The sequence below is a fragment of the Abrus precatorius genome, unplaced genomic scaffold (assembly GCF_003935025.1).
Source record: "Abrus precatorius isolate BTA unplaced genomic scaffold, Abrus_2018 Scaffold9, whole genome shotgun sequence".
NCBI classification, from domain to species: Eukaryota; Viridiplantae; Streptophyta; class Magnoliopsida; order Fabales; family Fabaceae; genus Abrus; species Abrus precatorius.
Window position 1 is genome coordinate 25565787 of NW_020874439.1, and position 239015 is coordinate 25804801.

At 30.1% G+C, this 239015-nt stretch overlaps 26 protein-coding genes and 1 non-coding gene across 52 annotated transcripts in view; 14 read left to right on the forward strand and 13 right to left on the reverse strand.

Moving 5' to 3' along the window:
* The first annotated feature begins 7594 nt into the window (after positions 1–7594).
* LOC113848965 (SKP1-like protein 21) lies at positions 7595–17776 on the forward strand. 9 transcript variants are annotated; one of them, XM_027478429.1, is made up of 13 exons: positions 7604–7722; positions 10488–10674; positions 10793–10828; positions 11695–11919; positions 12037–12228; positions 12321–12431; positions 14050–14128; positions 15226–15326; positions 15464–15630; positions 15718–15861; positions 15959–16069; positions 16490–16623; positions 17401–17776. In XM_027478429.1, coding segments are annotated over exons 3-13 (1302 nt in total). In that variant the 5' UTR covers positions 7604–7722; positions 10488–10674; the 3' UTR covers positions 17403–17776. The 9 variants fall into 9 exon arrangements, 8 of the variants coding, with proteins under 8 accessions (XP_027334233.1, XP_027334234.1, XP_027334230.1 ...); XM_027478434.1 differs by having other exon boundaries at positions 10488–10828; positions 12037–12241; XM_027478430.1 differs by having other exon boundaries at positions 10488–10828; positions 14050–14125; positions 17401–17708.
* Positions 17777–18529: 753 nt separating this feature from the next.
* On the reverse strand, positions 18530–27872 carry LOC113848939 (signal peptide peptidase-like 4). 2 transcript variants are annotated; one of them, XM_027478376.1, is made up of 14 exons: positions 27545–27872; positions 26375–26533; positions 26115–26226; positions 25742–25861; positions 25417–25568; positions 24947–25129; positions 23524–23558; positions 22791–22953; positions 21493–21546; positions 21171–21263; positions 20913–21055; positions 20643–20713; positions 19998–20081; positions 18530–19445 (listed from the first exon to the last, which is right to left on the reverse strand). In XM_027478376.1, exons 1-14 carry the CDS (start codon positions 27677–27679, stop codon positions 19327–19329), a joined length of 1623 nt encoding a protein of 540 aa, XP_027334177.1. In that variant the 5' UTR covers positions 27680–27872; the 3' UTR covers positions 18530–19326. The 2 variants fall into 2 exon arrangements, with proteins under 2 accessions (XP_027334177.1, XP_027334176.1); XM_027478375.1 differs by having other exon boundaries at positions 18627–19445; positions 25742–25897; positions 27545–27834.
* Positions 27873–32519: 4647 nt separating this feature from the next.
* Positions 32520–38595, reverse strand: LOC113849057 (U-box domain-containing protein 33-like). Of its 3 annotated transcripts, none has more exons than XM_027478639.1 (9): positions 37703–38595; positions 36958–37079; positions 36758–36879; positions 36318–36422; positions 35630–36086; positions 35328–35459; positions 34331–34855; positions 33339–34102; positions 32520–32968 (listed from the first exon to the last, which is right to left on the reverse strand). In XM_027478639.1, the coding sequence occupies exons 1-8, from the start codon at positions 37974–37976 to the stop codon at positions 33392–33394; spliced, it is 2448 nt and encodes an 815-aa protein (XP_027334440.1). In that variant the 5' UTR covers positions 37977–38595; the 3' UTR covers positions 32520–32968; positions 33339–33391. The 3 variants fall into 3 exon arrangements, with proteins under 3 accessions (XP_027334440.1, XP_027334439.1, XP_027334442.1); XM_027478638.1 differs by having other exon boundaries at positions 32528–32968; positions 35328–35462; positions 37703–38592; XM_027478641.1 differs by having other exon boundaries at positions 32595–32968; positions 35328–35462; positions 36318–36419; positions 37703–38077.
* Positions 38596–45917: 7322 nt separating this feature from the next.
* On the forward strand, positions 45918–51451 carry LOC113851489 (protein PAIR1). The gene is made up of 10 exons (XM_027481986.1): positions 45918–46162; positions 46528–46687; positions 47334–47478; positions 47820–47954; positions 48457–48509; positions 48609–48800; positions 49031–49096; positions 49275–49324; positions 50271–50412; positions 50607–51451. The coding sequence occupies exons 1-10, from the start codon at positions 46095–46097 to the stop codon at positions 50733–50735; spliced, it is 1140 nt and encodes a 379-aa protein (XP_027337787.1). The 5' UTR covers positions 45918–46094; the 3' UTR covers positions 50736–51451.
* Positions 51452–61479: 10028 nt separating this feature from the next.
* Positions 61480–67481, forward strand: LOC113849450. Its single transcript, XM_027479367.1, has 7 exons — positions 61480–62496; positions 62933–63203; positions 63510–63577; positions 63727–65365; positions 65477–65616; positions 65813–65996; positions 66372–67481. Exons 2-7 carry the CDS (start codon positions 63053–63055, stop codon positions 67016–67018), a joined length of 2829 nt encoding a protein of 942 aa, XP_027335168.1. The 5' UTR covers positions 61480–62496; positions 62933–63052; the 3' UTR covers positions 67019–67481.
* Positions 67482–72570: 5089 nt separating this feature from the next.
* Positions 72571–91111, forward strand: LOC113850207 (mediator of RNA polymerase II transcription subunit 12). The gene is made up of 13 exons (XM_027480630.1): positions 72571–73078; positions 74323–74517; positions 77533–77592; positions 80428–80533; positions 81166–81234; positions 81400–81453; positions 81625–81732; positions 82117–82266; positions 82357–82704; positions 82833–85186; positions 85719–88331; positions 88827–89157; positions 90002–91111. Exons 2-13 carry the CDS (start codon positions 74390–74392, stop codon positions 90440–90442), a joined length of 6762 nt encoding a protein of 2253 aa, XP_027336431.1. The 5' UTR covers positions 72571–73078; positions 74323–74389; the 3' UTR covers positions 90443–91111.
* Positions 91112–91543: 432 nt separating this feature from the next.
* LOC113850209 (protein KTI12 homolog) lies at positions 91544–93944 on the reverse strand. Of its 4 annotated transcripts, none has more exons than XM_027480638.1 (2): positions 93855–93938; positions 91544–92979 (listed from the first exon to the last, which is right to left on the reverse strand). In XM_027480638.1, the coding sequence occupies exon 2, from the start codon at positions 92914–92916 to the stop codon at positions 92008–92010; it is 909 nt and encodes a 302-aa protein (XP_027336439.1). In that variant the 5' UTR covers positions 92917–92979; positions 93855–93938; the 3' UTR covers positions 91544–92007. The 4 variants fall into 4 exon arrangements, with proteins under 4 accessions (XP_027336439.1, XP_027336440.1, XP_027336437.1 ...); XM_027480639.1 differs by having other exon boundaries at positions 91827–92881; positions 93855–93933; XM_027480636.1 differs by having other exon boundaries at positions 91829–93074; positions 93855–93944.
* Positions 93945–95346: 1402 nt separating this feature from the next.
* Positions 95347–102180, reverse strand: LOC113850208 (BUD13 homolog). Of its 5 annotated transcripts, none has more exons than XM_027480632.1 (10): positions 102010–102173; positions 101783–101902; positions 101002–101234; positions 100089–100896; positions 98721–98788; positions 98561–98622; positions 97742–97845; positions 96296–96368; positions 96025–96205; positions 95347–95916 (listed from the first exon to the last, which is right to left on the reverse strand). In XM_027480632.1, exons 3-10 carry the CDS (start codon positions 101189–101191, stop codon positions 95831–95833), a joined length of 1572 nt encoding a protein of 523 aa, XP_027336433.1. In that variant the 5' UTR covers positions 101192–101234; positions 101783–101902; positions 102010–102173; the 3' UTR covers positions 95347–95830. The 5 variants fall into 5 exon arrangements, with proteins under 5 accessions (XP_027336433.1, XP_027336435.1, XP_027336434.1 ...); XM_027480634.1 differs by having other exon boundaries at positions 95370–95916; positions 102109–102175; XM_027480633.1 differs by lacking the exon at positions 101783–101902 and having other exon boundaries at positions 95464–95916; positions 101002–101300; positions 102109–102180.
* A 2579-nt stretch (positions 102181–104759) lies between these two features.
* On the reverse strand, positions 104760–107960 carry LOC113850310 (rop guanine nucleotide exchange factor 3-like). The gene is made up of 7 exons (XM_027480798.1): positions 107630–107960; positions 107433–107549; positions 107159–107313; positions 106996–107070; positions 106607–106903; positions 105480–105824; positions 104760–104882 (listed from the first exon to the last, which is right to left on the reverse strand). The coding sequence occupies exons 1-7, from the start codon at positions 107958–107960 to the stop codon at positions 104760–104762; spliced, it is 1443 nt and encodes a 480-aa protein (XP_027336599.1).
* Positions 107961–110371: 2411 nt separating this feature from the next.
* LOC113851098 (elicitor-responsive protein 1) lies at positions 110372–111766 on the reverse strand. Its single transcript, XM_027481583.1, has 5 exons — positions 111700–111766; positions 111488–111553; positions 111133–111271; positions 110603–110738; positions 110372–110524 (listed from the first exon to the last, which is right to left on the reverse strand). Exons 1-5 carry the CDS (start codon positions 111764–111766, stop codon positions 110372–110374), a joined length of 561 nt encoding a protein of 186 aa, XP_027337384.1.
* Positions 111767–116645: 4879 nt separating this feature from the next.
* Positions 116646–121306, forward strand: LOC113850531 (transcription factor EGL1-like). Its single transcript, XM_027481094.1, has 8 exons — positions 116646–116751; positions 117289–117543; positions 117712–117808; positions 118629–118643; positions 119304–119360; positions 119493–120299; positions 120457–120900; positions 121235–121306. Exons 1-8 carry the CDS (start codon positions 116657–116659, stop codon positions 121304–121306), a joined length of 1842 nt encoding a protein of 613 aa, XP_027336895.1. The 5' UTR covers positions 116646–116656.
* A 4566-nt stretch (positions 121307–125872) lies between these two features.
* LOC113851552 (gibberellin 20-oxidase-like protein) lies at positions 125873–126928 on the reverse strand. Its single transcript, XM_027482067.1, has 2 exons — positions 126576–126928; positions 125873–126476 (listed from the first exon to the last, which is right to left on the reverse strand). The coding sequence occupies exons 1-2, from the start codon at positions 126926–126928 to the stop codon at positions 125873–125875; spliced, it is 957 nt and encodes a 318-aa protein (XP_027337868.1).
* Positions 126929–130002: 3074 nt separating this feature from the next.
* Positions 130003–135150, reverse strand: LOC113850101. Its single transcript, XM_027480468.1, has 5 exons — positions 133853–135150; positions 132989–133047; positions 131997–132125; positions 130775–130910; positions 130003–130360 (listed from the first exon to the last, which is right to left on the reverse strand). Exons 1-5 carry the CDS (start codon positions 134552–134554, stop codon positions 130040–130042), a joined length of 1347 nt encoding a protein of 448 aa, XP_027336269.1. The 5' UTR covers positions 134555–135150; the 3' UTR covers positions 130003–130039.
* Positions 135151–139050: 3900 nt separating this feature from the next.
* LOC113849443 (acyl-CoA thioesterase 2-like) lies at positions 139051–147734 on the forward strand. 2 transcript variants are annotated; one of them, XM_027479357.1, is made up of 17 exons: positions 139051–139191; positions 139496–139553; positions 140137–140204; positions 140467–140548; positions 141048–141094; positions 141233–141358; positions 141760–141837; positions 141936–142023; positions 142714–142826; positions 143968–144030; positions 144114–144169; positions 146048–146152; positions 146358–146414; positions 146858–146959; positions 147104–147152; positions 147379–147447; positions 147531–147734. In XM_027479357.1, exons 1-17 carry the CDS (start codon positions 139120–139122, stop codon positions 147606–147608), a joined length of 1311 nt encoding a protein of 436 aa, XP_027335158.1. In that variant the 5' UTR covers positions 139051–139119; the 3' UTR covers positions 147609–147734. The 2 variants fall into 2 exon arrangements, with proteins under 2 accessions (XP_027335158.1, XP_027335159.1); XM_027479358.1 differs by having other exon boundaries at positions 139150–139191; positions 139461–139553.
* Positions 147735–152065: 4331 nt separating this feature from the next.
* LOC113851099 (exopolygalacturonase-like) lies at positions 152066–154424 on the forward strand. The gene is made up of 4 exons (XM_027481584.1): positions 152066–152191; positions 152420–152725; positions 153488–154009; positions 154194–154424. Exons 1-4 carry the CDS (start codon positions 152066–152068, stop codon positions 154422–154424), a joined length of 1185 nt encoding a protein of 394 aa, XP_027337385.1.
* A 1223-nt stretch (positions 154425–155647) lies between these two features.
* LOC113850398 (F-box/kelch-repeat protein SKIP4) lies at positions 155648–158749 on the reverse strand. 2 transcript variants are annotated; one of them, XM_027480935.1, is made up of 3 exons: positions 158713–158749; positions 157056–157565; positions 155648–156300 (listed from the first exon to the last, which is right to left on the reverse strand). In XM_027480935.1, exons 2-3 carry the CDS (start codon positions 157544–157546, stop codon positions 155706–155708), a joined length of 1086 nt encoding a protein of 361 aa, XP_027336736.1. In that variant the 5' UTR covers positions 157547–157565; positions 158713–158749; the 3' UTR covers positions 155648–155705. The 2 variants fall into 2 exon arrangements, with proteins under 2 accessions (XP_027336736.1, XP_027336737.1); XM_027480936.1 differs by lacking the exon at positions 158713–158749 and adding an exon at positions 158558–158679.
* A 902-nt stretch (positions 158750–159651) lies between these two features.
* Positions 159652–159725, forward strand: TRNAV-CAC. Its single transcript has one exon. It is a non-coding gene; the product is annotated as a tRNA-Val (tRNA).
* Positions 159726–159784: 59 nt separating this feature from the next.
* LOC113849107 (riboflavin biosynthesis protein PYRD, chloroplastic-like) lies at positions 159785–163123 on the forward strand. Of its 3 annotated transcripts, none has more exons than XM_027478735.1 (4): positions 159785–159967; positions 160081–160524; positions 160800–161098; positions 161264–163123. In XM_027478735.1, exons 2-4 carry the CDS (start codon positions 160165–160167, stop codon positions 161877–161879), a joined length of 1275 nt encoding a protein of 424 aa, XP_027334536.1. In that variant the 5' UTR covers positions 159785–159967; positions 160081–160164; the 3' UTR covers positions 161880–163123. The 3 variants fall into 3 exon arrangements, with proteins under 3 accessions (XP_027334536.1, XP_027334537.1, XP_027334538.1); XM_027478736.1 differs by having other exon boundaries at positions 159906–159967; positions 160081–160521; XM_027478737.1 differs by lacking the exon at positions 159785–159967 and having other exon boundaries at positions 160350–160521; positions 160784–161098.
* On the reverse strand, positions 163087–166086 carry LOC113850128 (UPF0187 protein At3g61320, chloroplastic-like). The gene is made up of 4 exons (XM_027480506.1): positions 165382–166086; positions 165087–165254; positions 164506–164712; positions 163087–163841 (listed from the first exon to the last, which is right to left on the reverse strand). Exons 1-4 carry the CDS (start codon positions 166000–166002, stop codon positions 163665–163667), a joined length of 1173 nt encoding a protein of 390 aa, XP_027336307.1. The 5' UTR covers positions 166003–166086; the 3' UTR covers positions 163087–163664.
* A 1860-nt stretch (positions 166087–167946) lies between these two features.
* LOC113851449 lies at positions 167947–169726 on the forward strand. The gene is made up of 2 exons (XM_027481936.1): positions 167947–168200; positions 169516–169726. Exons 1-2 carry the CDS (start codon positions 168078–168080, stop codon positions 169630–169632), a joined length of 240 nt encoding a protein of 79 aa, XP_027337737.1. The 5' UTR covers positions 167947–168077; the 3' UTR covers positions 169633–169726.
* An 8314-nt stretch (positions 169727–178040) lies between these two features.
* LOC113849253 (serine/threonine-protein kinase BSK3-like) lies at positions 178041–184581 on the reverse strand. The gene is made up of 11 exons (XM_027479017.1): positions 184146–184581; positions 183270–183483; positions 182956–183176; positions 182427–182562; positions 181165–181298; positions 180978–181083; positions 180744–180829; positions 179992–180180; positions 179585–179737; positions 179290–179403; positions 178041–178655 (listed from the first exon to the last, which is right to left on the reverse strand). The coding sequence occupies exons 2-11, from the start codon at positions 183349–183351 to the stop codon at positions 178401–178403; spliced, it is 1476 nt and encodes a 491-aa protein (XP_027334818.1). The 5' UTR covers positions 183352–183483; positions 184146–184581; the 3' UTR covers positions 178041–178400.
* An 8551-nt stretch (positions 184582–193132) lies between these two features.
* Positions 193133–194442, forward strand: LOC113851416. The gene is made up of 3 exons (XM_027481882.1): positions 193133–193314; positions 193403–193464; positions 193859–194442. Exons 1-3 carry the CDS (start codon positions 193257–193259, stop codon positions 193982–193984), a joined length of 246 nt encoding a protein of 81 aa, XP_027337683.1. The 5' UTR covers positions 193133–193256; the 3' UTR covers positions 193985–194442.
* Positions 194443–204539: 10097 nt separating this feature from the next.
* Positions 204540–212022, forward strand: LOC113849320 (AT-hook motif nuclear-localized protein 9-like). 3 transcript variants are annotated; one of them, XM_027479154.1, is made up of 6 exons: positions 204540–204916; positions 205814–206293; positions 209198–209265; positions 210156–210287; positions 211106–211267; positions 211372–212022. In XM_027479154.1, the coding sequence occupies exons 2-6, from the start codon at positions 205873–205875 to the stop codon at positions 211609–211611; spliced, it is 1023 nt and encodes a 340-aa protein (XP_027334955.1). In that variant the 5' UTR covers positions 204540–204916; positions 205814–205872; the 3' UTR covers positions 211612–212022. The 3 variants fall into 3 exon arrangements, 2 of the variants coding, with proteins under 2 accessions (XP_027334955.1, XP_027334956.1); XR_003502092.1 differs by having other exon boundaries at positions 204665–204916; positions 210966–211267; XM_027479155.1 differs by lacking the exon at positions 204540–204916 and adding an exon at positions 204942–205055.
* A 5737-nt stretch (positions 212023–217759) lies between these two features.
* LOC113851100 (putative ripening-related protein 2) lies at positions 217760–218332 on the forward strand. Its single transcript, XM_027481585.1, has one exon. It carries the CDS (start codon positions 217760–217762, stop codon positions 218330–218332), a length of 573 nt encoding a protein of 190 aa, XP_027337386.1.
* Positions 218333–220667: 2335 nt separating this feature from the next.
* Positions 220668–226100, reverse strand: LOC113849635 (FT-interacting protein 7-like). 2 transcript variants are annotated; one of them, XM_027479676.1, is made up of 3 exons: positions 225903–226100; positions 225733–225808; positions 220668–224073 (listed from the first exon to the last, which is right to left on the reverse strand). In XM_027479676.1, exon 3 carries the CDS (start codon positions 224024–224026, stop codon positions 221006–221008), a length of 3021 nt encoding a protein of 1006 aa, XP_027335477.1. In that variant the 5' UTR covers positions 224027–224073; positions 225733–225808; positions 225903–226100; the 3' UTR covers positions 220668–221005. The 2 variants fall into 2 exon arrangements, with proteins under 2 accessions (XP_027335477.1, XP_027335476.1); XM_027479675.1 differs by having other exon boundaries at positions 220693–224073; positions 225733–226059.
* Positions 226101–230153: 4053 nt separating this feature from the next.
* LOC113850488 (O-glucosyltransferase rumi homolog) lies at positions 230154–233951 on the reverse strand. The gene is made up of 6 exons (XM_027481050.1): positions 233845–233951; positions 231888–232426; positions 231511–231703; positions 231354–231418; positions 231007–231217; positions 230154–230706 (listed from the first exon to the last, which is right to left on the reverse strand). The coding sequence occupies exons 1-6, from the start codon at positions 233920–233922 to the stop codon at positions 230365–230367; spliced, it is 1428 nt and encodes a 475-aa protein (XP_027336851.1). The 5' UTR covers positions 233923–233951; the 3' UTR covers positions 230154–230364.
* Positions 233952–238760: 4809 nt separating this feature from the next.
* LOC113851371 (28S ribosomal protein S33, mitochondrial) overlaps positions 238761–239015 on the forward strand; it is a 1577-nt gene continuing 1322 nt past the window's right edge. The window contains exon 1 of the mRNA XM_027481834.1: positions 238761–239015. This exon is cut by the window's right edge and continues 17 nt beyond it. Within this exon, the coding sequence (XP_027337635.1) occupies positions 238815–239015 (201 nt within the window). The 5' untranslated portion in view covers positions 238761–238814.

Here is a 239015-nt window from a genome sequence, read left to right on the forward strand (position 1 = left end):
TTTTTTAAGACAAAAACTGATCTTATTATTAACATAAATAAATAAAAGAATCAGAAAAAACGTTTTATTTGACTAGATAGATAATAGTTTATTTGGAAAAATGATATTGTGTTGTGCATATAACTATATAAAAATAATGTTTATATCAAAATGCTCATTGAATTCGAATCAATAAACTAACACTCAAATTAGCATAAATCATTTTTTATTAATTTAGTTTAAATAATCCAAACATATAAATAAAAATGGACTAACTGACTTGATTTGGTTTATACATGTAATCAACAAAGCCTCTATTTATATATGCAGTAAGCTATTATTTTTATTTTGGAGTCAATTTGCTTTGTTGCTTAGAAAAAACATGTTTTGTTCACCATCCACTCAACTCAATTTAATAAAAAAACTTTTATTTATTTTTAAATTTTGATTTTCTAATCCTATTTTGTTGTATATACATAAACTAAAATTAAAAGAGAGAGAGAGAAGCAACATCGAAAAAAATGAATAAATAAATTGGTCTTGCCCTCCTAACTCCATACAAAAATAAGATATTGACCTTGTTCCCTGCTCGGACGCCAAATTCTTAATGCATGCAGTGAAAATTGTCCTCCATCAGTTTTTCATTTTTAACTTGATAATTGTTATATTTTTAAGAATAATGATGTGAACTTGTTTAAATAAGCTAGAAATATAATTATATACTATTTATTATTATTAACAATTAAAATATAGGTTTAATTTAAATAGACTTTTTAAAAAGTTATTATACTATAGTCCTTCTTCCTCTAGGTTGAGCCCTTTTCTTTGCCTTGAGTTCTATATAGGAATAACTTGTAAGCAAAAGCAACTAAGGACTTCATCGTAGTTTTTTAAAATAAGTAAATTAAAATTTACAAACATTTATTTGTAAAGGTGTTCATAGGCTAAATTAGATTCAACTTAAGAAAAAAAAAAGTATCCAATCCAATTAAAATAAAATGAATTAAGTTGGGTCGGATTGACCTAATTATAAATGATTAAGTAACTGAATCTTCATATAAAAAAGAAGAAGATATTTTTATAATTTATAAATTTTAATAATTATTTATAAAAAATTAAAATTAAAATATATTTTTGATATATTGCTGATATAAAAAAGTATACTAATAATTAATTAAAATTTACCTTATAATATTTATAATAATTATTGTAAAAATAATAATTTTTAATTTTATAATAATATATTATATAATGATGATATAAACAAATATGTTACTAATACATTCTAATTAAATTCATATAATGAATATAACATTTTTATTCAAACAACTAAGTAACCCATGAGAGACACCTGTTGCCACTGTTGCCAATAAATACGGCAAAACAATGATCAGAAGATTGCCTAGATGGCACTGGCTATAGACGAATAAGAACTCAGCTAATTGAATAAGAAATTTTATAATATTTTTCTACAAACTGTCTTATTTATTAAGAATAAGAGGTAAATGCATATTATATTTTAATATGTTAAAAATATATTAAATTTTTTGTTTAATGCTTATTTTAAAAAAATCAAGAAAAATAGTAAATAAAATGGAAAAAGCAAATATAATATTACTCTTAAATAATTAAGATGGTTAAAAAGTTGAGCAGAAAATGAATTTGAATTGTGATAATATCAAAAAGAATATATGGACCAGAAAGGGATAGAATGGGTGGTGTTGGTTTTCACGTTTGAGTGCAATCAAAGTTAGATGGGGGCAATTAAGATCGACGTCGTTGTTCCACGCACCAGACCTTGGTTGATAGATGCATGCAAGCATGCAGCACACCAATTACTAGTTAGTTTGAGAAAAAATACAATCGTTTTTTAAAAATTATATTTAAATATAGGTTGATGAAAATATCAAGAGTAAGTTTCATTATTCAATATTATTGTTAAAGATATGTGCAAAATGTATCATAATCCTAATTTTTTTTTATCAAATACTTACCACTTTATAAACTTGTTTCTAGAAATTATTAAGTATTAAGATAATTTTTGTTGTTATAGTCTTTATTTAATAAAAAAAAGGTTAATATAAATTTTAAAGATTTATACTAACAATATATTATATTATAATAACAAATACTTTGTTACTAAAAATATTAATATATTAAATATTAGTATAATACATTATTTTTCAGTATAAATTTTTAAGATTTATATGGACAAAAAAAGTTGTTAATAAATGACAAATTTTTTTAGAGTATATAATATAGAACATTTTATTTGAATTCGTGTTACTTCAATTACATAGATAAAAATTACATTTTTATGTTATATATTTTATTTATCTCTAGAATAAATCTAAATGTTCATTTGTTAGAGCGACATGTTTTCTATAAATATTCTTTTATCACAATCGAGCGTATTTCTTGTTTTGTAATACATATATTTTCTGAACTTTTTATATTAAGGAAGTGAACATTTTTTTTTTCATCTACAATGTAGTTATTCAATTTGATATAATAGTCTTATGATTTTTAATTAATAATAAAATATATTTAATTGAAAGTCAGTATTTATAAATTAATGATAAAAAAGTTACTAGACAAAAAATTTTATCAATTAAATTAATTTTTTATATTTTCAAATTTAAAATGATATATTTTGCTTTTTATAACAAAAAATATTATTAATTATTTTTTAATTTACAGTTCTATGTATTTCATCGATATTTATAAATATTGGTGTAATACATAAATTATTATTTTTTACATATTACAAATATATCATAAAAGATAATTATATTAAAGTTAAATATGATTAAGAAAAAAAATTTCTAAATATTTAATATAATTACATTTATCTTGTTTTAATTTTAGACTATAAATTAAATTAATAACTTTCTACTAATCAATGGAAACTTTACTGGATAGGACATTAGTCGGCCTTAAAAATAAAAAAAGGAGTCTAAATACTCCTTGTACCTCATAAGGACAAGACTTCAGTGTACTGGACAGGAGATCAGTTGGCCTTAGAAATAAAAGAAAGAATCTGAATATTCCTTTGGCCTCAATAGGATTAGGACGAATACCCCTTCGGTCTCAGAAGGACAAAGACCCTATCGGTCAGATTAAAGAAGAATTAAATTAATTTTGGTAAATAATTAAATTATTATTTACTTAATTACAAGGGCAGAAGTCAAGACTGTTCACAAAGTCCAATAGTCTATAAAAGAAAGATAAGATATACAGATAAATAGTTGACTAATGAATATTAAATAATATTTATTACATAAATCGATATCTGACTTTATCATCATAGTACTTTTTATAGGTACATCCCACATCAGACAAAAAAAGATTCACAGTATCAAAAAGACATCATCTCATCTCGCCAGAAGAAAGAAGATATTATAGAGATTAAAATTTCCTTAACAGAAACCATATTAAAATCTAATTAGACAACGACACTGTATGCTTGTCACTTTCTTAGTTCTGCTGTAGGAACCGGCTAATTAATGGCCGAATAAAAGGATATCAAGATAGGCTATAAACACTAAATTCAATGTTTGACTCTTTTAGTGGTGCAAATTAATTAATCGTTTCATGCATGAAAATGAAGTAGCATTTAGAATACAGGTTCGAATAAGACATAGCACGCACACACACATGATGAGTTCTGTTTATGTTTAGTAATATATGTTAAGATATAATGTTGGAAAGGAAGTATATTTTCATTTTATTAAAACGGTAAAATTAAATAGAACAAACATATTTCTACTATCATAAGTTCATATGCTTTTTTTAAAATGTTTTTTAATTTTGTCTAATAACACGTATTAAATATATTTTATGAATTTAAAATAATAAATATTTTTAGTTTTAATAAAAAATATTTAAAATTTTTTAAAATGTACTTTTTAACACTCATTACAAATCATTTTTAAAAATTTATATGTGAAAAGTTCTTAATTTTTTAAATTTTTATTGAGTCTCTTTTTCACTTAAAGGTACTCAACTAAGTATAAATGCTTCAGCTATTGTATTTAGAAATTTTATACGAGTAAAAAATATTAATAACAAATTCTTAAAATTATTATAAATTTGTTATATAAATAAATAAAAAATTTAATATTTTTGTCACATTTTTAATACATCTTTTATTATATGTTAAGTTTTTATTATAAAATCGTAAAATTATTAATGAGACCATTAAATAGAGTGTATTTCTAATCATAAAATCAGTGATTGGCTCAAAGTAAATCAGTTAAATAAAAAAAATAAAACATATGACTGGTTGAAATTCATAATCTAAGTAACTCCACATCCTCTCTTGAACCAATGAGCATTTTTTTTTTTACTTTTTAATTTAAATATCCTCTTTTGTACTGGCGGGTTAAAAACTTTTAACTTCTTAATTTAAATAGCTTTAATTTCAATAAATACTAAAGGCTCCTAAAAGTAATTTTGAAAAACACATTATATAAAATCAGAAAAAAAACGATGATAGAGTTTAGTATCATTCTTAACAATATTCTCTATAATTTTTTTAATCTGAAAAACAAAATTTTCAAAATTAACCAATATTTGCCAACTTATTCACATTAATAAAGTTAGAAAAGGGGAATGTTAGGTTTTTAATAAAGTTATTAAGCCCTCAACAATGGGGAATGTTCAAAGGATCCTATATATTGAAACCCTAGTGCAAAACTCTTCAGATAGCTTTACTCTTTCTCTTCGTAAAGGGAAAGTGTGACACTCATCCGATGCCATGAAAATTAGTAAAAAAACTTATGCAAATGAAAAAAAATAAAATAAAATTATAAGATGAAGACATAATAATAAAATAGTCATCACAAAATATTTTATATCAATAATAATAATTTCTATTAAATTTACATTTTTCATTGAATGTAAAAATATTAGTATTATTGTAACAATATTAATGTATCTAATTATAATAAAAGTGTAATGATTTATATTTATAACATTATAATATTATAATACTACGTATAAATGGTGTAATAGTTTTAATAAGAAAATTAAAGAGAAAAGGTGATTGAAGAGAGAACCTTCAATTTTAAAATAGATTAAAATAATAAGTGTGCCGCGATATCGTAAAATGAGAAATTAATGAATTGTTTTGTTTTAAAATTTTTACTTCTTTTTGTTCTATTTTTATTATTTATAACTTTTCATGTGTTGTTGGATTTAGCTGGGTTAAGAAGTGTAAGTGTATTACTTATTTTTTCTTATAAGAATTTGAGAGACATAACATTGATTAGTCTTTAATACAATTTAATTGTATATTTTATACATATTTAGGTAGGAAATAGTTGTCTAAAACAAGTCGTGTACTTATAACTGGTTAAGTTTTCAACTTTTTCTTTTTTTTTTCTTTATTTCTTTAAATCTTAGTCAATGATTGAAAAATATTCTAGCACCTATGATATTGAGTGCACGAGTATTTATATGTTACCAGATAACCTTAGAGGTTGGAATCAAGTTATAACAAAAATATGTTAGAATCTTGTTTTTAAGGTAATTGTTTTTTCAGGGCATGGTGTTATTTCTCATATTTTTATCTTACATATAGTGTGTATTAGATATGTCCACTCTCTATTAATAAAATTGGGGCTTATTTTTTAGACCTTGATATAAGTGCATTCATAAATTATAGTCCTCTAATTGAACATTGTTTGGGGGCAAACATGGATATCTCGTAGGTTAGCTTTAATATACTTCAATTTTCATTTGTTCTCATGAGCACACATGTTTTACTTTGATGTTTTTATAGAACAATAAAAGTAACCATTTGTGTGGTAAATAATTTAAAATTGCAAGAGGTATTGTTTTAGAAAAATAAATTATATTAGACCCTAAACATTTTGTCACTAGTGATAACATTTGTGGTAATCATTTTTCCATATCGTTGTGTTCTTTCTCACATTTCTATCTTACATGGAGTGTGTGTTGGAGATTACCAATATCTGCCAATGAAATTGAGGCTTGTTTCTCAAACCTTGATATAAGTGCATCCCTAAATTATAGTTCCTTTATTTGAACATTGTTTGTGGACACCCACGTTTATCTCATAGCAGGTTAGCTTTAATATACTTCAATTTTCACTTGTTCTTATGAGCACACATGTTTTGTTTTGATGTTTCATTAACAATAAAAGCAACCATTTGTGTGGTAATTAAATAATTGAAAATTACAAGAGATATTTTTTAGAAAAACAATTTATAGTAGATCCTATATATATATATATATATATATATATATATATATATATATATCACTCATTGTTGGCACATTAGTATAACATTAAAATAGTCGTATAAGTTGTATCAATTTTTTATGACTGATCAAACTAGATAGCCACTTTATAGCATCCTTTGGAATTTAATTTTTTTTAAAATGAAAAGAAATGTAACATTTTCATTTTAAATAAAATATTTTTAATTTGATTATTATCACTTCATGTCATAATTATTGTTTTATAAACATCATGTGTTTCCATAATTTAAATAAAAAAAATATTTTCACTTTCTCTTTCTTCTAAAACTCACTTTCAAGTCCCAAATACCCATTTAATATTTTTTTATGGATAATTCTCTTAATCTTAAAATAATATTTAAAACAAAATTTAAATATCAATAAATTCTTATGATAGACCCCCTCTATGTTATATTTTTTTCTTCAAGCGCTCAATGTTCTCTGTGTTCATAATTTTAGGGGGTTTGCTTTTTCATTTAATTTTTTTTTACATCTTATTAATTTTTTATGTAATTTTTAAATACTTTTATTAATATTTTAAATTTTAAATTTTTTTCAATTTTTGAATTTTTTTCCTTTAAAAATTCACCCTTTATCTTTATTGATATTTGGTTTTTCTTCATGCGTATTCCAAATCTTATTACTCTTCAAACACTTTCATTATTTTAAACACACTATATAAAAATATAATTTACTGTAAAAATTTGGCATCTTCACCAGCCTTCGTCAAAATTATTAATTATTTTCAAAAAATATTTTAAAATTAAGATTTTATACTTCTAAATTTTTTTTTATGAAATTATTAAATATTTCAAAAAATAAAAGTTTGAAGCTAGAATTCTATAATTTCAAAAATAAATTTTTAAAAATTATTTTTACACTTTCAGAAAATAATTTATAAAATTATTAATTATGTTCAAAAATAATTTTCTGAAATTAAGATTCTACACTTTTAAAAATTTATAATTTTATACTTTCAAAAAATAATTTTCAAAATTATTAATTCTTTCTGGAAATAAATCTCCTAAATTAGGATTCTACATTTTTAAAAATAAGTTTACAAATTTAAAATTTTACACTTTTGAAATTAATTTTCAGAAGTAAAATGTTTTTCAAATATTTTTATTTTATCATCGTAAAGGATATTTTAAAGAAAAAATTACAAAAAAATTTAATAGAGATGTAAAAAAAAAAAAGCAACTCCCTGGAAAGCCCAGAATCCAAATCAAGGGCCAAGGGCTTGGGCCATAACCTAAAATACCAAAACCAAACCTAACTGGGTTTACTTGCGTACGGCGTCGTTTAGCACCCCATCCTTCTTATTCATCACATATTCACTTTGCCATTGACATTGACAACGATTCCAACTACAAACCACTAAAGTGAAAATTTTATCAGTCACAAAAAATTTCTAACTCTCATTTTCTCCTTCTTTCTGTTCCTTTCGGTTTATCACTCTGCAAATCCATTTCTCAGGTACCCACTGATTCATTGTTACATTTGATTTGAACGGTTCATTTGCTACTCTTCTTTTGTCACTCCCCTTAGTTCGTGTTGAAGAATTGTGGGTTGTCTTCAAAATGCGTTTTTTCTTAATAAAAAACATGCTTGCATACTCTATGTTGTTTTGTTGTTGTTTTTCTTCAGTTTATTTTGTATAGCTAGCTAGAAATCTGTGTGCTAGTTACGAGGGTGTAGAAATTATAAAGTTTAAGTCTTTTTCACTTCAAAAAATGAGCATGGGGATGCCTATGGCCGACTGTGGTACCAAAGAAATAATGTTTTCTGATTTTATTGGACAGATGATAAAAACAAATAATTAATTATTAATTTAGTAAAATCCTTTCTTTTTTTAATTAGAGCAAAAATAGAGTTTGGTAGGTATGTTGATTGTTAAATTCTTCTCTCTTTTTCCTTCTGGGTGAGAATTAATAGTAATATAGTTGGCTAGTGCCAACCCTGTAAGAATTAAAGCTAGTGTCGTATTTGTGAGTATCAATGAAGGTTACTCCAAGGTAAAACAAAAACTTGTAATTTCAATTTTATATTTGTTGGATTCTTGAAGCCAGTAATAGCAATTTTATTATCAGCACTTCTCTAGATCTGTTCTGAAAAGTGAAAACATTATTAGATAGGCTTCTTCTTAGCTATTGGTGCAAGATGCTGCGTTGAGCCTCGCTAATGTCTGATAACTGTATATTAGCAAATGCTGCTTGGTGTCGAAGTTCTGTTTATGAGTTTTATTTAAACTATGAAAGTTCTAAGAACAGTTCAGATACAACAATAACAAAGTCTTATCCCATTAGGTGAAGCTGGCTAGATGGATCACACAGTGTCACTGTTGCTTTCATCGGTCTTCTTTGCACATGTCTGAACTGCCTTAACCAATTTTCTATCATCTTCTTGTCACTATCTCCTCAAAGAGTTAATATACAAATAGATATAAATAGATTTTAATTCATTGTTTGGTTGGTTGTTTAAAACCACACCAATATAATTGGGGTCATTGCCAGAATCATGATACTATTTACATGTTGAGATATTAATACTATCCACGCAATGTAAGAAATTATACCATTTTTTTTTTCTGTAACTCTCTTTGAAGTACAGCACAAACCCCTGCAAGGATGAGGATAACTGACATACTAATTTTTGGAAGGAAAATTCAGATCTAGGAGGGACCTGTTATGATGGTTCATTAGTTCCTAATGTCTATAGAAACAAATACAAGAGCTTGATTGTAAAAGACAACTTACTTAGTATCAAAGTAATTAGAATCACAAAAATCATTAGACAATTCTTTTCTCGATTCAAGATGATTTCTTTGAAGAAATCGCTACAGATCACGTGAAGACTTGTTTTCAACCTTGAATCACAAGCTTGGATTGTATGAATCGTTTCAGTATCAGTGAATTGTGAATCTGAGCTGCATGATGTGATTCTTGCAAAGCTAGGTCTCACACACATAGTGGGTGAAGTTATGCAACCAATTTTTGGAAAAAAGCAATTTTAGGATTTTTTGGTAATTTTTTCTAATAAATTTAGAGGGAAAGTGTTGAAATCTTTCGCTCCCACTATCCCAAGTCAGATTATTGATGAGTAAAGGCATTAATCAAATTTCAGTCAGTTCAAGACTTCAAGTTGCTAAGAGCATGCCACAGGCCTAGTGTCTTTGTTTGTAGGTGTTACTGCCGTATCTTTCTTGAGCTTGGGCCAAAGTGTGAATATTTTCTTTTTGTTATTTGGTGGCTAGGATGTAATGACAAAAACAAGAAGGCAAAATCTACGGTACCTCAATAATTGAGAGGGTTTAGTACCCTCTTTTACACGTGGAACAACCATCACCGTTAATTTTATATTAATAGATAGTGAAGTTAGTGATTTAGTTGAAAAAAATATCAGTACTCTGTAATTTTTAAGATATTAGGTGGAACAACCATCACCGTTAATTTTATATTAATAGATAGTGAAGTTAGTGATTTAGTTGAAAAAAACATCAGTACTCTGTAATTTTTAAGATATTAGATGAATCACAATTGTTAATCTAAAAAAATATAAAATACCCTCTCAAGTTTATGGGTACTGTAACAAGTACCAAACAAAAAATAACTAATTGTGATTCTAATAATTTTTAAAAAGTTGATAAATATTCAGGTGTTATAAATTTTAAAAATAATAATTAAATTATAGTTTCTGCCATTTATTAAAAAAACATTTTTAGGGGCTATAGAGCTGAACTTGAGTACTTTTTTTCCCCATTATGTTGAACTTTATATTTCATTGATAGTGAGTTGTTTTACTTTTAAAAAAACTAATATGTAGATTTTTTTAGTGTTTTTGCATGATAAAATAATTTTTATGGTATTTTGAATTATTGATCATGATACAAATCAATTCACAATTAAAAAATTTGACCTTATGATTCATGATACAAATCCCGATTGTTCTTAGGAAGAATTATATAATGCTACACTATTACATGTTTTGAATATGGTTTGTTGAACAAATATATTTTTTATGCATTTTTTGTGTCTGCAAACAGCCAGTGTTCTCAAGCTTTGATCCCAAAATTTTTGTAGAAAAATAAGTTGGGGACAATTTACTATTTGCACCACATTGTTGTGGTCTGTAACATATACAACATGCTTGTGTTTTGGCCATCCTTAATTTTGTACTATATATTTCTGGTTTTTGTTTCTATATCTGCTGCACTTATTGACTTCTCATCCTTAACTTTGCAGCTTTCATTTTTGAATTTGAGAAGTTCCAATTGATTCTGCTATTTGGCAATTTCACACCAATTTTACCTTACTGGTCAAAATCTTGTGATAGAGAGATTTGTGTAACACTGCAAACTCTCATGGACCTTGTGCATTTGAGTAATGCCGTTTGAGTAACATCATCCTGATTGCAGAAGTCCTTTGACAGGTGGACATATTAAGTGGTTGTTTGTATTTGAAGTTTAAATTATTAATTCAGGTTATATTCCTTGCACCATAAAGAAACTTCCACCGATCGGGTATATTGCTTTTCAAATTGTTCTCAGATGTCAGAAATTGACTTGGCAGTTATTAAACCTGAGGTATGCTTTGTGAATTTTTTTTTCTTCAAACCATCTTGGCTCTAGCCCAATATTTCTTTTAAGTTGTCACTGTTCCTTTTTGCTTTTGGCGGTAATAGTTAATTAGTTCCTTTGACCTTTATTTATCAATAATTATCTCAATTTGAAAACGTTGAGTTTTTATTGTGAATGACAATGCCTATGTGCCTCTTTTATAGGTTTATTGTCATACTGCCATTATATTCTGTATACAATTCAATCCCAATAGGCCAACACCTTTCTCAAATATCACATTTGAATTGAAACTATGGATGATTGTGTTATGTTTTTGTTTTAAACATTTGAAACACAAGTTTATTTGATATTATGTGAATAGAAAGTGTATTTGTGTTTTAAATGAATTCGTTTATCTTTGAAGTGACTGTGTGGTCTAGTTTTCTCCTCGATCTCCTTAAGGATGGAAACTGTAGGGAGGGATCATGGATTCAAAGTTGACAAAGTGTGCATGCTTGACCCATCAAATAATTAACAGGGAGTTTCAGTTGTGAATCTCTCTCTCTCTCTCTCTCTCTCACACACACACACACACACACACATTCTTTAAAAACATTAGACATGCATGTGCTCATACAAGTCCTGCATTATCTTCTCCTTGAACCTGTGAAGTAACTTATTGCAGGCATGTAGTCTCATCAATAGCTTTTGTATTCCAATATCTCTATGATTATTTTGTGTGTGATTGTGTACTTGTCTCATATAAAATATCAAAATTGTGAATTGTGATCCTTTAATCCAAGAAAATTTCCCTACTAGAGAATCAAGGCCTTGCTATGGTTACATTTTGGGACTGAAACTGAAACTATACTGTTAATTGCTTATATTTCCAGATGATGAAGCCCTATGTCTGGCTTCAGACTTCAGATGATTCAATCCAACAAGTGGAACAAGAAATTGCAATGTTTTGCCCACTGATATGTCAAGAAATAATACAAAAAGGCATGGGATCTTCCAAGAATTGTGCAATATGTCTTCCTCAACAAGTCAGTCCTGCCATGTTGAGCTTAATTCTTGATTATTGTCGATTTCATCAAGTACCAGGCCGCTCAAATAAGGTTCTACTGATTTTTGTCAATGCACTTGTGTTATTATCTTTGTACTAGAGAAGATGATCCAAGTCTGAACAATAAATGTCAAAGGTTATTTGACCTGGGGATTATTCTTTTAAATAGGAACGGAAGTCTTATGATGAGAGATTTGTTAGAATAGAAACAGAGAAGCTCTGTGAGTTGACATCTGCTGCAGACAGCCTTCAGTTAAAACCATTGGTTGATCTTACCAGTCGCGCACTTGCTCGAATAATTGAAGGAAAAACGCCAGAGGAGATACGTGAGATATTTCATTTGCCTGATGATCTTACAGAGGTGTCTGGTGCTTGTGAGACTGAGAACTCTGTATGCCGGTTATGTCTTCTTGGATTTTCAATTTTCATTTCTCACACATTCTTTTGATCCAGGAAGAGAAGTTGGAGCCCTTGAGAAATATAACTGCTGATCCAAGGATCAGGCTTTTGAACCGTTTGTATGCTAAAAAGAGGAAGGAACTAAAAGAGCGTGAAAAGTTAAAGGTGCCACAAAATTACTTATTTTATTTTCAGCACATTTTTTTATGTCACACTATCAAAGTATCAATTGTAGTCCTTATTCCTTATAAGCTATTTCTGATTAAAATTTTGTTGATGAGCTCTCTTTAGCTCAGTGTTGTCAAGGGTGTTTAGCTTAGCTTCAGTAGTTATATGGCAGGCGGCATAATGTCACTATTTTGGAGTAAGGAATGATGTATGAGAAAATGAAAATTATTTGATAAAAGAAGAAATTCATAAAGATGAAGAGAAAAAAATACAAAGTGAAAGGAGGATAAGGAATCCTCATTAACGAAAGAGCAAAACATGAAACAGCAAAAACACAAATGTGCTTTAAAACCACATATAGAAGCCAATCACCTAATCTTTTCCCAAACCAAGTGTTGTGTGCCGTGAAACCTCTTCAAAATTTTAAATATGGAAGTTACTCTCCAAACAATTTCCCAGAAGTGTAACATAGGTTGCATGGTGCCACAAAAGGACTTAGAAATCTAAACATGCTCAACATTCTATGGAGAAACAGCAGACAGTGGCATAAGTGTAAGAAGCAGGCATGGAATTGATTCTGACCTAGCACTGCATATTACATTACATACATATACAAAAGCTTTACGCAGTGTAGGAACCTGCAAAATGTCAGTAGTATTGATTCTATTAAGTAATGCAGTCCTAATGAAAGACTTGACCTTAGAGGGAGCTTTGAACTTCCAAAGGGGTTTTCTAAGAAAAGTAGCCACATTTGAGAAATGACTGAGGAATTGAACAATGTAAAATTTAATACAAATACTTAAAGAAATATGCATACATACAACAGTATTTGTATCACTTTCAACTTCAAGCAATGATTTCTTGGATCAGTCCTTATTTGTTTTTTATGAAGCTTAGGACCGTCTACTGCCTATATCCCCTGATTGGGGAAAAGGAATCAATCAGAAGAATCTGAGAAGAATACTGATTTGGAGAAAAACAGAATGGGTCGGAGCAGGATAAATTGAGAGATGTAAAACAGACAAATGAAGTGCAGAGTGATATGGGACGCTGTTGGAAAACACAGATCAAATTAAGAAAAAGAGCATATAATAAATAGAAACTGGAGAGTTATTAATTTTTCAATGTGTAAAAGTGAATATGAGCAAGCTACAAGTGCCTGGAAGCCTTTTAATGTGAAACTGAAATTAAATTAAAGAAATAGAACAAAAAACTAACACTAAAAGAAGATAATAGGAAAAACCTAGATGAATGTTACCTAGAACAGTCTTGTAGGTCTCAGAACATTTTCACTGAGGTTAAAGCTCCATGGAGCTGAAACAGTGAAACCTATTTAACCTTGCAGTTTCGATGCTTGAGATAGATACAATTTTCTGATCTAATTGATGTTTTTCAACCACAGCATGGTCAAAAGACCTCACTACCCCTAAAAATTGCAAACTCATTAGTTTAGAATGAGGAAAGATAAGTAATGTCCCATCTGCTGCTTCTTTTTGTAAGATGCACCACTAGCTGTTGACAACATTGGTGCATATTTATTCTTGCTTCATTTTATATTACTGAATTGTAGATGTGTTTTGACTTAAATAAGAATCAATCTGTTTACGTGTTTCAGAATGTTGAAGTTGAAGAAGAGCATGTGGATGAACGTTCGCTTGATGACCTGTTATCTTTTATTAATGGAAATGATGGAGGTCAGTTTAACACCTTATTCCTCCTCTTCTCTGTATTAATTTCATTTTTTATGTCTATAGATTTATCAAATGTATACTATTTAAATGTCCATCATTGGTTAGAAATATGGTCCAAATATTCCTTATAAGACTTGAATAATCTTTCTCTCTTGATCTAGCATTTAGGAATGAATTAGACCCGGTTGATATCTAATATGGTCCCATAGCCTATCCTTTCTCAATGTTAGGTCATCCACATAGGTTCCTGCAAACTTTATGCTTTCCGTGTTCTGTCTTGGATGTTGGATGGCTAGAATATTCTTTATAAAACTTAGACAATCCTTCTCCCTTAAGCTAACTTTTGGTAGTTAGGCCTTTGTTTCTATTTATGTACCAATCTCATTACTATCCAGTAAAGACTTCATATTTGATAGTACTCGTTGACCATAAGAAAACCCTCCTAAACCCAAAAGATGGGCTTACAAATTGACTTGGGCTTCAGTTCTCACTATCAGTATTTCTCAAAGCCCCTTCCTATTGACAATGCAATTCAGAATGCTAGGATGCAAAGATAACTTTTCAGTATGGTTGGTCTGTAGGCAATGATGACTGGGGCATTCTAAAATTGAGAAGATTAGTGGCAGCAAGTCTAGATGATTAATTATCACTACTCTCCAACAAGTGTATGACATACCAGTAGTAGTATGGGCAAGGACAGTGCTGAAATCTGTCCCCTTTTCTATGGTCTATACAACAAACATTTTACCCTTCTTTAACTAAATTTCAAATAAATTAATATGAAAATTTCTTAAACATGCCCGCAAAGACATAAAAAAATTCATGAAATTGTTGTGATGTATTTGTGAATTATTACAATTCATGAATTTGTGTTTATAGTTATGATTTTTATATTTCCTTGTTACCCTATTTCATTAATGATGTGAGACAGTGCACTTACCTTTGGTATGAATTTCGGGACATGTAGCACTATTAATTGCATTTTGAAATTATTTTGAGATTCTTTTGGGGAGGAGTTATCTGATTGCAACAGCCTTTTGTGTAATTTTCTTCAGTTTCCTTTTTTAGTTCCTAACTAAAGATTAAGAATTTTGTCACAGATCCAAAGGGGGTTAAAACTTCTAAGAATAAAAAGAAGAACCGGAAGAAAAAAGAGCAACAGAAGAACTCTTTGGCGGAAGCATCTGAACTGAACACAAAGGTTGTTTTAAATGTTCTGTTCTGCTGTTTAACCTATGCACTATCAAATCATTTGGCCTGTTAATTTTGAATGAACAGTTATGGTCTAATAGCCAAACTGTTAAATGTTTACCACTTTTTTTTCTTTTTTAATAATAGGAGGTAAATGGTCATAATATCAGACACCAAAGTTCAGAAGCTGATAGAATTAGTGAGATCTCATATTTACACCATACAGAAGATGACAGTTTTACTCCTAAGGTTGAGTTAAATGATGGTGATATAGATGATGAGATTGGTCCTGCGTTAAAGGAAAAAATTGACAGGTGGGGCTATTTTCTGACTCAATGCTTTATACTGTATTGTTTTAAAATCTGTTTTGTATTTTTCTGACTAAATGGTCCTAATATCAGACACCAAAGTTCCGAAGCTGATAGAATTAGTGAGACTTCATATTTACACCATTCAGAAGATTATGCTTTTACTTCTAAGTTTGACTTAAATGATGGATGTATAGATGATGAGATTGATCCTGCTCTAAAGGAAAAAATTGACCGGTGGGACTATTTTCTGACTCAATGCTTTATACTGCATTGTTTATAAAATCTATTTGTATTTTTCTGACTCAATGGTTGTATATTATATTAATATCAGACACCGAAGTTCAGAAGCTGATAGAATTAGTGAGATCTCTTATTTACACCATACAGAAGATGACAATATAGATGATGGGATTGATCCTGCTTTGAAGGAAAAAATTGATAGGTGGGGCTATTTTCTGACCCAATGCTTTATACTGTATTGTTTTTAAAATTTATTTTGTATTTTTCTTTTGGTTATCATCTTCAGCACAGTTGTACTGCTAAGTCATTGGTTTTTTCTCCCTAATCAGCTGCATTGCTATATTGATCTTATATGGACTATTGCATATCCAGGGCCAAGCCCCCAGAATGTTTATTGAACTCTATCCATATCTTTTTTATTATTTTCATGCAATTGAACATGACTTTAAGCCTAGTGGCAATGTTCATGACTCTATTTATTTACCTTCCATGCCTTTTACCAGTGCATTTTGGTATGTAAAGATATCTCTTTGATATAGAGAGATGTTTGCATGGTACAATACATGCTTTTAAGACGATGCATCCTAAAATTTTATTTGTATGGTACTTTTTGACGATGCAGGGAAGTGGAAGATTTTGCCCGCAGATTAAATTCTGTCCGGCCGAAGAGAATTCAAAAATTTTTACCGTCAGGGCAAGAAAGTAAAACAGTGCTTTTTACTACAGACCAGAGTGGTTTTCTAAGGCGACATGCTTGTATGTTTTTTCCTTGTGTTTCGGTGTTTTCCTTTGCCCCATTATATGCTTTCTATTTTCTAACTGAACTTTGAAAATCATTTGTGCTAAAACAATTTTTTTTAACGTTTCCCTTTTTCCACTTTTATCTAGTATTACTAAAAAACTTAGTTCATGATATATATTTTTGGTCTTCAATTTGCTCTTTCCCTTTTCTTTTGAATCTCACTCTTGTCTCCTTTTGCACCTTCTGCATTTTGGTCTATTAGTGTTGATGAAATGAATTTAAGTTTTTAAAGTTTCACTGTTTTCCTTCTTTTGATACATACCCTTCTGTCATATACTAGATGATGCATGTTAGTCTGTTTAGCTAATCCTCCTGTGGAGGCTCACAATTATATCATACGATATCCTATCATTTTATAAAACATAATTTGTTGTTACTGCCATAGACTTTTATTCTTACCTTAAATTTATGAATTCAGTAATTTCTGACTTTTTTGTATTTCTATGAATTGTGCTTGAATTCAGTGTTTGGTATGGTTTATTGAAATATATATATATATATATATATATATATGGATTATGATCTTTTTACACTAGTATAAGTCTAAATTCTTAAATTCTATCTGAACTTTTTATATATTTAACGGGTTATAATTTATTATATATATAAATTTCTTAATCAGTACCATCAAGACACTAGTTAGTACTCTCCTTTGGAATAAAATATTTTTTAGGATAATTTCAATTATCTTAGTGTTATTCACAACTTATTAAATCTCTCTTCATTTTCAGGAATTGTCTAAGGATGGAAATGCATCTTCATCAGAGGCTTAAACAATTTTGAGAGATGCTGACAGGCGCAAGAAAAGTGTTGCATGTCAGTTGTTTTTCCCTTTGCATTTAGTTTTATTCTATTCTTTGCTGTTCATTTTTGGTGTACAATTTTTTTTTGTCGAGGGTGTGTCTTGTACTTTTAGGTCAAATAAAAAACAACTCTAACTTGTATGGAATAGTATACATTTTGTTTTTTGTGATTTCGCAATTTTGCATTTTATTTGTATGGAATGCATTGTTTTTTTATTTTTTCCGTGAGACATTTAGCGTGGAATTAATCTTCACTGCATTGCATGTAAATTTCGCATACATGAAATTATGTTTATTGTGGGCTTTATATTTCGGTTTTATTAGTATAAGTTCTCAAGTTAATCCTAAGTATCTAAAATTTATTGTTGTTAATGAAGTATAATAGATAATTTATTTGTGTTAATAAAAATTTATCATTTTCTATGCCTAAACATATTTTTTTTCTTTTTTATTTTTAAAATCCAAATGTTCATTGTACCACGAATAATGCAATGTTCACCGTAAATACTAGAGAAACGAGAGGTATTCCAATTAGATAGTTCAATTAGATGAATATGCCGATTGAAAAGATCTGATTATGAATATTTATGGGCTGGTTTTAAGTTTTCATATTCAACTACAAATTTTCTTTAAACTTGTTTATATTATCTTTATGAAAAGTCTATATAATCATTTAATTATAAATAATCATATAAAAAATTAATATTTTTAATAATAATTAATTTAAGTCATTTATTTTAAACTCATAATTTTTTAACACTGATTACTTTAATGCCAGTATTGTCACATATTGTTTATTATCACATTTTGTGAAATTAAAAAGAAAAAAGAGACTTTCATCTGAGTACGTAAAATGTGTTAGGGTTGGCTCAACTAGATTTGGGCCTAAAATGAAAAGATTTTAGCCGTGACTCAATTAATGTCACTAATGGCCTGGATTAAGTGAAATGTACAAATAAAAAAAATGAATAGTATAAATTTACGCATCTATATAATTACGTCTATTTTAAATATAAAATTTAAACTACACAGATGCTTCAAATATCAATTCTAAGAAAATGTCAAGTTATACAAGATATGTTAATTTAAACAAAAAAATTCTATAATTTACATTTAATTTCCAAAAAATGATATAAATATCATTTAACATGGGTCAGGTTGGACTAAACTGTAATATACTAATTTAACTGTTATTAATAAATACATTCAAATTAAGATGAGCTGCTTTGGGTCTATGAGCACGCGGGTTCTATAGCCTGCTTTTCATGCAAGATGACATGACAGACTAGACAATCCTTGTCATTCATCATGAAAGATTTAAGGAAATTGGTAACATGAAAAATCTTACAGAAATTAAAATTTAGCTAACTTCACATTCAAATCTTATACAATAGCAATAGTACTAATAATAATACAACACAAGTTATGGCTACAGTAATCAGCAGCTTCACATGTTAGCAGCCTTCTTTTTTACCAGTCTTTCCCTCTTGATTGGACGACTCCATTCATATCACTTTGCTTCTTGTCATTTGCTAGGCAAAGATATGGTTTTGGAAAGACCCTCAATGATGCAAAGTCATCAAGCATGAAATGAATTATCTTAATAACCTTCTGATCCCCCCCATATGCTATCTCACACAAAAAAAGGTTACAGTACAGAGATTCATGGGTCTTCAATATCAAACAATTGGGTGATTTATCTCTCAAGTCTTAGCTGCTGATTTAAGTCCATGCTATCATACCATTTTGGCTGAAATTTTGTTACAACCAAGTTACAAATGTTACATAATGTCCTAAGAGTTACTATCACTCTCCTATAAAGTAATACCTAGGAGGATACAAGTCTGCTTATGATCAATGGTGGTTAATTGAATGGTTATCCTCTTGGATATGTGGGCAAGGCCTTTCTGGTTCCCCTCTTGTCCATAAAATCTTCAGTTCTCCTCTCTTCTTTCCCAATGACAAAAACGTGCCTGCATTTATGGTTACAGAATAAGGTTTCAGAAACAGGATTAGTTTTTGTATGGCATTCAGTAACCAAATGTCTATTATGTCACTTGGGCTGATAACCAAACAACAATCATGTTTTATCTAGGCAATGTTAGCTACATGGACCAATCGACGCTATGAGGTGTCAAAAACTAAATTTTGAGTAAAATCATTTTAGTTCTTGCCCACAGCCTATTTACCCTGGTTCATTTAGAGCTCCAACCATGCAGTGTGTTACTTCCGAGTAAGTATAACACCAACATATGCAATTTCATCAACAAAATTTTATATTTTCTGTAAACTGTCTAACAATAACTCCTTTTCTATCTGGGGTTGGAACCCAAAAAATGAAGGGAAACTAATTAGCATGATTTAAGCAAAGGCACCTTCAACGGCCAATAGAACAGGTACAAATATAACACCAAGGAGTATTTCTGTGGATGGTGAGGGAAGTACAAAATGTAAACATTGCATAGCAGAATGCCATCATGGGTGTTGTACTTGAAATTTAGATGAGTCTGACAATTATAACTTACCAAGAGTAAATGGGACTATATACAGCAAAGCTGGCTGACCATGCCCATCCATCAAGTTCAAAGCCACATATGTGATAAGGAGACCTGCAGATCAAAATTCAACGAATGCCATAAACAACAAAGCCAACAGTCACTTCCACAAGTGAAGATAGGAACATAGGGAAGAAGCAACAGATTCGTAGTGTAATTCTTAATGTAGTTAACTCAAAGTATTACTTCCTTATTAATGCTAAACTAAAAATATAAACATAATAGCTTAATGCGCTATGATGAATCAAAACAGAGATAAACCTCCTCTTTAAACCCTTTCGCACACTATGGTACCATCCAAAGACACCACTAACTACACAAGGTTGCAATAAAATGTTATTTCTTTTTCATTGGAGATAAAACCATAGTATTTTTTATGTTTCACTGTTAAATTTTTCAATGAACACTTAATTCTTTTGTCAAGTTTATGTACTTAAATGTCCAGCAATTTTTTTAAAGCAGTTTCCTAGAATATTCTGTGGTTAAATTATTAGAATATCATTACCAAGTAGAAAAGTATATGATGATAGAAGTGGAATCTCAGCATAACAGTAAACAGGTTCAAAGATTTTCACGTTTTATCATGAAATCTATCCCAGATCAAACATTTCATACCTAAACCATAAGCAGTCATTGCCCACAAGAAGTATCCAGCCCGAAGGTTCTTCTTTGCCAACCAATCATACCTGTAAAGTTAGTTATCAATAGAATAATTAATTTCATCAACAGTTCACATGATAAGAGACCATTCTCCATTCCATCTACCTAGAACATTTGTGCAAGGAAAAAATGTGGACATGTATTTTAACACAAAAGAATCATAATACAAGCTGAGTAGTAAGAGAGTTATATATTGTACGATCAACATATGACTTCCAATTGAACCTTAGTGAAAATGCTACTATAAGTCCTGGCAAGATTATGTCCCCAAATCCAATGATACTGTAACCGCCCCAAGGATCGAACAGACGTGGTATCTTGAGGAGCATGGGGATACCATCTTCTCCACTCTTATCACCTCGAGCTACCTGTATAGAGAAAAGGTTATATTAATTTAAGGGGGACCACAATATCACAAATGTGGCCAAATTCAAGCTTCGCAAAGAATGGTATATGAGGTAAAGCTTTCTTTGAAACACTCACCACTATCATCACACTCTCATGGAACCACCATTTAGAAACAAACACCCAGAAGATGTCATACAGGAAAGCACAACTAAGAAGAACAGTTCCAACCTGATACAGAAAAAAAAAAGAGTATATGTTGGTGTGTTTGCTCATAATAACTAGTATCCGGCAAAGTTATCTCTTCAATGGTTTGTCAGTTTAACTATATATAAATGCCCCATGTATGCCTCTTATTCTTAAATTCAAGCAAACAAGTAAATAACAGGATAGTGCCTTAACCAAGCTTGTTAAAAACCTAAAAAGTGGGAGAAAAAGGAACAAAACTATGAACCATTACCTTGAGATTTGGTATGCGAACAATCTGAAGAACTGTAATTATCAATGTAATACCCTGAATGAAAAGAGGTAGAAGAAGAAAGGTAAACATGTTATTCAATATTAATCCACCTCATAATTTAATGGAAATTTACAAGGTTGGCACTAACCAAATTGTATACTATAAATGTTTACAAGCTTAAATGAGGAGTGTAATAAGAAATCCTAAATGGCAGAACTTCACTTTCTATTCAACACACAAAAAATTATTATAATCAAGAGAAATAATTTATTCAAGTGGTAAGAGAAGAAAATCAAGGACATAAAAAAAAATAATAGTAAAATAAATATAAAATGTTTATTTGAAAATGTCTACTCAAGTATCAAGAAAATAAAATTGAATTTTATAAGGTAACACGTTTCATTTCCTGTATTTAATTAACTATGAGGACAAAGACTAATCATATAATTTATATATTATCATATAAATAAGTTATGTCAATCTAATAATATTCTTAGTATTTGGCAATAATGACGTATTGTTAGATACAACTACTATTCACAGTATTAAATATAAATAATTTATATTTAAATATTGTAAACTAAATATTAAAAAAACTTATAGGATTGCATAAAAAAACAAGCCCACTAAAAAAGTTAAATTCTAGTTGGACTAGAATTATTAACTAATTGAATCAAACTCGTAATTAATGAGTTTAGAGATTAAACCATGCTCATTAAGGTTTTTTCTTCAATAAGAACACATTAGATGCGTAATCCTAATATGAGTGGTGATACTCACTCATACATGATTATTAACATTTGTGTGGATACCTAGAGAAACGAAACTATGACTGTCATGTTTGTCAATACAAGATAATTCTAAAAACAAATGTATGTGTATAATGCATGCTTTAAGATATAGTAATCAAGTGAACATTTGAAAATCTTTGCAGTTCCACTGCCATTCACATACATACAATTTCCAACATCAATCATGTGCAAACCAAAATAAATTTCAAGACACAAATGCAACATCCTACAGTCATTGTTTCAGTTCAGCCACGAAGAGTATCAGATTCCCACTAGTTTAAGAACATTTTCACTTTTATACCTGTGATGTTCCAATAATTAGAAAGTAAAATCTATTGCTCTGCAGCAAGCAGATTTTTATGATTGCATCACAATTTTCTGTATTTTAATCAGAAATGCCTGGCAACCCAGTCTTTAAGAAGTAGAAAATGTATGGAAAAAACTTAACCGAAAGATAAGGTAAAAGTAATAAAAATTTCACAAGCATAAGTAATAAAATGTTCTTACAAGAATATCTTGACCAATCCAAGCATATGATGCACGGCGATAAACTGCCCAAACCACAGCAAACACAATGCAGAAGGGAGTAACAGCAAGTGTCAGATATGAAACAGCTCCAAAGAAAGGTATCTTCACAAATGTTTGTGCAGGATGTTGAAACCATCTGAAACTATAAGCATTTTGCGGTCAATTCCATATCATAACAAAAGAATCTAACAGAACAAACCATGTACTTTACAGCAACAAACTATAAGCTGAAGTAATTTCTTTTTCAATTAAAATTGATTTATTTTAATATCAACACAAACAAAACAGTGCTGACATAAAATTTACCTAAAGTAATCTTAGAGCAAAGTTCACCTAGAGCTATATGTGTGACTTGCTGCATTTGGTCTGTGGTTTTATGAAAATGAGTGCATTACCAAATACCACTTCTATGCCTATATTTTTCAGTTAGTCAATTTATTCTCACCCTGATTTGGCTTTATACCCACAATAATCAAACTAGCTAATCATAACTTAACAACATTAAATAAAGTATGCACCACAACATGATCTTTGTGTCATAAAAAATGCAGTTATACCCTCTTTCTCTTACATTGAAATTGTTGATCATCAAAAGCACAAGATAAATAACCCAACAGGACAGCCACAGAATAATAACAAAAGAAAAGTGGGTAGATTAGTTATCAAATCCTCCTCTCACCCAATCATCTTCCTTTGTGGATAAAAGACTTACCATGATAACAGAGCCACCAAACAAGTTTGCAGCCCCTGAAAGCACATGAACAATATAAAGATTTAGCTGCTGTACGACAACAAAGTCATGCCGTTGGAGTTTAGCTCCAAGTAATGACTAATGCAAAGATTACTAAATAATTGTGAGTGAAAAAATTATTTAAGTTCTGATCCACATAACAAAAATAAAAAAAAACTCATCAATCTAAGGGAATACATAATTAGACGTACTGGGGATATCAACTCTATCACACTATGGAATTATAAATGTTATGACTTATTTAGTATTTAATATAACCATAGCCATGGACTTTTCTTTTGGTCTCATTCAGAATATTTAGAATTTAACTAAATGATAGTAGCCTTGGGATTGCTAAAGGGGGGCATTATAAAATAAACAAGTTACATGACTATTCACATCCCCCTTCCATCCTCTTATTCTTCCTTCTCGTCTCTTCCTTCTTTTTCAAGTCTCCATCCATTTGTGTCAAATGAAGATAAGGTTGACAGCTTGAATTCAAGCACACAAGATGAGACTGAGCTAGAAGTGAGTGTTGGGAAGTTGAATTTTTGAAGGACCTTATCCACACAAAATTGGAAAATGAAGCTAGAAGTAAATTGTTCAGTGAGGCCAAAATAAACTGAAGGACGTGAAACAGCCAAACCCTCTTTTCCAATTATAGCATAAAGGAGCAAGGGAATAGTACAAATCTTTTGACTCTTGCTACTTTAAACAGAGGATTGAAGCATTTGAGCTCTGCAGCTTTATCATATATACATGACAAGACTCAGTTCTCTATCAAAAGGAAGCTGATGGCAATCAAATATGCCTCTACAGCTCACTTAATTTTTTGGAACGATAAGTTGAGGTCAAGGAGCAAATGAATTCAGCATGAGCTGGAATATCTGGTTCAGTTAAAAAATGAGCCACCAAAGAATGCTCAATTAATTTGCTCATGAGCTAGGGTGTTATATATCTTTACCATTATAGAAAAAGCATTCTCCCTCTTGGTTTTCTTTTTGTTTTTGTTTTTTGCTTTCATTATGGGAGTGTTTAGAAGAACTTGAGAGCAGCTTATAGAAATAATTTATGACTCTGATAAGGTCTTTTCTACTTTTTCTAAATGTTTCATAATCAAATTTATGGTATATGCTTTCATATAAAAAGAACTTATTGAATATAAGTGCTTAATTAATTTGTGTATCCAAATGCATCCTATAAGTAAAAAGAAGAAATTTGTCATAGGCCCAAGGGGACCACCACTTACAACCTAAGACATTGCAGCTGTCTTAACTCTTCAAGATACAAAATGATAATGAGTAAAGCATGGTAATCTAGTTGATCAACGAATAGATTATAATCTATGTTAGAACAAGGGATACTCTAATCGACAAGAACTAAGCCTGGAACAAGAATAACTCACCTCTACCCCACCAATGCAGAATAGAACCACCAGAACTTCAACAAACCAGAATGACATTAATTTGTACAGCATAACCAAGAAACAAGAAGCAATCACAACAAATAAAACTGCTGCTGCAGTACTGATTTCCAGATAGCCACTAGAACCAACATTTTCTGCATTAGCATAATCATCTGAAGCATCCTGCAAGTGTAAAAGTTGATCCATATGTTAGTAACTGGATTAATGAGTTTCTAAATATGACGGGAAATATTCCTTTATAAAGAAAAAAAAAAATAGTTAACATTAAAAGAGAACAAACAAATGCTTTAAAGAGCCCCCCAAAAGGTAACAAAGTAAACAAAAGCTTTATTGTCTTAATGAGTTTGTCTTATCCTCCTCGCTTTTGTATTCTAACTTTCTTTACTCTATTGAAAGAGACAGAGAGAGAGAGAGAGAGAGAATAAATCAGCAGAAAAGGAATTGATAACCTTTAAAAGCTTCTCTTGCTCGATAACTGCTTCTCTTGTACTCCAGGCAGACCAATAAGAAGCACACAAAATGGTACCAACAGCCATAAGCCACAAAAACACTTCCGCAACATCAACCAAAGGACGAAGTGGAGAGTATAACTGTATGGACACTAAAGAGCAGGAATTGCACATGCAGAAGTGTAAATGATGTCAAATAAGACACACAATCAGATCAGGTATCAAAATGTGAAGTGGTCATTTTAAAAATTCAGTTGTCCTGTGCTAAATGAAGAGGTATGAGTAATTACAGAAAGTGAGACAGGTCAGAGAAAGTCAATCATACCATTGGAGTTGTTTTCAATATGCCTTTCCAAGTTCAATCCAGCATCTTGTGGAAGCATAACAGCAGGTATGTTAATATCAACATCAGTTTCATTTTCTTCGCAAACCATCTTGAAAAGCTCTGCACAGCCAGGACAGTACTTGCTCAAAACAAACACTATAATATTTTTACATTATATAAAGAAATATTTACTTCAAATGTTCATTGCAATTTTTTATGTTTACTCTAATAACTAATAATGAACATATATTATTTAGCATTATCTGCAACTATAATCCCTAAGATCACCTCTAACTATAAAATCACAAATGGACAAGAGATAAACAAAATAGACTATAAGATCTCAAAAAAATTATTAAAAAAATGCAAAGACCTGTACGGTAGTTTATAATAAGGATGGCAGAAGCACCAGCTTCATCAGCTATATTTGCTTTGGTAGTGAAACTACATTTTCCTCGGTGCACCAAAATGATCTGGCTGGTGAGCTAACGATGGTGCAAAGCAATACAAAAAACACATCAATAAACTTAAAAAAAAAAAAAAAACAGATCTTTCAATCTGGATAATTATGCTTCACATGCAAGTAAGGTTTCATTTGCTAAGATCTATAGCTTAATAATTAATTCAAATTACCTTATTCTTAGGCGGTGTACAACAATCAGGAGGATCAGCCATGACAACTCTAGTAAGATTGGCACGTTTTTCTTTTGATTCCAATGTGGGGCCAAATCTTGCACCAACACCAACATATTCATTGCTTTCCACACCATCAATCCAAGTAGGGACTTTTACCTAATAAAAGAGAAGAACTTGATCAAAGCTATTAAAGAAAACATGCATAAATATGTATATATGGCAATATGCAATTTATGAAAATAGAAAGAGGCCACATAGCATTTTGCTGGAAACCATGAAGACATGAGCTAAAAGATTCTTCAGAATCAATTCATAAAATATAGCTCCTAAATCCTAATCAGCTGGTTACCTTCAAATTTTGTTCTTGGTCAAATTTTGAGTACATTCATAATATAAAATAAAATACCTATTTTCAACACTAGAAGGTCAATCAACAAAAAGAAAGGCACAAAACTACAGAAATTTTACAAGGGACACACAAAGCGTAAAACCGTTTGGACAAGAAAATAAACAAATTCATGTCTTTCAGTAGAATCTAGAAAATAACCCCACCTCCATCAATCTAAAGTGCCAAAGATACAAGTTTGCATGATAACAATCATAGGCAGAAGAAAGCGAAAAGTGATGACGAAATCATAAATATCATCAAAGATATTTAACAAAGTTAGCATACTAGAATCAAATAACAAGCGTAGATCGCTCTACTGCAAAAGCTACAAACACGCCACCTATATGATTACAATGCAAAAAGAGAATTGCTACAGTACACGATTAAGCATGGAGATATGGTATAAAAAAATGCAAGTCTATTAACGTTTTACCGCGCAACCTCCAAAACTTATGCAAGCATTTTATGTCCAAACAAAAATAATATTTTTAATTGAGCATACACCACAGGCCACAGCATAATTGAAGGTGCAGATCATCTTCAAACACTGAAAACTCAAATCAAATCCCAATTTTTCTTTTAAATATAATTAATCTCACCCAACTCTCTAATTTTCATTCCCAAAAAAAAAAGGATTTTTCTCATGTCTTCCAATTCCCCTCACTGTTCTAGCAATTTCCCAGCTAGTAAGCATCAAGGCCAAGATTAAAACCACCAATAATAACATTTCCCAACCAATTTTCCAATTCATGTGAAGATTAAAAAAGAAAAATAGGTACCAGAACAAAGTTGTTCTCGCAACCAGGCCTTCTAGGGGCAACATCATCATGGTGAACTATATCACCACCCAACACCAAAGTAACAGCAAACAGAAACACAAAGACCACACTATATATAGCTCCAACTTCAAACATACTGAGAAGTGAAGTTCTAGATGAAAATTTGAAGAAGAAACAAAAGGGGTATTAGAAAAAGCAACGGAAAATTATTTTTTTAGAGAGAAAATGACGAAGGTAGGGAAGAATTAGGGAGGAGGAACTGGCGGACAGAGAGAAGAAAAGGGTAAGCAGATTTTATTAATTATTATTATTTTGTTTTCTTAATTTCTGTTTTGTCGTTTGTAGTAACGAGGAAAAAGAGTGCGTGGTAATTGTTAGGACTAGCATTTGCGGTGCTGTCTATGTTGATAGTTTCGGTTGACGGTGACCGCCACGTGTTTTTCTGTACTGTGATTCGCACTTTGCTTTGACGCATCACTTATGTTAAAATATGTTACTCTTTTGGTACAGTGTAATAAAGTTAAAGATTTTATTAACCAGTGTTTTTAAAATACTAGTTCAAAAAAATGTTATAAATATGATTTAATTTTCTGTATAAGAAATTTTAAAAAATTATAAAAACATAAATTGAATATATAGAAAGATGAAGTAGTTTTTGCTTATAAATATAAACTTGTTCTTTTAGAAAACATGAACAGTGAACATGTCTGCTTTGACGGGTAAAAAATTGATGTTGTAGTGAATGAATAGGAAATTTGCACTGACCACTGTCACTATCATCATACTATTAGAAAAATAATATGAAATACTCATTGAATTATAATAAATATGGGTTAGAATAGAATATAGATTAGTGTAAATTGGACAAGAAAAAACAAGTGCACAAAAGCTTAATTATTACACAAACGTACGGTGGTCCTCCCACTTGTCACATGCCACTTCCTTTGCGAAAGAAAGCGCGTGGGGCACTTTTATCTCAAACACGGGTTACCGGCTAAACAAGTTTTTATTGCCGTATGTACCGTACAGTTAAGATTACTTCTAACTAATGATTAAAAAACGAATACGAGGTTCACATTTTTAATTAGTTTTATCTATTTTCAAACACTATACTTCCTTTTTTCCCTGGTAAGAGTTTTTTCTCAATATTTTGTTTCTGTTAAAAAGTGTTCATAATAATTTTATAAATAAGTTATTGTATTATTATTTATGTTGGCAATTTATGGCATTAAGTTGCTGAATTATATTATTAAAAAAAGTTTAATTACTCAATAATATGTGTATATATATATATATATAGTGGAATAATATTTTTAATAATTTTTTATTAAAAATAAAGCTTATCAATTTAATCAATTAATATAGTATTATTACTAGTGAAGATCTTATGTGCAAATTTTGGGTTAAATATATTTGTTATCTTTTAAAATATACTGTATGTTAATTTTAGTTCTTACAACATTATATTTTATTTTAAATATTTTTTTACTTACATAACTCTATAAAAAAAGTGACATGTAACACAAAAATTGACATGTCATGACATCTAAGTTAGTTGCGTTATCACTTTGACCAAACTCAAAATGTCATATATTTTGAGGGACTAAAAGTAAATTGAATCTAATTATTCTGCATAATTAACTTAGTTATTTCTATATATGTTATAATATTCTGAATAAAATAGAAATTATTAAAATATAATAGAGCAATAAATTAGCATCAGAATAGCATTAAATCTTGAAGATTAAACTGAATTAATGAAATATCGTTTTAAAAATTTATTAAATATGTGATTTTATTACATTTAACATTTAATATTACTCGATCTTCATCCATGCACAGTTATTAATTTTCACTTTCTAATCATATATAACAACTGACATAAAATTTAAATTTTTATTCCGCTTATCATTTAAGTTAAATATAATTTTTAATCTTATAAACTTCCCAAATGCATTAAAATATTTATAATAACATACATCTTTCCATTTCTTAAAATAATCACATTTGTCTTAAAACACTGTTTAAGGTTATATATTTTTTAAAAATAATTTACATTCTTATTTATTTTAAATGAATTTCTTATCTTTTGAATTACACTAGTATATTGAAACACTAATCTAAAATCGTCAATTGTGTAATCAACGTCTATCATTATACCAATATTTTTCTTGCCTTTACCTTTTTCAAAAGGAATTGTAAAATTCTACAACGTATTATGTAAATAATTTTTCATAAGGTCATTCAAACAATGGTGTAGAAAAACATAATTAAATTTGATCGATAATTACATAACTTAATAACAGTACAATAAACTTAATAAAAAATATTCAAAAAAAATTTAATATTACCACAATAAAAAATTTTATTATTTAATTATTTTTTAAAAAAATATTATTATTTTAAAAGCTTGTTTCCTTTAGCACCTTTCTAAGTTTTATAAAGCTCTGCAAGTATAACAAGTACCTCATAACAAAATTCATAGTAAAACAAAGTGAAAGATATTCTATTAATAATCGGAATATACTACTAAATTAAAGTCACAATGGGTTAGTTAGTTTAATTAACCATAAAATAATTCAAAGTTTTGAAATATTTATATGATTTTTGCAATTATTTGTAATTTACAACAATTTTTTATTGTTATATAACAGTTGCCAATAATTATTGTTGTATTTTGTTAAGTTTTTGTTAAGTAAACAAAAATGCATTAATAATCTTTTTTATAAGATGTAAAAATATCTGTACAGTAAAACAATAAACACTTTAATTATTTTTTATAAATTTAATTTAAATACATTGATAGCGTAAACATTTTTAATATTATTATAAATCATTATACCAATACAGATTTTTTATAACTATGAATGTAAAAATTATATCTATGATGTCTTTTATTTGATTGACAATATACAATTTTTATTCTAACAAATCAATAGAATTGAACTCTTTATCTTATATTTTAATGGTCTAAAAATTAATTATAATTAATTTAAATTGAGTTGAATGAAATCACAATTGAATCACTTGATTAGAAATTAAAAAACATGTGCATCACTTTTAATTAAAATGATGTAACAAACATGTGGCAGAAATTTAAAATCAATTACTAATAATAGTGTTTTTTTTTCAATGACAACCAGCGACAGTTAATAAAATACAAGCGTTCTATGTAAGATACGAGTATTTATAAATATAAATGGGAAAATGTAAATCATTTTTTAAATTATAAACAAATTTATTAATAACAATGAATATGAAACTAAAGTGTTTAAAATTGTAAAAATGGTTTAATTAATGGACAATTACTATAATATTAGTTCACAAATATTTTATTATGCTTAATATTTATTAAAAAACTGAGTGCTGATTGAATTGATTAAAATTTATTTTAATTGAATAAATAATTAAAAGAAAAAACATTGATTTAATTTCATTTTATATAAAAGATTTAAATATTCTTATCATAAAATGAAAAGAGACATATACATGAACAAAAGAACGATAGTTATAAAAACTTACTCTCAATATTGGTCATTTTATTTAATAAAAAAAATTAAATATACCTTAATTAAAAATTAATACCCCTAGGTAATATCGTCCTAATAAAAATAGAACGTAATCCCTTGCTGTCAAAAAACACGGGGCATCAATAAAAGTTAAAAAATTTTAATATATATTTTATATTATTATTTGATGTACATACCATTTTTCATGAAAAGGATTCTCTACAGTTTATTTTCAAGTGGGGAGAACCTATCCAACAAAAATTCTGAGGGCATAGTAAAATCTGAACGCAACACAAAATCACAAATATTCCAAAAATGACACTCCACGATTGAAAATTGTAGAAACTGGAATCTTTTCCTTTCTTGTTTTGTGAACAACATGGTTGTGAAATCACATGGGTAGAGATGAGATCGGAATTTTTGTTATACCTCTTCTCTTTTTTTTTCTGAAATTTTAATTTTATAATTTATTTTAAAAATCATTTATAAAATAAAATTTTGAAATTAATTTTTTAATGATTATTCACTTGTATGATTTAGAAAAATGGCCTGAATAAAAAGAAAGGGCCAGATATGAGAGCACTTGGGTATCAATTGTAATTTTGTCCAATTACTCATTAGGGTTTATTTAAGCCAAAATGAACAAATTAGTGTTTTCCTTTAAGATCGTTAAAATATAAACTTCTTTAGGCATAAAAATGGTTTATGCTTTTCCTCCACAAATGATAGATGTGTCCATCATTATCATACAGGCTTTCCATCATTTCAATCAATTAGGGGTGATGATGATTTTTTTATTTTATTTGAAACTATAATTTTAAGACAGCTATGTCCTATGTACTAATTTGTCAAAAGAGGGAAGAAAAGGATTTTTTAAGTGCTTAAAAATGGGGCAATAAAATAACAGTTGCACTATTTTCTTCTATATGTCATTCGTAATAGAAATTCAAGTCTACCACTTTCTGATAGACTACCCTGTTAATAGATTAGGACTTATTTATTTTAAAGTTACAATCAAATCCCTCAGTTTTTTTTTTTTTAATAAAAATGTGATTCAAATTAATTTATATACATATATTAATCACGTTCAATAATTTAAATTTTATTAATACTAAATTTTAAACCAAACGGAGACTTAGCTCCATTGGTTCATTCTTATCTTTTTCATGATACTAGTAGATATTATGAATTGAGTATACTATAAAAAAATATTATTCCATTTGCTTTACATAGGCCAGTCAAAATATCTTGCATCACCAACTTCCATGTAGCCTAGAAGCAACTATGCATAGCCCATAATAAACTCACTTTCAAAGATTAAAAAAGAATTAAACTGAAACCTGTCCTATTTTATATTATTTTGTCTTATCCCTGTTATGTATTCTATTTTTAATATATAATGATTCGTTCTTCCCATATCCTGCACAGTAGCAGGGAATCAGTAAAGCACAACCATTGCTTTTTAAATATCCTCAAAGAAGCTATATATTATTAATTATTAGCAAAAACTTTGAATGGTTTACTAAGGAATAACAACATTGCCCACTTCCAAATATAACTACATAAAACATTGTTTAGCCATATAAACACCATACACTACTTTTTTTTTTCCAAGTAACTGAAGATACATAAACGCATGGGTAGAAACTTTACATGTTCTGACGATTTGTACCATTGCCCACTGCCACCTAAAATACTATTTGCTATATATACATAATACATTATATGCCACTTTTTACAATAACAGAGGAAAAAATCGCAATGATAACTATTTCTCCTACAACTTTAATATAAACAGGTCGAGCTACAATTTAATCAAAAAGGGTCGAGAACTTGATAGCTTAGTATTTGTCCTTGGTGAAGTGTCATGACCTCTTTTTTCATCTGCATTTACATGTGGAACTCTCATGACTTCCTGCAAAGTAGGAACATAATGAAGGGGAGTTTTGTAAGATAACTGTTTTATTCAATGCTCTATGATGAACAGGTTCATGGATTAGGAAAATCTTTGTGCAAATTAAGCTAAAAAAAAGTTATGAAATAAAAATAACATTGGGTATTAAATAATGCAAAAGGATATTAAATAAATGTAGGGTAAACATTATGACATAACAACTGGCAAAAACTATGTAAAGAAACTTCGATTAAATTTTTTATTCAAATTGACCACTGGGATGCATATCATTGCTTTAAGTGTTCACTGTTCCAAGAGATCCTAAAAGATCATGCTGATATACATTTTGATCAAGCAGAAACTAAAAATGAAGATAGAAAGAATGAGTTACCAGGAAGATTGGACAAACAAAATGAGGAGAAAGTTATCAAAGCCCTTGAGAACCTAGTTGAAAGGTGTTGTTCCTCCACAAGAAGCTCTCATTGGTTCCAATATGGTCCAAACATCTGGATACAGGTTTGGCCGGCTCATATAATTCTTCTCACAACACCTTAAAGCCAAGCGAGCCAACTGTTCGATCGTCATAAATGGCCAGTCTCCAGCCAAAGGATCCAAGAGGGACTGTAACTTTCCAGCATCTAATGCGTATTTCACTTTCTTTATTATTCCCAAGGCTGGTCTACCAGTAATCAATATTAATAGAATGATTCCAAATGAATAAACATCTGACTTTGGTGTAAGTTCACCAGAAGAAAGGAATTCAGGATCCATGTAGAAAAAAGTTCCCTTTGGAACAGTTCTCCAATACTGTGCAGTGTTGTCACTAGAACTTTCTTGACAAGACAATATTCGACATATTCCAAAGTCACTAAGCTTGCAAACAAGGTTTGCATCAAGGAGAATATTGGAGGGTTTTAAGTCACAATGTGCTATGCTATGAGGTTTACTGGAATGAAGAAAAATGAGAGCAGAACAAAGTTCTGCAGCAATGCGAATCCGAGTTTGCCATGATAGTGGTTGGGTGTTATCCTTGCAACATAGACGATCTTCGAGGCTTCCGTTGGGCAAATACTCATAGACAAGAGTCGATGATTCTGGGCAGGCTCCTATAAGTGTGATAAGATTCGGATGCCTTAACTTGCTCAATATCTCAACCTATACAAAACCAAAATGGGTCATAAAAATAGATTTGTTTCACTAAAAATGTGGACTAGATAAGGTTGAAGTCATTTTATAGCTTCATGTATAACAACTTACACATTACAATACAACCAACTTTAAGATATTTCTGATTACAAATGCAATAGGCCAAAAGTGACTAATGCCAACCAAAATATAGAATATTAAAGTTCAAAATATCAAACAAAATTCAAACCATCTTACCTCCTGTTGAAACTCTGATGTTCCTTGCATGCTATTGGGATTCAGCACTTTTATAGCCACCTCAGTGTGTCGCAAAATACCTTTAAAAATACTTCCATATCCGCCTTCTCCAATCTTACAGGACGGATTGAAGTTACTTGTTGCTTGTTTAATATCTTCAGAAGAGAATTCTAAGAAAAACTGAAGTGCATGTGTGCTTGAAGCCTCTTCTTGTTTTCTCCTTAACGCAGACTCTGCCAATGCATTATCGCGCTGTATTTGCAGATCATCTAGTTGATCCTTATTGTTTTTTAACAAATCCTCAGCAGATAAAAGCTTCTGGTTCAACTCCTTTATCTTAAGTTCAGCTGATGCAAGTTGATTCTCTAGTGATGACTTTTGATCTCGGGCAAGTTGGAGTTCCTCATTAATTTTGTCTGTCTGGCTCTTCATGTTATCTAGTTCTTCATTTGCTTTCTTTACTGTTTCCTCAAGTTCTTTCCTTAGTTTATGCTCTTCTTTATACAATATTTCAGTGGCTTTAGCCTGTCAATTATGTTTTAGACATAGTTCCTAATTAGAGTTTGTATCAACTTGCAACTTCAGCTTATGATAAGACAACCTAAAATGATGCCCATCCATTCCATGATTTTAGCATTGTTTAAGGTTAGCTCATGTGGCCTCCACTTTCTTATTTAACACTTCAGATCTCATAAACAAGGATTCAGTTTGGTAAACTTTCAGATAAATAGCAGAAGAAAATAAAGAGGAAAAATGAATAAAATTTATCTCAAAAGTTAAAATTAACTTATAGCCTTAAAAGTTTTGAAGACGTTAAATGAGAGGACTTCTAAAAAAGTAGAACATAAGTTAATATTAATAACTTACGAGAGGGATTTAATTTATTTTACTTCTTTATTTTTCTCTTTTGTAAGTACTTATTGAAAAGCTTGTCCAAACGAGGCAATGATTTACACCTTGCATAAGTAATAATAAGAACTCAACAGAAGAACAGTACCCTGCATATAGCATCAATGGCATCTTTTTCAGCTTTCCCACGCTTAAAAATTTCTCCATATGCATCATGACTACCATTTTCAGCCATAGCCTGCTCAAGTTGAGCATAGAAAGTATCATCCATTCCTCCATCCTGCTAGTGTTCAATCACAAAGGTAAAAATTTATCACAAAGCTCAAACGGTCAGATTCTATTCAACAATCCAAATTTTGAAAGGAAGAATGCCTCTTCATCAAACAAGAAACGTGTATATTCTCCACAGCAGATATATACACATTCTGAAAGAGGAAAAAGTATGCATACCAGTACACTAGGGGATGAAGAATGATGAAGATCCTCTTCAATCAGAGAACGGCTACTCAAATTCAAGTCTAATGCATTCTCACTGCCATCACTAATCAAATTAGGGGTCAATAATGGTTCAACTGAACCATTATCAGAACCCAATGACGGAACTAAAGGACTCCATCTTGACTGCTCATCTGACTCATCAAAACCTACTTCTCTACCCAACTTGCTCTGTGGAGTTAATAGCCTTTCTGAAGAAGAAGCAGATGAAATGCTCCTTCTTACTCCGTCATCGATAGATCTTCCTCTACGAAATAACCCTTGAAATTGATTAGTTAGTTTTGCCAAATTATTTTGTCTAAGAGCAACGGATTCAGATCTCTGCGGAGTCAGATGTCCAACTTCAGAGTTTGGCATTTGTCGTGTCAAAGGAGATATGACCCCTACATTACTTGTGTCCAAATTGCAGTTCCTGATTTGATATGGAACTTTTTCATTACCCAAGATAATGTAACCAAGCATAGAGACATTACTATTGACATAGTACAGAAAATCATATAAGTTCAAAGAAAAATGACACAACCTTTATGAAACTATTAAAGTTGAGCTCAGTATTCTAAGGCAACTACTGAGTTTCCTTATCTTCATGTGACACTGTATCCCTTGAACATTAGAAGTCATGAGTATTGATAATGCAGCATACCTTGTGTGTATGAGGTACCCCTTGCAGATAAACTGTATGTGGCAAGAAGTTGGAGCTTGTTCACTCACATATATAGCTTTCTTAGATCGGAGTGCTGTCATTCTCCTGCCATTTCATGTAATTAGAAGCTCATTGAAAACAATGTATTGACTTCATCATAACTAATAGAGATTTAAAAATTATTCAAGCTGCAAATAGTGTATCATCAGAATTTCTGAAATGAAGCATAGCCCAACAAAGTTATAGATGGGATATAACTTTCAAAGAGCTATGATTTTCTTCCTACAGCCAAAACACTCTAGAGGGGAATAAAATCAGAGGGAGAGAGAATCATGATGAAATAGTAACTCAAAACTACGAAAATATAACATGGTTCACATAAAGCTCCAAGCCTCAAACAGATAATATGATACAATAATGTGTTTTAGCTGGCTTCTTACCTAGAATGGTACTTATCAGATGCTGCTCCCATTACAAGCTTCTGTATGCTAAACTGGGAAATGAGTTCTACAATTCCTTTTTCAATGCAATCAGTTTCAATGTGTAGTTTTTCTGCCCACACCTGTATTAGAATTATTGGTCAAAAATAAAATAAGTTTTGAAATAAATATTTAAATGGATCGTTTTACTAGAAAATTACCCCCATCTTTTGGCAAATAACAAGATAGGCATCCAGAGCCTTATGCATTTCCTGCCTTTCATTTGCCCTGTATGCTTGAACTTCCTGCTCATTCAGTGCACTTGGTGGAAATTCAGCACCGACTGAAAACAACAAAATAAACAATATGAAGACCATCATCAGAAAATGAAAATTGTACCAAGCACAGCAGAGTAGTTTCACAGCAAAATTCAGAACTTGAAATTAATTGCTATAAGTGATAAACCATACATCAAATATCAGATTTGACAAAAGCAGCCTCAAAGAACAACACAAGTCATAGCATAGTCAGATAAATCTTTAAACATTAGAATTTAAACAAAACTCAGCATATTAAACTTGTAAGTATATAGTTAGGCTTTCTAAAAAAGGGCTATCTATTTTCTGGACCGTTTTGGGTTTTAATTCAAATCACCTAGTAATTTCTAAAATAGTGGTCATCAAAGCACTATATACACCAACGGGCAATTCATGTATGAGAAAAATGCTTATAGAGGGACAATTAATGAAAAGCTGAAGATGTTTAAAAAAATTAATGAAGTTTGTACTAAAGTTATTTTAAAATTATCTTCAAGTTTTGATTGATTATGTCTAAAGGAAATATTCTCACACAAGAATTACACTATACCAAACATTGACTTAAAAAATAAACAACAGTAAAGTTATCAAACTATAATAACCCCAATCCACAAACAAAAATGTATAGGCACACACGTTGCAAACTTACTCGAGGTTCGTATCAGAGGTGCGGGCGTGTGAACATGAAGGATGCAAATTCTTCTTCCTCCAGAGTTCTGTATAGCCCATATCATATTTAATTTGCTTTCTTTCACATCCTTTGCCACAGCAACATAGAGTGTATCATTAACCATACTTGGACTAGGACTTGGCTCTTTTACAATTTCTCTCCTACTACTCGTGATTCCATGAACCTTATCACGAAACGAGTTCACAGAACTGACCCGTTGTAGAGTTGCTGGCATAGGACTCACCACAGCCATGCTAATAGATGCAGAAATAGTTGAACCGTTAAAAAGTTTCCTTGTAAAATAACCTCTCTTTCTTTCTTCCACCCATAACCCACTCCCTATGAAGAGTCACATTCAACCAAAACTCAAAACTACCCAATACAGCTTACTTTCTCTTCTAACCCAAACAGCATGAAAGACTTCAAATTTGTCTCTCAGCTAACGAGAATTCTCTCTCTCTCTCTCTCTCTCATCTCAATCTACCCAGAAACATAATCATCAAAACCTCTCAAACCCAACAACCCGAAACCAAAAATGAACAAATTAATGCATTAAAATCTCTAAAACCCACCCAAAAAAATCTTTCTATGGAACTCCAAAAAACCCACTTCTCTATTCTCTCCAAAGCTCTCTCCACCTGTATCAATTAAGAAAATTCATAACCAAAATTTCTCCTTGCTAATATGGAATTCCCACTCAACGACAATGGAATTAAACAAACAGACAAACAAACACTTCAGCTCTTCTCTATCAAAGTTGCACAAACATACAACATATCACTGTCCATCATCATATAAAAAAGAGGTTCCCTTTTTTGTTCCACAGGTGTTTTATGTAAAGCTGTATTTTGTTTATCTTGTCTTACAAGGAGAGAAAAGTTTGTCCTTGTCTAGAGCTTATATATCATGGTAGTGTTCACATAAAAAAGGCACCTAACTACTCCACAATCACCCATAAGAACCAAGGAAATTACAGGAACAACCACGTGTCCCCACCACTTTTGGCCCATTCTTATTTTTCTTCTTCTGAACATGTTCCCCCTACCTCCTCCCCATGAATTTCGAAGAAAGAGTTTTAGCCCAATATTTGGACCGCCAAATTCCAACCTATAACTGTTAAGGGTACGGCCTATTGCTTGCTCCCAAGAATTTGCTGATCACCGTAATATGTACAAAATTGAATAACTTGATCTTACTTAGGCTAACCAAAATTTATTTATAAAAAACTAATAAAATTTTTAACATAAATATCTTAATTTCATTACATCATTTAAGATATAATTATTATTTTATAAGATAATTTAAACAACTTCAATCTATAGCTATCCGTCAAACATCGAGACAGCTGTAACCTATCTATTTTTCGCTTTTATTGCTAATGTTTTATTTGGTTTAATAATGCACTTTATCTTAGTGAGTAAGGACCCGTTGAAGTAGAAGCTTTTCAATCTTCAGTATTTACTTTTCTAGTAGTCATCAATGTCTTGAGACTTACGTGGAATTTGCTATAAAATGTAAGGATTTAGGTCGACATCTAATGTATTTTCTGACAGGATCACTGAATTTGGGAGAGAAAATATTTTTACCCTTTTTTAACATTTTAAATTTTACATAATTTTTTAAAAAACTTATTGATATTTTAAATTAAAAATTACTATTAATATCCTCATAATATTCACTAAGAAATTAAAAATAAAAATATATTATTGTAAAACATGAAAGTGCACCTGTTTTAAAGATTTTTAATGTCTCTCAATATATTTTTTTAATTAGTATTTTAAAGACACGTTAAATTATCCTTTTAAATTTTATAAAATGATATTACTTTTTTTATTATTATACTTGTTATTCGCTATATTGATTAATGTCTTACTTACTATCCTCTATCAAACACGTTTATTAAGGGTAAACTAATGAAAAATTAATAGTTCATTAATTTTATAAAATAATAATAAACTTTCCAAGATAAAAATACCAAAACAAATTATTTTTGAGTAAAACTTTAAATGTTAAAAGAAAAAAATGTAGAGAATATCAAACTAGATAAACCATTATCTCTTTAATTCCTTTCTCACCATTTTTATGGAAACAAACAGAGTGTGCGGAAGCATCCCTCTTGTTTTGCCTTGGTAAAGCTTGACTAGTTTATGCCTCTCATCAAAGCATCATCACTGTGATACTTTGAAGATCCAATCAAGCAATCACTGCCTCAGGTTAGTCCTGATCATATATGTTTGCAATTTGCAATAAATAATTGTAGTTTTCTTTTATTTTATTGGAGTAGTCTTCTTTCAAATTTCTTCCTCCATGCCCTTGTATTCAAAAGTGGTTGGCATTCGGTATATTCCTTTGATTGATTCTTTTTATAAGAATCTTTTAATTAGATCACACTAGTTATAAGAATTGTTTAAAATAGCTAATGTATTGAAATCTAAAATATTAATTACAATATTCTAAAATGTTTTTTTAATTAGAATTAAACTTTACTATTGTTTTAATCACGAGTATGTTAAAATTATCCAATAAGTAGATCATATTGCAAAGAATAAAAATCAATGGTGCCTATGTTATAAAAAAAAATTTATGAATAAGGTAGAAATATAAAAAAAAAAAAATTAAATATCTAATTTATAGTTAGTGTTAGCTCATCATTAAGTCTTTGTTTGAATGCAATGAAATACAATAAAAAGAGTATGGAAGAAATAATTTAGTATAGAAATTGATATTCTCTTTTTAGTTTAAATGCTTTGTAAGTTAGTGAAAGGAAGAAAAAAAATTGTGGGTCTCAAAAAATAAATCACCTCTTTAATGCCATGAAAATTGAACAGTAAGACGGGGAGACGAGGGTTTTGTATTTTTTTTTATTTTGATGTTTTTATTTTAAATAATATAAAAAAATAAAAAAATAAAAAATTATTCAGAAAAATATTATTATAACAAGTATGAATTTCTTATGATTTCTGTAACTATTTATTTTTTTCATTTTTTACTCATTAAAACAAATAAAAAATTACACATATTTTTCTCTTATTTTTATTTTTTTTATTCTATTTTCTTAATCTTATTTTTTTTCTCTATGTAATCTCATCACCCAAACAACTTATAAACTCGACAATGCAACAAGATAATCAATATTATGCTCCTCCCTTTAAAAAATTACACTAGTTGTTGGATTGTTAATTAAAAGATTTGGCTTCATAACTCTAAGATGAGAGTTGAGTATTAAGAACGGTAGTGATAATGATATAATAATAAAAATATAAAAAATACTTAAATAAAAATAATAATAAATACACAACAAATACTCTTTTTATTAAATTCTTTGATTATTTACATATTTATTAAAATGAGTTTTAATGATTATGATTTCTGTTTTTTTTTTCTAAACTCTTGCTTTACAGGAATATAATTCATATTTTATTTTTTATTAAAATTTTTGTCAAATTTTGTAGAATTGATTATTTGTTGCAGAAATTTAAATTTTCTCATTCAATCTATTTTTTAAAATATTTTTTTCTTAAAATGTAAGTTGCACAAACATACTGAATCTGCACATAAATTTTTGTTATTAATATTTATTTAAAAATTAACAGTTACATAAAGTTATAAGAGAGAAGAAAAATAAAATGAATAAATTAAACCATATATTTATAATCATTAAATAAAAATAGAAACGTAAAAAATTAAATAAATTTTGAAAAATTAAAACAATAAAATATATAAAACAAAATTAAAAGGATAAAACAACGTGAATAGTTGCTTAATTTATTATTAAATGCATGGAAGTTGCGGATGGGGGCAGCTTAAAGAATATGCTAAGGAATATAATGACCCAATTTTCTTGGTCAGCACAAATAATTAAAATCAATACATTCCCACATATTCTTTAAAGGCTTGTTTCGCCGTCACGTAAGATCACAAAATATGATATTTATTTTATTTTTTATGTTTTTCAAATAAAATAATATAATAATTTATTCAATTTTTATAATTCAAGTTTTTTTAAGAAGACAAAAATAAAATTAGGAGTTATTAAGATAAAATAATTTTGTTAATACTTGTCTACTTGTATTTTATACTTTTTTAATATATTATAAATAATTATTATTTAAAATTATAAAAATCTTATTTGATAAAAAAATATTTTACTTATTTTACATAATATAATTTTAATTTTTTCAAATTTATTTTAAATTATACAATTTTATAAAAAAATTTAAACTGTAAAAAATTATTATATTTAATATCAAATTTTGATATTGTAAGTACATAAGAATATAAACATATTTATTAAAAGTTCAAAATTTTAAATATATTTTTAAAAAAAATATATTAAGTTTGATAAATTAATATCTTTATTTTATTATTATTTATATCTTATTCTATTGGTTTTTATTTATATTAAATATTAAGTGATGGAATATTATTTGTTTGACTGTTTTAATATACACCAAATATAAAATAAAATAAAAATTATTTCTTTTGTTATCATATTTTATCTCTAATTAATTTTCATATTCTATCGTTTTCAATGTTATCACATTCACTGATGGATGTTAAGAATTAAATATTATTTATGCTTTAAAATTATAATTTACTTATTTTATAAATTCATAAAAATTTAACTTATAATTTAATTATTTTTTTAAATATTAATTTGAATTTTATTGTTACTTTGTATAAAAAATGATAAAAATAAATGTTATTTTATAAATTCATAAATCAAAGTTAATATTTTATAAAATTAAGAATTAAATGACCAATGCTTACAACCTAAAGAATTAAAATGAAAGTTTATTCTACATTTAATATAAAATTTATTTTTAAGAATAATTTTATTATTTATACTTAATTTTAAGATTTATTTAATTTAACTTTATGATAAATAATACACGATCAAGAAGAAAAAATATATTTTTATGACAACATGTACCACATGCATGTCACTCAAGTTCTATGAATCTCATTTTATTGTTGTTATTATTATGTGGTTTAAATATATTTGTAATATTTATAAATAATACTTGAATTAGTTATAGTCCATGTAAATAATTTTTTGATAGTTTAATTACTCAAAATTAAAGTTACTAATCATAATATATTTGTTAACTAGTTGCTATCTATGCTGTGGGGGGCTTATGCTTTATGGAAATAGTTACTTTATAATCAAGTTGCTTGATCAATAAAAGTTAACTTTTTCTACTAACAGTTTAAATGTTGACCAACTTAATTTTGTCTCATTCAATTCAAATTTATTACTTACCTGTTAAACATTAATGACTAGGGCAACACGATAACATGACAATAAGGTAAATAAGTTTAGACAATATAACTTGTAATAATAATTCAACTATTGATGTAACACATAATAAGAGTTTCTCCAATAGAAATTTAATATACCTTAGTTAGTAGGTGACAACCACAATAAAGTAAAGTACCGCGTGTTTTTCATTAAAAATTATTAATATCAATATCAATCTAAGTATCAAAATCTCTCTATCTATCTATCTAAATTAAAAATAAAAAAAATCCCCTTAAAAGATACAAGGTAAATCATTACCATAAAACATAATTTCTCCAAACACAATTAACAATTACTAGGTAGCAAATAAACTACAATCATTAGTTAATTTTTTTAAAATAGTTAAACCATTTTTTTTATAGAGACAAATCAATTCAAGTGCCATTTTTAAGGATTAAAAACTTATTTAAACAATCATTTATCATAAAATGACACATGTTAACCAATATCTTAGTTAAAGAATAAAATATGAGAAGTCTTTTATTAAAAATATCATTAATGCACCTCCATTATTATTTTTAAGGTATCCTAATGTTATTTTTTATAAAAAAAATATTTAGTTTTATTTTTTAACTTATGTTATAGTTAGCAAGACCATTATTGTAATATTAACGATTAAAATTTAAAAAAATAATATTTAAATTTAAATTTTGTTAACCTCAGCTTTTAAGATTAAGTTTAAATATATACAAATAATTTTTTTATAAAATTTATTATTATTATTAATTGCTTATTCTCAGTTTTAAAGACAAAATTCTTTTAATTTTAAAGACACATTTCAATCCTTATAATCTTAATCTGAAACATAGAGCTTCGGAGGATAAAATACAGGTGACCTGGCAAACATAGAGTTTCTTCTTTTTCACTTCCTTTTGCTTTGTAATGCTTTTTAGATCCATTTATGCACTCATTTTATCATTATTTAAGACGGGTGGCAGAAGCAACAATTGTGGACAATCAGGTGCTCCCTGTGTTTTTTATATGATAGTCTTATACCATGTTTTTAACCCTTTCTCCTTGTGTCTTGTGTCTGTGGATTTGAATTCATATTTTATTTTATTTTATTTGTATAATTGTATATATCTGTAGTGTTGTGGCCTAAAATGTGCAGATGCCACTCTTTGGCCCCGTTTCAGTAGTTGGAAGAGTCTTAGTGGTTCATGACCTTGAGGATGACCTTGGAAAGGGTTAGCAACACCGTGTTGAACATTAGTTTATATTTGCCATAGAACTTTATTATAGCGCAAATCACGGTGAACAGCTTCAGCACTTTTTCGTTAACTGAGTAAAACATCAGATGAACGTATGGTTACCATGACTGAGGAATGTCATGACAAAAATATGACATTGACTTCCCTCTTTAAGCTACTGTTTTGTAATATATATATATATATTTTAATATTTTGAACTTTCAATTTCATATGTAATGCAAAAAGGTCGACAAGCTGATATATTAATGGGTCAACTTAATTAAAATTAACACAAAAATAAAAAATAATTATAAAAATTTATAAACAAAATATTATTATATTAATAAATAAAATTTTAAATTAAAAGTATGTCTAATAGGCTAGCTCGCCTCAACTCAACCCATCATTCTAGTGGACTATGTGAGTCAGCTCGTTATACACAGCTTTCTTTGGCACCTCTAATCCTCACCATTTGTTTTATTCAACAAGACACACCACCATGCTTCATTTTGCACTAAATCATGTTTGTACCAATGTTGTGAAGTCTTGCACAACGTAATAGTCACCGGTGACCACATTGTATCACTCTCTATGATAATCACCATGTCCAACATTGTGGCACATCATCATTGGTTGCAGAGGGAGACGAGACAAAAACAAAAATAGAAAAATAAGACGATGATGATGAGAGATTCAAATCAAGATACATAATTGATTTAAATACTCAGAAAGAAGAGTTTTGTTATAGTTATAATGTGTTAAAAATAACATAAATAGCTAAAAATAATATATTTGGTTGACGTTCAAAAATAAAAAAAATTTAATAAGAAAAGTTTAAGGACTAAGGTAATCATTTTGTCAAGTTTTAACACAAGTGACATTTTTTTTAATGTGAAAGAAGAAACTAATCTACAATTTAATTCATGTTTGTTTAAACCTATTAACTAGGGGTGACAAATTAATCAGACTCAACTAAAAGTTTTACACTTGTCAGCTTGTTTAGTTTGTTTCATTTTAACCTACTAAAGTGTAGGCCAACGGTGGATGAGCCAACTTGTTAAGCTCAAATTTTAAAATTTTAAAAATAAAATATATTTTTTAATTAATTATTAATTTTATTTATATATATAAGAATATTATTTAATTTTAAAAATATTTTTTTATAATTTTTTATAATTTTTCTATTTTTATATTAATTTTAAGTGTGAGAGCCTTTTAACATCCCTATAAATTTATTTTTATTATTATATTTAATTTTTAACAAGCTAGTCGATTAATACATACTTAAGCAAGTGGGACTAAAAGATCTAATTCACTTTAAAAGGAAAAAAAATGGAGTAGATTAATTCATTTTATGGCTCACTCTTGTAAAAAAAAAATAAAAAACTCATTCGTGATCCAGCCCATTTATATTTAAAGATACTAACAACCCAAATCAACGGTGTTGAAAAAAACAATTCAAACCAACGGTTTCTCTAATATTAAAAACTAATAAATTTTTTATAGTACTTTATAAATTAAAAAATATTTTAATCTCTTTCCTACACAAAATAATTATAATCGTTAATTTTATATTAAAATATATAAACATAATAAAAATTAGTAATTTATTAAAAAAACATAAACGTCTTTCAATTTTTCAAATATTAAATAAATTAATCAGTCAATCGGGATATAAAATGCATGTATCAAGCTTATAATCACAATAGCAATCACCTTTAACAATCCCATTCCGTTCCCGCGCCTTTGATTGCATTGTTCAACTTCCCTCTTCCCTGTAACACACCTATTCTTATCTCGCAACTCCCAACACTTACCGTTTTTGCAGATTCCGTGGAGCATGACCTAAACGGAACTCCATCTTCGATCCAAAGCGAAAATGAAGATCAACAAGGCCTGCGATCTCTCCTCCATCTCCGTCTTTCCTCCTCCTCTCTTATATTCAAGGTTACTTTTCCCCTTCCCTTTTTCTCTCAATTCATTCCTTTGCTTCTCATTATTTTCTTTCCAATCACTATGAAGAATAGAATGCTTGTTTGAATATTTTGTTCTGAGAGAATAAATCGTGGATTTGAAGTTTATTTAGATCATTTTTATGTAGCTGAATTTCTGCATCCAACTTCGTGTTTTAGAATATTGTGTACTCTGCTGAACTCTCTGTTTGGATCCTGTGAAATTATGAAATCTAGAAATATTAATCCAAATCCAACGAATAGTAGTTCAGGCAGATTGTGTTTCAAAATATTGATGTTGAAAATTTTTGTGGCCTTTTCTGTTGTGGAATTTGAAAAATAAAAATAAAACACGTGAAGGAAAACAAGCGCTGTATCAAGTGGATTGCAAGCGTCTCACTCTCAGCATCGCTCGCAACCGTCTCAGCAATCATTTTCTCAGGGGCTTTCATCTCAGCACGGAATATTATCTCATTTCTCTCAAAACTCTCTCGACGAGGCTGTCACCACAAATGATCAGGTTGGAATATGTTGCTTCGAATGCTTCCTATACGATGCATGGTTTTACCTTTTTTTGATTTTCCATATGCGAGTTCACTACAGTAGAAAATATACTAATAAGCTTGACTTTCGTGTTAGAGAAATTATAGTGACACATTCTTTATTGCACTCCTTAAATAAACACTTAAATTTATTGAAAACCACAAAAATTATACATTCTCATCCCTAATTAAATGTTTCTCGATTATACTATTATTGTTTTTAATAACTTTCTGCTAATAATGTAGAATATGTTAGAGTGTGTTTTTAGGCGCTTCTTTTTTTGCATAAACTTGATCGTGCTTCTCTTATAAATTATTCGTGACTTGACATTTGACTTTAAATTCATACTTCCGGGTAAATTATCTGAAACCTACAACATATTTACGTTTATTACATGGTTCTGAACTACTTTTGAAGTGCGGAATAGGTTACTATTACCGTCTAAGTTTTCCTGATAAATAAAGAACGTCTTCTAAGATCCTTCAATCAATTATAAAATGCATTTTTTAAATAGTAAAACTACATATTTTGTTAGAGTTATTTCCTTTCCGTAAGCATATAAACATACATACATGCATTTTGTGATTCTATTTCTGTTTATTGCGTTTTGTTAATTCTTCTAGAGAATTGGTTCTCAAGAACATGAGAACTCTTTGAGGAAGATTTCTAGCTTGCCCCGACTTACGTATTCACGAGAAGAGAGTCAACCACCTAATTCGAGATCTTCGTCCAATCTCATGCTCAAATGGAATTCTGCTGATCATAAAAGTAAGAGTATATTCTGAAAGTATGAGTTTTATTTTTCCATCTTATAACTTAGCATCCACATTACATATATCTAAGAGTGATCTTACTTTCTTGAACCTACGCAAAAGCAGGAAGTCAATTTAGTATACTTTACTAATTATAATACAGGTCTTCTAACGTATAAAAGCCTATATATAGTAATTTTTTTATTAAAAATTACAAGATATCATAAGATGTTATATATTTATAATATTAAATGCTATAATTTTTAATAAAACTTTATTATTTATTAATTTCTTATCATGTATCTTTTACATAGTTAGAAAAATCGATTATAATAAATCTATTATATGCTTTTCCAGGTCAGTTAAGTGAAGGACTTGAACACCGAATTGGCATAATGGAAACTTCATTGAGCAGGTTTGCAATGATCTTGGATTCTGTTCAAAGTGACGTAATGCAAGTAAACAAAGGAACAAAGGAGGTGACTTTAGAGAGTAAGTGGCTCACATTCTAAGTAATAGTATTGACAAATATTCTGAAAAAGATTTATGTTGTGTCATACGGATCAATGTATGTACTACTTATATGTGGAAGACGCGAGTCCATTAATCGTTTATTTACTTAAATTTGAATTTGTGTAATCAGTAATCACATTTTTCAAGAGATTTTCCTGAAATTTTGTATGGCAACCACCTCTGATTCTCTGCTTATGTTGCATTTTCCATCAACTATATATTCTTTTAAACGTGGTTCAACCGAAGGTAAGGCTGTTTTTTTTAGTTTGTAGTAGTAGTACTTTATAACTCTGATGTCCAGCTCGATTTACTTCGCATTAAATATTTGATGCTAGTTTGCTCAGTCCGGACATTTTTAGGATGGTTGCGTTGGATCCGTTTTCAAATTTATAATAATCTGAACGTATTTATTGGATTGGTCCATTGCATGAACTACTATCATAACCTAGTATACGGTTTTAACTCCTCACTTTCCATTCAGTGGAATGCATAAGGCAGAAGTTGACTGCTCAGGATAACTCACTTCAGTTAATGGTAATAATCTGATTTCTATCTTGACTTGCCTGACTTCTCTATCATAAATGGGTATCGAAGTTCAGGAGACTGAGAAACAGCGATCTTAATTTAAATCAGACTAAAGGACAAGAAGAAATGAAAGCAAGCATAGAGGGGAGCTTGAAATCTTTATCTGAACAAATGAGCCAGATTAACAACAAAGAGAAGTTACAGGAAGTATTTTTGGTGGTTTCGGCCTTGCCTCATCTGATTGAAGCATCCCTGCAAAGTGTACAAAATGATCTCCATAATACCACAAAAGAAATGCAGGCACGTAAGATATGGCAACGAATAATGATTAAACTTGAAATTTTGTTAAGATCATTAACGGATATATATACAACATAAAGACTGCCTTAAACACTTCATCGTAATTTTTTTACTATTATAGTACGAAGCCTTTTTTATACCAATAACTTTCTTTCTTTTCCTTCTCGTTTATATATTAGTCTCTAAATTGCGGTCAACCAACTGACGGCTTTACCAACGAGTACTTGCAGGAAATCTCTTGCAGTTTAAAAAGCCTCAATCAAAAGGACCCGGCAGAGCCTCCTCTATCTTTAAAGGTGCTCTTTATCTGTTAATGAACCATAAACTATTTTCTCTTATTTTTTATGGGGAAAGGAAAATTACCTTGTTCCATCTTCGTTTTTCTAGTGTGAAAAGATTTCCTTGCTCATGATTATTTTGTGGTAAAAAAGCGTAGACTTTTTTTCCGCCCCCTGATACTTTGTTAGCTTGCAGAGTATTAGCCAAGAAGTTACCACACCGAAAATGTGTCAGCCTCCTGCTAAGTAAGTGTACCTTGTAAATTTACCTTTGACTGAAAATAGTGTCTGAGAAAAGTTTTATCTATTTGCTACAGTAGTAGTTGGTCAATTTCACCAAATTTCATTTACGAAAACATTTTGAAGCATTGCTGCTTACTGGACTATATCATATACTTCGCACTCCCAAATGTGAGGATAATTCTACTGTGGGTTAAATTTAATATATTATGTGACATATATTTATTTGATCTTTTCTGAAAAGGGTGAAGTCCTATCTGATGAAAGGGTAAAGTCACTTCTTTGGGAGGCTACTCATCCTTTTGTTTTGGAGAATGCTGCCTCTACTGTTTTTGAGCCACATGTATTTAAAATTCCAACTACCAGTCATTTTGGTTCGTAAAATTACAAAATAAAAATTAATCTTTAAAATTATTTTACTGTTAATCATTTTATTACTTTTAGATCTGTCAATTTAATTTCTAAAACTTTCAACTAGCAATCATTTTAATCATTAACGTTAATATGCATTAATTAGTTTAATCCTTAATATTAGAAGCCAAATTAATTAATGATTGTGCAGTTCACAGGCTAAATTAACTGATAGTGCCCAAATTTCAAATTAAATTGACGTTTTACTCAACTTTTTACGATAAACACATCATTGCAATTATTTGATTTTCTACACTTGAAACTATTCGTTTTTGTAATTTATGTACTTTTGCGCGTTGATTGACAAAATCAATGTCCATTGGAGCGTAATGATTTATTTTATACTCCTTCTAGTCTTATTTAAAAGACATTTTAACTAAGTTACTTGTATAATACTTCTAAAAGCTTTATAAAAGAGTTAAAGAAATATAACATTTTCCTTTTAAAATTGTATGGAATTATTAATTGATAATAATTTGACATTTGCAAAAAGCATTTGTTTGAGTATGACCAAGTTCACAGATATTTTTCTTGACTTCAGGGAAGCTAAGTCTTGTATACGAGCTACTGTAGCTCCAATGGGAGAAACGGGAGGCTGGAAACCAGTTAAAAAAGAAAGAGTCACTTTTTCAGATAGAATATCTGAGAAGGTGCAAAAGCAAAACGAACCACACACCAAGAAGGTATTTTCAACTTAATCATATGTTCTTGCTTCTTATAAGTTATCGTTATCGATATGATATGAACGCAGTTGCATATGAACTTGACAGTGACATTTGTGATTTGTCACTTCACTGCATGTTCGTGCAAAAGATTTCTGCTTATTAATTTGACAAATACATGGTTTATCAATTCCCTTGTACTATTTGAATGACAGTACTTTAGGGAAGGAAGGGACTGTACAGTTATCATTTTATCAGACGAGGAGACTGATGAAGGCTTTTCCTGTCTGGTAGAAGAAAATGCAGGTAGTTGGCAATGCACTTCCGGCGTGCTCAATTTTTAATTTACTTGGTGCATATTTGGATTCAGATTTGAACGGTCATGAATTCATGTTCACAATAACGCTATTAATTTAAGCTTCTACGTTGGATCACGCTTAAATAATTTTAACGTGTTCCAAAACATGCATTTTTAAAATTGTTTGAAACTGGATTATTGTAATAGTAAGCAATCCCCGTGTAGGAGATGACTTCAAGTTCTTCTAGATGCAGTTTTGAGCTATGAAAAGCATTACTTAACGCTATCTGCTATTTAAAAGTGTTGGCAATGATGGAAATGTGTACACTGCATAGAATTACTACTTATTATGGTAATGATTTGTCAAAGCACGCTATGTATTTATTGATTTGCTTTAAATTATTACCGGGAATATACAAATTTAATTTAACGCTGTCATATTTTAAGTTTTCGTTATTTGAATAGAAGTATTAACTGCTGTAACTAAATATTTCTATGGAGAAGATCTATTCGGAAATTCGACCAAGGAAGAAGAGGAAGAAACCGAGCGGATTTTGCGGAAAGCAAGGAGGCGCAAGAGAAAGTATTCTAATGCTACAACCATCGATTGAAGGTACCTCCTTTTGCTCTGACTTCTACGTATCATAGCTCTTTGGAGAATGTTCGTAACTGCGTTTTGCTAGAATGGAAAAAGGCTACAATTTTGATAAAATTTGTGTTGGAATATGCATTTTTGGGTTGAAATAAGTAAACCTTATTCTGTTTGCCACGGTGTAAATATCAAAGTTTGATGGCATATATAAAGATGATATCGTTCCCTACATTGAAAATAATTAAAAGAAAACCTATTTTATAGATACGTTTTTCTGTAAAAAAAAAGGTATAATATCAGCAATCTTTTTTTAGTTGTTTTTTACAAACAATTTATGGTCCGATTGGCTTAACTTTTAAAAGCTAACACTGTTTACACATCGACAATATTCTTTGATGGAAACGAAATAAATGTCACAAAACCACTTTTTTGTATTCTCGTTTTTGGTCATCGAAAACTACTTTCTTGTCTGAGCTTGAGCAGGTGCAATTTGACTCTCAGAATTCAGGTGCATTATGCATGCAACAGGACCGCGCCCCCCTCCCGGTGCGCCGGCGCCCCTCAGGGTCCAAAATGTCTCAAGCTTCTTTCTTGGGTTTACTTTTATCAATTTTGTGCAGTGCATATCCTTCCCTAGAAAGTTGATTGTGCTCAATTTTACTGAAGGCTTGCGTAGGTTTTTCATTCCTTGTAGTTTTATGACGTAGTTTTGCTCAAGACAAAGAAATTAATCATTATAATAATTAAAAAGGAAGAAATTATTCAGTGCACAATTGGCCTTTTTCTAAATAAAATTCCGTAGTCCCCCCTCCGCGTTTTTCGGTCAGTTGTGCCGCTCGTAAAATTGAGTCTCGCACTCAAATTGCTGGGTCTGTTTCGAACCTTTATGTTAGTGGAAATGTTGAAGCGGCAGAAGAGTTGGACATCGAAGCCCATCAAAGCAATGTCTATTAGTCAAATCCAAGCCCATCATAGCAAAGTCTATATTAGTCAAGTGGGCTGTTTAAACCCAGAAGCACCTTTTACCAAAAAATAAACCCAGAGGCACCCATATATACCTCACTAAATAATTATTACTGCATAGCAAAAGTAGCAAACTAAACATTGCTATGTAATAATAACAGTTCAACATTATCCAATACAACAGTCAATTAGGTCACGTTAATGCTTTCATTTTGAAATGTAAAGTATGAGGTAGATGAGCTTCACCTAAACCTGATATCTATAATGGTGAGGTAGTTTTCCACTACTTTGCTACTAATCATAATTTGTCGTTGGTCGAACGCCCCTATCCAAGTAGGGCATTAGCTGCTTCCGGAGAGACAATCTCTCCTCTTGGAGGGTGAGTGGACTCTAGACGTGGGTTCCGCTTGAGGGAACATCAGGACGCCACACAGTAAAACTTTAGTGAAAGATGAAAGCAACCAACAGGACTGGAACATCCCACGGTCCATGTTCGTCCTTTAAACATATTGTTTTTACCTTTTAATGGCTTATGAAATATAATGATAAAATCTGCAATATTGCTCTTTTATGTGTGAAATTATTTTCCATTTTGCCAATCTTAAAATCCTCATTTAAACCACATAGAAGAAACCTTTTTTTTTTCAAACAAAAAGAATAACAATCTAGACATTAAAATAAAGTTCTCATCTAAACAACATAAGATTTATCGGAGTTGAAGTACTAAAATCAGCGTCTGCCAACTAAAGAACTTTATTCTTTTCCTTTAGGACTGATTATTGGTATCTTAGAACCAATAAATAATGACTTAAAAGCTAGAGAGAGAGATATTTGTTGTAAAGAGGTCGAGTGTATCTGCACTAGATGTCAATGTAATCTCTTTTGTAATAAAAAAATCTTGGAGGTAAAAATTACCGTAATTTTTTATTCAGAGTTTTCAATGGTTGTCTGCAAAACAAACTCCTATTGGATAAACCGATAAAGATTCTTCACATTATCTATTCTTTTTAAATGATTAGTCGCTATAATGTTGTTTAGTGTACCATGAAGCGGTGTTTATCCCCCTTTGTTAACAGATATTTTGTCTTATTGTTAAATTCTAACATCGACACTATTATGCGCTTTTTGTCAAATGATAATCTCCGAGCCGCCGAGGATTTTATTTTAATGTGGAATGTTACAATCTATTAAATATTACAAGAGAACACAAAATTAATTATGCCACTTCAATTTCCACCCTTCACGAAGATTTTACTACTTCCTTTGTAAGTAGTAAAATGCATAAAAGATTCATCTTTCCACACAGTGGGGTACAACTTTACTTTTTCTTTTTCTTTTTTCTAGATAGCATATGGAATGAGAGCACTTTCTAAGACATGGGGTAGAAAAGAGGGGGCATCCAATGCTTAAAAGACAGTAGTTGGAATTAGCTTACCCACTATTATTTGTTTTAAAAAAAAAAAAAAGTAGAGCAGCATAGGTTGGACAAGGAGGAGATATGAAGTTAATTCCATCACGTTTCACATAATATCAAACAAAAAAAAAGTTTTAATATTTTGATAAATTTAGTTTTATACATGGCATAACTAAATGAATGTGTTGGTTTAAACTTAAAATAAAGAGTAATTATGTGATAGTTTTTAAAGATTTTACAGAAATTATTTTTAACCTTTGGAAAATGCAAAAATATATTTTTTTTAGATTTTTACTTCACTGAAAAAATATTATTATAATTTCTTAAATATATTTTGAATTTAAAACTTTTCCATGTAAACAACCTCGACAAACCATTCAAACCATAATATCTGAGGTTATAAACCTTAACTTCGATTAACAGTACAGATGTGCACAGTGAAAAATTAAGAAAAAAGTACAACTATGGACCACCCACATCACTTAATAGGTTAACTACCGGCTTAATATCCTTGGGACCGACACGCAACCCGAGCCCAAGTACATAGATAAATCGACAATTGTGGAAGTAATGTCCTTTTTCACGAAAAATGTCAATTTGAGAGATTGCATTGTAATCACTAAAATATAACATAATTTGAATAATTTCTTCAGAAATATTTGTAGAAAGAAAAAATTAAAATAAATATATTTTTTTATAATCTAAAATTAATTTATATTTTTTTATTTTAAAAATATTTATTTTTTTCAAAATATAATAAACATAAATGAGTTTTAATTTATAAAAAATTGTGATATTGGCTGAAGAAATAAACTGCAAAAGATTGATATAAGTGATGAGTTGTGCTATCAGTTATCATCTAGTTAATTTGAGTTAGTTATAAGTGTGAGTAAGACATATAAAATATTCTTCAATCTAATATGGGTGTGAAAAAAAAAACACTTCCTGTGTAAGAATATGAATTTTTATATTTCTAAAGTTTTTTCTGACTTTGAGAGAATTCTTCTGTAACTCAAAAAAGAGAAAACTTGATATTGATAATGATTTTTTTTGTAAATGTAGATTAGAGTTTGTTAATGCTTTAATGGAACTAGGTAATTTTCTTGTGTGTGTTGTGCTTCTTTCTATTCTGTTTTTTTTTTCTTGTGATTGTGTGGAAAAAATAAAGTTTTTAGTTGTTATTTTTGTGAATTTAGTTTAATTCCACAACAAAAAAATTTGTTATGCTTTTTTTATTACTATTCTACAAATACTTTTGGAAAAAATCAGCCAATCCAAGCCTACATGAAGGAAGAAGAGGAAGAAAAGGCTGGAATTATGTGGCACTAAAAACATGCAAATACTTTATATACCTTGTCCCATGAAGAACCGTGGTCATTTTCTAAGAGTTAAAATTTTTGCTTCATAATCAATATGAGGTGAATGGCATAACGGCTCCATAATTTTGCAAAGCTGGTGGTGTGAATGATTACATTAAGGGTAAGTGGTGCCTCTGTTCTTCGTGGTCCTCAATTTGTCTTCATCGACCCTACCACCCACATTGAATGCCTTGAGGGCAAAGGCAAAATAAAAGAACTGTTTCTCAACGTTCACTTAAAAAATATAAAGAAAAATACAAGCATTAGACCACTGAAGTATCTCAAAATCAATCACATTTGAGGAGGGACTAGGGTAATCAACATTTTGATTGTATGTAAGAAGCGTTTCTTAAATTAACATATACACTATTTTTCTCTCATTAATAATTTACTCTTGACCGATTAAAAGAGAAACCACTTTATGAAGAATATTTTGATTATATTTTTAGCCAATATAAAATATCTTAACACATCTGTCTCGTGCCCAAAAAAAGACTTAAACTCGCTCTTAATCATAAGAAAATGATTGCCTAATCTTAGTTAATTTGAGACATTTAATATATGTTGCTCACATTTTTATCTTCTTTATACTATATGCAAGAGTAATATCTTGAAAGATTTCCATTAAAAAAAAAGGACAAGAGGATGATATCGTATCTATCTCTCTTAGTCATTGTTTGTAATATGTTAGTTGCATCAAATATGTATGTCTAGCTAATTCAGAAGTAGATTCCAGGTATGTGGTCCCAAAAGGGTGACACTGAGACCTTTGTTCTATCTCACAAAATCATAATCATATCGATGGCTCCAATAGATTCCACAACTTTGATACAAGTGCCGCGGGTAGGAGCAAGATATACATAGAATTGATTGCTTCTTGGTATTGTATTATTCCATCCATTATTTTCTACCAACAACCATGAAAGTATGTATCACATAAACTATGATTACAAAGGAGAAAAAAGAAACCCTTTTAAATATAATGGTATTACTATTATGAAACATTTTTTTAATGTGTTTAAGGACACATAATAAAAAATAGTTTTTTTTTTATCATAAATTATATATTTTATAATTTTTAATGAAAATTTAATATATAAATTCTTATTGTATATATACATTAAAAAAATCTATTATGAAAACCATGCTTTGCCTAAATAGTAGTTGAAGTGCCACTGCATGTGTGTGACATGGGGAATGGAGGTGCACACGTTTTGTCTCATACAGTACATGTCAATGGAGTGGACACTAATCAGCATCAAAGTTGAGGAGAGAAAAGGGGGGCCCAACTCATCTATTTCTAGGCCCAAGTGCTCCTCACATGCTTCATTCGAAAAGCTTTGGCATCCCAAAATGAAGTTGTGTGCCACACATAAATAAGAAACCTACACAAATTTGTGTCCTACTTTGCAATTTTGTATCAAAAGATGATGCTTCTTCAACAAAAGCAGTATTTTACTCCGAGGAAAGAAAAGGTAATTATGTTGTAGGTGCAAACGGTGTAAAATTTCATATTTATTTTTTAGTTTAGGTAAATATCTCACATTTAGGAGAAAAACAAATTTAAGGGAATTTAAACATTAATTTGGAATTTGTAAGTAATTGATATTTGATATGGATGTTCATAAACTAATGTAATCGAATGCAAATTGTAAAAATCAAACAAAAAGGCCATTAACACAAAAACAAAAAAAAAATGACGAAAATTTTAAGTTGGATTAGATCAAAATTTGTATTCATTTTTCAAATTCAATTCAATTTATTCCAAATAAAACTTATGAACATATATACAATTCCATTTACGAAAATACTTTACCACTTATTTTAGTATAAGTAGACATTATTATAACAATTTATTTTAGATGTGATTATTCTATAATTGCTTATTGTTAGTGTTGTTGTTTAATTTTTGTTTAAGTTTGTTTCTTCTAAAACTAGTTTGAAATTCATATTTTTATCTCTCTCTCTTTTTTGTCTTTTATTATACAACTTTTCATTTTTGTATCAGAAATTGTTTAAATAAAAAATGGGTTGAAAGGATAGAATACATAATATATCCTAATATAAATTATAACAAAAGCAAATAAGTTAACTTGTTACTAAATAATCTGAAAATGAGATATACTAATTTTAGGATCGAAACAATTGACTTGTAGAATGAGATATTTGATACTATGAATCAACTTTCAATTTTTTTTGTTTGTAAATTTTAATGTTTACTTATTCTTAAAAGTAAAATAAAAATAAAATAAAATGGTCCAATATCACTTTAAATCATATTATACTGGATTTAATTTTGTTTTTGAATCCAGTGAATTAGATGGTAAAAAAAAAAAAAGGCAATGGGAATGAATTCAATAACTTTTGTTCTCAATTAATTCAACTTAATTCTCAAACAGCTACAACATTTAAGACCCAAAAACTTTAACATTGAACAAATTTAAGTGATCATTTTGAAAACGTTAATTTGAGAAAAAAAAACAGAAAAATCAAAGTAACTAATAATTTAAAAATATTAAATAGCAGTAAAAACATATAGTTCAAGAAAAAAACACAATATCATATTGATTATTTTATGATTTATGGATGGATAACTTATTTACTAGTATAAATATAAAAAATATATTTTTATTTTTCACAAAATTAATTTTGGGGTGTGCTGGTTGCCTCTACTGGGGAACTACATAATTCTGCCCTTGATCATAATATAGTAATAAATATGACAGTAGTTTGGTTCACTAAATCCTCCATTTGCCTAATTAATTAGACAAAAGAGTTATTTAAAATGGAATAAGCTTAAAATTCAGATGCAGGGTTCATAATGCAGCATATACAAAATGAAATATATAACTTTTTTATGGCAAAATGAAACAAATACTGTTAAGACTCGTCAGTGTAATCGTTAATTTCACTATTCTATAAATTGCTTAGTTTGTATATGCAATCTACTTATAATTTATATACTTTTTACCTTTCTCATAATTGCACCCAATTTTCCCTTTCTCTAAACTTACAACAACTCATGATTTTTTTTTTCTTGACCAATTAAGGGATCTTAAGAAGCATTTTTACGGAAAATATTTGGCATATTGAAATAGTTTATAACCATCATATAATTTTTTAAAACTATTTTAGTAAAATTTACCATTAATCATATAAATTAGTTTTTATATAACACAATAACTTTATTTACTTAATTAAATTATTCACCTAAACACATTTAGTCCAATACATGCAACTAGTTCAATGAGATGTAGAGGATTTTTTTTTTAAATACCAAAATATGGAATTTTTGGTAAAATTATCAAAATATGATTTCTTTTTTCCAAAAATCGCCATCTGACGATTTTTGACCACCTTTTTCAAAAATCACCGATGGCTACTTTTAATATTTTATTATTATTTTTTTTGAAAAATTACCATTAACGATTTTTGAACTTTCGATTTTTAAACACTATATTTTTTAAATTTTTCAAAAAACACCATATTTTTGTATATATAATTTTTAAATACTATATTTAAAAAAATAATCAGTGAGATGTATTTTCTTAAAATATAGGTAGCTTTTAATTATTATTATTTTACTTTTCTATTCTCTTGAAATGAAATATTAGGACAAACACAATTTTAGCAAGCCCTTAAAAATAAAAGTAAATTTTAGAGAATAAATGTTGAATATACTACATTAGTACCTCTAATGTCCAATTGACATAAGTTGAAAAAATTGTGATGGGGACTCGGCATGAACATGACGATGATACAATATCATGATTCATGCATGAACGCGGCAATGAGTTTCAAAACCAATAAACAAAAGAAACTTATTATTAAGGTAATTTGCTTTTTAGTTTTTATAATGACATGCAGAATTCGAATTTAAAAACTCCATAATCATGATCATCGTAATAATAGTGATCAAATAGTAAGCTATTGTGATAAAAAAAATGTTTAAAGTAAAGTGATATGATCAATTATGCTTCATTTCTTTTTATTTTAATATGCATTAAAAAGTCAATCTCTTTCTTTGAGTGATAAGATTACATTTCTTTTGACCAAGGAAGGGTTCAAGAGAGTAAGAGACACAACTTGTGCACTTTAAAAAGGTTTTGTTTTAATGTTTTATACACTGTAATGTTAAAAAGGGTATTTTTTGCACGTTAAGTCGTTAAATTATTAGTGAAATTATAATATGGTGTTAAGCTTCATGTTTTACTAATTTTTTTTTATATAAAATATGTGAGTAATCAATTTATTACTTTAAATTTTTTATAAAATAATAAAATTTTATATAAAATATAAAATTAATAAACATTTCATTGATTTTATTTCAATGTATAATATATTTTCAAAATATAAAAAAAATCAAATTTTAGATAACATATCTACAAGTATTTAAATTATATAGAATTTAATATAGATAATCATAAAAATAATATAAGAAAATAAATAAGCAAAGCTACATTTTATTTTTAAATTTAAATAATTAAAAGTATGTTATATTTTAAATTAAATTAATTACAAATATAACCTTATATTTTATAGTTTTTTTCCTTTTTAAAGTAAAGAAAAATATGTAACGATCACATTGCTTTATTTTGTCATGTAATATCCTAATTCTGATTATCATTAAAAATATTAACATTTAAGTAGTATAGACTTGTATTTATCTAACAGGTAGAGTATTTACACCTTAACAGCAGTAATAATCAGTAATATAACAACAATAATAACAAAATTATGACATTATTGAGTGAAATAGGTTATATAAATTATACAATATAGTTGAATTTCGTTAAAAATTAAATATTTATAGATATTATTATTATTTGTTTTTTTTAATTATTTACTCTTCTTATACCTTTTTTCATAAAATTAAAAACTATATAATACACTTCCTCACTCATTGAGAAAAGATAATTATTTCGTTTTGAAAAATAATTTTTACCTCAAGTAAGTTGATCTGTGTATATCTTTATTCTTTTAAATATATTTCGTTTGAAATTAAAAGTAGGCTGCATATATTCTAATACTTGAATCTAAAACAATCATATTTTTTATTAATTCACTTTATTTTTTAAAAAAACTGACATAAATTTATTATTTGTAATTCAAAATTTATTTTGTTTCAATTGCAAATTATATATGTAGAAATATTGCTTTTAGTTATTTTTATATTCTTTTTTTATGTGAGCCCATTTTTTGTACAATGATGAATATAATTATGTCATTTTTACAACAAAGAAATTTTTAGTATTCCAAAACAAACTACACTCTTGTAATTAAAATGCCACGCATGTGATTTTTTTATAATCGTAAAACAGTTGGATTGAAATAAAATATTATTACATAAAATATATATGATTTAGGGATCCTAATCCACTTAAAAAAACATTACTCATAGTGTATATAACTTTTGTTTCCTACAAGTGGAATATATTGAGTTGAAACTTTTGTATCATGTGGCATCTACTTATAGCTTTTTACTATAAAATATGCTTTTGTTTACTTTTAATTTTTCAAAAATTTTAAAATAATTTTTATCATTATTTTATGGCATTACGTCATGTATTTAAAAATGATAATTGTCAAATATTATTTTCGAATAATTATTAACATGATATAATTAAATGTTGTACATTATCATTAACTAGTATTTTTTTTTGGGTGTTATACGAGTATCGTTAAATTAAATTTATTAAATAAATAATAAAAATATAATGTATGACTATTTTTTTTAAATAAAAAGCATTCTAATTATCAATAATAAAAAATATATTATATTAAGTTAAAAATTATGAAAAATTTAAATTTGAATTAATACTAAATTAAAAAGAAATACACAACTTTTAAAATATTTAGTATGATAACAAAATTAATTTTTAAAAATGTTTTCATTTGAGAATACTTTTAAGAAAACTCCCAGTTAAAATTTTTTAATTTAAGAATTAGTATTGAGGTTAATTAATGATAATAATAAGTATTTGTAAAAGTCAAAATTAATAAGAACTAAAACTAATAAAAAAATAGAGAATTAAAATAAAATTTAGCATAAACTAAAAAGAAAGTTAACTAATTATTTTCACAAACCATTGTCACAAATATATGGACATGATGTGACATGATTACATGAATTGGTTGTATTGTTAATCACTTTCACTTGGCTTGTATGATACAGTTGGTAACGTTTCCTGTTGAAAAGTGGCGTACACGTTACTCCTCCATCTTTTTCTCTTTGTGATTCTCTTTCATTGTGATCCATTGCAATGCATTTTCGTGGTGACTTCGATGATGGTGTTTAACTTTGAAACATGAGAAGTGAGGAGGAAATAGACACACTCCTGAACTTAACTTTTTCTTCCTTAAAACAAAAACTCTTGTGTGGGCCCCACTATCTAGCTATTCTCAACTGTCATGTACTATGACTATTCTTCGTGTCACCCAACAACATTGTAAAGCTCTCCACTTTCACTTTTCTTCCCACAATCCCAACCATCACCACCATTTCTCACTTTCTTTCTTTCTTCCACTTTTTCTCAGTATTCAATGGCTACCCATCTCAGAATTATGCCTCAACAAATCGTGGGTCGGTGCTAGATTAGCATTTTCTTCTCTTTTTTGCTGTCAAAGAGATACCCAGTTGCAAAAGTTTTGATTTTTTTGGTGGGAAAATTTGCTGCCAATCAACATTAGTGTCAAATAATGCTGGGTTTTATAGGGACTTTTCTAGTTTGTTTTGTTGAGGGAATTAAGTTTTGGTGGAATAGAGGTTGAGGGAGTAACATGTTGTAAACTTTCCTTGATTCATTTTTGGTTTTTGTGGTGTACAATTTTATGGAGAGAATTGTGTTTAGGTGTTTTAAACTACAGGTGGGTAAGAATTTATTGGAATTTGGATGCTCCACACGCTGTTATTTTAGTGGCTGAACTGTTGGAGATAAATGCGCCATTTATTGCAGTCATGGATTCAGTTGCATGGAAGTAATGAAGTCCTTCTTGAATTGGTAAATAAGGAATTTGGATTTGAGCCATTTGAGACTGTTTAAGGATAAGCATTTTTTCGCTGTGTCTGAAGGATTTTGGTGTGATTATCAATCCTCTTTATCACGTATGATCATAGGCTATATTTTTATTGGAAGAAAGGGAGAATCAATGAGCTGTGACTCAATCTCAACTGTAAAAGCTAAAGCCTTATTGTGATCTCAATTGGGCTTTTCTTTGTGGAGAAGAGAACTGATATCTGGGGCTTTCAACTTTTTTCTTTGGAACTTCAGAATTCAGATAGTTAAGTTCTGTAGAAACAAAGTATTGATACCTTCCCCTCCAAAGGAAGCTAAAAGCACCGTGAGCTTCACTCAATAGAGAAACTTACAGGACTGAAATTGGAATTCCTAGATGCTTCGTGAGTGGACTCATCATGCTGCATCCTCCTTGTCTTTTGTTCCTTCACAATGTTGAGTCAAATAAGGCTCAGCAGAATGAGGTACTACTCAGTTGAAGCAATCTCATTTTTCATGTGATTGTTCTATTCTTGCTACATGACATGGATTGATAACCACTTTAGTTGCATAACCTACCAAATTATTCGGCTCTTACATTTCCTAATTTGGTAGGCACTAAATCTCATTTTCTTATGATTGTTCAGTTTTGTCTTTTGTGCCCCAAGAAATTGATAATTTTGATGATCACTGTGACTAAGTTTAAGTCCTCTCGGCATGTAACTGAGTTCTCTGCATGAGTTGATTTTGATTTTACAGAACGTGTTGCTGTGCACATATCTAATGCACCATTTATCCTGTTGTCAGGGTGTTGTTATGCATGAACTATGTGGGTGTTGGGGGCCTTAAAGGGAGTGATGATAAGTGTTTTTAAGACTTTTAACTGCCTATATTTACTTATTGTTTTTGTTCATCAACCAGGTTGTGTAGTCTTACCTATGAAGTTTTGTGAATGACTGTGGCAAAGTAAGGCCAAGACTACCTTGGCACCCTCAGGGAAAGGAAAAAGGGAAAGAAGAAAGTCAATTGTACCTAATCATTATGGCTAAGAAGTCCCAAAAACGCCTTGTGCGGTATGAGAAAGATAAGTCAGGCTGCATGTGGGGTTTTATTAGTATGTTTGATTTTCGCCATGGTCACTCCACTAGGAAGATGATTGCGGATAAGAGGCGTAGCAGCAAACATGCTGTTGGTAAGAACTATGTTTAACATATAGATTACTGCAAAATTAACAATAATGCTCATGTACATAAATCTATATATCCACTGAAGACTTCCCATATGCTAAATAAATAACGAAATTAGTATATACTGACTAATTGTGCAGCAATTGATGTTTGTGTGTCAATTAATTTTATGTAATCATTTCAGGTTGACATCTTTCATAAAAAATGCTTTCTCTGTGTATAATGATTGTGGAATAACTTGTGGAGCAGCTGCACTGGTTTCATAGAAAAATAAATATGAATTATTGAATTTCGTTTTTTTTTTCTCACAGGTGTTTTACATTCTAAGAACAAGCTTGAGATGTCGAGCAATTTGGATGAAGTTTGTCAAGGCAATGCTGTAAGTCTGTCCATCAATATGCTCATGCCACTCTTGAATTTGAAACTTTAAAATTTATAAAATTCTAGGTCATTAGTAAAGTTTGGTTATCTGGTTGGAGGATTGATGTCTGTGCATTTATTGATATTATTATATCATGAATATTTCAGGACATTGGAGAGAGTAAACGACCATCGGTGATTAAGCCTAGCGTGAAGAAGCTCATAGAAGAAGAGATGTTCATGGACCGTAATGCAATGAAGGATTCAAATAATGCTGAAACAGAATCAAAGGAATCTAGATTAAGGCGTGAAGTTCTTGTGAAGTTAGATTCCAAGAGGAAAAATAAATCATGCAAGAAAAACCATGATATGGACACCAACGATTTAAATTTGAATCCAACCTTGAAATCTGAAATTGCACATAATCAGCACTCAAGGAAGCAATCTAAAGATAATCTTGATCTGGATAAGATAATTGAAGAGTTTTGTCACCTAAAAGATGCTCGTTCCATGATGCATGGGAAAGATGGAGAAGAAATTCTTGCACAACCAAACCATAAGCAAACTATTTCTGAAAACAATGCAAGAGATGCGATTCTAGAATTGGTGAATCAGATGATATTGAATGGCAAAGATCTGGCAGAAGCTAGAAGATTTCTTTGCTCCCATCAACTCATGGAAGCTCTACAAATTATAAGTTCAGATAAGGAATTGTTTCTTTCACTTCTACATAACCCAAATTCACTTTTATTCAAATGTGTTCAAGAGTTTAGGAGTTCTGAAGGGACAAATGACAAAGAATATGGTTGTATCACCGGTTCCAACTTCTCTGAACAAGATCATGGCCATATTGAACAAACTAGGGAGATTGTCAACCACAAGAAGCACAACTTTTTCAGGAAAAAGGTGAAGTCTCAATCAAAAAGTTCAACAGATGAAAATGGGAATACTGACTTGTCAAGTAGAATTGTTATTCTGAAGCCTGGGCAAATGGGTTTGCAAAAATCTGACCCTGAAAGCAACCTTGCCTCATTGCAAACTTCTCACGATTCTGTCAAATACAATGCCCCTTCTGTGAGAGGCAGTTCACATTTTTCTCTTACAGAGATAAAAAAGAAACTAAAGCATGCTATGGGAAGGGACAGACATGGAAACCCTGAAGGGATCTCAACAAGACACACTGCTGAATATCAAAATAAGGTACGCAGCAGCAAAGCCATTGGTAAAGACAATCTTGGAATGAGATCTCCTAGTAAAGATCATTTCTTCATTGAAAAAATTGCTAGACCTACAGCTGGTGTTATGAAAGGAGACAAGATTGGTACAATTAGAGATTCTGAATTGACTAGGGAACATGAAAACGGTAGTTATCCCAAACAAAGGGTTTCTAGCTTATATATTGAGGCTAAGAAACATCTGAGTGAGATGGTAGGTAATGGAGATGAGAATATAGACTTGTCAAGTAGGCAAATTTCCAAAACCCTTGGGAGAATACTATCACTTCCAGAGTATAACTTTTCTCCCCTTGGCAGTCCTGGAAGGGATTGGGAGCAACATTTTGTGACTGCACAGACAAGATTTTCTACTTCAGATAGAAATTGGGAGGCTAATAAGGATAATGTGTCTTCAAAACAAGGAAACTTTGTTGGTCATTTGGATCAAGAAACAGACAAAGACAATGCAGAGAAGAAGTCAAGCATTTGTGATGAAAGCTCCAATAATGAAGTACCAGAAGTTAAGTCTGACTCAGATCATGCTGACAAAGTGGAAAATTGTGGTCCTATTAGAGATGAGATAGTTCCTGAAGGTATCACATCCAAAATATTTTATTTAAGTGATAGATGCTATTGTAGACTTTGGTGTATGTTTTATATATATATACACTATTATTTATACTTTTCTTAAAATCTCTGTGCAGGTGAGATAGAATCTGCAAAAGAGAGAGATGTTTTGGAATCTTCCTCAGAAGCAGTTGTCCTTGGTGCAGGAAAAGAGAACCAAAACTATGATATATCAGAAATTCCTGATAGTGCAAGATGTGTTCAATGTTTGAAGCAGGTTGTATATCTGTCTGCATTAAAATCCTACGGAAATAAAAAATTTGAAATAATTTGACTATTAAGCCAGAATCGTCAAAATTTGAACTCAATAAGATTTCTTTAATTCTGTTGCTATGGATTTTTCTGTGGTGGAATGATCCCTTATAGCTGTAAAACTTTATCCAATTCTAAACCATCACTTGCTCTTTCTACAGGATGTAACAGAAGAAAGCAAACCATCATCTCCACTGTTGTCCCCCTCTCACTTTTCCACCACTAAGAAAATTGAAGAGCTAGAAAATGTTACAGATGTATCTTCACGGCCAAGTCCTGTATCAGTTCTTGATACACCATTCGTAGAGGATGGTGCCAGCCCTGGGTACTCTGGACCTCAACCTGGTAACCTTTCCTACACCTAAGTAATGAGGGCCTATCTGACAATGTTCTTAAACAGTTAACTCTCTTTTCAAAAGCTAGATCTTTGAAAACTTGTTTCCGCCTCTTACTGTATACTAAATGTAGAAATAGAAATATAGTGTAGGATGCTAGTTGCTGGGGAACTTCAAATTATGGTTTTCGTGAAAGTGCTCTAGAAAGTTCTTTTCAACATATTTTTTTGGTTGCGTATGATTGTCCTTTCTTGTCGTTGGGAAGTTAAAATTATTTTTAAGGATCAATCAGCATAATATTTAGTAGCAATGTATCATACCTTTTTGTTTATTATATTAAACTTTAATTAGGCATCACATTCATTCATTTATTCATGATTATCAGTAGAAGTACCTGTACAGCCAATACATATTCAATTTGAAGAACAAGACTCTTCACCTGTGAATCAAATTAACAGAGAAAAATATTGTCTTGAAGAAAATGAATTACTATATGACTACATCAAAGCAGTCCTACAAGCCTCTGGGTTGACCATAGATCAATTGTTGATGAAATGCCTTTCCTCAGACAAGATACTAGATCCTTCCTTGTTTGATCAAGTAGAGTTCTTATCAAGCCAACTTTGCCATGATCAGAAGCTCCTATATGATGGTATCAACGAAGTTCTCATGGAGGTTTGTCATAATTACTCTGTGGTCTCACCTTGTGTGTCATTTGTAAATCCTGGCATAAGGTCTACTCCAAATATAAAAAGGGTTATTCTCAAGGTTTGGGAAGGAATATATTGGCATGTCCTTCCCTTGCCCCCACCACGTTCCTTGGACAAAATTGTTAGGAAAGATATGGAAAAAAGTAGGGCATGGATGGACCTCAGATTTGAAGCCGAAACAGTTGGTTTTGAAATGGGAGAAGCCATTCTAGCAGAACTGATGGAAGATACAATACTAAACTGTGTAAGCAAAAGTACACAGAGTGAATGTTCTCAACTTCAAATTGAATACAAGGACACTGAAAACAGCACCAGTGTGTAAAAGACAACTCGCCTACTTTTTGTTCCTTATCACCTCGTAAATTGCTTTGTGAGAGGTGGAAGGGAAGTAAAGAATACTGGGGACTTATAGGCTTTTTTAAAGTATACTTGGTAGCATAACATTTCTCTTTGGTCATGCCTTACTTCTCCAGTATCAAATAGATTCATGGTGAATGAGGGTACTCAAATAAGGGACCACAAAGTAACAATAAGTAAATAAGAAGCCAGTTGCAACTGCTTCTTGCTAAGTACAATACAAATGATGCTTGTCTTGTTTACAATGACAAAAGTAACAGGTTTATTGTGTGTGCTGCACTTCACCCATAAGGGCCAACGGTATTTAGTTGTAGATTTTGTAGGGTTTGATATGCTGATCATATTAGCTGGTGTGTTTGATATCATTGTAATCCTTACTTCTCTGTATATTAGTTTTTTTGGTTAATCTATATATTGTATCTATAAGTTTGGAAATAATGAAGTGTGAATTCATCTTATTGAAGTTTCAAAGGGAAGAAGAAAGAAGAGATGTGAAACCGTGACATTAGTATAATTAGGAAACTGCAAATTGTTTGTTTGAAGCACTGTAGCATGTGAATAAATTTTCATTGCTTGTTTCTGCCCTTAATATAATCTAACAGGTTCATGAGCTGACAAGGTGCGTAATATGAAACATTAAATATAATTTAGATCCAAATAGATTAAAAGTAAGGAGTCCAAAACACTTGTTAACATTTTTAAAGCTTTAATTATCAATTTGAGTGATAATATATTTTATTCTAGATTTTCAATATTTTTAAAACACTTACATGTATATATATATATATATATATATATATATATAATCTCATTACTTTATAATCATATTATGAATTATTAGTTAACATGGGAGGGTGATCAAGCTGAAGGACCAAAATCTAAGCAACAGAGTCAATAATTTAATGGTTGGATACTGATCAAATGCGGAGAGCCTTTCAGGCTATTTTCCCATATATATACACGCAAATTAGTGTTGAATAAAACACAATATTTTATTTTATTTTTACCCTTAAAGATATTACAGTTTTTTATTTTAATTTTTATAAAAAACTTATTTACTTTTATCCTTCGTATTCAGCAAAAATGTAATAAAGGGCTAACAAAAATATAACTTTCGTAATTTTTAAGAACAAAAATGAGGGTTTTTTACAGGAACTAAAACAATAAAAGACATTTTTTTAGGAGTTAAACGTTTTTTTTTAAAGAGTCCTAACTCAAACAAAGAGAAATATATTCTTGTTCCATATTCAAATAATGATTTCCACTTGAATATGTCCAAGTTATATATGCTTTAAGTTGTTTAGATCATATTAAAGAAAAAAGTAATTTTTATAACTTTTTTCCCCTCTAAATTACTAGCTGTACACATTAAGCCCTTAATTAAAATATATACTGTTCACCATATGTAAAGGGATGATGTATATTACAAAAGAAATGATCTTGTAAACTTATTTATTAATTTGAACAAAATTTATTAATCACTTGGTTAATATATTCAACATTAATTAGGAAACCTATCTTAAAATTAGATACTCACTTTCTCTCATAATAGTATATTTCATTTTATTAATCTATAATTACAATCACATGAGTTATGATTCAAAAAAGAAGAGTAGTTTATAATAAAAAAAAATTAAAAGTAATGTTAACTACATTTTTTGTAATACCTTATTTGTTATATACTCTTTATTATTGAGTAAAATTTATTAAAAATTACAAAAATTATATGAGTTTTACACTTTCTCACTCTTAAATTAATGTTTATACTTTATTTTTTTTGTTTTCAATAAAATTTACTTAATAATAAAGAATATATTAGAGAATGTGTGATATTAGCATTCCTCCAAATTAATATTAAAGATTCGAACTACTTCATTAAACCCCTTCAGTAGTGAATTTATATTCATTTATTTTTTCTATCGAGACAATTTTAAACACACTATATTTTTTTAGCTTTGTTTGAATGATGAGATAATAACATAAGGAAGAAAGAGATAAGAAAATAAAAATGGTAGATTATTTAAATAGTAATAATAAAATAGAAAATGTTATTTATTTATTTAGATTAAAAAAGAACAAAAATAAATAAATAAATTATACTTAAAATTTATTTATAAAAACTATAAAAATTTAAATTAATAAAAAACTTTACTATGATATTTTTATATTATATAAAATAATATATTTAGTATATAAATAACTAAATAACATCACGATTCTACATCTTCATCTTCTCAACTGTTCCCCATCCTCAATATTTTTTATTTTTTATTTTGGCAACAAAGGCATTATTTTCTTTTCTCATGAGTCCCACCACATGACTTTCTTAACTTTCACAAAAAAGTCAAATGTACCGAACAAGTAAAAGGATAACAAAACACTCTTAAAATCGTTGACTTTGTTTCTTTCTTCACGATTCTCTACATCCTAGACTATTGTAACTTTTAAATTGAATTTTTGGTAATAATTTTAAATGCAGCTCTTTTCTGTTAGGACATCTCGACGAGCTTAGCTTGGAACTATAATATTATCTAAATGATCTTTGGTCCCAGAATTTGGTTAAACTCAAGCAAAATCTTGTTCAAGAAAATCTATTTTGGTTTCAAAAATCTAGATGCAAATGCTAGTTTCTACGAAAATTAGATACTAAACTCTATCCCACTTATTCAAGGGATATTTTATGGTGTGAGTGCACGTTATATATAAAGAAAACTATTGATTTTAGTTATTATAGAGAAAATATTATGGAAGCTCTTGTAAATCTTTAAAGTAGGCTCAAAATTATTTTGCTTTTATTTTTGTAAATGATCCATTGTTTCCTCTCAAAACGAATGGACACTACTTTATGTGTTTTAGGTTGTTTTTAAAAAATTCAAGTTAAAGTGTCAATGAAGAGAAATTTTTTTGAGTTTTTTAAAATGTGTTTTATAATAGACAAATTGAAAATTATAATGTTGATAGTTTTCATGTTACCAACTATCGTGTTTAGGTATCCTTTTATAACACCAATAAGAATGTTTTATAGAGAATTTACTAAAAATTCAACCTATGGAAGATGAACTCATCTTTTTTTGCTAAATGTTTAACTTCCATAATTTAATCATTTAACTCTGTTTATTCATACTAATATTTGTGGCTACCTTGATAAATTATGTTGTGATTTTGTTGAGAAAATATGGAACTAGAATTGGTAAAATGAGTTATTTGTTTTATTAGAGTTGACTTGTTACGTGTTGCAAGTTTTAATATTCTCAAAAGTTTTTAACTCACTAGCAAGTATACATGCTTGTTCTATATTGTTTCTTGAATTTAAATGATTCTAAAGGTTGACATTTTATGGTTGAAAAGAAGCAAAAATAAAGAAAGTCAAAAGTTTAAAGAAAAGAATGTGAAAAATTATAAAATGGGTTCAAATATAAATAATTGTCCAAAAACTTCAACTTCCTGTTATAATTGCCTAGTTGTCATTTAGTTTATCCTATTCAATCATGTTATAACAATTACTAATCACCTAATTCATTATTACCATTACCAAATATTTATGAAATAATATCAATCTTTCACTTTGTATATAGTCATAGAGAGTAACAAATAAATGATAAATTTGTTATTACAGTTAAAATATATATGCACAAGCTCAATAAAAATATTTTTTTTTTGAAAAATCTTGTAGATTATGTTTTAAATTTAATTGAATTGGATTAAAAAAAAAGCTAAATTTGGTTTGAGTCTAAAATTTGAAGCACAAATCCTATGCTTTATCAAAGGGGTTTTTATACCAACTTAACTGATCTAACTTATTTTTCTAAATCTATAAAGTCTGCTTAATTGCCTAGGACCATGTGTGTTCTCTCGAAACAAATAATGGTTTGAATTTTTAATCTTCAAGAATAGTTAATTTTGATTCCATAATGAAGTTAGGTTGGAAGTTAATTTATGGAAAGAAAATTCTTTGAATGCAAGTGTTTATGTCAAAATACTGTGATTTTGACTTGCTTTATATCTTGTTGAAAAATGGAATGAAGGGTCTAATGTTTGAAAGGGAATATACTAGATTAGAATTTTTATAAAAAAATTCTTTGGAGACTTGGGCTAATCATATTATATTTTGGTTTGATGTTTGCCTCTTAGGTTTTGAAAAATTTGAAGAATAGCTTTGCTTCCCTTGTCTAAAGTGGATGGTTTCAAAGTGGTGAAGGAGTTTATTGACCATTGTGGTTAATTATAGTAATTTTTTTCTAAAAATTATTTAATCAATTGTTAAATGACATAAGTCTTGTGTACTGTGTTTTTTCCCTATCTTATATAGTCTAGGTTAGTGCCTGAAAAATTTCACTTTGTTAGAAAAGTTGTCTTGAATATGCTTTTAACTAATATGAATAGAACTCATAAGGTTGTGGCTTTAAATTCATATTTCTTTCTACACAACTCAAATGAGAAATCAAAGTTGTGTACTAAAGGATTGTATGCATCCAATTGAAATTTTGTCTAAATTTATCTTTTATGATAATAAAAATGAGTCATTTGTTAATTAGAGTCAATTTTTAATTTTTGCATGAGTAGATATAAAAAAGGAGATTCACACTACTCTGTTAATACCATTTTAAAAACTGTACTATAATGTGAGTGATTAAGGCAAAATAAGCATATGTTTAGCAACTTACCTTTTCAAGACTTTGGCACTAGAACACAGGCAGTTAGATGACATCCTTTGAAGTGGCTTAAGCTCAACAACGATGCTTCTATGATTATGGAACTGGGAATGCAATATGTAGAAGGATTCGTGAAGATTATCTATTAGGATACTTTTGTGTTCACATATACATGCAATTCTTGAAGTGCTTTGAGACTTCTTTAGTTTAGATGTTCCCTAACACATCGCTATCCTGAGCTAATTAGAGATCCCCATGACTCTTCGTAGAGGTTTATGACATCTGCTGTCATTATATTTATAGAGAAAGCAACTCAATTATGAATGGTCATAAACAATACTTGTTCACAGAATTAGTTAATGTTTTTTTTCTATATTGTTGCTCGTTCCTTTCATTGGAAAAAAATAAATTTGCTTGAATTATAAAATTGATATCAATGAATAATTATAAAGGATCAAAATCAATCATTTTACAATCTAAACTCCTAAAAGAAATTTTAATCGAGGAATTATTTTTTTATGAGATCCAATCTTATGAAAAAGTTATTTATTAATTTAAAAAATATAAATAAGACAAGGCATTGTATTTGGTATACTAAAGCAATTAAAAAACGCAATAAACACAAATCTAGATAATCAAACTCTTAATAAATATCTTCTGCAAGTAAAATGACCATTTTGCCCTCGTTATGTTGTTTCTAGCAACTAATCATTCAAACAATTTCATGTAAATAAGATCAAAATAGGAGGATACAAGAGGAATAGAAAGCACCATGGAAAATAATAATAATTAACAATACTAATAATTTAATAATAAAATAATTAGTAGATCCCTTCCTCTTCACCCCTTTATTCCTATCAGAGGAAGCAACAACAACAACAGAGGCATCATCGTCGTCGTCATCACCACCCCAAAACTCAAAAGAGTCAAAGCTTCAAACCGTTCTTCTTCTTCTATATCTTTGCAATCTCGTTTTCTCTCTCCTACTTTCTCTCTCTTCAACCCTTTCCCTCAAAGTTCCTAAATTTTTCTTATCAGGTGTGCCCGAACTTTCCTTTTAGCCATCTTCAACCCCGTTTCCCGTTATTGCCAAAACCCCTCTTTTTCGGAATTCCTAATCGGAAACCCTAGCTCCCAATACCCCATAATTTCATCTCCACAATTAGCTTCCGAACAAGGGGAAAAACAAAAAAAAGTGAAAAGGTTCAGGATTTCGCCGCTCAAAAACCCTAGTTTTGGATCTTGCTTTGCAGTTCAAATTTTGGCGCTTTTTCTCGCATTAGGTTCAGTTTTTAGGTTTTGAAATTACAGGTTGAACCCCATGTGGATAGCTTGGATTTGGTGTGAAGTGCGATTTTTAGACGATTAAGCAGGTGGGTTGTCTTCAAAATTGTTTTTTGCATCTGAAGAAGTTTCATTTGGTGCCCTAGTTACTTCAGAGGGCAATATAAGCTGCTAGGTGTTTTGAGTTGGGAGGAAAAAATTTATAAGTAAATGGGTATTTTATTTATTTATTTATGTTTTGCCTATGAGTTTTGGACTATACTTATGGATCGGAAATGGTTGATTAAATTTTGCTACTTTCTTTTGTCTCATATAATTTATTACATCAGATATGTGTTGGAGTTATCATTCTGGCTACCACAAGATGATTGGTCACAAGTTTATTTTCTAGTTTGAAGAGCTGACACTTCATATAGGTACAGTTTCCATTTTTATATTCATTGGAATTCGCTCTAAAAAACTCTTAATAGGAAGATTCCAATTTAAATAGTTGCACTCTACTTCAATATCTAAAATGTTATTCGCTTATTTATAACTTCAATATTTACATTTTTTTTGACTGTTTAGTTTATGTTTGCCCTTTTTAGAAGTAACTGTGTTTTTTATGGGAGTATGAATGTTAGCTTCAATTTTTATTGGTTAAGTTGCTCAAATTCTCTGTCCTCTATTATCTTGGAAAAGCTGGATTCAGCAACGACCAGACTTTAGTATTTTGTATCCTTTCACTTTCCAGAATATGTTTAATGTCTAGCATTTTAAAAGCAATCTGCCAATGGAGTTTGATATTCTGATCTATTTGGGGCTCTGCATTTTTTTTAGTTATCAATTTTGTATCCTCACTAGTTAGAATAATAAAATTTTTCCTTGCATGTTTGCAACCCATGGTCCACCAATGGCGTCCAAATTTGGGATATATAGTTTTAGGGTGCGTTTTAATTCACAATTTATTAAAGCGCTTATTTAATAAGCTCTTTTTTAAATGATATCTTATGCCCTAAATTTAACTATGAAATTTTTTGGGATAATATGAAAAAAAACTTATTTTAATAAGTTATACCAATAAATTTATTGAAATAAGCTAAAAGGAGCTTATGAAGAGTCATAAGTTGTTTTCATCAGTTGTTCATAAGCTCTTTCAAACAAGCCCTTAGTGTATTAGGATTTCAGTATGTATCCTTTAGCAGCTGAAAGAAGTTCAATAATGCTTTGTCAATTGCGTTAATCTTTTTTATTTCAATTGTGCATCCTGTTTTCTTCACTTTATTTAATATGCTTTTTGTTTGCTTCATTGGCATTGGAATGAATGACTTGGGTGGCACTGTCGATCATGCAGTTTAGCTATTACAGCTCCTTGCAGTGGTATGATGCCGAGGGCAGTATGCTGGTTATAGTTTGGGGAAATGCAAAGGTATCATGCTGGCAGCTGCACTAGTGCAGTTAATAACAGTACAATAGGTGGGCCATCTGCTAGAGACACTGGAAGATCTGATTCACCTTCTTTGCCAGCTAACTTCTCTGTAAGTTCAAGGTAAGTGAACTTCCTTCTGAGATGGCCCCCTTATTGCCAATTTCTCGTCATCAGTGATTGTGACTAGTGCATATATGACAAAGATACTGCAAATTCCAAGTAATTGTGTGACCTGTGCTACACAATGGTTTGCTTTATATATATATATATATTCTGTTAGCTAATAATTTACTTCAAGTATAGAATGTTCCAAGTGCAAAATACTTATTTTATCTTGACTTTTCAGTTCTTATTAACTTCTTAAAAAGTTCAATAGTGTCCTCTGATACCACATATTCTCCACTTATTTTCTTGACTATCAAACTGTCTACTTTTGATGTTCTGTTTGGACGGTAGGATGGGCAAGCAATATTAGGTGACATCGTACATATCCATTCTCATGACTCTAGTGGTTTAGACCAGCAGAGTCAAAAATTGCTTTAGTGGGATACTGGGTAGCCGGATGATCACTATTATGATGTTTTGAGATGCTCATTAAGTAATTTATAGTACACATGTATAAATGGTGAAAAATAAAAAATACCCAGAATTAAAGATGTACTCATGATAAATGATCAAAAGTCAAAATTTGAAGATAAGTACATAGCAGATAAATATGAAACACCAGTTTCACAGTGGAACAGATAAGGGATACTGAGACTTAATATAGAATAGAGGATCAAATACATGAGTAGTGCTGTTGAGATCAACAGATTTTTTTTGGAAACTATCACAATCTGGCAAGAAAATGCTGCTGGAGAAATGGATGTGTGGTTTGTCTCTAGACTCGGAGAACTTTGCATGATGATGCTGTGACTATGATATTTTTCCCTCATTAATCATTGAAAAGGGGTAAAATCCAAAGATCACCACAAAAAAGTAAAGTAAAACTTAAATGCCTTTAACAAGTAAACCAAGAGTGCAACCAAAGAAAAGATAAGCTTTAAACGTTTTTAGCCCTATTTTTGTGCTTTTAATGGCCATAATTCCACAAACCAGAAACCACAACATGACACTGCTTCTCTAGCAGCCCAGCGCTGCTGTGGCATGCCACTGCTATAGAGCGCTGTTAGCTAATTTGCTCATAAATAGCAACAACGGAAAATGATAGTTGTAAGAAAGTTGGTAAATACAGGGTTGAAAGTTTTCACTTTTTTGATTATTTTCTTTCTGTATAATGGTTATGTTTGCAAATTTCCCTTCTATTTTGATTTTCTACTCTAAAAATATGTTCTCTTTTTTCATGAGAAATTAATGTAAAATATAGAGGAATAATTTAACAACTATCTGCCTTGATGTGTTGACTTAATGAATGTGGAAAATGTTAGTGTTAATTGGTTTAATTTTTATTTTTCATTTTTTAATTTAAAATTTAAATACTTTTTTTTAATCTGCAAAGTTAGCAAATATTTATTGGTGGATTGGTTATATGAAGTAAGGAATTTATTGAGTCAGACACAAAATTACAAAGAGAAAGGTGACAAAGAATCCTCCTAAAGAAAAAAACAGAATACAGAACAGAAAACAACTGAGAAAAAATTGAAAGTCGATGTAACAAGGGTTTCCAATCCCTCAACATATGTTAGAAAACCCCCATTAAAAAGGCTATGTGCTGCTGTATGCCAAATAGATGCCAAACACTTGGTCTAAAACATGATACAACAATAACAACACCTTATTCCACTAGGTGAGATCAGCTGCATTGATCACATGACGTTGCTAGGCTCACTCAAAAACTAAATTCTCATAGACATTATTTACCATGAGATATTTTTTTATAATTTTTTTCAAAATTCTTTTATGATCTCTACCCTTTTTCATAGATTAAAAATGACACAGTCCATTCTCCTCATTATTGTTTTTAGTGGCCTTCTTTGCATATGTTCAAACTACCTTAACTGAAATTTATGTCATCCTCTATTAACAGGCGTTATTTCAATATTTGTGTACACTCATTTCATATTCTGTCCTTTCTCATATGGTCATACATTTATCTTAGCATTCTCAAAGACTTGGTGTAAAATGTGATGAACCAAAGAAGCCTCCTTAAAGATGGGACCGTGTCTCTCCAACCAATGCATCAAATTTTAGAATAAATGCACAATGTCACAAAATTTAGCCTCTTCAGTTCTACTAAATCCAATACCATGAAAAAACTCATGACGTTAATTATCAAGAATTTGTCCATGGACGTAGGGCATACTGAACAATCACTGAAAATGCCAAATAAATAAGGAGTGCCACACAAAGACCATGGCAGAACAATGTAAGAACAGGTGAAGAAATTATTCTAAGATGGCACCACACATTACATGCATTTGGAGAAAGAGCCTTATGTGGCCTATGAATGTTCAACATGTCATTTATATTGATTCTATTGAGTACCACAATCCAAATATAAGACTTGACCTTCGAGGAAGTGTTGGATTTATGCAAGGGTTTATGAGGAACTTATACCTATGCGAAGGGGTTATCTTATATATTGTTAGGAATAGAAAACTATTCCTGGGTCCACAAAAACTACATAAAGTATGGTTTAAATTTCCAAGACAGGAGTGGATTGTGTAATTTTCATATAAATAATAGAGAACTTTGACTCTAGTTCTGCAGAAGTTGTTTTGATCTCTGTTCCCCCTTTCAGTTATATTTTTAATCAAGATTTCTTCATTTTCATATCATTTTAATAATTGTTTTATTATTTTTGTGTGCTGGAGTGATTCTACCATACCATTTCTAGTTTCTGAATATTGTTAATCATTTGAAGGTGAAGGGTAATAGGGTACTGTGTTGGTAGTTGTTTTTTTCAAAAATGGATGCAATAGATTTGTTTTAGTACTGTAATACTATAAATTGGAAATCCAGCCATTTATGTTAATAATGGCATTTTAAATTCATTTATTTGCCTTTGGTTTATATTCGATTGACCTAATACTGCCAATGTTTCATATATCTATCTATATAGTAGCATATTATTTTTTTATGCTGAATCTGAAATCTAATTCTGTTCACTTTGAACACAATGGTTTGTGTTTGCAGGCGACAACCACCGCTAAACCCATACAAGTTGAAGTGTGATAAAGAACCCTTGAACTCTAGGTAGTTTCTCTTCATAAGGGCACACCTGATAAAATTATTACTTACTTTTTCTTCAAATTGACTACTAGTGCTAGCCTTAGGCTTTATTGGGGCCAAATTTTCATATATACAAAAATTACATGTACAGTGTTTTCCTTTTCACCTTGTTTATCAGCTTTTTCTTTTGTTTGTAGTGAGTTGGAATAGTTAAGTAGTTGAAAAATTGAAGTTGTTAAGAGACTTGGCTTAAATTGTAGGAGAGGAATAGAAGTGCAGGATTCTGATCTACTATTCTAGGAAATAGAGCATTGCTTGGTGTTAGCAGGGGAAACTCTTGGAAGGAGTATGCTCTGTCCTTTTTCCTTATGAGATTCCATAAACCTTTGCAGATTTGTTCTCTTTCTCTTTTGTCTCTAGATTTTTCAGTTCTTTCTTGTTGCTTTGTAACAATTTAGTCTGCACTTTGAGATGCCATATTTTGGGGATAATGTTGAACCAAGAATATGGGCTCTTCAGAATTTAGCAGGGTTCTCAAAGAAGACAGTGAGCAAATAGGGTGCAATTACATCTAGATTTGCATGTAGAGAAGTTTACTAAGGAAACTGACAATGAAGTTACAACTTGCTATGAAAGATGCAATGTGCACTAGTTTCACTTCTGGAGGAAGATGCCAGACTTGACTAGGGAATGGTTTACTGTAATGTTGATACTGAGGTTCGCAGAACAAAACATGGGCAGCTTGTATGAAAGATTATCCACCTTGTGGAAAATGGGATCTTTTGATAAGTATGTGCCCATATTCCTGATAAACTATTACTGGGGTATTTCTTAGGTAGTTGAGGAGTGATGTGAAATGCTTGGTTTAGACAGACCTGTGTGCCACCAAACTCCTTTTGGACCTCAGTCCTGTGTTCCAGAAGCACAATCAGGTATCATCTCGGGGGAGGCATTGTGCCAAGAACAGGATCAGTTGGGGGAAATTACAGTGGGTTTACCTGGACTGTTGTAACCAAGGTTTGTTAAAAGCGAGAGTTTAAGAAAACTCGTGAGGTGCAAACTTGACTCATTATCTCATGCAAAGAAAATATTAAAAATAACAATAGTGAAGTAAAATATAATATCAAAATTTAAAACATACTAAAATAGTTAATCATACAATGCCAATAATCACAGTTGCTGCTAGTAAACAAACGCCATTCACTTTAGCAAGAAACACAATCTACTCACTTGAATAATGCAGAATAGTGAAGTAATAAAGCAAGGACAGGGAGGGTCAACAATGGTCAGTGAAGGAGCTCTCTGCTTGCCCAGAGTCCTCTCTTTTAGAGGATCACTATTCGGAGGTCAAATGTGGTGGTCCTTACCACTGCAAGAAGCTCTCTGTTTCATTTGCACAAGGTCGCCAGAGCCTGGTTGTCAAATGGCTGTTGCCCTGGCTCTCTGTTCGTTACTGTTCGCACGGGATGTTGTCACACGAAGTCTGTTTGCTGCAAGTCATCGTTCTCTGTTTGTATCTTAGAGTTGCAGGTCACATGATGTTGCTGTATCAGTCCGTTGCAGATTGGTTAAGAACTTTCACGAGAATAAAGTTAACCCTAAGAATAGGAAACTCAGCTGTTTCAGTAGAAATTGTGAACTCGGTAGTGAACTCACGAGTTTACATGAGTTCAATTGAATTCATCCGAATTTAACAAGGTGTGAGATTACAAGTGATACAACTCATTTTGGGTACCTAAACTCATAAACTTGTACGAATTTACGAGTTAAAACTAGAGTTTTTAACAATGGTGGTAAGGAACACCATTGTTGGGCTTATTCAAGATTTAAGAATGACACACGGCTCAAACAATGATTCAGAAAAAGTGTGCAAGAAGGAAGTACAGCAACAATGCGCTCCACCACTAAGCCCAATGGCAGTGGTTTGTACACTCAGTGAAATGGTAGTTAGGTTACTCTACTAACCAGGGTTATGTAAGGAGAAGAGAAGAGGGTAGATGTTTTTACTATTGCCAACCAATTGTTCCCTGCTCAGGTACCCCCAATAAAAAAAGTATGACGGTGATGACTTTAGCCTGAGATTAACAAATGGAAAGGCATTTACTCAAGACTCCTTTTCACTAAAGTCCAGGTAAGGTAGACTGGACGAATATGTCTGTTTTTGCAACTCTTCATATCTCCTAGTCTATATACTATGGCCTTGGTAACTGTTCCTCACCAGTTCCTTATCATGGGTCAGCTGAGTAGGATCTCTCTTGGTTATTCCTTCTATAGTTGGATTATTCCATTAGTTGGATTGGGTCCACTTTTTCATTATGAGGCTGAACCTTTTCAGCATTAGGGTATTTGGTTTGCCTGAGGACTACTAAACAGGTATAGTACCAGTTTGGGGGAATAGATGGGAAGAGTGTTAAGATGGAATCCGACGAAGAATAATTGTAGTTAGAAGGATATGGTCACTATCTAATATTGGTTCTGCACTTTCAACCTTGCTGTCAAGGTTGAACTTCAAGTGGACGGTATTGATAGGGCCTAGGGAGTAGTTACTTTGAATAGTTAAGTGGTTGGGTTGTTAAAGTTGTGATAAGTGTGGGGACTTAGGTTGGGATTCATATTTATTAGATTTGAAAATGGGCGATGGCTCAGTTGTAAAAGGGGGAAGCCTTACAGGGAGAATTCTCTTCTTTTTTCTATGAGATTCAATAAACTTCTGTAGATTTGTTTTCTTTAGATTTTTTTTCTCAAGACTTTATCTTGTTTGTAAAATTACTCTTAAGGCATTAATCTCTTAAGGCATTAAGCTTCGAGGTGTCATTATCTTGTACATTTACATGCAAAACACTATTATTTGAATCTCAGGCTTGGGGCACCAGACTTTCATCCCCAAACACCAACTTGTCCAGAGGAGACTCTAACAAGAGAATATTTGCAATCTGGATACAGGGATGCAGTTGAGGGACTTGAGGTATGCCATTAAGTGACTATTTCTTTAAAATAAGCTAAATAAAACATGCACTGAATTGTTGTTATCTTGTTTTCCTCATATGTTGTTTGTAAATTTTTGAGAGAACATGTCCAGGGTAATTGAATGTTTGGAACTGTAGGCTGTTATATATGTCTTTTTATGTTCAATTCTCATAGGTTTTTTTTATGCGGTGATCCCAACTATAGGGAATAACTAAAGAACTGCATGTATAAAAGCAGTCTGGTGTTGGCCCAAATCGTTTATATTAGATTTGGTGGGTATTATACTTGCTAATGATGTGTTAGGTACTTCTAATAAATCTTATGCTGGTGTGACGATCATGTTACTTTTGGATTGTATTATGCATGTATCTGTCTGTGCAAGTGTCAGTGAGGTTGATATTACAGATTTTCCTTTTAAATTTCAAATCTGAACCTCCCACTTTTCAAGGTAATTGAAATAGTGATCTAGGCATGCATAATTCTTGAGAATTATAGCTCTCTTGGTTAGTTGTTGACATAAAAAATTCAAATTGTGCGTTCATAAGATAGATTATTTTAAACTGTTCAAACCTGCCCTTTTTTCTGGTGTCTGTTATTTTCTGACATTGCATTGCTTCCTGTGTTTCTCAGGAAGCTAGAGAAATTTCGCTGACCCAGGTTCCACATTTTAACAAGGCAGTTGTTCTTAATTGCAAAGAGGTGAATCTCTTGTCTCATTTCTTTTTGGAGATTTTGATGTCCACTTTATTTATTTATTTTATGACTTTGCTCTGAAATTACTGCTCATCTCTATTTTTATTTTGTTTTTCATTGGAAGCCTGTGTGGATATAGGTTAACTTGTTAGTTTTTAATCTACTTTCCAGGCCATTAGAAAATGTCTTAGGGCCATCAATGAATCTCGTGCTCAGAAGAGGAAGGTGATGATCTTTAATCTGTTATGCAATCTATTTATCCTTGCTGAACATTCTACTTCTATAGTATGTCCATATTTGTGTGTTTTCTTCTAGCTTAATTTAGATTTAGTGCAGTCACCTATCTTGGTTTGTTATGGAGGTGTTTGATCTAAATGATAGCATTTGATTTGACAGGCTGGCCAAGTGTATGGTGTGGCTCTTTCAGGATCACAACTTGCTAGGTCTGGCGTTTTCCCTGAACTAAGACCCAGTGGTGAGGACTTCCGGAAGAAATGGATTGAGGTATACTTCCTGATAGTCTTGCTCCTATTGCATTTTTTTCTTTGTGCCAATTCCAGTATATTAACTGTGGCCTCTCAAATTTGTTTCGGATATGTTTTGGCAAAATTTATATGAAGAAAGCACAAGGTCTTAATTTGAATGGTTAAAAGATGGTTGTAGTTTTGATGTGACTAGTTGCAGGATGTGAATATGGAGGGATCTGGAATGTTTATATGCTAAATAGTTCCATGCAGGCTGTAGCCATTCATGAATTTAGTAGAACTGATGTATATAAGCTACTATGACCAATTCCTTAGGCTTTTGGTTGTTATGGCTGTAAAATCTCTGAATACTTTTTGTTCAATGTTACTTGGTGGTTCAATGTCTTGGGAAATTGTGTTATAGGGCTTATCACAACAGCACAAGCGATTACGCTCGTTGGCTGATCATGTTCCTCATGGTTATAAAAGGGCATCACTTTTAGAGGTTCTTATCAGGAATAATGTTCCATTGCTCAGAGCCACCTGGTTTATCAAGGTTACTTACCTCAATCAGGTAAGGATGCTTTAATGTTGGTATATTTACCTATTGTGCCAAATTCATATATTTTGATATCTGAAGGTAGATTATGATTGAACTTTTCAGGTTCGACCTGGTTCTGTTGGTATATCTTCTGGGACTGCTGACAAAATTCAGCTGTCTCGCTCTGAGGTTTGGACCAAAGATGTTATCAATTACTTGCAAACTCTTCTGGATGAATTTTTCTCAAAGAATACTTCTCATTCTACTCCTCATAGTCGAGAACGATCACCACAAGTGCCTTATACTGGATCTCTTCAGCATAAAAGTGATCCATTCTTATCAGTTTCTGATGGTGAAGATCCATCCTTACATTTTAGATGGTGGTATATGGTGCGGCTTCTGCAATGGCATCATGGTGAAGGGTTGCTTCTTTCTTCTCTTGTCATTGATTGGGTGTTGAATCAACTACAGGTATTCCTTATACATCATTTTGCATTTACCAATTTTTATGTGCTAATGAAAATATAAGTGATGCATATATATTTTTTACTGATTCTCAACCTTCAGGTTTTGATTTTTCACATTTCTATTCCTTTCAGGAAAAGGAACTGCTTGAGGTTTGGCAGCTGTTATTGCCTATTATATATGGTTTTTTAGAAACTATTGTTCTATCTCAAACTTATGTGCGCACTCTTGCTGGATTAGCTCTCCAAGTCATTCGTGATCCTGCTCCAGGTGGTTCAGATCTAGTTGATAATTCCAGGAGGGCATATACAACTTATGCTCTGATTGAAATGCTCCGGTATTTGATACTTGTGGTGCCAGATACTTTTGTTGCTTTGGATTACTTTCCTTTACCATCCTCCATAGTTTCACATTCAATGAATGATGGGAGTTTTGTACTAAAGTCAACTGAATCGTCAGGGAGGATAAAAAATAGTTCAGATGATTTTGGTAAAATTATTTCATGCATTCAGAGACATACAGAAGATCTTGCAAAGGCTGCAAACCCAGGCTATCCAGGTCATTGTCTGGCTAAAGTTGCAAAGGCCTTAGATAAATCTCTTGTGCTGGGTGATTTACGCATGGCATATAAATTTCTTTTTGAAGATCTTTTTGGTGGAACTGTATCTGAAGGTTGGGTTGCAAAAGTCAGCCCTTGCTTAAGGTTATCTCTGAAATGGTTTGGGACTGTAAATACACCCCTTATATATTCAGTATTTTTCCTTTGTGAGTGGGCAACGTGTGATTTCCGGGATTTTCGTTCTACTCCTCCTCACGACATAAAGTTTACAGGTAGGAAAGATCTTTCCCAAGTGCATATAGCTGTTAGACTTTTAAAGATGAATATGAGAGATGCAAAAATTTCATTTAAACAAACAAATGAGAGAATTCAAAGAGCTGGTCATTTTTCAAAAAATTCAAGTCAACGGCATAATTGGAATTATGTGGGTAATGTATCCAAATTGAAATCTAGTTCAAAATGTGTGGACCAGAGTACCAGTCCTTCAGTTATATTTGAAAGCCCGGGTCCTCTCCATGATATTATAGTTTGTTGGATTGATCAGCATGTGGTGCACAGAGGGGAAGGTCCCAAGCGCCTACATCTATTTATAGTGGAACTCATAAGTGCAGGCATCTTTTACCCCTTGGCATATGTACGGCAGCTGATAGTGAGTGGGATCATGGATATGAATGTCAATGCTGTTGACCTGGAGCGACAGAAGAGACACTATCGCATCTTAAAGCAGCTACCTGGACGCTTTGTCCATGATGCTTTGGAGGAATTAGGGATTGTTGAAGGGCCACAGCTCAAAGAAGCCTTGCAAATTTACTTGAATGAACGCCGCCTCATACTTCGTGGTCCTTTGAGTCAGTCCCATGATGATGCCAGTGGTGCCAATTTATCTGCTTCGAAGCAAAAGCAATATCCAGCTTCTACAAAGGGTGGAGTTTTGAAAGTGCCAATTGATCAGAGAAGAACTGCTATTTCTAACACAATATCTTCAAAAAATGCAAAGGATGATGCTAACGTTGAAGAACTAAAAACAGCCATCTCAGTACTGCTACAGCTACCTAATTGTTTATCTAATTTAAGCACTACAGGCTCTGATGAATCTGAAGGCAATGTTAGGAAACCTATCTGGTCTCATTACAGCAAGATTGATTCTGTGGAGGCTACACCTGGGTGTGAAGAATGTAGCAGAGCAAAGAGACAAAGGTTAAACGAGGAAAGAAGCTCATTTGTTCAAGGGCATTCTCCAGTTCATTCCGATGATGATGATACATGGTGGGTGAAGAAGGGAATGAAATCCTCGGAGCCTCTCAAAGTTGATCAACCACAAAAGTCAACCAAGCAGGTGACTAAGAGTCGACAAAAGAATGTCCGTAAAACTCAGAGTCTTGCTCAGCTGGCAGCTTCTAGAATTGAGGGTAGCCAAGGGGCGTCAACTAGTCATGTGTGTGATAACAAGGTAAGCTGTCCTCACCATAGATCTGCTACAGATGGAGATGGGCTGAGGTCTGTGGATAGCATACGAACAAGTAATTATGGGGATGTAGTTTCCATTGGAAAAGCACTAAAGCAGCTTCGCTTTGTTGAGAAAAGAGCAATAGCAGTTTGGCTGTTGACTGTGGTCAGGCAGGTAGTTGAAGAGAGAGAGAAAAATCTTGGTAAAACTGGTCAGTTTGGCAGGCCTTTTTCCATGGTGGAGGATAGAAGCTCAATACGGTGGAAACTTGGTGAGGATGAACTTTCAACAATACTTTATTTGATGGATATTTCTGATGATTTGGTATCAGCTGTCAAGTTCCTCCTTTGGTTGCTACCAAAGGTTCTTAATAGCCCCAATTCTACAATTCATAGTGGGAGGAATGTTTTGATGCTGCCAAGGAATGCGGAAAACCAAGTTTGTGATGTGGGAGAAGCATTTCTGCTATCATCACTAAGAAGGTTTGCAGCTCTGCTCTCAGTTATACTTCTATATTTTTTGTTTGCTGTCTCTTTGCTCTTCCCCTCATCCCAGCATTTCCTTCTTATTCTTGTGGCATTTGCTTAGCTTAGCAACACCTTCAAAATGTGTGATATAGATACTATACTTTATGAGGTACCCAATAAGCTGTTGTATGTGTTCCTTCCTGTACTCCCCTTTCTTGCCATCTTTAATTAGTTCAGCATCGATTAAATCTTGCATTGCTCTCATCTACTCAGGATTGCCAAAATAAAATCCTATACTTACAAATTAACAACACAAATAACTGTTGTTCTTGTTATAAGGGGGCCTGTTTCAAGTTCTAAACTAATTTCAGTGCAAGTTTGCTGAACCTTCAGTGAAGTTTTAATGACTTTTTATGGGCCATCCTATCTTTTTTGTCATTCAACCAGTGCTTCATAGGCAGTCTTTAAGCTTGTGTTGGACAGTTTCTGTATGTATTTTTGGGATGAGATTTTGTCAAACTTGTCTTGTGTATTGTATTTGTTGTAGGTATGAGAACATTCTTGTTGCAGCAGACCTTATTCCTGAAGCTTTGTCATCTGCAATGCATCGTGCTGGCACTATTATTGCATCTAATGGAAGGGTTTCAGGTTCAGGATCTCTAGCTTTTGCTCGGTATTTATTTAAAAAATACAGCAATGTGGCTAGTGTCATTGAGTGGGAGAAAACATTTAAGACTACATGTGATGCAAGACTTTCCTCTGAACTTGAGTCTGGTAGAGTGGATGGAGAGATAGGGTTGCCCTTAGGAGTTCCAGCTGGAATTGAGGACCCTGATGATTTTTTCCGTCAGAAGATAAGTGGCGGTCGGTTGCCATCCAGAGTTGGTGCAGGCATGAGGGACATAGTGCAGCGTAATGTTGAAGATGCATTCCCCTATCTTTTTGGAAAGGATAGAAAGATTTTTGCTGCTGGTACACCAAAAGGTCCTGCTTTAGAAAAATGGGATAGTGTATATCAAATTGCTCAAAAAATAGTTATGGGTCTGATTGATTGCATAAGGCAGACTGGTGGGGCTGCTCAGGAAGGAGATCCCTCTTTGGTCTCATCTGCTGTTTCTGCAATTGTTGTTAGTGTTGGTCCAACTTTAGCAAAAATGCCTGATTTTTCATCTGGCAATAATCATTCAAATATAATGTCAGGTACAAGTTCATTGAATTATGCTGGATGCATTCTGCGAATGCATATAACCTGTCTCTGCCTGCTTAAGGAAGCCCTAGGAGAACGCCAAAGCCGTGTATTTGATATTGCTCTTGCAGCTGAAGCTTCTAATGCTCTTGCTGGTGTTTTTACACCAAGTAAAGCATCTCGAGCTCAGTTTCAGATGTCTCCTGAAGCCCATGATACTAGTAACTCTATTTCAAATGATATAGGAAGCAACCCTAATAAAGTTGTGGTTGCAAAAGCAACAAAAATTGCTGCTTCTGTTTCTGCCCTTCTTGTTGGTGCAATTTTATATGGTGTTACCGGCCTGGAAAGAATGGTAACCGTTCTCAGATTAAAGGAGGGGCTAGATGTGGTACAATTTTTAAGAAGCACAAGATCCAATTCAAATGGAAATGCTCGTTCAGTTATGGCTTTTAAGGCAGATAGTTCAATTGAAGTTCATGTCCATTGGTTTAGATTGCTTGTTGGAAACTGCAGAACAATCTGTGAAGGGTTAGTGGCAGAACTCTTGGGTGAGCCATCTATTATGGCTCTTTCAAGGATGCAACGTATGCTTCCTCTAAACTTGGTCTTTCCTCCTGCCTATTCAATATTTGCCTTTGTTAAATGGCGGCCCTTCATTCAGAATGCTAATGTCACAGTTCGTGAAGACATAAATCAACTTTACCAGTCTCTAACAATGGCCATAACTGATGCTATAAAACATTTGCCTTTTCGAGATGTATGTTTTAGAGACTGTCAGGGTCTGTATGATCTTATGGCTGCAAATGGAAGTGATTCTGAATTTGCAACCTTGCTCGAGTTGAATGGTTCTGATATGCATTTAAAATCTACGGCATTTGTTCCTCTACGCTCCAGGCTTTTTCTAAATGCCATGATTGATTGTAAGATGCCACAATCTGTTTATTCAAAAGATGATGGGAGCCGGATTTCTGGACCTGGTGAATCTAAAATTAAGTTCACAGATCGTGAGTCTAAGCTTCAGGATATGCTTGTGCATGTTTTGGATACCATGCAACCTGCCAAATTTCACTGGCAGTGGGTCACACTCAGGTTGCTTTTAAATGAACAAGCCCTCATTGAAAAACTGGAGTCTCATGATATGTCTTTAGCTGATGCTATACAGTTGTCCTCACCTAGTCCAGAGAAGGCTGCTGCTGCTTCTGAGAACGAGAACAATTTCATTCAAATACTTCTCACAAGGTTGCTGGTTAGACCTGATGCTGCTCCCCTTTTCTCAGAGTTGATTCATCTCTTTGGTAGGTCACTAGAGGATTCAATGTTGTTGCAAGCTAAATGGTTCCTTGGAGGTCAGGATGTTCTCTTTGGTCGGAAGACCATCAGACAAAGACTACATAACATTGCTGAGAGTAAAGGACTCTCTGTTAAGGCCCAATTTTGGGAGCCATGGGGTTGGTGTAGTCCATGTACTGATCAAGGGACTATCAAAGGGGATAAAAAGAAGTTTGATACTGCATCTCTTGAGGAAGGAGAAGTTGTTGAAGAGGGAATGGATTTGAAAAGGTGCCTCAGAGGGTTATCTCAAGTGTCTGACACTGAAAACTCAAGCTGTAACCAGCAGCAAGTGACTGAAAGGGCTCTTATTGAGTTACTTCTTCCTTGCATAGATCAAAGCTCTGACGAATCCCGCAATTCCTTTGCAAATGATTTGGTGAAACAGCTAAGTTATATTGAGCAACAAATAACTGCTGTTACTGGTGGAAGTAAGGCAGTGGGAGCTGCTCCTCCCGGTGTGGAAGGTCAGACAAATAAAGTAAATAATCGCAAAACTATGAGAGGTGGAAGCCCTGGATTAGCTAGACGACCAACAATGGCAGCAGATTCTTCCCCACCATCTCCAGCAGCCCTTCGAGCTTCTATGTCATTACGTTTGCAGTTACTCCTGAGATTTCTTCCTATTCTTTGCACTGACAGGTATTGAGACTGGATATTCCTGTGTGTAATTTAGCATTCTTGTTGCAGGATTGTTGCCACTCTAGAGTTATCTTTTTCTTGGATGAATAGTATGAGATTATCTTTTTTAACTAGTCATAGTTAGTAGTTACCTGTCGAGTGAAAAACAAAAAAGAAATATTGTGGCCCTTTTCTGTTTTCTTGAAATATATAAAAAATGGAGCTAATTGCAATATGATTATTTTCACATTTCCTGAAATACGGTCCCATTTAATGTGATGATTAGCATGGGTCCCAGCTGTGGGCGCTGATTGTGATAGTTTTTCCCTGAATCAAAATGGATTTGAGCTTTAAATTTTTGGGTGTTGGAAATCAGTTAAATCTGTTAATTATGGCTCTTCAGAAGTGAAACTATCCCTATTTGTGCTGTGATCATGAAGGTATTTTATGTATGTATGATATGTGATGGAACTATTTCATCGTAGAATGTTAAATTCCATATGTTCTATTTTGTAGGGAGCCGTCTGTGCGAAGCATGAGACAAAACCTTGCCTCTGTAATTCTTCGTCTACTTGGTAGCAGGGTTGTGCATGAGGATGCAGACATTTCGGTGAATCCTGTGCCATCTCTGCTGAGGAGGGAGGTGGAGTCATCTTCTGATGTTGCTTCTACTGCATGTGTGGATTCTTCTTCTAGGGGTCTGTTTGATCGTTTGTTTTTGGTTTTGCACGGGTTGTTAAGTAGTTATCCTCCAAGTTGGCTTAGGCTGAAGCCTATTACAAAGACGAGCAACGAACCTACTAGGGAAATTTCTGTAATTGACCGAGAATTATTGGAGACTTTGCAGGTTTGATCTTTTAGCCTATAGATGTGTATAGTTTTTGTTTCTAGTCACTAGTTCTTATTAGGTGTTGGTTCAACCTATTTAACACTAATCTAACTTACCTTAAGAAACTGGTTGAAGCAGAAACATAAAGATTCTTTGATTGCTTTAAAGCTCTATAGCTGATTGGAATCTTAATTCAGTTAAACTTCTGTTTTACGGATTTATAGGTGCTATTGCTATATATAACTTATTTTTCTTAATTGGATAAGATGGCAATGCCGGAAACATTTCTTCAAGACTGAAAAGCAATGAACTTGTTATATGATAAGATCTTCTGTCTTTGCTGCTGCCTATGAATCACTGATTCTTGAAAATTTCTACCTTGCCTGTGTTAGGTACAAACCTTTTGTCAAATACCGTACTGAATGCTCCTTCAACGCAAAATGTTTGCTTCGATTGTGTAATATTTGGTTTTTTAATTTGCTGGGGTGTTTTTTTCAACAAATGTTGGATATAATAAGATTGTGATGGTTTCTAGACTTCTATTTTCTGATCACTAATATTGCAAATAAAAACTCTTCTTTTTTCTTCATCTTCATCCTTCAACCATGGAATGGCCCGACCATTATCTTTATATGATGGTTTTATATGTTTTCTGAAATGATATCTAATTTTTACATACATGTTATGGTGCATCATGCTAAATCCCAATTTTTCAAGGAATGATGTATCCCATGTTGTACTATGGTTGTATCGGTGCATCATAAATTGCTACTAAAACTTTACAATTTGTCAATGTTTGTGTTTGAAATGCTATTTCAATCTTCCTAATATTGCTTATCTAATGTTCTATTGTCTGATGCAGAATGACTTGGACCGTATGCAACTGCCAGACACTATACGGTGGCATATCCAAGCTGCAATGCCCATACTCTTTCCCTCTATGCGGTGCTCCTTATCCTGCCAGCCACCAACTGTGTCAAACAGTGCTCTTGTTTGTTTTCAACCCAGCAATACAAATCCTGGGATTAACTCCAGTGGTTCAACTATACCTCAGAGGAACTTGGTTCTATCCAGGGTTGCAGCTAATGCATCTGGGAAGTCAAAACAACAGGACAATGATTTGGAAATTGATCCTTGGACGCTTTTAGAAGATGGTGCTGGATCTTACCCTTCTGCTGGTAATACTGCTAGCATAGGAAGTGGTGATCATGTTAATATTCGAGCTGCCAGCTGGCTTAAAGGGGCTGTAAGGGTGAGGCGGACAGACCTTACATATGTTGGTGCAGTGGATGACGATAGCTGATTAACGATAATTTTTTGTTGGTTTGGAATATACAAACCCCTCAGCAAGTGCATTTGCAGTTTCAGTATTCATATTGGATGCATGAATGGCATGAAGATTCCATTTTGTGCATGCCCTTCTTGTGTTGAAGTTGAAGGGAAGTTGAGGGGGCATTATTTTGAAAATGGGTGAAGGATTGGATGGGTTCTAATTCATTGTTGAAGAGAAGAGGTGATGTCCTCACAGGTCATCCTTTGGGTTCTGGCCTGGTTGACTACTAACCTGTTGATCACCCCCAATCTGGATTGTGCACTTCGTGCACAGTTCAGAAGGTTTGTTGTATATATAGGGATCATTGTTTCACTTTACCAATTGATCTGAGTAATATAATCTCAAGTGATTTGTAGCTGTTTCATGCTCATTTTTATTTGTCTAGTGCACCCTTGTGTGCGCAGTGTCTATATATCTTTCAGGGGCGCAAGCACACACAAGGGCACTCAACCATTGTTTCTTTCCACATATTAAGATTATCAAAATTATGTGCTTGATATGTAGCATTACCATAATATTTGCTGACAAGTCCAGAGATAATTTCATTTTTACCTGAATATTTTATCAGGAAAAAAAATTATGTATGCACGAGTAGCGAGGGAAAATTTTGTTAGGTTTGATAAATACACACATTTCTGTTACATGCAGTATTGCATTTGGTTTAAATGAGCAATGCATGTTAAAAAAATGTTAAACCAGCGTTTCTTTTTTGTTAATTTAAGCAAATATCTTAATAAAACCAGAATGCCCTTCCATGAATATTTATTTTGTAACTGTAGGAATCTTAAATTATCATAGCATTCAAATGTGTTCCATTCGTCTATAAATTGCACATTAGACTAATAAGAGGCCTATGAGACAACTATTATTGAAACAAACGATTTTATTTTCTTCTGGATATTGTGAAAAACTAACCAATAGGAAGTAACATTGGCATTAAGATGGATAATCAAGAAAGGAAAGCAACATCACTAGTTATAACTAACGTGATGTGAGCTACAGTGCACTGCGATTGGAAGAGAAAAACTGCACAGGAAGATGAAAAAAACATACAAGTGAACAAAAATTAATGAGAAAAATCTTTGATATTATTTGGAAGAAATCCATGCAAGGAAATTTTGAAACAGAAAAATCATTTACGAGTAACCGAAAAAGAACCATGCTTCAGTTGCTGTTGTAGACAATTTCTCGCAATATTTGAGTACTCTGACGACAGCCGTAATTTAGAACTTAGCATGCTACTTCTCGCATACTGCACAATAGACTGCATTTCAACTTATCTTCTGGAGGACAATCGACGAGAATACGAGATGTTAATAAGTGAAATATAAAGGACATGTTCTGAAAAGGATGAACCAAAAATTATCATTTTTACTTCATTGCTTGGGTGGGAAAAAGTGGGGAGAAAAAATGACAATAGTACAATGAAGTTGGAAGGATTCAAAACAGCAGTTTATTCAACAATCATAATCTAAGTAAATATAAAACAGCTCAGGATCTAATCGTACAAACATGGCAGCTTTTCGCAATTGCATTCAGGAACTTCCTAGTTCCCTGTTCAAGTAGTCAATGAACATTCGTTTTGCACTATTTGCATCAGAAGGAGGTGGTGGTCCACTTAAACTCGTTTGCCCTGTTAATTTTATAAAGGTACGCCGCATCCTTCGAAGCTCTGGCAGACCAACTAACCTTGAAATATTGATTGCAGGTAAGTCTTTCCCTATGGAAATGCCATTAAGTGGCCCGCCAATAGCATTAGATTGGGCTTCTACTATAGCATTTGTGACCTCTTGTGTTGCTTTGTCCAACTCATAGAGAGAATTTGCATCCGAAGAACGTGTAGTTTGTGTTGCAATAGTTGGTTGTAATATCTTAACATCCCGGGTTTTGGAGTCCACCTTTTTGGTCAAGTAGGAGACAGCGTCTAAAATGGCACGGGAAGATTTCTCTGTCCCATCTCTGTGTGGCCATAACTCAAACAATGGAGAATCCCAGCGGTTTCTTCTATCTGGTTTTTCAAACCTTCTTACCAAATCTTCAAATATTGAATCATCATAATTATCTTCTCCTTTCTCCCTGCGCTCTTCATTCCATTTCCTACAATCAGTTTCTTCAACATTGCAGTAAACCATGCAGTATCTGATCCCTGCTGCACGAGCCAAGCACCATAGCTCATATCGGTAACCCTTAATGTTATTCAAGGAATCTACTATAATGATGCTATCTTTGGACAGAGACCGATCTACTTCCGACCTAAGCACTCCTCTTAAATTCTTCTCTGAAGGCATATTTGCATAGCTTTGGTTACGATCAAGATGAAAGCAAGCTCCATCTATGATCCTCACTTGCTGGTTCAATTCTGATTCTTTGAGAGCTTCAGCCAGACAGAGTGCTGCTTTGGACTTCCCACTGCATGGCTGCCCACATATTACAACCAGTGCCATTCAGAAAGAAAAATGGTTCTAATGTCTAGTGATGATGATCTCTCTTCAAGGACACCACTATACCTACCAAATAATATTGCAAGACAATTAACAAGCCACTAGTAGAAAAACCATCATGGACACCAATCCAATTATATCCAAAACTTTTCCATATAACACTACAAAACACCCCAGCATGTGTGGATTAGCTTACATTTTCTGCTCAAAAAACTTATAATAATAGTAAAAATAAAAAACTTAAATAACATTTATAATTAGACAATTTTCGACCTCAAGAATTAATCTAATCACCACATGCTTCAACAAATGAGTGGAATATGTACAAGGTGGTCAAAATCGAGATTCAAGGTTGGAATAGAGGAGGAGTGTTGGATCGTAGGATCATAACACTACTCGCAAGAGTCAACTAAATCTAAAATACTAAATTATATTTAAGCACACGTAGAAATGCATAAAAAGTAGCATAAAGAAGATAAACCATAACAAACATTTAATAAAACTTAAACATGCATAAAGTCTTAATCCGACTCAAAAGCCATCGCAAGTCTCATAACATAAATATTATAGTAAACAAAACTCATGCATAAAACTAAAGCATAAAAGAATCTTGACACTTATAACAACAAAACAGCCCACAGCAGGTTAGGGTTAAGTATTAAAAATCGGCTTTTTAGGTGAAACGTGCCGTTCCTGCGATTCAAAGCTCATTTTAACGAAAATTAAGAGCTAAGTATATCCAAACACACCCTAAATATCCGTTATAAGCAGATTATTATCGATGGATCAATAAATAAATAAGAATATGGAAATAATTAATAGACCAGAAAAGCAGAGAAATCGTGAATGAGTGAAAAAGCGCAGCACTATGGTGAATGATGCACACACCCAATGCGATTCAATTCAGATTGTATAAAATAGAGATTTTGAGGGTTAATTACCGAAAGAGTTGAGAACAAGGCTATTGGGTTTTGCTCACTGCGTCGCCAAAGGAACCTCTCTTCTGCTTCTGATTCGTTTACACCAACACCAACCTTTTTCTTTTTTATTTATATGTATATTTAAACGACGTAGTTTTCTAGTAAATCAGCGCAGAACATAAAACTCAACCATTTATGGGTTCCTATAAGTAAATAATCATGTATTTTTTTTAAATATTTAATTTGCTATACTAAATAGAGTACAATTAATCGTATTTGGTGCGATAAAATGTAAATTATTTATTTGTATGAACTAACGATGGTTTATCGTACTGAATACTTAACGATTTTACTGCAAAGAAGTCGAATTTTAATTTTAAAAGGATCTTTATAAAAAACATGAAACTACTTGGCTGATCCTATTTTGTATGAATTTGGCTTGAGTCACCAGTTATTTAACTTGCCAAGTCAAATTCATATCAATTTGTTAGAAGAACTTTATTTGTTGGAGGGAAAAACAAAATTGCTCTGAGAAAGCGTGTATTTTCAACAAAGTTAATATATTATGTTTGTCAATGAAAGTGAACTTGCGATGAAAATAATTAATCGAGAAAGAAGTAAATTTTTTAAACTTTTATATTATAAGAAATTTATTCTAAGTATAAGACGTAAAATTTTCAAAAATACCCTCATATATATACTTTAAAATTTATTTTATATTATTATTTAAATTAAATTAATTCTTTTATATCACTTTTAAAGTATTATTAATCAATTTATTTAACCTCAATCTTTTTAAATCAATATTTACAGCATTAATTCTTGCGAAATAAATCGTAACAATATTTTTGTCAACTTTCTTGACAAAATTTAAATGGATCCTTTTTTATCCGTAAAAATGGGCTCTTAACTAAGCATGAGTGGCTTACCTCACATTTCCTCACATTTTGTGTTCAAAAGAACTAATAATAATAATAATAACAATAATAATAATAACATTTATAACCAAACAATTTCCTTTTTCAAGAATTAATCTAATTGACACATGAAATATCAAAAGACAAGACGGATCTTATAATTCATGATTCAATAAAGTACTGAAAGAAAAAACGTCTAAACAACAACTCATGAACATGATTGAAACTTGAACAAGCAACGCTTATACACAAGTTACGAAAATAATTTATAATTCTCGTAAATTATTTTTAATTTATTCCAATAAATATTTATGATCAAATTTATGCCTCCCTCGTATAAAAATAGTGTATTAAATAAGCGTTAACTAAGCAGTGTACCCATCACATCCTAAATATCTATTATAAGCAGGTTATTATCGATAAGTTAGTCAATAAATAAATATATGAAAATAATTAATAAACAAAAAAAACAGAGAGAACCAAATCGTAAGAGTGAAGTAGGGCAACATATTGTAGAGCAATGCACACACAATTCGATACAATTCAGATCAACATAAAGAGAGAGAGAGAGAGAGAGAGTTCCAAGGTTAATTGCGAAAAAACGAGTTTTTTTTTATGAAACGAGTTGAGAGCGATGATATTGACTTCAATTCACTCTGGCACTAAGGGAACCTCTCTTCTGATTTGTGTTTACCAAGTAACACAAACATTTAATATAAGGTATATATTTAAAATTTTGAATCTGAATTAAATTCAAGTCGTTAATATCACAAACGAAGTTGTGGCTAATCAATGCAATTTGAGATTTTCCCATGTGTTGACTTCGACATGAAACTGAGGCTGTGTCATTTTTCTGGCAGGATCTGAATAGGTAACACGCTGAGGATCGGTAGAGCATATAAATTTTCCCAATAAAGAGTGCTCCCTAGAGTGATGGGAACCAATAGTCTTTCCCATGGTGCAATTGTGGGATCATATCAACGTTAAATCCCTTAAATGCCACATCAATACAATATGCCTCCCAATCTGACTGTGAATGCTTTCGCTACTGCATCCTTTATATCGTTATGATGTCAGTTTTCACATATCAGACACAGACCAAAGATAAGCTTCTTTATCTCTAGCTTGCCTCTCATTTGTTCTCTTGAACAGTTGCTTTTCAAATCCTACAAGCAGCAGCAGATAAGTAAATCATTAAGACAGTTTTCCAATGTTTCTAGGAGAAAAGTGAAGGTAAAATCCAAGTACAAAAAAGATGGGGAATGTGAACCAACCATTACTACGATCAACACCATCCCAGTGCCGTCCCGGCCTTATTCCATACCGATTTGGAGTAGCATCTAAACCTCTTTTTAACCAGCTGTGATTTGGAATATCCTGAGGGATAACGAAACCCGATTCCTTCATCTTCTCACTTTCCCCAAAGTCTGGAAGAACAGGCTCCCAATTTTTTTTCTGCAGATGACAATTAACATAAGAACCATGTCAGAACCAATCAAACTTCTCCATCTTATGTGTCCAGCAGTAAGAGTTGTGCTGCATTACCTTTACCAGATGTGCCATAGGATCACCCCACCTTAATCTCTCCTTCAGCATTTTATCAAGTTCAGGATCATCTCTGAAAGAAAACAAAGGTTGTGTAAATGCAGCATAAGTACGTTTTGAGTGACAATTTTAAGTCCAAGCCAAGAGAGAATTAGGTGCACCAAAGAGACGATAGGAACCTTAGGAAAGTTCAATTTAATTACAGATAGGTGCAGTGACAAAATCATTAGCCACTTTCAAAAGCAACTCACACATCCTTTTCTCTCTAGCTTAGTCGACCAAACACATTTAAGGGAAGGATCCTCACACTTTCCTTTTCAAGTTCTAAGCCTTAGACCACCATAAAGCTAAGGGCAAGCCACCATCCTTCCCTCAGAGGATCCTTGAAAAGATACTGGAAATTTTTAGATGCATCAAGAAATTTTTTCCTAATTGATATGGGTATTGGAATGTGCACAACATAACATGCAACCCTACTCGGCTTGTATTACTTACTGCACATTTTCTCTCTTCTTTCATTAAAAAAGGCTTTGTTTTTACAGTAAGTGAATAAAGCACAAGGCTCTCCAATGCACGTAAAACACCAACGAGCATCTCTACTGGACAGCATAACACAAGTAAATCAGCATACTTAGTTGTCATGCATGTGACATCAACTACCTTTATTGACAACTAACTGGGAAATCTCTGTTGACCACATGATACTAATGACTGCTGTTGAAGGTGGGTTTATTTTTTAAATTCTCAACACTGTTGACTCAACAGTTTACTGCTTTACAATTTCATGTCATTTGACTTGGTAAACAAAAAAAAAAAAAAGAGTAAATAAAAGACATTTACAAGTTCAAGTGCATTGATCATCAGATATGTAACTGTCCAGCATATAGGACAAGGGTCTATTTGGAAAACAATTTCCCTCTCTTACTGGCATTCCTGTAATTTTGTTGCAAATGAAGGTTATTTTATTTAGAGCAAACATTTTTTGTTTCCATGCATATTTGCACAGGGACCGTTTCCAGTCACACAATTAAAGTATATAAATATGGAATGATTATAATGTAAAAATCACAAATTTTAACTTAATTTGAAATATAATTAGACTTTTATTTAAATATTTTAATTCCAAATTCCATATGAAAGGTGCTAAACATGATGATGCTTCTATTTGAGCAATTGTTACTGATAAATAAGGGAACCGATGGGGTGAGGACAATCACTACTATATATATTATTATCTTTTATACATTTTACAGCATATTAATATATGTACTATTGTACCATACTTATATCATATCTTATATTTTTTAAGAACAACCATATTACCATGGCAGATATGGATCGTATTCAATACCCTATATCGTATTTGTTCATCATAGGTTACTCCAACACTATGATAACAAATTTAGAACAATCTAAAACACAAGTTTCTTAGTACTTTATGTATACCTTGTCCGTGCAAAAGGCTTATCCTTCTCAAGTTCTAGTTCCTTTAGCCTAGCTTCAGCCTCACGCTTTTGAGCCAAGCCCTTGCCCCATTCTATTTCAATCTCCTGAAAATCAGAGATAGCTACGAAATCAGCTTGCTAGTTTTCATGGGCAAACATGAATAACCTTGATGTTCCAACATCTATTGTAAGTAGCATTCAAACTTCAATTACATCATAGAGACAAAATGACAACAACCAATACGAGATGGCTTCTCGTCCACTTGATTTAACAGTAATATTAGTAGCATATACATCTTTACATGGCATTAATAACATTATATTTTATTTTATATATATTTACATGAAACAAATAGCTTACTGCTTTATTTTACAGGAAAAATTTATACAACTTGCACTCTGTAATAATCAATCTATTATCAGGAATACAAGTTGATCTTTATCAATCATTTTCTAGTGCTAGCAAGTCAACAAACCTCCCAATGTATACTTTCATGGTCATTGCAGGTAACCCTTACAAAACCAACAAGGCAATTATACTTGACAAAATCAACATACGCATATTACCAGGTCAATCTTCACATCATTCAATTCACAGACACTCCTCCAGGAAAATCTCCACAAGTGAACAGAAACAAAATAAGCAAGTATCTTTTTGATTACTCATATTACATACAAACAAAAACTGGGTCCACAGAAAGAATTGTATTTTCCTCTTTCTACAACTATATAATATGCAATTGCACAAAGGAAGTATACAGAAAGATACATCTAGAAACAACACACCAGTGCTACACAGAATAATGCAGGCACAAATTACCTTGGGTTTTTCTTCCACTTTCTGTTTTGACTTCAAGTATTCCTCTTTTGAAATGCGTACTCCTGCAAAATTCAGCATAATTCAATAAGTAATGTTATCACAGCGACAGCAAGTATAGATTGAACAGAAACATCAACTAAAAATTGACTTGAATTCTGACCTCTTATTTTATCACGATATACAGGTTCAGCACCACGCCCACTGATGTTAGGGTCCATCTGTTTAAATCTGCATTAAGTATAATTATCAATCCAGATAACAGCATGGAGCAGCCAACCACAAAATTGTTATAGCAGGATGGCCACTATTCTGAAATTTTAGATGGAAGTTAAACAATCTATATTTGTATCCCATACATATATAAATGCTCAAATATAAAGAAGTTATTAAAATTTAACGACATATTCACTATTAATAATCATAGTCATGAAGGCTGACAACAGAGAAGAAAATAGAAGTGGCAGACCAGAGCAAGATTTGGCCATAAGAAAAAGGACAACACCAGAAAATGTTTGAACTTTGAAGTGGTTGGAGACTATGCCAGAGAATGATGAGTCCTATGGATTTCGTCCAGACAGAGAAAGTGATAAGCATTTGCAGTTTTACAAGTGATACAAGGGTTTCAAACCTTTTGATTCTATGAAACAGGTGTGAAATCACAAGATTGTGCACAAAACACCCTTTGGATGAATGACACAAACCCATGTTATCAGTTGTGTTTGCAACTTCCATGGAGGTTTTTTGGCATGATTGTGGTCAAAACTGTGGCAAAAGAAAAATGTGACACAATCAGGCAAGAATAGTGGTTAAGGCTGTGACTCAACACCCTGCCGCAATAGATGACTATGTCATAATGGAATACATTTTTAGACGGAACTAGCTTTTCCAGGGCACATCAATGATATGGATAGTTAAAAGCAAAAAATGTAATGAATAATGCATACCACATTATATTAGTCATAATCAGATAACGAGAAAAGGAAATGAGTATTACACTTAAAATTTTGGAATTGTTATTGCTTCAGTGTTGGAAGTGTGATTTTTTTTTTCCTTATCAAAAACCAATAACGGAACTTTTTCTGAAAATAAAAGAGCCCATCCAAGTGTAGCTATCGGTATTCCTTTTACCCAATACTTTTTTTCATAAATGGAATAGGTAATAGATCATATGCTTGCTGTATTTAGTTTAACCAATCCCTACAACTAAGGGATTTCAAATTCGATGGTATATGCAGTAACTGTAATTGATTTAAGAGGATTGGTCTCTAAGTCATTTACATCTGAAAAACTTTTATTCAAGTGTAGCCATAGTCAATGAATAGTTAACAGCCTCTTCTTGCCAATGATCATTGTGGCATGACTTTTTTCTAAGCCAGATAAATCTCAATATTCCAAACAACCACCATCACCACATAAAAAGCATGCTTAGAATCACAAGATTATAGCATTAAGCAAGGATAATAACAAATAGTCATCTAGTACATAACAATATCTGCTTGGAAAACATTATAAATAACTGAACAATTACCTCATCAGATCATCCCTCTTCTTTCTGTCAATCTCGTCCCTAATATCCTTTCCAGAAATTAAACCTGTGTTACTAACGTTCCTCGATGCTGGATTGGAAAGCTCCTTAGTATTTTTCCTTGGTGGAGAAAGGTCAGGATCAAAAGACTGATGTGAAACAACTTTAACTGAAGTACTGGGTGAATGAGAGTGAGAACGATCAGACAAACCCAGTCTTGCAACATTCTTCTGGATTTTCCTTGGGGGTGAAAGATCTGATGTTGCATATCCATGTGGAGCATCTTGAGAAGGAGAATCATGACGACCTCGTCGAGGTGGAGAGAGATCTTGAGGTGAATGACGGTGAGCAATATCAGACAAACTTGGTCTTCCAGCATTCTTTGGAATTTTCCTTGGGGGGGGTGAAAGGTCTGATGCCCTAGATCCATGTAAAGCATCTTGAGAGGGAGAATCGTGACGACCTCGTCGAGGTGGAGAGAGATCTTGCAAATCAGAAGTCCCATAATCAGGTGATGGAGTGTCATTGCGTTTCCTCCGCTGATGAGAAGGCAAGAAATCAGCACCCCTTCTATTAGAAGTTGAAGGATTTAATTCAGGTTCCGGTGAAGGAGTGTCATTTTGAACCCTCTGTTTACGGGGTGGAGACATATCATCATTTAAGTTAATAGGATTCACAGGATTAGAAGACAGTGAAACCCAACCACTTCCATCCTCAGATATAGCATGATAAGGACGTCTGGCCCTCAGCTGCTCAAGCCTCTTCATACGCTTCACTTCAATGTCTTCATCAATTATTGGCTTCTCCCCATCTACATAGATCAAGAAAATATGGTTAAGAGAAATAATAGCATAATAATGAAATCAACAATAGTAAACTATCTATATGAATCAATATTTAAATCTGTATTATATACCTGATGAGTTATCATCGTTTTCTTCTCTAAGATCTAGAGGTTTCTGCCATGTGGGATCTTGATCCAAAACCAGTAAGCCTGTTGCTGGTGGTTGATTTTTCTTCTTCTGCTTCTTCTTCTTATTTTTCTTCTCTTCTTCTGTGTTACTTTCATACCTTTTGAGATAATCCTTCAACGATTTGGACCCCATCGTTTAAGTTGACAAATTTCCACACTTCACCGTTTGCACTTACCTACCATAACGTTAAGTTCTATTAGGTGATGCTTACAAGACTTTCAGAAAGTTCTCAGCAGTAAAACTGAGACAGTAATCCAAGTAACATCCAAACATGACGGACACCAATGAATTCAACCTTATATTTACAACTCAATTTCTATATCAAAAGGGCATAAAAGCATCATATTTTAGCATTGTCACAAGGAAGCAAGGCATGAAATCCACTTAAATAAAGGCAGAACCGCAGCCCATTCAAATATATAACATTGGACGCAGAAGAGCTTGGATTCAAAAGGTTAGGGTTCTAGTTTATAGGTCGAACTTGGTGATTAAAGCATGCAAGAGAAGTTGCAAACAATAGAGTATGGCTGAATCAGTGACTGCAAACACAGTATAGCAATGAGCCGGTGATGATAAACAAAAATTTACCACATGCAATTAATCAACACGGAGAAGAATGGAAAGAAGACATGATACATTCTCCTACAAGTCAAAACTGAAGCACTAAATTTTCTGTGTGTGTGTGTGTAAGATACATAAACAAAAATATGTACAGAAACGAACCCTATTTAAGACAAGTTAACCTAAACGAATATCTCAGTGTGGCGGTAGTGGCTTCACTTTAAAATGCGCCGTGGAGAGTGTCGATATTGTTATGAAGATGAGAACAGTGATGTAAAGATGCTGAAAAAGAAGATAGTGAAACTTTGGGTCTAAGTCAAGGATAATAATTATACAATTTAGCAACATAGAAAAAGAATAATCCAAGGAATGAATGGAATAATTGGTACCAATAGAGAGTAATCGAATTGAAATCAGAAATTGCAGATCCAAACTCGGAAACAGAATCAGTACCGCGTGTTTGAAGAGAAGAAAGAAACAAAACTCACCGTTTCGTTTCAAACTTCCAAGGATTTTTGTTAAGCAAAGGAAAGGGAGGAATGTGCCAATGTGGGGAGGAGAGTTTAACACGGACCAAAATTATTCTTACTACGTTATTCTTGTCTCTTAATTTAAAATTACTGAGTTTCTCAGACTAAATAATTTTAAAAAAAATATATTATATAGTTTTTTTAAAATATGTTAAAATTAAATTAAAATTTTGTTTTATTAGAATAAATTAAAATTTATATTTATTTTGAAAACTGATTTAATTTAACTTGATTGAAATTTAACTTACGTGTTTAATCACATCAAATATTAAAATAAAACTTTAATATTAATTATTGATCAATATAACAAAGGACAGAGATTTTTTACCGAAGTTATTTTCTAATAGATAAATAAAAACATTAAACTTAAGTTAAAAAATAATTTAGTGAGCACATCCTCTATTTTAAGTATTTTGTTTTTTCTTTCAAATTTACTCAATACATAAGAAGCAAGATATTTTAATTCCTTTCTCTCCTCTTCGAATATTGAATCAAATAATCTATTTTTAATTTTGTTTCTTTATTCTATTCACCTCCAATTAAAACACCATGTAAATATATATGTATATTAAACTACGCATTCAAATAATACTTAATCCAATATACAAATGGTTTAGGGATACCTCTTGAGTATAATTTTTTCAGTTTTTGAAATCTTAGTGACTCACCTTAAATCCAAATTTCTTACAGTTGAAAAAAGATAAGTGAACATAATTTCTACAGTTCTTTTTTATATATTAAAATGTTAATAAAATATAAGCTGAAAATTTCCACAGTTTGTTCATATCAATAGGTATTATTTTTTAAAACATAAAAAAAATAGACATGAAAAATATTTAGAAAAATTATTGGTAGGTGACATATTAAAAGAACCATTTTTGTTCAATTTTTTTATTGTGCTCAAAAAGTCTATTACTAAAATAAAACGAAAGAATATTAATTCATTGCATAATGATGATTTTTTAACGAGTATTGATTAATTTCTAAAGAACAGAAAAGATGAGATTATGAGAAAGGGAGGAAGAGAAATTAACGCGAGTCTCAAAAGATAAAGTGTTAATTGAAGTCTAAAATCAACTAAAATTGGCTGAAAAAAAATAATATTTATATAATCACATTCGTATAAATAAATAATAAGTTAAGAAAATATTATATCTTATTTTTATATAAAGTAACACTAACTTTATAATTTATAAAATAAAAATTTGTCAATTGATGCGTATATAGGAATGAAAATATGTTAAGCTAAATTAGACTTTGCATAAATAAATTCAAAATATATAATAATTTTGAAATTTAAACTTAATCTATTATTTTTTATTTTTTATTAAGTTTCACCTTTTTAAAAACTTGTTTTGACCTATTAGCCTTTTTAATAGCCTATTTTATATAGTAAAAAAGAATTATATATGATATAATATAAACAAGTGTATAAGAAAATGATAGATGAGATGAGTTAAACCACTAAACCAGCAACAAACATAATCAAAACAATGTAAATATAAATCAATATTATGCGTATAACAAAAAACTTTAACAAGCAAGACTGTCTCTTTTATAAAATATGTAATAAAAACACTTTTCAATTTCAACGAAAAGTATTAGAGTTTTTAATTTAAAATTTTATTTATTTTAAAATTTAATTTATTTAATATATTATTATACTATAATTTTTATATAAAATTATTTAATATATTATTATAAATTTTATGAATTTTAAATAAGTCATTCTAATAGGTTTAATAGATTTTTTTTAAGTTTAAGCCTAACTTATTTAATTAATTAAATTTTTTAACAAATTTAAATTAAGCCTATTAACTAAATATGTTAGGTCGAGTTAGGCTTTAAAAATACTAGATTATAAACCCTTATCAAATAGTTTAACCTATTTTCATCCTTATGTATATAATTCATTTTTGTTACATTTAATACAATGAAAGTAAAAAAAAAAAAAAAAGAAAGAACAAATTTAAATTTAAAATTAAAAAAATGGAAGAACTTTTTAGTAAAATTTTCTTTCTTTTTTTCTTATTATCTTTTGCTTTTTCTCCAATTAGAAGGGGAAAAAATCATTATTTCTATTTTTCTTCTTTTTTATTCATTTCCTTTTATCCAAACTAACCATTTAAAAGAAGAGAGAAAAATAGAAAGATTTTGAATTATATACTCATTGAAAAATTAGGATTTTTTTTAAATAGCTTTTTGGGACATTGATTAATCATGTAACTCATATTAGAGTTAATAAGAAATAATATCATATTGATAATTTTTTTATTTATTTTGGAACCAGATACAAATAAATTGTCTAGTGATTTTTATTTACGTTTCATTTTCCTCCAAGTCAAGGTTTTTGCTTTTATTTTTTTATTTTCTAGCTGTTCAAAGTGAATATTCTAAAATACACCCATAACAAGAATGTCCCTCTCGATGTGAAAACTCTCTTTAATAATACAACTAACTACTAATTTTCATACATATGCAAGTGAATAGCTTTCAGTGCAGCCAACTATTACCTTCTCCTAAAGCTATGGCTTACAAAAATAAAATAAAAATTGCTGAATGGAAAAGCACCATTGTTGGGGTGCTGGTGTACAACCCAGTTGTGGTTTCTATACATTTTGGTTCTTCATTGATTTATCTGCATGAAGAACATCTTCAATCCAAGCTACAATGTTGAATGCTAAGCCTTCTAATACTCTTGAGTAGCTTTCTAATATTGCTTTCCCAACATCCTGCAAAAGATAATATTCATTCTTAGTCTATGGACCAACAATCCAGATATCTGCTAGTTCTCTTCTACCTTGTTCACTTTCTACATAGATATCCATATCTTTGTGTTCTAAAATGTTCTTTGTTAAAAAAATAAGTAAAATGTTAATATTAGGAGTTGATTGATTTTAGAAAATATTTCTTATTTTATTTTTAATTATAAAATTTTCACTTTATTTTCATCCTATTTTTAAATATTTGTAAAAATACCAAATAATTTTTTTCAGTGTTTCTTGTACAAATATTTAAAAACAAGAAACACAATAAAAATAAGTTGCCCATTTTGTAATAAAAAGTAAAAATACAAAAAATTATTTTGAAATCAAAAAGTCCCTTAGCTCTTAGACTATACTTTTTATTAGAAAAATATTTATTGCATAAAAAATATACAAGTGTAACAGATATTTTCTTTCTGAAAAAATTCCACTTTTAAATACTTAAATTAAGCTCTAAGAAAATCTTGACAAAATTAAAACATAAAAATGACCATGCAATGTATTTATGATATTTTCCAATTTGATTGCAGCATATGTTGTGAAGTTCTACATGGATAAACTTACCCGGTTGTATTGAATCTTGCATGTGTCCAATGATGTTTGAGAAAGTTCAGGGTATCTTTGCTTCAAGCAAAACAAGAGAGTCTCAGCTCTCTCAGCTAAGATGTAGTTTTTGTCACTTCTGTCAGTGTCAGCCATGAGATCCTTAACTTTGTTCCATGATGTTTTTGAATGGCTCAGACATGATTTACGCCTCCAAGTGAACATTGAAGATTCGACCTTATCTGCCAGCTCAAGTGCTTCATGTTCAGAACTTATTTTGAGACAATCAAGAAGGTATTCAGGTGAGAACTTGTCTGCAGAATACATATAGCGGTAAATTGGGTCCCCAAGACTTGCTCTTCCACTCTAAACAAATTAAGGTTTGAAAAGAAAAAAATAAGTATGATAATTTTTTGGCATTATGACAAAATTGAACTCTATGCAACTGAATTCAATATCATGTAAAACAATTATTCTCCTGCATTCACTTTACCATTTGATGTACATGCTACTAGTATAATACATGAATTACTACTAGCTTTAACAAATAAAAGTAAGTCTTTAGGCTGATTTTTAGCAACTAAAAGAGATAAATATTTATTGAAAAAGAAAACATTTATTACATTAAGAATATAAAAGTATAATAAATATTTTTTAAAATAAAAAAAAGTTAAAATATACACTTTACAGTCTTTTAGTTAGTTATTATATCTAAAAATTTTATATTATAGTCTTATATAAATATTTCGTTATGTTTTGATTCCTAATATTATATTACTATTAAAAAAAATAATCTTAATGTACAATAATTTTTGTTAATATTTGTATTTGGACAAAATTAGAAGTATTTGGAGTATAGAAATTAATTTATAAATACATGTTAACTACTGCGAGCAAAAGTGTATTTAAATTAAATAAAAACTTCTTTAGATGCTTAAAAACATTGCAAACAAATGACTTTAACAAAACTGTTAATAGAAATGCAATTACAGCAACTTGCTATATGGGATTGGATTGAATTAAGTGAATCTTGAATCACATATGACAAATATTTAAGCTGTGCAGACTCATTCTTTGGATTTTACTTTTAGACAGAAAATTTGAGAAACAGAATAGTCTTAAATTACCATATGATGACCAATGAATACCTTGGGAAGATTTGCCAAATATGTTTCTGGGATATCCATTTCTGCTAGAACACTGCTATTTATTGCCATAGCTGCTTTATGAATTTGATTAGCACAGTCTCTCTTCTCACTCAAGTGCTTACTTGACTCGTCAGAGAGGCCACCAGGGTGAACACAAGGAACTGGCAACCACCATTTCTCATCTTTCCTTTGAGCAATTCTACGAAATGAGCCTGCCCGTGACCGAGACGAATTCCCTGATATGCTCCCTTGTTCAGCATACCAAAATTCAGTATCATGGAAACTATCCAATATTTCCTGTAAAATAAAAAAAAATAAAAAATTTAAGGCACAAGATCATTGGATGAACATAGTTGTCACATACAAGGAGCAATTCAAGTTTATCTTACTATGAGCATTGTGTCAAGCTTCTGTAGAGCTGGAAGGTTGATATAAATATCTGATCTTGATCTACTTGTCATCATCTGAGAAACATAACAAAATTATATATGTTAAGCACATTATGAGATGCATAGTAAGCTCCATTAACCTTATAGTTTAACAATAGTTCACCTCCACAATTGTGCCATCTTCTAAGTATTGTGCAGTTGGGGCAAATTCTACTATGTAATCACACACAGATAGGAGACAATTCATTTCTCTTTTCCACATAGCCTTCTTCTCAGGCTTCAGAGGCTCCAACTTTAAATTTTGTCCAAATACAGTTGCTGTGAATTCCCAGTCAAAATAAGTTTAATGGCAATTAATTGAACACCCAAAAAAACAAACAAACAATAGCCATGTTAGTAGACTATGCTAATGCTATTGCTACTAAATAAAAAATTACCATAGAGATTGGTAATTGAATTTGATATTGTAACTGCAGTACATACTCCTTTCCCACCACCAGACATATCTTCCCCCAACAGAAGCTTTGCAAATCTTTCCTTCATCGTTTCAAGCTCTATAAATACACACAAAATTGAGTTAGTTCATATATAATTGTACTCTTCCATTAACAAGCTATGCAAGGTGCAGACCAACCTGACTCCAAGAGATCAAGGTCATCATCATGTTTATCATCCAATGAATGCCTATGCTGCTTCATTCCTAACCTGGAAAGAGCAGCATGACTACCTCCATGTTTTATAGCTGTCCATACAGAAGGTGAAGGTTCACTTGCATAGCTATTGTCATCAATAGCCTCAGAGAAGTTTGAGACCTCAGAGTTAGTACGGCAATATGCAAAGGAATCACCACTGAATGGAGAGTATCCAGCAGTTTCCGTGACTGAATGATCATTTTGATCCACAGAAGAAGGTGAAGGTTGATACCCCACATCAGAGTTTTCATCAAAGTTGGATGAATTGTCCATCTAAACTCTATAACCTATGGTCAATTTCCTCAACACCTGCACATGTAATCATTGAAGTTGAATCACAAATTGGGTTTGTGGACTCCAAATGTCAGTACTCAACATACATACCATGATATCAAAGTAGGATTCACTACTCAGATTAAAATGTACAAGTTACATTGAGATTGAAACTAAGGAAACAACGAAAAAAGGAAAACAGAAAAGACAGATCAAAAGAAAAAGCTGAAAACTTGGAATGTTACTGTCTTTCTCTTAACAAAAAAGCAAAAGTTTCCAAAGAATGTTGCTGCTATTGAGACCCAAAATAATTTAACTGAAAAGGGGTGTTAAATAAAGCATTATTTGAGAACTTTCTGAGGGTGAAAAAACTGAGGTTTTCACAACTCCAAAGACAACGGTTGAAAATAATATAAAAAATAAAAAAGCAACGGTCCATAGCATTCTTTTTCATGTTACCTTTTTATTTTTCACGTTTGAATTTGAACAGTATCTAGCTATACATCATTTGAAACAGTTCCCTCCTTACCGTCTGTGCCTTTATCTTCTTCCTTGAAAACTTTACGTGCCAATGAAAAAGAAGAAAGGAAGGAAGAAAGAAAGAGAAGAGAGTTTTCTTTGGAGAAACAAAGTTTTTGGGTTTCTGATACTTCTGCTACTGTAACAATCCTATTAAACAAGGAAAAATCAGTTGCAGAAATGAAAAAATTCTTTTGTTGGAGATGAATACAACAAGACATGCAAGGTGTGTCCTAGATGGAAAAGTCTTGGTGTTCTTGTACTATGTCTAAACATGAATGTATGCACAGAACTGACATATTTGAATGAAAAAAGATAAATGACACTAATAATTGTAATTTTTATATGATTTATACATAATGACAAATTATGCAAAATAACATAAATTAATTCAATAATAAGTTTTCATTTATGTAAAATAATATGCATGTGTCGATCATCATATCTCTCACCCAAAGCACAAACCAGCTGCTACTTGAAATTACTAATTACTTTGGATAATGTTTAATTATTTATTTTTGTTTTTATCATAAGAAATTTATCAGCCAAGATTCTTTTCAATGCCCTAGTTATGAAAGATTAAAAGATGCTATATATATATATATATATATATATATATGATGTTTGAACAAGAATTTATGGTTCCAAAAACAGCTTTTATCATTTACGGTCAATATTATTATGGTTGCATGTGAACCATATGAACAAGAAATAAGATGCTGAATTTACACATGAACCAATGAATCTTTTATATTTAAATAATTTATTTTTTCCCTAGTAGTTATAAATAATAGGGTCAACTTTTAAGGACATGAAGACAACACCTTCATCATATTTTGCAACGTACGTGAAATATAGTAAATTATTATATCTTTTAAGACATCATAGTACCCTATCTAATCTTTATTTTAAAGTAAAATTAAACATATTGTAGCTTTAAAATAAGATTTAGAAATGTGATCCTAATTGCATCTTTTCTTTTGTGGGTGGAAAATTTAATGCAACTGAGTAGAGAGTAGCTGGCCTAGTTGAATCATGTTAGTTAGAAAGGCAAACATGTGAACAATAAATTAATTTTGATAACTCTTAATTGTTAGTTTGGGGGCTTGAAGATGCTCAAAGACGTGCAACCTGTTCCTAAAAAATTCTGACATGCTCTTCATTTGGTCATGCTTGCTTGATCAAGATCATAACCAATATATGGTTCCTGTTTCCTTCCTCAAAATTAAAAGTCAAAACTATTTAAAATAATATGCACGTAAGAGCATTTTGTTATTGTTTTTTAAATATGAATGGAGATTTACTTATTTTAAAAATGGGTCTTATCTTACTTTATTGTTTAATAATTTTATTAATGTTGCCCTTGTCGATCAAATAATTGAATTGAAAGTCCTCATTAAATTAAGTTTATGAAATTACATGTAATTTACAAATTATAATTGATATTTTATTTTAGAGCTTTATTTACCGTATAATATATTATTTAATTTAATAAATATCAATTATAATACTATATTTTTTAATAATTATATTCATTTTTAAAAAAATTATTATATCTCTCATTTTCTTTCTCAATATCTCTTTTTATTTGTTTCTTCTTTCACCTATTTTTATAGTCGTTCAATTTAATTAAAACTTGACATGTAAGATCATAAAAGCATTAAAGTATTCTTTTTACGGCAAGAAAGTGTTTAATAAGGATAAAGGTTTTAACTTGAAGTCCTTCGGAACTGTAATTGTAATAAAATCATAAAAAAAAGGCACATTACAAAAGTGATAATTCTATAAGTATTTTTTCACTCTTGATTTAGAAAAAGAAAAGGTGACAACAATATTGATTACTCATGGTTTTGACTTGCTTTTTTAATTAATTACCCATAAAAATGATGATTTTAATTCCTCTTTTGTTTGCATTTGGAACTCTTATCGTAGAAAAACAAGACTTTCCACAATGATATTCTCCAAATGGATTCACAAATTGAATGGCACGGTTCATTCTTCTCAGCAACAAATTGAACCCTTTTCTCCATCATGTACTTTTCTTTCTGCCAACAAACATTAATTGTTTTATTAGCATTATATATGGTAATTACTTTCCATGCACAAGAAAATGCCAAGCTTACATTTGCAATGAATTTGAATCCAATCTTTATCTGTCCTTTGTAGGTGTCATCTTCAAGGACCACATTATATGCAGCTGGTTTTATTTCTACATATCCCCGCTCAGTTCCTTCAGAGATTATTCCACCTATGTAAATCCTGCTTTTATCAGTAAATAAATAAATCACTCAATCCTTTTCAAGAAAAATCGTATATTAAGAGATGACAATTCATATATAGATAATCATACTACCAATCAGATTGTCTACTTAATGATATATAGTGATTTTATATATAAGAAGCATATTAAGTGAAAGATTCATCTAAAAACAATATATTTTGAACATTCAATAAAAATGGATGTATAAATAGATAGACAAAGAGAGAGAGAATGTGTAAATATTATTCAGAAACCTTTTAGCCGGTATTGTTTTGTTGAATAATATATCAATAAAAAATTAAAATTGCTAAACTTTTCTCTAATGTGTACATTGGCACTTCTAAAGGTCCCTTTGTGACATTTGGGATAAAAAATGTGGAAGAAAGGAATTACTTGGCTTCACCAACAAATCCACCATTTGTGAAGAGTTCTGTGTCCATGATTCTACACTTAAGATGGGTTGAGTTCTTGCAATCAAACAATGACAAATCAAATATGAATTTCTCATTCCACCAAGGTTTCTTATGTTTTCCTGCACATACATAAACTCATACATCAACGGGGAATTAAAAAAAAAAACTCTGTCTTTAATTTTAAACATATATAAATAATAATCTTTTATTAAAAGTAATTTTTATTATACTTTTATATTCTCAAGATGATGAATATTTTTGTTATTAAAAATGTGTCACTTTTAATTACTTATAGAATTTATGAGCTCAAGTCTCATACAAGAGCAGGTATTAACCTGATGAAATTTTGCTTCTTTGAGTCTCACTGCCCCATTCAATAACCACAAAGTAGGAAGGTGTACCTGTAATGGTTTTGATTCAAAGAAATTAACCAAAAACAAAAATCTAAGAAATTAAAATGAATATATATAAAATTAAACGTTTTGGATTCATTGAAACAAAATAGTGAAATTGAAATGCTAAAGATATATAGTGAAAATAAAGATACCAACAAGGTTTGTGTGTCTAATGCCTTTAGCATTAACAAGAAGTACTTCAAGAATTCCTGTCTTCATGTGTCTATATATCTTCGTGCTTGATTATGGGCCTATAAGATTATATATCATGTTCGTTAATTAAGAGGGATTAATAGGTAGCAGTTTCACTCCATCACTTAACGTACGTATTAATTGGGGTTTACAAAGAAGTTAATAGATAAGATAGCTTCTGTTTAATCTTTCAATCTGTTTCTGCATGAAGTAGTATATATATTATTAATGGTAAATTAATGCTTTCATGTTAATAGTAACTAATAATTAATTCATAATAATAAAAGTTTATTATAAAATTATTTATTATACTTTTATATTAAGAACAAGATTTTTTAACACTAATGTAAATATAAAAATTTTTACATTCATGTTTTTATTTGAGATTAGTGTAAGAGTTTTTAAATTTATTATTTTTTAGGGTTTACTGATTAAAATTAAAAAAAAAAAAAAAGCTACATCATTCTTGTATTTAAAAAATAATTTATTAAATGGTTGTAAATGTTTTGTAGCTAGTCCCATTTATGAAAGACAGCAGCAGCATGTTGAATTCAGTAGTCTTGATCACTTGCGTGTATGATATTTAAGTCTCACTGCCACTGCCAAGGCCTATTATTTCATAGGAACAGGTGAGTTCTTGCCAGTTTCTAAATGCTAAAGACTAAAGATCTCTACACATTTGTCTCCATCCATTAGTTGTCCACCCCTCTTTTTATGAGAGATAAACATTAAATTAAAAGTGAAATGCAAATAAATTTTACAATTTTCAATAAATTTTAATTAATAATAAAAAATATTATTAAAAATATATTACTAGTATTCTTCTGTTAATAATAATAATAATAATAATAAAGTCAATAACAATAAATAAATTTCAACTTACATTAATCAATAATTTTTTATATAATATAAAATTAACAAATTCAATTGTTAAATCTTTGTATATCATTTTAATATTTAGGTGTATTAAATTTCACATAATTTAGATATTTATAAATATGTTATTCAAAATTTAATATATTTTTATATTTTAAAAATAATGCAATACAACAAAGTACTTAGTAATTCTATTCTTATATAACTTTTATAAATTTTTCTATTCATAAGAGTCTTCAAAATAAAAGCTTAATTTGTCAATCTCTAATTTTATATAAAAATTTTAATTGATGTAGTGTTTAAATTAAATATTTAATGTCAAATAATCTAACTATAATAATAATAATAATAATAATAATAATAATAATAATAATAAATGATAAAAGTTAACGAAATATTTTAGCTTTATATATTTTTTTCATTTTTTACATTTCACTTAGGTTGAAGAAGAAATTTTTTTATTAGTGAGATGAACTACTAATTATTGAAACATTATAATGAAAATATCTCTTTAAATGAGTATACATAGGAGGTAGATTTAATTTTTTAAATAAAAAATTGTATATTTAGAAAAATAAAAAATCTAATTATAATTATTGATTAGAATTTTAATAATTTCAATATTTGAAATTAAAAGTTTACTTAAAAATAATAATAATTCGTTATTAGAACTAACAAGTAACACAATGTTTCCAGTTCTATCATTAAGTGCTCATTGGTGTTGAAGCTTCGTAAAATTTATATTAAATTATTAAGAGTCCGTTTGTTTAATTTAAAAAAATTAATTACTTTTTTTTATCGCTTGATTAAGATTATTAAAAAATTTAAAACTGAAAATAATATTATTTTATCTTTTTTAGAGTCTGAATAACATCTAAAGAAAAGTTGAAATTATAACTACTTCATAAAATTAATAATTTTTTTTATAATTGTAACAAAAAAAATATATTTTAAATTTTATAGAATTCTAAAAATAAATCAAATTTTATAGATCCCAAAAATTAATTTTAAAAAAAATTGAAACAGACAAAATTGAAGTATGTGTTTGAATTAATTTAAATATATTTATATTGAAACTTATATTTTATTCTAAAAAGAATAAAAAAATAACTTTAAAACATATAAAAATTGAGCTATCCACCAAGACATTAATAATATATTTTATTCAGTGAATACATATTGGATATGTTATTTTTTTTAACAATATTTGGATATTGGCCCAAAGAAGGGACCGTGTTTAATGATTATTTTGACAGAGACCGATGGTGAACGTACAAGGCCCATTTAGAGTTAGAATGTAGTTACTTCAACTTCGATACATAATTGTCAATGCCAATACTAATTACAATTACACCGCATGAGAAGCTCCTAAATAAGTATTAACATTAATTAAGATAATAGTTATTAAAAAAATTAAGTATAACTTCTAACCGGAATGATATTCATGTCACGTGTACAAAATAAACCTAGACAAAAAATATATTTTACAAATATCTTATTTGCATAATTTATTTTTAAATTAATCCTAAATAGAAAAAAAAAACCCTTAAAACATGTTTCAAGAATATTTCTGAAAATATCTATTAATATATATATATATATATAAAGGTAAAATCTTTTTACACTCTGAATATTTTATTTAACTTAAATTTAATCATCAGTAAAATAATAAATTACAACCCGTTAGATTTAAGTTAAATAAAATGTTTATATTGAGTATAAGAGTTTTTAAATTTATACTGGTGTAAGAAAATATTTTTTATTTATATAATATCTTTACATAATTGATAATTATATAAGAAAATTAAAACTTAAAAAAAATAACACTAAACATATAAAATGAGCTAAAGCAAGTTTATTAAATATATAAGTCATCTTTTTTGTTTTCCTTTTATTGGTGTGGAATAATGTTTAACTCATTATAATGCCCCATTGTACCCTCTGTAAGATGAACAGAATAATGTCACAGTCACTTTCTCTGCACCATTTTGATTGACACCATGTAATCGTCACTTTTTCAGATACATTCTTATATTATTTTAAATTTTTTAAAAAATAATTCATTTTTATCATTAAATAACATATAAATTCTTTTTTATTCTTTTGTTTCATCTCTTCTCTTAATTCTGACATTATGTCGCATTAATAACCTTTGTTTCACAACAACTCTGTGAAACTTCTCCGCAAGATCATAACATATGTTAAAATTATATAAAATTTCATCATCTAACAGGTAAAATTAGTTCCGTAATGCATGATATATTAAAATTAGTTTTTGCTTACTCCATAAATAACTTTTTTTAAATTTTAACATGTATGATATTTTTAAAATTTTGTCTATTATAAGGAAGAAATTTATTATAAAAATAAATAGATAAAAGTTTTGCACTTAAAAAACAAAACTTGTGTTAACACAAACAAAAAAATTAAAAATAATATACTACTCTATTATGATTAAAAAAAAAACCAAACTAGTATACTAGAAAACATTTGAATCATGGACTTAAAAGTAAAGAAAATAAAAAAATTGAATAATTAATAAATAGTATGAACACTTTGTGAATGAGCTTTGAATTCCAGTGAACATTTAACACCCATAAGACGTTGGTACCAATCAGTCAGCCTCACTAAAAGTACTAATAAAATGATAAAGATATGTATGATAATGGAAAGGACGTATTTTGTTTTAACTTTACTTTTTAAATTTAAGTTTAGTATCTTTTTTGTTTTTTAACAATACTTCCTTTGACATCAATGAAAAACTATGTGAATAGAGTTTATTAATGTAAATAAATAGGATATAAGTATTAATAATAATACAATTTATTAAATTATAAATATATAATATATTTTAATAAAAAAATATACTATTATTAATCACTTAATTTTAATTCAAAAGATAATATTAAATATACTATTTTGTTAATAGAAGGACTAAAATTATAATTAATTTAATCTTAAACAAATTTGGTTTTTCTGTCTATTTTTTATTTAAAAAAAATCTATATTTTATGATTTAATTATTCCAAACAATTTTTATTCAAAATTTATCTGTCAAAATATTAAATTTTAACCAAAATAAAAAAGTGATAAAAAAAATCTCTCTTGAAAAATTATTTTTACGTCCTATAAAAGCATGCACATTCTTTAAAATTTTTACTAAATTTCTTACTTTTAAATATTTAAAAATATTTTATATCTTAAACTCATTATAAAACTCTAAATATTTAAATAAAAAATATATTATAAGAATAAGTTTAGTTAATTTTAATAATAGACAAACTTAATTAGTTTTTTCTATAGTAAAAAATATCTTTATTTAAAAAATTACAATTTAAGAAATAGTTAGATTTAATAAAATTTTGAAACTATATAAGTTAAAAATAAAAATATAATTAAATCAAATTAATAAAAAATTATCAATATTTATTCATTAAATAAAATATTAATTTCTTATATATTATTGAATTGTCTTTCAGGTAAAGAAAACAAATAAAAGGATATTCTAATAAAATATAATATTTTTAAGCGACATAAAATATACCAATAAAGCTTGATATTGTCATCATATTGTTAAAATTTTTAAATATATTAATTATGATTTGGCACTTATTCTTACAATTAAAACGTGTATATTGAAAAAAAAAAAAAGGTGTATCCACTTGATTGGTTTCATTATCGACCACAAAAAAATTAATTTCAAATTGTTTATCGTATAACACCAATTTAAAACTATGGCTTGAATTATATTTCCATATAACACCAATTTAAATTTAAAAATAAAATTTTCCTAAAAAATTAATTTATTTTCATTAAATATGAAAAAAATATCGTTTGGTTAAACTAACCAAAGTAAATTAGGTCTTGCTGTAGAGCCATTCATTGATGGTTAACTGTGTTGGAATTAAAGAACAAATGACACTTCTTTTTCTTTTTGTGACCAAATGAAAGTAATGATAACATTTAAAGTGACTGCTCCTGCTGTTCTGATAGCATTTCACAGTTAGTAGGATGGCGTATGGTAGTCCAAAGCATGAGAAGATGCACAAGAACCTAAGCACTCAACTAGCTGTTGCAGTGAGAAGTATTCAGTGGAGCTATGGAATTTTCTGGGCACCTTCAACCACTCAACAAAGGTAGAAAGATACCCTCCTAGTGTTCCTCTTTTCTACTAATAATATATATCTATTTTCTCTATCTAAACTTCACTTATCTTGGTCAAGGTAATTCTTGAATCTGAAAATTTTGGTCACCAAGAAAGTGAATGGTGTGATGTGATTTGCAGAATCTCATATCATGTATTCACATCAGTTGTTTTTTCTCCCTTCATAAATTAATACTACATTATAAGAACTTAGTCCAAGGATTCCTGAGGAGTTTTATGACATTGGTTTTGTATAAAGAAAGAAAAGAAGTGGTTTTAAATTTGTACTATCATTTTTGACACGTTAAAAATTAAAATGAAACTAGATTATTATATGCAAATGGAATCTTCTTGTATTTGATTACAGAAACGTGTAAGAAGAAAAATCAAAGGAGGTATGACAAACGAGAAAAATGTAAATAAACATAACTGGTTTGCTTTATGTTATTATGTGGGATGTGGATGAGGATATGTCACTTCATGTAGCTTCTTATAACTTACCCTATGTTTCGTTTTTGTGTGACAAAAGGGTATTGGAATGGAGGGATGGATACTATAATGGAGACATTAAGACAAGAAAAACAGTACAAAGCATGGAAATGAAGGCTGATAAAATAGGCTTGCAAAGGAGTGAACAACTGAAGGAACTATATGAGTTTCTTCTTGTAGGTGAAGCTGACACACAAACCAAAAGGCCTTCTGCTGCATTAGTTCCAGAAGATCTCTCAGATTCAGAGTGGTATTACTTGGTTTGCATGTCCTTTGTCTTCAATGACAACCAAAGGTACCATGCTCTCATCATTTTTTTTAGATATAAGTTTATCTATGGAGTGAAATTATTTTCTTAGTTAATCTCTTTTTATGTTTATGTTTTTGTGGCCTTTTTCCTTCCTTGGGTTTTATGTTTTCTACATTAATCACCATGGAAGATTTCTCTTTCCTTGTAACACAGTTTGCCTGGAAGAGCACTAGAAATTGGTGACACTGTGTGGTTATGCAATGCTCAACATGCGGATAACAAAGATTTCTCTCGTTCCTTGCTTGCGAAGGTTGGATATTCTACCCATAGATATGTTTTATATCTATGCGCACGTGCATTAGCATTATTTGTGATTATTATCATATATTATTTAGAAAAATAATAATGAAATATATAATTTTTTATAAATACTCAGATGTAACTTGCTAAACGATTTCTTATGATTGTACATTAACATAATATATATATATATATATAGAGAGAGAGAGAGAGAGAGTAACATTTTTTTATATTAATAACTAACTAAAAGTCACGTTTAGAATAATTTTCAAATAATTATTAAGTTTTAATTATGTAATAATTTATGAATAAATAAAAAAATTACACTATCAATATATTTAATTTACTTAATTTTATAAAATTAAGTTTAACATAAAGTTTTTCATGTTCAAAAGTTCTTACGTTAAAACTTAGTATTAAGTTTTTAATCCTCGAAAACTACAAATTTTTTCACGTTTAATCAATCAATTTTTTTATTTTTTTTTATAAATCACATCGCTGAGTTTTAAACGTGGATTCGACCTTACTCTGTCAATAGTTCCTTCTTCTAAATCATTACATAAAACTGCGAACTCTCATCTTTACACGTGACTCGGATAGCAACGACAACAAATGGATTAATTATACTTTATTTTATATAATATAAATATAAATGTTTTATTAAACATATATTACCCTATATCGCTTATCTGTATGACTCATAAATAACATATGATTGAAGCAATTGCTGCATGATTTTGTTCATAACTATATAAAACTAATTTTTCTTTATATATTTTTTAATTTTGAAAAATTTTCATCCGGACATGGGCGTTGATTGCTGTACCCAGAGTGCGTCAATTCAGGTATAACATTTTCTGTAGAGATTAAAATTTGTTGTACAATTTTTTTTTATCTAATTAAAAGGTTATGCTTTATTCGTTTGATGTCATATGGAAACCAAAGCTGGGAACATTTTTAATTTGTAAAAGTGGAAGTCCATGATTGTGTTTTCTCAAGTCTTAACTAAAGAAAGGTGGTATATAAAAAGAGTTGCAAAATTTGGCACTGTAGCTTGATAAAAAAAGGTTTTTTATTTGTACATATAATTGCAAAGGTGAAATTCAATTTTTATTTTATTTATTGTTTTAAAAAATGTATAGAAAAATGTACTCATGGTAAGAAATTGTTATTCTAAAGGTGATACGATGGTAATTAGAATCCTTTGAGGATTTTGCAGAATAAAGATAAGTTAGGTAAGTCAAAAAACTTTGTGGATATGAGAGATCCAATATAAAGGTCCAAAAAACATAAAAAAAAAAGGTGAGAATAAGATGACTTTTGAAATTAACTAATTATTTGTTAAAAATGAAAAAAAAATAAAAATAAAGGTTTCAAAACTAGGTTCTTATAAATGCAAGGGCTGAGTAATTCTAGCCAAATTAAAATGTTACTTTGTTAGAATGACATATGACAGAAATATCAATATTAACATTCATAATGTGTGTTAAAAACCTGTTTTCCAGACAGTGGTGTGTTTTCCCTATCAAGGAGGTGTTATTGAGATAGGCACAACTGAACTGGTAATCTTCGTGATCTTATTCCAAAAGCTTAGTTTCATTATATTTCGATGTTGAATAAATAAATTTATATGAAGATGTGAAGCACTTGTGATATCAGTAAACACTTTGTTCTCTTTGCATTGTTATTTATAGGTTGCTGAGGATCCTAATCTCATACAACATGTTAAGGCTTGCTTCTTAGAAATCTCAAAGCCTATTTGCTCTGATAAGTCCTCATCTACTCTCGATAAACCTCATGATGACAAATATCCAACATGCACCAAAGGTGATCCTAGGATATTAGATACAATGACTTTGGAAAACTCATGTTCACATGAAGAAGAAATCAAATTTGATCATGATCCTATCAATGAATTTCATGATGATGACAATGAAGATTCTAACGCTATGGACGAATCAATGATTGAGGGCATTAATGGTGGGCACTCTCAAGCTCAATTTGTGAATGATGCCTTGATCATTGGTGCCCCAGATTCCCTTAGTTCTTGTGATTGTATGCATGAAGCTTCTGAGAAGCAAGGCAGGGCTTCCAAGAGTGTAAGCCAAGTTCAACTAAGGGAATTTCAAGATTGTAATCACTCAAACAGAAGCTTTTTGGATACTGGAGCAGATGAAGACTTGTATTACACAAGAACACTTTGTGCTGTTCTGGGAAATTCATCAATTTTTAAACCAAAGCCATGTGCTGGTGACTCAAATTATAAATCTAGTTTTGTGAAATGGAATAAAGAAACAGTTTCTGCATGGAAGGGACCGAGGTTTCAACAAAGCATGTTAAAGAAGACTTTGTTAAAGGTCCCTTTTATGCATAGAAATTGCTCCTCTCTCAAGTCACAGAAAGAAAATGAGAGAATGAAATGGACTAGTAAATTGGAAAATACTGATAGTTTCATGGGAAATGCCTTCTCTGATAAAAAATTAGAACTTAAAAGCTATGAGGTTCTCAAATCTTTGGTTCCTTCATCTATAAGTGAGGTATTTACTTGCACCTTGTAAAACTAATTTTATCACTGGATATTGAAAATTATTTCAATGATGTCACTTTGTACATATTGAAAATATCTTTCTTCTACCATGACATGGTAATCATATGCAGGTGGATAAGATTTCAATTCTAGGAGACACAATTAAGTACTTGAAAGAGTTAGAGACAAGAGTAGAAGAGCTAGAATCTTATATGAATATTGCTGATTCTGAAGCAAGAACCAAAAGAAAATGTCTTGATGTACTAGAGCAGATGTCAGATAATTATGGTGCCAGAAAGATTTGCATGGGAATGAAACCTTGGATAAACAAGAGGAAGGCTTGTGATATAGATGAGATAGACACAGATATAGATAGAGTTGTTTCTGAAGAAGCTAAGTCACTGGATGTTAAAGTCAACATGAAGGAGCAAGAGGTTCTGATTGAGATGAAATGTCCTTACAGGAAACACGTATTGTATGATATCATGGATACCATTAACAATCTGCATTTAGATGCTCACACGGTTGAATCATCAACATTTGATGGTGTTTTCACATTGACACTTAAAACTAAGGTTTGTGATTCTAATTTTCCAATAGTGCAATGTGTACACTATATTTTCCCATAACTTCTGCTAAATATTTTTTTCCCCTCCAAAAAGTAGCATGTTTATTACCCTCTTAATATTTTCCTGCGACCATTGGTTACTACTAAGCCTAGCTTGAAGGGAAGAGAATAGTATGGTAATTCTTGGTTAGGACATTCTTAAAATATTCTATGCTACAGCTGTGAATATTTATTTAATGAGTGATTTGAAAAATTCTTATCTGGAAGTCATTTTTCTTTATTACTTAATTATTCCCTTAAATCATTAGAGAAGTTTGAACCTTTTTAGGACTTTATTTCAGTTTCGAGGAGCAGCAACAGCACCCATTAGGATGATCAAAGAAGCACTTTGGAAAGTATCTGGAAATATTTGACATTCCTGCTTGTATTTCTCATGGAAGCAGTAAATACTAGCGAGTAAACAATTTCCAACTTTGTAATTCTAGAATAGTAGTATTGTACTTCCTAAAAGACATGTATCTGTTATTGTATGGAGTATGAACCTTAATTTTGACTATTGTTCTCAACTATTGACTTGTTAGTATTACAAGAACTCCAATCTGCAATTTAATCTCCTACATATCATGCTTAAATCACTTTAATCAATCTGTTAGCACTCATTTGCATGATTTTTGTTTGATTTTGGTGCCAGCAGTATAGTACTGTTTCCTTGCATTTAGGAAGTGAATTTTGAATATATGGTTCCAAAGTGATCAAGATGGTGCTTGAAAATTTTTCTATAGATTTAAAATACAATGTGATGTTTCAAGAAGCAAAAGATTTTGTTTTTGCAGATTTCCAGTTTGAAAGACTTTCCTGGTTTCTCGGGAAATATATCTATCGTATAAATATTTGTTTATAATAATAATAATAATAATAATAATAAGACCATATAAACATATGTCCGGAGATATGCAAATTTGTACAAGATAAACAAAATTATCGTCTATTTGATCCATTTTGGTGTGGATTTGCTCTACTATTGTGAATTATTGTATTGTAATTCTTTATAGTGGCATGAATTAGTTTTCTTATAATACATACCTTTTTTCTCTATTTCTGAAGTGCTATCTTTGATTGCTATGTATAATATTACTTAATATGTAACTTATGGTTATATAATTCTTTGAATCTGCATAATCTTTGAAGATAAAAGCCTTACTCGACTAATTTGCGTGCCATCTCAACTTTGAATGCCATTGTTTATTTAAGAAAATATATACGTATCTGAATCATTGGCAATTTACATATATTTGGTTTACTCTATAGTCACATCCTGTTGATACTCTCTAGATCCTTTCGTTATAACTATGATCTTATTCCAACTTTTACACAAAAAGAAACAATAGGGAAGGAGGCATATCTTAACGAGGGGCAACTAAATTTATATTTAGATCATTGATACGAACCTTTTGGGCAGTTGATGATCAATCACAAATCACAATTACATATATTTTTAATTTTTTCTAACAGTTCACAATTTATGATCTCTTTATGTATGAAAATGACGTATTTATTGATTATTAAGCATTAATTTCTTTTATTTGCACAGTTGACTCTGACGTGAATAAATAATTTTTTTCCAACAAATATGAAAAAAAATTATTTAGAATAGTGTCGTATGGCCAACTGCCAAAATAATGAATTCATCGTTCAGATCACACTTTCCATAAATACACAAAGCCTAATAGAAAAAATAATAATAAAAGAACTGTTGAAAAAAAAAACAAATAAAATAAGTCAGGCTCCATCTTATTAGTTGATCTGTGATTCTCAAGGAAGGGAATGAGATAATAATAAATAATTAAATGTATAATTAATCATTGTGATGAAGAATGTGATATGACTAGCTAGAAGGTAATGATCATACAAATAAAAATACAATACTTTTCTCCTAAACCATGCCATCAAGAGATAGATAGATATATACAAAACCTTTGCTCTAACCTCGTCAACTTTGAGAAACAAAAAAGTAAAAAACTATAAGAAAAAGGAAAAGTTAGATAAGCATGCTCACTAAAGATACCACATAAACACAGTAATGATAAGAAAAGTGTTTATTGTACATGATTGATTTGACGAGAGAGATGAATACGAGGAAAAATATGTTTTATGAAATGTTTTTTCAGTCAAGAATGAGATAAAACAGTAAAAAGGAAAAGGAAAAGGAAAAGGTTAGCTTGGATCCATGTAAAAAAAAGAACGTTTTCTCCTGATTTCATTTGAGAAGAAATTAAGAAAAGAATAGATATATTAAGTATATTTTTATTTAAATTATATTTTATGATATTTTAAGAGGTTAAATGTAATGTAACATTTATACTTCTTAAAGAAATTTCTTTCATATTTTCCTCTTTAAAAAAAAAAGAAGTTGAAAAATTAATGCTTTATTTGGATTAAAAAAATGTAAATAATGTTATATTTTTGTTTGAGTGGTTAAAAGATAAGGGAAAGGACGGGTGAAGAAAATTTTATTTTTTAAAAATCTAAATTCAAACTTTCCTATTATTTTATTTTATTTTTTTAATTTTTTTACTTTTCACTTTTCTTCCACTTGATTGGACAAAGAACAAGAGAATATTGCAAAAGTTTATCATGCTGCACTTTATTTTCTTTATAAAAGTAAAAACATTTTAAAGTAAGAAATAAAATCTCTAACCTCTTCCTTGTACTTCTTGAAAATATAATCACAAGTAATTAACAAGGGCTAACTTAATCCCCATTTATCGCTCGTGTTTTATTTTTGAAAATGTAAAATTAACAATTTTTTCAAATTTAGTAATATCAGTAAATTTAATCTTAAATGTTATAATAAAATATTAATCTAATAATTTTTATATTAATTATTATAAAATTTAATAATCATTGTTGATATAATAATTCATGATTAAATAATAATGTAAAAAAATTATTTTGCTAATGTGTTAAAATAAAATTCTTAATTTAATCTTTAATAATGTAAACAGATGAATTTAGTCCACAACTTTAATATTTATAAGTTAATTTGACATTTATTCTTAGTGCACACTGACTTATCTAACATTACAAAACAAATTTTCTTAATTTTCTTTTTATAATTATCAATCTAGTATCGGTTAATTTGACCCCAACGGTAATGCATATTACTATTTTTTTTATATTATTGAGTGTGTGAATTTATTGATTGAGAAATGTTTTAACATGATATTTAATTTTAAATTTGAATTTCAGTAAAAATAATTGTATTAAATACTTGAAGGAAGAATTTTGATGTTCATAATAATTTTACGTAAATCAAATATAATTATTTCTAATAAAAGATACGTATAATATTAAAAAAAATATTTTTTTTCATAGATCAAATTTTTAGTACTACTAATATTAGAAAACAAAATTTAATCTTGTTTAGATAATAATAAATTAAAACAGACACACAGTACGTACTTATTTTTTATTTTTAAAAAGAGATTTAAAAAAAAAACAGAAACAAGCATGCTCAATATATTTTAAGGATGATTTGATTTTAAGAAATATTTTTATTTTTTATTATAAAAATGTTACTTAATTTTTAATTTATTTTATATTTTTATATTTATATAAAAATAGAGAAAATAATAATAATAAGTTATTTTACTATTTTTATAGAAATATTTAAAAATAAAAATTAAATTTAATGAAGTGTCAGTCTTATGATTAAAATAAAAATAAAATATTTTATAAAACTAAACAATTCCTTAATTTTTCCGTTCAAACTTTTTTAAAATAAATTTTAAAAGAGAAACAATGTTTTATTAGTTAACTTTTCACATATTATAAATTATGGTTATTTCGAATTTGACACTTTTAAAATACGAAAATTCACTTTAAAAAGTGCAGTGCAGTTATAATTATTAATTACAAATTTAACAGTTAATATTATGATGACATACATGTAAATATAAAATAAACTATAAAAATTTTAAAATTTTAATTATTAACTTTTAGTCAATAATTATAGTTACACTTTACTTATTTTAGACGAAGTAAATCACATATTTTTTTAGTTGCACTCTCTCTCTGTCTCTTTATCTTCATAAATGTTTTATCAAATAATATCCCATCTCATAAATGCTTCCATCAATTTTGTCAGAAGGATAGAGCTGAGCTGGGATACATGCTCATATTCCAGAAGTCACCGTTTCCACTTTGATTTTTCAGCCTATGAAGTTTTAGAACATTGGGAAAATTCAAGAAAATTTATCTGTGCATTGGAAGGAAAGGTTTCTTATTTATTTGATGGTCTAAAAATCAGAAATACAGGATCGTGTGGTTTCAACTATTCCTGTTGAGACACGTATTTACTTCCTTTTTTTATTATTATAAAATCTATCTACATGATACAATATATGGTTGAAACCACATAATCTCATCTCATGTCACATAATAATTTTTCAAATACTAGAAAGGGTACACATATTTGCTATTGGAAACTACTGTAGAAGAAAGATCTAGCTAGACAGTAAATAGGGTTACTTACTGCTACTTAGTTCCAGATTTCTATGAAATGGTGGCGATTTTAGTATCTTACCAACCATACAATACTGTCTTAGATCTATGTATGTTTTTAAAATTACTATCATTGTTTGCATAATAAATGCTATGCCTATCCAACCAAAGAACAATAAAACAGAACACATTATTCTTCATTTGCAGTTGGAAATTCCAACTATAAATCTTCATACAGCCAACATATGATCCAATGTTCTGACCCACCTAAATCTTACAGGGTGGTTGTTCTATTTCACTATTATAAAAAAATGGAAAATATTTAAACTGCACATTTGGACACCAGAAAAGTCCTTCTATCTATTTATTATTTTATTTTATATACCAATTTCACAACTTAGTGCACCATAAATACGAGTCACAGGAAGCATATATTATTATCTGTGTGATTAAATGAATTTCACTTTTGTAACCATTTACAGTTGAGACTTGATGCCTGCAAAATCTCTAACTGTGTACCCTACCTTTTCAAACCTTCCTCTTTGATTATTCTCTCTGAATTTCAAATAGTCTAAGCACACAAATGGATTGTACATCCTCTTGTTTCCTTCTCCAACAACTTCATCTGGTGCCAACACCACTTTCTCATCCTCAAAGCACCAAAAGAAAGCTAAAGAAAATCTGTTCACAGTTTGCTTCAAAACAACTCTATGTTCAGAAGACCTTAACTTATCATTGCTCCAAGCTTGCATCATATCCCCTATGTTCACCACTAGGGTCCCTTCAGAAGGGCTTATGTCTATCCATTTGCCTTCATGTGATCTCACTTGAAGCCCTCCTATTTCATCTTGATATAAGATAGTAATACAACTCATATCAGTGTGCATTCCAAGCCCCTCGACTTGGTCTTCCAAACTTTCTAGAGCAGAATAGTTGTTTATCCTCAAGTAACCATGACACCTCTTAAATTCATAATCATAAAACAACTTGTCAAAGCCATCCCCTAAACTCATCAGCACAAGCTTTAGAATTTTCTCACACAAATCAGCCATCTTACTACAATATTCCTGCAGTGTCTCACTATTCAAAGCATAAAAAGAGAAAAAATCTTATGCTTTGATTAAACAAAAAGAGAAACAAGCATTAAGCATAGAAGAGAAAAGTGCATATATATATTACCTGAATATGGAATTGTGTTTGTCAAAGAGGATGTCTTCAGAACTCTTAGCACAAGCATAGAAGTTTGGTCCATTAATTCTGAGGCTCTCAAAAAATGGAGAAGCAATGAAGTGAGGAGTGTATGATTTTATAGAGGAGAAAGGACCGAGTTTAAGTTTAGTCTCAGAAGGGAGGTTGAAGAGGTAATTGGATAATGAATGGATCTGGTTGCAAAGATCTTTGGAGATTCCATGATTGATTATGTGGAAAAATCCCCAATCTTTGCATGCTTTAGAGAGAGAGGTCAAGGAAGATGACTCTAATGGCTGAGAAATGTCTAAAATCGGAAGCTCAACATATTCAAACTTAGACATTATGTCTAAGATGTGAAGAAGAGAGATATGGTATATTGCCACCAAATTTTCGGGTTTGGCTTATTTAATGTATACAAGTTTGGTCAGAAGCTTGAATGTGAAGGTTTAATTCAGGAAGACAGGTATAAGACAGAGTATATAGAAGACAAGTCTATTATTTTTCTCAAACAAGTGGAGAAGTGCCAACAAAGATATATAGAATAAAGCTAAAGCAAAACTAACTTCTTCTTGGTGCTTTGTGTGTAGAGTCTATGACCAAAACTGAATGATTGTAGGAAAATAATGATTGGCCTAAACTGAATGACCATGGGCTAACAACCATAACTTACTGAAAAGGCTATAAATAAAAGGGTATCTATAAGGGTCGAATAAAGATACAAATTCTGTCGCTAAAAGTGCATACACTTTTTCTTACCCTCTTCTTAAATAGTTCACACAAATACAAAGATAGCTATCTTAATAAAAGAGAGGAAGAGAGGGATAAAGAGATAACAAGAATTGGTTAATATAGAGACTAATGTAAGATAAAGATGGTCTGATATAGTTTTTCATTTTGTTTTTTCCCACTGTCTGATTTTAATATGCATTCACAGTCAGCAAGACAGGCTGGTAAGCAAGCATCTCAACCACGATGAATTTGTATATTCCGTTATGCATGGAACTCACTTTCTTCTGTGAAAAGATTTGACTAAATATTTGATCAAAATATGCATCTAAATGCTAAAGAGAAAGCATATCAACAAAGTACAAACCATGTAGACGCTTCTAGCACCTCAAAATTTGTCAATTCGGATATTAATGCATTAGTGTCAATTGTGTCCATAGGGATAATTAACAATTATTTGGGTGTTGTGCAAAATCAAAATAAATGTCCCATATGTGCAAAGTGCATAAGGAATCTATCAAAATAAACATGCATGAGCTTTATTCCATTGACTCCAAACCCTTTAGCTGTCCAATTCAAGGAGTTGGTCCCCTTTCCCATATTCTTTACCTAGTCTTGGCCATTGGAAGCATTGCACTAACAAAATTATGCACGAACAATTACAAATATATATAGTGAATAAAGTGTTCATATATTTTGTGATAGGATAAATTATATTTACATCGTTGAGGTTTAACAAAATTTCACCCGTAATTCCTCCCTTTTTTACTTTACTCTAACCCCTTTTAATTCATATAATTATATAAAAAATCAAGAGTGGTTTGTATAATCAAAAGAGGTATGAAAACAAATTAAGAGACACGTGTGTAGGATAAAAAAAAGAGTATTAAGTCAAATTCTATTAAGTTGTATTTGGATAGAGTAATTTAAAATTACCATGTATTTAGATAGTAAGAAAAAGTATTTTTAAAATACTGTAGAATTTTTTTAACTAAATAATTTTTAGGTTAAAAGAAAAAAATTTAAATGATTTATTTTTAGAAGAAATTTAAAAATCTCTCTGTTATACTTGTATTTTTGGTTACCCAAACTTGGTGCATGCACAAAGACATTCTATGACTGCTAAAACCAGAAAAGTATAAGACAATGATTTCTAGGACATGAGAGGATTGACTTAGGAAGAAAGATAGGTTGTTGAATCATGGTATTCAAACAAGATTAGATACAGAATCTTGGGCACTAGATTGAAGTGAATTTACTATGATTGCATTGCATCATTTATATCCAAAAAGGGTCTCAAAGATTTGCTCTTCCCACTTACGCGTTTCCTTTGGATTAGTCACTTATGGCTCCAATCAAATACCTCCACCAAAACCCTCGTGGCTAAACCAAATCCATCGAGAATTGCCTCAATTATTGTAACAGTACAGTAGGAAATCTTTCCGGTGAAAAAAAAGCACATCTAACTTTTAATGAATTTTTAATTTTAAGGAAAGTGTTAAGATTATTTAAATATAATATTTTTTATTAATAGTAAAAGTATTTTTATTTTTATACTTTTAGTGTAGTGATTTTTTATACAAATTTATTAATTTTATATGTTTAAAGCCAACTCTGATGCCTTGTTTGAAAACAAAAAAGAAATCAAGAGAGAAAATAGATTGAAAAGATTAAAAAATAGTAAAAATTTAACTTTGTCGGATTAAGTAAAAGTGAAAAAAAATAGATTGAAAAAAATAACTCCTTCTTGGGTCGGTCATTATGTTAGGCACCAGTACTAGCTATTATTTATTGATATACAACATATTAGTGCATGCCACTGTGTCTCAGAATAAAAGACTTAAAAACTTTCTGAGTTGATATTTACTAGTTAGCACTCCAACTTGTTATTACTGGTCACCACTTAAACCCATCTCAAGCAATGTTGGACTTATATGCACAACTTGTTCACTTGCATCCTACCTCTATGCATCTCATGGAAATTATGTTGAACATCCCTTGGAAGGAGAGTTGTAGGATACAGTCTAATTTCGTATACCACAGCAACTTCAATTTTAAATCACTGCATTATAATAGCAAAAATAATGCGTGAACGTTATTGAAAGTTGCAGCCAAATCAATCATGTTTGGTTTTATAGCAAAACATTAATGCTAGAGCCACCTACTTCACCCTATATCTAGCACCAATCCAAGACATAAAGCAATTTATATCGATTTTGTGTGCCTTTATGGCCTAAAATTCTAGAGAGGCGAAATACAAGTTTCTAAAGGTCATGCAATCTTCCAAGAGCATAAAGATGGGGTCCAGCAGAGCCATCACTTAAATTTGAAACTTCCAGAGTGGCCAGGCAGAACCTACATGTAAGTTTGTATCATAGCAGAACAACATACTGTGCTAAATGGGTGCTTAATATAAATAAAAAGAATCTCACTTTTAGCCTTAAAAATAGAATGATTTTGTTAACATCAGGTCTTCAAGGTTAAATTTAAGTATCTAAAATTAGTAAAATTTTATTGAGAAAGAAAATATTTATTATATCAGAAATACAAAAACATAATAAATACTTTCTTTTCTAACAAAATCTTCCTATTTTTAGTTGTTTAAAATCAGTCATAAGATCTAATGTTAACATTTTCCAAAATCGAATAATAATAATAATAATAATAAGAGAGCAAGAAAGAAGCATAGAAATGAAAAATGCTTTATTAACTTAGAAATAAATCTTTTATGGATTTGTCTTCTTGAACACCATATGACCTGAGTCATCCACATCAAACAGCCGCCCAACAAATTCATTCCAACTTTGTGTTCGTTTCTTAGAAGATAAGGAGGACACTTTTTCACTTGATCTTCCAGAATCCTCACCAACATCCATTTCATGAAATGTTCCATATGAGGAAGGTGAGTATGCTTGAGGAATATCCAAAGCAACTGCCCTCTGGAGGGCTGCACGGTGCTCTTCGCTGTGTTCTCGAGCTAGACTTTCATGCCTCTCCATCCTTTGCTCTGCTGGAATCTCCATATGCTGATCTTTATCTAGCATTAACTGATGCCATAAATACAAGGACAAAGACACATGAGTATGCATAGGAATATATAGAAAATACCATGTATCAAAAAATAACAACAATAACAAAATTTTTGTGTACAAAGATTTCAACTTACAAAAAAACATTTAAGAAGTTGCAGAATACATTCATTAGTATCTATAGAAACACATTTCCCACACTAACAAAAAGGAAAACGCTTACTAAAAGTATGCATCCATTCATTAACGCTTACTAAATAATATTCTTCCTTTTTTTTTTTAACAAATATGTGCTTCACAGCTATGATAAACACACTGAATTACATTCCAGGGTTTCAAAAAGTATTAAAGCACGAACTGATGAGAACAGGACACTTTATATGATGTTTTGGTAGACGGTTATGCAAATACTGAAAGAAGCAAATAGCTTACATTGAGAGCCCATCGGGATTCTCTCTCTATCCAAATGATGGCATGGTCAGAAGTTGCATTGCAAGAAAGAACTATATGATCAAACCTCCCATCAACAGGTACTGCTGTCCTAACTACAGGTGGAAATCTTCCTATCCTGCAACACGAAGAGGCTATACTCCAAATTATTGCTACATACAGATAAATTTTACTCACTGAATCCAATAATTCAATAAATTTAACCATGAATGCATGAGGAGAAAAAACTGTTTTCAACATAAGACACTTAAGTAGACTTAAATATAATTCTCAATGATTCATATTCTAAAGATGTGTTTCATAGATGACATTTTATGTCATGGTGTATCCATTTGCTCACAGAATAAGTGTATTGGCAGGGATTTACAACATTCCATTGAAAATTTATCTCTTGAAGAAAATTCTTTTGAACTTTTCTACAAAAACTAAGCAACTTTTGGTCTTTTCTGTATGAAAAACTAAACTTACCACCTTTATTTATACACAGAAGTTGCAAGATTTTTGTAATAGCAAGTAGCAGAAAAACATAAAGCAGTTATTTTAGAACAACAGAAAATTGAAAATTTTTTGTAGAGTATTGTGAATACCTAATAAATACACATTTATGTAATGTCCAGTTCTCAAGGAATAAGAAAAAAAAATCCAAGGGAAAATATGGTCAAAGTATAATTGAATTCACAGTGGCCAGCTCCTTAATAAGATGGAAAAGATTGGGGCATGACACATGAACAATTCATCCAACGTTCTAGCTTCTTCACATATGAGCTGTTTGTGTTTGAGCATGTCCTCACAAACTGATTGAGTTTGGCACCTACTTGTTATTGGAATAGTAAAAATTTTACTCCTAAATTGCACATAAGCCTCCTGGTTCAGAGATGACCAAAGTAAAAAATAAGTTTAATTTTCCACTAGCTGTATAAGCTTTCCCGGGCAAGCCTCATGCATGCGATGTTTACTGAATACCTCCTAGGCAGAATTTATGGAAAAACCTTCCAATGACCCCATTCATCATTGTCCTCCACAATTGGCTCATTCTCTCTTATGTTGGACCATGTTTAGAAATTTGAAGAGTATGTAGAAGCCGTTTTCATACATTCATTATTTTGCCCATAGTGACTACAAGTAGGAGTCTAATAAGATGTATGCTACAATATTCAAAAATGACTGTTCAATGAAATTTTATTGAGAGAGTGTTGTATTTAACCTGAAGGGCTTTCGCTCCACAATGTGATAGAGACGACCAGGTGCATATAGACGCCTTGGATCTCTAAGCTTCTTCTCCTCCAGTGTGCAAGTATCCTTTAAGCACATTATACACAATAAGCAGGGCCAACTGCCAAGAAAGGATAACAAACACTGTAGATCATTTTAATAGCACAAGATGGATTGTAGTAATCCAATACATAGGCATGAAAGGATAACAACTTTTGTCCTAATAACAAAAGCAGAATTACACTAATCTGATGCATACATATGAAAAATAGAAAAACTTATTTTCTGTGGTTAGTATTGTGAATTTACTATATCATGCTTCTCACAAGTCCAAAACTATGTTGGCCCACAACAAAGGTGATGATAAACAGTACCTAAAAAATGTTCAATTAGTAAAAGTTTTGAAAATATAGATAATTGCTGGTAGAGGTTGAGACATGTTAAGAACAAGAAGCCAACTTTCAAAGAGCTAAAAGCTGCTAGATTTAAAGCCTAATAATGATTTCAGTCTCCAACATGCCTCCTCTTGCGTAAGCCCCTTTGAATTTTGAAGCCTAGACAAAGCATAAGTCCATTACATCCTCTGCAGAAATTTAGTTTAATTATGCACAGGAGGTTTGACACCATGTCCAAGAGCAACTTTTTTCAGGAGTTTAAGCTGTTAGGTGTAAGGCAAGGAATGGTTTTTGTATCTCTTACAAATATTACTCTAACTTATCCCAAAGAAATATTTTTCCACTATCATCAAACTTAAATAATTGGAATCCAAAGGTTTAGGAGAGATCAGGTGTTCAATTCTCTGATATGAAGGAATGGTTTTTTAGCTATTAATTATTCCATGACAATGAATGCATACTTGAATCTCCTCACCACCATTAGCTGTATACTCTACTGGCTAATTATATAGCTGTATACTATATGCTATTAATAATGTAAATACACAATCAGGGGTAAAGGGAGCAGGGATACACTAGTTATATTTACCATAGAAGTGACTTGAAGACATCTTCTAGAGCAGTGGTTGTCCGAGGCAAAAAGTCATCCTGGTTTGTCACAGTAAACAAGCATAAATATTAGTGCACAAAACTAAAATTGTTAGATAAGAAGTCAGGAAAGAAATTTGGATAGGTTCCAGATATGATTTCTTCTATTAAAATTAAAAAAAAAATGAACAAAATACCCCAATTGTAAGAGTAATAGTAATATTTATTCACAGATGCACACATTCATCTTTTTGCTTGAAATATCTCAAAGCATTGTTTTCATCAACCATTCATCATTGTGGTCTTTTTATGGAGTTATGGCATTTCCTTTTTTCCCTAAACAAATTCGGCACAACACAATGTATCAGTGTTCATTCTCGAACTTTTCAATAGTTGAAGTTATTACTGCTTTGATAATTTAGAATCATCATATGCCATTGATAGTATATTCATCAAAACAATTAATACAAGTTCATCAATTATAAAGGATCTAGATATATTAATATATCTTCTCAAGTTAAAATGGAAAATTAACACTAGTGGAGGACAGTACATTTGCTAGACATGCAAACTTAGATGTACATACAATAAAGTCCATGGACACTACCACCAGCAATATAAGCAGACCTTGATGTTTTTTTAACATCACCAAGAGAAGCATTTTCACTTCAGTCACTATTGGAGTTGTCAAATAACCTCTTTTTTAGAAGTGGATTCTCCCTTTTATACTAAGTACATATAAATATTCAAAGATTTCAGAACCTAGACGAAGGCATCCACTACTAATTTTGATCATATATTGATAGTAAATCAGTAAAGGGACAGTTCTAACTTTTAAGTTCATAACAAGAGGAGACTATCCAACCTGGAGCACAACAGAATTGATCACATCCGCATATCTTACAGCCAAATTCAGAGACATGCATCGGGTAGGAGCTATTGCAAAGCATCGTATCTTGTTTCTTTGTATTCCTAATTTATCTCGATTATGAAGCGCTAGCATTGTCAACAGTGCCACCACCCCAGCTCCAAGAGAATGCCCGGTAAATATCAACATATAAGTTGGATTTTCTGCCACCAGCTCCCTAAGAACCTCATGTTCTGCATCAAAAACCCATCCTGCTGCCTTCAACAACCCATTATGAACATAACCACCATGAAATTCTGCCTGCCCCAGCTTGTTATCAAGCAAAACTAAATAATCACTTTCCTTTGCCAAATTGAGTCCACTAACAGCCAGTATAATTTCAGCATGATCATGATCAAGGTATATCATGTATGGAGTAACATGACCTTGGTTATCCTCGTAGTCCTTACGCAAGATAACCCAATCAGGATTAATGCCATAACCTCCTTGAGGAGCCCATTGGGGGTTACGAATATCCTCTTCGTAAACAGCTAAGATTAGCCTACAAATTCGAGGTACAGGCTCAAAATCTTCAGCAGTAGCAAGACCCCAATTTTCACTCTCATAGCCTGCAGTGTATAGACATTTTTTCCAAGCCCAACGAGTACAGGCCAGACAATAAACACACTCAAGTATAGGAACTCCACAGATAAATGACATCAATGCCTATGATTCAAGCATGTTCACAAATCTTAATAGCAAAATAATAGCTCATACTCCATATAAATAACAACAAAAACTAAAGGGTTTCAGATATTTTTCTATGCCACTAGGGTTTGATCAGGTAGTAATCAATAAAAACAACTCTCTAAGTATCATGCTTTCAGTTTATACTGAAAGCTTAAAAGAGACTAAGACTATTACTAACCAATAGCCACACCTATACACATGATCAAAGATGGAACCTACATAAGGAGCTGAAAACATAGATAAATAAACTAAAAATGCAATTTTTAGTTGAATTAGAACCACTGAACCGTTTTCAAAGATACCCAATTTGTGAAAGTTTGGAAAATGCAACAAATTCAGTATGCCCAAACCGTGAATTCAAAACTTTGTTTCCAAAAGGAAAATAAAGCATCTGATGGCTTTGCCTGTGGTGGGGATTGAATTGGGTGAATAGAGAAGAAAGATTAAACAGTGATACACCAGCGTGAAGAGATGGAGAATTTCGGGGAGAGTGAGACAAAGATACCTTCCAACCAGTCAAACCAAGTTCCTTAACGCTGACGTGTTGGTTTTGAGAATCTAGCGGCTGGAATTAGTTTATTCCCTTTATACATATTTATATCATATAGCCCCATGCACCACCCATGTTTTATGAACAAATATACATATATTTTTAGAAATTATGTTGAAATTTTATTTTAAATTATAATGCATGTAAGTTAATAATAATTTTATTTTTTTAATTAGTATTTTAAAAATATTATAAATTTTCACTGAGTTCAATAACCTGTAATTCATTAACCGACTTCACTCAATAAAATAAAATAAAATTTAATTATGAAGTTGTTGTTTTAAAAATATTAGTTAATATTCATATATTAATTTAACATTATAGTTTTTTATGCATATCTTTTAATCACAACTAAGAGACTAATCTCTTTATAAAAATATAAATATCATCTAAGTGATTTTTATTTCTTTAGTGTCCTGTACAATTTACACACTTGTGAAGACATGTTTTTGGTGAAAAGGAGTTAAATATAAATCTTTTAGCAAACAGACCTTTAATAATCTTTGTTTTTCACAAGTGAACCAAGAATCAAGTCTAAATCATCATGTATAATGAATCTAACTATATATTCTTTTAAATTTTTTTTTAAAGACATTTAAAATATTTGGGGTTTTTTTTATAAAATATTTATTATATTTTTTATTTACTTTAATAAGTGAAGTTAATAGGAATTAAAATTTATAACTACCCATAAAATTAATATTTAATACTTATTATTTATTCTTGCTTTGTTGTATAGCAATCTCTTCACTGTTATTCATTCTCCATTGGATGAGTATACATTAATAGGATTGGAATAAGTTCGAGTAAGTTTAAATATTTTTGTAAAATAAATAACGAAATTTTGAAAATACTCATTAAGGAAGATAAAATTGTTAAATAATAAAAAATTAAAATTATATTTTTTATTAAAAATGTAATAATATACTTACTCTATGGTTTTTAATAGCCGCTACATTTTTTTAAAATAAAATTGTATATATTATCAATTTTGTAACTAGTATACGTCGAAATATGTAAATGTTGGACTACTTGCCCTTATTCTTTAAGGGAGAAATAGATAAAATATTGTTCAAAGTATCAAAAACTATTTATCCTCAAATTAAGAACAAAATTATTGTATTTTTTATTCTAAATTAATCCTTGAAAGAACTAAATTAATTTCACCAAGGCAAAAAAAAAAATAAAAATCAAAGAAATGACATAAAAACGACAGAGTTGTGAATGTGTTAACTTAATATCATAACAAGTGAAATTTTAAAAGAACAATTTGAAATTTTACTTAGAATTTTTTGTAGTTTTATAGTGTCAACTTACAAGTTAATATTTATATAAAATTGCTTTCAACTGTGATAATGAAATAAATTAAGTTAATATTTTAAAGGTTAGGCGGTAATCATTTCTGAAAAAATATTATTTAATTTTTCACGTGTAATATTTTTTAACAGTTTGTATTTTATTAAAACCCGAACAATATATTTTTTATATAAAATTAAACAACAATCAATTTCATTTATATATATGTTTTTACAATTTAAGAACATAAATACTCTTGCAATTTAGATTTAAGTGTAATCCAAAACCATTGTATATACTACCAAATGCCAATAGTTTTTGACACTAATCCAAAATGTGATGTCTCACAACCCACATACATAGATTTTCTTTTTCTTTGTCTTTTTCTCCGTCTATGCTGCAAGATTTTCCTTTTTCTTTTTGTTTTTGTATAATTAGTGGAGCAAAGACCCAAAGCAACAGAATAGCTAGCAGATCATACAGTGAAAAGAAACTCCCTAAATAACAATATTTTTCTTTATTTTTTATCTTAGAAGTTAATGTTAAAAATAATGAACTTTTTATTTATTACATGAATATTATTAAATTAAAATTGTATTTTTAAATAAAACTCAAGATATATTTTATGATTATTTATAAATTTTAGATAACAGCTACCGTGAATTAGTGTATCGTATTACTCATGTATAAATTAACAAAATAACATATTATAACAAGTTTTAAAAGTTTCAATATTTATAATTTAATCTTTAAAATTTTTTTAATAAAAATTTGTAAGTATTGTATATTTAAAACAAATCCTTTAAAAATAAATTTTTTTAAAAGATTAAATGATAAATATATAAAAATAAATATTGTTAAATTACATATTAAAAATTTGAATTTTTTATAAATTTTAAAATATATTTAATATTTTTAAATGTTCTCTCACTTATAAGTTGCTTACTTTACTAATTCATATTAGTTTAAACCAATTTTTTATTTAAAAATTCTTAAACAAAATTACTTTTGAATACTATTTTTCTTTTTTTTCTCTTAAAATTAATTATCAAATAAAGCCTTAAAGTAAAATAAACAAAAGTATTGTAAAAAAAAATAAATTAGTTAACTTGTTTATCCTTCATTGGTGTTTCTCATGAAGACCATGGACCAAGTTTGGTGACATGCTTCACTAGTAATTACTATTGGTATTGAAAAAACAATCTTAATTTAAATTTAATTTTTTATTATGACTTATTTTTAATTATAAAGAATTGATCTTTTAAATTTAATTTTAATTTTTTAATAAAATTTAAGTATAAACTAACATGAGTTAATAAAGTATGCGATTCATGAATGAGTAATATTTTTAAACCATTAGATATATTTAAACTATTTAAATCTTCAACTTGTAACTTAATAATATTAATTTTTATATATTTATCATTTAATTTTTTATAAAAATTTATATAAAAAAATTAAACTTTTAAAATTTGTTATTTTATATATTTAAAATTGTTATCTTTTATCTTTAAAATTTGTAAACTTTTTCAAACTGCATCTTAGGTGTATCATCTATCTAAGTGATAATTTTAAAAAAATATGCACAAATATAATTTTAATTTATAATAAAAAAATTTAGTAAATAAAATATTACATGTCATTTTAGATTTTTAAATTTTTCACAAATCTTATGTATAAAGTTTATGATTTTTAAAATTTAAATTTTCATATCTACTCTCATAATTTCAATTTACCATAAAAATGAACATTCATATTACTAGATTATTTAATGTCATTTTAAATCTTTCTTATGTCTTCCACATACATTGTACTATTTATTTCATATAATTTTTGTAAATTTTGCTTAAATCATGTTTTTCTCACTTAAACAAAAGATAAGAAAAAAATGGTTCATTGGATAAATATTGCTTAAGTAGTCACTAATTCATTTAAATCATACAAAATATTATAATATTTGTATAAGCAAATAAAATTTGACTTAAATTATCATATATTTGTTTAAACTAAATTATTATAACTTAAGCGTAATTAACTTAATTTAAACTAAAATAATAACTTAAAAGAATATTAACGAAATTTGTATATTTATTACCATATAAAATTAGCTAACTTAAAAAAATTATAAAAAAATAATTTTTTTATATTTTTTAGCATTCAACCACATATCTTAAGAATATTAATAAAAGTTGTATTATATTATTATATTTTTTAATTAATTAATAATGTAAAAAAGTTATATTAATAATATATTAAAATAAAAAATATCAAATAAAGGAAATTAATTGGAAGGAAATAAACACCACAATAGTAATATAGTATCGAAAATTTACTCACATATTAACATGAATAAAATTAAAAATAGAAAATGAATTTTTTGGGAGAAAGCAACACGTGCCAAAATCAATTATTGGTCACATTGCCAAAAAAAGACGGAGAAGCTTTGCATTACAGATTACACTTAGCTGAGGCCAAATCTGGTGTGGGCCACCACGTCGTAGAGTCATTCAACTACCGACCAAATATGTTCACGTTGACGCCGAATCTTCAACACTCGGTTCGCACACTACGCGCCTACCATTCTATCGGTGCATCGCTCTTGGTTCAACCGCCAAGTGTCCATGCCTTAAAACTACACCGCCGCACACTGGATCCTAGGCTGCCTCCAGGGTATATATCTATTTCGAGCATGTCTTGCGATAAAATAAAACTGAAGAAAGCAGAATTGAGTTCGTTCTGCGAGAAATGGAAAAAGAAGAAGGTGAGTTTCATTCAGCAAAATAAAAAGGAGAAAATGTGTTTGCATGCTGAGAAAATTAAATAACCAACACAGAATAAAGGAAAAGAGTGACTTCGAGTTGTTCAGATTTTTTTTTTTTTGGTCATTTTGTCTCGGCTATTGCAAATGAGGAGATGGAGACTTAGGAGCTGAGAGTTTTTCTGTTTTGCGTTATTTGGTTCATTTGTAGTTTGTTGTGTAGGGATTTGTGCAGTTTGTTAAGGTATGTTTCGTTTGTTTGATGTTTGCAGTGTTTGAGTTTCTCGGATGCGTTCCTCTTCTGCAGAGGATTCCTAGCTCGTCTGTGAGGAAGATATCTGAAGTTGTGGTTGCCAAACACTACGGTAATTGTTCCTGTTTTTGAATTGAAATAATGCTTTTATGCTGCAGCTTCAGTTGGAGTCGCATTGTTGTTACCCAAATTTCACGGAATTACCTGAAAATGTAGAAAAGTACGAAGTGGTTGCGGAAACCTACAAAACTGCAACGCTACACAGTTGTAATTGTGGTTGTGGACTGTAATCTTAAACTGTGGAATTGGATTTCTTGCAATGAATTATCTGAAAATATGTTCGTAGAATTGTTATTCAAATTTTCATTTACATGCTCTTATATTCATCCTATGCTAGTTAATGGAGTCTCTACTCTCTTTTTTTAAATTATAGTATTTAAAATTGACAAAGGCTGACCAGTGCCTTAAGGCGCTAGTTAAGGAACCAAAAGTGGAATTTTTTTGTCATAAAACATAATAAATACACTTCTTCCTGTGATTTTCAATGCAGTCCAACATAAATTCTAATAAAAACTTACCATTTTCAATTCCTTAACACTGGTTAGTTAGACCCTTTAATATTTAGGATTGTGACAATCAATGGAAGGATACATGCATTAATATTTTCAATTCTCCATTGATGGATTCTGGTGTAGAGCCTGGAGAGTATGTTGCTCGTGAGGGTGAACCTGGGGATGGCGTATACTTCATATTGGATGGAGAGGTATGTTTATATTCTCATGCTACAGACCTTAGAGAAACAAAAACAGACTGGCAGGTTTCATTGGATTGCTTGTGGATTTGTGTAGGGCAGTTTTGATAACACTGCACTGATCTTAAGGCAAATATAATGGTGTAGAATTGGAGAGACATCTGTTGCTACTATTATTTGTCTACTGCTCTCATCTCCAACTTAATTTTTTCTTATTTTCTTAAAATGTCTGCTATAGAATATTTTAGTTAAAATTGTTATTCATTGCTTGTAGGCTGAGGTTGTTGGATCTGTCAGTACCAATGATGAAAATCGCCCGGAGTTCCAATTGAAAAGATATGATTATTTTGGTTATGGTAGTAAACTTCATTTATGCCTCAAATTGCATGTTTGTTTAAGATTTTCTTTCATTGCGTAGGCCACATGCTTGTCTGGTAGTTTATGTCATCATGGTTTGGTTAATCTTAATTATTTTCTTCTGCACTGTTAAGTATATCGATTAGTTCAACTTTGTCTAACTATACTTGGTTTCTTTTCTTGAAAGCATTGGTCTTTCTGGGACTTGGTTGCTTAAAGTTAACTGGAAAAGGGTTGACTAGTTATTAGTTGCCATAATTTCTTCAGTACTTCAGTCTCTGTTCTATTATTTTGCGATACCACAAATGCTTAGGATTTTGCCACTGTAACTGATATGTTTCTTCTCTGTTAACCTTTTTCTTTGGGTTAACTGGGATATTCATTTTCCAATTATACCTATGGTCCTGTTCAAAATTGGTGTACATAAGCTTTCATTTTTGTCTTGAGTTATGTTCTGTCGTTAGAGACATAATAATAATGTGAACTTGCAAATTGCAGGTTTGTCAAACACAGTTCACCAGGCAGATGTTGTTGCTCTGTCTAAGGTGCACTTTTAGTTTCTTACCCTTTTGCTTTCAAAATGTCAAAACCTCAGGTTGAGTATACATGCAATCACCTGAGATGCACTTAAAATGAAATAATTTATTTACTCCTGTGGTTGTTTTTAATGTTTGCTGTGGCAGCTGACATGCTTCGTGCTGCCCAATGAGCACTCAACACTGATGCAGCCGAAGTCTATCTGGAGTGCAGAAAATTGTGTTGAGACATGCTCACCTGTGGAGAATATTTTGCATTTAGAACCCATAGAGGTGCTCCTAGTATACATCATTAATTTGATTATTGAATTCTTCTTGTTGAAGTGTTTACATAGTAAGGCTTTTATGGACTGATTTTTTGCACAAGAAAAATAATTGTATGCTTTTATGTGAGAAACTGCCTGCTTACATGCATATGGTGAAAGCTAAGAAATTGAAAAGAAAGGGAGAAAAGGAAAGATCATACAGCTCTTTAAATATCTTTGAATATGAATAGATATATGATTGCGATTAGAATAGGGCAAAAAGAACTAGTCTGATGTGGTCATCCTGATTAATCTTTGATAGCAAGTAGCATTGTGGTGCACTGATTGATACATATTGGTCTATCTTTGATGGTATGTAGTAATATCCAGGAATTCATCCTTATAGCTCTTTCTTATTTTCTTTGGAAGGTAGATGTCTTCCAAGGAATAACCCTTCCAGATGCTCCTAGATTTGGGAAAGTGTTTGGGGGACAGATGATTGGACAGGTATGATCATGCTGCTTTATCTTCCATGTTAAAGCATGCTACTCATTTCAGTGGTTCATTATATACATAGATTAATTACTGGAATATGTAACATGCAGGCACTGGCTGCAGCAGCAAAATCTGTTGACTGTCTTAAGGTTGTTCATAGTTTGCATGCCTATTTTATTCTAGTGGGGGATTTAAACAGTAAGTATGTTTAATAACTTGGCTTTGCTGACAATGCTCTGGATGTGACTTCCCTTTCTATTTCTTTTTACTTTTCTTGTGATGAGATGTATCCTATTGCAATAGATATGCCTAAGACTTTGTCTTTAGTTGATATTTTAAGAATGATCCTCTCCTTGATAAATGCTACTTCAGATCCCATTGTCAGCTTGTCTGTACTAGTCCGCATGTTTGTTTTGGTATTGTATCTTCAACTTTTTATCCTTTGCTTAAATGTTGTGCACTGAGAAACTAGACAAATGAGTTGATAATCCAAAAGAACCAAAATTATAGTAAAGTTGTGAATAAAACAGGTGATCATTTTTTAAGTCTTTGTAGGTCGTTAGCTAAGCCTATTTAATCCATGCTTTCATGTAAGTTACATTGCCATTATGTCATAATGAATGATAGATTGAGTAATCTTTTGTAAGTTAGTTTTTGTGTTGGTTTTCTATAGTTTCTGCTGGAGAGTAGATCCTATAGTTTCTGTCGTTTAGGATAATTAACTTTTCAGAACATCATATAATATATTCTTTATGATCAATCTGAAAATGTCCCATCTGAATTCTGTTCTTATCATATTAATCCCACATTTGTACTGTAAATTTATTTATATCACCTTAGCTTATGATAATAAACAAATTATAAATAATATAAACATTTCTTTTCCAGTGCCAATTATATATCAAGTTCACCGTCTCCGTGACGGAAAGAGCTTTGCTACACGGAAAGTGGATGCAATTCAAAAGGGGAATGTCATATTCACTTTGCTGGCTTCATTTCAGGTAATCTATATTCTTCTAGACTTGAAAGAATCTAACTTTTTAGTAATTATTTTAGTTTATTTAGCTGTGAATCTAGCCATATTTGTGCTCTCTCTCTCTCTTATATTTTTATTTGATTATTCTATTTAATGGAATATAGTCTATAACACCAAAATTTAGTACTACATAGTTACCTTCTAGCTTAACAATTTAGATTTGTACAACCAGGAATAAAAAGATGTAAAGCCCATTCAGAAGAACACCTGATATACTGCAGCTATATAGCACCCCTATCATTAATTACAGCAAGGCTAGATGATAGAACACAGGGAAGCAGAGGAGGGCTCCCTTGTGGAATTCTGGAATCAAAATTATTTATATTTACTCGGATTAGGACATGATATATTTTTAATTTATTTAACTTGGGGAAAAAGGATATCATTGTTCATGCATTTGTATTACCTATAATGAAGCTACTTTCTCACTTACATGTATGGTAATGTCTGGCTGTTTGGTATCTATTTCTAAATGACAGAGTGGGGTATTAAACAAAAATGAAATTTGGACATCTCATGACCTCATAGACTTGATTGAATAGTTGAGCTTTGTAGATTTTTTTAAGGCAGTTTTTTACAAACTGATACCTTCCTGCCTCTGCCTGATTTTTTTGGTCTAGACCAAACATAAAGTATTTGTTTGTTGGCTTGGCTGGAAGTGAACAAGGTCAACATCACCTAGCCTAAAACAAGAAAGTAAAAATAATGATATTTAACTTGATTAACTATTTGAGTATATGTTGAGTAGGAGATGCAGGAATCATTTCCACAAAAAGAAGCTGTAATATTCTGAACTGTTACAATGCTAAGTAAGACTTCTGCCAGGGTTCAAGATTCGGTTGGATGGTCAAAATAAGGGGAAAGAAATTAGTTCAATTACATTAAAAATTTAAAATGTATATTTTCTTCTTCCTTGATTAGTTTTCCTTTGTCTATTTTTAGTTTTTTTCATGACTGCAAAACATAATATAGCTGATGTAACTTTGTGTTGGCTGTTGTAAGTGTAACTGTGACATGTTGTTTTAACACCTATAATCTAGCTCAAGTGAAGGAATTCTGTTCTGAATTCAGAGACACTTTATCATTGTTATTTTCTTAATTGATAGAAGGAAGAATCAGGGATGTACCACCAGGAAGTAGCTATGCCATCTGTCCCGGCTCCAGATATGGCAAGATACAAACTTATGTTCATTATGGATTTTTGTTACTGTGAATTTCAAATTATTAATATTTTTTAATCTGTTACTTATAGCTTCTGCCAATGGAAGAGTTACGCGAGAGACGTCTTACTGACCCTCGTTTACCAATGTAAGATTTTTTGTGAAGAATAACTTGGTTGATGCAATATTGTTCTATATGACTATATTTGTTTGTTTTCGTTTATCTTTCATTGTATATTGTTGTGTTTGTTTATTATGAAACAGGCATGGCATCTCTTCTACTTTATCATAATGTATTTACCAGGACTATAGGAAGGCTACACATGAAAGTAAATTGTGTTTCTTGTCTGTTGGGATTTGGGTTATTCAATAGGAGAAACCCACATCCCAATAATCCATCCTTGCTTATTCTAATTATGTTGAAACCTGGGTCTCCAGGTTAAAGTGCCTAGTCCTTGATCACTGTGGTGTATCCTTGGGGATGAAACCAAAAGAACTTTTAACCTATGGAAAGTTAATTTTCTAAGTATTACTTGTCTAAGTATTTTACTAGCTCCCTTGTTTGTGTACGAATAACCACATACTATTACATTAAGTTTCAAAGTATAATGACTGAAAAGGCAATATATGATAATGTAAGGAAAAGACAACCCTTGCTTTGTACTTGCACATTGAATCACAAGGGTATATTTAGCACACGATATATTTGTCCTTCAGTAAATAATATCACTGGATTTCTAGTTCTAGGACACTTTCACCATTCAGATTAAATAGGTTAATCTTCTATTGCCTTCAGCTAGAGTTGTTGAGCTACTCCTGCTTCAGTTTTTGTTGCTTTTTTGTAAATCAACTAAAATTACTGCTTTTCCACTATTTTATTTTTTTCAACTGTGATGAATGAGTAAGTGTCTAGTTGAAGGATTTTCATGCCCATGTTTTTGTTTTGCTTAATCATCCCAATACATATTCAAAGTGAAATATGCCTAAATCTTACATAAAGCTTAGGCCATTTTCTTAAAGACGTTAATTGAAAATCTGAAATACCAAGTGCTAATAAGTAATTATTAGATTGGTGTATAAACACTCATTTCAAGGATATCTTGCCTCAATTCAGAACTGTATACGTTTGATGATTAGATTTTCTTCTGAAAGGAGTTTTCTATCCTTAATAACAGTGTAGAGACTCGGAAAAAAGATATTTTCTATTTCAATTCTCAATTGACAACTGTAAAAAATATCTCTGGAATCTTTTTAAGTATTGACATGAAATAGGCTTCACTATTGTGAGAGAATAAGCCTGGTGAAGAGAGTATCACAATCTTTATAACTTTTCATTTCGTGAAAAATGAAAATAATGAAAACTTAAAATCTGTTTGGTTTGAGAAAACCTTTTTAAAGCTCTTGTTTCAATCATAACTACAAAAATGTCTTGTTTTCACTTTGTTTATTGTTTTCAAATGTTTGTATAGGAAACAACAAAATGCTTTAACCATTTCCTATGAAACATTTAAAAACAAGAAACAAAGTGAAAATAAAATGCCACTTTTATCAGTAGTGGTGAAAATAGGAAATGAAAACATAATTTTACCCCCAAACCTAACAGGCCATTAAACAAAAATTTTCCTGTAAAACTTGATTTTGCATTCCTTGATTGAAAAATACAAGACAATGGGGTATATGATTTTCAGGTTTCTGTATCAGTATTTGTACAAAAAATAAGGTTTTTGTATCAGTATCACAAAACTAAAGAGTCCTGGTTAATGATTGATCCATGTTACACAGTCGTCCTTGGGATGCTCTGAGGACTCTGTCTTAGATGTACAATTTCTGACAGAATATTATTTTAAGCTTTTGAATACTTGTGCACAATCAACACTGAACAATTTTTTACAGTGCTTTTATTTGGAGTTCTTTCATATTTACATTATGGTAAAATGTAAGGACGTGTCTTTTGGCCAAAGGATGTAAATGTTGATTAGTCTGCATGATGATTTTCTGTACCGTAATGATGAATTTGTTGCCTCAGAACCTACCGGAGCAAAGTGGCTACAACTCAATTCATCCCCTGGCCCATAGAGATACGGTTCTGTGAATATGAACTTTCAACAAATCAGACAAAATCCCCTCCCAGGTTAGCCTGAGGCTCTATGTTCAATTTTTTTGCCTAGTTTTATACCGAGCATTTACGCAATGAACTGGTTAGAAAGTTTTGAAAGGAAATGGAAGGGTGCTCGACCCTTCTCCCTCTTGTCTCCCAATCATTTTTCCGAACATAATTAATGTCTTCTGTTTTGAATGATACATATTCTCTGAATCCGTTTAAATATTGAATGCAGTTTGAGATACTGGTTTAGAGCAAAGGGAAAACTGTCAGATGATCAAGCATTGCATAGGTACATATCTTCTATTTAGTTTGGATGTGTCTGGTCCTTGAGTGTTTTAGCAGAATTGCCTTTTTAATGATAACTTTTACTGATGTGCCAAAGCCAATGCTAGCATGCCTTGGAGCCCTGTGAAGCTGTGTCTGAATGCATGTAATTCTAGAGCTACTTACACAGTTTTTGAGTTTTGTTAAAATCAATGTCTTGTCACTTAAAAACTTTTATCCCGAGTAAGGATTAGTTGGGAGAGTTTGAAGAAATGGAGATTGCTGAAAATCTGGTAGTACCAAATGCATCTATTTTGAACCTGCATTTCTGGTTACATAGATTGTCTTCGAGTAGCAATCTGCTCACTTTGGCATGCTTTACAATATAATTTTTTTTTTCCCAATGGTTGAAGTCAAGAAGTGGTATTGTTCTTGCATTTCATTTGTTTTTTGTTCCTTGTATTGAAGGTGCGTGGTGGCATATGCTTCAGATCTAATATTTCTTCAAGTAAGTTTGAATCCCCACCGTGAGAAGGGCTTCAAGACACGTTCTGTTAGTCTGGACCACTCGTAAGTATCTCAGTCCTACTGATGGCATGAGAAATAGTAATTTATATGTTAACATCATAACATGAGAGGCATGCGCAACAAGTCTTCAAGATATGAATTTGCTTTCTTGTTTTATGTTTAATTCTTTTTGAATTTTTATTTCAGTTTGTGGTTTCACCGATCCTTAAGAGCAGATGAATGGGTGCTATTTGCAGTGAGTTTCATATTAGTTTCATTCTTGTTTCTCATGTTTAATTTTGGGGAAATTACAGCGCAGGAAATTTTGATAAAAATATTCAGTCATCCATTCACCAATTAAATCATTATTCCATAATTGTTACTCATTCATCAGTTGAATGGTTTAAAGTTAACTTATTTTCTATTTTGTTACTTTACTTTTGTTTTTGTTTATTTAATTGTAAATTCAATTTGCTCTGCAGATCTTTACGCCTTCAGCCTATAATGCTCGTGTCTTTGTCACAGGCCAAATGTTCAATCAGAAGGGAGAGGTAAATGGTGACCAAATTTTATCAATTTCGCTCATTCCCTGTTTAACTTTGTCTTATAGTGTGCTAATCTGTTAAACTAGCAGCTTCTTGTATCATTGGTTCAAGAAGGACTAGCCAGGAAAATTAATCCCGGAAATTCAGCCATCAAATCCAAGTTGTGAACTGCTGAAAACTTCACAGGACCTATGGCCTGCGTTTTTCTTTTTCATTGTTTTTTCTTTCTTTACAATTTTGTTGGTCTGAATGGTTTAATTATGGAATTTGCCCTGTAATGCAAAACTGCTAAAGGTTTTATTAGGATGCAATATTTATCCAAACAATATGCAGAAAACAAAACCCAAATAATTTTTTTCACCTGATTATGGAGATTGGAGGACAAAATATTACTGATTGACCTGTAAATGCTCCGAGAATAATCGTCTAAATGTGATCATTCTACTGCATGTTATTCCTCGTTAACATAATTTTTGGATCTGATGAATTCTGCAATTTTTAGTGAAAAATTGATTTTGCATAAAATTAAATGAGTAATTACTGGTAATTTTGACTAAAGGGATGTTCGTGAAAGGAGTTTTAGAGGGAAAAAAAAGGATAAAATTTCTATTTTAAATAAATATATTTAAAATTAATATTTTTTATAATAAAATATAAAAAAATTTAATTTAAAATTAAAATTTATGTCATTCTCTCCTTTCTCTTTTAAAATCTTACTTATGAGAAGTTTGAAATTTTATATGAAAAAATCATAAAAATTTTATAAATATAAGTATTTAAAAAATAAAAAATTTATATAAAGTGATAAGGCAAATTTTATAAATATAAATATAATTATTAATAGTAAATCTGAAATTTTATATAAGAAATAAGGAAAAATTAACTAAAAAATTTTATCTTTACAATTTAAAACAAGATTAATAAAAAAAATGTCTGTAAAAAGTAAAATCATGAATTGCATTCTTAATTATTGGTATAATTTGTACTTACTTTTTTTAACTTTATTTTAAATTATTAAGATAAAAAAATTTATTTAATTTTCTAAATATAAAAAAATAATATTTTCAATTTCAAATTTTTGAAAAACTTAAAAAGAAAATCCTCTACGAAATGCCCCTAACGATAAACAAATGCTTTACAATTTATATAAATTAATAAATGTGGCGGTTCGTTAATACACTCTAGTATTTTTAATAGAAGTGTTTTTTTTAATTATTTTATTTTATTTTTCCATTAAAATAAATTTATTTTATCATAATAGTTAATAAAATTAATCATTTTCTTAAAATATATGCATTAGTATTATCTCAAATTTGTATATAGATATATAAATACAAAAACATTTTTATTCTCTCATAAGTTGTAAGACAAATAAAAAAAAAAATCAAGACAGTACTGGTTAAAGATCAGTTAGGATGAATTTAAATGCAGAAAGTACTTATTCATGGAAAGATATATTTTTAGGGATTTGTATTATTTATTCTTAAAAACTGACAGAAGAAATTATTAAAATGTTAAGCATCATACTCATAATATATTTTAAAAAATAGAAAAAAAAAGATGGTAAAACAGTATTTTTAATAATTTTTTTATTAAATATAAATTTTATCAATCAAAATTTTTAATTTAAATTTTTTATAGAATATATTAAATCTATAAAATTTCACACAATTAAAATTTTAATTGATATTTTTATTGTCATATTATATTTTAACAAATAATATATTTTTTAAAATATCAGTAAATAGTTACTATTAAATAAAATATTTACAAAACTTTTAATTCTGTAAACTTTATATCAATAATTTTCATTATAATGTTATAATAATCAACGATTATATTGATAAAATTTATTTTTTATAAAAAAATTACTAAAAATATCATTTTATTAAGTTTCACAGACAATATCATTTCATCTTAACCTTATTTTATATAAGTTTATATATATATATATATATATATATATATATATATATATTATCAATATAAAATTTTTAATATTATCAAATAATTAAAATATATAATAAATACACTTTTTAAAATTAATTATTATAAAAATTAAATTTTTTTGTTGATATAGTAATTTATTATTAAATAATAGTATACAAATCATTTTGACATAATTTTATCAATATTTATATTATAAATAAGAGTTTACTAATTTGAAAAGTATAGCTACTTTTTAACACAATTCATAATGTGTATATTTTAGAATTAAAATGGATTAAAAATCATATGTAAAGTATATTATTCTAAAATAAATTTTTTATCAATATTTTTGTTAATTTTATTTTAAATTTAGAAACTTAAGTTGTTACTAAACTTTTCTTTATTTTCTTATATAAATTTTTATATTTTTTGTGAATATATATTTTTACATTTATAAAAAATTTTAATTTTTTTATGTTTTCAAATTTGAAATTAACTTTTAAGAGTCTTGTCTCTTAAATTTTTAACATTCAATTCAAAATTTTTTAACACTAGACAATAAAAATATTATTTAAAAATAAAATCATTTAATTTTATTAAATCTTTATCCTTTTGATAGATACTATTTATAATTTTAGAATTAAATCAAAATATTTTTAAAAAATTTATTATTTTATAAAATATAAATAATATTAAATTTTGTTCATTATTTATTAAATTATATATATATATATATATATATATATATATTATAAAATGAAACATCTGTACAGCTTACTAAACTAATTATATTCAAAATTAAACGATCCAGATATTCGTTTTTATTAATCATTCAATGGGTAGAGTGATATATAAAATTTTCTCTTGATTATACATTAATATTGTAATATCTGCTGGATTAAAAACTTTCTAGTTTGAACACGATTGGGTTGCATATAACCACAATTAAAATAGGATTTTATCTGATCTGCATAATTAAGGAAACTTTAATTTAAATAATATAGTAGTTTATATTTACAAATTAATTCATTAATCTGACAATTTAAACGATTTTAAGTAACATAAAATATCCTAACATTAATTTGATGAATTCTTTTAACTACATTAATTGTTAAATATTTAACTCATTAAAACATCATTAAGAATTGATTATTTGCTACCTATTTAATTTAACTAAGATTTCAAATTCAAATATTGTGTATAAAAAAATCTATTACTTTCTTTAAACAATATTCGTGATTTAATTTAAAAAAGCCCAATTAATTATTTATAATATGCTGACAACATTTTAAACAATAAAAAAGATAGATATTCAAGTAAATTTTTATTTATAATAATGATTATACAATATTGCATGAAAATAATAAAAATAAAGAATAAGAAAATATTATTAAAAAAGGATTGTAATAAAATAGAAAGTGATTATACAATATGCTGACAACATTTTAAACAATAAAAAAGATAGATATTCAAGTAAATTTTTATTTATAATAATGATTATACAATATTGTATGAAAATAATAAAAATAAAGAATAAGAAAACATTATTAAAAAAGGATTGTAATAAAATAGAAAGTGATGTTCAAATGAAAAACTGAACAACAAAATCTTATCCTTTATGTATATAAAAAGAAGGCTCTGTAAACTGTGTCACATACCAATTCCTGAAATGTGCAACATTCACTTTTCTGTCCAAAGTATTAATTAGTTTTTACAACTTTTTCATCAATAAATATGAAAAATATAAATAATTGTGTTAATTTTAACATTTATTATGCTAATTAATTAATTAGTTTTTTTTTAACTTAAACACATCAATAAACTCATGTATGTTCATTAATGCAACCTTTAGGAATGGCTTTAAATGTTTAAAAATAATAAAATTATATTGAGAAAGTAAGTATTTATTATTTTAGAAATATAAAAGGGTAATAAAAAAATTTTAATTAAAAAAAATTTTGAATGCGTAAAATTAACTTTAAGAGTTGATTACTATTTAATTATGTAAATAAAAAGGTGGTTTTTCTGTATGGAACCATCTCATACGACGCCATTTAAGACATTCGTTTTCTACCTAAATTATTTATTTTACAATTTTTCTCATCAATAAATAATTAAAATATACATAATTGTTTTGATTTTGGAAATTATTAAAGTAATCAATTAACAATTTATTAACATAAACCAATTAATAAAATTATGTAGGTTAATTAATTGCTTTATTAGTTGAATTTATGCATTGCATATTTTTGGAAATCGTGAACACATTAATTTTTTTTACAAATAATCTAAAAAATAAATATATGGTAAAATATTACATAAAATAATCACAATGTTCTCTGTCAACTATTGATTATTTTCTTAATATTGCTTTATGTTATGTCCAAAACATCAAATAAATACAAAAACAGAAATAAAACAAAAAATAAATAAAATTACCACTATAGTAATTAAGGTAAATGCATTACTTTATTGACAAACATATATTTGGTATATCATTTAATAAATAGATCGCAATTTATTTTCTACAAAAATAAGTTTTAATTCCTTCCTACAATGGATAGACAACAAAATCTTTTCATTTCTTATCTTAGTATATATATAGGTCTGTGTGTCTGTTTGTATGTAAAGAAATCATATTATTATCAAACAAAAAGGAAGAAAGCTTCCTACTACTCAAATAGAAAACATAAAAATGTGTTCAAAATATTTGTTTCTGTTTTGCTTACTAGTTTGTATTGCAGAAGCACTGCCTGAACAAAAAAGTTTCAATGTAATAGACTATGGGGCAATTGCAGATGGCAAGACAGATAACACTGAGGTAAACATGTTCATTTCCTCCATTCAAAGTCTTTCTTTTTTCTTGGGCTAGAATCATTTTTATTTACTGAATTATCTATTAAAAAAAAGGCATTTTTGAGTCTTACAATATTGTTGTATCACAAAAGATCATTTAATTAATGAAACCTTTTTTTTTTCTTTCTCTTTTCCTTACAAATTGGTTTTATTGAGTTAACTAATATGTTAATTACCCTTTTGTAAATTGAAGGCATTTTTGAAAGCATGGAGTGATGCATGCAATTGGGATGGAAATGCATCAACATTTTTTATCCCAAAAGGAACTTTCATGCTCAAAAGCGTTGTATTTAAAGGTCCATGCAAGAGTTGGAGTGTCTTCCGCATTGAAGGTGTTCTCAGGGCTCCAATTGATCCATCTTTGTTCACTGATAAAAAATGGTTAAACTTCAGATATGTTGACCATCTAAGTGTTAATGGAGGTGGCACACTGGATGGTCAAGGATCTGCCACTCGACAAATATGTAAAAACAATCCAAAATGTCAAACTCTTTTTACGGTACGTGTTTTCCTAAATCAACTTTTTCAATTCAATCAATTTCATCAAAAACTTTGTTTTAATCTTAGTTTTTTTCACTATTTTACCAGAATAAAATGGAAATGAATGTGGTGATAATTAATATTAAGGAATGGAAAACGTTTTTAGTGATTTTTTTTTTGGCATATGATAAGGAAGCTGATTATAGAATTACAAATAAAAAATATTAAATTGTGTTATTAATTCGTTTTTATTATTATTTTAATGGACCTTCTGTCTGTTTTTCAATAAAAAAAAACATTTGATTTGTTAACTAGTATCCTTTAAAGCAGTTGCTAACGACACTTCTTCTCTTTGTGTTTTTAGGATTTATCACCTCTATATAAGTGTATAATTGAAAAAAAAAATCTTGAATTTCTAAAATACAAAAATTGAAACATAAAAAAAATTTCTATTAAAATTAACTCTTAGGATGAATTTTAAGTATCTATAATTGACAAGTTTTTATTAAGGAAATCATTTATTATATTAAAAATGCAAAAATATTAATAAATACTTTTATTTTTAACAAAAACTACCACTTTTAGATATTTAAATAAGCACTAAAATTTAATGTTAACATTTTCAATAAAAAATTAATAAAATGTGAAATTAAGGTAGCAGCATTTTAACTTAAAGATATGAATGCATCATCATAAAACTTTATAGGATAGACAAACGTTACAACCTAATGTTCTTAGCTGACTTATATTAACATCTTGTTTTGTGGAAACATTTGATCAGACTATGGAATTTGACTTCGTGACCAATGGTTCAGTGGAAAACGTGTATTCTGTTGATAGTAAAGGAGGGCATTTCATAATGTTCGCATGTGAGAACATGACATTCACAAATCTAACTCTATCATCCCCAGTTACAAGTCGTAACACTGATGGTATCAAAATTGGGCATTCAAAAGAGATAAATATAAAAAGTGTGAATATTGGCACTGGTGATGATTGTATTGCTATGATTTCTGGCACAAGAAATGTTCAAATTTCAGATGTGTACTGTGGTCCTGGTCATGGAATTAGTGTGGGAAGCATGGGTAAGAATGATGGAGAAGAAAATATTCAAGACATTGTTATCAAAAATTGCACCTTTAATGGAACTAGTAATGGTCTTAGAATCAAAACATGGGCATCTCCTTTGAAGGAAACCTTGTATGCTTCAAATTTTTCCTATGAAGACATTACTATGAATAATGTGCAACAACCCATTGTTATTGATCAACATTATTGTCCACTGCGTAATTGCGACCCCAAGGTTTGTGCTTCTAAATTTACTTATTTTTTTCTTTTTTTTACAAATTTAAATGAGATAAGAGAATTTTTTTTGCTGTTATTTCTTTCCTCCCTGTGATCATAATAGCACAACAGTTGTACTAGTAAAATTAATTATAAAAACATTTGTTGTTTGGAAACTAAAACTATAATTAATTTTGTTGCAGGAAGATTCATATGTGCAAATCAGCAATGTGACATACAAAAATATTCAAGGAATTGGCAGCACTGATATTGCAGCCAATTTTAATTGCAGTAAAATTAAGCCATGTGAAAACATAATTGTAGAGAACATTAATTTCTGGCGTTATGGTGTCAAGGGAAAAGAACAGACAAATTTTTGCTCTCATGTCCATGGTTCTTCTTATGGCACACAAATTCCCCCATCCTGTATTTAGTGAAACAGCTCTTTTAGCCTGCATTATTTATAAAGGAAAAAAAAGTTGTAGTCTGTTTATATTATGTATACTAAATAAGAAAGACATAATAAATATATGACAAAAAAATGCAAAAGTGATTGAATGGTACATGAATCTCTAATAGCATTTGAGTGAAAAAAATTTCCCTTTCCCTGTTTGAACTTTTTTATCACAATTATATAATGGATCAGGATTCAATGCAGTTAATGCAGGAACTGTATCGTGCAGTTAGGCAAAATTTTACATTTTTATTTAAGCAAAAATGTGTTAACTTAAACAAAAAATACAAATAACGTGACAGAACAGTACAATTACAGAATTGAATCTAAATCCTTATATAATAATCATAGTATAAGAACAAGAAGAGGGAGAAAGAAACTTCTTTTCTCACTACATATTTATAACCTATGGCACAATTTTATATTTTAATATTTTTTTTCTTATTTTATTTGACTAATATGTGTCTTAACTTTTTTTTCTTAGTGTACACTACACAAAAAGTGTCAAAACACATATACTAAGTGTAACAAAGAATAACTTGCAAAATTGTAGACAATTATTGAATAGATAAGAGACTCGATAGATAATAAATTATTCTACGAGTGATTTATGTCAAAGTTATTTTACTTAATTATTCTACAAATATTAAATTTTATTAATCTAACCTTTAAATTAAAGCTTTTTTATTAAATAGGTCAAATTTATAAAAATTCACTGCAAATCAAAAACTAATTTATAAAATATCATAAAAGCCTTGAAGATTGTAGAGCCAAGAGAGCAATTATGTAAAAGAGGAAACATACATCCTACACATAACATGATTTTGAAAATATAAATTTTAAATAATATATAAATGCTTTTACCTAGACAAAAACTTTTATAACACAATTTGTGAAATAAATGTTATAAAAATTAATATGTTGGTCAACAACATAACTGAAAAATACAAAGGACTCTAATACTTCAGTCCACACATAAGAACAAATACATCATAACTTACATTCCAAACTATAACATTATGCCATTACGATTTTGCTAGTAGCATGAAACTTCAGAAATTTACATAAAGTCATAAGTTCAAATCTTGATACTATCGCTGTACCAAGAAAAATATTTATGTACCATTTAATTTTGATCGAGTTCAATAATATTGTGAGATCAATGTAATTTTTAATATAAACTTTGATTATTGTTGTTGTAACATTGATACATGCATCTAGACAGTGTACACAAGAACACAAATAAAAACCAATTTGTACTTCAGATCGACAAGCATTTACAACTAATTACACTGAAATCATATAATAATCCGGGTATAGAAGAACCTATAATCATCCCTCCCAGATTTCCCAAATCACCAACATCAATAACCACAGTGCTAAGCCCTTTCCCAATAACAAAAATTCTTGTACCAACTGCAACAAGATGGCAAGGTGGTCTTGTAAGCAATGGTGATAGCTTTCCAATGGGTATCCATTCACATCTATCTTTATGCCACATCATCAACTTAGCTCCCATACTCTGATCCAAATGAAAAAGGTTCTCATGAACAACAACTGCAGGACCTCTCCATTCTAACACCAAGTCAGTATCTACATGCTTCCATGTGCCACTTGATGGTTCATAAACAGCATATACAGGAGGAGTGACAGGAGATTTGCCACATCGGATGTATATCTTGCCATCGACTACTACTGAATCTTCAATGTCAGAAACAATATTAGGATCTCTATGAGATTTCCAACAATTTGTCTGAGGGTCGTAAGTATCCCAGGAATGAGGATCACTTGAATTAGAAACTATCCCACCAATAGCATATAGTTTTTCATCCAAAACTTCGCAAGCAAAGTAGCACCTGAAAGTTTTTCGTATAAGAAAACAGTGACTTCCACAGGCTAAAATTAAGGCAGGCGAAGACATCATGCAATTTCGATTTTTAATAGCAAAATATAAATGGGTAAAACTGACAAATAAAATATGTACTAGATCATTCTTTGATCATAAATTTGTGAGAGCATGATGCCAAAGTAATTCTTGATTAAACACAAATATTTAAACTTTCACTGCCCTTTCAGGCTTGACAAAAGATCATGTGGAAAGTGGAGGAATAACATGAAACAAAGAAAAAAAATGAAGGGAAATCTTATTTCTAAACAATGTCAAACAAGCCAGGAATAAATCACTAAGATTCTATTCAGATGACAGCATTGGAATTATAGTTCAAAATCGTTTCAATTCCGATTCTTTGGCTTGGGCAAAATATCAGTCTAGATATAGCCATCATTTTTATTCTTCCATCTCCCTGCTTTCCATTTCCATTGACCAAAAAAAGAAAATCAGACAGATCAATGTCATTAGTCATGACAAAGAATTATTTGGATGCCATATACAGACAAAATTCTTTCTTTCCAATTATAATACTAAGTCTGTGGCTTTGTTTCTAGTTTTCTGGTATTGACAATCTTCAAAAAAATTCAAGTAACTGCAAGCAATCTACTGAAAATCTATTATGAAAAATCCTAGCAGATTGGTGGTACTAGAATTCAATTTCTCTTATCTCCTCCAACACTTGCTAACTTAGCTAAGACATCCAGAATCCCAGATATTTACCTAGCAGTTGACATGGAAGCAGCTTCAACCCAAGTGTTCATGGAAGCATCATATGAATAGACCTCATCAGTAGCATCTTCTAACCAGCTACAGCCACCCAATAAGAATAGCTTATTTCCCAAAGCTTCAAAACCCATGCCTTTTCTTTTCATGATGTGAGGTGGAAGCCCATGAACGGGCTTCCAACATCTTCTTGATGAGGTAGGATCCAAAACATAACAACAAATTTGATCAAATTTGTCCCTGCACAAAGCATAGATCCAGGTCTCATCAAGTTTATGCTTTTGGCGATAACAGTGCCACTCTTGCCCGCAAACTAAGTCCCTCCATCTTTTTGAGACACACTTCAGGACTGAATGATATTTTCTATGAATTCTTGCCAAGCACATAAGAGAAATATCATCTGGAAGGCCAGGAATAAGTGAAGCATTAGTGACTTCTACTTCACTGACATCATTTGATGATTCTTTTACATCATCCATTTGCTCCATTGAAAGTCATGCAGAGAAACTGAAAAGAAAGGGAAAATGTCAGTAATGCCCTTGTTGAATCATAATTTCAGTTGCTCTTTCAACTCATTTGTATATATGATGCACAGCAAACATCTAGACACTATGATCGCAAACTGAAACTGAAGTCATGACAGATCCAACCCTCAGTGTTCATACATTCACATTAAGGCCATGCACAATCAAGTTATTTGACCTTTTATATTCAACTTCACTTCAATCAGCGCAATACAAGCCTCACTAAACAGCCTGCAGACTGAAATCACATGCAAGTTGCCCAGCATTTATTAACATATTGAAGAATAAATATTAGCCTCCAAATTGTTTATAGTTTCTAGGTTAAAAAAAACTCCTTGAACCAGCATATATCCATAATTTCTTCACTATACCTTACAGAATGTGAACATGTGGGGCTTTAGCATGATGTAAAAAAGCTTATCACTTATTTTACACAACAAAATTTAAAAGAATACATCCATCGCATGTTGCAAGCGTTAGAATCCAAAACACATAACCACACAGCGAAAGAGTAACAAAGTTCTTTTACCAAACTATATCAAGCACAATACTCTTTCATTTAAAGCATAATATTTTCATCCTATTTAAGGGGCAGAGAAAATCAATGCCCAAGTTACATCTAAATCACATGAGCAAAACATAAGATTGGTTCCCAACTGCCCCTAATCAACCATAAGACAGAGAAACCATATAACTACAACAATCTCATGCCTAATCATTCTCAGTATTACTGTCACAAAAAAATAATCAAAATATAAACTAAAATAAACCCAGTACATCATTTTCTCAAACCAATAACACCCATCTCCATTTTCTTTTCTTCAAAAAGAGCTAAACTAAATGCAAAATCAGAAGCAACTCATTCAAGAACTAAGAAAAAAAAAACGCCTTTACACACACCTTCCCATAAATATAAAATACAATGTAAGCGAAAGAAATCACTGCAATTCCAGATCCAAAAATCAAAAGGGGCACCAAAAATTGCCTGATGGTCGCAAAAGTTTCAAACTTGGAAGTAATGCTGAATAATCAGGTAGATCTAAGCCGGAGATCAAATGAGTAAAAGGGAAATATCAATTTATTTATTTATTTTGTGTTGTCGCGGAAATGAAAATATGAAGGGGACTCACCTGTGACGTGACAAAACTAGGGATTTGTCTCAGAAGTGCACCATACAAAAAAACAAACTCAATACAGTCCAAGACATATTTATAGTTTCTTCCCCAATTTATGAATGTATTAATATTATTAACTTTGAAGTAAGTTTTTATTTATTGGGATAAGAGTTATGCAAAAGAAAAACTAAAGTAAATTTCGAGATTGTTGTTTAAAAAAGAAAGTAAGAATAAATATACAAGCATCCTGTGATTGAAAAAAAAAAACAACAAAAAATATATAATACTTGACTTCCCTTTTACTAATATATTAATTTTTAAAAATAGTTATAACATTCTAATTTTATTTTTATTTACGGTGATATTTTATTATTCAAATTTGTTGTGAAGTTGAGAAGGTTTAATATTTATTCATAACAAATAATAATAATAATTTAAAAAAAAGTTATATTAAAAACCAATAAGACTTTTTATATGGATCTTATTAAAAAAAAAAACCGAAGGAACTAGTGTTTACATGCACTTAAGAATGCGGTATATATATAAATATCTTTTATTTTATGATAATTAGCTTCACATTATTTTTTGCATCATATTTCAATTTTATTATTTCAAGTAATCAGATCAAGTGACGAGTTTGACACCTCAATAATTTATGTGTTTTTAAATCGAGCTGTTATATTTCATATATATTTTTATTATTTTATAAAAATATTAAATAAAATACATTTATTTATTATCTATTTATTTTAAGGTGAATTACCTCGGACATTAAGTATTTTATTTGATAATTTAAATTATGAAGGAATAAACTTAAGTACTTTATTTATTAGTAATAGTAAAGATAAAATTTAAGTAAATATTAATTATATTTAGTATTATTTTTTATTGAAATTGCAATTTCACCTGTCATTAAATTTTACATTGTTTTTTTCAGCACGGGTCTCAAAGATTGTCTGGGTGGTGTAGTTGGTTATCACGCTAGTCTCACACACTAGAGGTCCCCGGTTCGAACCCGGGCTCAGATACTTTTTTTTTCATATATTTTTTCTACTTTATCCTAAGTGTGAGAAAATTTAGTTGCGATGAAGAAGGGTTGAGGATAGGAGATAGAGAATCTGTGAAATAAGGGAGAGGATCGGGTGTGGGCTTCTTCACGGTAATACGGTGAGGGTGCTCCTCCAACAACTTAACATTGTCAATCTCCGAATCGGTGGGTCTTTGAGTGGCTTAGCGCTGTAACAAACCAGATTTATTCAAAGTGTGATATGTAAGTATTTTGGAATTGGGTCAGAAAAATGTATGTTTTAATTAGTAGAATTTATGATTAATTAAGTGGATCATTATAAATTATTCACACGTTTGTTATTTGTGCCTTGGCAGGTTCTAAAATCCCCAACCCATTGTTTCTTGCCATTCCTTTTTGCTTTCCTCTGCATTCAAACATCACTCAGCACCCACAACACTATGCAAAATTGCACTTTTTCCTTCCCCACTTTCTCAATCAATGCCACTCTTCCAAATTTCTCATATTTTTCGTCGACCCTTTGCCCCTCCAAGCTTCAAATAGGATTGAGTTTGACTTGTGGTTATGGTTCTTGCAAACCACTTAGGAGGAGTCGCTATGGTGGTTCTCTTGTGGTTCATTGTGTCTCCAATGGAGAAAATGATGATGATGGGTTTTACATGAGAAGATGTGTTCAGCTTGCAAGGAAAGCTATTGGGTTTACCAGCCCCAATCCGTTGGTGGGATGTGTTATTGTCAAGGATGGCAAAGTTGTTGGTGAAGGGTTCCACCCTAAAGCAGGCCAACCTCATGCTGAGGTAGCTACCTCTAAATTTTTCTATTGTTCTGTAAAATTATAAGTTTAAAAATTTTATTTTTATGTTCAACTTCATCATGTATTCATTATATTGTTGTGTTCTTTTCAATTTGTTTCATTGCACTGGTATTTCAAACTGCTATCTATGATAAGCCTAATCTGGGTTAGAATGATGATTTTTATGTTTTGATTATTTGTGAGTTGTTTGTTACTTTTTGTTAGAATTTAGGTAGGTGTGTTTGTTGCTGAATATGTTGAGTCAGGACATTGGATTGTCAGGTGTTTGCTCTGAGAGATGCTGGTGCTTTGGCGGAGTCTGCAACGGCTTATGTGAGCTTGGAACCTTGTAATCATTTTGGGAGGACTCCACCTTGTACTGAGGCTCTAATTGAAGCCAAAGTGAAAAAAGTTGTTGTTGGGATGGTGGATCCAAATCCCATTGTGGCCTCCAAAGGGGTGGATAGATTGAGAGACGCAGGAATTGAAGTAGCAGTTGGAGTAGAGGAAGGACTCTGCAAGAGCCTCAATGAGGCCTATATTCACCGCATGGTAACGGGAAAGCCTTTCGTTACTTTGAGGTAATTCAATTCTACATCTGTTCTTTGACCCTTGTCATTAAAGATTCATGTATGGCGCTTCTTTGGGTGCATGTTGAAGTTTGGTTTTAGATTAATTAATCAGCATATATTTTGTTTCTTACATAAACATACATTTCATAGCTTAACCATTTTCCTGCATTGCAGGTATTCTCTTTCTGTCAATGGGAACCTTTTGAATTTACTTGGGAATGGAGTTACAGATTGTGGGGGATACTATTCAAGGCTATTACAAGAATACGATGCAGTGATACTTTCTTCTTCCGTATTCAGTGAAAATTTGTCACTACCGACATCTCAAGAAGTTGGAGCAAATCAACCAATTCGGATTATTGTACATGAAGATTCTAGTTCTTCAAATCAAATTCCACTGGGCATAAGTGAGGTTACTGACAAAGTCATAATCTTCACAGACAGTAAGTCAGCATCAGCTCCAGAAGTGGCTCAACTAGGAATTGAAACCGTAGCTCTGGATCGTATAAATCTGGAAGCAATTTTGGATTATTGCAATTCCCAAGGATTGTGCAGTGTTCTGTTAGATATTAGGGGAAGTTTTAGTGAACTTGAAGAGCTTGTTAAGGAGGGTATTAAGAAAAATTATATTAATAAATTTGTCACGGAAATTTTGCCACTTTGGAATGGATGTGCTGAGCCAGATCCTCTACAGAGACTAAAGAGCTTAGAGAAAAGAGTAGAAGTGGTAAATTTACAGTCCAAGGCCTCTGGTCAGAGTGTTGTAATCGAGGGAAATTTTAAATTTTAAATTTTAAATGGACTCATGGGTGCTCACAAACTCCCATTTATTATTTTTTCATTGCCCTGTATTCTGCCTAGCATTATTTGTTGTAGGCTAAAATGAAAAGCAATTCTTGTATTTTGCTGGGCAGAAAATCGAAGTACTGGCGATGATTTTTATTTTTTTATTGGGCTCACATTTTTCTTAGCTGAAAGTTTTTGCTTGTATGCAAATAATTTCATCTTGAAATTTAGAAGGGATTGTACCAGTCTGATGTTACCCTAAGGCCTCATGTGGAATGTAAACTGTGGATGTTAGCAGTTTGATTTGATGTGGATCTGGATAGTTCATGTGACAAATTCACAAGTAATAGAGAAAGTAGAGTGCTTGATTTTGCTTATTTTTGCTAACAGTCCTTTGTGTAGTTCAATAAACTTCCATGAATTTTTACCGACATTCAAATTATGTTGCAGCACTGATCAATGATATTTTCTTCAAGGGTTATTTTCCCTTTATTGGAGGGTTCTATTCAAATATAAAGATTGACCCATTGCTCATTGTGATTGAATTGTTGCATTGATGTATGGTTCGGCGTGGGGAAATTTAGGGCGGTGGTCTGAGCCTTTCGCTGCAGCTTCAGGTTTGTGATCTCTTGTTTAGGTTGTAATGCTCCTTTCCATGTGTCAGTGTCCAACAATAAATAAGTGATTTTCTGATGGGTAAAAGGCTAAATGTTTTAAGATGGTCACGAGCAATTTTTGTGAGCGCAGTGCTTGTGAACAGAATCAATCAAAAGCCCAGAATAATACATCCTGAGTTTTTTATTGATTGCATTTGTAGGCATTGTGCTCATGCAAAAATTGTTGGATGGTCGTTTACCCAATTTTTTTTTATAATTTCTTTACCTTGTATTTGTATCCGATACCCCATACCATACCCTTAACTGCATCTAGCTCTCTGCATGAGACGTGGCTTTGGCATTTCAGAACAATGGCTTTGCTTATTTGAAAATTGAGTAAAAACTCTTAGTATTACAAATCAAATAGATCCTAGAAATCTATAACTAGTCTCGTCACTCGACAATTAGTATTACGTTTGAACAAACATAATTTCGAACATTTTCCTCTTATGATATATGGACCTTGTATGTGTATCCCTTTAACATGAAAACAGGAATCGCCGAGGTGCTTTACCCAAATAATTATAGGAAGACAGCGAGCACACAAAATGAAGCAAATAGAACCCAGCCTTGGATAAAGGGATCCTCTTACATAAAAAGTTACTCGTGATTCATTATACGATTTCTGATATACATGCCGAACAGAAAGCAAATGCCTATTAGAACCTACGATTAATGCTAGAAGTACATAGATAATAGAAGTGAAGCCCAGCCCTGAATTTGATTAGTTTATACTTACATGATTATGAATTGATGATATATACAGACCCGCACTTTCTGAGCAGAATACATTCCAAAAGCACCATTGAGGCGTATTTGAGGCAATTTCTTGAAGATATTACCAAACTGGTACAGGTTTAGCACAGTCATCATGAGTGATTATCTACATGTTTGGATTGACATTTATTCTGCTTGGACGTAGATTCAGATTGATGCAACATAGAGTAGCTTCTGCTGTGTGAATGCGTGTATACAGCTAGCCACCATAGACAGTTAGCCACCACGAAAACAGACATACACCATATTGTATAATTCCTAACCATAATCAATTAGGCTATACAAATACCACATAGAGTACAGAGCCACCTCATTAGCAAAAGTTGAAGACATTCACAGTAAGGTTTCCCTTTCATCTATGAGGTAGGCCAGCCATTTGGTGAATGCTCTTTAGAGTGGCTCTTCTGTTTTGCAACAAGGTGTGCATGAATTAAATTTTCAGTTGCAATGGCTTCTTGGATGTCTTTTTGGGCCTTTTGGCAGAGTTCATCAAGTGCAAGCATTGGAAATGGCTCCTCTATAAGAACTCCCACCTATAAAAATCATTTTTCACATAGTTGGATTAGCTTTCCTCTAACCAGAAAATTTGCTGTTGCATAATTGCATTTCAAGAATCCATCCATCCATCAGTTGTGTGTGTGTGTGTGTTCAGTTTAGATTTGGGCCAGTCCCAAATCTATTCTAACAGTGTGAAATTGATTCTCTGCAGTCTGTGTTGTTTGGCTGGCAACTCTCTGCATGTTCAATAATGACTGGTTGTCTGGTAGAAATTCTGATTTTCCAACAGTGTAAACTCAAAAGATAGACTCAACTTTGTGGGCACAAAAACAGTCATACTAAGGTGCAGTCCATTGGTTTTCCAAAAATAAACCAAATATCTTGTATGCATGCATAGACACCCATAATTTCTTCAGCAATTTTAACTCAAATATATTCTCTTACATCTAACTGCTGGAATGTAAAGCATCGTCAAAAGTATTCTAACCTATCTTTGAATGTTCATCATCAGTCAACCTAAAATTGTTTACCTAACGGATTACTCAGAAGAATGAAAAAATTAAAAAATTAAAAGTGTGTAATAGCCTTAAGGTACTAATTCTGATGACTGCATGTACAGCATAATAACTTACAGAACAACATATTTTTCATTTTAATAATATTAAACAGTCAAGGACTTTTGTAAGGAGAGGAACATACTTCTTCAATGCAAAACAAAGAGGCAGCACTAATAAAGGTAGCAGGAACCACAATCCAATGACAATCATCCCAAAGTATGATAGGTAGTGTCAGATGCCACAAGACAAGAAACCTTGAGGTCAAGCGAGTGTACGATAAAGGAATGGGAATGCCCATAAGTTGTTCACATATGCCAATTCCTTCATGGAAACAAGAGATCTTGGATTCCTGTAGCACAATGAGGGAAGTTTTATACAGACAAGGAATTACAAGAGTGAAGTGTGTTGAAATCTCACATCTGACTACACATATAATTAAAGCAAAGTTTATAGAAGTTAAGACAACCCTCCTCTTACAAGTTGTTTTTGAGGTTGAATTAGACCCAATGTCAAATTCAAGATGATATCAGACTCTCTCTCTATCGTAAATTTGGTGTAACCTATATGATCTAACTTTTGAGAGTGAATTATGCCCAAATTTTTAATATAGCATGACGAGTCACATAAATTTACATCTCTTGACAATTCAAGTGGCATTTTCACAAACAATGGTACCTAAATTCAACACGTACTAAAATGCAAACAATTCCAAGAAGCGCATACCAGTAAGTTTCTTCTAGAATCCTCCAATTTCAACTGGCGAATGCTATGTGACATAAACTCAATAACACAGCGAGGTCGATGATTCGAATTCATGATAACTGCTAGATCATCGACTTCTAGCACATGTTGAAGATCTCTCCTAGCATCTGAACCATACAACAAGTGGCACTGCATTCAAATTATACAAAAGAACTAATCATATTACTAAAACCAAACCCTACGAAATTTGAAGAAAACCTCCATCACAGTATAATAATTGAAAACGAAACCTAAAATTGGGTTAAACGGTGGTGACCTTGAGCGCGATGGGGAAGGCGATGATGTACTGAAGAAGCGCGTTCTTGACGGGAATGTCGAAGTCGCGGAGGGCGATGACGTGGCTAGCGAGGTCGTGCGTGGCGGCGATGAGTTTGGTCCAAGCCTTTTTGCCGTCGACGAAGCGAGCGTAGGAGGCTTCGGTGCGGAAGACGAGGAGGAGGGCGAGGGCGGGGGCGGTGAGCTGGTAGGGGAGGGAGGAGGCGCGGAGGAGGGGGAGGAAGTCCGGGAGGAGGTGAAGGAGTAGGGCGGAGTTGTAGGCGGCGATGGCGGCAGCGAAGGCGGTGAAGAAGAGTACTGGAGGTACGAGGGACAGGATGACGCGCGAGGAGAGGCTTGAGAGGACGTGGCGGAGGTGGCGGAGGGAGCTGCGGTGGTTGCGCCAGTCGACGTGGGTGTAGAGGCTCCGCTTCTTCTGAACGCCGCGTTCCTTCACTGCGTCGGCCCAGTCGGGAATTGAACGGTGGAAAGAGGAAGCGATGATTCTGATTTTGAGAGTGCTGTTTGGGTGAATGAGAAGATTGAAGCTTGGCTGGTTGCATTTTGGGGTGAAGTGGGAGAAGAAGGTTGTTGTCGTGGTGGTGGGTTTGATTTGGTACATTGAGATTTAGATTGAAATTGAAATTGAAATTCAGAAGAAGAAGAAGAAGAAGAAGAGTGAAACATTAACATGTTATGTTACACTTTGCTGGTGAAGATGGCTCGTTAGTTTCCAACCACTGTCACTGCCACCACCGCTGTGATTTGTGAAGCATCTTTTTACACGTTTTCTTTTTATAAATAATTAAAATTATATATCCCTCCCTACTAACCAAACAAAATTCACTCATCAAAATAACACTAAATTTCATGCCCTTTTTTATATACCCTATTCAAAATTTATCATTTTTAAGTTGCTATTTAGTACGAAAATAACTTGTAAGAACTTACGAGAATCATGATGATTCATTAGTTGAATGTCAAATTAAAAATTAAAATTATATATATATATATATTATGAATTTTGTTAATTTTATTTCTTAAAGTTCAGAATAAGTAGTTAATACTAAAAAAATTTATTATATTTTTATAATTTCAGTATAATAAATGTATATTTTTTTATAATTTTTTTTTATTTGTACATGTTTAAACTCAGCCCAATAATTCAAGTTAATAAAACTCATTTTTTATATATAAAGTATTAAATTTTTGTTTTTTCCTTCTTTAAATTCTTTTTTACTTAAAATTAATTTCTAATTTGCATAGGTTTTGTTATAGTATTCTCTCTTAACATTGTTCTTGGGTTTCTAAGATACAATATTTGTGTAAAAGATAGCTATAACAAGAAATAGGAAAATTTGTTTGTCTATTGTTGTTGCCTAATGTGTAATGAAAATGTTGGGATCTTTGGTGTGTTTGTCGAAATACAAATGCAGTATGTAAGTTTATGTAAGGTTTAGTATGTTAGATTATGGAAATATGTTGGGGTATGAATGGATAAGATGGTATTTTGTTGTGATTGCATGAAGAGTATGTAAGTGATTGTTTAATTAAATTAATTTATTTTGTAATGAATGTCATTGCACTTCATATGATTAAGTGTGTATTATTTTTTTTATTAGTAAAAGTGGTTACCAAGATATGATTATTGATAATAAAAAAATGGAACATTGTTAGCCAGCTCATGAAAAAATAACAAAAGCTACACGATTGGAATCAATTTTAAAATAATGAAATTAATTTTAAGTGACCAAATATTAAGAGACCATAAATAAATGAGGCAATTTTTACCGAAAACAAGAGTTAGTCCCAAGCCCGAGTTGTTGAGGGAAGAAGTAGGAACAAAATTAGAGAGAAAGCCATTGAAGAAGGAGAACGAGAAAGAAGTGAGAAAAGTTAATGTTTTTCCAAAATAAAAAATTTAAAAGATAAGGGTGGGAGTTTATAGTATTTATAGTATTTTTTTATATTTTTTTGAATTAATGTAAGTTATTGTAATTGTAAAACTATTTATAATATTTTATATTATTGTTTTAATTTTATTCTATAATGAGAGTAGATTTTATTTATAGATCAAGATTCTGAAAATTACCTTTTAAAAAGCGTTAAGGATGATTTTTCATTAATTTTATTATTTTTTAAGTTGAAAAGTCATCAATATGACAAAATTTAGTGTTAGTAAAACTAAAAAAAAATAAATTCATTGTATTCGAAAATATTAATTTAAAAATAACTTTAAATATTTCATTATCTTTAACTCAATAAAATATAAATGATAACATTAATTTTCTACTTAAAATTTAAATTCTATCTTCGTATTTAATAATTTGTATTTTAATTTCTTTAAACAAGTTTTTCTATTTTATTTTCTATGATTTTACAAATTTTTATTTTTAGTTCTTATTGTTATTTTAGTCTATTGATAGACAACTAAATGCCAATTTTTTAATTAAATTTAGAACAATAATTTATCAGAATATGGAAAATTAAATAGTAAAAAAGACTAAAATAATCACCGAAATATAAAAACAGATATTTAAACCTAATTTCTGTACTTTAAATTGCATAGAAGAAACTAAACAACGTTTCCGAAACCTCAACTTCAACCTGAAAGTCGCAGAGGAGTGTTTGAATAGAATTTAGTAGCAAATTGGTATTGAATTGATAGGTAGTGAGTGTTGGGATCATTCATCAATCATGAGTTTAATGAATCCGAAAACAGAGAAATTGGTGAGAAGGTTAACGATTGTGGTAACCGTTACTGCTTCCTATTTTCTCTTAACCGCTGATTATGGCCCCAGACCCAATGCTCTCGACCCTGTAAGTCTTCCCTTCCCTTCCCTTCCCTTCTCGATACTCTGTTTTACTCTATTTCAAAAATACAATTCAACTAAACATAGGGTTATTGGAATTCACTCTGTTGTATTTCATATAAAATGTTTATGGAACAACACATTTTTAAGGTTTTTCTCAATTGCAATAATATGGGTATATGACTCAGTGTGTGTTTTGAAGTTCCTGCTAACGTGGATTCAATACAGAAGCTACTATTGGTCACACAAAAGTAAACGTAGATCCATATGCTTTTGAATGTGAATCCAAACATTTGGAAGTTTCTTGCTATAGTTTATCATAATCGGATGTCTTTAGCTTATCCTAATAAGTTTTATGGTTAAATTTATGACATAAGCTATCATGAAAAAAGAGCTTATTAAAAAAATTTTAAATTAAGTTGTGTATCCAAGCGTACCCTTAGAAAAATGGCACAAAGCAGGATTGCTGGATTCCTGTATGGCAAAATTGTGATCTGTAAGATATGCCCAAATAGGAGTTTCCGTGGTGGATTAGAACCCCTCGGCATGCAATTGCAGATGAATGGGTGCCCTTCGCAATTAGGAAGGTTCTACATAGAATCTATCACCAGAAGTAATCAGAATGTTAATTCCTATATTTGAGCAACTTTTTGAAGTGACATTGAATAGACTATAACCATGATGGACAGCTTAGAGGTTGCAAGTTGCAAACTTTGCAGCTTGTGCTTTACTTTGAAGAGGGTCAGAATGATTGGCCTAATGTATCCAAAGCAAACACCCATTTAGTTTTGTGTTTGGCACTGCTACTATCTAAAGCTTCCCTTGACTGCCACAATCAGTTATATGACAATCCTTTTGTTGGGGCTTCTACTCAAACTTAATTTCTACTAACCCTCTGATGGATGTTCTATTCTCAATGTAACTGCACGATTTATCCGGATATTGAACTCTTGAAAGTTGTCACAACTTTTCTGGTTCTTTCGTATACATTTTGAATTTTGATTTCCATTTTCAAAATTGTTATTTGGCAACCCGGGGGGGGTGGGGGGGTATAGATTGGGTTCTGATGTCTGAACCTGAGAAGAAGGAAGCAAAAACTGAGTTAAATGAAATCACCAGTAGTGCAAATGAAGTGGCCTTCTGCTATTGTTTTCTTATTGTTACTTAACCATTTGAGGATTCATTTATAGTTGACATCAGCATCTTGTTTGTTTTTTTTATACTTTTGGCTCAGATGGTTTAAATTTAATATAAAATTGTTTAAATGTTGAATTCTATGATTTTGTTTTTTTGCTTCTGATGGTATATTTTCTTGGTGACAGATTAAGAAGCGATTACTTTCTGCAGAGAGCACTGTGAAAGAGTATATTTTGGGATCAAAGAAAGAATCTCAAGAAAATCACATGGGAAATCTGGACAGCAACAAGGATCATCCATAAATTTATGGTAGTCTTGTATAGGAGCATCATGCTGAGTCAAGATTTCTGGCTGCTTCCGTCGCCCCCCTATGTTTCTTATCTTCTGTATGTGCATCTGTGTTGTTTTTCTTTTATTTTTGCTTTTCTTTTATCCGGATTTGAGTTATACACTTGTAATTGAGAAGGGTATTTTGCACCTCAATAAGCAGTTGCATCATCCAAATCGGAGCTTCTAAAATCTGTTAATATTTATTGGCTTTTGTCTGATGGATGATTTATGGATAGACTGTGCAACTGCTGGGTATGCAAACTTTGAGCAGAGAATTAAGTTTAAATAGAACATAGTTGTGTTGCATAGTTACTAAATATAGAATACTTTTTTTTTGGTAATTAAAAATGTAAGGATGCCGTCACATTCCAAAGTCATGACATACTACAAATCTTGAAAAAGATTTCACTAGAACAGTAACATACCAATAGAAGATCAACAACAAAATCTAAGGTAAGCACTACCGAATACCTACAAATGATACTTTCTTTGTCATTTTTTGTTTAGTATTGCATATAAGTATAAAAGAAATAAACTTAAATAATTATAATGTTTTAAAAAAGACTTGATTAAGAATGAGTTTGAAAAGTAAAATAAAAGCATAATAGTGCAGAACGTAAATAGATGAATCTCAATCTTCTAGAGTTAAAACTACATCTCCTGCAATTCTATTCCAATTGCAACCCTATAACACATACATTTAATTTCTATTCTCCATTATGAACCTTTGAATTACAACTGCATCTCCCTGATTTTTTTTTTCAACTCTTTATAATCTTTGTCTATAAATAGACATATCAAAGTGTCAAGTGTTCCTTTCCTTTGAATGAAAGGTGTCAATTTTATTTTTATATAGTTGAAGTGTTGAACAATGAGGATTGATTTCAATAAGTTCTACCACGCATTAGCACTTTGAAGCAAATATGCATAAGTGTTAAATGATGCATTAAAAACTCCTGTGTACCAGGTTTTGGAACACTCATTCCGAATCGTGGGTCATTTGTGAGCCGAAACACTAATAGTAGCATTCTAACTTTGAAATTATTTTAAAACAATTGCAACTTTGGAAAAGATTTTGTGTTTAAACAAGGTGCTAATGAAGAAACAACTCTTAAAACTGAGTTTATACATATAAAAATAAGGCAAATGCTAACAAGTATTCTTAGAAAATTGGTTAAAGAAATAAAAATAGATTATTTTTGTCAAAATATATAATGAATACACATTTCTCTGTGATTTTTAACGTAGACTAACATAGTTTTCAATTTAAAAAATCATTTTTAATTCCTTAATCGATGTCCTAAGGATACTTGTTAACAAGATCCTAAAAAAAACACTTTTTTATTTAAAAACATAGGTAATAAATACTTTTTTTTCAATAAAAATTTACTACTTTTAATTATTTATCCTCAACCCTAAAAGATTGAGGTAATATTTTTCATAGAGAAACAATGAGTAATTTAAAAAAAACAAAACAAAACCTAATTAATGCATTATACAAATAAAAAGCACATTATTTTTTTTTTTTATTGAAAAAACCGCACATTATTTGAAGACTCAAATTAAGGATTTATTGAATTAGTGCAAGCACAACTTTTTACTTTATATTTTTTTTACAACTTATTATCACAAATTAATAGCTGATGATCAAATGTTAAGCGAATTTCAAAGTAAATTTGCAAACCAGATAGGATATACCCCCGATGCTAAGTGAATTTCAACTTAAAAATTTGCAAACCAAATGAATATACCCCAAGTTGCATGGTCCTAGAAAAGTCTCATACCACACTAGTAGTACATGTACAGCATACCAAATCCGTAGTACAAATCAAGTAAAACTACATATGCTTACCATTACAAAAAAAATTAAATTAAATTAAAAGTTCTTTTAGACCCCATAGAATGTATATGACTAGGAAGAGGAGAGAGAAAGAATTGATGTAACAGTTAATGTAATAAAAAAGGAAGAAGATATAGAGGTGAAAGGTAGGAATTCTTTTTCCAAAATATACCAAAAAACAAAATGCAGAAATGAACCTATTGCACATTTAACTATTAATGTAGATCTTTTTACTGTTTAAGTCAGAATTCGGTCTTCGGACAGCCGAATTCTGTCTTGCAACAGCCTCTTTTTTTGGGTTTTATATTAATATTTAATTTTAAAATAAAAATTAAATAACAATAATAATTATATTTTTAAAAATTAATTAAAATATTTAAATAATAAGTAATTTATTTTAGATAGCAATATTAATGTTTAAATTATTTATACTTAGAGAATAATAATCATATTTTTAAAAACTAATAAATATCTTAAATATTATTCTATTTATTTATTTAAATATGTAAGTTTGAGTTAATATTTTTAAATATTAATATGATAAAATGATATTTTGAATAAAATATTTATTTTAATTAAATTAATTTTTTTTAAATTATATTATTTAATATTATAATTTTTAATATCTTAAACTACGACATATATTAATGCAATGTCTTCCGAAGTCAGATTTTTTTTTTCTTTATAACTTATTACAACAAAAGAAATCATTGACGGGGACTAGATACATTACTAATATTTGGACATATCTTCCTTGTGTAACATAAGGTGTGATAATAGAAAAAAAAAAATTTCACGATTTTGTTGCTCTCTAATGTCTATCTTTGTTCTTATCCTGCTGGACTTGAGTCGACCTTTTGAAGTTCTTTTTAGGTCTGAATTTGGACACAAAGTTGAACTCGTGTAAGTTAGCCAATAGATTTTGTGTCTGAGTTCTCCAAACTGACCTTCGTATACCTTATAAACTTGTTGTAAGGTATATACGGAAAATATGTAGATGTCAAAGTTGTGGTGTACGTGTACGCATGAAGCAAATACATGCAAGCATGGAATGTGAACTTTTTGGAACTTGCCACAATCACACCACATTTCATCTAACCTTACTGTAAATCTCCCTATGGGTCAAACTTGTCTCGGATGTTGCGTTTCTTTGACTAAAAATCTAGTGCTTGTTCTATCAAAGGTGATGACTGTATGAGTGTTTGCTTTTGACTGTACATCTTGAATTGCTTTAATTGTAACCTCCGAGTACACATGTCTAACATTAATCATTGCATCTACTCCCTGCCTCTCTCAATGAAGAACTTGTTGTAGTGGGTGTATGTCGCCATGACCATTGAGCAAATTGACAAATTTTTAGTTTTCTTCAAGACCGAATTGATTGACTCCGCTAGGTTTGTTGTCATGTGTCCCTAACGTCACCCGTTGTCCCATGCTAGTGTCCATTTTTTTCTTGAGATGTTGTCTAACTATTGTGTAGCTTCAAGATTATAATCTTTTACTATATTGTAATAGTAAAAGAATTTTGGTTCAGTCATCCAATATGCTAGAAAAAAGGTTACAAATTTAATTAATATAACTAGTTAAACAAGTGTATAAAATATTAATGATAATATAGAGTACGTAAAAAATTAAAACTACCCATATTGATGACATCTTTCTTAAGTGCAACGTTTTTGAATCGTCGCATGAAGTTTTGTGTAATGTGTCTAATGCAATCGACATAGACATAATTGTTTTCTGTCCAACCACTTCCATTTCTGGAGTATGCACTTTTTATGACTTCGTGACGATTTGAAATGAGGCACAACCCCTCTTGCGGGGTTACATACCTCCTTAAGTTTCAAAAAAAAAAAAGAACAATGCATCGCTAGTTTCACCTTCAACTACAGCAAAAGCAATGAAAATTATGTTGTTGCGGCTGTCTTGCACGACTGCCACCAATAAAGTCCATTTGTATTTGCCGTATAAAAATATTCCATCTACTTGAACATTTGGTTTGCAAAAGACAAAACCATCAATGCATGGCTTGAAAGTCTAAAACAACCTCTTGAAGAACACATTCCCCTCATCCAACAAGCCACCCTCGTATGTCGGTTGTGTACTCAATTTCTAGATGAAGTCTAGCACATATAGTTGCATTGCTTACAACATACTAAGTAACTTGTGATATGACTCCTCCCAATTTCAAAATATATTTTCAATGGCATGTTGTTTCCTCAGTCATCCCTTTCTGTAGCTGATTGTGTAACCCATCGTAGACTTTATGTGAGCTATGATGGTTGCGATGGGTATGAATGGATCAGCCTCAATAATTTCACGAATGATTTGAGAAATCATTTGTGATCTCAACTTGTTATGATCCTGTGAAATTAGTGGAAAAACACATGTGTGGCACCCTTCAAGCTTCATTGTTTCCCAGTATTGCTCTCTGGTGGGCAATATAGCTCGACATCTCTAGTCACAGTCGTTGTGAACGCATTCCACAACAAGCCTAGTTGTATTTGACATCTTCACCTTGTAAGTGCAGTGATTCATAATGTGAAATTTGTTTATGGCGTCTTGGGCTTGTTCTTTTGTCAGGAAGCGCTGGCCAATAAATAGTGTTCCAGGCGGATACACTACCATTTCACGATCAAGGACATGCCCAAATTCAGAGTCATGTTCATCCACTTGACTGAGGAAGTATAGAAAATATGGAGGTGGGTTGTATAATACTAATGGTTGTGATAGTGGAATATTTGGAAGTGGGAGAGAGTCTTCTTCATCATTTTACTGTTGTGACAAGATTTCATCTTCGCCATCGCTAAAAGGATGAAAGACTTCTGTTGAAAAACCCACAATAGCATGTTCTTCAATGGGAGTTTCTTAAAGAGGCTGATTTTGCTCAAATCGCTAGGAGGGTATTTCATTGAGGTCCATGAATGGACTAGTTAAAAGTTGTGTGTAGGACTGAAGGTCAAAATTCATATCATATGTTGGAAAAGATAGATTAATGGTTTCGTAAGTTTAGTAAGGTGAAGGTGAAGGTGAAAGTTGTGGTACCTGGGTTACGTTTATAGCAAATGTAACATATAATTCTATACCTTATTGAAGTTGATTTGAATCGTGGATGTTGAAGAATGCCTTAACGTCTTTATTATCGTTAAACTCAACACATGTATAGTTGCTAACCCCCGAGACAAGTCTAATTGAGTAGCAAAAATGTATGATTATCACCCTTTTATTTTCGTCTCGATATAGTTTTGTGTAGATGACTTTTTTCAGTTGTTATAGAGTCACTCCTCTCTTTATATGTACCAATTTGACTGATGGTGAGGTAAATGTGACTCCTTCACTAGGACATTGGTTAATGGCACTATCAAAGTGAATAATGACATAGATTGAAGATATTTTTAGATTGAAGCAAGTGAATGATGAAAAGCTTAGAAGGAGAATGTTCACAAGAACAATGAACAAGCTTAGAAGGTTTATTGAAGAAAATGAACACGAATATAGCTATTTATAATGGTAGCATTGGATTCCCTTTCATTCAAATCTTCACCACGTTTTACGAGTGATGGTGACCTCTCCATGATACTATTTGAAAAAGTTTTCTCTCCTCCCAAGTAATGACTCACTTTTCTGTCATTCACGTCTTACGAGTAATGGTGACATCTCCATGACACCATTTGAACAAGCTTTCTCTCCTCCCAAGTAATGACTCACTCTTCTGTCATTCATGTCTTACAAGTGATTGTGATCTCTCCATGACACCATTTGACATTCACATACACCAAGACATAGTGACTTTTTAGGAATCTAATGCTACTCTCTCGTACCAAAGTTTATCTATAAATATGTTTATCTAAGACTATATGTTTTCATTCGAACTTACATCCATCTTTGTTCTGCGTTTCTCTCTATCTTTCAAAAGTTCTTCAATCTCATTACTAAAAATATTGTTGTGAAAGCAAAACTAATATAGGTCTGCCTTCATTGGAAGAACGGTAAGTTTTACACATTACCATTATTTATTAAATATGATTTTCAATATCTACATATCATGTTACTAATTTGTTAATGACTGCAGGAAACTGAGAATATGATTTCATCTTTCTGTCATTCAATGTCAGAACCTAATCCTCTAATTGTTCCTATACTTGAACAACTTAGTTTTGCTGAGGTAGTAAAGTTAAGGCATCTTAAAGTGGATCATACATTGATAACAGCTTTGGTCGAGAGGTAAAGACCTGAAACTCACACATTTCATTTTCCAACAGGGGAGTGCATCATAACCTTAGAGGATGTTGCACTTCAAATGGGGCTAAGAGTTGATGGATTACCAGTCATTGCTCCAACAATGTTTGACCGAGAGCAAATGTGTAACACATAACTCGGTATCGTGTCAGTCAAGGGAGAAACACTTATTGGCTCTATGTTAAAACTGAAGTGGCTAAGAGACAACATGTTACCATTACCAGAAAAATCATCTGAAGAAGAAGTTCACGCCCATTGTAAGGCTTATATACTAGGTTTAATTGGAGGTGTTTTGATGCTTAACAAAACAGGCAACAAAGTACATCTTATGTATTTAGCTTTATTAACTAATCTTAGAAGAATAAGATGATATACTTGGAGTTTTGCTTGTTTAGCTATGTTGCACAGCGAAATGTGCAGAGCCACGATTGTTTGGAGCAAAATAATGGGTGATTGCTCATCACTGTTAATGTCCTGGGTATGGTATCGCATGTCATATATTGTTTTAATTTCTAGTAATCCACCAACATACCCTCTCATGTGCAGATGGAGCGGGAGTAGAGTACTAAACTTTCAAAATAAACCTCACAATGATGTTGTGGGATACAGATCAATGTTTGATCACATTTAAGCTAATCAAGTAACCCTTAAAAAAAATATCTTGAATTCATACTTATGTTCTTATCTTTTACACATCATCTTAAATAACAAAGTTAAATTTATTTGTAGTTTTTATGAGCATCATATCAAGACTTGCAAATATCAATACCATGGAAGTATATAGAGAGATCCAACTGTGGACTTCATGTATCACTATCCTTTATTTTGCAATTGTTGAATACACCAAACAGATAGAGTCAAATTACAGTTTCGTCTCTTCTAAGAAGTTCCTTCTCCACTGAATAATTTGAATGACCTCCACAAAATTGACATAAGAGGAAGACAAAATGAAAATTGAGTTACAAGACATGCTCAATGGATCGACATATGAAACAATAAACATGAGCTAACAATAACAGGTCATCCAATGCAAGATCCATTGTGTCACATACAAGAATACATTGAATGGTGCATTGCCAATTCCATCTATTTCTTATCTGTGCCACCACTACTACAAGATCCAATGAGGAGCCACCAACAACTAAGGACTACCAACGCATTTGAAATCGGTACGACTTTCACACCGTCGTATCATAAAACTACATCAATTCCTCCGAACATCACGCCAAAAGTAAACATAATTAATACGAGACATTCGTTTGTAACAATATCGAAAAAAATTTTTACAAACTTATTTGGAGTTGATTTTACAACTCCATTTCAGCACAAACTTATATGCAGTCTCTTTACCAACCAGATTTTACTAATGAACCCGGTAATTCATCAATTACATTCCAAGAATTAGACCTTTATGATGATCTAAATTCTCCACAAGTTCATCCTAAAATTTCATAGCAACAACCACAACGACGAAACCCACCACATCACAGATGTCACTATCGTTGTGGAACTGGCCACCATTACGGAAATAGTTACTTATTAATGTTGTTATGAATTTGTTATCATTTTTATTTATACACTTTATCTTCATCAATGTTACCTTAGTAATATTAAAACATTAATTTTAAAAAAATTATCTCAAGTATAAATAATTAACTTATAATTTAATATTTTTATTTACTTTTTAAAAATAAATTTTTTATTCTAAAATAAATTTTATTCAAAATTATAATATTAAAGGTTTAGGATTTAAGGTATTAAACAATGTAATTTTTAAAAAAAATAATTTAAGTAACTCAAAATTACATATTTAAATAAATAAATAAACAGAATAATATTTAAGATATTTATTTAATTTTTAAAAATATAATTATTATTCTTTAAGTATAAATAATTTAAACATTAACATTACTATCTAAAATAAATTACTTATTATTTAAATATTTTAATTAACTTTTAAAAATAATTATTATTGTTATTTAATTTTTATTTTAAATTTTAAAATTAAATATTAATATAAAAAAAAGGGGCTCTTGCAAGTCAAAATTCAGCTCCTTAGAGACCAAATTCTAACTTAGATTGTAAAAAAATCTACATTGGTAATTAAATGTGCAATGAGTCCATTTCTGTATTTTATTTTATTTTTTTGTAATATTTTGAAAAAAATTCGAAAGGTAGATGTAAAAGTTAATATGTGAAAAAATCAGGATTGTTACTATTATCACAGTTCACAACACTTAGGGTCACGGCAGTAGGAAATGAACACTATTTGGCATCCTAAACCCCAATGATTTACACCTGATAAAAAGCAAATCTTGCTTAGCACTCAACACAAAGTACACAGCTGACAACAACAGCTTTTCACTCTTAACATATTTTACCTTTATAAATGAAAAAAGAAAAATTTGCTGAAGTTTGGATTCATGCTCAATCAATCAAATCATAAAACTAAATGAACATCCTAACCAACCCAATAAAAAGGGGGAAGGGGTGTTACAAACACTTTTCCAATCATTGTTTCTTCAAGAAATCTTCAAAACACATGCCACTTTTCTGAGATGATGGATCTATCAGCATCCAAGATGAACTTTCTAATCAATGTTGTGAGGGTAGACATCAAGTAGAACAGAATCAGCAAGAAATTGTCCCTGTACAAAGTTTTCACTTTTGTTTGGTAGTCGCATTTCGCTTAGATTCCAGTGTTGTGCCCTCTTTAAGAGCTGCTTGGGCTTCATTCTCCATCCCAAGTCCTCCAAGGGCAACAGATTGAAGATAAGATGCAATGTGCCACACGGGGGAAACCACTTGTGCCTGCATTGCATCGTTCAGTGCTTCCTGAGGCATGTCGCTTATGAGATAACACAAACTGCGCCGGGCATAGACTGTTGGAGAAACCATTGTTCCAGCATCAATGAACTGCAACCAAATCAGTGAACTCTTATTAACTAAACTAACATTCAAGGCGTAATCAAATGTCAAACAGAGCAGCTAAATAGGATGGATCCAGCAGGACTATAAAAATGATTTATCCATAGACTTGAATCAGATTCAAATCATAGTGTACAATTATTTTATCTTGACTTGTACTTTATCAACAACAGAAAGATATTGATGAAATCCCTAGTAATAAATCTGAAACACTATTCATAATTATGAAAACATCACATCAATCAGGTCTGAAGGATCTAGACTGAGTTTGGATACACAACTCAATTAAACACTTATTCAATAATTTTTTTACACGAGGGCTTAAACATAAATTTGACCATGAAACTTATTAAAAAAAAAAAGAGTTTATTATGGTAAGTTACACAAGAAATTTATTAAAAATAAGATAAAGGTTTCTGGTACTAACAAGTTATTTTCGTAAGTTGTCCATGAGCTCTTACAAACACCGCCAGTCAATACCAGATTCATTTTTATTTTAAATACTAACAAGAGATCTATTTTGCGACATGCAACTGGATTTAACAAATCAGCAGATTTTAGACTATAAAAAATAGCAAGTCTAAAATTTAGACTAGTCCAACTTATAACATAAGAAATCTACCTGTGAGTAGCACTCAATCGCTAGTCTAAAATCTTTCTGCCGGAAAGCAACATCCCCCTTTTTCTTACAATTTAATGTTTCCTGCATTTGATCAGTCCACATCTGGAATGATAACTGCAATGTCAGAAAAAAGTAAAAAGAATACACAAGTTAGCATCATTAAAAAAATAACATTATTATTTCTTGGTTTGCAGAAAAAGATAACCAAGATATACAATACAATAATAAATAATCTAGATTTTGCAAGAAAAATTAAATGCCCACAATTTATTAAAATACAATTTAGATAGTGAACCTCATTTGCAACTCCTTCATCATCTTTATAGCCAATATTTTCTAAAACTTCATGTATGGCAGTCAAATCCTTTCTTGTGCATGCTTCACCAAGAGGAGATAATGAAGCAAAAGTAGCACTATGTGGGATGCCCATCAAGACATGTGAAGGAACCTAGAAAGAAGAGAGAATCAACAAATTTTGGTAATTGAACTTCAAAAACTGATTAACCACACTGTTGTCATCATGTATGTCATGCATATTGTGTGAAGATATGAAAGAGTGAATATAGAAAATAAGTACGTAAACCTAATAGAGGACATGCTTGACTACGAAAGAGAGCCTAGCAGTCAAGATTTAAAACAGGATATTTGATAGTTACTACTAGTAAGTGATGCCTAACTGTTACATAATAATATTAAACCAACCTCTGTTTCCTTCTGAAGAGAAGCCAAAGCAGCCACCAATGATTTTGGATTAGGGCGTTCTCTAGGTTCATACTGTAAACATCGAGATGCCAAGCGTACCAACTCAGTTCCATCATCATCAGAAAACTGTCCTTCCAAACAAGAATCTGTCAGCATCTGAAGATTTCTGCCACGAATTACATCAAGGGCCTGCACCAGATCTTCTAATAATTAGATATGCAAGTTTACATGAAATATAGTAATATATATTTAGCTGTTAAGTGTATGTTTTGGATGGAGGATGTGGGAGGAGAAATGCAGAGAGGGTATGGTTTTGACTTGAGTAAACTTCATTCTTATTTGGGAAATTTCAAACAAGGGAAGGAAAATTGGGGATAGTCATTTAAAACCCAGAACCCTCCTTCATTTATTTTTATAAGCATTTTAAAGGTTCCTAATTTGGATGAATTTCAACGATTTTAGCATCCAAACAAAAAAGAAATTAGTTAAGTTTCCATACTATTTCCTTCCCTTTCATTTGCTTTTGATTCCTTGCATGGTAAAGTATTGACACATTTGTTATGCGAGGAAAAAAGAAAAGATTATTTTATGGTCTGGTTCGAAATTTGGAGTTGACCAAACAAACCAATTAGATTTGTTTGGAACTTTTAGGACCCAGACTAAAATCATAAACCATCCAAATCAACCTGATGACCACGTTGACTTAGTTAACCTGCACCCATATTCTTTACCCTTAGATAAGAATCACTTACATGACTTGGGGGTATATGCTTCCCACTGAGAAGGTCAAGCAAAAGTGTGCCAAAGCTATATATTACACTTTCTGGTGTTACTCTCCCTACAAAATAAAGAGATATAAGAAATTGTATGTCATTCAACTCTAATAAAATAAAAACAATTGTGAATTTTAAAATGCAATGCAGATTTATTGAATATTAGTCAACGTGGAACATACGCAAGAAGGACAAAATGAACAAATGGCATACCAGTTCTGAGATACTCTGGAGGGGTAAATGCCAAATTTGTGCTATAACTTTTCCCATCCCTGCTATTTTTCATAAGACCAAAACTAGAAAGCCTAGGATTACCATCCTGCAAAATTCTAACATGTATTTTTATTAACCTAAATTATTCAGATGTGTATAAAAGAAGGGGGGATACACAAAAACTTACCTCATCAAAAAGAACTCTATATGCATTAAGGTCATGATAGAGAGCGCGCCCTTTACTTGTGCAGTACTCTAGAGCTTGTGCAAGATGTAGAACAACTCTTAGTCGCATTGCCCATTTCATAGGTTGTGTTTCCCCTGATTTAAACACATGACTACATTATTTCACACCATACAAACTCAAGGGTCTGACATATAAAGCAACACTTCAACAACACAATCATGACAGTATAGCAAAGAAAACAGGACATTGGAAGAGACAGAGCAAACATCGTGAAATGCAAAAAGATTTATCTTATAATGTTTTGTGCAGATTTTGAAGGACTCAGAATCAATGTTTGGGTAACAATCTGAAGACTGATTCTGGGGTTCAAAATCAGTAATGAATAAGATGTTGCTTACACCATCCAAAATCAATTTTCACACTTCCCAATAAACCATATTTACATAGAAGTTCTTATGGAGATCAATACTCATTTTACATGTAATATGACACGTTAAACAATGTTTTCTGTAACAGTATCCCAACAATTTGTAAATAAGTTAGAAATATGGGCATAATACCCCCTACAAAATTTGGGAATCCTCCTCCTTTGAGTTAACTTTTGTAAATGTGTTGGGTCAACCCATTTTTAACATGGTATACCTTATGCAGTCTTATGTTGGGACTAGATATCTAGTCCTACAAATTTCACACTCAAGATATCTAGTCCTGGGTGTGAATGAGGTGTGTTGTGTTATGATATCCCACATTTACTAAGAATATGGCTAGGATACTCACAAACTTGGGGAATTCTCCTCCACTAAGCTAGCCTCAAGGTGTGAGTTAGGCCCAGTCCACTTTAAATACTTATAAAAGCAACAGTCCTTTAAAATCTAAATCAAAATTCAAACGCACTATAACTAAAATCTGATACCTTTCAATCTATTTATACTTCATTCCTTCTCTTAGAGGGAAAAATACATGCACCCTAATTAAAAATATGTAGTTGTTCTAAAAAAAGCAATTTCTACAGGGAAAAAAAAAAAAAAAATATCACATAAAAGTTAGCCACATACTAGCATCCTTTCTAATGTATTGAGATTGTCCAAGCATAGATTATAATCAGCAAACATATACAGAAAAATGGACAATGACATGAAACTTTGAAATTTGGTGGCTTAGGAACTAATCACATATGTTGCACCAACAAAGCATAGTATTCAGTGTTACACTCCACAGCAAAGGAAAGAGCACCAAAACACATGCATGAAAGGATCTCTTACAATGGAAAAGGTGCTTTGCAAGTGTTTCATTGGGCATATATTCTGCCACAAGCAACCTCTCATCTCCTTCACAACAGCAACCAAGCAAATTTGCCAATCTTTGATTACGAAGCTGACCAACTGATCTTGCTTCCTCCTACAGGTATGAAAATCCGTTTTGATTAATTGAAAGAGAAAAGAAAGAGCAATAGGAAGAGTACCAGCATAACCAGGTGCGCTATTAGCTTCAAAGAAATAATGAAACCTAACATTCTATACTATTATCATCCCATTAAAAGAAAATACGCACAGATACAATGTAAAGCACTAGACATACTTGCATGTTACCAAAATGCAAATGAACCAGACAACATGGGAAGAATACATAGAATAGCTGATTACCATTAGAAAAATTTATCATACCATGTGTTTGTGAAATGCAAAGTACATAGATAACATGTTTGTGCAATGCAAGGTCATGAAAATGAGAACCAAGAGTTAAGAGCATGGTTGAAGAAGCCATTCGGGGAGGAGTGAGGGAGACATTTACCAAAAACTGCCGAGAATCAGGCCAGGCATTCCTATTAAACCGCTTAACAGCAATCCTCATTTGATTCTCCAGCTTCCCCTTATAAACAACATTTGGAGCTTTCTCTCCATGTTCAGATACAATATTCTCAACAGCAAAACCAGATGTTGCATTCTTAAGTTGCTCAAGTGTAAATTCACGGAACGTGGGCCAGTTACTGACCTCACTTCTATCCTCATTTTCTGGAAAAAAAAAAAAAAAATTTAAAACAACCATGTATCATATTTCTTTAGCGTTCGGAACTACATACGACACTAGAGTATGACTTTACCCACCGGCATCTGGAGTTTCAATAACAGATGCCTTAACTTGTGAATCCACACAACATGGGATGAGTCTGGAGCACTGAATACCCATTTTGGTAGCCTAAAATCAAATTCGAAGTAATGAAAACCTCTTCCACTTTCACTGATGTGCCTTTCCTGAATATATTTGAAATTAACAACCAATACTCCACTCAGCTCCACGCGGACTTATCAACCCTATGCACTGCCACAAACCACCTTCATATTAGGCTTTATTGATTGGATACCAAAGCTTACCAAAACAACGACAAATGTTTGTGAATCACTTCAAAAGCTTTATTTAAGTGAAGGTAGAAGAGTAAAACAATAGAAAGAAAAAAAAATATCTAAACACGAATTGAGTCAACATGGTCTTCAAGTATCAACAACAACCAAACAATTAAAACAATAATTTGTAGATTCTGTACTTAATTTTCAGGTGTCACTAGCATCAGGAACTCTTTGGAAGGAATAAATAGCTGAGAATAATGAACAATCAATAAAAACACAACCAACCTCAAAGCAAGGTGGAATGTAAGAACCTTTCTGGTTGGTGATTTCATGTTCTCACAATCACAACTAAGGACAGCAACAACCCCAATTAAGATGCTCTTTACTTATGACAATCTAACTACTAGCATCTTAGCATTTATAGCTAAAGAACATTAGACATTAAAATGTAACTGCATTTCTCCAAACGAGTAAAAGCAAAACGCAAACACGCATATGCTAAAATCTTAACATCTATCTCTTTTTTCTTTTTGGTTTCAGAGTCAACTCAGTTACACTCAAGTCTTCATTTTTCTCAAACTAAAATGCTGAGTTAAAAGCACCAACTTTTCCAACATACTCAAAAAGCTACTTCACCTTTAAACTTCTTTTAACCTTCTTCAATGGCAGAGGAAAAAGTGGAACCACCTGGAACTGAAAAAAAAAATGTATCTCTTTTTCCTTCTATTTTTTTTTCTTTTCTCGATCAAATCAACAACTTTTACTAGATCCACATTTTCGCCCCAAGAACCTCGTTTGCAATCTGCAAAGTTTGAGTCTTTTCCTCGATCTAACCAAACCCCACTAATTTTTTCTCCTCAGAAAATCGTAGTTTTACAAAATCACCCCTCTCAGTTTCAACAGATCAAGTTAAACATTATAACCCAAAATTTTAAAAAACAGATTTTTATGAACAAAACCAACAAGGGAGGAGAAAAAAAAAAGGTGTTGGGTGAGAAACTCAAAGCTGAACTGAAGATCTGTGTGAGAAGTAGAAGAATAAGAAGATGGTGATGAATTATAGAACCAAAGCCTTTGTTTTTCTGACATTTTATTTTTTAGCCCTTTCGTTTTTAATTAATAAAATATAAATAAATCAATTATTACCGACATGTCATGAGTGTGTGTCATGAGTATATGTATTCAAAGATCTGGAATCTCCATGTTTTTTAAACATTTTTTTATTAAGAAAATTTGTTGGCACAACACATTCGCTTATGGAATTTATTTTATTTTATCGTTTTCAATGTTTTAAGTTTTAATTTTTGTCGTCAAAACTCCTTTATATGTGTGTGTGTGTAATTCTTTAGTTATGACTACAGATGAATTTTTCTTGGTAATTTTAGGAATTGAAATTAAGATCCTCGAGAGTGAAAATTGCATACAGATACAGTTATGATCAAAGAATTTATAACAGGCAATAGAAATTGAATGTACTAATTTGAGCTGTAATTTTTTTTTATTTTTGAAAATTTTAAATCTTTAAAACTGAGTCATATATATATATATATATATATATATATATATATATATATATATACGCCACCGCCAAATGTTTTGGAGGATTTAAAGAGAAATTATATGGTATGGCTAGGCTTATTGAGTCAAATACTTGCATAGGATAGCAACCAATCAATGTGTCTACGCTCCAATAAATAACTAAAGAAAAACATCTATAATTCTAAATACCATATGAAAAGAGGAATAAATTTCCCAAATTGTTGAAGTAAATCGAGTTTAATGGAAAAAAATTTATTTGACAATGTAAAATAATACTTTTGAAACAAATGTATTTAAAATAAATAAATAATGATATGTTTATTCTTAATTTAATTTAGTGCATTGAAATTATGATTTATTATAAAACTTAACAATGTGTATGACCTTACTAAAAATTAAAATAAATAAAAATATATTCAGTCAAAGAAATTAAAAATGCATTATGATCTTTGACTCATTATAATTAATGATTATTAAAATGGGTCAAAGAAATCAATTAAAGTACTAAACTATTCATTGTTTCTGAATGCATAAACTTTATGAAGAAAAACATTAATGGTTTTCCATGATGTGGATCCTCTTCCAAAGTTGACTGAGAAATAAGAACCCAAACACATTGAGATTTGTGGCTTCTGTAGTTAAAGGTATCCATTGCACATAATGATGTTTAGTGTAGAAATCTGTCTTGCTTTAGGGTAAACACAAAATGATTATGCGTTTAACAAGTCCAACATTATTTCTCATGCTCAATTCATTCTAATATTGTACTCTTAACAATTCCAACTTTCCTATTACAGTTGTCATGTTTTTATATATATATGGATTTTTTTTTTCATTTTTGTAATTTTTAATAAATTTTAATTGATAATGTAAAAATATATTTTTAAAAAATATACTAAAACACCAACACAACTCAAGCTACCAGCAAAAACAACTAAAACTACATAACATTGAGTGAAGTAGTGAAGTTACTCTTAAGAGTAGTAACAAGGTGTTAAATTGTGGATTATCATTAATTAATTATTATAAAATTATTATATGTCAATTATATAAATAATTATTTAAATTACATATTGCATTATTTGATATTATGTTACATTGATGATCATAATGTAAGTGGATCACGCTGGATTGGGCTACTTATAGTGCTTGTTGAGATGTTCCGAATCTTATTTAGTGAGTTATACAATCCTATTAAGCAATTTAATTGACACGCTGTAGAACTGCTTAGTCAAATTCATGCCCACTAACTAAATTTGCTATTTATTATCTAATTTAATATTAAATGTAAGTATGTTTTTAAAATAAAAATATTTTTTAGAGTTATTTTAAATGAATTAGGTGTTGTTAGCTTTTTCTCATTAGACTATGTTACTTTTTCCACAATAAGTATTTAATCTTTTTAGCTTGATTGTAATTTGAATCCTACAATTTTCAACAATGTTTCTTCAATTTAAAAAAATTATATCTTTTAACTTAGTCCTATTTAATATAATAAAATATTTATTATTAATTATATAAATATTTACACTTTTTAAATTTGGCGTGCTTAATAAGCAAGTGATTGGTTCTAATGTGAGTGTTTATTTAGATTGGACAAAGGTTATTTTGTTGGATTTTTTTTACAAATTTTGCTTATGCTTTTTATCAAATTTCTTATTATGTTAAGTGGGATCCCACCTAAGTTTTGTTAATGTAAAAAGGGAGGGAAAGAAATGGGTGAAAAGGAACTTAAGAGAAAAAATGGTAATGAAATATATTTGGTTTAGCATATCCTATGTATTATGTACATTAGATAATATTATGATATCTTGTTTAATATTTGAGATAAATAAAAAAATAATATAAACTAAAGTTATATTTATATTTAAATCATAAAATTTCTCTTTCATTAATATTACTAGTTTTTTTAAAAAAATATTTAACTTTTTAACATTTCAATAAAAATTATATATATATATATATAAATTTTAAAAATACTATTGTGTATATATAACATTAAAATTTTGATATTAAATTATAATTTTTATTTTCAACTTTTATAATTAAAATTTAATTTTTTTGATATTAAATTATAATTAAACTACACAAAATTATAAAACATTTAAATTATATTTTATAAAATGAGTAATATATTTTTATAATTTTTTAAAAATATAATCTTCAATGTTTTTATTAAAAATATTCATATAATATTTTTTTTATAAAAACTATTAAAGTTATTTTTTATAAAAATATTTAAAAGGGTATGAACTATGAGTAAGAAGATAGTAAAAAAAAATTATATTATTTTATAGCCTATTATCCTATTCAAAATAAAAAATTGAATTATAAAAATCAGACAAGTTAACTCAACATAATAAAATTATATTATGTTATTTAACCGACACCAAAAATATAATAAATTTTCTTATCTTACTTTCTTATCCTAACTACCAAACTAATCCCTTCTTGCTTTTCTCAGAGTTTGTTTGGTATACATAATAAAAAAATCAATATAATATATTTTTTATATCATATTTTAACAATGTGATACAATAACTTCATCTTATAACTTTATTATACCATTCTCTTTAATGTAAAATTTATAATTTGAAGACTTGGGTTAAAAATAGGTAGAAAAGGATAACATAATATATTGATTTTTTTTATACATCAAACATAAAATAAAATAAGAGTATATATTTTTTATTATATTTTTACCCAATTTTTATATCATATTATATTTATGAAACACAACTTAAATTTTTAATTAATAAAAAGTCAATTTAATATAAAAAACAAAGAGCATGAAAGGCGTCAAGAAGTCAAAACTAATTAATCACTCATTTGACTTAATCACTCATTTGAATTTTTAAATTGTATTAGACTACAATTTTTTTTTTTCACTCTATTGTGTGGTGATATAGTTGATTAGATTCATGTGTTTGTTTTCTCATTGACAACTATGTTTTATGCTTGTAAGAAGGGGCATAAGAGCAACCACTAAATATAATGATTAAGGCACATTGAATGCATTGAAAATGGACATGTTGGATGTCAATGTAGTAGAGACATGTTAGATGCACTAAAAAAAAGGACATGTAGAATGTCAATGAGAGAGTCTATGTTAGATGCTACTAGAAAAGGACATGTTTGATGTTTATGTAATAAAGGCTTGTAGAATACACAAATTGTACAAATGTGGTACTTATTTTAATGTGTTTGATTTAATTTTTCTTATGATTATGATTGATTAATGACTTATTTGATGTAGTTTATAACTTGAGAAAAATAATTTAATTTGTATAATTTTTTAAATTTAATTTATTAATTTTTTGGGTACAACTTATTAGTGTCCTTAACAATACTTTCTCAACGGCAGAAGAATCATGATTATTCATTCAAGTGAATTGTAAGCCATGCATTCATTTTTTACTTTTTATAAATTACTCTTCCCATATTATATCAATTTTTAATTTAAAATACAAGTAAAACATGTTTATATTCTGTATAAATATAATCAAATTTGATTTTAATATTCTACAAACATGTTTTTTTGTCTTAATTCTTATAAAATTTATAATTTTTGACAAATATTTTTCTACTATCATTTGCCAATGATTTTTAAACATATTACCTCATATGTGAACTCGTAATAATAATTTATATAATATAATTAGATAGATCACTTTTAAAGATTATAAAAAAGTAAATAAATATTTTTAAGACTACAATTAAATTTACTAAAAAATAAAAAAATTAAAACTGCAAAAACAATGTGAAAAGACACGTGGGCACAAGCAGGGAACTGAACATTGACGCGGCTGCTTTGGCTGAGTTTGACTGGGGCGGCAATGTGGTTGTTGATTGAAGACGGTGGTTGTTGATTGAAATTCGTGTTATATTAAGTTTGATTATAAAAATTATTTTTAAACATAACAAAAATCAAATTATTATATGAAATTATTTTTTTAAAAGGCTTAACTTATTCCTAAAAATATATATATTTTTGAATTATTCTTTATAATTTTTTTATTGCATTTAGTAAAAAAAATTTAAATAGTCTTTGTCTAAGTGATGACTAAATAGCTAATGATGCATGTTATATCACAGAATAACAAATTTTAAAAAGTAACTAGTCCTTAAAAAAATTATTTTCTTGAAATTAGTATTTATTAAATTATTAGTTTGATTTTAATTTTGAAAAGTTTAATTTTTTTAAAAATAAACCTTATTATTATCTCTTGAATTAATATTTTTAATTTAGGTAGTATCTTATTCTTTATCTTTTTCTTAAAATACTCAACGAGTTAATATGATTTGAAGTCAAAATATAATTTTTTAAAGTTTTATTTTTTTAAAAAAATATTTGAAGGGTTAATATTTTTAATGTTAAAATATAATCTTTTAAAGATAATTTTTAAGATGATCAAAAGAAGTTGAATTGTATGAAGCAATAATTTTTTATTATTATATTCCTTTGCACTTATATTTTTATTTTTCAACAATCAAGATAACATAGAAGTTCTTCGTTACATATGAGATAAAAATACGTTATAACAAGAAAATTAGAAAATTTTGAAATGTTAGGTGTTGACTAATTCTAAATTTGTTTTGTTTTCATTTTTATATTTAATAGTAAAGTATTTTACTATTTGACCTCAGATAATACTAATTCATCAAATATTTTTAAGAGAAAAATAAAATACAAGATGTTACATAAATTAAAAAATATTAATTAAAGAGATAATAATAAAGTTTATTTTTAAAATAATTATAATTTTACAAAACTAAAATAAAACAAAATTTTAAAGAGACTAATTAAAAAATATATTTTTAATAATTAATTACTTTTTATGCTTTGTCACTTCTAAACCTAATATCTCATCTGGTAAGTATGACGTGAACATCATTTGTTTATTCATTATTTAATAACTTTTAATTAATCATAAAGATTATTTTTAAAATAATTTTGTTTATAGGACTAAGTCTAACAAAAAAAATTATGCACTAATTTTAAAAAAATGTATATTTGTAGGGACTATTTAATTATTTAATTTTTTTAAAATAATTTGACTTAATTATGTTTTTTTTTAAAAGTAACATTAAAAAATTGTTAGAATTTAATTTTTAACATTTTTAAAATATAAGGATTTATTTTATATTGTGAATCAGTTAAATAATGAGTTACCACATTACCTGCATGGATTGAATTTTTACAAAATAAATCTAAATTTATTTTAAATCTCATTGTACAAATTGAATTTTAAACTAATTTATTTTCATTTTTTAAAGCTGATTTTAAAATCTAAACTTGTTTTAAAATTGGTTTTGGTTAAAACTAGTTTTAAATATAATTTTTACATTAAATTAATTTTGAATATAGTTTTAAAGACGAAACTGATTTTCAATACCTTTAAAAATTTAGTTTTTAAAATAAAATAAATTTGTTGTACTGTATCATTGCATTAAATTATTTTATTTTAAAAATATTTTAATAATTTTTATTAATTATACTATACTTTATAGAATCTTTTATAAAATATTATTAATTTTAATAAACAGAGTTGCAGATAAAAGTTTAAATTTAAATCTATAAAAATAAATATTAATAATATTAAATAATAATAAAAATATTATGTTATAATATTTTAATTTTTTAAAAATAAATCTAAATATAAAAAATAATTAATTAATTATATTTTTAATATAATAATTATATTTAAAATAATTAATTTTAATTATACGAGTTATGGTTAATAAAAAAATATTAATTATAAAACAAAATAATGAAAAAAATTTGTCAATTGACATGACGAGAGATCCAATAAATGACAACATGAGATAATGCCTCCATACATGATATGGATTTAAATGAATCAAGAAAAAATAAATTTTAAAAGTAAATTTTGAATACTAAACTGGTTAAAAAATATGGGGAAACAAAAAATCAATTTAACATGTATATAATTTTTTAAAACTAGTTTAAAATTAGTTATCGATTAGACTTAGATAATGAAAAATTTTATTTTCAATATATTATTTTAAAATTAATATTTATAAAAAAAAGTTTCTAAAAAATTATTTTAGAAAAGAATCTCTTATACTTAGTGGAAGCTTTGACAACCATCGAAAATTTTTTACAAATCTTTGGAAGTTTAGAAATGTTTATCGCTACAGTGAGAAATTGCAATAAGATAATTCCACGAAGGTAGATTCAAGAGAAAAAATGGAAACTCAAGTCTAATGTGAGTTGGTTGACTCTGAAACCCCAGCCTCTTGTTCCCAAAAAGTAATAATTTACCAAGCTTCCAACATTCATAAATACATAGTTATTCAATGGACTTTTTCGAATTCAACTTCAACTTCTCCAAGGAACACAATCCTTGCATGTTGTCTAGAAGGGAAACAAGAAGCTTACAATTTTTTAACTTTAAAGCTTCTAAGACCAATTAAATAGGACTGAGATTCTCTCATGTTTCATGTTAGTGTGTTTTTGTATTTTTGTTTAAGAGAAAAATAATTTGCTTAAACAAAAATGTAAAAACACATTAATATAACCCTCATGTAATAAGAGGGGATCTTTTTCCAATTAAACATCTAAGTGAAGTAGGAAGTTTCTTATAAATGTTCCCTCCAAAGAAAGCACTAACGGAACTTTAGAATGATTTTGAATTCAGACAAACTGTTGAGAAATAACTCCTTTAAGGAACTCATCTCCATTTACTTAGAAGAGCTTTTAAGACTTGAGCAAGATTTCAAATACAAGGGATGGAAGGACTTCAACTAGGCTATTGCAAAATCCAAGATCCACATGCTTAAGCATTTCTAGAATTCATCGAACACAACACGTCTTGTTCATGCAATTCGTCTAACATTTTCTGGGCATCTTCCACCATACACTGTTGGAATGGAAGCCATGGCTCAATACGACATCATGGAGGCATTTCTCGAGTTTGGAGTTGTCTAGGTCGGAGCCAGCTTTGATGAAGGAAGAGAGGGTGAACATGATCCAACCAAATTAAATAAGAAAATCAAACACACTATCAAAGGTAAGATTACGATGTTGTTAAGATAATTCTGAAAGATACTCTTCATGCGGCTTAGTTAGGGATTGTCCCATGTTTTTGGTTTACACGACAACCTCACAAGGGAAGTGAGATATTAAGGAAAAGAATGGTGTGTATATGTGGGTGGAACAAACAATAATTGATAGTGCATGTGTTTGGTTTTCCATTGTTATGTCCTTGCCAAACAGCCCTTGACTCCTTGTACCCTCTACAAAGTAATCAAATAAAAGTTAAATTTAAATAAAATATATTATTTTTTAATCGACAGAAATAAAAGTGAAATATAAAACTTAAAATATAAAAATATATTACAGATATGTATTTCAAGGTTATAATAAGATATGTTATTAATATTTTACAATTACATTTAATTTGAATGAAATAGTGATGATTATTTTGCTTTGATCTAATTTAAAAAATTTAAAGCCTTATTAACAAAGTTCTTTATTCATTTTTCAATTATCTAATTTTAAGATGAAAGTTTTAATGAACTCTTTTTTAACATATTATACAGAACTGAAATCTTGCCTTAAATGTTTTATTTAGTTATATTAGTTCTTTTAATTTTACTTATATAATTTTTATCTATTTTTTAAAGTTGATTAAATTATTATGTTGTTTTATCTTTCACCAATGTTTTTACTAGATAAAAACTTTCAACTTTTTTTTTACTCAAAGTTCCATAAATTAAATTACTTTTTGGTAATAATCGCTAACGTAAACCTCAAATTTCATCCAAAATATTAAAATATTTAAATGTTTTTTTAACTTTAATCTTACATCTTATAAAATTTTAAAATTATTTTATGTTTTAAATTCATCGTAAACACTTAAATATTTTTTTAAAAAAATTAAGAATTTAATTTTGAATAAACAATCATTTATTTAATTGTAAAAACAAAAATAATTAATATTACATAGAATAAAAAATGATATAATATTTTTTAAATAATTAAATAAATTAGATTATTATTTAAAAAATGATATTAAATTATACTAAATAACATAATTTTTTTTATCTAGTATAACGTTACACAAATAAATAAAATCATATAATGGAAGACTAAAGTAAAATAATTGAAAATTGTAGGGTTAGGGTTTACACAACTATATTCCCAAGTTCAGTGTTGGATATAGATTGAGCAACAGAGGAAACATGTCGAAGAAGAACAACCTCGCCAAGAGAAAGAAGCAACACGAATTCGATCTCCGAAGTACTCTCACCTTCTATTTCTCCCCTATCGAAGCTCACGTTTCATTATTCATGTTTTTGATTTCGTACCTGTGCTGATTTTCTTTCAGGGGAGAAGCAAGAGAAGGAGAAAAAACAAAAAAAGCTCCATGCCAAGAAGAACAGGATGAAAGTAAGTGTCTTCTTCTTAATTCCCCATTTTTCTTCTTCTCCTGACTTTTTTTTAATATAAAAAATATGAGAATATATGATTTTGGGTTTCTGTATTTGTTTCAAATTTAATTTTTTCGATAAAAATGTTTTTAAATTTTTAGGTAAAAATTTGTTTGCTGAATGCTGAGATAATGGGTCAAACTTATGCTCTTCTTGTTATTTTTCGTAATTAGTTGAAAACTGAAGTAAGATAAAGAGAGTGAATGCGATATGAACTGAATACTTGTTTCAAACTTTGGAATAGACGGAAAACCATAAATAGAGAGGTTAAATTGTAATTTTCATTTATGTGTGTGTTTTGAGAATTAATTATCTTTTGTATGGTTTTGTTTTTGTCGGGTAAATGTATTTAGGTTGATGGTAGTGACAAGAAAAAGAAGGGTGGAAGTGGATTTCAGGTGGGGAAGAGAAAAGTGAAGACCAAGTTGACGGCTCTTGCTAAAGCTAAAGCTGCCCAGGCAATGGAGCTTGACAAATGAAGTTTGCTTTAGTGATTTTAGGTGATGCGTTGAAAATGATAGATGACAGAGTTGTTCTAAGGTTCCATATTCTTGTTTGTTTAATTTGGCTTGGCTATACGAGAATATGACTATGTGGCTGTGAGCTGTATGCTAGTTTGACTAATTTTATTATAGCTGTTTGTCTCCCTCTTACAATTTTGCTGTTAATCGACCAGCTACTTTTACTTTTACATCTTGTAATTGATTGACAAAATTTTACTCTTGAATCTTCATTTTGTTGTGCTTGCCGCCCATACTTCGTGTCTTCCTCTCAAGTTGTTTGCAGAGGTGAAGGGAGTTTAGCATTTTGTTTGAAGATAAGATAGATGCTCTCTGTGAACACTGAATGCAGTCCATTGTTTGAAGAACTATTTTAGGTTACTCGATGTCCATTGTATACTGTACTGTTTTAAGTCTGAATCCTTGCATTGTAAGAGCAGGAACATACGCTTGTTTGCCTTGATATCAAATCATTAATCGTGATAAGTTGATAACATGATTGTTCTAGTATGGTCAGCATAAAATTGCTTAAATTCTTAGCTGGTAAGGAATAACTGGGGCCCTTTTTTGAGGTTATTGTTGTGCAAGGATGAAACTGAGCATTATGGGACCAACAATGCTTGCACATTAAGTTTTCCAAATTTTTAGGGGTGTTTTTTTTTTTTTTCCCCTGAGTATAATCGGTATGGCTGGAAGATGGGATTATCCACGTGAATGAAATTTAGAGGAAAGATTAACTTTTTGAGGAGAATGGAATGAATGCTTTGTTGAAATGTCTGACTTGACAAAGTATTCTATGTGTGCCAAAATAATAGGTTTAGACATTGATGTCTGACAGGTGTGTTATGGATGCAGTCATTTAGATATAACCAGGAAACATTCATGTCCATGTGTCTCCTTAATTGAGCAATTAGTGTTTGGTTTTTGGATGTAAAATAATATTCTTATCTGCAAATCTGAACTTAGGGGGTTTTAACTCTTCAATTTCACACAGGTCAACATGTGTGGGTGGGTATTTATATTGTATCAATTTTATATTGGCACATTTAAAAAAGGGTTTTGTTAACTTCAGCCCTTAAGGCTGAATTTAAATATCTATAAATAGAAAATTTTTATGAAAATTATTATATTAAAATTATAAAAATATAATAAATATTTCTCTTTCTAATAAAATTTTACTATTATTAGCTGCTTAGGGTTAACAAAACTCTTTCAAAAAAATAGGTTGAGGTTAACAAAATCTTTTAAAAAATGTGACACAGAATTAAGATTAAGAAGTGATACATTTTGGTTTCACTAGAAAGGTTGAATCTAAGAATGGAATTTAACAGTGTATGGACACTCCATGTTGGCTAGGTATATGGCCAAAATACTCCTTTCAACGCTTGTAATCATCTTTTCATAAGTTAGCTTTCAGGAGTGAGTGAGACTCAATTTTCTAATAAACAGAATTCTGTTCTGTCATGTCTGCTCATCAAATGTTACCTAGTAATAAATGCAAGATTAAAATATGGTATCATGTACATGAGAGGATCTATTCCCTGGTAAAAAAAAAAATTCATATACTAGCTTTTGGTAGGGAGTTTCGCCCAATTTTCTAATTAACAAAATTTTGTCATGTCATGTCTGCGCATTATACATTACCCTCAGTAATAAACGCAAGATAAAAATATGATATCATGATGAGTGGATCTATTCCCTGGTAAAAATAAATTCATATATAAATCAGAACTTGTTGAGTGCGAATCTTCATACTTCTACTCTGACAATTTGGCTACCACATGAACAGTGTTGCTTCTTTATGCTATTTTTTGGCAGTCGAAAGTACATATTTTTTTTTGAGTGGTGGTATGAATGAGTAATTAAGGGTCGTAAAGAGTATCTTGAAATTATCTTTTTTTGGTAGTGGGCGAGGGAGAGTTAGAAATGCTGTTGTCCATTATTAACCAGTGGCCTTGTTAACAGTTTCTTTCCTGGTTAATGAAAACTGCAAATTACATAATTTTCTTGTTGTTTTTGAGAATGTCTTAATGAAGCTGGATAATGCACAATTATAAAATAAAAGCCATTTATTTATTTACAATTTTATTTATTTGTTTACTCAGGTACCTTCATTATCGGAGGAATTATTATTTTAATGTACGTTTCACTAGTTAAAAATGTATTTGTAGGCCTTCTTCCGCCCCTAGTGTTTCGGTCAAACTTGCACAAATGTCAGTGAGCCCAAAATGGTAAACGCATCAGTAATCCATGGCATGAGCAAAGAAAATTTTTTAACACTTTAATTGTAAACCCCTTTTTCTGTTTTTTTTTTATACGATGATAAGGTACTTTAGGGTTTATTTTCGTACATGGAAAAAAGAGATTTTTTCATAAAAATTCCTTTAAATTCATACAATACGATTAAAAAAAATGTGGGATGATCTAATATGCACGTTTCCATTCTATTAACATTTGACCACTATGCAAATGACATAGAAGTAATAACAGTGGTGGAGCTCAAAAAAATTGAGGGGCTAATGGCAAAGCTTTAATAATTCTTGGCGAGCTACCCTATACAAGACAATAAGTTGACTGTAAAAGTTTTCATCCAAAGCTCAAGCAATGTGGATTGGTAAATTAGAATTTAAAAGCTAAACGAAAAATCACAAGCATCTCAGAAATTCATGAGGGGATCTATGTATATATAAACACTTAAAATGGATGATTGAATGCTTCGGACTTTGAGCGAACTAGGTATATCCATACAAGCCTCGTGTCTCCACTAAGTTCCTTTGAGAAATTATTTACCATTTACAAACCGATTAAAGTGAATTAAAATATACATTATTTAATTCAATGACCTATAATCGTTTATGGAGTAAATTTTATATTTGAGCATGAACTCAAGCTTTGGTGGTTAAATTTTCTTTTCCTTTTTTGCAAGCTTTGGTACTTGGGGAAACAATGGCCCAAAAAAGTGATTTAATTATTAGGAAGGAACCAAGATTTCTAAAACTGTCAACTTGTTTGGGCATTTTAGAGGGATGCATTAAGCTGATTCGTTGATAAAAAATTATAGGTTTCAGTTGGGTTGTGAATGCTCTTAACATAAATGAGAACAATAAACAGTTGTAATGGTTCTTGTGTTGTGGAAACAAATTCTGCTGAAATTTTGATTTCTTCTTTGAAGCATGATTAAGGGTTTTTCTATGCTCAACATGCAGTTGTATTAAATATTTATACGAGTTCTATCGGTTCAAATTCCAATAAAGGATATTTGTGGTTTAAAACCAAAATTATTTGGCACAAGATTTCAATCAAAATTTAAACATTAAATTCCTCAATAGTTTTATTTTTAATTATATATATTTATATTTTCTTACTTTAAAAGGATTTCACGAATTATATTAAGAAACACGAAAAAAGGAAAGCAAAAGAAAGCTGGGGAAAAAGTTAATAGCAGATCTGGAGATAGTAATATTTTTTATATTTCTGTATAAGTAAGAATTTATTTATTTTTTAATAAAAATGTAAGAAATATTTTAGTGAAGTTCCATCGCTTTCTCTCAGTAATCACTATAAGGATTTTTATATTAATTTTTAAGAACAATTTAAAAAATAAAAATAAGGTGCTTCCTAGAGTGCGTATGAAAGAGGAAAGGTACTCGTTGACCCTGGTCTTCCGGATGGAACATCATTCAATTATACTTGAAAGATGCTATTTCTACATAATATTTGTATAATTTTTATTACAATTTAGATAAATATCAAGAGAAAATAAGTGATAGGATGAATGATGTGATAAAGATATAAAAGAAATGATTACTCTAAAAATTTATTGTAAAAATATGTTGAGAACATTGCAAACCATTGTAATTTACCTTGTTTTTATTTATTTTACATATAAATTAGAAGTTTAATAAAATTCTTATTTTAAACAAAAATTATTATATCTTTATTTTTTTTTGTATATCTTTCCTTTTTATTAATTGAAAAATAATAATTACCATAGTATCTTTCTCAAAACTTGGGTATAATAAAAAAAACAAATAATAAGTAACATTATTTTATTTTATTTTTGGATTTAAAATGAAAGATTTATAAAAACAACAGTTTTCTTTAACATGGACAGTTTAAAAAGAATAGAGGGTACTGTTTATCATATGCCAACAAATTTATATAGTAATTTTTCCGAATATAACTACAATAAAAAAAGAAAAGATTTAAAAGTTTAGCAAGAATACAATAGTAAATACTTTTATCAGACAATATTAGTATAAATAAATAAAAACAGTTTCAATTATTTTGTATTACGAAATAAAGTTCATATAAATAGTAATAGTTTTAGTTATTTTACATTCTTATTAACAGATTAAGAAAACTTATTTTCATATTTCTACTTGTGATTATTTTTTCATCTTTGACTACGGCATCTTTTGGCTTATTATGGGACTAGTCTCTTTAGTAAAAAATCGTGGTTAAATAAAGTACTTCATAAAATGACAATTTTGATATTCAAACCTTTAATTTTATTTTATGGGGGTTTTTGATGATGGAATTTTTTTAACTTTTATGAATTGTGATTTTTAGGAATTTCATTTTTGGAGATTTTTTTTTTTTGAAAATATTAAAATTATGTTTGATCAATTTAACCTTTAAATCATCTTATATTATTTTCATGACTATTTATATTAAATTTTACACAATTTAAACATTTATAAGTATGTTATTTAAATTTTAATTATTTTTTAGTATATTTTAATAAATTATATTATATGTTAAAATAAAGTAATATGGTAAAATATTTTATTATTTTATTTTTATATAAATTTTATAAATTTAAAATAATAGCTGAATTGATTAATCAAAAAAATTATTAAATGGTATAAGCATTTTCGTATGTAATAATACGAAACTATCACCTAAATTAATTAATTTTAACAATAAAAGTTTTGAATATATAATAACGAAATTTATTCTTCATAGGGTAAGGCAACATATTATCAGACTTAAAAATTTTTAGCTTAAAATATGCACTAATTAAGCTCATATTAAGATGGAACCATGAAAAGTAGTCTTAGTAATAGAGGACTTAATAATAATTTCTATAGATCACAAATTTTTATTTTTAACTATAAGTTTAAAAATATAGCATGTTTAGTTAAAACAAAGGTTTAATCTTTAACCCAATTTAAAAATATTTTTAACAAAAAAGTAATTTAATTATTTATTATGACTTAAAAAACTAATCATTTAATTTATTGTTATCTATCTAAATAAAAAGGAATTTCTCTATTATTTTTTAAAGCCACGTGTTACTTTTTATCATCACTTATTTATTATGATTTATAATTTTTAATAAAAAATTAATATATATACAAGTTATTATCGCATGCAATATTACACGTGTTAAAAAATTATATTTATTATTACTATCACTTTCATTAATTTATAAACTATCATTTTTGTCGTAACTTTACTATCTCTTATTCCTGTTGTGTTTATTATCCGGGTGTTATCATTACTTTTCTCATACTGTCACTAATAATTATCATTACAAGTGTTATCAATAATTGTTTTTTACAAGTAATATCAATAGTTATTATTATTATTTTTTATTTTCCATTTCATTCAACAAATTCAAATATATTAACAATGATTCAATTATAAATAACTAAAACTTAAATTACATAAGTAAATACTTAAAATTTTAAAAAGTTCAAAATTAAAAATTAATAACTATTGGAATACAATCAAGTATTAAACATCAAATGAGTGAAGCTTCAAATTGCATGGCAAGTGGCAACACAATTTGGTATTTATAAGAAGGAATTTTCTTTGTCAGATTGAAGTTTTTGGTTGTAGTTTTGCAGATATCCATAGGAATTCATGTGTTTGTAGCGAATGTGATTCAAAATTCAAATCCATGAGAGTAACAACTTGCATTAAAGAGATGCTGACCACACGAATTCAGACAACCTCATATGTTGTGTCAAATCACATGGATAGGTGTTAATGTGTTATTCCCTCTCCATTCTACTCATCACGCGCTGCCTCACATAATCAATTACACACCGTATATGCCCCATATTGGGTCACTTCTCTCGTTTTTAACTATTATATAATTTTACATTACCATAAATTAAGTTTTTGACAATTTTAAATATATCATATTATGAATTTATTTCATATACCATGATACAAGAAATTAATGTAACTCGGGAAATTATATTTTATCATTGATTTAAAAGTTTAGTAGTGTGTATTTGAGAGATAATGACAAGATTTATAGTTCTTTTCATTCTAATTACTTTCATTAGGATTTCTGACTAAGGAATGAGAGCTTGTTTATTTCATTATTAAACATTTAAACAGTAAGAAAATTTTAATTCCCTTCTTTTATGTAAAGCTACAATTAGAATAAGTTTTATTTATTTACTTTATTCAACAAAATTGTGGTCATTGATGTGGAGCTAATTGGGCTAATCATCCATTTCAATTAACCCAAAATCATTTTTTTCCCTTTCAGATTGACTCTGAATTTGACCAAACAGCAGAAATTGATTCATCATGAAAGAAGTTTGGAAGTTGTATCTTCCCTTTTCTCCCTCTCTTCAAATCCAACTCAATTGTTGGGAATGTTTATTTTAATGAATTTGCTGGGAAACGTTTTCAAATGTGCAATTGCAATTTTGTCTAAACATATGTGATTTTAATAAAAGAATAATAAACCATTCTTTTTTTAAGACAAGATTAGGTTTCTTCATTAAGTTGATCCATAACTTTATTCTAATTATTAGTGTAATGATAGCTTAGAATAAAGCTAGCTAGGATTATGGTTGCATTGTCATAAATGGAATGGTAGCTCGTCCTTTTAAAGATTGGGTGATTATATAATTTACTTTTAAAGTTAACTGTTTTGTGGTTCTTAGCCAAATTTTTTTAAAAAGATGTGGATGGAATTCCTAACAAATAACAAGTAGGATTTCATAGTCAAAGAAATACTCATATTTCTTGAGAAAACTTTTTCTATACCAAAAGCCACCACTTATTCCTCTCATCAGATAGAGGTTGAGGATTGCCTCATCACCCAACATAATCTTTGCTCTTTCAATTCATCTACCTCATATTTTTCTTTATATTCATATTGGACCAGAAAAGGGAAATATTAGAGAAAATATAAGAGCACTATAATTGTATAATCAGTTTCTTTTAATTATATTTTGAATGTCCTTATTCGGTTTTGGGCATATTTAGTTAACTAATCAAAGTATTATTTGACATTAGAGTACAAAGTGCAATCATTTATCGTAATAACATCAAATATTCATAATTTGGTATATATTATAGAAATTTTAACCTAAATTTACTGTTCTAAAAATAGTATACGAAACTTAGAGAAGTTAGTGATCTTATTTTTATGCACTGAGATTTTAATTGTGTTTTTTTTTTACAAGTTTAGAGGATTGATAAATCACGCTGACTCAAAAACCACTGTGATTGTTCCTAATTTCTTGGTTATTTAAGCATCTTTTAAAATAAAATCTAACATCTAACATCGTTTTTTTTTTAACAACAAATTATGACTGTTTTCTGATAATGTTATTTCCTGCATAAAATCTAGGTCCTTTGTATCTGCAAGAAAATTGTACTAGCTTTATCCAAAAAATTGTCAAATTAAACTTATATTGAAGTTTATTAATTTTGATGCTTGAATTGACATAAGTAGTTGAGATTGATGTAGTATTTGACATCTGCAACCCCATCTGTGCCATCTGTACAAGTCAAAATCAGATGTTGCTCCAATGCAAGGCTATTCCGCGATTATTGTGATTTTGATAAATGAGCATAAGATATATCACAAATTTAAATTTTATAAATATTTATTGTGTATACAAGAATAGTTAATTATATATATTAATGTTGGGTCATGATATACACCAACTGCTTATTATTGATAAATGTGTTATCAGTTAAAGTTTGAACTGCAACATTAAAAAGACTATCTAATATTAAATATCCAAAAGAAGTGGAACTATATCATATACAATTAAAAATAGAAGAAGGAAGAAACTTGTTCCAAGAGCATTGTCCTTGTCAACATGAAAATCAATCAGAACCATTCCCAGGAAGTCCTATATTATATATGAGAGTAAGGAACAAAGTATAAATATAGACAATGACTGTGTATTTGGTATTATAATTTGTCAAAAATCCTTAGTACTAAGGACAACATTGTATTAACATGTGGACAGATCAAAGTCGTGAAATGCAATAAAAAAACATTAAAGTAGTATTCCAAGTTTAGGATATTATACTATTAACTCAGATTTCAAGTACTTCCATATCTGGAACAGAGGAATCTAATTCATGATCCCATGTGGGCCAAATCAAGATTTTATTTTTAATTATATCTTCACTTTGGACATTCGATAACAGTTAGATGTTGCAAGCAGCTTAAACAGGATTCTGAAAAGGAAAACACTGAACATGATGAAAATAAGTGTATGCTAAGGTAATGTTTTAATTTAAAGAAATGATAATTTACTTTTTAAAATTTGACAAAAATGACAACTATTTTTTATAATTAAGTTAAATGAATAATACTAATTTTAATTTGTTATGAAATGATTAGGTATTATTCTTGTATATATTGCCACGAGTACCTTCTCAAGCAATGTCGCAATTATTGACCGCTGAACAACGAGGACAATTAACGGTCAATAATTTAAATAGAAGATTGTCATCTTAATTGCACGTTTTGTGGGGTTAAAATACTTAATCTATTTTCTTTCTTTTTTTTTAAATTGGAAAACCCTCGATGAAGGTTGAGTTTAAAAAATTAATAGTAATAATTTTTTACTAAAAAATATTTGTTATAATTTTAAAATAATAAATATGATTTTTATAAAACTATATTATATTTAAATATTTAATTTTAAAATTTAGAATGTTATTTGAAAATTGCAAGAAAGAAGAACACTAGAAATTAGTGTTGACTAACATGAAAGTATGAAATGCCATGTCTGTTTCTCAGATTGCTTTTGCCTTTTGTGATGTTAATTCTTTTAGTCTACAGTTTTTTTTTTTAATATCAGTTTAGCATAAAAGTACTTTTTTTTTCTATTCTAATTTCCTTTGTAATTTAACTTAATAATAACTGTTCACCTAACAAACATTCTATGAAGTGATTGCCTCTCCTCGTGTGTATGCTTTTTTAACTTAAAAATTTTATAAACATGTATTTAAATTAACCACACATTTCAACAAAATAATATAATTTTTTAACATGTATTTAACTAGAGTAACATAGGCTAATTTATTCACATGTTTGATGATAAATTAAAATAAAAAATTGTTGCTTTTTATATATATTTTTGGAGAGAAAATAATATATTGGGAAATTAAAATCTTAGAATTAAGATGACTTAAAAAAGTTGCATAAAATGAAAAATGATAAGATAGAGGGGTGAATAGGGAAGAGATTCTTGGTTGTGTGATGGAGGTGAAGAAAGAGAAGAAAAGTTTTGAAAGATATTTTGTTGAGTGGTGAGATGGGCCATTGACAATATGGGGAGAGCAGTGAACAGTGAATGAGGAGAGAGAGAGAGAGGAGAGAGAGAGAGAGAGAGAGAGAGAGAGAGAGAGGAGAGAGAGAGGAGTCACATGCAAACAAAGTCAGCCATATTTCTGAGACTGAGTCAGTGATAGAGTGGCAAACCCGTTCTAACTCAGTCAGCTCTGTCACAACTTGTTTGTCACCACCTTCCTCTCTTTTACACGCGCTTCTTCCCTTCCAATTTTCCATCACTTCTTTTTTAATTATTATAATAGTTATAAGGAAATACAATTTAATTAATAAGCTTTAATTTAATTATTATTGATTGACTTTAATTACTAAGCACTTCATTATTAGTTTTGAACTTGCCTAGATATTTTTCATCTGCCCCCTGAATTTTGTTTTGGAATATTCGTCTACAGCGCGTGGACAGCCTCGCTTCATAGCCCTCGTGGTCCATCATATTTAACTCATTTCCATTGATTCTTTTAATTTTATTTTATTTTTTGGTTTTCTTATTATCATGTTAAATTTAAATATTTATTTAAAAATAAGAAATTATTAGTAAAATGTTATTATTAATAATAACTTAAATTCAATAAAGGTTTAAAAGATTAATTTATTTTACACCTGATTGTTTTCTACAAGTGGGTTTGACCTTTGAGTAAAGAAGGTAATTAGGCATAAACTTTTAAAAATATGAATTGCAATATTCAAAGTTGGCAACATGGGCAAAGTTTACTCACTGAACATTACTCTTATATGATTTTGACAGGTTACAGTTCAAATATGATTGAATTCATGAATTCTCTAAAACTTAAATAATGATTAAAAATAAAATAAGAAAATGATATAATAATAATAATATTATTAATTATTGAGTGTTATCCAATCCAAATCGAAAGTGAAAAGTGCTTTTCTGTTGAAGTTTTGTTTGTTTGTGAAATGCAGGGAGTACAGCATATAGCTAGCTCTATAGCATAATTGATCATCAGTCATGATTCATCACCCCAACTAGGAGAGAGAAATCTGAGACCCTCAGCCCTAGAAAAATATGCAATCCGATAAGGACTTGTGCAGCTGACACAAACCAAGAGAGAGAAAGAGAGACAGCACTATTCAATACTCATGTTTTGTTTTTCCTTTTTTCTCATCCTGAGTTAATGTTGTTGTTGTTCTCATTCAGTTTTTCTTTCCACTCACTCACTTCTCACTTTCACACACTCCTCTATCTCTTTCTCTCTCCTCTGTCACCCACCTCTCTTTAATTCCCCATGAAACCGTTGAACGTTTTTCAACTCTTACTGGCTTCTTCATAAGCCTCTTCCACCACCATCACCACATCTCTTTTTGATTCTCTCTCCTCTCATGTTAGTACTTTTTCTCCTTTTCTTCTGTCTCTTCATTTCTCTCAATGTCTGAAGTGAAATTCAACATGCATTCGTAGCATTCTCAGTTACTTGTATTTTGGGGGTGAAATATGTTCTAGTCTTCACCTAATTCATCAAGGTTGTAGCTTTCCATGTGGGTTTCGTAAGTTGTTTTGTTGTTGTCTGGCATTTGAAACTGGGTTTGAAATGTTTTATAATTTTGACTTGAAGTAATTGCTTCTTCTTAATGAATAGTAATTAAAAGGAAAAAAAAAAAAACTCTTTTTGGGTTTTTGATTTTCTGGGTTGTTGGCATCAAAGGTTGAGCTTTATATAGAGGGTTATGGATATGGTTATGGTGATGGGGTTACCATGGAAATTGCTTGGTGTTGAAGGTTTGGTTATGGGTTGGTGAGAGAGGGCCTTTTACAATTCACCAGGTCTTTATCTTTAATGTGAAGCCTTTTTGTTGTTTGTATATAGTTTGGTAAGCTGTAAACTAGCTTCCCTTTTTGTCTTCACTTTAATTGGTCTAGTAGAATGTTTCCCTTGTTTGTGTGAATTGCTTTCTAGCTATAGGCTTTCCATTCTTTTCATTGATCTATCTTTCTACTTTTTGGTTGTCTTTTGCATGTGTTGTTGCCTTTAATTGAGTCTTGCGTCTCTTTCTTTTCCTTCATATGTATATTTCAATTGGGTGTCATGGTTGTGAAACTTCGTCTATGGGAAGCTTCCAATTCTGATTTGAAGAACATATTTTTTGTTGTTGTTAATGTAATTTAAGCACTTATTGACACCCTTGCCAGTAACTGTAGATTGGATTTCAAGGTTTTCTTCTGATTTGTGCATTTTTCTTTTGCCACAAAATTTGTTATCATTGGCTGCATATGAGGACAGTTCTAGGTGGTATCAATATTGGGGGGTTCAAAGATTGTGAAACAACTTGAAGTAAATGCATGGATCGAGGAGATCAAATGGCATTATCTGGTTCTGCATCTTACTATATGCAGAGAGGAATACCTGGTGCTGGAACACAACCTGAATTGCATAATTCACCTAGTATGCGTCCACTGTCTAATCCCAATCTACCATTTCCAACAAACATTGGGGGTGGTAGTACAATTGGATCCACATTACCATTAGAATCTTCAGGAATTTCTTCTCCATGTGTCAATGTGAGTGCTCCTTCCGGTGCTGTGCCCGGCGAAACTGTCAAAAGGAAGAGAGGGAGGCCTAGAAAATATGGCCCTGATGGAACCGTGTCATTGGCATTGACTCCGACGCCGGCTAGCCATCCCGGAGCCTTGACACAAGGCCAGAAACGCGGTAGAGGTCGCCCGCCGGGGTCTGGGAAGAAGCAGCAATTGGCTTCTCTTGGTAAATCTCTATCTCAGCTCTTTATTTTGTTTTGTGGTTACAAAGTGAAGTGACTATAATTTGAAGTTGAGATTGCGATGTTGCTGGTTTTGTAAATCCAAGTGTCGTTTTGTTCATTCTAATTTGGTATAAACTATTGATTTCTTTCTTTGCATACAAAATTTTTGCTGATTGCATGATAGATGGTTTGTGTGTAAAGTGCTTCAGCTCTCAAAAGTTTTGGTTTATTGAGATTACTCTAAGAAAATTATTTATGAATTTTGTTATGAAGTGTTGAAACAACTGATTGTTTCAGCTGTTACATCACTTTTTTTTGTTAGGATTAAGGTAACTTTTACAATTAAAGTATTACAGCAAATGTATTGAAACGCCCTGGTTTTTCCTAGTCTTAAAATTATATTTTTTCTATTTTTGAGATAAGGTATGTTTGTTATTTTCTTCATGCTAGCATTCTAATATCAAAATGAACTGAATTAATGAGTCCATGAATTTTATATTCCAATATGAATTGGTATAATTTCTTTGCATTCAATTTTGCTGATTACAAGATAGATGATATGTCTGCTGAAGGGTTAATCTCTCCAAAGTTGTGGTTTATTGAGATTATTATATTGGTACTAATTATTTGTGGGTTTTGCTGTGAGACTAGTGTTGAAACGCTTGATTGTTTTGACTGTATCTCTTTTTCTATTTTTTATTGAAGATTAACATAACTTTTGTAATTAAAATATTTCGGCCAAAGTGTTGAAACGCTCTAGCATTTCGTGGTATTTAAAATTACAGAGTTCCTCTTTTTTAGATATGGTTTGTTTGTTTATTCTTTCCATGTTTGCATTCTGACATCAAAATGAATTGAATTAACAAGGACTTTTATGTTCCAATAAACTTTGGTATAAAATATTAGTTTCTTTGCACCCAAATTTTGCTGATTTCTATATAAATTAATTTCTACAAATAAATAAATTAATCGTGCATGTCAGCACTCAGCTGCTTTAACAATTGAGCGCTAAGCAACGTGACTTTTTTTTAAATTTTTTATAATTTTGATGAACACATATCTGCTTATAATTTGTGTGTGTGTTAATGCATTATTTTATTTTATTTTATTTTTGTTTTTTGATATATCCACTAAGTTGTGTGTGTGTGTGTGATAGAGAGAGAGCATGGATGGAGTGAAAGGGTTTTTTCGTCAAAATGTAATTATATTTTGCTATAATCAACTAAGGGTAGGGATTACTTAGTCTAGGTTGACCTTTGAACTCACTCTATCCTAACTTTAAAAACTGGAATGGGTTGGGTGTTTGGGTTAAATTAGGTAGAAGCTCCCTAACCTGATTGGTTTGCATCAGGTCTTGAATTGATAAATTTTAAACTCATTGAGCTTGAAATTCCCTATTTTTAAATTTTATTTTTTCATGGATATTCAAAAGAATTTAAATATTTATGTGACTTTGATGACCCAACATGATTGGGTTGGTTTGATTTAGGTTGAGGATGAAATTTTGCAAAAAATGATCCAACCTTATTTAATTGTTTGTGATCGAATTTTTTTCCCAAACTTGATTCATACTACGCTTAAAATCAATGGTATTTGATTGGGTTGGTTTGATTTAGGTTGAGAATAAAATTTTGCAAAATGTTACCAAACCTTACTTAATTGGCTGTGATTGAAAATTTTCCCAATCTTGATTTTGGCTGCCCCTATGATCAATGATTTTTAATGACTTTCTTAATTCTTGTCCAAAATTTGGAATGGTACATATTTTACATAGAAGTATAAACTTTCTCGAAAAATAGGAATCAACTATTACCTTCATCATTAATTACTAATCTTGATGCTAATTATAATAGTTTTGTTAATATTAGTCTTTAAAGTTGGTTTTAAGTATAAAAAGTTCATAAACTTTTGTTGAGAAAGAAAGTATATATTATATTTTCAATGTATTAAATTATTTTTTAAAATAAAATCTTATAATTTTAGAAGTTTAAAATAAATTAAGATTAATGTTAATATTTTCTTAATAATAATAATGATGATAATTATAATGGACAATGATAGTATGGATATTAGGAAAAGCTGTATTGGCTAATTATTAGTTTACGAATTTGGTTTCTCTCATGTCATTAAGTCATATGATATTTTCATGTTAGGAAGAGAAAAGATATGATTTTTATCAATCGAGGACTTACCATAGTTGGTTATAGGACCTACCAATTGAATTTGATAGAAATAGTATCCTTCTTTCTCTTGCGTGACTATATTATGTTATTCAATAATATTACTGGATCCATATTCATCAAACTATATCCAATGTGTGTAGTGGTAGAAAAAAAAATATAGTAAGTTGGGTGTATGATATTATTATGCAGCCAATACTGAATTCTGCACCACAATATGTAATAAGTTGAGCATGGGAAGCAACATTGGTAGAAAATAAAGTTGCAGACTTGTAATTGGTAAAAACTGGGAGGGGGCAAGTATGCATATTAGAAAGCATTTTCATGGTATCAGCTAGATAACATTTGTAAAGTAGTGTGACTCTTGGCATGAGTGAAAAGATCTTTGATTTATCTTTGTCCTTGCAAAATGCTATAGGTACCTATGCTTCATATTTCTAATTCTTACATTGATTGTAATTTTTTAAAATGAACATTACAACTTATCTGACCCAAAGTGGGTTTGAATTCTGCTCTTTTATTTGTTTTTTTTACCTTTACATCTGCCTAATATAACAGGGCAAAGAAACTAACAAATTTACTTATCTGCACTTTTTAAATTAGTCAAATGTCTTTAATAAGGACTTACTTGTGCTGTTTGTAATAGCTGTTTGTAATAGGGACTGACTTAATTTGATTTAAGTATATATACTTTTGTGTTTGATGTTTTTGAGTGGTTATTGCCAGGTCAATTGATGTCTGGTTCAGCTGGGATGGGTTTCACTCCTCATATCATCACCATTGCAATTGGAGAAGTATGCCATATACTTTTTGCAGTGTTTCAATCTTCTATTTTCTTAGTATATGTTGAAAGTTTAACTTTAGCGCATCCAGGGTGTGTTTGCCTTGTTTTTTACTTTCATTTTAAGTTTATTTGTTTTCATTAATAATTAAAAATGCTACCTCATTTGTCATTTTGTTTCCTGATTTTATACTTCATTGAAGCAATGTTGAAAAGCCATTCTTTCCCCAATTCCTTCACTTAAATTTTGAAAGGAAACAAACTTTAACCAGGTATCATTTTTGCAATTATTGGTGAAAACATATCAACTAAAATGAAAAGAGATAGCAAATCAAACAACTACTTGGTATTTCTGGTCTCTTATTTTAAATGGTCTTGGGTAACATCAATGGATTTGTTCCCTTTTAATCAAGGAGAACTATTTTATCATAGTAATGGCTGCAATTAATAATTTTCTTAGGGTAGGTACGTTACCTTAAAAGACAAATAATTTGAGATGGAAGGAGTATTAAATTCTAAATAGTTGTCAATATTATATATACTATTTTCCCTTTTAAAGTTAAAAGTTAATGCAGTAAAGCCAAAGCCTATGATTATGACAATATTTATGCCTATGATAGTAAAGAAAATAATAATGTGGGAATGCATGCAATTGTGAACTATGTTTTTTGTCTGTCATTCATTTTTTATGTCGAAGTTCTGCTCTGTTTTCCGTGGAACCATCAAAGCATATGATATGATACTTGCCCTCAAAATAATTTCATGAGACATGTAATTATATGCTCTTGGAAATCTAATGTTTCTTTTACTGATTTAATGTGTCGATGGTCTTAACATCGTGTCATATGTGTAAGTATTTGAAAATACCTTTTTTGAAAGTTGTGCCTTTTTTCTTCTCTGTAGGACATTGCAACGAAACTCGTGGCATTTTCTCAACAGGGGCCTAGAGCTATATGTATTTTGTCAGCCAATGGTGCTGTTTCTACTGTGACACTTCGTCAGCCTTCAACCTCAGGTGGCACTGTCACATATGAGGTTTGTAACTTTCTTAATGGATGTCTATGTTTGGGTACACTTCTAGGTTCATGAATAATTATGATTGTTACAGATACCCACATTTTCTCTTTTGCAACGTGCTCCTAATCAAATTGATACAAGGGCTTAGCTTAAGAGTTCTCTTCATGCAAGGAAGTTAACATTGTTTTCGGAAATAATGGGAGTGTTGTGTATAGCTTCTACAGAGTTACTTAGACTGATGAAAATTGACTCCTTTAAGTTCTTTTTAGCTAATCTCAATAAATTTTACAAAATTTATAACAAACTCGAATGTGATAAGAACTTGTTGAATAAACATTTAATTAAAGTTGTTTATCAAAACACACCCTAAGACTGTTCAGGTTTCTTTAAGCTTGTTTCATGTCTATGGAGCATGTACTGTATAGCCTTTTAAAATGCCAAACACCATTGAGACCATAGTTTACTCGGAAAATATTATAGCTCATAAATGCATTCCTATGTTTGTATCTAGTGTCTACATACGTGTAGCATGTGATAGGCCAAGTTGCTCAAATGCTATTAAACTAGTATTCTACTGAAAAAAAAAAAAAAGTACTTGGCTGTCCTAGTATCAGATTTCAAATTTGAAATGTCTATAGTTGCCGGCTTTAATAGCTCTAGTTCCTGGTCATAACAGATGTTTGCTTTCTTTTATAGTTCCCAGTTTCAGATTTTACTCAACTTTTCTCAAACCAAGCAGCATCTAAAGTGGTTCAGGACCTGTTTATTTTCTTTTGTTTCTTTTTTCTATCTCTTTATCAAGTAGAGGTTATCTATCTTTATTTATCTATCAACAGGGGCGTTTTGAGATATTGTGCCTGTCTGGCTCTTACTTGGTTGCTGATAGTGGTGGTCCCCGTGGTCGAACGGGTGGATTAAGTGTTTCCCTTGCAAGTCCTGATGGCCGTGTCATTGGTGGAGGAGTTGGTGGAGTGCTGATTGCAGCCAGTCCGGTTCAGGTAACTACATTTTATTACTTGCTGCTAGGATATTATGTCATGAAATTCATCATTCTCACATCCAAATCTGCAACATATTAAATCTGGATTTTTTTTTACTGCAGGTGATAGTTGGGAGCTTTATTTGGGGTGGATCAAAGACAAAGATCAAGAAAAAAGAAAGTTCTGAAGCTGCAGAAGTTGCTATAGAGACGGATCATCAGGTGGTTCATAATCCAGTTGCAGTGAATAGCATTTCACCAAATCAGAATCTTACCCCAACCTCTTCTTTAAGTCCTTGGCCTGCATCGCGTCCATTGGACATGCGCAATTCCCATATTGATATTGATTTAATGCGTGGGTGACGATTTATTTAGCTCACAACTAGTACTGAGTATATATTTCAGATTCATGGTCACTCATCTAATTTTCCTGTAGTAGTAATGACAGCATGGGAAGTACCAACAGCAGAGTAGAAGCCAGCTGACTTTTGGAATTTGATAAAATGCCACCTATCCACCTATGATATCATTGACTTTAGGGTACTCATATTTTTGTAGCTGTGAGGAATTTTAATTTGAAGATTTTGTGGTCTTGATTAAGTACACTGTTGTTTATATCCTTTGGAAGAATTTGACAGTGAGCTGTGGTGTAGGGGCATATATTATGATATCATCTCATGTGATTTTTGTTGTTGAACTGTTGTTTCTTGAAATGCAATGACAAGGGTGCATGAAGGTTTACTCATGGGAATACATGATAGGAAGTGTTGTGTATTAGTCGTGGGTGTTATAAAATAAATGGTTCTCATGGTGAATATCTCTGAGAATAAAATTAACTGAACTCAACAGTGACTGGTGATTTATATAGCCCATGTCACCTTACTATGCAGTTTTCCAATGTGCATTCTCTCTTAATGCCTCACACCCTTTTTCCAACCATCCATATGTTTTCTTGATAATCATGCCACTTAAGAATGGTCATTTGGATGACTTGTAGAAGTTTAGGCATCAACTTCCCTTTGAAAGTTTGTTTTTCGGGTCTTCGGACCCTATTTGCCTGATTTGATCCTTGTAGCTATGAGTTAGCTGAACTGTGAGTTGTTATTGGTCTGGTATCTAATGTCCCATGTCACATACAATCAGAAGAGTAGGTTTTTGGTCCCAAGAATAACTTGCTTCCATTGGAAGAAATAGAATGTAATTTTCATAGCATTAAGATTGTATGATGTAACAAAAGTTTTCTGAAATATGCAGTAGAGTAAACGTGTAACAACACAAAGGACGAAACATCAAACATAGCATTATCCTCTTTGACATCATGTGGCATTGAGTAATAATGTCACTTTGGCATGAATATTGATAAAAGATAGACGTTATAATGGTATTTGCGTTGTGATTGATAGAAGGACGGAGTTATATCTGAATATTTGCATATAATATTACCCTTTGTTTTTTGTCCTTACTGAAATTGTTGGACAAATGCAGTCACAATTGCATTGCTGGAAACCTGGAACTTCAAAAACTATTGTAGAATAGTAATTGTGGTTATCGATTATAATTTAAAACCATGTGTGTGAATTTTATTAAACTATTTTTTCTTTTTGATTGATTATTTTTCATTAAATCTTCATGAGTTGGGAAACACTACTTTAGAGTTCTGTTTTTTCACTTTATAAATTTTTGTTGAAAATCAATTATCACTAGTAAAAAGAGAGTAGATTCCCTGGTTCTTTTAAAGGGAAAAACTCCAAAGTGTGAAAGACGGTACTTTTTAAATCGTTACAACTTGATTTCCATTATTTTGTTACTTTTTATTCATTTCTTAAATTATTATTTAACCAATCAAATGAATCTTTGATTCATAATTTTTCGTACTATACAGTTTTTGTACTGCATAGCACAGTAGATTTTTTTTAATACTACAGGTATTAATCACTTAATTTATAATTTTTTTTATTTTCATTTAGTTGTTAAATTTGTGAAAAGTCATTCATTTTTGGCCTTGCCTTTAATGTTAATAAAAGAAATGCAATGAAATTATTAAAGTGACTTAACGAAGACTAAATGACCAACACTTACAATTTTAATAGTCAATGCAAGGATTTAACTGTAAATGGAAGAAGATTGCTATACATTGGGGGAGTATTTTATATATATTTTAAATTAACTGTTGTGATTTTTTAATATTTTAAAAATTAAAAAATATTTATATTTTTAAAATAAATTACTAATCTTCAGTGTCTAATATACACATGTTTAATATAAAAATAACAGTAATAATTATTCTAAGTGTAATTTATAAGGCAACATAGAAATTACCATGGAAGAAGAGTTTTGTTATTGTACTGGCCATCGCTATACAATAATTATTGTCGCTCTATCCGTAGTTGTTTGGGTTTTTAGTGATGTGGTGTTTGTCTGTAGTCTTAATGTTACACACTATGCTTTGCAGTTTTGTTGCTTTCGTAGTCCAAGATGCATGTATCATGCAACGTGTTTTGTGAGTGAAGGAGAATGCTAGAAAGTGACCGTTGCAGCATCTAATAACACCTTTAAGTGTTCATTTCAACACTCGATTTGAGACTAGTAGTTTTACTAGTACCAACCATCAACATCACTGGGGTCACAGCTTACAATTTAAGTTAGTTCCTATGGTTTAATATAAAAACTTTATAAATCTAGGTGAAATTAAAGCAATAAGGAACCACTTTGCATTGCTTAAAAATTGTGTGTTTCATTGGTGGTTATAGTGTTTAGGCTAAAGGGAGAATTAACATAATTGAGGGGGGAAATGGAACCTTTGAGGGGATTGGGGTGTGTGCAGTGCACCCTAAATCAAGATTTTTAATGATTCAAGTGATATCTTTGTTTCTTCACACAAGGAAATGTATGAAAAACAAGGGGAGCACGGTGCTTAGCTTCATCTTGATCGTTTTATGTTTTTGATTTTTTTTCCCTTTGTTGCATTGTCCTTTGAGGAGCTTTCTTTCCTTGGATTCTGCCACTTGGGTTACATTGTTGTGCATAGGGTATTTGTTTAGACGAGTTCAAGTTTCTAAAATTAGACTGTGTATTTTGAGGACGTGTTTGGATTGTGCCAAACTAATTTTGATGTCCCTTTTTAAAGAAAAATCAATTATACTTTTTTTAGCAATTATGTATCAGTAATAACACTTCAAGATCTAATAAACAAAATATTTTGCATACTATGATGTCATATTATATTGATATTATTTATTTTGAAATATATAATATAAAATATATTTTTATTTTAGTTTTATACTTTTTAAATTATGTGATTTAGCTATGTTTAATATTAAGATTGATATACTTTGTTCATAAATTAAGCTAACCTGCTCTAGTCCCAATATTACTGGTTCTCGATCAAATTAGGTTGAGTCTTAAAAGACAACCAGACAACCCTGTGAGAATTTCGAGTCAGAGGTAAAGACAAAGGTAAACTTGACCTTATTAGGAGAAAAAGCGACAGAAAATCATATGCTTTTGAGGAAAAACTCTTGATTATGCTTTTTTATGTTCTCCTAGTTCTGAGTGGTTGATGCATTGATGGGGATTTTAAAGGGTATATGTAGATTATGTAGATACTTTCTCATGAAGTAAAACATTAAAAAATATGTCCTCCATAGTATGATAGGGCAGTGGATGAATTGTTTCATGATGTTCATGGTTTCAGCAAAAATTGATAACTGCATTATACATGTTAGTTCTGTTTTTTTGGGATTAAGGAATGTGTCAATTATGACTCTGCTGCTACATATTCGCCTCATATTAAGCAAAATTATGTATGCTTTTTCTTTTACATACTTGGGTACTTTCTTTGTTCTTTTTGTTTTTGAATCATTGGGGTAAGGTAAGTTTTGTCTCTCTTGACAAACTCTTGATCATACATATGGGTTAGAAATAAAATGTTAGCATATACATAGGATTCTTTCAAGCCAGATTCTACCTGCCGAATCAGTAACTTCAGAATCTCTTTGCTGACAGATGTTTATGATGCAGAGGGGTTGGAAAGATACTAGTCTTTTTGTGTCTTTGTAATCACCAAAATGTTATTTTCTAAGCCTGGATAAGTTAACATTAATTAATTGCAACTTAGATCAAGTCATTTTAAAAAATAAAAATTTATAACAAATTAAGTAGAGTGGCATAGTGGTTATCCCACTTCATTCTCGTCCTTTTGCATATAGGAGAAATGGCCTGCTCTCTATGAGACCAATCTAAAAGACCCACAAATTGATATCAAATGTTTATAACCAAAAAAGTTAGTGGTATAATTCATTTTTATATTATAAATATTAGTCTTTATTAATTAAAATGAGATTTTTTTAAATGTACTATTTTTTTCATCATTAGCTATGTATCATTTTTATTTTGCCAAACATATTAAATTAAAATTTTCCCTTCTAACTTTCAATCTAAATAGATTTTAATTTTTAATCAGTATTTAATTTTTTAATTAAGATTAAAAATAACAAGGTATTTAATTATTTTTCAATCACCAGTAAAATAATTTTTTAATAATCAAATTAATTTTTGAGACTTTCTAAAATTTACAGTTGCAAACACATTTTTGTATATATTATTTATATTTTATTAAAAAATAAAATTTTACATTAATTAATCATTTTCTTTACTTATAGTTTAAATATTTTGCTTCAAAAGTACTCGTGAATGAGATATTTGCTAATGTTCACGTTAATTTACACATATTTTTGACGGATAAAGCTTTTCTTTTTCTTTTCTAAAAAATAATGAAGCTCATACTATTTTTAAAATTTTGTACTTATAAATATTTAATTTATCTAAAATTTTATATATACAATTATAAAGATAATACTATATTATTTAATAGTTGACATAATAAAAATTTGTAGCTATAAAAAGCTATTAAACATAATAAGTACCTAAAATTTATTATTGAAATAAGTAAACCTATTCTTTCTCTTTATTTATTCATTTATCTAATCTATTTCTCTCTCTCTCTCTCTCTCTCTCTCTCTCTCTCTCTCTATGTATATATAAGTTTTCAAAAATTGAAAATAAAGGTATATTTTGTTGAGTTGGTAGAAAGTGAGAGGAAAAAAAATCACGTAAACATTTTGTACTTATTTACTATGTTAAAGTACGAGGCATGAGCTATACAAAAATCTTATTTTCATTTGTAATTGTAAATCGTTTTTTATCCATCTTCTCATTTTCTTCAGTATAATTTTTTGAAACAAATATTAAATTGTTAATATACACATTTTAAGGTTGTAATGAAATAATGATATATTATATTAAGAAATAATTTTAGTTGTATCTCACATTGATATATTATTACTGCACAAGCATTATATTACATTTTTTTGTTAGTATAGACTTTTAAAGTCTTTTTTAATAATTTAATTTTTGTTAGATAAAAATTATACTAATAAAATTTATTTTAATACTTGACAATTTTTTGTTTATTAATAAGTAGAAATTATTTTTGGTAGTGAATAAAGCTTGATAATTCTTTTCAAATCCCTTCTCTAAACCAATAATGTGGTGAATTTTATGTTGCCGTCTTTCATTACAAAATGCCAATTACAGCATTCCAACCGCATTCCGAATCCAAAGTCAGTTCGAATCTGTATTCAATTTGTTGAAGAAACATCTTAAAATATTTAGTACATAACATCAATAGCAGTGTTGTTAGCGTTGAGCACAAAAATCCAATTCTAAGTTACTAATTCTACTCTAAACACAACAATTTTTCTGGTTATTATGGCGATCAAAATCATTAGATCTTGATTCATGGTTTTATTTTTTATATATTTTCTACAAGCATGGTTTTCTTATATTATGGTGAGCAACATATACACAACTATATATATGCATCATATTATAACAAATAGATCCATATCTTGCTGTTCAAAACTAAAAAGAACCAGGTTTGATGTCATGATGATCAGTTGATAATTAACACTATCGATGTTTACTAATACAAGAAAACAGGTTGCATAAACTAATAACCGTAGGCTTGATATTTGATCATATACCATTTTCTAGCTAGTAATTGACTCATGCAATCTTGGAACTTCTTCTCAGCCCACCCACTTATAATTTATATTAAAATATAAGAGAATAATTTGTCCGAAACATGTGTCACAAGTTCAAGGCAATACTTAGGTCATTAGTTCATTAAATATTACCATGAATCTATGCATCTTAATGTCCATTTGTTCGAAAATAGCTTTAATTCCCTAGAGCAAAATCCAAGATTAATATTAGCAGTGGCAAAATCAAGAGGGTAAGATATGCTTAGTGAAATTAAATTTTATTTGATTGGCGACATAATCAGCACCCTTAAAGAATACGTGGTGAGATTTTAACAATGTTCTATGCCAAACCATTGCATATGAAAAAAACAAAACTATAGGGTTATGCCATGTGATATCTCTATAAATACCCCTCTTATCTCTAATTACACATCATCATTGAGAGATAAAAGAAGAAAAGAGTATTGATGAGGATCAAAGTTAGTTCAAATTCTTTTCAAACCATCCTCTTTCTTTTAATTCTTGTGGCAACCCTTTGGATAACCATTGAAGCTGCTACTTGCCGACCTAGTGGAAGGATAAGGGGTAAAAAACCTCCTTCAGGAAAATGCAATAAAGAGAATGAATCTGAATGCTGCAAACAAGGAGAGTTTTACACCACATTCAAGTGTTCTCCACCCGTGTCTCGCCGAACAAAGGCTATCCCAACACTTAACAATTTTGAGAAAGGTGGAGATGGAGGTGGCCCTTCAGAATGTGACAACAAATTTCACTCAGATAAGACTCCTGTTGTAGCATTATCAACTGGATGGTTCAATAATAGAAAGAAGTGTCATCACAATATCACTATCTTTGCAAATGGAAAAAGGGTCAATGCCATGGTTGTTGATGAGTGTGATTCTACAATAGGGTGTGATGCTGAGCATGATTTCCAGCCTCCATGCCCTAACAATGTTGTTGATGCCTCTAAAGCTGTTTGGAAGGCCTTGGATGTGCCAGAAGATAAGGGTGAATTTGACATCCACTGGTCTGATGCATGATACATACACATAGACACATATATAAAGCTTTTGTCTCTTTTTCTTTTCCTTTCTTTTATAGCTTAAATAAGGATGTGATCATACTTCTCAGTTACCTTATGAGAAGACTGTTTGCAAAAGGGAGAATTCAAATTAATCAATTTGTGGTGTAAACTCACCCTGGCTCCCTTTAGAGTCACATGCATGTTTCATGTTTAAATTAATAAATGGGTGTTGGTTGTCCTAGCTACCTCTACATTTTTGTTTCTAGATTCTTTTATTGGGAGAACAAATCTACTTACACCTAATATTGATAATATTTGTAATTAACTGATTTATTTATTTTTGTATCACATCACATTCTTAGCTCATTTTTCTTTCTTCTTTTCTTATCGTTCTCTTAATTTGCAAGAACTGTAATGAAATTATTGTATATGAGTAATATTTCTCTTATTGGAATGTTCTGTTCTTTTTCATTAATTGAAGCACAAAAATGTGTTTGTAATTTTTTCAAAAATTGAAAATAGATATGGACAGTAAGAGAAAAAAGAGAACAAACATAGACCATGACCATGATCTTCTGCAATGTACATTATCATTGGAAAAGATCTTAGCCATTAAAATAAAATAAATCATTTTTTATTTAAAAATAATAAATATTATAATGAGTGGATATGATTAAAATTAGAGGGGGTGATTTTCCATTGCAAAGGATTTCAATCCCAACAAACACTAATTTATTCTTTAAATGTAATATCTCTTCCAATATATGGAGGGAGTGTCACAGCTAGATCACTATTTAATATTTTTCAGTAAATCAGCAACAAAGACATTGGTGGCAAGTCATATGGTCTTGTGTGATTTGGTCCATTTGATTAGCATGGAAACAGGTAATGTTTATTTTCATTTTATTTTAAATATTTTAGGTTTAAAAATTAATTACTTATTATTCTATAAGAATTAATTTTATTTAAAATTTTTAATATAGCTAATTTTTTTAATCTTTCTTCAAGCATAGTTAATCCTTGGTGAGAGTATATATATAGACACACACACACACCCATTTTTAAATTTTTATAGTTATTTAAATCTTTATTTATTTAGACTAATTATTTTATATGTTAAGTTAAATTTCGTTTTGAAAAATTATAAATAAAAAGGTTCAGAAGTATAAGTCATTTGGAATGAATTTTATCAGGCTATAAATATATTAAATATCAAATATGAATTGATAACATATTAATATAAAAGTACAATAACACTATAATGAGAACTAAATTATATAATTTTATATAAAATAGTATATGCAATTTCTTCTCCAGAAATATTAAACACATATTAACTATTTGATTGATGTGGTTATGAAATACCTAGAAAAAGATGAAACATTAAACTGTTGCCCATTTAACTTGTAATTCACAAGAGGCTTTTTTTGTCAAGGAATATCTAAGAGGATGAACTAGGAAATTGTCAATAAAAATTTAATGGGCTTTACCTGTGTTGACAAAAAAACACATTTTGATTGATTGATGCTAAAAGATGCCCAAAATCATGCAAAGTGAAAGAGAAAAGAAGTAGGAAGTAGTCAAAATCAAAGGATGAAAACATTAAAGATTACGTGACAGGTACCTCACAAAGAAATGGCACCATGTAATTACTGCAGCACGAGAGTAATTAATGAGACTGTGCGTTGTTAGATTTATGTTTGAAATCTAATAAATCAAATTTACTTTAATATTAGACTTAAATATATTTTAACTATCTCAAAATTTATTTTAAATTATTATCTATTAAATTTTTTTTTAAAATTTTATACTTAACGTTAATCTCTATTTATTGTGACGTGACTCAAAACTTTAATTTCTTTTTTTTACTATGTATTTTAATTTTAATTTTTTTTAAAATAATATTGATGTAAATTTTTATTTTTTTAAAAATTAAAATATTGATGTAAATATTTTTTTACTATTTTATATAAATTTTGAGAATGATATGTCACGTCATAATTTAATTGATAGAAGTTAATGTAAAGTATAAAAATAAAAATAAAAATAATTAAACATTAAAATAAAAAAATTTAATAAATAATAATTTAAAATAAACTCTATTTAAAGATAGCTAAAATACATTTAAACTTTAATATTATTAGTTATAAATTTTATATTAAATTCACGTTGACAAACTTTTAATCCAAATATCTAGTAAAGGTTATTATTGGACACGAGATTTCTCTTTACTACTATCATCTCATACTCCTCGTGGTAGTTTATTTATTGAAATCAGGCAAGTATGCAACTATAATGTGATTCTATAGTTTCCTCTACTTAATTAGCTTACTCATAGTTCGGTATTTCTTGAAGATTGATTAAAGAAAATATTTAGAAGGAAATCTTCACATAATTACAATTCTCATCTGTAAACATTGTACATTCGATTTTTAAGGTATAACAAGAGCCCAAAGAACATCTTTGTACTCATCTTAGAAAAAGACAATTTTCTGAAGTTACTAGTCATGCAAGAGCACAAGTTAAATGGAAACTATATTGAAGTTTTCCACAGGAAGTATACATCTGCATTTCAGCACTCAACAAACAACAGAATAGCTCCAATGATTTTTCAATCATTGCCAAAAAATTTAATGCCAGATTCACACTGGCAGCAGATAAATTTTCAAGAACACACAACAGTGTCCATTTACAGCATGCTATCTGTAAGGGCAGGCAACCTGCGGAAGAAGTTAACCGGAGCTGCCGGCACCTTACTCCGAAGCATTGGGTGCCTCATTAAGTAAAATCCGGTCAGAAGAATAGGCAGCTGAAAGGGTGTCACATACAACACAATAGCAGCCACAAAGCAGAATGCCATGAACATGGTGGTGGCACGAGGATCACGCCAGTTCACTAGAGCTTGGATCCTCTCTCCTTGAGTAGCTAAATCTCCAACAACACTCTGAATCCTCCCAGCCACGCTTCTTAACCGATCATACCTCCACCGTACAACGTCAGGGCCCTTTGATGTAGGAAATGTGTCAAACTCCTCATCAAGCTCATCTGGGGTAACTCCTTCAGCATAGGAGAGTCTAGTGTTCATGTGAGGGGGGTACCTCGGGCGGAACCTCCAATTCCACATACCAATGACAAACATGTATAGAAACACGGTAGGGAAAATAAGTTCAGGGAAACACACAAGCATCAGAAAAAGAATGTGCACCAGCACTGTTGTGACAGGATGCTTCCATGTGGAAACTTCTCCCAACCATCTTCCAACTGAAAAAATTCCTGAGAACACTGTCATCAGACGGTAGAAATTCGCCTTGCTACGTCTCATGCTCCACAGATGAGATTCTGTATCACACATGTACTCAACTACCTCCTTTCTAAGCGGGGGTTCAGCCCTACTAAGACGCGCAGCAACAACATTGACGGCTTGGTGTCGCAGTTTTTCCTGTTCTATTAAGTTAAGTGGCCTTTTATAGTGCATTTTTGGTAAGGGAGGCTTGAAATACAATTGCATCAAGTCAACCATTGAGGCACAGGAGAATCTAATGGCCAAGTGCAGTTCACCCATCTTCTTGACACCTGAAGGATGAAGCACTAGTAATGGGTAAGCATTTGTGTAAACACGGCCAGTTTCCAGGGTTGAGATCCGGATCCGAACTTTACCAACTTTTAGATCTATGTTACCATCTGAATTATGAAGCTGTCCATTATCAAACACTCCCACAGTGAGAACTGTAGCTGGATCAAAAACTTCCCAAGTGTATTGCTCATTGTATTTTGGGCTTGGACTATTACTGATGGTTCGAGTGCGAACCCATTTCTGCCCATATTTTGCCACACAGTATGTATCCGTTGCACCCCTTCCATCCCTGGTTTTCATTGGATGAAGTCCATCAACACTTAGAATCCCAAGTTCTAAGATACCAATGGACTTCTTCCAGAGCTGCTTTGATGTGGGTCTAAGATCACTGCTATAATAAGTTGACCCATCAAAAACATGATACCCACCATCAAGACAGACACTGAGGTGAATTCTACTAAAAAATTTATCTTTCTCCTTTTTCCCTTGTTCTGCATCCATAGCAGATGACATGGATTCTTCAAGGTTATACCACCTAGTATGGGTACTTCTATCATCAGCTCGTTTATCAGCGTGGGTTAAAGGAATAACAACAACTCCAATAGTCTCATCCTTGTTGGGACCAACTCTATTTTCAATTGAAACAACCAAAGGTTCTTCAAAGGGCTCGGCAGCAACAAACATCAGCTCCTGATCCCAACGCAGGTTCATGGTCCTTGATTGAACTGGCCTTGTCTTCAAAATCTGGTTACCAATCTGTAACTTAACATAGGCATCTTGGATTCGGGACTTCTCTGATACAACTAAGTCCTGTGCCTCAAACACTTTAACCCGTACATACCATAACCTTGGTGAATGGTAAACTTTTGATCGAATCTGATTATATGCAGATGAAGAGCTGTCATTGGGAGACAGTGCATCAGAATGCCAAGCATCAGGAAAAGCTTCATCAGCTTGTGTTCCAAACCATACAGCAAGCATCAACTCCCCTTTTTTCTTGTCCTTACCCTTGTCAATCCGATACCATTCAGGAGCCAAGGGACTGTTCGGTGGAACCCGTGTAGGAACATCATGGAGATCAAACCTCACAATGCCAACTACTTCATCTAATAACATATTCTTGTCTTTGACCATAACTTCAAGCGTAGTTGCCTGCTGATTTTCCCTTGCAAAGGCAAACACCTGATTCCATTCAGGATCTTGAGTTTTCTCATGGTGTTTAGTAGTTCCCTTGAAGTTTCCAACCTTTACCTCCACATATGGATCGAGGCCACCAGTCACACCCTTTGATGGAAGGTCACGAGCTCGTACAACTCGTACAAAGAGGTACTGCATTGGTTCAACAAGGTCATAGGTGCTGACTGGCCCGTACCCACGTTTAACTCGCCCTCCAAGTACTTGTCCCCCTCCAAGAAAAGGGCTTGTCTCTTTGAGTGCATAATCCATAGGATATGGTGAATATGCATGCACAACTTTTGGAGGAGGCAGTCCAGATTTAATCTCATGCGTCCCATAGTTTTTACTTGTTTTCGCAGCCGCTGAGGGAGAAGGTTCCTCATGTTTTCGTTGATTTGAATCAGGAAGGTTATGAAATGTGTGCCTTGTCTCATTTTTCTTGCGAGAAAACATATTTAGGATCGAACTTGTGAATGAAACTGGTGACTGATCTTGGGTTGAGTGTTGATCTGTGTCCACAGAGGGTTCTACATCATGGAGAGGGTTTGACGATCTTATTGAAGGATCATCAGTAATATATACCTTTAAACCCAGCTCTCCTTTTACACGGGAAAAAACATTTTTCTTCTCCACAGGGTATTGCAGAAAAACAGCATCAGAATATGGGACAAATGAGGGACCAGTGAGGTGGACCTTACCAAGAAAGACTTTGGAACTACTGCTTTTGCTATAGTGGTAGATACAAGCATCAAGAGTGAGGTTTGGTAATTGGCTTGGATCAGTAACCTTGAAGTAAAATTTCTCATTCCAAACAGGATTCAAATCTTTCTCTCTGGTTGTTGTCCGAAATTTCTGACCATCAAAGTGAAGTTCCACATAAGCACTACATGAGCCCTGCCCGTCTTTGGGCATAAGGTCATGAGCACCCACAACTTCTACACATAATTTGAGATTGCTCATTGCCAATAATTAATTAGCTTCCAGGAAAATTTAGAGAGACGTTACACCTGAATGAAGGAAAGAAATCAGGTTAAGATTAATACAGTATCAGATATAAATTTCAATAGCTTTATATGATCTAAAACTACATTCCAGGCCATGTCCGCTATTAAATTATTAGTGCAACCTTAATCCACAGGCAGTTTAAACTCTTTTTATATTATAGTTATCAATATGCAAGAAAGGAAATCAGTGTACTAATTAAAGATTTCAAAATCCATGATACTGTATGGTTTGCTTCAGATGTATAACTTTTTACCCTGTCAGTGGACAAAAATTAAATTCATATATAGTAAGAGTTTTGCTTATAATTTGTAAACAAAAGAAACATATTAATCCAACAATTTGCTTTTGTTCTTCATCTACTCTCAAAGATGTATTCTAGCAGTACTACAGCTATTCTACAATATGTCTAAGCTTCAAAATATTGTTTTGTTGGCAAACAAATTCTACTAGCAAAGAAAAACAATAAACCAGGTGTAGAGTGTAAACCTAATTAACCATAGCATTACCGCATTGACCAAGCTCAACTTTCTTGAAAAACCTGAGTTACTATCATAATATCCAAAGTAAATAATTGGGAAGTTCCTAGGCGAATAACAGATCCAGTAAAGATATTCTAATTGACTGATTTATTAAAGAAAGGCATGACATGTTCAAATTAATTTTATTTGCTACTATATTTTTCAATAGTAAAAATTGACCAAGGAAGTCAATAAAAGATGAAATATTGCAAACTGCATATTTTTTGTGAGTGGATGTGAGTAAAAGGAAAGCAACAGAAGTTCCAAATTATTATTGCATTGGTTCCTATCATAAATAAGACAAAGTATGGTATGGAATGATTCAGCCAACTGGAGTGAAAAGGAATAAGGGAAAAATCAAAGAGATGGATATCATTTTCAGAAGCATGTAATTCTTAAAGCTCAAGCAAGAAAGAGAAAGATTCCAAAAGTTTCAACCACCACTTCCAGAATTGTACTCCGTGAGCAAAAAGCAAGACAATAATCAAAAGGAGCCTTGAATACTTCATATTCTACATACAGAAAGTGTTTCCAAGATTTGCAAAATAATATAAAATCGTAAAACCGGGGGTAAAAGGCATGGACTCCTTGTACCATTGTACACTATATTACATAAATCTTCAGATACTCTTAAGAAAAGTAAAATTCTACGCCAAAAATAAAATAAAATCCAATCATCCATTTATTTAATTTCATTCAAGCTCCTCTTATTATTATAATATTTTCAGCTGAAACAACTAGCACATGAGCTAATTAATTACCCAATATTTTAGCAAAAATAAGGGTAATAAAAAAAGAAAGAAAAATGGAACCTTTGACGCACATGAGATAAGCAACGTCTCTGAAGAACCTCACCCAAATTTTATATCAATTTTTCCCAGAAAGAAAAAAAAAAACCTCTGCCACCCCTATGGCTTTATTCCAATCCCAACACCAGATTTGAACAAAAAAAAAAAAAAACTTTAACCTTTTAAGACTACAACAATGATCAACCTTAAAAAAAACCCAGAAAAAACAAAAATCCCTCTTGCCCAAAATCCAACTGCAAATCATACAAATTCCACTTATACCAATAAAGAAAAACTTTAAAATATAAAAAAAAATAAACCCAGAAGAAAAAAAGAAGTGGATGATGAAACACACCTGAGATTTTCTGATTTTGAGCTTTGAGGATCAAGAGTTCGCTTGAAGAGCTGAGGATTAAGAAGGAACAATTGAGCTGAGCAACACAAAAGTTATGTCAGAAAAAGAGAGAGAAGAGGAAGGAGAAACGGGGTTTCTGAGAAGTTATGAAAGAGAGAGAGAGACATTACATTGACGTAGAATGTCGGTTTCGGATTGTTCAGTAGTTGCAGCAGTGCTGTGTTGTGATGTCTAAGAACTCACAACACGTTTTGTTACAGTGTTGGGTGAGCTGAGTTCGCCAATGGCCCCACACTCCACTCACTAGTCAATACAAATCTCTCTCTCTCTCTCTCACCCCAGTTTTAGTGTCCATCTTTTACTTGTCTTCTTATTGCAAAATATAGATTCTTGTAATATTCTTTTCTATATACAATTTTTTTCTATAAATTTACTAACCTTAAAGGGGTGATTTGGAGCATAATATGCTATTCAAATATTCATTTGTTATAATTAAAATAATCAGATGCCACCTCAGATATTTAATTAATGGTCCATAATAATAATTTGTCAGGTTGTCTAGCCCAGCTCAGATAAACCATAATTTTTTAATTAAAATTTCATATTTCAAATATTTGTATTTTAAACTCCATCATTTTAAGGTAACTCTAAAATATCAGATGGTAATAAAATACTTTTAATATATTTTCAATTATTAATAATTTATTAAATAATTTTTATTATATATGTCTAAGTATACATGATAAAAAATTAATGTACATTAAAAATTATAATATTTAATTTTATTAATACATTAAATTTAATAATATTATGTAATTTTTAATAAAAAATTATTATTTATAATTTTTTATTGTGTACATGTAAAAAAATATTTATTATAAAAAATGTTGACACAAGTCTTTAAAATTGAAGATAAATAATTAAAAATAATAAATTTTTATTATGAAAGAAAGTATTATAATTGAGAATATAAAAGTATAATAAATATTATATTTATTAATAAAAAATAATATTTAAAAATTATAAATTTAATGAAAAATAATATTAATAAAATAATATTAAAAATACTTAAGTTTCGCTTTTAATTTAATAATTTTTAAATAAATTTTAATTAATAATAAAAAATATATTTAAAAAATGTATTAAATGTTTTTGACACTGCTCTGATTCTCTTCAAGCATGCAATCCCTTATCTTCTAAACCATTATATATTATTGTTCAGACAAGTAATCATATAGACCGACGTCAAATAGATAGTCATTCATTAATTATATCAAATTGATTAGATTAACCATTTATAATTAATTGTGGTTTTAAATTGTGATTATATAATTAGTTTTATCTCATTGATTATTAAAAAAATTGATATTTACTAATTAAATATGTTTAAACCGTCCTTCTACTAAATTGACCACAGCTCACGGTATAAAATAACTTGTTCAAAATGATCACAATGGTGTTATTTTTTTATTTTAATTTTGTTCAATGTATATTTTATACCGTGGGAAATTTTAATATTTCTTTATTATGTATGAAAATTTGTAGTATTAATTAATTTATTTAAAAAATTGTTTTTTTTTAAATTAAAAGGATGTCTTAATTCAATTTAAGAATTATAATATTTTAGTAATAAATATATAAATTCAAAAATGTATTTTTATATGAATAAATACAAGTAAAAGATATAATTGTTGATATATAATAGACATAAATTTAATATGTCTATTTATGAAATAAAAATTAAATTAAAAACAACTATTTATATAAGAAATGAGAAAATAAGTGACTTTTTACTCAATAGACACCCCTTAAAATGATATATATAAATTTTCATTAAATAACATTAATTATATTAATATGACTTTTTATGAATAGATATAAAGAGTTTATGAATAAAAGTATTTTACAATTACTTCTTAATTTTTAATTTATTATCTCAATTTATTCACAAATTTACTATTTTTTAATCATTGATACACAAAAAATTAAAAAATATCATTACATTTACACTATTATTATCACGGAAAGAGATAGAAGAAGATAAATGTCATTATCAAAATTTGAACTTAAAAAGTATAAACCATAATCAAGACTTATAATAAAAATTGTCATTGACTCAAATTAAATATTTCTTTATGAATTATAAATGAATTGCGCAATTTTTTTTTTTAATTTTAAGAAATATAGTTGATCTAGGATTAACATAATTAATCACGGTTAAATAACTAAAATTATCATCAGAGTCAAAGAATTGAGCAGATGTATTAAAAAGGCTGCATAAAATTCCACCAAAACAAGAAATAATATAAAGAAATATTTAAACCAAAAAAACAACAAAATATATCATAATATTTGAATATGTGCCCTTTATTTTCATGAAGTAACTTTATTAAGTAAGTTATCTCAAGGGACACTGTGAAATATCTTTAAAAACAATAATTTTTTTTCTATTTTTGTATATATAAATATATTATCCATCTACACAGATTCTCTTGAAAAGTCATCCAAGAACTCATAAGATAATTTTATGAATTATTGTACCATGCAAAATTATCACATTTTGCTTTACGCAAATATATTCCTAAAAAATATGTATATATAGTTTTATTATGTGGTCATCATCGTTCACATTTGATCAAATTTGCATACATAATGTTGTGGTCCATTTGCCAAAACAACAACATATCAAAGTATAAAGGAATCAATGCTATTTTTATCATTATTTTCTCAAATTATTTAAAAAGATCTTCCTTACAACCTCCTTTCGATTGAAAAGACTTTAATATTTTCTGTCCCTTCTTGCTTGATTTCATTTACAGGAGAATCATCTTTCAGAATCATAGTACCACATTAAAATTATAATTTCCTTACCTTCTACTTATAGAAATTCATACAGATCAAAGTATAAATAAACTTGTTCATATGAACTTTCATTGTGAATTGAATAGATCAAATTTAGATATAATGTTCACCTTGATTATGTTGGTCGAAAATGTAATTTTAACAAGAGAAAAATATATAAAATATTTAAAACACTTGTGTAAAGTAATGGAACTAAAGCTCCATTAGTGGATCATGAAGCTTTATATCTTACTAGGAATTAGATGCTTCTAGGGGAAAGTAGATTTCATAGAAATGAAAGTAGAAAATTTTCATTGTGAATTGAATTAGATGAGTTGATACAACAGCACATCATGTTTATTAGGTGGTTACCTAATAACTTCCTAGCAATAACATTTTTTAAAAAGTTAATACAATCATTTAATTACAGTAAAATTCAACTAGTTCTATGACTTTCTTTGCTTCCACATTAAAGAAAGAACATAAATTTCATACTAAGTGGATAATGTATGCATGAATAAACAAACATTAGTAATATAATTTTTTAACATACTTTCTCTAACATATAGTTTATTGTTAGCTTAAATTTATTAAAAATTATAAAAACTATGTAAGTTTTACTTTTAAATTAATGTTTCTTTTTTATTTTTTTATTTTTAATAATGTTAATAATTAATAAAAAAAAGTATATTAAATAATATGTTACTAACATTCTCGTATCAGAAATAACTTTGGTGGAGGAATGGTTATGTCAGATAACATTTGTTAAGCCCATTAACTACAGTACACTGGAGTTGTGGTTCCTGTTGTTGGCCCCAATCCCCCTCTACTCAAATATGATTCAATCACAATTGTAGGGTCAATCAAAAAGAAAAATCATAATTGTGAGGTGTTGACAAAAAATATATATATCATTATTTTAAAGACGAAACTTCAGTGGAATATTAAAAGTTTTTTAATATTATTTTTTAATTAAAATATAGTTTTATTTTAATATTTATACAATGAAAATTAACATTCTAAATTATTTTGTATTATTGAGATAAAATTATAATCTTTATTAAAAAAAAATATAAAAATGTGTATGATACATTATTTAAAATTTATTTTTATTATACAATTAAAAAAAACTATATTTTCAAAATACATGAAAAACACCCATATTCGAGCTGAAAAGGAAGCGCACATCCCTAAACACCATACAAAATATATCAACTTGATGATTCAAACTAAACTGTTTTTAACTGAGTTGATTTGGTTCAAGTTTATTTAATATTTTAAAACTTAAACCCAATTAAATCGATTAATTTCTTTTTCTGTAAAAAAAAATTGAACTAAACTAACCCATATGCATATCTGAATTAAGATTAATTAAATTTTGGATGATGTTAATTGTCCAATTGTAGGGTCATACTTTTTTGTGTCCTTAATCACAACTAGACAAGGCAATTGCCAATACTAGGTATATAGACATACCCTACGTGATTTTATAAACTTGTAAAAAATGGATACTGTAGAATTATTGGGCCTTGAATTGGTACTTAGTCAAGTTAGGATGCATTAGCTCCACAAAATCTATAAAAGCATTGCTCTTTATTGTGCAATAATCCAAATTTACAAGATGTAACTAAAATCTCTTTACTAACAAAAAAAATTCTACTCTTCCGATTAAGAATTTCAATTACATTTTGATAAGCTGAATTTGTTGCTTTAGGACTAATTGAGAGTGTGGCATGCATGAAGAATATTGCATGTGTGTGAACTATTCCTCTACATATATAGACTACGACACTAGCCTTTATTCACTGCTCTTTTCTTTACTTGTTCAATTAGATTTTCCTTTTCCTTAAGAAACTCTTTGAGAGATTGAGTTGTATAAGGAGGAGGCATGGCACATGGAGGTGTATCACTTGGTGAATTCACCATAGACTCAACCATAAAATGCTTCCTTACACCACGCAAGGAACATGCCATACTTTCAGAACAAATCTCAATAGCTCCTTTTGGTATGGTTGGTTTGAATTTCAAGAGCTTTGCATACCCATTTAATAGATGAAACATATAATCATATACAAGCTTCATCTTTAAGTTCTCTACTATGTAATTTGTTCCTCCATTGCCAATCGCCTGTGCCTGCAATTAAAATTGATATATTTTAAAAAAATGAATTAGACATGTTTTTTATAGAGATAAGCAAAATATTAAAATTTCATGTATAAGTATCTAAGCCATATTAAAAAAAAAGAAGTTTCTTAGGTTAAGCTCAAATTTAGGTGCATCCTATGCATCAAGTCCAATGAAATTCAGATGCCATGAGCATATGCAGCTAGAAACAGAGTGCAGGTTTCATGCTGCAACTAGCATGCTTTTAATTGAACAAAAGTTTGTTTTAAAGCATAACAATCATGTAGGGGCAAATAAAGGAAGATTTACATTGTCAAGGTGAGCATTTCCCCAGTCCACTGCATACTTAATCTCTTCACACATATTTTTGGGGCTGATAGGCCAGTAGTGCTTCAAAGGTAACATGTTTCTTGTGAAGAAATCATAATACCTAGGCTCTATGAACATAGTCATTGAATCACATGCTATTATGTACTTTTCACTAACAGACCATGTAGCTCCTTCTGCATAGATCTTATATCTTAATACAAAATGCAACACAGTCAAATTTCAAAATTCAGTAAATATATGTAACAGATTCTAAATTCAAATTAACCCCTATCATAATAATTATAAAAATGTTTCAAAATCATACAAAGTGGTTGAAGACATTTTACCTATAGGTACATTGATTTTCTAGTTTTGTGTTCTCAAAATTACTTGCTTTCTCCTGCAGCCATTGCTGAAAAGGAAAAAAAAAAAGTTAATTTCATCTTGAAATAATTAATGCAAGTTCACTTGAAACAAAAGCCACGGTTAAAACTATATGCTTACTATGCCATATATTCTGGCATTCCAATCTTGTTTGTCTGTGGCATTGCACTTGCCAAGTTCTTTCCTAATATTAGACACTGCTGGGTTGCCTTTCCAAAATGCATAGGGTATCCTATCCTTCCATTGGATCATCTTGTTGCCTTCTTGGATATTATATAATGTTGCTTCCCATGGTCTTATGTTGAGCTCAGCCCTAGTAAGGAAAAGAACATATTTAATATATAACTTTTTTAATTAATAATTAAAATTGCATTTCAAACACCCATCTTCCTCCTATATATCATTGCTTTTAACATGCTCATAAAAAACCTACAACAAAATCATTTGAGAGATATTGGTAATGTTGTATTTAATTCCTAGGGGAAAAGAAACTTTACCAACCCCAGAAGGTCCAATCAGGGAACACAATGTCATAAGAATTTTCATCTCCACAGTAATGGAACACAGGGGGAGGTGACATGGCAGGTGGTCCTTGGAAAATTCCTTTGTTCACCACAGTCTTGTCCCCACATTGAAACATTAGCTCCAAATCTGGTATCTTTCCTGGGTACAATCTTAGAAGTTGTAAAATTCCCCATATTGTGAACACATCCCTTGTCTGAAATGATTTGGAATATTTTTCTACATAAGCTTTTCCATTTACAATTACAAGCCTAAAATGTGAAATGTTCTTCCCTCTTTCCACAATATCCCTTGTAATTCCAGATCTCTCCCATGGTTTAAGATCTTCATGGATCCATCTGAAATACTCTGGACATGATGCAGTTGATGATTCATCATCAAGCTCAAATTTTGTTGGGTAGTATGATGGGCATGTTGCTGCTGATTTCCCATCAGTGCAATTAAGTGGGAATTGTAGTTGTTGCTTGTTGAAGATTATAATTGTCTTCAGTAGAGTATTGCTTGTAAATTTAGACTGAAAGACAGAAAGTAACAAATATGCTCTTGTTATACAGATAGCATTCTTTTTTTCTTTTGTAAATTTTGTACAATTTATGGAAGATTATAATATATTAACACTTTGTTTTGTTATCATATACTATAAAATTGCAAGAGATTAAAAATTTACAACTTTATACACTCAAATGCATATATAATGGTAACAACAAATAAAAAAGAATGTTTAGATACACATCACCATTACATACTTCATATTTTTATAATATTTTATTTTTCATTAGATCACCAATTTTATCCTGTATTTTTCTTTTTTCTACTTTTTATCTCTCTTTTTATCATTAAAGCTATTCGAGAATGGATTTCTTATAATATTAAGCATATGGAGGGGGTGTGGGGCAGGGAATGGACACACACCTATTATAATGTAACGTGCAATTAAAAGAAATGGACTTTGTGAAAGAGACCATGTATATTATAACGATAATAATAATTATTATTATTATAATGATATTATTTTATTTGACCATGTAATCTCCTCTCCCACAATAAATATATTATCATCATACTAATCATGTACAAAGAAAGCATTTGCTAGATGTGTTCTCTTCTTCATAAATTTAAAACTCTTTAAAACCTTTATTTTAACTCTTTAAAAATTTAATTTTAGTTCTTACTTCTTTTAAATTTAATATTTTATTTATCTATGGTAATATCGTAACTAACTAAAAGTTTATATATATATAAGACCAAAAATATTAAAATTTTAAAAAATTAAAATCTTACAAAAATATAAAAACTAAAAAAAAATATTTAAATCATAGATAAAATAACGAATTAAAACAGACATAATAGAGAATTTAATTTTATTCTATCCACACCCAAAACACTACCTACTTATTGTTATACTATACATTCCTTGCAAATTAGAATCGCTCGACCTTTTCTTTCTTACTTTCTCTTTCATTTTTCTCATTAGCTCGGAAAAGTCTTTATGATAAACTGACCTTTGATTCCACGAGGATGAGCTTTACTCTTACGATAAATTTCTAACTCAAACTTTCTTATAAGATAATTATATATATATATATATATATATATATATATATATATATATATATATAAGAAAGTATAATAGAATAAGCTTATGATCATATTGATTAAATAAATATTAAAAATACATTATTTTATATATTCCACAAAAACATATATGGGTATTATGAACACAATCAGTCTCAAAGAAAAAAGGAGAAGCAACTCTGAGTAGAAAATAAAACTCAAGGCTTGTTTGGAGGGGACTAAGTAGAAACCAAGCAAGAGAGAAAGAGATGAAGAAAGATATGAAGGAGATATATATATATATATATATTGAAAAACAGATATTGGAGAAGGTATAGGTATAAATGTATATACATGTTATGAATATGGGAGACTTACAAGGTCAATTTCCAGGAAGAAAGTGCTTGAAACAAAAAGAACCAAGGTGATGATGGAGCAGAAAATCCAACTCGTCATTATGCTAAGCAATTCATAGCCACCATGAATCAAATTAATGCGAGACGATAGCCTTGGAATTCTACAAGTTATTGGTGTTGACTATTAATATCTATGTGCACCTTTCTGAGGTAATGGTGCATGCGTCAATTTCATGATGCAACTACTGCTCTATTTGTTTATTGGCGTTTTCCCCATTAAATGCTAATTTTAATTAAGACTAAATATAGTATATAACATATAATTTTTATTATATTAACAGTCCAAATTAAGTTTGATAATTCTACTTTTACACTTAACCCCAAAGAATGTTAATGAATTATTTGTCCCTGAGAAAAAGTCATCGTGGAAAATTTAAATAAACGAGTCTATTGTCACATCTTTTTAAATATTTTTTACATAAAATACTTTTTTAATTAATTAAATTAATAATAAAAAATTTAAATAAGATATGATAATAAATATTTTAGAGTGATAATAAACACTTTTGCACTGTAACCATTACCACTTTCATGAATTTAAAACACGCAGTTAATTAGAATGAATCATATGCACACACACACCCCAACGAAGTAGTCAATGGAATTTTTTCTTTAATCCAAAAGCAATTTCGTGTTCGACTTCACTCTCTCTTTTTTTTATCCTTAGTCAGTATCTTTTGAAATTAAATCTATTTTTAAAGCTATCAGAGTTGAGACAAACACACACATCGATATTCATTAATAGTTTTCGACTACTTCAACTTTGACTGAGCTTTGAATCATGAAATAAAAGTTAAAATTTAGTTAAAATTCACATTTTATACTTAAATGAAATAGATTTGACTAATCAATTTGAATTTAACGAATTAATTTAGACTTCAAATTTAAATTTTGGTTCTCATGAAAGTAAGTTTAATTCTCCCCTCACCCCTCTCTTATCTTTAAAATCTTTACAAAAATCAAAAGCAAAAACATAATTTCCCGATTAAAATGATTTCTTTGGTTCTCATACACGATCGCGAACCAAAACATGCACAGGTACTAATCAGAAAAAAACAAGAAATTAAGCAAAGCATCAAAGGCTAAAACAATGGATAACTTGAGCAAAGGCTTAGAAAAAAAATGATTCATAAAAGTTATAACCCAAAGAAAATATTTAAGTCTTATAAAAAAGTTACAATAATATTTGTAATCAATGTAAGAAATGAAGTTAATTAAAATGATAGGAAGAGAGAAAGATGGCTTACGAGGTCAACCCAATAGACGATGAAATTGCTTGCTGCAACCAAAAAGAGGATGGTGAGGGAGAAGAAGGCATAGGTTGAAAGCCATGATCTTTTAGCTTTGGTGTGTGATTGGTGACGAAAATCTTGATTGTTGGCCATCTTTGTGATGATTACATATTGGTATGATTAAATATATACCCACCTCAAATATTGGATCTTAATCAAATTCATATTCATATTTATTTTATCAAGAAGGTTCAACCCTTGCTTACCAATGCCATCTACAATATGGAATAGTTTTTAAAAATTGGAAGCATACGTCATGTAAAATAGTTTAAGCATTTATTATAGTGAATGGTGTAATTACATGTACATAGCTGAAAGTGAATTAGTAATATTTTGTTTTGTCAAAATAACGAGGTATTATCTTGTTGGGAAAGTACAATAAAAACACTATGTTGACCATGTAGATTGCATTTACTATCCTTAGATATGATATCAAATGAAAAATGAAAAAATAAATAAATTTAAAGTATTTTTACTTACAATTTATAGAATGACAAAATTGTAAACTCTTACTTTTTACAATTTTTAGACAAATAATATAAACATACAACTATCAAAGCTTTCGGTACTGAAAGAGTACTATAGTGAATAAATATTAAAAAACTTTTCATTTATAATATTTTTTTACTAATTCATTATTCAAATTTATCAAAGTGAGACTTAAACGAATGATTTACGTTAACTCAGCAACTACATCACCAAATTCAATTGAGATAAATCAAATGTTTAAATTATAGAATTTAAATATAAATTGTACTAAACTTAACACACACTATAGAAAATGATAAATTATATATATATATAAAGAGTTATATTTTTTTTTATTAAACATCAACTTTTAAATAAAGATAAAATCAAAGTAAAGAGTTACTCTAACCCTAACAGTATATATTTTATAAAATTAAAATATTAAAAAATAAGGTTGACTTGTACATTTAAAAGATAGCTTCATTTCGAAGGAATTCTTTCTCTTATTTATAGCTACTTGGTTTCATATTATTTTTTATACATAGTATTTTTGACATATTCTCTCTTTTTTACATATATAGTTTGTATAATATATAAAATTGAATTGTTAACTATTTTTTGGTGTTCTGTCAGTGGTAGCGCTTTCTTATAATCCAAGAAACCGTGGGCCGGATCCGTCTTAGTGCAATGAAACAGGGTATGGTTAAGACTTTGTTTATTTTTTATTTCACAGTGGGCATTAGCCGAAATCAAAAGCCCAATAGTCCAAATTAATCATTGTTTGACTAATCACATCATATTAGTCTTTAACATCTTTTTAAGAAAGCTATTTAATAAGCCATATTTATTTTTGGTAAAATTTTAAATAAGTATTTATAAGAGAAGAAGTAAAAAAGACTGAATAAATACTTTTTTATAAATTAAAATCAACTTATATACATTAAATTTTAAAAAATAAAAAAATAATACTTAAAAAATTATAATTTAAATTTAACTCGTAAAAAATTTAAATCATATTATTCCTCAAGGTATATATAATATTTTGATTTTTTTAATCATTATTTTTACAAATAGAATTTAAGAAATGAATAAATAAAAACATTTTTAAAAAATTATAGTAAAATTATATTAGAATATTCAATTTAACTTTTCAATAATTATTTTCTATATCTATTTCATCACAATTGTTTCGTAAATGAAATTAATATTTTACATGTTAAGAATTTGACTTAGCGTTGGGTTGTTGGTTATAATTTGTTATCATACTACCTCTTTTTCTTTTTATTTTGTCCAATTTGGAGGATAATATATAGATTGAAAAACATAATTAATACTTTTCATTTTTATTATTTCTTCCTTATCTATTACAGGTCCATAAAATATTTGAAAATGTAATAAAAATAGAAAGATGGTTAAAAATAATAATTTATATAAACTTAAGATTTTAAAATATTATATAAATAGGAACATTTTTTAACTAAATAAACACACAGTGAACAAAAGATGGTTATTTAGAATAAATTTGAAAATATTCCCTCAATTCCTTTTTAATATCACTTTTGAAATTAATGTTTTTCCTATAATTTTTTTATTTGTTATTTTTATCGTTAAATTGTTATTATCTTTCTTGTTACACCCTTGTGTTGGAAGAATGGTAATGCTGTTTTTTTTTTCCAATTAATAAAAGAGATGATATTATGAAGAGAAAAAATAATCACCTTCCTAATAGGAAATGGTAAAGTAGATTCTTTGTTTTATTTTTTATATTATTTTTTAATATATATATATATATAAATATTTATAATTAAAATAATAATAAAATAATAAATTCTCCATTTACTTTTGTTATGAATAATTAGTTAATTTATTAAAGTTAATAATATATGTTAGATATTTATTTTTATTCTAAAATATTTATAATATTAAACGGTTGAAATACTTGAGAGCAAGTAAATATCTTACTAATATAAATATCACAATGAAATAAAAATATAAAAATTATAAATTAATACATTTACAAAACAAGTATAATATTTTTATAACAATTACTAAGAAAATAATTTTTACTATTATTTAGAAAAAAATTAATCATTTTGTTATACTAAATTTAAGTAAATTTTAAAATTGTAAATTAAAAATATATATTTAAATTTTATGATGCACATGCATGATTAAATTACATATATAATATAAAAAATCAAAATGACACTTGGGGAATTTTAAATATTTTGTGAGTAATTTATCCCTTTCATAAATTATTTTAATTCATTTCAATTTTTTTGGTATAACATATGAAACATTAATTTTAATTTATTTTAGTAATTTTCAAATAATAAGTTCATTAAATAAATATTAATAAAATTAACTTCCTAAAATCACTTTTAATTAATAAAAAAGTAATTATATATATATATATATGTATATATAATATATTAAAATGATAATTTATAAAAGAATTGAAAAAAAATGTTTTTGAGCTTTGTAAGCTCTGTTGAATAGTAAAAAAAAGAATTAAGAAAAATTAAATTACTTTCAAGAAAATATATTTTAATTTAATACTGAAAGCAGAATATCATAAATTAAGAAAGAAAGAAAAACGTTTCAACATAAAAAATATAAAGAATTAACTTACGAACATAAAAAATTAAAATTTAAACAAAGACAGTAAAAAGATAAATAAAAGTAACTTTTGTGGGCATAAATAATTAAAATTCAGGGAAAAAAACAATTCACAATTTTTAAAAAAAATTCAGCATATTATAATTTTTAAAAATAAAATACGCTAAATAACAACAGAAATACGAATCTTAAAATAGTTATAGAAAAACTTTCTCTTAGATATAAAAACTTCATTCTATGAAGGTAGAATTTATAAGATTATACGATTTTATTAAATATTTATATATAAAAAATTTGATTAAAAAAATTATAAAACTTACATTAAATTTATAAATTTTAGTAAAATTTATTTTATATATATATATATATATATATATATATTATCACATATAATATTATAAAAGTAACAAAAGTATTTTAAAGAAAAACAAAAAGTGAAGGGCAATAGTTGTAAAAGATGTACACTTGAGGGGTTAAAATGCGATTACCCATAAAATGTTTTGATTATACCCAAAAGCTCTGCACCCCTTTCACTCACACAAACACGACGAAGATGGCTAGCGGGAGTTTGAAGAAGATGGTAAGTGCTGCAATCAATCAAGGAGTGGTAGAAGCACGAGCCATGATCTTCGGCCATCAATTGAACCCCACTGGTAAGAAATCCCCTCACAAGCTTCTTCGCATGAAGCTCTTCGGTGACAAAGTGGCTGAGTGGTACCCTCATGACATCAACAAAGATGACCCTCTTGTTATG

What these genes read in the sequence shown, in the direction of transcription:
- LOC113851099 (XM_027481584.1), top strand. Translation starts at nt 152,066, where the DNA reads ATGTGTTCAAAATATTTGTTTCTGTTTTGCTTACTAGTTTGTATTGCA. An exon ending in GCAAGACAGATAACACTGAG is followed by an intron (nt 152,192 to 152,419) that starts GTAAACATGTTC and finishes TGTAAATTGAAG; the next exon opens with GCATTTTTGAAAGCATGGAG. An exon ending in TGCGTAATTGCGACCCCAAG is followed by an intron (nt 154,010 to 154,193) that starts GTTTGTGCTTCT and finishes ATTTTGTTGCAG; the next exon opens with GAAGATTCATATGTGCAAAT.
- LOC113851552 (XM_027482067.1), bottom strand. Translation starts at nt 126,928, where the DNA reads ATGTCTAAGTTTGAATATGTTGAGCTTCCGATTTTAGACATTTCTCAG. An exon ending in AAACACAATTCCATATTCAG is followed by an intron (nt 126,477 to 126,575) that starts GTAATATATATA and finishes TGCTTTGAATAG; the next exon opens with TGAGACACTGCAGGAATATT.
- LOC113850398 (XM_027480935.1), bottom strand. Translation starts at nt 157,546, where the DNA reads ATGGAGCAAATGGATGATGTAAAAGAATCATCAAATGATGTCAGTGAA. An exon ending in GCTTCCATGTCAACTGCTAG is followed by an intron (nt 156,301 to 157,055) that starts GTAAATATCTGG and finishes AAAAACTTTCAG; the next exon opens with GTGCTACTTTGCTTGCGAAG.
- LOC113850101 (XM_027480468.1), bottom strand. Translation starts at nt 134,554, where the DNA reads ATGTCATTTATCTGTGGAGTTCCTATACTTGAGTGTGTTTATTGTCTG. An exon ending in TCAATTCTGTTGTGCTCCAG is followed by an intron (nt 133,048 to 133,852) that starts GTTGGATAGTCT and finishes GTGACAAACCAG; the next exon opens with GATGACTTTTTGCCTCGGAC. An exon ending in AATCCCGATGGGCTCTCAAT is followed by an intron (nt 130,361 to 130,774) that starts GTAAGCTATTTG and finishes TTATGGCATCAG; the next exon opens with TTAATGCTAGATAAAGATCA.
- LOC113850208 (XM_027480632.1), bottom strand. Translation starts at nt 101,191, where the DNA reads ATGGGGTCCAAATCGTTGAAGGATTATCTCAAAAGGTATGAAAGTAAC. An exon ending in AAGAGGGATGATCTGATGAG is followed by an intron (nt 98,789 to 100,088) that starts GTAATTGTTCAG and finishes TACTTAATGCAG; the next exon opens with ATTTAAACAGATGGACCCTA. An exon ending in AAGCCTTTTGCACGGACAAG is followed by an intron (nt 96,369 to 97,741) that starts GTATACATAAAG and finishes GTTTTCTTTCAG; the next exon opens with AGATGATCCTGAACTTGATA.
- LOC113851098 (XM_027481583.1), bottom strand. Translation starts at nt 111,766, where the DNA reads ATGAAGACAGGAATTCTTGAAGTACTTCTTGTTAATGCTAAAGGCATT. An exon ending in AAGAAGCAAAATTTCATCAG is followed by an intron (nt 111,272 to 111,487) that starts GTTAATACCTGC and finishes ATGTATGTGCAG; the next exon opens with GAAAACATAAGAAACCTTGG. An exon ending in GGATTTGTTGGTGAAGCCAA is followed by an intron (nt 110,739 to 111,132) that starts GTAATTCCTTTC and finishes TGATAAAAGCAG; the next exon opens with GATTTACATAGGTGGAATAA.
- LOC113848965 (XM_027478429.1), top strand. Translation starts at nt 10,793, where the DNA reads ATGTCAGAAATTGACTTGGCAGTTATTAAACCTGAG. An exon ending in TGGCAGTTATTAAACCTGAG is followed by an intron (nt 10,829 to 11,694) that starts GTATGCTTTGTG and finishes TTATATTTCCAG; the next exon opens with ATGATGAAGCCCTATGTCTG. An exon ending in TTGAAGGAAAAAATTGATAG is followed by an intron (nt 16,070 to 16,489) that starts GTGGGGCTATTT and finishes TTGACGATGCAG; the next exon opens with GGAAGTGGAAGATTTTGCCC.
- LOC113851100 (XM_027481585.1), top strand. Translation starts at nt 217,760, where the DNA reads ATGAGGATCAAAGTTAGTTCAAATTCTTTTCAAACCATCCTCTTTCTT.
- LOC113850209 (XM_027480638.1), bottom strand. Translation starts at nt 92,916, where the DNA reads ATGGCACTGGTTGTAATATGTGGGCAGCCATGCAGTGGGAAGTCCAAA.
- LOC113850531 (XM_027481094.1), top strand. Translation starts at nt 116,657, where the DNA reads ATGCACAAGAACCTAAGCACTCAACTAGCTGTTGCAGTGAGAAGTATT. An exon ending in AGATAGGCACAACTGAACTG is followed by an intron (nt 119,361 to 119,492) that starts GTAATCTTCGTG and finishes TGTTATTTATAG; the next exon opens with GTTGCTGAGGATCCTAATCT. An exon ending in CATTGACACTTAAAACTAAG is followed by an intron (nt 120,901 to 121,234) that starts GTTTGTGATTCT and finishes ACTTTATTTCAG; the next exon opens with TTTCGAGGAGCAGCAACAGC.
- LOC113849635 (XM_027479676.1), bottom strand. Translation starts at nt 224,026, where the DNA reads ATGAGCAATCTCAAATTATGTGTAGAAGTTGTGGGTGCTCATGACCTT.
- LOC113849057 (XM_027478638.1), bottom strand. Translation starts at nt 37,976, where the DNA reads ATGGCTGTGGTGAGTCCTATGCCAGCAACTCTACAACGGGTCAGTTCT. An exon ending in TTATTTGCCAAAAGATGGGG is followed by an intron (nt 36,880 to 36,957) that starts GTAATTTTCTAG and finishes ATTCTAATACAG; the next exon opens with GTGTGGGCAGAAAAACTACA. An exon ending in GGGTACCTCATACACACAAG is followed by an intron (nt 36,087 to 36,317) that starts GTATGCTGCATT and finishes ATATCAAATCAG; the next exon opens with GAACTGCAATTTGGACACAA.
- LOC113849107 (XM_027478735.1), top strand. Translation starts at nt 160,165, where the DNA reads ATGCAAAATTGCACTTTTTCCTTCCCCACTTTCTCAATCAATGCCACT. An exon ending in GCCAACCTCATGCTGAGGTA is followed by an intron (nt 160,525 to 160,799) that starts GCTACCTCTAAA and finishes TTGGATTGTCAG; the next exon opens with GTGTTTGCTCTGAGAGATGC. An exon ending in AAGCCTTTCGTTACTTTGAG is followed by an intron (nt 161,099 to 161,263) that starts GTAATTCAATTC and finishes CCTGCATTGCAG; the next exon opens with GTATTCTCTTTCTGTCAATG.
- LOC113848939 (XM_027478375.1), bottom strand. Translation starts at nt 27,679, where the DNA reads ATGTTTGAAGTTGGAGCTATATATAGTGTGGTCTTTGTGTTTCTGTTT. An exon ending in TTCGCATACCAAATCTCAAG is followed by an intron (nt 21,264 to 21,492) that starts GTAATGGTTCAT and finishes TTTCTGTATCAG; the next exon opens with GTTGGAACTGTTCTTCTTAG. An exon ending in TATAGTCCCATTTACTCTTG is followed by an intron (nt 19,446 to 19,997) that starts GTAAGTTATAAT and finishes CCATAAATGCAG; the next exon opens with GCACGTTTTTGTCATTGGGA.
- LOC113850128 (XM_027480506.1), bottom strand. Translation starts at nt 166,002, where the DNA reads ATGTACCAAATCAAACCCACCACCACGACAACAACCTTCTTCTCCCAC. An exon ending in CCTTCCCCATCGCGCTCAAG is followed by an intron (nt 165,255 to 165,381) that starts GTCACCACCGTT and finishes ATTTGAATGCAG; the next exon opens with TGCCACTTGTTGTATGGTTC. An exon ending in CTTTGTTTTGCATTGAAGAA is followed by an intron (nt 163,842 to 164,505) that starts GTATGTTCCTCT and finishes TGATTTTTATAG; the next exon opens with GTGGGAGTTCTTATAGAGGA.
- LOC113851489 (XM_027481986.1), top strand. Translation starts at nt 46,095, where the DNA reads ATGAAGATCAACAAGGCCTGCGATCTCTCCTCCATCTCCGTCTTTCCT. An exon ending in AAAGGAGGTGACTTTAGAGA is followed by an intron (nt 47,955 to 48,456) that starts GTAAGTGGCTCA and finishes CTTTCCATTCAG; the next exon opens with TGGAATGCATAAGGCAGAAG. An exon ending in ATGTGTCAGCCTCCTGCTAA is followed by an intron (nt 49,325 to 50,270) that starts GTAAGTGTACCT and finishes TCTTGACTTCAG; the next exon opens with GGAAGCTAAGTCTTGTATAC.
- LOC113851449 (XM_027481936.1), top strand. Translation starts at nt 168,078, where the DNA reads ATGAGTTTAATGAATCCGAAAACAGAGAAATTGGTGAGAAGGTTAACG. An exon ending in GACCCAATGCTCTCGACCCT is followed by an intron (nt 168,201 to 169,515) that starts GTAAGTCTTCCC and finishes TCTTGGTGACAG; the next exon opens with ATTAAGAAGCGATTACTTTC.
- LOC113850488 (XM_027481050.1), bottom strand. Translation starts at nt 233,922, where the DNA reads ATGACGAGTTGGATTTTCTGCTCCATCATCACCTTGGTTCTTTTTGTT. An exon ending in GATTGGACCTTCTGGGGTTG is followed by an intron (nt 231,704 to 231,887) that starts GTAAAGTTTCTT and finishes TTTCCTTACTAG; the next exon opens with GGCTGAGCTCAACATAAGAC. An exon ending in GAAAATCAATGTACCTATAG is followed by an intron (nt 231,218 to 231,353) that starts GTAAAATGTCTT and finishes TTTTGTATTAAG; the next exon opens with ATATAAGATCTATGCAGAAG.
- LOC113849443 (XM_027479357.1), top strand. Translation starts at nt 139,120, where the DNA reads ATGTCTTGCGATAAAATAAAACTGAAGAAAGCAGAATTGAGTTCGTTC. An exon ending in ATGTTGTTGCTCTGTCTAAG is followed by an intron (nt 141,095 to 141,232) that starts GTGCACTTTTAG and finishes TTGCTGTGGCAG; the next exon opens with CTGACATGCTTCGTGCTGCC. An exon ending in GATGATCAAGCATTGCATAG is followed by an intron (nt 146,415 to 146,857) that starts GTACATATCTTC and finishes CTTGTATTGAAG; the next exon opens with GTGCGTGGTGGCATATGCTT.
- LOC113849450 (XM_027479367.1), top strand. Translation starts at nt 63,053, where the DNA reads ATGGCTAAGAAGTCCCAAAAACGCCTTGTGCGGTATGAGAAAGATAAG. An exon ending in TAGCAGCAAACATGCTGTTG is followed by an intron (nt 63,204 to 63,509) that starts GTAAGAACTATG and finishes TTTTTCTCACAG; the next exon opens with GTGTTTTACATTCTAAGAAC. An exon ending in AAGTTTGTCAAGGCAATGCT is followed by an intron (nt 63,578 to 63,726) that starts GTAAGTCTGTCC and finishes TGAATATTTCAG; the next exon opens with GACATTGGAGAGAGTAAACG.
- LOC113849253 (XM_027479017.1), bottom strand. Translation starts at nt 183,351, where the DNA reads ATGGGTATTCAGTGCTCCAGACTCATCCCATGTTGTGTGGATTCACAA. An exon ending in ATAGAGTTCTTTTTGATGAG is followed by an intron (nt 181,084 to 181,164) that starts GTAAGTTTTTGT and finishes AGAATTTTGCAG; the next exon opens with GATGGTAATCCTAGGCTTTC. An exon ending in CTCTTCAGAAGGAAACAGAG is followed by an intron (nt 179,738 to 179,991) that starts GTTGGTTTAATA and finishes TCTTCTTTCTAG; the next exon opens with GTTCCTTCACATGTCTTGAT.
- LOC113851416 (XM_027481882.1), top strand. Translation starts at nt 193,257, where the DNA reads ATGTCGAAGAAGAACAACCTCGCCAAGAGAAAGAAGCAACACGAATTC. An exon ending in ACACGAATTCGATCTCCGAA is followed by an intron (nt 193,315 to 193,402) that starts GTACTCTCACCT and finishes ATTTTCTTTCAG; the next exon opens with GGGAGAAGCAAGAGAAGGAG. An exon ending in CCAAGAAGAACAGGATGAAA is followed by an intron (nt 193,465 to 193,858) that starts GTAAGTGTCTTC and finishes AAATGTATTTAG; the next exon opens with GTTGATGGTAGTGACAAGAA.
- LOC113850310 (XM_027480798.1), bottom strand. Translation starts at nt 107,960, where the DNA reads ATGGACAATTCATCCAACTTTGATGAAAACTCTGATGTGGGGTATCAA. An exon ending in AGCTTGACACAATGCTCATA is followed by an intron (nt 106,904 to 106,995) that starts GTAAGATAAACT and finishes TTTATTTTACAG; the next exon opens with GAAATATTGGATAGTTTCCA. An exon ending in ATTTGGCAAATCTTCCCAAG is followed by an intron (nt 105,825 to 106,606) that starts GTATTCATTGGT and finishes TAATTTGTTTAG; the next exon opens with AGTGGAAGAGCAAGTCTTGG.
- LOC113850207 (XM_027480630.1), top strand. Translation starts at nt 74,390, where the DNA reads ATGCAAAGGTATCATGCTGGCAGCTGCACTAGTGCAGTTAATAACAGT. An exon ending in AAAGAACCCTTGAACTCTAG is followed by an intron (nt 77,593 to 80,427) that starts GTAGTTTCTCTT and finishes TTTGAATCTCAG; the next exon opens with GCTTGGGGCACCAGACTTTC. An exon ending in CCTATTCTTTGCACTGACAG is followed by an intron (nt 88,332 to 88,826) that starts GTATTGAGACTG and finishes TCTATTTTGTAG; the next exon opens with GGAGCCGTCTGTGCGAAGCA.
- LOC113849320 (XM_027479154.1), top strand. Translation starts at nt 205,873, where the DNA reads ATGGATCGAGGAGATCAAATGGCATTATCTGGTTCTGCATCTTACTAT. An exon ending in GTGGCACTGTCACATATGAG is followed by an intron (nt 210,288 to 211,105) that starts GTTTGTAACTTT and finishes ATCTATCAACAG; the next exon opens with GGGCGTTTTGAGATATTGTG. An exon ending in TTGCAGCCAGTCCGGTTCAG is followed by an intron (nt 211,268 to 211,371) that starts GTAACTACATTT and finishes TTTTTACTGCAG; the next exon opens with GTGATAGTTGGGAGCTTTAT.